The 229,515-nt window shown below is 44.7% G+C and overlaps 3 protein-coding genes and 1 long non-coding RNA gene across 4 annotated transcripts; 2 read left to right on the forward strand and 2 right to left on the reverse strand.

Moving 5' to 3' along the window:
• The first annotated feature begins 41,847 nt into the window (after positions 1 to 41,847).
• Positions 41,848 to 58,516, forward strand: SNF8 (SNF8 subunit of ESCRT-II). Its single transcript, XM_044297493.1, has 8 exons — positions 41,848 to 41,984; positions 45,714 to 45,764; positions 46,772 to 46,910; positions 47,860 to 47,964; positions 49,308 to 49,380; positions 49,854 to 49,995; positions 55,250 to 55,324; positions 57,952 to 58,516. The coding sequence occupies exons 1-8, from the start codon at positions 41,931 to 41,933 to the stop codon at positions 58,087 to 58,089; spliced, it is 777 nt and encodes a 258-aa protein (XP_044153428.1). The 5' UTR covers positions 41,848 to 41,930; the 3' UTR covers positions 58,090 to 58,516.
• A 4,971-nt stretch (positions 58,517 to 63,487) lies between these two features.
• UBE2Z (ubiquitin conjugating enzyme E2 Z) lies at positions 63,488 to 80,173 on the reverse strand. Its single transcript, XM_044296977.1, has 7 exons — positions 79,878 to 80,173; positions 72,514 to 72,586; positions 66,883 to 67,070; positions 66,622 to 66,733; positions 66,434 to 66,546; positions 65,344 to 65,434; positions 63,488 to 64,806 (listed from the first exon to the last, which is right to left on the reverse strand). The coding sequence occupies exons 1-7, from the start codon at positions 80,066 to 80,068 to the stop codon at positions 64,636 to 64,638; spliced, it is 939 nt and encodes a 312-aa protein (XP_044152912.1). The 5' UTR covers positions 80,069 to 80,173; the 3' UTR covers positions 63,488 to 64,635.
• A 52-nt stretch (positions 80,174 to 80,225) lies between these two features.
• LOC122940351 lies at positions 80,226 to 84,862 on the forward strand. Its single transcript, XR_006390266.1, has 2 exons — positions 80,226 to 80,584; positions 83,477 to 84,862. It is a non-coding gene; the product is annotated as an uncharacterized LOC122940351 (long non-coding RNA).
• Positions 84,863 to 94,570: 9,708 nt separating this feature from the next.
• On the reverse strand, positions 94,571 to 201,405 carry LOC122940310 (calcium-binding and coiled-coil domain-containing protein 2-like). Its single transcript, XM_044296921.1, has 19 exons — positions 201,305 to 201,405; positions 200,964 to 201,184; positions 140,283 to 140,361; positions 138,843 to 138,988; positions 132,511 to 132,552; positions 123,523 to 123,681; positions 122,685 to 122,770; positions 121,731 to 121,821; positions 120,746 to 120,810; positions 117,425 to 117,515; positions 116,707 to 116,802; positions 115,601 to 115,669; positions 112,628 to 112,735; positions 106,656 to 106,751; positions 105,696 to 105,797; positions 104,886 to 104,981; positions 103,447 to 103,552; positions 102,613 to 102,638; positions 94,571 to 98,927 (listed from the first exon to the last, which is right to left on the reverse strand). The coding sequence occupies exons 2-19, from the start codon at positions 201,141 to 201,143 to the stop codon at positions 98,781 to 98,783; spliced, it is 1,785 nt and encodes a 594-aa protein (XP_044152856.1). The 5' UTR covers positions 201,144 to 201,184; positions 201,305 to 201,405; the 3' UTR covers positions 94,571 to 98,780.
• Positions 201,406 to 229,515: the final 28,110 nt, after the last annotated feature.

The raw sequence follows: 229,515 nt of genomic DNA on the forward strand, positions 1-229,515 counted from the left end.
AAATGGTTGGAGGGCCAGGCTCCACCGCAACAGGCGTCCGTTTTCCCCCGCCACCCGGTTGAGCCACACCAGTGGATTGTGATCGGTCATAACGGTGAAGGACCGCCCGTAAATATATGGCTGAAATTTCCTCAGGGCCCAGACCAAGGCCAAACACTCCTTCTCCACCGCGGCGTATCCCACCTCCCGGGGTAAGAGTTTGCGGCTGATGTACGCCACCGGATGATCCCCCCCGTCGTCCCCCACTTGGCTTAGCACGGCTCCCAGTCCGAACATTGAGGCGTCCGTATGGACGATAAAACGTTTGTTATAATTCGGAGCTGCTAAGAGGGGGGCTTGGGTTAGGGCGGTTTTCAGCTTCTGGAAGGCTGCTTCACACTCCGGGGACCACAGGACTTGGCGGGGTAGGGATTTCTTGGTCAGGTCTGTCAGGGGTTTGGCGAGGTCGCTGTAGTGGGAGACAAACTTCCTGTAGTACCCTGCGGTGCCCAAGAAGGCGAGGACCTGGATCTTGGTCACGGGGGTGGGCCATTCTAGAATGGCTTCTACCTTGGCGGGTTCTGGTCGCTGGGTCCCACAGCCCACCCGGTGGCCGAGGTACTGCACCTCGGACATCCCTATTTTACATTTTTCCGGTTTAAGGGTCAGGTTGGCGTCCCTGATTCGATCTAATACCACCCCCAGATGGTGGAGGTGTTCCTCCCAGGTCTGGCTGTATATGGCTATGTCGTCCAGGTACGCGCAAGCGAACTCCTGTAGGCCATCGAGGAGGCGATCGATTAACCGCTGAAAGGTGGCCGGAGCGTTCTTCATCCCGAACGGCATGACCCGGAATTGGTACAGGCCGACTTCGGGGTCGCCTCCTCTGCAAGGGGAATCTGCCAGTACCCCTTGCACAGATCGACGGTGGTCAAGAAATGGCCCTGGGAGATCTTGTCTAACAGCTCGTCGACTCGGGGCATGGGGTAAGCATCAGTGATGGTGCAGTCGTTTAACCTCCGGTAGTCTACGCAAAACCGAGTGGTACCGTCCTTTTTGGGGACCAGGACTACGGGCGATGCCCAGGGACTGGTCGAAGGCTCGATCACCCCCAGCTCCAGCATTTCCCGGATTTCAGCCCGCATGGGTTCGCGTACTGCCTCCGGGAGTCTGTATGCTGGTTGCCGGAGGGGTCTCTGGCCGGGGGTTTCTACTTGGTGCACGGTCCGGCTGGTATAGCCGGGGAGGGCAGAAAAGATCTCTTGGCGGTCTTGGAGCAGCTGCCTAACCTGTGCCTGTTTATCGGGTCCCAACTCCTCCCCCAGCTGCACCTGCGCTACCCCTGAGGGCTGACTATCTATCCCGGAAAACTCTATCAGGGGAAACTGTTCTGCCTCCTCGGTGGCTGGAGCGCAGATGGCAGACACCGTCTCCGGGCGCTCGTGGTAGGCCTTGAGCATGTTGACATGGAACGTCCGCTGAATCCTGGTGTCGGTACAGCTGACAACCACATAGGTGGTTTCTCCCACTTGGGTTACCACCCGATAAGGGCCCTGCCAGGACGCCTGCAGCTTATTCTGCCGCTGTGGCTTTAACACCAGGACTTTCTGCCCCACGAGGAACGAGCGGCTGCGGGCAGAGCGGTCGTACCATGCCTTCTGCTGGGCCTGAGCTGCCTGCATGTTCCCCTGAACTAATTCTGTAAGTTCGGTCAGGCGCTCCCGGAGCTCCAGGACGTAACTCAGGACGGGGAGACCATCGGCTTCCTGTCCTCCCTCCCACTGAGCCCTGACTAAATCCAAGGGACCCCTGACCCTGCGTCCGTACAATAATTCGAAGGGGGAGAACCCGGTCGATTCTTGGGGGACCTCTCGGTAGGCAAATAACAAATGGGGCAGGTATTTTTCCCAGTCCTTCCTTTCGTGGGCGAAGGCTCGGATTAGCTGTTTCAGGGTCCCATTAAACCGTTCGCACAGCCCGTTCGTCTGAGGGTGATATGGGGCACTGTGAAGCGCCTTAACACCGCACAGGCGCCAGAGCTGTTGGGTCAGCTCAGCAGTGAACTGGGAGCCCTGATCAGACAAAATCTCCCGTGGGAATCCTACCCGAGAGAACACCCGTAGGAGGGCATCGGCGATGGTGTCAGCCTGGATGTTGGACAGGGCCACCGCCTCGGGGTATCGGGTGGCGTAGTCCACCACGGTGAGAATATATCTCTTCCCGGTGGCGCTGGGGCGAGGCAGGGGGCCAATTATGTCGACCGCCACCCGACTAAAGGGTTCTTGTATGATGGGCATGGGGTGCAGTGGGGCTTTCGGGTGGTCTCCGGTTTTCCCCGTCTTCTGACAAACCGGGCAGGTGCGACAGTACTCTCGGGCATCCTCACTAAGACGGGGCCAAAAGAACGCTTGTGTTAACCGGTATCGGGTCTTGGTCACCCCTAGGTGACCAGCGAGGGGAATGTCGTGGGCCAGTCTCAGGAGCTCCTGTCTAGGGGCCTGAGGGACTATTAATTGTTTATGGGGAGCCTGTGGCTTCCGGGTGCCCCCCCTTGCGGTGTACCTATACAATAACCCATCCTCCCACTCAATGCTATCGTCCCTTGCGCCTTCCGGGCCCTTGCCGGCCCGGTCGCGATACCTCTCTAGGGTGGGGTCGGTCTGAGTCTGGTGTCGGAAGGTGGCCGGGGAGCCCCATGTGAGGGGGTGGTCAGGTCGAGGGGATGTGGTCTCGTTTGGTCGGGGTTTGGGTTGTGGTCTCACCTGTGTCCCGACGGGAGTGCCGTGGTTGTTCCGGTGGCTCTGTTGCCGGGTTGTCACCGGGGCTGCCGCGTCCGTGGCGTAGGCCGAGACCAAGCGTCCCAGGTCGTTCCCAAGGAGGATTTCAGCCGGTAGTTGGTCGAGTAAACCCACCCTCACAGATCCCTCCCCAGACCCCCAATCAAGGTGGACTCGGGCAGTAGCGAGTCGAAGCACTTTTCCTCCGGCCACGCGGACAGCGACGGTGTGGTCTAGCCGGTTCTTTTTGGATATCAGGTGGGGGCGCACGAGCGTGATGGTGGCGCCGGAGTCTCGGAGGCCCTCGGCAGCCCGCCCATTGATCCACACCGCCTGTCGGTGGTGTTGGCGGTTGTCAGCCGAGGCAGCTTGTACGGGGTCGGCCTCGTGCAGCATCCCCCATTCTTCCTGGGGGTCCCAATACGGGGATTCGGTTTGGTAACAGTGGGCCGCAGGTGGTGCTCGGGGGGGTCCCCGCGGAAGGGGAGGTTGGTTGGGACAGTTCTGACGGTAGTGCCCCCCCTGGCCGCACCCGTAACATCGGATGGTAACCGTGGAGTGCGAGCGGTTTGTCTGGGGGCGGTTCGCCAGTCTGGGTGCCGGCCAGCGAGTCGGTGGCTCCGGGGAAGGGGTGGATAGTGTGGGTCGAAGGGGTGGGGGTCGCTCTGTCCCGTTGGGTTTCCGTGTGTCCATATACTCATCTGCCCAGGTAGCCGCTTGCTGCACCGTCTGGGGCTTCTTGTCCCTCACCCACTCCCGTACTGCCAGGGCGGTGTGGTCATAGAATTGTTCGAGGAGGAACAGCTGGGTGATGTCTTCCACGGTTCGAGCTTTGCTCCCTGCGAACCAGGTCTTCAGGTCTCTTTGCAGCCGGTGTGCCCACTCCACATGGGTAGTGCCGTTGGGCCGGCGTGAGTTCCGGAACTTCATCCGGCTGGCCTCGGGAGTGATGGCAAAGCGGGCCAGTAAGGTTTGCTTTACCTGCTCGTAGTCCCGGGCTTCCTCGTCTGGGACGGTTCGATAGGCCTCCGCAGCTCGTCCGGTCAACTTACAGGCGAGAATCCCGACCCAAGCGAAACGTTGAACCTCGTGTATTTGGCACGACCGCTCAAAGTCTTGGAGGAAGCTCTCGATCTCTTCCTCCGCCTCGTTAAAAGTCTTGAAGACCTGGAAGGGTACTTTCCGGGCCGCTGGTCTCTCGGGGTTGGGGCTCTCCACTCTCTGGTACTGGATTTCTGCCAGCCGTAGCTCATGCTGGCGCACCCTCTCCCGCTCTTCCTCTTGAGCGATTTCTTGGACAATCTTGTGGAAGGTGGCTTCCGTCGGGGCTTCTCCGTAAGCCGCTGCCCGCTGCTGTACCTTTTTCTGGAAGGAATTTTCAGAGATGGGTGCCTGGGAGGGGGTCGGTGGTGGGGGTACGGGCGTGGCCCTCTCCCGCTGATCCATGTCCATTAGCTCTTCGACCAGAGACCAGAGCATCCGTGGTTTTCGAGCCCGCAGTCCCTCCACGGTTCTCCAGCAGATCTCGCAGAGTGTCTCGTTTACAGCTGGCGTAGGCTGCCATGCTGAGATGAGGGTCTCTTCTGGGGGTGCAGAGAGCAATCCCACCGCTGCCACCAGTGTGACGGAATGGTGTGTCCGCCTGCGGTCCTGCTCCTATCTGACCCCCTGGTTGGTGATGTCTCGGACGTCTGCGGAGGGGATGGGGCACCCACGGTGGAGATCAGCCCGACTGCCGAGTGGCCCGGCCTTCTTGGTACAATGTGTGGCGCCCTGGAATCACTCACCAGACGATGCTGTATGACTTGAAAAAGGGACTGACTGATTTATTTAGGGTCTTAGACACAAGCATTTATACACACACTGCAAGTCTTATGTAACCCTAGACATGTCCAGGCTGGAATCAGACCATCGGATTTGCATACAGATGGCCTTCTTACAGCCCTGGAGAGGTGAGGTACACAGTAATTAGCATACAATTGCATTTCAACCAGGCCATTCCAATCCTTACAACAAAGGGAAAAGAGAATACATTTAAAAGCACACCACCAGTAACCAAATCTAGCACGAAATAAGATGTCCATACACTTAAACGCACAACCGAAATATAAAAGGAAGGAAAATGGTCTTTCAAATTGTCTGAGTTATTAGTCACGTGGCCCGCTGGACGGCGCGCTCAGGGCAGTTTCGTGACAATAAGCAGTTATACAAAATAAACTCCTGTCCGTCTGGGCTCTACCTAAACACATAGGTTTCCCTGACTTACCTCTAAGTACCGCTTAGTGTCAGGGTCTCAGGCTCCAAGCCTTAGCAGGTTCTGCTCATCAAGCGTCAGTCCACACATGGAAGAGATCATAGCCTTGTGGCCCCTCAGCCCTCCTGACTGAGACCACACACATAGCCTCTGCTCCAGTATCTCACACCCTTCCCCCTTCTCAGACTAATACCCTGGGAGGTGCTTTATGTCGGCCTGATTAGGGTAGGCTTCACCTGCGATCACCTTCCTGCTAGGGAAAAACCTGCCACGGCCTGGGGGGGTGGATTGGGAGGTTCCACTGCCAAAACCTACCATCCCAATCCAAGTAAAATCCAGCCCAGAATAAATAAAGAAAATAGCTCCACCAACTATATTTAGTGAACCAAGCATCATTCTGGATTTCACCCACCTCAGCCAGTTGAGGAACCTGGGAGAGATATACACCCCTTCCGGGACTTTCCCATGTGCAAGAGGAAGCCCCCTCCCCCCTTCCTCTAGATGGGGGAAGCTGCTTGCTTGAGATGAACAGAAATTGTCTTGAGGTACATAATTAAGTATGAAAGAAAGATTATCTGTTGGTACAGATGTATGTGACGCAGAGGACGCGATCCTCTGAAGGAATGGTGTTCAGACACCACTGTTAGGCTAATGAGGGGTCCTGTGAGATGAAGGGCAGCCCAATATCTTTCTCTACTCATGGGTCAAAGGTATTGGTGCTGGTATAGGTCAATTAACTGCACCGTGAGGGGAGTAATCCCCCAGGAGCGTCTGGTATTTTATTCTGTCATAGGTATGTTCACTATGGGGCAGAAGAAAAACCCAGATGACGCCATAAAAGAGACTAGCTATCCGCCCTGACACTCTTGTGAGGCTCCAGAGGATCCCACTGGATTTAGGTCTTCAAGAGACGGACAACTGTGGCACAATCCAGCAGGAGCATTACTATATCTCAAGCTCTGGAGAAAGACTTGGCGATGCTTGGGTGGAAGAGCTTATTCAGCTATAATCTCTTGATTCACCCAGTAAAAGTTCTTCTAGTTCTGGTCATCATCAACTACATGGGACTGTGTATCGGAGGGTCAAGGGACTTGCTGACCAGTTACACCAGAGCAGTAAGTCGCATGTAGTTTAATTCAGTGTAGAGTAAGGCAATCAGAGTGTTTTATATTTATTGTATAAATAGGCAAGGTCATCACTAGACAACCCATGCCTATTTATGAATATTAATTATTGAGATTACCCAAAATATCAATAATTAATATTCCCCTTAATAATATACAAGATGATTTATAACTTCTACCAGCTGTACATCTATAATTATATACAGGAGATGCCCAGCTTATATCAGCATGGTCTATATGACTACATAGAAGAAGATGTATAACTTATATCAGCTGTACATATGTAATTATTTACAGGAGATGTCCAGGTTATACCAGCATGGTCCAAATCACTATATAGAATAAGATGTATAATGTATACCAGCTGTACATATATAATTATATACAAGAGATACCCAGGTTATACCAGCATGGTCAATATCACTATATAGAAGAAGATGTATAACTTATATCAGCTGTACATATACAATTATATATAGGAGATACCCAGGTTATACCAGCATGGTCCACCTCCATAGATCACATTCATTATATACAGGAAGATGCATAACACACTCAGCAGGTTGCAGCAGAGTAGCAAAGTAGCTGGCAGCTGACCAGACCACTCCACAACTGTCCAGTGTCCACACGCTTGGCTATTTTTAGAAGTTTCATAGAAATGAATGAAGAGAGCACCACGCAAGCTTGGCCACCCCTCCATTCATTTCTATGGGACTGCAGGAGATAGCTATTTTCGGCAGTCCCATAGAAATGAATGGAGGGCGGCTGCTCATGGAGTTTTCTCTAGCTTCTTATTAAGTAAAAGTTTAGATATGCGGGAAATACTTTTATTAGTTAAGGATTTCAAAACACGTCAAAAGGCCCAGGAAGTTCAGAGTCCTGAAATCAACCATTTAAGATTTCACAGCATGTTGTAATTGATAATAATAACATTCAATATCAGAAAGTGAATGTGTCATCTTTATTTCTTCAAAGCCTAGCAATCCACCACCAACAAAAAGTTGCCCTGAACAGTTTAGGCTACTTTCACACTAGCGTTCGATCGGATCCGTTCTGAACGGATCCGATCATATTAATGCAGACGGAGGCTCCGTTCAGTACGGATCCGTCTGCATTAATAACTTAGAAAAAATTCTAAGTGTGAAAGTAGCCTGAGCGGATCCGTTCAGACGTTCAATGTAAAGTCAATGGGGGACGGATCCGCTTGAAGATTGAGCCATATGGTGACATCTTCAAGCGGATCCGTTCCCATTGACTTACATTGTAAGTCTGAACGGATCCGCTCGCCTCCGCAAGGCCAAGCGGACAGCTGAACGCTGCAAGCAGCGTTCAGCTGTCCGCCTGTCCGTGCAGAGGCGAGCGGAGGCTGAACGCCGCCAGACTGATGCAGTCTGAGCAGATCCGCTCCATTCAGACTGCATCAGGGCTGGACGGAGGCGTTCGGGTCCGCTCGTGAGCTCCTTCAAATGAAGCTCACGAACGGACCTATGAACGCTAGTGTGAAAGTAGCCTTATCCTGTGGATCTTCCAAAATGTGGACTCCCAATTAATCAAAAATGTTAGCCGAGTAGCCAAAAAATAAGAACCCAATTCTGGAATTGAGAAACCTCCTTTTCCCTCAGGATACTGAAGAAAAGAAAACTTCAAATGGGGGCTGATGTCCTCTCCATTCCAGCTTTTGCTATTTTTGCTATGGGGCACCAAAATTACTTACTGCTTAGATGTGGTCTTTAGCCAAAAATTGAAAGGATTAATTGTCACAGGTAAAAAAAAAAAATCAATAAATCCCATTAACAAAATCTTCAGGTTTATCTAATTAGTTAGGGGTTTTGTGCTCAAATCAACAAAATTAAAGCTATTAAATAAATTATCCACAGTGCTGGCGGATGTGTGTGCTCACAGCACTGCTAAGCCTGGAGTTTTACAACATTCTTATCACGTCTAATGAACAGGATGGATAATAATCGCTACTAGACTACATGTTAATAGCAGGAAACCTTCCACTTAAGCAGAACCTTATCACGGCCCTAATAATACAGACAATACAATGTGTATAATGACCCTTATACAGGAGAAGCCAAGAGTTCAAGAAGAATAATGAGCAGCCCTCATTTATAATCAATACATGATTTTTTAGCAGATCTTGGTCTTTGGACCATCGGGGAGTATTGGAGCATGAGGTCCTTCAAGTAGACGGCAGACCCCAACTTGATGTGGTGGGGTTCCTCAAGACATTATAGTAGAAAAGCCATTTCCGTAACTCCGGCCACTCCCGACCGGCACTTACATTTATAATTATCCCGGCCGTGAACAATGTGGGACAACCCCTTAAAGGAAGTCTGTCACCTCCATGGCCATATACAGTGCTTACATGGCTCTGTAGCACACCTATACAGGATTGTAATGGTACCTTTGTCTTTAGACTTGCACCAGCAGGAAAAACAAAGTTTAATTCATATGCAAATAATCGCAATTGCCCAGGGGTGGCGTTCAGTGTGTAGGTGCCCAGGCTACTCTGCCTTCTTTTCACTTTACTCCTCCCCAGTCTCTGCCTTTGCCCGCCCTCCAAGTCTGTTGCCTCATTGATAGGGCAAAGGCAGAGGCTGGGGAGGGGTAAAGTGAAAAGAAGGCGGAGCACTTGCGAGTGCTCATTTGCATATGAATCAAACTTCGTTTTTCCTGCTGGTGCAAGTCTAAAGACGAAGACAAAGGTACCGTTACAATCCTGTATAGGTGTGCTACAGAGCCATGTAAGCACTGTATATGGCCATATGGAGGTGACAGACTCCCTTTAAATGGTCAGCAAAATATTTTCTTTTTGGCCTCTCTGCATTTCAGCAGCCAGAACTTTTTTTTCTGAACTTTTTTTTTGTAGAAATATTTTTTTCAGCAGAAATATAGAAAAAAGTGTTTTTTTGCGGTTGTATCTTTTTGTTTATTTTTGTTACTATTCATTATTCCACACAAGTAACTTGATAATAATAATAACAATAAACTTTATTTATTTTGCGCCACCATATTCAGCAGCACTTTACAATTCAGAGGGTACATGTACAAACCAAAATTGAAATGACAGAATTACAGGCTAATATACAATTGAAACACTAAGGCCTCATGCACATGACCGTATCTATTTTGCGGTCCGCAAAAAACGGATCCACAAAAAATGACGTCCATGTGCATTCCGTATTTTGCGGAACGGAACAGCTTGCTCCTAATAGAACAATACTATCCTTGTCTGTAATGTGGACAATAATAGGACATGTTCTATTTTTTTTGCGGAACTAAATGCACACGGAATACCTTCAGGTTTTTTTTGCGGACCCCTTAAAATGAAAGGTTCCGCGTATGGTCCACAAAAAAAATGGAACGGACAAAGAAAGAAAATGCATTTGTGTGCATGAGCCCTAAGAGTGAGAGGTCTGCTTGCAAAAGTTTACAATCTGTGAGGGATTACACAAAGGGTAAAATTGATTATTTTGTAAAGAGTCCAGCCATCTTTGTACTAAATAGAGTAGTGCAGACGGATCTGCATGAGCTAGTGCATCGAGAGTGGGGATTAGTGATGAATAATGGTATTCGGTTCTGAATGGGGGTGGAGTAAACGGGGAGTCAGTTTAGGGCACATGATAAGCTTGTCTAAAAAGATTTGTTTTAAGGCACCTTTAAAGTTATGGAAGTTGGAAATTAACCTGATTGTCCGGGGCAGTGTATTCCAGAGAGCTAGTGCAGGTCAAGAAAAATCTTGAAGACATGAGTGAGAGATTTAAATTGTGGAGGACGTTAATTGACTTAGATCATTGACAGAGTGGCGAGCGTGAGCAGGGTGGTAGACAGAAAAGAGGTATAGCAGAAGCTGTATAGAAGTGCAGCACTGTGGAAAGTTTTATGGGTGACAGTTTTGAACTACAGTCCTGATCAAAAGTTTAAGACCACTTGAAAAATGGCAAAAAAATCATATTTAGCATGGCTGGATCTTAACAAGGTTCCAAGTAGAGCTTCAACATGCAACAAGAAGAAATGGGAGTGAGACAAAACATTTTTTGAGCATTCAATTTAATGAAAACAACGAATAAACTGAAACAGGCTGTTTTTCAGCTGATCAAAAGTTTAGGACCACAACTCCCAAAAAAACTAAACCCCCACAAAACAGAAATCCAACTTCCAAACATGAACTCAGTAATGAGTAGCTCCGCTGTTATTGTTTTATCACTTAAAAAATTTGTTTCGGCATGCTTGATGCAAGCGTTTCCATGAGGTGAGTGGGAACATTTCTCCAAGTGGTGAAGATGGCCGCACGAAGGCCATCTACTGTCTGGAACTGTTGTCCATTTTTGTAAACTTCCCTTGCCATCCATCCCCAAAGGTTCTCAATTGGATTTAGATCAGGGGAACACGCAGGATGGGCCAAAAGAGTAATGTTATTCTCCTGGAATAAGTCCCTTGTCCTGCGGGCATTGTGTACTGTAGCGTTGTCCTGTTGAAAAACCCAGTCGTTACCACACAAACGAGGGCCCTCAGTCATGAGGAATGCTCCCCGCAACATCTGGACATAGCCAGCGGCCGTTTGACGCCCCTGCACTTCCTGAAGCTCCATTGTTCCACTGAAGAAAAAAGCACCACAGACCATTATGGCGCTCCCTCCATTGTGGCGCGTAGAAAACATCTCAGGTGGGATCTGCTTGTCATGCCAGTAACGTTGGAAACCATCAGGACCATTAAGGTTAAATTTTTTCTCATCAGAGAATAAAACTTTATTCCACCTTTGAATGTCCCATGTTTGGTGCTCTCTTGCAAAGTCCAAACGAGCAGTTCTGTGGTGTTCAAGGAGACGAGGTCTTTGAAGAAGTTTTTTGTTTTTGAAGCCCTTCAGTCTCAGATGCCGTCTGATGGTTATGGGGCTGCAGTCAGCACCAGTAGGGGCCTTAATTTGGGTCGAGGATCGTCCAGTGTCTTGACGGACAGCCAATTGGATCCTCCGGCTCAGTGCTGATGAAATTTTTTGGGGTCTTCCATTTGACTTTTTTGTTCCATAACCCTCAGGATCATTTAAGAAATTCCAAATGTCTTACTGCATCCCACCTCAGCAGCGATGGCGCGCTGTGAGAGACCCTGCTTATGCAGTTCAACAACCCGACCACGTTCAAAAAGGGAGAATTTTTTTGCCTTTGCAATCACAACGTGTGACTACCTGACAGAAAATGACAATGAATCCACATCTTTGCACAGATTTGGCCTTTTAAAAGGCATGTAGTCCTAAAATTTGGATCAGCTGAAAAACAGCCTGTTTCAGTTTAATCGTTATTTTCAATTAATTGAATGCTTAAAAAATGTTTTGTCTCACTCTCATTTCTTCTTGTTGCATGTTGAAGCTCTACTTGGAACCTTGTTAAGATCCAACAATGTAAAATATCATTTTTTGCCATTTTTCAAGTGGTCTTAAACTTTTGATCAGGACTGTATATTCTGTGGCAGATGGACAACCAGTGAAGTGACTGGCAGAGGCCAGAGGCATCGGTATAGTGGTTGGACGAAAGGGGAGCATGTCTGCAGCATTTAGGACGGTCTGAAAGGGGAGATCTAAATGAGGGAAAGAATGAACCGGCTAAAAGTTCTGGTCCTCACAGTTTGACTGTGTGGATAAGAACCTTGTTAAATGTATGCCCTTAAGCCCCCAATATGCCCGTGCCCAATCGTGCCCCCAATAAACTTCAGGATGGCTGAGCGACCATCCATATTTAGGATGGTAGGTGGTAGCAGAGAGTGTAAGAGTGTTATCCAGGCTTGCCATGGTAGCTGAGCTTGACAGGTCCTGGCAGGACCCTGATCAGACTAAGTGTGAGTCACAATACACTGCAAGTGTATTGCAGTGTATTGTACAGCCATCTGACTCACTAGATCTTCAAGAACCAAGTGGATCTGGGTACAAAAACTGTAAAAAAAAAAAGTAGAAAAAATAAAATCTAACTTTTTCCTATATCTGCACAGTTATAATTGGTCAAAAATGAAAAAAATAAAAAATATATAAATACACTACACATGTTTGGTATCGCCACATCCATAACGACCTGATTTATAAAAGGATCATGTTACTTTTCCCACAAACTGGAAAATAATGTTTGAAATGTGAAACTTTGTAATGTGTGATCTAATAATGCTTGGAGGACCTTCATCTAGACATCACCCTCTCGCAGACTTCTCTGATGTAATAAACAGCTTTCTATCTGGCCAGTGAAGCATCCGTTATTATCTATTGATTAGTACGATTAGGTGAACTTTCTCTTGGAAAAGATTTCCATTCAGAAATCCCCTATCATAAACATCACATGGTGATTTACATTAGCTTAATTACTCTACACACCGAAGATGTGGACTAAGCACGATGTCCATTAGTTTCAGGTAGAATCCATTTAATTGGAGCTAATGAAGCACATATAATGAGTCAAGCTCTTGTACAGCTGGCACGTTCCTGGGCAGCCAATAGGCATATGTCACAGGGTATATAAAGCTGGGTCACTCAACAAGTCAGTCAGGAGTACAGGACACTGCTCACAGTAAGTAGCATGGCTTCCTAGGCTTAGGTGTCCAGTAGACAGTCCTACTTGGTGACTGACAGCTACTTCTGTACAGTCATACCGGGACAGCTGCTAGTCACTGTTACAGGTTCCCTTTAAATCTTTCTGAACCATAAGGGACATGTGCCCTGCAGTGCAATGCTGAAGGAGCAATGTGATCATTGGTAATAGGGATAGGTAGGCCTCCAACATCTTGTCCCCGTTATGGTCTAAACCAGTGATCCAGCTTTTGCAAAACTACAACTCCCATTGTGCCCTGATAGTCACAATCTGTCAGGGCATGATAGAAATTGTAGTTTTGCAACAGATGGAGAGCCACAGGTTAGGGAACTTTAGTCTAAACCTGTGTAATAGAGCCAAAAACTATATTGTGTTATTATTGGCACTTTTATGTAAGCACTACATGGCAGTATTATGTAGGCATGTTTGCGGTATTATATCTAGGCAATGTGTAGTGAAAATATTTTATGCACACAAAAATAGAAGCTAAAATATTTCTTTTTCTATGCAGATTACAAACAAAATGATGACCCCAAAATATTTAGCAGTCCTTTTCACCTTTATTGCCTTCAACACCATAGACTGTGAAGAAACTAATATCAGGTAAGTAGTATGCTTCTCTATATTGTATGGGGTGGCCAATAAAGGCTACAGAACTCTGCAGTTTATCTACACTTTCTTATTATGATTGCTAGGAAGATTTATAAGAGGGAAAGGGGAGAACCCTCTGAATAACTGGAAAGCATCCCATGAAAGTTTAGAGAACCACATTCTGTCCTGTGCTGATTGCATCTTTTCTCTCTTCTAGGGCATCACTGAGCAGTGAGGTTGCACAGCCCGTACAGAGACGATACTCAGAGGCCATTCTAGCCAGTGACTACAGCAGATCAGTTGATAACATGCTCAAAAAGAATTTTGTGGACTGGTTGCTGGGCAGAAGAGAGAAGAAAAGCAAGTATGTTGCCTAATTTTTATTTGACCAAATGTATATACCAAATCCTGGTTGGTCACATTCCATTCACACTACGGTCTTGATAATTGAGGCAGTTCCTTACCCCCTTGCTTACGGTGCAGTCCTCTGTAGGTGTTCCACCCCTAGGCATACATTTGTAAGTTGTCGGAAGGTACTTTTCAGCAGCATCTTCACTATATTTCATTAGCCCTGAATAAAGTGCTTTATACCGGTTTTTCCAGCCTAGATAATGGTGGCATATTTCTAGGTTATGCCATAGTTGGTGAAGGTCGAAGCTCTGGTTCTCCTACCAAGCACAAGAACAAAGACCCAGAGATTTGTAGGAATTGTAGCACAACCTCATTCACTTGATTGGGGTTGGGTTCCAAATCCAAGCACATAGCTGTGGGCACATGGGGCAGATGCTGTACAGAAGCAACTGCCTGCCTTCTGCCAAAGCTGCTTGAATGAGCATATCTTTATGTAAGCTGGAACTTGAGCATTTCTCAGTTGCAGTAATGTCTGCCTCCCCTGGAAGCAGCTATATGTCCATATATATGACTATAATATATAGTGTTTAATAAAATAGTGCCTTCCAGCTGCCTATTAACAAAAATGCACAAAAATGCAGTGTAAGCTACCAGCACCATGTTATAGAGCAGGAAGAGCTGAGCAGATTTAAATATAGTTTTATGGGGAAAGATTCAGTAAAACGTGCGTTTTATTCATTAAAATTCCTGCTTATTCTGGGCTTTGAAGAGGAGGAGGCGGTCCTTTCTGTGATTGACAGCCTTCCCTCTATGACTGTGTATTCAGAGATAGCGGTCAATCACTGATAGGCCCACCTCCTCTACTTCAAAGCCCAGAATGAGCAGGGATTTAAATGAATAAAACACACGTTTTACTGAATCTTTCGTTTTACTCAATCTTCTCCTCCTGCTCTATAACTTGCTGCCTGCAGCTCAAACACCATATTCAGGTTCCCTGTAAGTGCTTTTTTTTTTTTTTTTTTGTAAAGACGGGTACCTGACCCATGACTATTCTCTTCCATAGCAATATTTCTGACTTTGCTAAAAGACAGGTGGATTTCCAGATTCCAGAATTCGACTCCGACTCAATAGAAGATTTTGAAGGAAACAAGAAATTTATACCTTGGCTCTTGAAATACAAGCAGATGAACAGGTAAATCAGTGAAAAATCGCTATTTTTCATTAAACCCCATATACAGAAATCGCCTGAACACACGGTACCATCATCTGAATCAGCAGATAATATGTAATTTGGTTGCTCCATTGCAGTGCTCAGAATGATGTGACTGCTGCAGTGTGCCAGAAAACTTTGGATCTACTCATGGCAATGGATTTATGCAATGCTAGGTGAGTTTTAAACTACTAATGTGTATAAATCTGAATAAAGGTGCATGTGTATTGGAAAATACAACAGTTTAAATGTCCATATGTTTCCTATCATTATGCCTGCTAGGAACTGCAATAAAATGGCAGTCGTGTGTGACGGATGTACAGGTCTGGAAAGGCATAGAGGGAATTAGCTCCAGAAATAATACACCTGGTGCATATGTTTATGTTCTTTTGGCAGTGATGCCCCTCCTTAATAATATAATAAATTTATACAGGGTTCACAATTCTCTGTTATTGTAAAAGACGTCACTTGCTATGGCTCGAATACCGCTTTAAAGGGTTTTTCCAGGGGAAAAATATTGCTGACAAAGGATAGGTCATCAATATCTTTTTAGTGGGGGTTTAAGGGTACTTTCACACTAGCGTTAATATTTTCCGGTATCGAGATCCATCATAGGGTCTGAATACCAGAAAACAACGCTTCCGACTTGTCCCCATTCATTGTCAATGGGGACAAAAAGTAACTTAACAGAACGTAATGCTTCAAAATGCATTCTGTTCTCATACCTGGGAGCAAACCGCAGCATCCTGCTTTCCGTCCTGGGATGCAGAGCAAAACGGGACGGATCCGTTTTTTCTGACACCATAGAAAACGGATCCGTCCCCCATTGACTTTTAATGGAGTTCATGACGGATCTGTCTTGGCTATGTTAAAGATAATACAACTGGATCCGTTCGTAACGGATGCAGATGGATGTATTATGAATAACTGAAGCGTTTTGCTGCACCCTGCCAGATCCAGCAAAAACTCTAGTGTGAAAGTAGCCTAACTCCCGGCACCACTGCCAATCAGCTGAAAAAGCGCACATCCGGTGAGCGCAATAGCCGGATGACATCATGTTCATCGATCACATGGCCTATGCGCAACTCAGTCCCATTCAAGTGAATGAGCCTGAGCTGCAATACCAGGCACAGTCGCTATACAATGTATGGAGAAGATGTACTCGTATGCTGTAAGGAGGCCACATCACTCACCACAGCACCCCTGCCTCTTCAAATAACTGACCAGCGGGGGCTGCTGGGAGTCGAACCCCCACCGGTCACATATTAATTATCTTTCCTCGGGGTAGATCATCAATATTGTACTCCCAGAAAACAGAACCACAAAGTTTTTTTTTCGAACAGATCCCATGAAACCTAACAGATCCCATTGGCCTATAATGGGGGCCATCAAGTTTCCTGTGTTTTTCTCGGCAAGACTATTGCCGATTGCTCTACTTGTACCATGAAATATTTTTAACATAGCACATGGGACAGTCTGTTTTTTTTTAGTTGGCATACTACTACATATCAGTATGGAGAAAGGTGTGTTGGATAGAACATTTTTCTAATACAAGGATTTTTTTTTTACCTCCACAGATTCCCCTAATCAGTATCGCACCTCCCAATTCAGTACTGGCTGTTGAAGAGACTGTGGAATTATTTGCAGCTTTAATACAGGCAATGAATGCGTATTCACAATGCAATATAGTGCAATAAAACGTTCATATAAAAAGAATCAGCTGTCTAGTATTTCTTCCACTTTTGTATGGGGATGTTACTATGAAGAGACTGTAATAGCTGACTGTCCATGTGAGTGGGCACTCATCTGAGGAGCAGAGAAAGATTATAGAGTTGCAAATCCTAAATCTTCAACTTGACTGTCTTTTGGGGGTTATTTATTTTTTCATTGTGTCTTTATTAGTCTTTGAGGGTTATACAGGTTGGAGTAAATCTTCTTTTCCTGCATAATCCTGTTGTTTTTGGCTAGTCATTCTTTGAGGTATCTGGGAGATGATAATCTATGGCAAAAAAACCATGCATATTTGAGGTAAACATGAATATTGGGGTCTCGGCTGACAACTTATTGGCTGAAATATGAACCATACAGTAAGGTATACGTCATATCACATCTAGACAAGGTTCATTTAAAAACCCTACATTACCATTAATGTAGTCAATGGAGCTTCTTTCAGATAGCAGCCAAGGGTCTAGCTCCTAGCATATCTAGCAAACAGATGATTTTGCCAGGAGAAGCCATGACAAACAAGTAATGTAGTATAACAGGGCATGCATGAGTGGACTTATGAAAGCATCATCTTTTGACCACACCGTACTGGAATCCATCTGTTCTGCTGTACTCTATCTGGCTTACAGAATAAAGCAATTTACACAGATAAACTTGGTGTTGGTGAGTTCAAGCTATCTGATAAGGATTGTCCGCAGTGATTATATCTGCTTATACAGGCCAGGCATAGAGGTCTCACTATGGATAAATCGCTATTACAACAATCGGAGTCAGAATACAGGTGCTGCCAAAACCTAGACCGGCACTTAAAATCCGGTCCGGTATTTCAGACAAAACCTCTCACTTTGGCTGTCGTTATGGAGCGGATTTCATTAAAGGGCTTCTACCACCAAAAATACTGTTATGTAGCTGACTGACATTAGCAATGCGCTAATGTCAGCACTACATAACAGTATGTTTCTAACATTTGTCCTTGCAGCCGTTTTTGTAAAAAAAAGCACTTTTATTATATGCTAATGAGCCTCTAGGTGCTATGTGGGTGTAAAATCAGCACCTAGAGGCTCGGTCCACTCACGCTTTATCCCGCCCAGGTTCCTTGTTCTGCCCGCCCAGCTCCTCTTGATTGATGCCACGGTCCACCGCATTGTTGACGAAATCCCACGCCTGCGCCGTTCACTTCTTTCTTCGGCACAGTGAGTGAATGATGCGCTCCTGGTGCCGGATTCTTCACTGCGCCTGCGCCGGCTACGTCACAGTGAGGAAGCCGGCATCAGGAGAGTTGCCTTCACTCACTGCGCCGAAGACAGATGTGAACGGCGCAGGCGCAGGATTTCGTCAACGATGTGGTGGACCGTGGCATCAAGGGCACGTAGAAAGCCAGTAGTATTTCATACCAAAGGACTAAGCACAGATACAATCAGGTCCATAAATATTGGGACATCAACACAATTCTAACATTTTTGGCTCTATACACCACCACAATGGATTTAAAATGAAACGAACAAGATGTGCTTTAACTGCAGACTGTCAGCTTTAATTTGAAGGTATTTACATCCTAATCCGGTAAACAGTGAAGGAATTACAACAGTTTGCATATGTGCCTCCCACTTGTTAAGGGACCAAAAGTAATGGGACAGAATATTAATCATAAAATCAAACTTTCACTTTTAAATTCTTAGTTGCAAATCCTTTGCAGTCAATCACAGCCTAAAGTCTGGAACGCATAGACATCACCAGGCGCTGGGTTTCATCCTTGGTGATACTCGGCCAGGCCTCTACTGCAACTGTCTTCAGTTCCTACTTGTTCTTGGGGCATTTTCCCTTCAGTTTTGTCTTCAGCAAGTGAAATGCATGCTCAATCGGATTCAGGTCAGGTGACTGACTTGGCCATTGCATAACATTCCACTTCTTTCCCTTAAAAAACTCTTTGGTTGCTTTTGCAGTATGCTTTGGGTCATTGTCCATCTGCACTGTGAAGTGCCGTCCAATGAGTTCTGAAGCATTTGGCTGAATATGAGCAGATAATATTGCCTGAAAAACTTCAGAATTCATCCTGCTGCTTTTGTCACATCATCAATAAATACAAGAGAACCAGTTCCATTTGCAGCCATACATGCCCACACCATGACACTACCATCATGCTTCACTGATGAGGTGGTATGCTTAGGATCATGAGCAGTTCCTTTCCTTCTCCGTACTCTTCTCTTCCCATCACCCTGGTACAAGTTGATCTTGGTCTCATCTGTCCATAGGATGTTGTTCCAGAACTTTGAAGGCCTTTTTTAGATGTCATTTGGAAAACTCTAATCTGGCCTTCCTGTTTTTGAGGCTCAACAATGGTTTACATCTTGTGGTGAACCCTCTGTATTCTCTGGTGATGTCTTCTCTTGATTGTTTACTTTGACACACATACACCTACCTCCTGAAGAGTGTTCTTGATCTGGTCAACTGTTGCGAAGGGTGTTTTCTTCACCAGGGAAAGAATTCTTCGGTCATTCACCACAGTTGTTTTCCGTGGTCTTCCAGGTCTTTTGGTGTTGCTGAGCTCACCGATGCGTTCCTTCTTTTTAAGAATGTTCCAAACAGTTGTTTTGGCCACGACTAATGTTTTTGCTATCTCTCTGATGGGTTTGTTTTTTTCAGCCTAATGATGGCTTGCTTCACTGATAGTGACAGCTCTTTGGATCTCATCTTGAGAGTTGACAGCAACAGATTCCAAATGCAAATAGCACACTTGAAATGAACTCTGGCCCTTTTATCTGCTCATTGTTATGGGGATAATGAGGGAATAACACACACCTGGCCATGGAACAGCTGAGAAGCCAATTGTCCCATTACTTTTGGTCACCTAACAAGTGGGAGGCACATATGCAAACTGTTGTAATTCCTACACCGTTCACCTGATTTGGATGTAAATACCCTCAAATTAAAGCTGACAGTCTGCAGTTAAAGCACATCTTTTTAGTTTCATTTCAAATCCATAGTGGTGGTGTATAGAGCCAAAATTTTTAGAATTGTGTCGATGTCCCAATATTTATGGACCTGACTGTAAATAAAACTAAACCTATAACTAAAACTATGTTATAACATGGCTCCAGTAAGGAAAGCCAACATGCTGCTATGACTGTAATAAAATAACAGGTGAAGCACAAACACTGGCCATCACACACATGATTGCCACTGTGACTATCTATGAAGGAGTTTTGGCTCTACATCTCCCTCTAGGGTTTACAAATGTTTTGATGGGAATCAGGGCCAGGACGAGGGACAGGCCGATGGTAAACGCCAGCCTAGGGCACCCCCTCACTACCCAGAAGGCAGTGGAGCGGCGCAAGAGGTCGTCATCACGCAAGACCTGGTTCAGCAGCAGGGATGTCATGTGGATCTCCTGCGCCGGGACACACACCACAGATTAAAGGGGGTCTGTGGCCTGCAGTGCAAATGGAGGCGGGGGAATAGGAGTGAGTTTTTTTGTAGTATTGGGGGCACCAAGGAAGGCACTAGGATGGGGAGGGGGGAGCATCATATATACTGGCACTGGGGTGGCGGGGAGCATCATATGTACTGGCACTGGGGTGGGGGAGCATCATATATACTGGCACTATGGTGAGGGGGTGCATTATACACTGGCATTAGGGTGAGCATTATATACTGGCACTAGGGTGGGAGGAACATTATAAACTGGCACTAGGGTGGATGGGGGGCATTATATAATTATATACTGACTGTACAAGGAGGAAGCATTATATACTGGTACTGGGGGGACCTTATATACTGGCACTGGGGAGTGCATTACATACTGGCTATACATGGGGGGAGCATTATATACAGGAACAACAGGGGGGATGGAGGAGCACTATAATCTGGTACTATGAGGATACGTTATATATGTACTGGCATTATAGAGGGGCAGAACAGTATTATGTACTAGCACTACAGATGGTGAAGTATTTTATACTGAAACAATGGGGGAGCTATATAATACAGGGAGCACTACAAATATTGGGGACACAGGTGGCATTCCCAGGGATACTGTAGGGGCAATATAATTACTGGGCACAATATAGAGGGCATTTCTATTAATTTACGTATTATTACTATTGGGAGCACTATTGCTAATGAGGGTAGTCTGGGAACACTATTACTATGGGGGAAGGGGGGGGATGCTATCTATATGGCACTGTTATTTCTGACAGTATAGTGTTTGTGGGCATGGGAGAGCAAAGTGGGCACAGTATTGGGGGTAGAAGCAGGATGGGTCTGTATATATTTGGGGGCTGATTTGCAAAATCTATAACAGTCCCTCATGTGCCATATAGTAATACTGGTGTTTTCTTATATAGCAGACGGGCCTACCCACCCCTGACAAAAGACGTCTGCGTGTAATGGTCTGAATCAAATGGAGAAGAAAAGGAAAGTGAAGAACTGAAATCTGTGGAGATGTCAACTGTAAGTCACTAGATCTGCCCCTGACTACTTCTTTTAAATGTGTTTTAATCTTTTTATTAGGAAGTAGGGGGGGGCGAAATTTACCTGCTTGAAATACCTTGTCCCGACCCTGCTGGGAATGTCACCATTACCTGGTGGTGGTGTCGCACAGTGGTGATGTGGAAAGAGTGCGGAAGGGGGGGGATTGCGTCTAGAGTGGAGTTCCTCTTGGTAGTGCAGTGTCCCCACTGCAAGTGAGATTTTCCATTTTTGCGTTTTCGTTTTTCACTCCCCATAGATCTAACTTTTTTATTTTTCCATTCACATAGCCGTATGAGGGCTTATTTTTTGCAGGACATTCCAAATAGGGTAGAATTGGGAAAAAACGCAATTCTGCTAAAGGTTTTTATTTATTTATTTTACAGTGTACACTATGCGGTAAAATCGACCCGTTATATTTATTCTCCAGGTCAGTACGGTTACAACGATACCACACTTGTATAATTTTTCTTGCATTTTAATACTGAATTATTTTTTTTAAACCTTTGGAGGAAAAAAAAAAAAAAGATGATTATAGAACCATATTCTGACCCCTATAACTTTTTGGTAGTTACCGTATATACTCGAGTATAAGCTGACCCGAATATAAGCCGAGGCCCCTAATTTTACCCCAAAAAAATGGGAAAAATTATTGACTCGAGTATAAGACTAGGGTGGGAAATGCAGCAGCTACTGGTAAATTTCCTAACAGGATAAAAAAAAAAAAGACTTTGAAAAAGAATGCCAACTATGTTTGCATAGAGCAGCCTGTGTTGGGGCTCATACTATACACGCAGTGTTACTGCATGCGCTGCGTTACGGCCGGCGTGCAGGAGAAAAGAAGAGCGGAGATATCAACAGTCATTGGACCACCCACAGAGGCTGCAGAGGATGAGTGGGAGAGACTCCCATCAACTGGGCATTTTTTTTTTTTTTTTTTTTTATATTTATCAGGTTGTTTTTTAATTTTTTTTTGTTACCCCCCTCCCTACTTCATACTTGGCCAGGGAGGGGGGCTGTCCAGGGGGAGGGGGGGATGTCGAGGGGGAGGGGAGGCTGTGCAGGGGCCGGTATTTACTGCCGGTGTAAATCTCGCGGTCTGCTCCCAGTGTAAATCTCGCGGCCAACGTGTCTCGCGAGATTTACACTGGGAGCTTAACAGAGGTGCCGCGCGGACGTGCTGGGAGCTGACCGAAGCAGCTGTAAAGGTAAGTAACAGCTTCTCCGGCCCCCAACATGTCATGGTCTGTATTATGGCAATGTAAGTTGCCATAATACAGACCTAGACTCGAGTATAAGACGAGGGGGCTTTTTGAGCCATTTGCCGTATGCCATTAAAATTGTTATATTTTAATTGTATGGGCATTTTCACATGCACCGATGCCCATGATGTTTATTTTTATTTTAACCACTTCAACCCCCCTAGCTGAAACACCCTTAATGACCAGGCCACTTTTTACACTTCTGCACTACACTACTTTCACCGTTTATTGCTCGGTCATGCAACTTACCACCCAAATGAATTTTACCTCCTTTTCTTCTCACTAATAGAGCTTTTATTTGGTGGTATTTCATTGCTGCTGACATTTTTACTTTTTTTGTTATTAACCGCCTAACGCAGATGTGCGGTCCGGAGGTGGCAGCGCTGCGCACAGTCACGCATATACGCGTCATCTCGCGAGACGCGAGATGACGCGAGTATGCGCCCGCGCAGTTCGCGCCGGCATTTCGTCGAGAAGTATTTCGTCAGCAACCTGCCAGCCAATGATCGTGGCTGGCAGGTTGCTGATTTTTAAAAAAGCCAATCAAAGTGCCAGATATCAGATCATATTAGTAAATATGATTGATATATGGCTGCCTGCTCCTCTGCTGGTTCTTTTCGTCGGTTGGATCCAGCAGAGGAGCAGGCTTCACAGTGAGTACACCAAACACTACACTTTAGCCCCTGATCACCCCCCTGAACCCCAATTAACCCTTTGATCACCCCTTTCAATCACAAGTGAAAAGAAAAAAGTGATCAGTGCAAACTGTCACTTTTTTTTTTTCACTGTTATTGACCGTTAGGTTTTAGGTATAGTTTAGGTCCCTTGGTTAGGTAGTTAGCGATCAGTTAGCGCCCAGCGCACCGCAGTCCGTTATTAGCTGATTAGCGTATCGCTAATCAGCATTTGTACTTTTATAGTATCTGGAAGTGATCAAAACTGATCACGGTCAGATCTATAATAGTACTAGTGTCACTTTAGTTCGCCCTCCACCCAAAACGCAGTGTTTGCCCGATCAGGCCTGATCGGTCGCCCACACGTGCGTTCGCCCACACACGCCCCACCGCAGTGACAAAAAAAATTTTTTTTTTGATCACTGCACATTCACTTTACACGCACTGCGGCGATAAAAAAAATCAGTTTTGATATTTTTTTATAAACCGCAGCGGCCTCCGGTACTTCGCTAGCCTCCCCTTTGTAAGACAGGCTTGCTTTTTTTTTCTTGGGTAGTCTCAGGGAATACCCCTAGATTTAGTTGCCCACATGTCTAACAGGGGGTATTCTTCTGAAGAGGCCTACAGGCTTCTGACCCAGTCGAATGAGGAGTGGGAACCCTCATCTGATTAATCCAGCGGGTCAGAATACGAACCTGTAGAAAGCAGTGGCTCTCTGACCCAAAGTTCGGACGAGGAGGTTGAGGTCCCTGATACCACCAGGCGTACCCGGCCCCGTGTCGCTAGACCGCAGGTTGCGCAGGATCCGCTTCAAGAGCAGCAGAGTGGGGCTGGTGCTGTCGGATTACGTGGTGAGGCATACACCAGCAGCCCAGCCCTTCCTGGACCTAGTACCAGTACTGCCGTACAACCTGGTGAAGTAGCGAGCACCAGAAGGGCAGTTGAAGCTGGTACGGTGGCACGTGCAGTAGTGACCCCGTCGCAGCCACCGCAAAGACGTGCCCGTAGAGCCCCTAGAATCCCAGAGGTGCTGGCAAACCCTGATTGGCAGTCCCCAACTTCAGCCGCACCTGTAGTTTTCCCTTTCACTGCCCAGTCTGGAGTTCGGGTTGAGACAGCTCAGATCGGTTCGGCCCTGGGATTTTTTGAGCTGTTCTTGACTGCGGAGCTTTTAGACATAGTTGTGGCCGAAACAAACAGGTATGCCACACAATTTATCACCGCTAACCCGGGAAGCTTTTATGCCCAGCCTTTCCGGTGGAAACCAGTCCAAGTTTCCGAACTTAAAACTTTTCTGGGCCTCCTCCTCAACATGGGCCTGACAAAAAAGCATGAATTGCGGTCATATTGGTCCACGAACCCGATTCATCACATGCCCATGTTCTCTGCTGCCATGTCCAGGGCACGTTTTGAGGCCATCCTGCGGTTCCTGCACTTTAGTGACAACACCGCCTCCCGTCCCAGGGGCCACCCTGCTTTTGACCGGCTCCACAAAATTCGGCCCCTCATAGACCATTTCAACCAGAAATTTGCAGATATTTATACCCCAGAGCAAAACATCTGCATAGACGAGTCCCTGATACATTTTACCGGGCGCCTTGGCTTCAAACAATACATCCCAAGCAAGCGCGCCCGGTATGGGGTCAAATTGTATAAGCTCTGTGAAAGGGCCACAGGCTATACCCACAAATTTCGTGTCTATGAGGGAAAAGATCAGACCCTGGAGCCGGTCGGTTGCCCTGACTACCTGGGGAGCAGTGGGAAGACAGTTTGGGACTTGGTGTCACCCTTATTCGGCAAGGGGTACCATCTTTATGTGGACAATTTTTACACAAGTGTGGCCCTCTTTAGGCATTTGTTTCTAGAACGGATTGGCGCCTGTGGTACCGCGCGAACTAGTCGCACGGGCTTCCCCCAACGACTAGTTACCACCCGTCTTGCAAGGGGGCAGAGGGCCGCACTGTGTAACGAAGAACTGCTCGCGGTGAAATGGAGAGACAAGCGTGACGTTTACATGCTCTCCTCCATTCACGCAGACACGACAATACAAATTGAGCGAGCAACCCGTGTCATTGAAAAGCCCCTCTCAGTCCACGACTATAACCTCCACATGGGAGGGGTGGACTTCAATGACCAGATGTTGTCTCCGTATTTAGTTTCCCGACGCACCAGACGCTGGTATAAGAAGGTGTCTGTATATTTAATTCAATTGGCTCTGTACAATAGTTTTGTTCTCTACAGTAAGGCTGGGAGAACTGGATCCTTCCTCAAATTTCAGGAAGAGATCATCGAGAACCTCCTGTATCCAGGAGGTTCCGTGGCCCCAACCACCAGTGTAGTTAGCCGTCTACACGAGCGACATTTCCCCAATGTCGTTCCTGGTACCTCAACCCAACAGTCACCCCGAAAAAGATGTCGTGTCTGTAGCAGGAGTGGAATAAGGCGTGACACCCGCTATTTCTGTCCTGACTGTCCGGACCACCCTGCCCTATGCTTTGGAGAGTGTTTCCGGAAGTATCACTCACAGGTACACTATTAGCATAGGGATCATCTCACCAGGACAGGCACACAGGGCTATTAGGGCCCATTCACTCACTGCTGCTGCAAACGTCTCCTTTCACATGGGACAAAGTGCATAACGCACTTCGCCACATCTTTGGGCGATTTGCGCTTTGCACATTGACCCATGGGGAAGGAGAGGTTTGTTCTATAAAGGTAAAAAAAACCAAAAAAAAAAACACACCAGTAAGCAAACACGTTAATGTTCAGTTAAAAAAGTTAAAGTTTATATGTTCTGTTGCAAAGTTAATAAAATTATTGCGTTGCGGCCTGGTTTTTTCTTCTTTTTTTTTTTTTCTTTTTTTACCTTCCGGGTGGACCAACCGATTGACTAGCTGCAGCACCGATGTGCATTCTGACTGAAGCATTGCGCTGCTGTCAGATTACACGCAAGTCGGTGTATGCGGCGCTGCAAGACGGGATTTTCTCCTCTGCAGTGACAGATACGTTTGCCAAGGCATACGAGCTGAGGAGGAGGCGGCGTTCCTATGCTTTGGCAAACACTTATATATATATATATATATATATATATATAAAAAAAAATCCCGGCAATGATTTATTCATTCACATCGATTGATGTGAATGGAGAAATCTGGTTTGCCAGGGCATACGAGCTAAGTGGGTATGGATGTAGGGCGGAGCTCCTATGTCCTGGCAGACGCCTTTCCCCTCCATTTTTTTTTTTGGGCAGAGATTTTTTTATCCACATTGATCGATGCGAATGAAGAAATCTGTGCCGTTCATTTTTTTCTTTCAGCCCAGAGGCTGAACGGAAAAAAAAATCTCATTACCTGTATGCTCAATATAAGGAGAATAGCAGAAACTCCTAATGCTGGCCATACATGTAATGATTGCGGAGACCCTCAAATGCCAGGGCAGTACAAACACCCCACAACTGACCCCATTTTGGAAAGAAGACACCCCAAGGTATTTGCTGAGGGGCATATTGAGTCCATGAAAGATTTAAATTTTTGTCCTAAGTTAGCGGAAAGTGAGACTTTGTGAGAAAAAAAAAAAAATCAATTTCCGCTAACTTATGCAAAAAAAAAAAATTTCTATGAACTTGCCAGGCCCCTCATTGGATACCTTGGGGTGTCTTCTTTCCAAAGTGGGGTCACATGTGGGGTATTTATACTGCCCTGGCTTTTTAGGGGCCCTAAAGCATGAGAAGAAGTCTGGGATCCAAATGTCTAAAAATGCCCTCCTAAAAGGAATTTGGGCCCCTTTGCGCATCTAGGCTGCAAAAAAGTGTCACACATCTGGTATCGCCGTACTCAGGAGAAGTTGGGCAATGTGTTTTGAGGTGTCATTTTACATATACCCATGCTGGGTGAGATAAACATCTTGATCAAATGCCAACTTTGTATAAAAAAAATGGGAAAAGTTGTCTTTTGCCAGGATATTTCTCTCACCCAGCATGGGTATATGTAAAATGACACCCCAAAACACATTCCCCAACTTCTCCTGAGTACGGCGATACCAGATGTGTGACACTTTTTTGCAGACAAGGTGGACAAAGGGGCACATATTCCAAAGTGCACCTTTCGGATTTCGCAGGCCATTTTTTACACATTTTGATTGCAAAGTACTTCTCACACATTTGGGCCCCTAAATTGCCAGGGCAGTATAACTACCCCACAAGTGACCCCATTTTGGAAAGAAGACACCCCAAGGTATTCCGTGAGGGGCATGGCGAGTTCCTAGAATATTTTTATTTTTTGTCGCAAGTTAGTGGAATATGAGACTTTGTAAGGAAAAAAGAGAAAAAAAAAAATAAAAAAATCATCATTTTCCGCTAACTTGTGACAAAAAAAATAAAAAATAAAAAAATTCTAGGAACTCGCAGTGCCCCTCACGGAATACCTTGGGGTGTCTTCTTTCCAAAATGGGGTCACTTGTGGCGTAGTTATACTGCCCTGGCAATTTAGGGGCCCAAATGTGTGAGAAGTACCTTGCAATCAAAATGTGTAAAAAATGGCCTGCAAAATCCGAAAGGTGCACTTTGGAATATGTGCCCCTTTGCCCACCTTGGCAGCAAAAAAGTGCGACACATCTGGTATCACCGTACTCAGGAGAAGTTGGGGAATGTGTTTCGGGGTGTCATTTTACATATACCCATGCTGGGTGAGAAAAATATCTTGGTCAAATGCCAACTTTGTATAAAAAAAAAAAATGAGAAAAGTTGTCTTTTGCCAAGATATTTCTCTCACCCAGCATGGGTATATGTAAAATGACACCCCAAAACACATTCCCCAACTTCTCCCGAGTACGGCGATACCAGATGTGTCATTTTTTTGCTGCCAAGGTGGGCAAAGGGGCACATATTCCAAAGTGCACCTTTTGGATTTCACCGGTCATTTTTTACACATTTTGATTGCAAAGTTCTTCTCACACATTTGGGCCCCTAAATTGCCAGGGCAGTATAACTACCCCACAAGTGACCCCATTTTGGAAAGAAGACACCCCAAGGTATTCTGTGAGGGGCATGGTGAGTTCCTAGAATTTTTTATTTTTTGTCGCAAGTTAGTGGAATATGAGACTTTGTAAGAAAAAAATAAAAAAAATAAAATAATCATCATTTTCCGCTAACTTGTGACAAAAAATAAAAAGTTCTATGAACTCACTATGCCCATCAGCGAATACCTTAGGGTGTCTACTTTCCGAAATGGGGTCATTTGTGGGGGTTTTCTACTGTTTGGGCATTGTAGAACCTCAGGAATCATGACAGGTGCTCAGAAAGTCAGAGCTGTTTCAAAAAGCGGAAATTCACATTTTTGTACCATAGTTTGTAAATGCTATAACTTTTACCCAAACCATTTTTTTTTTGCCCAAACATTTTTTTTTTATCAAAGACATGTAGAACAATAAATTTGGCGAAAAATTTATATATGGATGTCGTTTTTTTTTTGCAAAATATTACAGCTGAAAGTGAAAAATTTCATTTTTTTGCAAAAAAAATCGTTACATTTTGATTAATAACAAAAAAAGTAAAAATGCCAGCAGCAATGAAATACCACCAAATGAAAGCTCTATTAGTGAGAAGAAAAGGAGGTAAAATTCATTTGTATGGTAAGTTGCATGACCAAGCGATAAACGGTGAAAGTAGTGTAGTGCCGAAGTGTAAAAAGTGCTCTGGTCATGAAGGGGGTTTCACCTAGCGGGGCTGAAGTGGTTAATTGAAATGTAACAAAATTTTTGCCAAAAAATGACATTTTTCACTTTCAGTTGTAATTTTTTTTAAAACAAACGACATCCATATATAAATTTTTCGCAAAATTTATTGTTCTACATGTCTTTGATAAAAAAAAAATGGTTTGGGTAAAAGTTATAGTATTTACAAACTATGGTACAAAAATGTGAATTTCCGCTTTTTGAAGCAGCTCTGACTATCTGAGCACCTGTCATGTTTCCTGAGGTTCTACAATGCCCAGACAGTAGAAACCCCCCACAAATGACACCATTTCGGAAAGTAGACACCCTAAGGTATTTGCTGATGGGCATAGTGAGTTCATAGAACTTTTTATTTTTTGTCACAAGTTAGAGGAAAATGATGATTTTTTTTTTCCTTACAAAGTCTCATATTCCACTAAGTTGTGACAAAAAATAAAAACTTCCATGAACTCACTATGCCCATCATGAAATAACTTGGGGTGTCTTCTTTCCAAAATGGGGTCAATTGTGGGGTAGTTATACTGCCCTGGCATTTTGGGGCCCAAATGTGTGGGAATCTGTAAAAAATGGCCTGTGAAATTCTAAAGGTGCTCTTTGGAATGTGGGCCCCTTTGCCCACCTAGGCTGCAAAAAAGTGTCACACATCTGGTATCGCCGTACTCAGAAGAAGTAGGGCAATGTGTTTTGGGGTGTCTTTTTACATATACCCATGCTGGGTGAGATAAATATCTCGGCAAATGACAACTATTCACATTTTTTTTTTATACAAAGTTGGCACTTGACCAAGATATTTCTCTCACCTAGCATGGGTATATGTAAAATGACACTCCAAAACACATTCCCCAACTTCTCCCGAGTACAGCGATACCACATGTGTGACACTTTTTTGCAGCCTAGATGCGCAAAGGTGCCCAAATTCCTTTTAGGAGGGCATTTTTAGACATTTGGATCCCAGACGACTTCTCACGCTTTAGGGCTCCTAAAAAGCCAGGGCAGTATAAATACCCCACATGTGACCCCATTTTGGAAAGAAGACACCCCAAGGCATTCAATGAGGGGCATGGCGAGTTCATAGAATTTTTTATTTTTTTGGGGCATAAGTTAGCGGAAATAGATTTTTTTTTTTTGTTTTTTTTCTCACAAAGTCTCACTTTCCGCTAACTTGGGACAAAAATTTCAATCTTTCATGGACTCAATATGCCCCTTAGCGAATACCTTGGGGTGTCTTCTTTCCAAAATGGGGTCATTTGTGGGTTGTTTGTACTGCCCTGGCATTTGAGGGTCTCCGCAATCATTACATGTATGGCCAGCATTAGGAGTTTCTGCTATTCTCCTTATATTGAGCATACAGGTAATGAGATTTTTTTTTTGCGTTCAGTCTCTAGGCTGAAAGAAAAAAATGAACGGCACAGATTTCTTCATTCGCATCGATCAATGTGGATGAAAAAATCTCTGCCAAAAAAATAAAATAAAAAAAGGAGGGGAAAGGCGTCTGCCAGGACATAGGAGCTCCGCCCAACATCCATACCCACTTCGCTCGTATGCCCTGGCAAACCAGATTTCTCCATTCACATCAATCGATGTGGATAAATAAATCATTGCCGGGATTTTTATTTTTTTTATATACAAATGTTTGCCAAAGCATAGGAACACCGCCTCCTCCTCAGCTCATATGCCTCGGCAAACGTATCGACTTGTGTGTAATCTGACAGCAGCGCAATGCTTCTGTCAGAATGCACATCAGTGCTGCAGCTAGTCGATCGGTTGGTCCACCTGGAAGGTAAAAAAAAAAACAAAAGAAAAAACCAGGCCGCAACGCAATAATTTTATTAACTTTTGAACAGAACATATAAACTTTATTTAACTTTTGGAACTGAACGTTAACTTTTTTGCTTACTCCTTCCCCACGGGACAATGTGCAAAGCGCAAATCGCCCAAAGATGTGGCGAGGTGCATTATGCACTTTGTCCCAGGTGAAAGGAGAGGTTTGCAGCAGCTGTGTGTGAATGGGCCCTAATAGCCCTGTGTGCCTGTCCTGGTGAGATGTGATCCCTATGCTAGGTGTACCTGTGTGTGGTACTTCCGGAAACACTCAACTAAGCATAGGGCAGGGTGGTCAGGGCAGAAATAGCGGGTGTCACACCTTATTCCACTCCTGCTACAGACAACATCTTTTTCGGGGTGACGGTAGGGTTGAGGTACCAGCAACGACATTGGGGAAATGTCGCTCGTGTAGACGGCTAACTACACTGGTGGATGGGGCCACAGAACCTCCTGGATACAGGAGGTTCTCGATGATCTCTTCCTAAAATTTGAGGAAGGATCCTGTTCTCCCAGCCTTACTGTAGAGAACAAAACTATTATACAGAGCCAATTGAATTAAATATACAGACACCTTCTTATACCAGCGTCTGGTGCGTCGGGAAACTAAATACGGAGACAACATCTGGTCATTGAAGTCCACCCCTCTCATGTGAAGGTTATAGTCGTGGACTGAGAGGGGCTTTTCAATGACTCTGGTTGCTCGCTCAATTTGGATTGTCGTGTGTGTGTGAATGGAGGAGAGCATGTAAACGTCACGCTTGTCTCTCCATTTCACCGCGAGCAGTTCTTCGTTACACAAGGCAGCCCTCTCCCCCCTTGCAAGACGGGTGGTAACGAGCCGTTGGGGGAAGCCCGCGCGACTAGTTCGCACGGTGCCACAGCAGCCAATCTGTTCTAGAAACAAATGCCTGAAGAGGGCCACACTTGTGTAGAAATTGTCCACATAAAGATGGTACCCCTTGCCGAACACAGTGGCGTATCCAGAGCCTGGTCTCGGGAGGGGCACTTCCAGATTATTTTCTGTCCTCCGCCACAAAACAATGGTGCTTATAGAACAGACTACACAGTGTAGAGGTATACTGTATATTGTGTGGCACAGTGTATGCAATATGTGTATAACAAACATATTCCACATGAAAACTTACAATTACTTGGCTTGGCCCTTGGGAATCTTGGACACCACTTCAACACTTTGACCGGGGGCAGAGGGATAGCAGAGCAGGGAGAGGCTGGTGCTGCTACTATGGGGTCATACCATGGGGGAGTAATAAAGCCCACCATAATGCCCCCCCCCCAGTAGAAATAATTCTCCTTATAATGTGCAAAAAATCTCCCCTTTTAATGCCCCAGGTGAGCTAATGTCCCCATAGAACCCCCATAATGTGCCAGTATAAAATACCCCTATATAGTGCCCCCAGTAAATGCCCCCATAGTGCTCCACACCCTCCTTCCTCCTAATGCCCCCCATAATGGACCAGTATAAAATGCTCCAGTAGATGTCCTCTGTCCCCCATAACTTGCAGGTATAAAATACCCCTTCTTAGTGCCCCCGTAGATGACCCCATAGTACTCCTCTCCCCCTTCCCCATAGTACCCACCATAATGTGTCCCAGTATAAAATTGTACTGTACAGAGCCCCCCATATAAAATACCCCTTCTTTGTGGCCTCAGTAGATGCCCCTATAGTGCCCCCAATGATGTTCCAGTAACAAGAGCAACCCCCCTAATCATGTGCTAGTAATAACAGCCCCCCATGTGCCAGTAAAAGTATTGTATATATAAAAAAAAAAAAAAAAAAAAACAACACATACTTACCTCCATGTCAGCGATGCGATGCAGGCCTCTTCCGGCCTGTGTGCCGCGCTGTACGGCTCAGGTGGTGCGATGACGTCAGCCTCTGATAGGCTGCATGCAGTCACTAGTCCGGCAGCCTATCAGAGGAAGGGAAAGGGACACGCCTCTCCCTCCCCTGCCTCAGCACAGCCATCTGTATCGCTGCTCTCAGGAAGGCGATAAAGATCACTATGCAGATCAGCACTTCCACAATGGAAGTGCTCATCTCCCTATGCCCCGCCGCCGCCAGCTGGGGGGGGGGGGGGGGGCGCAATTGTGTCTAGGCAGGGCCGGCACCACCCCTTATTCTCTAGTAGGAAATTCAGTCTAGTGTGAGCTGAAGACGAGTACACAACTAATGTTAGTTGCACACTAGAATCAGAGATTTGGCAGGAATCCTGCACACTCCAGCATTGCCAGAGGTTTGTAAGGCTCCATTAACTGCAATATGCTGGGAATAGGGTGAAAGAAAACTGGTACGTGCGAGCAGGATCTCTGACGCTAGTGTGCAACTAGCCTAAGGAGTAGTCCTGACAGGGAAATTATCTTACCCTGTGGATTACAAAAGCAAAAGTGACAGCATACGTACTCTTCATGGAAACAGTTACAGAAGGCAGCAGAAAGCTGAGTGGCCATAAAAAGAGGATTGCAGAGCATTTTGTCAGGAGAAAGGTAGGCGCATTACACTGAGGCTAAAGACATCTCTGCATGTGGTGGGAGCAAGCTTCAGCTTTCCCATCGTATAAAAATGAAAAGAGGGCCCTCTGTTCAGAGACTGTATCCCACTGAGGGTGCTGGAGATTATGTATATACTACTCACAAAAAGTTAGGGATATTTGGCTTGTGGATGAAATTTCAGGAACCTAAAATGCACTCTAACTTTTACAGGTTAACTTAATGTGACCTTCACTAAACTTTTGAATGCACGTGTCCAACTGTTTAATTGTACTGTTTAACAGTACTTTTCGCACAACTTGCTGTTCTCTAACAAGGAGCTTAACGGCAAAATTCACAACAGGTGTTTGATCCATGAATCGCCCAATACATTTCCTGGTTCAATTAGAATTGGTATTTAAACAGTCCTCCTCATCAAGCTGTTCACATTTTGACATCATGAGACTAAGACGACACCTAACAATTGATCAACAGTACCTTGCCATAGCAAGGCTTCAAACAGGACGTTCTCAGACGGAAGTGTAGAGGCTCGTAACTCTGTACCCCAGAACCTCAATGAGCTGAGGGCTGTCCTTCAAGAAGAGTGCCATGCCTCAGCAGACAATAAGTCGACTTGTGAACAGCATTAGACGTCGTTGTCAAGCTGTAATTGATGTTGAAGGCCACATGACAAGTTACTGAGACTGACATTTTTTTGTGAGGGTATATGTATACAAAATTAATTTCTGTCTGTTCTTTGTGCATGCCCAAACGACTGGACCAATCTGCACTACATTTGCAACATATGTGCAACGGTAGTCTGGGAAGGTTTTCATTAAGGTCTCAGCTCTCTAGAATGCACCGTTCTTGAGTTATTCCCAAAAAATATATTAGCCAATAGGAGCTTGCAGGTTCTTCACTCATATCCTAACTGCCCTACATACAGTCACATGACCCTTATTGGCCAATAGAAATTAGCAGGTCTTTCAGTCTTCGCCTCACTGACATACACACAGCTTTACACCAGGTTTCCATAACAACATAATTTTTCTTCACTGTTATATGCTTCTGTTAAGGGAACGGGGCACTCTGGAGATCACTGTTAAGGGGGCGGGGTGCTGTGAAGGTCACTGTTAAGGGGGCGGGGTGCTGTGAAGGTCACTGTTAAGGGGGCAGGGTGCTGTGAAGGTCACTGTTAAGGGGGCAGGGTGCTGTAAAGGTCACTGTTAAGGGGGCAGGGTGCTGTGAAGGTCACTGTTAAGGGGGCAGGGTGCTGTGAAGGTCACTGTTAAGGGGGCAGGGTGCTGTGAAGGTCACTGTTAAGGGGGTGGAGCACTGTAGAGGTCACTGTTAAGGGGGTGGGGCACTGTAGAGGTCACTGTTGATATCTTTTAATCACACAGACAAATATGAAATTCTAGTGTATAAATATATATAAAACCCTGCTTTGCACCTCATGGCAATCACTAACACCAAAGGCACCCCTAAACATCATCAGGCAGGAGAACCCCAACATCAGCGAGTAACCTAAAGGGAATAACAGGTGTGCCCTTCCTATGACTGCAGGGCCCAGAGAGCATCAGAACTGTGAGTACCAATACTCCCATCTGGCTGCATTCACACACGCCCCTGCGGCACGCTGCAGTAGGCTCTCCCTACAGGAACTGCACTCTTGATACGCAGAACAGAGTGGCGGAAGGGCAGACCTGCCAGGAGCAACTCCAGTCCAGACAGATCATTGCTGAAATGACTAGACTGGAGCTGCTTGCAGGACCTACTCAGATACTCCGTGCTAGTGCATTCCCTAGGCTAGAGTCGGGGACCCTGGAGCAATGAGGCACATTTATCAATATTGCTGCAGACCCGTTTATTAATATTCACACACACTCACCCTTTTTATTTTTTGTTTATTAGCTTTTTGACCGTTACTCAGTTTTGTAGCGATACAAATATCAAAACTCTAATTTTTTTACTTACATTTTTAAGGCGCCTGCAGATCCACTGTATGATTATTAGGCTTCCCTCGCATTAAGTGCGCTTTTTCCGTGCAGAAAAACTGCAGTGTAATACAGTACCAGCAAAGTCAATAAGATTTGCCAATTCTCAAGTACAAGTGAGGAACAGAAGTATTTGAACACCCTGTGATTTTGCAAGTTCTCCCAGTTATTCTTTAAAAATCATAAAATGTGATTTCCTGATTTTTTTTATTCTGTCTCTCAGAGTGGGAATGCACCTGCAATGTGAATTTCAGACCCCTCCATGATTTCTAAGTGGGAGAACTTGCAAAATGGCAGGGTGTTCAAATACGTCTGTTCCTCACTGTATACTTTTGTGTATCTTTTACATGAAGAAATTTACCTGCCATGTGGATATTAAACTCCTCATCATGTCAATTGTTTGTGCATTTCTGCACCTTATGTATAGTGGTTTCCCCGTAGACCTCAATGAGATTGTTAAACAGAAAATCAGCACCCAAAAATTGCAATAGTGCAGATTTATATGTGTTTTTATGCTGTTTCACGCAGATTTTCTGCATACAAATCTGCACCGTGATTTACACCAGTTAAGAATCATACAAAACTGGCCTTACTCGGTTTACGATGGTGCATGCCATCTGCAACTTTGTACTTCTTCTGCCATTTTGACCGTGAGCCAGTGGAAAAACCACCGAGACATGCAATATTTCGGTTTGTGATGGCATCGGTGTTCTGTGATTTCTAAGATCTAGTTTTCAGCCTGGCAGTGTACGTGGAATACGGATGATACACAAAGGGCAAAAAAAATAAAAAAATTCATTGACCACCTTGTCACAGATGTTATCACGGACATGTGAAAGGGGCCTTACTGTGCTTAAGAGGGCTTTCAGAAGGTGACAGATCCCTTTTGGATTGTCCTGCGCTGCCACTCCAATTCCTGCATTTTAGGAAATCTTGGAGAATCCCTCTAAACATATGTCTTTCCAAGTAGCAGTGTTTTTGTGAACAGCATTCTGTCCATCTGTTTCCCGCAATAGAGAACTCAGCAGGAATGTTACTCATCTCCATCCAGCCTGGGAAATTGAGAACCTGGCCATCAGGACTTGGGCCTCTCCATGAGTGCCGCGACCTCTTCCTAGGCTAGTGATGTCATGTTCATCGGTCACATAGTCTGAGCGCAGCTCAGTCCCATTTAAAGGGGTATTCCGGTAAAGTAACCCAATTTCTGAAAAACTGCATTAAGGCTGCAAGCTGTTACTCAATCAGAACCCATTCCTATACATATAACCAGAGCTTCAGTTTACCTTGCAATCCATTTGTCTAGCTCAGGCATCCTCAAACTGCGGCCCTCCAGCTGTTGCAAAACTAAAACTCCCAGCATGCCCGAACAGCCTACAGGTATCAGCCTACAGAAGGGCATTGTGGGAGTTGTAGTTTTACAACCGCTGGAGCGCCATAGTTTGAGGCCTGGTCTAGCTCCTGTGTGAGCCTGCAACACAGAGTATCATGGAGCCTGATCTTCACTAACAAAACTACAATCCCCACAATCCCTAGCTTTCCTGCTGTGAGTTTGTGCTTGTTCATGAGGGTTGCTGTCCAGACACGTGCCCTCTTCTTAGTAATTAGCAGCACACTGACACTCCCTTTGTTTCACAAGACATTTAGCTAGAGAATTGATGGCAACACACTGAGCATGCTCGACCTAACAAAGGCTCAGAACTACTGGTCGATGCCATGGTAATTATGAGGAAACACAGTGGGTAGCAGAGGAAGAAAACTACTTTTATAACTAGTGAACATTAAATATGTGAAATTGATGATGAATTAGTCTTAAACATAAGTTATATTTATGGTAACTGGAATTCCCCTTTAAGTGAATGCGCACAGGCTGCAATACCAAGCACAGCCAGTATACAATGTACAGCGCTGTGCTTGGTATGCTGTGAGAAGGCCGGAGCATCAAAGCCTCTTCATACAGCTAATCGGCAGAGGTGCCAAAAATCAGACCGATTGCCTATCCTAAAGAAGGGTCATCAGTATTTTTTTTTTAATCAGATTTTTATTGACAATATTCCACAGAATAAAGAATGCTTGTACAATTTCTTGGTAATAAAGAATAAAGCGGTTACAAATATCATCACAGAGTCCGTCTGTTCGTTAAGCTCATGAAAAGAATATAATATGCTTGAAACAATAATAAAAGGTCAACAGTGACCGCCATTACAGTGTGTTATGGTCAATTGTACAAGGCATATACATCGACTTTTTCACTTTTAAATAATGAACAAAAAATTCCCCCACCCAACCAACCAAAGGGTCATCAGTATTAAACACTCGGACAACCCCTTTAAAACTGCTGAACATATAGAACCTATCGGTACTGCCATGGAGAAGACATCAGTGGTAAAGCATACTGTATGCAAAAGTGCCAGACAAATGCAGTGTGAAGTGAGGGAGCCAATCTCAGACAAAAAGAAGGATCCTACTGGAAGCTTTATTGTGTGTGTATATAACAAAAAACTGAACCCAAACAAAAAAAATCTAAACTTTCTAATACAACTGTTTTATTAAAATATATAACCACAACCCACACATTAAAAGAGATAGAAACATCTTTAAATATCAATATTAAAGAGCATCTGTCACCATGATCAAGGCATTAGACAAGGCATACTGCCTTGTAGGGTTGATCACGCTAAATTAAGAGAGCCCTCTATTACTGAGATATGATGGATGGTTGCAGCAAAATCTTTACTCTTATTCTTATGCAAATGAAGTGCTCGGAGCATTGGGGCCTGACCTAGCCCCCCAGAGCACCATTTCACCTCTGCCTCTCCCCCATCGCTATTCTGATTGACAGGGCCAGGCATCCTCACTGTCTGGATGCCTGGCCCTGTAATCTCGCGCTTGAGCAGACGAGACTTCATTGGCACATGCGCAATTGATCTCACAAGGCTCTTCCTGCTGAGATCTGGACTGCGCAGGCACATAGGAAGTCGGTCTCCTCTCAGTAGTGTCTTCTGCTCCAGGAGTAAACGACATCCTCGGTGGTTGCATAGTGCAGATTTCAGCGGGGAGAGCCTGGTGAGATCAACTGTGCATGTGCCGATGAAGTCTATTGTAGCATGATGCTTGAATAAATAAAATCGAGTGCTGGGTCTTCTTGTATTTTACAAAATATTGGGAATGACCCTGCTACGTGCTGACCGAACTTTCTTTGCATCACAGCTTGGCCCTGTCAGTTAGGCCAGCAGGGGAATAGCGTTGGGGTAAGAGGTTAAATGGTGCTTCGAGGAGCTAGGCAAGCCCCCTCTACCCCAGTGCCCTGAGCACCTCATTTGCATAAGAATAACAGTAATGCTGCTGTCTATCAGACTGCAATAATAGAAGGCCCATTTAATTCACCATGATCAACCCTACTGGGCATTATGCCTGCTTTAAAGGCATTCTGTCAGCACAATCCTGGACTATTCTGGACAATCCTGGACTATATGAGTAGTGCCGCAGATAAATACTCCAGATCGCCCTTTTTTCTCTCTAATGCTCCCTATTACCCCACTGTCAGCGCTCAAAACTATGCTGAAATACACAGTCTGGACATCTGAGTGCTGACAGCAGAGGTACAGGGGGGCAGCACTTATCTGCAGTTCTGCATGAGTGGTCCAAGATCGTGGTGACAGATGCCCTTCAACAAACTGAAGCCACTTTGTAAATAAGTGACGTTAAAAAAAACCCCAAAAAAAACATTACTATCACAAGGGGAGGGATGCTGCCAATAAAACAACAGGGAGGGAGGCTGTGGCTGGTGTTCAGTGTACAGTCGTGGCCAAAAGTTTTGAGAATGACACAAATATTACCGTATTTTTCGCCGTATAAGACGCACCTAGGTTTTTGAGGAGGAAAATAAGAAAAAAAAAATTTTGAACCAAAAGGTCTGCTTTTGGTGGGTTTTGAACTAATTGTGGTCTGTGGGTGACGCACTGTTATGGGGGATCTCCGGGTGACGCACACGGGGGATCTCCGGGTGGCTCTTATTGGGCTCTCTGGATGGCACTGTTATGGGGATCTGTGGATGACACATATATAGCATCTTATGCTATGTGTCATCCACAGATCCCCTCCATAAGTGTCCCCTGTAGTGAATTACCCTCAATACAGGGCTGGGGGCCGGCATCTGGTTTTATAATGACAGCGGGGCCCGTGCAGTGACTGTATTCTACTACACGGGCCCCACTCACTGTATAATCGTATCTTTAATAGTTAAGAGTAGGGAGGAGGCAGGCCGGGAGGACAGGCGCCGGCAGCGTGAGTCATACGTCATGCACCCACGCCGCTTGCTTCAGTCATAAAGTGGGCGGCGCAGGCGCGTGATGTATGACTCACGCTGCCAGCGCCCGTCCTCCCGGCCTGCCTCCTTCCTCCTCTCGGCGAGCGCTTGTAGTTGTAAGTAATACACAGCACTCATTATGCGATTATGTACATAACAATTTACTATTAGAGATATGATTATACAGTGAGCGGGGCCCGTGTAGTAGAATACAGTTACTGCACGGGCCCCGCTGTCATTATAAAAGCAGATGCCGGCCCCCAGCCCCTCCTCCCTCACAGCTGATACACCCGCCGCGCGGCATCGCGGCAGGTGTATCATTGAAAACTCTGCAAAATGAGCAGCATTCGCCGTATAAGACACACTGCTATTTCTCCCCCCCTTTTGGGGGGGGGGGGAGAGTGCGTCTTATACGGCGAAAAATACGGTAGTTTTCACAAAGTTTGCTGCTAAACTGCTTTTAGATCTTTGTTTCAGTTGTTTCTGTGATGTATGAAGTGCGTGTAATTATATTTCACTACGTTTCAAAGGCTTTTATCGACAATTACATGACATTTATGCAAAGAGTCAGTATTTGCAGTGTTGGCCCTTCTTTTTCAGGACCTCTGCAATCCGACTGGGCATGCTCTCAATCAACTTCTGGGCCAATTCCTGACTGATAGCAACCCATTCTTTCATAATCACTTCTTGGAGTTTGTCAGAATTAGTGGGTTTTTGTTTGTCCACCCGCCTCTTGAGGATTGACCACAAGTTCTCAATGGGATTAAGATCTGGGGAGTTTCCAGGCCATGGACCCAAAATGTCAACGTTTTGGTCCCCGAGCCACTTAGTTATCACTTTTGCCTTATGGCACAGTGCTCCATCGTGCTGGAAAATGCATTTTTCTTCACCAAACTGTTGTTGGATTGCTGGAAGAAGTTGCTGTTGGAGGGTGTTTTGGTACCATTCTTCATTCACAGCTGTGTTTTGGGGCAAAATTGTGAGTGAGCCCACTCCCTTGGATGAGAAGCAACCCCACACATGAATGGTCTCAGGATGCTTTACTGTTGGCATGACACAGGACTGATGGTAGCGCTCACCTTTTCTTCTCCTGACAAACCTTTTTCCTGATGCCCCAAACAATCGGAAAGAAGCTTCATCGGAGAATATGACTTTGCCCCAGTCCTCAGCAGTCCATTCACCATATTTTCTGCAGAAGATCAATCTGTCCCTGATGTTTTTTTTGGAGAGAAGTGGCTTCTTTGCTGCCCTTCTTGACGCCAGGCCATCTTCCAAAAGTCTTCGCCTCACTGTGCGTGCAGATGCGCTCACACCTGCCTGCTGCCATTCCTGAGCCAGCTCTGCACTGGTGGCACTCCGATCCTGCAGCTCAATCGTCTTTAGGAGACGATCCTGGTGCTTGCTGGACTTTCTTGGACGCCCTGAAGCCTTCTTAACAACAATTGAACCTCTTTCCTTGAAGTTCTTGATGATCCTATAAATTGTTGATTGAGGTGCAATCTTAGTAGCCACAATATCCTTGCCTGTGAAGCCATTTTTATGCAACGCAATGATGGCTGCACGCATTTCTTTGCAGGTCACCATGGTTAACAATGGAAGAACATCAGAAGAACAATGATTTCAAGCATCACCCTCCTTTTAACAGGTCAAGTCTGCCATTTTAACCCAATCAGCCTGACATAATGATCTCCAGCCTTGTGCTCGTCAACATTCTCACCTGAGTTAACAAGACGATTGCTGAAATGATCTCAGCAGGTCCTTTAATGACAGCAATGAAATGTAGTGGAAAGTTTTTTTTGGGATTAAGTTAATTTTCATGGCAAAGAAGGACTATGCAATTCATCTGATCACTCTTCATAACATTCTGGAGTATATGCAAATTGCTATTATAAAAACTTAAGCAGCAACTTAGGCTGTGGAGGAAAAAAGATTAACAGAAAGTCACACAATCATCAGCATCCCTATGAACACAGCTTTATATCGATCTGGAAAATCTGACTCCCCTTCAACATGCAGTCCCATGTAAATAACATCACTCTGCTCCCTCCAGTCCTAACCAACATACAGTCCCATGTAAATAACATAGCTAATCTCCTTTCAGTCCCTCAAACATTCTGCAGAACATCCCTCCCCTCCAATGTACAGTCCCAGGTAAATAACATCACTCTCCTCCGTCCAGCCCTCTCCAACCTACAGTCCCATGTAAATAACATAGCTAATCTCCTTTCAGCCCCTCAAACATACAGTCCCATTCTGCAGAACATCCCTCCCCTCCAATGTACAGTCCCAGGTAAATAACATCACTCCCTTCTGTCCAGCCCTCTCCAACCTACAGTCCCATGTAAATAACATAGCTAACCTCCTTTCAGCCCCGCCAGAATACAGTCCCATGTAACGAACATCTCCCATCCAGCCTTCTGCCCCATGTAAACACCAGGGAAGACGTCCGCTCACCTCACCAACGTGTTTCCTCTATAACCTGGGAGGGCCCGGCCCGCCCACTAGACCGCGGGTCTCCTCCTCTTCCTGTGACGTCATACCCACCAGGAGAAACTCCATTCTAGTCACTCCCGGAAGTGAAGCTGTGAGCCGCAATCATGCACCGGAGAGGGGTGGGAGCGGGGGCGATAGCCAAGAAGAAGCTGGCAGAGGTGAACGGACTTGGGGTTAACCGGGTCGTAGGCTCCCAGCTTGTAAATGTATAGACATGAGGGAGGCTCGTATTGTGCCCGGTGTTCCCCAGTGCAGAGCTGCCAAGACTGTACTGTAAATGCCAGTGGTGACTATCCTGTACACCTAGTGCTTTCCGTACCGTGACGTCACCGGACACGTCATGGGCAATACTTGTTCAAAATGGCTGCCGGGGAGTAGTACTGTTACCCATAGCAACCAGTCAGGTTCTGTTATGTGATTGGACCTGGTCTTTCTGTTCACAAGTGGTCTAGGACCTGTCCCTCTCTAGTTGTTGCAAATCTACAACCCTGCGGGGTGCATCCTGGGAGTTGTAGTTTCCCAGCAGCTGGAGATCCCGACTGTGTGTGGATTCTGTGTCTGTATCACTTTATTTCATTGTTATGAGTCATAACAGCCAGTGAAAACCATCACAGACGTGTGACCTTTCCATTAGCGTTTAGGGGATGAAAGAAGACTGGTGCCCTGCAGCGCTGGGTTCCAACATCTGCATGGAGTTTGTATGTTCTCCCCGTGTATGCGTCGCTTTCCTCCCACAATCCAAAAGTATACAAATAGGCAAACTGGCTCTCTATGAAAATGACCCTGGGGTGGTTGTGTGTTGGGGCTGAGTGTCCCGTACGGCAGCCACTGACTACCCAGGCAGTCATCCCGGCCACACAACTTTGAGTCTCTGTGAGAAAAGTGCGTTACAAATGTCATTGTCTCAGGTATTTAAAAATCTCGGAGAAGCCCCTGAATGGTATAAAAAGTGATTAAAATACTTCTCTCTTTCTCTGCCACCATTTTCCCCACCGTTGCCACTGCTTGTTTGCAGACTGCACTGGTGACTAACAGGTGGCCACTGCAGCCAGCCACTGTCTTCAGCAGCCTACAACTGAGGACAGTGATTGGTTGCAGCAATCACATGGCATATACTTGCACAACACTGATGCAGTCTCTAAACAAGTAGCGGCTGGAGGACTGGACAGTGCTGGCATGGAACAGCACTGGAAAAAGAGGTAAGTATGGCACAATTTTTCTATTTAAAGGAGTTGTGCAAGAAACCCTAGCCCCCCTCCCCCCACACACACATCCGCTCCGTGAATGACAGCCAAGACCCGATGCGGACAGCAGAAGCACGGAGCATTAACATGATTGATAATGCTCCGTGCCTCTCTGTGACCTCTTTACTACGAAATCACAGTGACAACTTTATCTCACTGTGATTTTGTAGTAAAGAGATCACAGAGAGGCACAGAGCATTATCAGTCATGTTGCTGTCTGCTGTCCGTGCTTCTCCTGTCTGCATCGGGTCTTGGCTGTCATTCACGCAGCGGATGTCACGCACGGCATCCGCTCGTGTGAAACAGCCCTTACTCTCACTCACTCTCTCTACCGGATCTCTAAAGCAGGCATCCTCAAACTGCGGCCCTCCAGCTGTTGTAAAACTACAACTCCCACAATGCCCTTCTGTAGGCTGATACCTGTAGGCTGTTCGGGCATGCTGGAAGTTTATAGTTTTGGAGGGCCGCAGTTTGAGGATGCCTGCTCTAAAGAGAAGATTACTTACCTGCTTCCTGGTGCTGGCTCCCCACTCCTTCTCAGTCAGGCCTGCGATGCTCCGCTGCACTCCCTCAATGTCAACGTCCGGTTGGACATTGCCACAGCCAATCATTGGCTGTGGTGGTGACCATCTCCCCTTACATCTTGAAAAATGGTAACCTGATGCAATGGTATCCGATCTCTGCTGCAGCGATGTCTAACCGGATGTTCACACAACCCAATTCTTGAACAACCCCTTTAGGACGCCTAACCGATTTACTCGTTTGGAATCGCCACAAAAATGCACACCAGATTGGGATTCCCGATTATGGAGCAGGTCCATTTGGCTGCATCTACTGCACCTTGTATACGAACATGCTACTAATGAAGCCACATGGTCTGAGACACTTAAAGGGGTTGTGTCATTTCAGCAAGTGGCATTTTCATGTGGAAAAGGTTAAAACAAGGCATTTACTGATGTATTGTGATTACCCATATTGCTTCCTTTACTGGCTAGATTAATTTTTTCATCACATTATACACTGCTCGTCTCCATGGTTACGACAACCCTGCAACCGACCAGTGGAGGTTATGCTTGCACACTATGGGAAAAAGTGCCGACCTCTCTGTTGGCCGGGACCATGGGAGCTCACATAGGCTGGTGCGTTTTTCTATAGTGTGCTAGCACGGCCACCGATGATGGTATACAGGGTGGTCGTAACCATGAAAACAAGCAGTGTATAATGCGATTGAAAAATGAATCAAGCCAGCAAAGGAGGCAATATGGACAATCACAATACATTAGTTACTGCCTTGTATTAAATTTCTCTACTTGATAAATGCTATTTGCTGAAGTGAGACAACCCCTTTAATTTGCTTAGAGGGAGCAGCTCCTTGAAAGGCGTTTTGGGTAGAGAGGAGTTCAGGAGATGCCTTGTGACTGCTGTCTCTAAATTGCCTACGTACATAGGGGGGAATTTATCAAGCCCTGCACTCCAGAAGAATTTATTATTACTGTGCAACATTTTCATAAATTTGGCGCACGGCCACATGGCACCTCTGATCTAACAACTAAAATCAAATACACCTACAATGATGAATCCCCCCCTTAAGATACACAGATGAAATTTAGGAGCATCACAGTCTAAAGCTGGCCATGCATCTAAGGCATCATGCACACAACTTTGTGTTTTTCTGTCTGTGTATTGTGGATCCACAAAATATGGATACTGTCCATGTTGCATCCGCATTTTTTGTGGACCCATTGACTTCAGTGGCATTGTGCTGCCAAGTATAGGACATATTATATACTTTTGTGGAATGGACATATGAATGCAGAAAGGACACGGATCATCTGTGTGCTTTCTGCATCTATATGTCTGTTCTGCAAAAAGATAGGATACATCTGCAAAACGTGGACCACCGATACATTAAAGTCAATGGGTTCGCAAAAAAAAAAAATGCTAATGGCACACGGACCACATCCATATTGCGAATCCGTGATATGCAGGCCGCAAAACAGATATGGTCGTGTGAATGAGGCCTAATACCTATTACTGTATTATGTGTTCCCTGGGAGATCTCTTTCATCTCTCCTTATGGCAGCAAACATACATGCTTATAGCTTTCTAATTTAAAGGGGTTGTCCCATGAAAAATGTTGTACAATTTTTAAACCAGCTCCTGGATCTGAATACTTTTGTAATTGCATGTAATTAAAAATTCAGCATAGCCACTGAGTTATTAAATAAAATGTATCTGTATAGCGCCACCTGCTGTTAGTTTTTTTTCTTATTTCTTTGACCTGCTGGCTGCACATGCTCAGTTTCATCCTGAGCTGTGATAGGGAGACCTGAGACACGCCCTCTTAGCTGCAGCAGAAAGGACACTCCACTTGAGCTGTGAACTTGATATAAATCTAGCAGAGCAATGAATGGGGAGATCTCTGGATCCATGTGAGGTACAGGGCTGGTTCTAGCTTTGTTAGAAATAGATTTGCATGTACTATATGATGTCTGATTTTCTTTTTTTTACATTAGTCATGGGATAACCCCTTTAATTGAGCCATACACCTAGAACAGCATTCTGGTGATAGATGATCTTTTCCATTTAGTTGGAAGAAAAATGCATTGTATAAAATTCTAATAAGCTCTCCACTCTTTCCAGGCCAAGTACAAGGAACGAGGGACTGTCTTGGCAGAGGACCAGCTTGTACAGGTGACTTGAGCCTCAGCTGTATTTTCTGTCAGCACTCTTCTATTGCTGGCCATGCAGAGAAGTCGGGAGGGTCTGCATTGCTGTCGTAGCATTACCAGGGGTTTCACTGGTGATTGTGATATATTTGCCCCATGAAAGCTGATATGGCTGACAGGAGGTAACTGCTTCTGATGCCATGAACAGAACGGAGGAGAAATCCGGACCACAAATGTCTGAGGGGGACGAGATAGAGACTGCCCTGTTACTGCACCTATACCTAAGAACTCAGGCACACGGTCCTACTTTATTTTTTTGGATGAGGGTACACTTTTCTTTGTATCTATATCTAGCGGTAGTAGGCAGCAGACGATATGGTGTCACTTCTGACAGAGAATTTTCAAGATATTCCATTAATGTTCAGTTGGTGAGGGTCTGATCTCTGCAGTCAGTGGGGGAGATTTATCAAAACTGCTGCAAAGGAAAACAGACTTAGTTGCCTATAGTAACCAATCAGAGTCCACCTTTCATTTTCCTAAAGAACTCTGAAAAATAAAATGTGGAATCTGATTGGTTGCTACAGTCAACTAAGCCAGTATTACTTTGTGCCATTTTTGACAAATGTCCCCCAATGTGTACTATGCGGGCTTGAAAAACACAAGCAGCGCACTACTGTGCAAGGCATTGCACTTTTTATTTTTACCCCATTCTAGCAATTGGTGGCGGTCACTTCATTTGAACCCTCAGCAATGGGTCATTGATATCCTAGAACTTGTATCAGCAACCTCCGGCACTTCATCTGTTGTGAAACAGCAACTCCCAGCATGCACACTTGCTTGGCTGCTCTTGGCACTCCCATAGAAGTGAATGGAGCGAGCTGGGAGTTGTAGTTTTACAACAGCTGGAGTGTCAGAGGTTGCTGAGCCTTGTCCTAGTGATATGCCACCAATGTCTGTACTGATAAAGGTAGGTCAGATCCTGGTAATGGCTGGCTGTGAATCACTCATTGAATGTTCCTCTCATTATTGTAGATGTCTAAGCAGCTAGAAATGTTCAAGACAAATCTAGAAGAATTTGCCAGTAAACACAAACAGGAAATTCGGAAGAACCCCCAGTTCCGGGTTCAGTTTCAAGATATGTGCGCGACGATTGGAGTGGACCCTCTGGCTTGTAAGTTCTAGCTGTCCTCCCAGTCAGTTACACATACAACATGGGGTTTAGGTCTGTTATAGTAAGCGATATATCATGTCAGACTTCCCACACCCAAGTAGAGCTGCAGCTATCGATTATTTTATTCTATTGATTAATCCAGCAATTAAACGAGTACTCTAATAAGAAAAAAAACTAATTAAAAGAAAGGACCCTGTGCCATCAGTCCCGCCCATGCCATCAGATTCCCCCGTGCCATCAGTCCTCTGTGCCATCAGCCCCCAATGCCATCAGTCCTCCGTGCCCTCAGCTCCCCTCATGCCATCAGTCCTCTGTGCCATCAGCCCCCCATGCCATCAGTCCTCCGTGCCCTCAGCTCCCCCCATGCCATTAGTACTCTGTGCCATCAGCCCCCCATGCCATTAGTACTCTGTGCCATCAGCCCCCCATGACATTAGTCCTCCGTACCCTCAGATCCCCCATGCCATTAGTCCTCAGTGCCCTCAGCTCCCCCCATTCCATCAGTCCTCCGTACCCTCAGCTCCCCAGTGCTACGATCTCTGCTCTTAGCCATCAGTTAAATAGGTACCTTTCCTGTAGGGGCACCACCAACACTTCACAGATCTTCCATCTTCTTCTTTGCGCGCTACACTGTCCTCCTGACGTCAGATAGCATTAGGTCATAGTGCGCTCTTAATGTCCTGACGATGTGTGTATGTCAGGAGGAGGGTGCGGGCCGGCGGGTGACCACGGAACGGTGAGTAATAGCAAGTGCTTCACTCACGCTCTGTGGTCACATGACACAAACGAAAAAAAATAATTGCATCGAGGATTTTGTTACTCAATTTACTCGAGTACTCGTTGCAGCCCTACACTCAAGCCTTGTATTTGGATTATCATTGATAATATAGTTTAGAAATCCTCATATTCTAGAACGGTTTCAGAGTGACCGCTGTGTATTGTTTTTCAGCTGGTAAAGGCTTCTGGTCAGAAATGCTGGGTGTCGGAGATTTCTACTATGAGCTTGGTGTCCAGATAGTAGAAGTCTGTCTGGCTCTAAAGCATCAGAATGGAGGTAAGTGTTAGACGGCGGCCGTGCATGCTTATGGCTGAGGGTGGGGGCGATGCTACAGGGACTAGACTTGTCTAGTCCGCTATCCCCCTGCTGGGTGATCAGACAAATGTGTGCTCCATTATATGTATTTTTTATATCATACTGTAACACATACAGCTGCAACTGGAGTCTCCTCATATAGAAATGAAGCGATCATAGTCATATTTCCCTCCAACAGGGAAAAACTGAGGGCACTTTCATAAAATCAGTGGAGAAATGGAAAAGCTGTCCTGAGCAACCAATCAGATTCCAGGATTTATTTTTCAAAGATTCCTACGAAAATGAAATCGGCAATCTTATTGGTTGCTCTGGACAGCTCCTCCACTTTTCCTTTGCGCTGGTTTTAATAAATCTCATGCTACAATTTAAAAGTAAAAAAAAAAAAAAACTAAAAAAACTGTGGATGCAGAGTGGTCACCTCTGTCTGTTGATGGCAGGATTATGTACTCATGTTCAGTGCAAGTCTGAAAGTGGATCTGTCAGCAGTTTTGGTGGTGGCACTATATACAGCAGCCTGTCAATAACCATTATAGGAGGCAGGGGTAGTTCAGTTCTCATAAATACACCTGACTCATAACTTATGTTGTCTGGGGTATACTTTTAGCACTACAAAAGCTGCACAATATTTTCTTGCGCCATTTTAGCTCCCAGTTGGATAGACCTCTAGCTGTAACTTGCTTCCTTTACATAGTGTAGCATAATAAAGGGGTTGTCCGTAACAATGAAAAATCTCCTTCAAGCCCCCAATTGTTGTAAAATAGAAAAAAAAGATGGTATACTTACCTCATCTTCCAGGGTGCTGTTCTCTGTGCCGCCGGTCCTGTCCTCCTAGTTCAGGCATGGCCATGGCTCTCCAGCTGTTGTAAAACCACCATGCCCTGCTGTAGACTGATAGCTGTAGGTAGCCTGGGAATGCTGGCAATTGTAGTTTTGCAACAGCTGGAGAGGCCATTCCTGTCCTAGTTGATTACAATGACGTGTAGGTGTTCGGTACGTGACTGTTGCGGCCAACTGCTGTCCTTAGTGGTATACTGATGAGGCAGTGATTGGCAGCAGTGGTCTCATGCACTGCACCTACACATCGCTGTCACCAGAGCCATGAGCTGTGACCCCTTTTCATGGACATATTTAGGATCTGAGCTCAGAAACCCCCAATGTAAAATTCTAACTTTCCAGAATATCGGAAAATTGAGATCTGCTTCCGTTTATTACTATGTTCCACTTACAGATGGGCTTTGCAGACCGTGTGTGGCCTGTCATACACAGCACATTCCTCCCTGTGACTTCTAATTATTTGTTCCTAGGTCTGATAACCCTGGCTGAGCTCCACCAGCAGGTTTTGAAGGGAAGAGGGAAGCTGGCTCAGGATGTCAGTCAGTGAGTAGCCATTATGTGCAGCGGGGTCATTGGGGAATGGACTTTTATATTATATCTGTATTTGTTACACTAAATGGTTTCTGATCATGGAATAGACCCTGTGCTATAACCCTTTTTGGGTTAATAATACATTTACCAGTCACCTCAAGAAGTATGTTATTGAAGATGTCTCCATGTCGGTTTTCTGAAAATGCAAATGATCAGTAGGTGATATATATTAGTGGGAGAAAACAATCACACCCTTCCATAGTTAATCCAAAAAAGAGAGAGACTCAGTACAGTCGAAGCGTCGCTGTGCTGGGTCAATAATCTAAATGTGTTGTACTTTTTCCATTTTTACCCTTTACAAAGTTCTATGTATTTGCACTGGTGTTTGACTTTATAGTATATCCATGGACACTCTTTGTGGATGGTGTCATTACATCTTCTTCTTCGTCTTTTGCACATTTCACCAAACTCATTTCTTCTTTTAGGGATGATATTATCAGAGCAATTAAAAAATTAAAAGTCCTCGGCAGTGGTTTTGGTATCATCCCGGTGGGCGGAAGTTACCTGGTGCAGTCAGTTCCAGCTGAACTGAACATGGATCACACGGTGGTCTTACAGCTGGCAGAGGTCAGTAAGATGATGTCTCTATTTGCTGGTCAGGCAGCAGTCGGTGGCGGTTTACATCTGGGTCTGTGGATATAAGACTGAGGAAGTGAATTTAAACTCCTCTTGTACCTCACTGTTATTGTTGAATACACTCCTCAGATCTGTGGTGGTGGTTGTAGACATTCAATATAATTTAAAGTGTTTTCTGACTTTTTTATACTGATAACCTATCCTCAGGATAGGCCATCAGTATCTGATAGGCAGAGGCCCGACACACAAGACCTTCGCTGATCAGATGTTTGAGGAGAACTCAGTGTACTGGTGAGTGACATTGCCTCCTAGTCCTCACCACTTACCAAGCACATTGCTGTCCATTGTAAACGGCTGTGCTTTGTATCACAGCTTAGCCCCATTCACTTGAATAGGACTGAGCTGCACCTAGGCCACTTGTCCAGTGAACAGCTGATCGCCGGGGGTCCCGATCACCGATCAGATACTGATGACCTCTCAGTATAAAAAAGTCAGAAAACCCCTTTAAGGCCTCTTTCACACGGGCGTTGCGGGAAAAGGTGCGGGTGCGTTGCGGGAACATGCACGATTTTGCCACGCAAGTGCAAAACATTGTAATGCGTTTTGCACGCGTGTGAGAAAAATAGGCATGTTTGGTACCCAAACCCGAACTTCTTCACAGAAGTTCGGGCTTGGGATCGGTGCTCTGTAGATTGTATTATTTTCCCTTATAACATGGTTATAAGGGAAAATAATAGCATTCTGAATACAGAATGCATAGTACAATAGCGCTTGAGGGGTTAAAAAAAAAATTAAAAAAATAATTTAACTCACCTTAATCCACTTGATCGCGCAGCCCGGCTTCTCTTTTGTCTTCTTATTTGCTGTGTGCAGGAAAAGGACCTATAGTGATGTCACTCCGGTCATCACATGATCCAATCACATGGTCCGTCACATGATCTTTTACCATGGTGATGGATCATGTGATGATCGAAGTAATGTCACCACAGGTCCTTTTCCTGCACACAGCAAATAAGAAGACGGAAGAGAAGCCGGGCTGCGCGATCAAGTGGATTAAGGTGAGTTAAATTTTTATTTTTTAACCCCTCCAGCACTATTGTACTATGCATTCTGTATTCAGAATGCTATTATTTTCCCTTATAACCATGTTATAAGGGAAAATAATAATGATCGGGTCTCCATCCCGATCGTCTACTAGAAACCGTGCGTGAAAATCGCACCGCATCCGCACTTGCTTGCGGATGCTTGCGATTTTCACGCAGCCCCATTCACTTCTATGGGGCCTGCGTTGCGTGAAAAACGCACAAAATAGAGCTTGCTGCGATTTTCACGCAACGCACAAGTGATGCGTGAAAATCACCGCTCATGTGAACAGCCCCATAGAAATGAATGGGTCCTGATTCAGTGCGGGCGCAATGCGTTAAACTCACGCATCGCATCCGCGCGGAATACTCGCCCGTGTGAAAGGGGCCTAAGGGTTTTCAATTCCATTATGTACATAGGAGTCAGTTACTACATACAGTGTAATGAAAGACATTATCTCAGCACCAGAAGGGTTGTTCCACAAATAAATATTACTTTACTCTTTCAGATCAGGCAAAACAATCTAAAAAATTATAGAAAGCTCCTATTTTTAGATATTGCTGTTGCATGCTTGTTATGGCATCCCCTGGTATTCTTTTGGTTGCATCTCAGAATGTCCACCTAAGACCACCCAGATCCTCTTCTACACAAGCAGAGGAATAATTTCTGCTATTGTACAAGCCAGTCAATAAGAATCAGAGTATTGGTACTGCCACACTTTTTTTTTTTGGCTTGTAAAAACACCATGAATTCCAATTTTTACAAGCACTTTGTTTTTTTTAGTGACAGTGTTTTTCTAGTATTTTTCACATTTTTCAGGCTTTGGTAAAACTCCAGAAAACCCCCCGCAACCAAAGCATGCAGCGGCTGGTAAAAATGCAGCACAAAAAATTCTAGGCTTGTATGTTTTGTTTTGTATGTAATGTTATCCAACAAAAACATCTGGATGCAGCATGTAAGAGCAATGCCTATACACTGGAGCATTTAAGTAATGCCAATTGAAAAAAAATACATTTTGTATCATCCAACAAGTAACTTGATATTTGTGGGGGAAACCCCTTGCAGCTTAGAATTAAAGTCAAACTAAAAAGTGATAGCACCCATTTTTTGCCGCAGGGCTTGACCACTAATGGGAATGGGTCTACACTATAGCACCACACACCGAAGCATGTATGGATGTAGCTGTGTGCCTTGATTATATTTGAAGGGGCCCTCATGGTTACTGGTGTATGGATTCTTCTTTATGCGGATTTACACTAGGGCTATGTACCGAAGACCTTGTTGCATTTAAACGAACCCAGCAGAGGGAAGAATGGAAAGCTTTCCTAGTCTACACTCCTCAACATTGAATCTGCAACACTAAGAAGGAAAACTGGTGGAATTATGGAAATCACTGGGTCGATAGACATGCTAAAGGTGTTTTCCAAGATTTTATACTGATGACTTCAGTGTCTGATCGGTGGGGTCTGACATCCAGGACCCCTTCGATCAGCTGTTTGAGAAGGCAAGGGCGGTCTTGTGAGCGCCGCAGCTTTTTCTCTGCTTTTCCTAGGCCAAGTGACGACATGTTCATGTGTCACGTGGCCTAGGAGCAGCTCAGCCCCATTCAAGTGAGTGGGGCTGAGCGCAATACCAAGCACAGCTGTTATACAATGTACGGCACTGTGCTTGGTAAGCTATGAGATCCTCAGTTCATCAGTAAAAAAAAATCTTAGAAAACCCTTTTAATGATGTGCAAATTATATAAAAAATGTTCAAAACATCTCTATTTATTCAGTATCGAGCACCACATACAGAAATACGTGGCCTGGCGTTGTCCCGTTGAAGAGTGGCTCTAGGGACACTGTGGATAAATAGACGTACCACGACCATATCAAGGTAATGGCGAGCTGCTGGTGTACCTAGAATGAAGAGTAGAGGGGTCCAGCTACCGTACATTATGCCGCCCCACACCATTATCCCATGGCAGGACCAGTGTGTCCCTTGTGAAGACCAATCTTTGGCTATCATTGCGTAAGACAAAAGCAGGGCTCATGGCTGAAGAGGATAAACCTTCATTCCTGCATCCGTTGCCATCTTGCTGTGCACCATGATAGCCTTTGCGAGTGGTGGTGTGAGGTCTATGGACCACCTGTAGCTGGACGTCTGGCTCGTAGCCCATTGTCATGCAAATGCTTTCTGATGGTTTCTGTAGACACTGTCAACCTAGGTTTGGGATGTGACATCCAATTAGATTTGCAGTACAGAATGGATCACTATGCGCTATTCTTCTAATCAGATGATCCGTCTGCAGAGGTTCTCCTCTGTGCGCCTCTTGCTGTCATTCCAGTTCTTCATTGTTCTCCCAACCACCGGGACACACAACATTGAACGGTGCTGACATCAAAGCCTAGGTGCATAGTGATCTGCCGAGTCCTAAACCAAGGTCTCTCATAGGGCTGCAACGATTACTCAATGTAATCGACACAAAAAAAATTGTTTTGATCATGTGACCACGGAGCATGAGTGAAGTCAAGCCTATCACTCACCGCTCCGTGGTCTCCCGTCGGTACTGCACTGTCCTGGGCCTGGCGTGCACACATCGTCAGTGTGTGCTGCGTAACGCTGTGTGACGTCAAGTCCCAGTGCATTTTGGGAAGAAGACGACACTGCGGTCCTTCTCCTGCGGACTCCATATCAGTGAGCTGCGCTTCCTGCCAGGAAAGGTAAGTATTACAGGGGGAGGGGGGAACATGGAGGGGCTGATGACACTGGGGGACATGACATGGTGGGGCTGATGGCACTGGGGGAGTGGGGACATGATGGCATGGAGGGGCTGATGGCACTGGGGGACATGACATGGTGGGGCTGATGGCACTGGGGGACAGGATGGTATGGAGGGGCTGATGGCACTGGGGGGACAGGATGGTATGGAGGGGCTGATGGCACTGGGGGGACAGGATGGTATGGAGGGGCTGATGGCACTGGGGGGACAGGATGGTATGGAGGGGCTGATGGCACTGGGGGACAGGATGGTATGGAGGGGCTGATGGCACTGGGGGACATGGCATGGAGGGGCTGATGGCACTGGGGAACATGATGGCATGGAGAGGCTGATGGCAGTGGGGGACATGGCATGGAGGGGCTGATGGCACAGGGGGGAGCTGATAGCATGGAAGGGGCTGATGGTGCTGAGGACTGATGGCACGGGGGGGGTTGATGAGTTTTCATAAAGTAAAATGTTCTTTTAATTAATTTTTTTTCTTATTAGAGTACTTGACTAATCATTGGATTAATTGATAGTATACTTGATTACTAAAATAATCAATAGCTGCAGCCTTAGGGTCCATTCACACGTCGGTTGTTTCTTTCCTGATCTGTTCCGTTTTTTTTGCGGAACAGATCTGGACCAGTTCTGTACCCATTCATTTTCAATGGGTCCTGAAAAAAAATCAGACATTGAGCTGTCCGATTTTTTTCAGGACCCATTGAAAATGAATGGGTACAGAACTGCTCCAGATCTGTTCCGCAAAAAACGGAACAGATCAGGAAAGAAACAACGGACGTGTGAATGGACCCTTAGTCTCTCAGATCAAGGATTCTGTCGTTGTCAGTGTGCAACAAGTGGAGATAATTGGCACGTCGACGAACCAGGAGGCATCGCACAATCATCCCACACGACTTGATCCGATTTTTGTGATTTCATGTGGCTAAACTTTGCTTTAAATCTGGCTTTTATGCCTCTCCTACATGCCACAGATTGGAGATAGAGGCTTGAAAAGGTGATCATTTGCAGATCTTAGCGACAACTGCTACTTCTTTGATTTGCATAACCTTACGGCTTGTCTTTCTTGGTGTTGCAATTTTAATGTTGAGGAGGAATTGGGAACTTTTTAAGTCAGTTTAAGTCTGTTGGTGTAATATGCATCGAATTCATCAAATGTCACACATATTTGATACATCATTAAACAGGAAACTTTTGTGCGACTAATTAACATACCTAGCCGTGCCCACCTTTCAAAACTGGAGTGGTGTAAAAATGCTAAATGTTTGCACAGATAGACCCAAAAAGTCACAAAAGCAACTTTCTGAAGCCAGAATTCTGGAGTACGCAGGGCTTGAGTAATTCCCAACGTTTTTTGTATAGCTAAATGTGTTTATCACTTGACTTTTTCTTCTGCAGAAGAAGGGCTATGTAACAGTCAGTGAAATAAGGTCAAGTTTAAATTGGGAGAAGGAAAGAGCTAAACACGTCCTGGTAAGTGATGTCCCTTCTGTATCGTTAGCTTGAGATATATAGGGCAGTGTGACTGCTCTACACAAGTAGCATTGTCCGTTATCTTTCTATTGTGTAGACATTTAACAAACTGCACAAACAATCAATATTGCCCAGAGAAGATGATTGAATGCTTATGGGGTCTGATGAATGCCACCCTTCTGTGTATCATCCTGTTGGGTTATAAAGACCAGCTCAGTGGAATCCCTGCCAAATGTTTAGGTTGGTGCTTTAGGCCTTTCACACGAGCGTGTCCAGATGCGTTGCGGCAAACCCGAGCGAGTAGGTACGCAATTGCAGTCAGTTTTGACTGCGATTGCGTTCCGTTCAGTTTTTATCGCGCGGGTGCAATGCGTTTTGCTTGCGCGTGATAAAAAACTGAATGTGGTACCCAGACCCGTTTGGGATTGGTGTTGTGTAGATTGTATTATTTTCCCTTAAAACATGGTTCTAAGGGAAAATAATAGCATTCTGAATACAGAATGCATAGTACAATAGGGCTGGAGGGGTTAATTTTTTTTTTAACTCTCCTTAATCCACTTGTTCGCGCAGCCGGCATCTCTTCTGTCTTCTTCTTTGAGGAATAGTACCTTTGAAGACGTCACTACACTCATCACATGGTCCGTCACATAATCCTTTACCATGGTGATGGATCATGTGACGGACCATGTGATGAGCGTAGTGACGTCATCAACGTTCCTTTTCCTGTGCACAGCAAAGATGAAGACAGAAGAGATGCCGGCTGCGCGAACAAGTGGATTAAGGGGAATTAAAAAAAAATTGTACTATGCATTCTGTATTCAGAATGCTATTATTTCACCTTATAACCATGTTATAAAGGAAAATAATAAAGATCGGGTCCCCATCCTGATCATCTCCTAGCAACAGTGCGTGAAAATCGCACCGAATCCGCACTTGCTTGCGGATGCTTACGATTTTCACGCAGCCCCATTCACTTCTATGGGGCCTGCATTGCGTGAAAAATGCAAAACGAAAAAATAATATAGAACATGCTGTGATTTTCACGCAACGCACAAGTGATGCATGAAAATCACCGCTCGTGTGCTCAGCCCTAGAAATGAATAGGTCCGGATTCAGTGCGGGTGCAATGCATTCACCTCACGCATTGCACCCGCGCGGTATACTCGCTCGCTGCTCACGACCATATGAATAGGTCCGCAAATGATGCGGACAGCACACAGTGTGCTGTCCACAGCCACGCAGAAAAGATAGAGCATGTCCTATTCTTGTCCGCAATTGCATTTCTATCATAGTGCCACCCATGTGCGGTCCATAAATTGCAGAACACACACGGGTCGGTATCTATGTTTTTCTTGGATCTACAAAGATCACCTCCACAGTATGAGAACAAGTGGTCGCTATTGCTAGTCCTCATACAGCTGCATTGTTTCTGGGCAGCAGATCGCTGTTTAGACACAAAGATCTGTTGCCCAGAAACGATAATTCAGGTGCCTGAAGGAACAACGGTTTCACCTGATGAACGAGTGTTTCGCTCAGTAATCGGCTGCACTGTTAAGACGGGCAGATTGTCGGGTGTTCACGATTATCTGGCCATCTTAAAAGGCCAAGGTCACAGATAGCCATCTATTTCCCTCTGAAAAGTCTCATCCTACAGTTTTCTGTGGGATCGTTGATGGTATCCCAGCGCACAAGTTGTCAGACAATTCTGGACAGAAAAACACTGCATGCAGCTTTATTATCTGTCAGGCAACGGATGCCAGACCGTGCTCATAGTGCACATACACATCAGTTGCGTCTGGCTCCGGCACGTGTTCCCCACCCTCACGGATTCTAAGAATACTGTGGATTTTCGAATCTGCAGCGTGATTGTTTTGTTGTGGACATGCTGCAGATTTCATCCATTGCTATATGAGTGAAATCCGTAGCCGTATGCGGAATGAAATCTGCATATAAGTACTGCTGTCACTGAACATGAGATCTTCATTATCGCAGAGATTGTTCTTATAAAATCTGATTTATACTGGAGCAAGATCGAGGATACTGTGTGTCCGCTGCCAAGCAGCTGAGCCCTAAGGTTGGTGGCCATTAACTGGATTGGATGGAAGATGCAGCTGTTGTCCAATGTATGCTTAGAAACCAATCAAGCTCATAGCACTGGTTGGCACTGTGCCAATGGGTGGTTGCAGCTGGGCAGCAGTTATATCATGCCAGACTCGTGAAGGTTCTTAATTCATTTATGAATGCGCATGCGGCAGATTTGTTGCAGAGGTTTCTATGACTGAAAATCAGTTCCATTCATCTGAAGTGAGTTGTTTTGGTGCAAGCACATAGATTAGGGATGAGCGAATTGATTCATTCCTCAGACTTCTTGAGCAGCGAGGGCCTGAACCCACTGGTCACGAGGCTCCCCTGGATTAACAGGGCCAGACATCTCACACCTGCGCTGTTGCTCCAAGTAGGGTTGTAGATGCAAACTGTGCATGTGCTGCTACACTTTCAGTACATAAAGAAATTTCTGCAACTCATCTGCCGCATGTGATTAACCCTTTATTAATATTGTAACTGAACACGTATAAAAATCGAGAAGGACGAGAGATGCTGAGTGATTACTTTGTCTCCCCCTCCAGGAGCATTTACTAAAGGAAGGATTGGCCTGGATTGACTCGCAAGCAGGAGAGGAGCCCCACTACTGGCTGCCAGCTCTCTTTTCTGAACTTTATTGTCAACAGATCACCCCAGATGAGAGCATGGTGGGGGCTCCGTGACATCCATCACTGATGACAGAAATCTCCACTACCTCAGACTCCTCTGTCTACAAAAAAGAAGCCTCTGAGGGAGAGTTATTTTCTGCTCGGTGTATCTGACATGGGCTGCAGAAGAGATGTATATCTGACCTGTAACTTGGCACTTCTATCCCCCATTCCTATCTGACTACTGGAGGTGTGAGATATACAGCGACTAAGAGCAGGACGGTTAGTTCATGTCCAGCCCATCTGTGCGCCAGGCCAGGCTGTACTTGATACATATGCAGAGGGTCTGCAGTATTCCTTCCCACGTTTCGAGGCTCCGAGTATCCAGCATGGGAGGAATGGGCCTATAGCAGTTATGGATCCTAGCCTGGCTGAAGAGCAATCTTATGTATCCATGTAATATACTTTCTATCAATAAAATTTTGGAATATTTAAGTTGTCAGCGGCATGTTCTGTATTTGCTTGTTTCCCCCATTCATTGAATTGCATGAGTCTGTGGGGGGGGGGGAAGGGACCGCACTTGGACGCCATCCTTAGGCCTCATGCACACAGCGGCCATTTTTGCGGCTCGGATGTGGACAGCACTCTGTATGCTGTCCACATCCGTTGCCCTGCTGAAAAAAATAAAACATGTCCTATTCTTGTCCGCACTTTGCAGACAAGAATAGGCAATATTGAAGGCTGTCTGTGCCGTTCCGCAAACCACACCACAGTTGTTTGCATGAGGCCTTATGTAGTCTGTTTTAAATATCATTTGTGTTCACGGATGGGAACATTAACAAGGCCGGTCAGTGCTTAATATATGCCCATGCAGAAGGGGACTAATCTCTAATGGTAAGTGTAAGGGCTGTTTCACACGAGCGGATGCCGTGCGTGACATCTGCTCCGTGAATGCTGTCCGTATCGGGTCTTGGCTGTCAGAGACACGGAGCATTAACATGACTGATAATGCTCCGTGCCTCTCTGTGACCTCTTTACTACGAAATCACAGTGACAACTTTATCTCGCTGTGATTTTGTAGTAAAAAGATCACAGAGAGGCACAGAGCATTATCAGTCATGTTACTGCTCCGTGCTTCTGCTGTCCGCATCGGGTCTTGGCTGTCATTCACGGAGTGGATGTCACGCACGGCATCCGCTCGTGTGAAACAGCCCTAAGTCCTTCACCCTGGCAGCAAGCTCCACAGTCACACAGATGACAAAATAATCCAACTCCATTGTAAAGATTCAGATGGGAATTTCTTTATTCATAGAAGATTCGGGTTTAGATACTTAGTCCTCTTACCTGTGACAAACTTCTCTGATATGGCTCGCAATAAACATCACTACATAACAGAAGCAAGCAGTGTTCTTGAGCGTTTAACAGTAGGGAAGGGAATATTGAATGGAGGTTGGAAATGAGTTGCCTGACCAATCAGAACGGTACTATAAATACCAAGAGTGTCATTTTTTTAAACGAGCAATCCTTTTAACAACTGACACACACAAGAATTGTATAACAGTACAATGTCACGAAGTACCTGCTCTGTAATTCACCAGACTGATACATATGTAACCAATGTTTCAGGATCCATCTACTGTAAAGGAGTATTGCAGTTTCCGTAAATGAATGTTTTTCATGCTTTCTGATTCGATTCCCAAAAGTTTAAGACAAGCAATAGGAACCCTTATTACTTGGTCATGTCATACGGGTGTACAGCTCAGGGCATAACTGTACGGTAAAGGTAACTAGCAAGCATCTGTATGATCATCACAGGGGCAAAGCAGATTTTTATTCCCTGGAAACAAGTAGAGATGTTGATAAGCGAGGAAACAATACAGAGACTACAGGCAGATGGATTAATGTCCTAAATTTAGACGGTATAAAACTAAACTAGAGGGCAAAATAATGGCTCGTCATTCACCATTTTATGACTTTTAGCTGCACCTCCTTTTCAAGAAACTCAAAACTGTCCAGCGAGGCATAAGAAGTGTCTAAAACACAGCACGAACGCTGTTTAATTAGTAAATCTACTCGTCATTTTTCATTAAACAGATATAATGCCAATTTCACACTTGAGTTTTTTGGTCTTCAGTTGGCCCTGTGCATGAGCCAAAACCAGGTGCAGGTCTTTCCATTACGCCTCATCTCTCTCTGTAGGTTTCACTACAGGTTTTGGCTCACCATAAGGCCTTACGCACACGACCGTGTCTGTTTTGCACTCCGCAAAACACCGATTCCAGCCATCTGCATTTTGCGGAACAGAACGTTCAATAGAGCAGTCCTATCCTTGTCCGTGATATGGACAAAAATAGGACATCTTTTTTGTGGGGCCACGGTACAGATGTGTGGATGAGGACGGCACACACAGTGCTGTCCACGGGTTAGCATCTAACCCGCAAAAAATGCAGATCACATGCAAATCCAAACTACTCTCATGTGCATAAGGCCTAACTGATGGAAATAACGGAAGTGTGAACTTAGCCTAACATGTATTTGCTAAGCTGGAATACTCCTGTTTCTTCACACCAATAACCACTTTAATGTGGCTTACATATTAGAGAATTACATAACGAGTGAAATGCTTTGATTAACCAGATCTGTAGTTCACCCCAAGTTGCTAACCTTAGCTTAATTAACTTTACAACTTTAAAAAAAATAAAAAATTCCAGCTTCTGGTACAGATCGATTGCTCTAAACGTACCTGCAGATTTAGCCTTACATCATCATGAGCAATGTCACATAATCACCTCCAGCCAATTATAATGACCAGATAGCAGGACTTATCTGTAAGTATTTTCACTTTGTAGTGGTGGTAGAGCCGGTAAAGCACAAACAGCCGTGCTGGGTGTAAAAGGCTTTGTTCACACATTGCAGGTTTGATCAGTCTTTGTAAGCCAAAACCAGAGCTGGATAAACATGGTGGAAATATTAAAGGGGTTATCCAAGACCTATAATGCCTCCCATATGCCCAGGCCCCTCACAGAGGTTGTACTTACCTCGCTCTGATGCATCTCATCATGCATGATTTCATCCATGTGACAGGGGAGGGCAGCCAATAGCAGGTCGTGATGGGAATGAGCCTCCCTAGCATCGTGGTCGACACAAGGGAGGCTTATTCTGTCACAGGCTGCTATTGGCTGCCCCCCAACGTTGGATGTCTTAATCAGCGTGATGGGGAGATGCAGCGGCAGCCGTGTCAGCATCAGAAGCGCCGCGGGTGCTGGGGAGCCAGGTAAGTACAGCCTCTGTGAGGGGCCCAGGCATATGGGGGAGCCACGACACTATAGGTCTTGACAACCCCTTTAAGGAAAGAGCTCTACTTTTTTTTTTTTTTTTTTCTTCTTACTACCCATCCCTGATTTCAGCAAAATTCTTATCTAATTGCAATGTGTGAATAATGCCTTACAATGATCTCGTTTCATCTACCTCAACTTTTAAGGCTGTTTCACACGAGTGGATCATCCGCAGCATGAATGAGAGCCAAGGCCCGCACCAGACAGCAGAGACACGGAGCATGAACATGACTGATAATGCTCCGTGCCTCTCTGTGACCTCTTTACTACAAAATCACAGTGACAACTTTATCTCACTGTGATTTTGTAGCAAAAAGATCACAGAGAGGCACGGAGCATTATCAGTCATGTTTATGCTCCGTGTCTCTGCTGTCCAGAGCGGGGCTTGGCTCTCGTTCACGCTGCGGATGACACGCACCGCATCCGCTCGTGTGAAACAGCCCTTACAACAACCTGAACTACATGTGATGCTTTTTGCTCAGGTGTCTGCACCTTCTTGCAGAATTGCTACTACAGGTACCTTGACAAAGTGATTATCGGTACGATAGAGCAACGAACAAGTAGTTTCTAGGTGTAGTGAACGATTCAACAATGACCTTTTAGACATGACGATTATTGTTCAAAACATCGTAGTTGCGATCGCATAATCCATCATTGGTAAAACAGACTGCAGCATTCACACAAAGCTATTTTGTGCCCGATTGTCTATGAAGGTATGAATGCATCTCTACAGGACACAGCCGGATGGCGAAAAGGACAAAAGCAGTGAACAACTCATTGAAACTCTAGTAAAGGGAATGTCCACCTTTTAACACTGTTGGTTTTAAATCCAACATTCTGTGCTGAATAGCTCCTTAAAGGGGTATTCTAATCTTCCCTTCTTATACTTACCTTCCTTGAGCGTGACGTTCACTTACTGGATTCTTCTCCTGGCCGGGCTTGCGCAGAAGACTGAAGATTTTCTCCCGGCCAGGCAATGTCCTGAACGCGCATGCACCATGGTGACTTATTCCTGGCCTGTATAGTACAGAGCCAGCGTGCGCGGCTCTGTACTATACTGGCCAGGAAGTAGTCATCATGGCGCATGCGCAGTGGCGTGCGCGTTCAGGACATTGAGCGGCCCGGACGGGATCCAACAGGAGAGGTGGCCGTAACCAGGAGAGACCAAAGACAACATCAGGTAAGAGGGGACTTATTTTCTTTAAAAAAAAAAAAAAAAAAGGGGTGGGAATTAGGTAATAAAATGTATTTTGAAAAATGATCACTGTCAAATCATTAACAGATTTAACAGTGAACATTAAGATGAGAATTATATATATATATACACACACACATATATATATATATATTTATTTATTTTGAGGTTTGAGCCTCGTTTTTCTGATACAGAGCTATAGGATTAAACTCTGGCTGCCTCCAGTCACACTAGGGAAGCCTTTTTCAGATCTCATTCACTTTCCTGGTACTGTATTACAATGCAGATTTTCTGCACGAAAATTCAAGCGGAAAAAACAAACATAATCCGCTCTGTGTGCACTTACCCTAATGATCTCTGCAGGCAGCTAGATGCGGCCCTGTCAGCTCTCCTGCCATGGACCTCTTAAGCAAAAAATAAAAAATTCTAGAGAATTATAATAATTTTTTTAATTAGTAAGGGACCATTCACACGACACATTGTGACACTGTCAATCCACTGCATATACTGTGGGGACCTGCCAAGAGAGGACAACCACCGCGCCATGAACGGATACTTCCCTTCCTTGGGCTGTTTCAGCTACCGGGCACTGCCTCCCATTGCAAACCATGGGAGATAGAACACACATGGCCAATGGAGGCATTTCGGTGCAGGGGAAAAAAAAAAAAATGCTGTGTGAATGGGCCCTTTGTTGTGCCGCTCCTCTGTTATGACTCCCAGAAATGTACGTATAAATTGACATTTTTCTAGATTGTGGGGTGTCAGTGTACATATACACTGACAGTGTGTAGGGACCACAATATGGGGAATACAATCATTTACTAAAACAGACTTTTCAGGCATGATGACAGGTCCTCATTAACTCTAGGGCTGTGCAGGTGATTGGGAGACAAAGAGCACCAGCCATAATGCAAAAATTAAATCACCATACATTAAGAGGGTCTATTTAGACAGAATTGTGTTTAATGGTGGACATTCATATTGAGGATTAGGATAACACCAGCCATATAGACTTTGATAATTTTAATAGAGGACTGCAGTTCTTTCCTCATTTCTGAGCAGTCACTATAATCCCCCCAGGCAGACATAGCCGTGTATATAATACTCACTAGGCACTTGACTTAGATGCGATCTAGCATGAGAGTGAGCATACGCCCTTATAATGCCGTCTACAATAATCCTCCTGTCTAAGATCTGCAGTAACCACAAGGGAACTAGACACTTTCAGTTTTTCTGAGCATGCGCCATAGAAACAGGACCTAATTTTTTTCACTGAAAATGTGGCAATTACAGAAATCACATATAAAGGTATTGATAAAATAACCCAGAAGGTCAAAAATTGACATGATGTCAGCACCAGCTTTTTCTAAGGCTTTTATAGGTATGTAGGCTCTATTCACATCTTTACATTGACCATTTTTGTCAAATTATTGGTATATTTTCAGTTGGTCACACAGATTTTTCATCTGTTGAGATGAACATTCTTATCCATCGCGTGATATTCCCAACACATGTAGATGTGAACGGACCATAATGAATGCGTTTAGTAACAGAATCACATTGCTCACCCGGATTTACAGCAATTACAAATAAACGCTACAAAAACATAAAAAGAAGAAACTTTGCTCCATTCCTGTCAGAAACCTATGGGTAATAATAGAAATAAGAACACAATGAAGTGGTAAAATACACAATGCTGGTTCTCAGGGGGATGAAAACATAAAAAAAACGGTTCACGGCGTCTGTCATGTGGTTACTCCTGTGGCTTCGCAAGGTTTTGCTCCCCTGGACTTGAACTCTTTGGCTTGTATGGGCCGATAAATGACCATTTCACAAAGATCATAAGGATTAGTAAAAGTGCTGCCTTCATGTCTGATCCAAGCTCCAATAGTCCAAGCCCCAGTGCTGCGTTATCTATAAACCGACCACAGGTCATCTTTCCGTAGCGCTGGCAGAGAGATTGACCGACTCTGCTTCCAAACAGCCGCCAAAAGCATAAGTGGCTTTGTGCTCAACAAAGTCATATTATCCAGCATCACAGCTAGTGCGATGTGACGACACTCAATGCTCTACGTCTTAGATCCCTATACCTTATGGGTTGGAACTTCCTTGTGTGTCCATGTCTGTCTCAGAAGAGCTGGAGTCTGAGTCTATATCCACAGTCTCACGCCTGTGTTTTTCCCGCACTCTCTGATGGATAAGCTGTAGACGACTGAGAAGAGACTGGTAATCAAAGTGTCCTCGCTTTTCACCAAATGGGTCCTATAAACACAGCAAACTTATGTGAGATACCAACAGTACAACACACTGGCTACGTTCACCTGTCAGAATCGCATATTGCACATAAGACACGATTTGTACTACAAGATCCCCTGTAGAAATCTGACGTTTAGGCTACATGCACACGACCGCGCCGCATTCATTCTGCAATTTACGGAACGGGCCGCCCATTATAGAAATACCTATTCTTGTCCGCAAAACGGACAAGTATAGGACATTTTATTTTAATTTTTTTGTGGGCCACGGAACGGAGCAACGGGTGCAGACAGCACACGTAGTGCTGTCCGTATCTTTTGCGCCACCATTGAAGTGAATGGGTCCGTAACCGAGCCACAAAAAAATGTGGCTCAGTAGCGGACCAAAACAATGGTCGTGTGCATGAGGCCTTAGGAGGATTTCTCATGTGGATGTGCTGTGGGTTTGCAATGAAATTCACATGTATTGTTGCCTCTCATTACAACCCAGAACCTCTCCACATATTAACCATATATGACATTTGATAAATACCAGGAGACTCACCTGCATGCTTTGTCCTTGTGAGTGAAATCTATCCTTACAAACCGCTTCATAAAAGTCATAGTATTCCAAGAAGGATTTTTCCATTACGCTTCTACAAGGAATGATAAAGCCATTGATATAAGACAGTTCTCATGCATCTCCTCCTATGGCATGGCACTAAGCTGGCTTGGAAGAATGGGCATTTTAATACAGTAAATGGTAAGTGGACGGATCGGGCATTAGATTGTCTATGGACAGCTTTTATGGCACAGAAGATATGAGAAGTCTCACAAAAGGAAGGCAAGTGCATTAGATGGCGAGGAACTAAAACTCCACATTGTGAAAAGGATGATGAAAGCATTACATGACGTCTTCTCATGTGATAATGCCAAGTTGTATCCCTTAACCCCTTGAGTGCCGGAGGGTTTTTTGTTTTCATCCTTCACTCCCTTCCTTTGAAGCCATAATTTTTTTTTTTTTTTATGTTTCATTCACATAGCCGAGGGCTTGTTTTTTTGCGGGACAAGTTATACTTTTTAATAGCACGATTTACTGTTGCATATGATGTAGTAGAAAGGTGGAAAGAAAATTCTACAATTGTAAGGGTTTTGTTTTTAGGGTGTTCCCTATGCAGTAAAACTGACCTGTTACCTTCATTCTCCAGGTCAGTATGGATTACTGCTATACCACATTTGTATACTTTTTTGTGTTTTAATACTGAGAAAAAGGACTTTTTATTGCCATATTCTGCCTTATCTGCCTTATTTTTAAAAACTTTAAGTCACCCTAGGTGACTATAACAAGAACTCATTAGCTTTCTATTCAGGAATAGAATTTGATCCATTATATGTAGTCACATCTGACCATGGCATCTGAGGGGTATAATGTCCGCAATCACCACAGATTGCAGACATTAGCCCTGAGTGGGCGCCATATTTAAAGTAAAGACACATTTAAAGCTGTCTGACGGAGTTATAATTTTCAATAATGTGAAAATATAAAAAAAAAGACGAAATTTGTCTACAAGGTCTTATAGCAATAGATTTGACATATATGAGGGAAGGATGTATTCAGGGCTGTGAATGTATGAACACTGTAGTGCATCACCCACCGTAAGGCTTCAGGACACTGGCACTTTCCCTCCAGCATTTCACACACTGCCACTCTTATGGTCTCATGACGAATGCACTCATTGTAGTTCTTGCTGTCTCCCGAATGTCGTTCCTAAAGATAAGCAATGTCAATATTACTAGCAGAGTCTAGGGTTAAAGCATCAAGGCTTCCAAAAAAATCTAATACCTGCTCAAATCCAGGCTCGTTGTGATAGGGGTTTTCAGTCATCAGGGACTGGATAGAGATGAGCACCGAAGACAAGCTCTGAGCTGGACTCCATGCAGGTCCTGTCCAAGTACTGGTGTAAGAAACAAATCATACTGGTAAGCCACCCTGCGACTCCTAGCTCTGTGTGCAGAGACTCTACCCATTCATTACTGGACAATTATGTACACTCCAGGGAATTTGAGAAAAGCCACACGCTCACCCAAGAATAGTACTACTTACCCAAGAATACTCAGACAGACTTTGCCGTTACGATAGAAATTGGGGTTAAACCTAACAGTATTGTTGCCAGTTGTCATCAATTTAACTCGAGGTGGGTGAATTGGATAATCTGGGGGACACCGGAACAAGAACAAGAAGAAGCCGCCTTCATAAGGTGTATCAAAGGGACCTGTGATAAGTGCATGAATCTGCAAGACAAGAGTGTTTTTTTTATTAGCAAGGATGGAGCAGAATCTCAGACACCTATACTTTGTGATGTAAAAAACCTTGCATCCGCGCTACAGATATGGTTGTTACCATGGAAACAAGCAGAAAAATGAATCAAGCCAGCAAAGGAAGCAATATGGAAAATCACAATACATTAATAAGTGCCTTGGGTTAACTTTGCCTGCATGACAAATGCCACTTTCTGAAGTGAGGCAACCCCTTTAACAAGAAAAAGGCAAGATGTAACATAGTATATAAGGTTGATAAAAGACATTTGTCCATCCAGTTTGGCCTGTCATCCTGCAAGTTAATCCAAAAGGAAGGCAAAAATACCCCTGTGAGGTAGAAGCCAATTTTCCCCACTTAAGGGGGAAAAAATTCCTTCCCGGCTCCAATCAGGCAATCAGACTAACTCCCTGGATCAGCGACCCCTCTCTAGTAGCTATAGCCTATAATATTATTACACTCCAGAAATACATCCAGGCCCCTCTTGAATTCCTTTATTGTACTCACCTCCATTACCTCCTCAGGCAGAGAGTTCCATAGTCTCACTGCTCTTACCGTAAAGAACCCTCTTCTATGTTTGTGTACAAACCTTCTTTCCCCCAGACGCAGAGGATGTCCCCTCGTCACAGTCACAGTCCTGGGGATAAATAGATGATGGGAGAGATCTCTGTACTGACCCCTGATATATTTATACATAGTAATTAGATCTCCCCTCAATTATTTTTTTCTAAAGTGAATAACCTTAATGCTGATAATCTTTCAGGGTACTGTAGTTGCCCCATTCCAATTATTACTTTAGTTGCCCTCCTCTGTACCCTCTCCAGCTCTGCTATGTCTGCCTTGTTCACAGGAGCCCAGAACTGTACACAGTGCTCCATGTGTGGTCTGACTAGTGATTTGTAAAGTAGTAGGACTATGTTCTCATCACGGGCATCTATGTCCCTTTTGATGCAACCCATTATCTTATTGGCCTTGGCAGCAGCTGCCCGACACTGGTTTCTACAGCTTAGTTTTTGGTTCACTAAAATTCCTAGGTCCTTTACCATGTCAGTATTACTCAGTATGTTTTACCATTTAGGATGTACTGGTGACTTGCATTATTCCTTCCCATGTGCATAACCTTACATTGCTCACTGCCCAAGCCTCCAATCTAACCAGATCCATCTGCAGCCGTATACTGTCCTCTGCTGTGTCAATTATTTTACAGAGTTTAGGGTCATCTGCAAAAATTTATATTTTACTGGGCAAGCCTTCTACAAGATCATTAATAAATATATTGAAGAGAATAGGGCCCAATACTGACCCCTGAGGTACTCCACTAGTGACAGTAACCCAATCTGAGTGTGTACCGTTAATAACCACCCTCTGTTTTCTATCACTGAGCCAGTTACTTACCCACATACAGACATTTTCTCCCAGTCCGAGCATTCTCATTTTATATACTAACCTTTTATGCGGTACAGTGTCAAATGCTTTGAAGAAGTCCAGATATACAACATCCATTGATTCGCCGCGGTCAAGTCTAGAACTTACCTCCTCATAGAAACTGATTAAATTAGTTTGACATGACCGATTCCTCATGAAGCCACGCTGATATGGCGTTATTTGTTTATTTTCATTGACGTACTCCAAGATAGCATCTCAACCTTCAAACTGTTTACCCACGACAGATGTTAAACTTACCGGCCTATAGTTTCCGGGCTCTGTTTGTGTACCCTTTTTGAATATTGGCACCACATTTGCTATGCGCCAATCCTGTGGAACACTCCCTGTCAGTATAGAATCTTTAAATATATCAGAAATAATGGTCTGACTATGAGATTACTTCATTCTCTTAGGATACGGGGTGTATGCCATCTGGTCCTGGTGATTTGTATATTTTAATCTTTTTAAGATGCCGCTGTACTTCTTCCACAGGGCACTTTTAATGAGGAATTTACTTTTACATTCTGCATTTCATCTGACAGTTTATTTTCCTCAGTGAATACAGTGGAGAAAAAAAATATTTAATAGCTTTGCTTTCTCCTCATAGCTCTCTGCGACACCTTCAGATTTATACTTTTTACCATTTATATAATTAAAGAACATATTAGTGTTAGTTTTGCTCTCTTTGGCAATTAATCTCTCGGTCTCTAGTTTGGCTGCTTTTATTTGTTTTTTACATATTCTAATTTTGTCCATAGTTTTTTAGTGCTTCCTCGCTTTCCTCCTGTTTTAGTGATTTAAATGCTTTCTTTTTGTCAGCTTTCTTTACAGTTCCATCTATTCACATTGGTTTCTTCTTGTTCCTTAACCTTTTATTCCCATGAGGTATGTACCTCTCAATTAAATTTTAGGTTGCTTTTAAAAAATATCCCATTTTGTGGCTTTTTTTTTCTTATTTTTGAGGACTTTGTCCCAGTTAGTTGGGCCTATGGACTCTCTCTTAGTTATCTAAATTTAGCTTTTTCGAAGTTTGGTATTTTTATTCCTCACTGAAGAAACACTCTTTTGAATGACAATTGAATGAATATTTCCCAGGAGTCCCCCAACCTGCACATCTGTCACTCTGTCAGGTATATTGGTTAATACTAAGTCCAATAGGGCCGTCCCTCTAGTCGGATCCTGAACCAATTGGGAAAGGTAATCGTCTTTGGTTATTGCCAAGAACCTGTTTCCTTTATGAGATGTACAGGTTTCAGTTTCCCAGTCTATATCTAGGTAGTTGAAGTCCCCCATAATAACCATCATTATGATTTGCCTCCTCGTCCATCTCATTTAGTAGTAGATTTACAGTGGACTGGTATATTATGTGGTTTATAATAAACTCCTATTAGTAATTTATTATAATTTTTGCCTCCATGTATTTCTACCCACAGTGACTCCACATGTTCATGTCCCTCACTTATATCTTCTCGGAGTGTTGGCTTTAGACAGGACTTTACATAAAGGCAGACCCCTCTCCAGATTTAGCAATCCTTTCTAAAGAGACTGTCACCCTGTACATTAACTGCCCAGTCATAGCCATCATTCAGCCATGTCTCAGTTATTCCCACTATGTCATAGTCCTCCTCGCACATCACTAATTCCAGTTCCCCAGTTTTATTAGTCAGGCATTAGTATACATACATTTAAGAGGTTTATGTATATTTTGTACCCTACACTTTTCCTTCCTAACTGTTCTAGTCCCTCCTTCCATTCTTCCCCCAGTCCCATTACCTTGCCCATTACCTCTCGATCTGCAACATCTTCCCATCCTATAACGTAATTTCCCTCCCCCCCAGTCCCTAGTTTAAACCATCCTCCAACCTTCTAGCCATCTTCTCACCCAATACAGCTGCCCCTTCCCCATTGAGGTGCAGCCTATCCCTACGATAGAGCCTGTAGCCGATAGAGAAGTCGGCCCAGTTCTCCAGGAACCCAAACCCCTCCTTCCTACACCAGTTCTTTAGCCACTTGTTAACCTTCCTAATCTCCCACTGCCTTTCTTGTGTGGCTCGTGGTACAGGCAGTATTTCGGAAAATACTACCTTTGAGGTCCCTAAGCTTTTGACCTAAATTCCTAAAATAATTTTTAAGGATGCTCCACCTACCTCTAACTTTGTCATTCGTTCCAATATGGACCGTGACCGCTGGATCTTCTCCAGCCCCTCCCAGTAATCTGTCAACCCGATCCGCGATGTGTCGAACTCGAGCGCCAGGAAGACAACACACCGTTTGACGATCTCGTTCTTTGTGACAGATCACGCCCCCCCTAATAATGGAGTCTCACACTACCAGCACCTGTCTGGCCTGCCCTGCTCTCCTGCTCACTGGAGCTGACATTCCCCTGACTGGCAGAGGAAGGGTCTGGTTGCAGCAGTGCTATCCCTGAACCGACATTCCCCTTATCTGCCAACCATGCAAACTTGTCGGGGTGTGTCAGATCAGGGCTAGCCTCCCTGGCATTCTTCCCTCTACCCTGCTTTCTAACTGTTACCCAGCTAGCTACCTCACTTTTCTGAGCCTCCTCGCTACTCCCCTCCCCCACATCCACAATATAGAGTGCTTGCTAAGTGAGCAGCAAACTCTTTTCCAAATTGTCAACGCTTCTAAGTGTTGAAATTCGCCCGGTTAGATACTCAATGTGCGATTCCAAACGGGCAATTTGCTCACATTTTGAACAAAGATATGCACTCAAGCGGCTGTTCCAGGACTGCATACATTAGACAAGATGTGCACTGGACTGCGCTGTCAATAATAGAACACATACTCAGTGGGGATTACACAAGAAAAATACAATATAGTGCAGTGATAAGAATCTAACTTACTGTAGTCCCCTCCTAAAGTCCCTGAATCTCAAGTCACGTAATCTAAAGTCACACACTTAGTATGAACACATACTTAAAAAAAATAAAAATAATCAAACACGCGAACGCTCACAAACTCTCGTTATTTGCCTGCTTGTATAAATGCAGATCTCAAACCAGCCTGCTTTTTTTTCCTCTGGATTTAAAGGACTGAGCTGCCCTCAAGGCTGGCTATTTAACTTCTCCTAATTAGACAGCCACACCCCAATTTTCCATTCCATATCCACTCCAAAGTTCGCTCAACAAGACTGAGAAAGGCCCAAATCAGGCCTGCACATATTTCATTAGACGGTACGGTTCTGCTGCAAACATACCTTCCACAGCTCTTCGAAAGTTGCCGTCTATTATACTCCCAAACATGAATGTTACCACAGCATTCCAAGAATTACAATTCCACCGCGGTTAAAGCACTCTGTGGGATTTTGGTATTTGATACGCTGTGAAAACATTCATGTTTTGTGGAGCAATACTGTCTGGTGAAACACGTGCAAATCTGAATTGGGTCTTCGGCAATCTTGCTGAACAGACTGTGGGAACAGAGATTAAATTGATCTTCTCACTTTTATTAAGGAAACATTATCATATGCAGCAGCGGAGGTTGCCGGATTCTACAGTTCACCACCGGATCCCCATTGACTATAATGAGGTCCGGTCACTTTCCAGCAAAAATGCCGGTTTTTAGCTGGACAAAAGCTGTTGCATTTGTGCCGAATAAGGCATGCCGCAAATGCAAACGTACCCTTAGTGACACCAGTGAAGTATGAAAAACACTACTGTACACAACTACTACTTTGCTGAAAACTATAGATTCTAATGTACATGTCGGGGAATATGTTAGTGATGGGAGATGAGTATATTCCACATTTTTAAAGCATTCCATTTTCCATAGGATTAGTTCTCGTTTTCTGTGATTTTATAGGAGCATCGCACTACTGCGTATGGATGTGAAAGTCTGATGGACAGAATCATATAAAGTCCCAAGCAGGAAGGCACCACCTGAGATATGTGAAGCCCCAGAGCAGAAACATATAGACAAATACGTGAGCCATATCTAAATAACAGAGTGACAAACACAGAAGACCACGGGTACCTTTGTCATGTCATGCGGATCTGGCACCACAAACATACCAGGAGGCGGCTCCTTATAAATTGACATGATATCCCTGAAGGAAAAGAGAAGAAAGATCAGAACACTGAATGACAGAAGGGGCACCGACATTAAAAGGGGTACATCCCATTTCTGGCATATCCACAGCAGGATTTCTCTGTTGTGTCTGTGATCTGTAGCTGGTTGATAGGTGAGGGACAAAGCGGTGATACCCCACCTATAAGACATTTATGGGATATTCTTTGGATATGTTATAAATGTCTTAGATGGAAAATACCTCTTTGAAATGTAACCTGTAAGTGAAACTATCCCAGTAGGGTGGAACATTTCGTAACGCAGGAACATTATCAATCCCTGAACAACAGGCAGGGGTGATTCATCAACATGATGCAACTGGAAAGCATACAACGTATTTATCACAACTGAGGCACTTATTAAAACAGCTTAAAGGGGCTTTCCAGGTGTTTAATACCGATTACCTATCCTCAGGATAAGTAATCAATATCATAGTCGGCAGGTGTCTCCCAGCACCCCCACTGATCAGTTGTTTGAAGAGGCTGCGGCACGCCGATGAGCGCCGTGACCACCTTCCAGCTCACCATCCACAGCACCGTCCTTTGTTTAGCGGCTGTGCTTGGTATTGCAGATCAGACCCCCACAAATCTGATACTGAGGATAGGTAATCAATATTCTACACACAGAAAATCTGTTTATAGGGATCCTGCCATCCACAGGCAGCATGATTTCCTATCTGCACACTTGCCTGTTGGGTTGTCGAGGCAGTTATCTGGTGCCAGCAAGTATCATGCGCAGGACCTATTCTAATTATCGTGCCCCTGGGTGTTTCAGCAACCCAACCACCTAGTGTACAGTTGCATCTCTCCATGACTGATGTCAGTATGACTGGACAACCCCTTTAATTCATAATCTGCTATACTCCAAATCTGTACAATTAGTGTTTAAAAAGACAAAAATGTTGGCGTACATAGTGTACTACAATCCCCCGCTGTGCCATGTCCCTAGTGCCTGCTGCAACCTGCATGATGATCAGCACAGAACCAGGCTTAACCACAGAGGAAATAAAAGTCCCTCGCTAGTCTGATTTTCAGATTAAGTTATGAAATAGAAAGTATGAAAATGCAGATTATGTATGTGTTTTCCATGTGGAAAACTGCAGCGTGATACAGTACCAGCAAAGTGTATGAGATCTGACAAACGTCATGCAAACTATGGGGTTTTTTTTTGTGCAGAAAGGGTAAATTACGCTTACTAGTAATTGGATTTTCCAAGAGCCTCCCCAATGGCACTGTCAGGAGGGTGCTCTCCGCCCCGAGGACAGGAAGCAACACGGAAGCTCAAACTTTAAAAGGGCATCTTCCCCTTACCTAATCAGTAAATAACAAAGTACACGGTAGTGATGCAAGAACAACATTATATTAATCCAACTGGAATACAAGAAGGAACATAAAATTATGCATGACATTTAATTTATAATGGTTGAAGAAAGACACTGAATTTGCCCACAGAGCTGCTTTACAGATTTGTTCCATCGATATAGCTGCATTCTCTGCCAAAGAGGTCGACATAGCCCGTGTTCAATGGGCCCTGAGTCCCTTTGGAGGATCTAGGTTCTTTTGAGCATAACAAAGAGAAATTGCCTGCTTTATCCACCTTGCAATGGTGGCTTTATTGGCTGCCTGACCTTTGTTAGGCCCCTAAAACTGAAGGAGGAGGTGATCCGATTTTCTATCTTCTCTACAGATTTTTAAAGTAGGCAAGCACACAACGTCTCACATCTAGGTTACCTTTACAGGTCTGTTGAAGGGGATGGACAGAATGATGGTAAAAAGATTTTCTGATTACAGTGAAATCTGAATACTACCTTCAGGAGAAAGGATGGACAATGACTTAAGATTATCCTGTACAGCAAGAGAAGGCCTATATTTTCCCCACCCTTCTTGCCGTTGTTATGGCCAGGAGGAAGGTAGTCTTTAAGATCAGGCGTTTGAGGGAAATATCTTCAATAGGCTCAAACGCAGAGTCCATCAGCGCCGTAAGGACTAAGTTCAAGTCCCAAGGTGGGATGGTAGAGTGTAATCTGGGAGAATCTCTGATTGCTCCCTTGATAAATTGCCTGATTAGAGGATGGTCTGATAAATTTGTGTCTAGAAAAACTGCTAAAGCGGAGATCTGAACTTTAAGGGTTGACGGCTTAAGCCCCTTGTTCAAACCTCCCTGCAAGAAATCTAAAATGACAGGTATGTTGAGTAAGGGACTTTGCTGGATCCTGTTACTAGAAAACAAAAGGAAAGCCTTCCACCTTCTGAGATAGATCTTGGAGGTTATGATTTTCCTACAGTTTAGTAAGGTAGAGATTACAGGGTCAGACAGACCCTTCTTTTTTTAGATTTTTGCATTCAATCTCTATGCTATCAACTTCAGCTGAGAGACCCCTGGATGGTGTACTGGCCCTTGTTGAAGAAGGCCTGTTAACACTGGAAGAGTCCAGGATATTCCTTGCGATAGCCTGAGTAAGATGGAAAACCAGGCCCTTTTGGGCCAATATGGAGCAATCATGATGACCTGTGCGCGCTCTTCCGCCACCATCATCAGGGTTCTCGGAATCAGGCTGAATGGGGAGGGGGGGGGGATGCATATAGTAGACCTCTTGGCCAGGGGCGAGATAGGGCATCCACTATCTCCGGGCCGTCTAAAAGGGGAACAAAATCTTTCTACTTTCCTGTTCATCCAGTCTGCGAATAAATCCAGAACCGGAATACCCCACATCTTGGTAATTTAAAGAAAGACATCGGCATGTAAAGTCCATTCTCCCTCTTTTAGAGTTTGACAGCTGAGGAAGTCAGCCACCATGTTGCTGCTTCCTTTTAAATGCACGGCCGTTAGAGAGGATAGGCGTTTCTCTACAAAAACAAAAGATATCCCTTGATGTTGCTGCCAGAGATCTGCTTCGGCTACCTCCTTGCCTGTTTAAATAAGCGACTGTCAAAATTTTGTCGGACGATATGATCGAGAGAGGTTCTTCGTAGACTGCTCTGAGCTCTCTTAAGTTTGATGAGGCACTTAACATGGAATTGTCCCAGACTCCTTGAACCATAAAGTCCCCCGCATGGCCTCCCCAACCTCGTCTGCTGAGATCTGTAGACACCACTAGAAGATTCTCTTGACGCCAGAAGACACCTCTCTGCAGATTTATTTTTATCCTCCACCAAGCCAGGGAACGTTTTACGAACGGTGAAATTGAAAACTTTTTTGTCCAGAGAGTTTCTGTTGCCATCCCAAGATGCTAGAAGAAAGGCTTGCAGAATTCTGGTGTGGCTTTGTGCCCATCTGACAGCAGGGATTGAGGATGTCAATTCCCAGGATTGTCATGACGTTTCTGATAGTAGCAGATCTTAGACTGCAAAACTGATTTATCTTTAGTTGAAGGGGCAACTGCTTCTCTTCTGGGAGGAAGGACATCAGTAAGCAATAGTGGAGAAGAACCCCTAAAAAGACTTTGTTGAACCGGAACGAGGTTGCATGTTTTGACATTTATGATCAATCCTAGATCCGCGAAGGTATTTTGAACAAGGTCTAGATGTACCAGAAGCGGATTTTCTGATTCGGCTGCTAATAGGAGTCATCTAAATACGACACTATAAGAACGCCCTGTAGATGAAGATAACTGGTTATTTCTGCCATTACTTTCTTGAAAATTCTGGGAGCTGATTGATGACAGGCCAAAGGGGAGCGCTTGAAATTGAAAGTGACAGAGGCGACTTCTCATAAATACTGCCATCCTGAGAAATTTTTGATGGTCTCAGAAAATGGGTACATGGTAGTATGCTTCCTGCAAATCTATTGTCGCCATGCAACAGTGTTGAGGAAGCAGATTTATTGTTGATTTGGTGGTCTCCATCTTAAACTTTTTGTAAGATAGGCAATTGTTCAGACTCCTTAAATTTATAAGCCTGAAGGACCCCCCTGGCTCTTTTATATGAAAAACTGAGGAATAAAATCCTCGCCGTTGCTGGCTTTCTGGAACTGGTAGTAGGACCTCTTTTTGAATCACGTTGGTTCTCTCTGTCTCTAGGGATGACTGTTCCTCTTTCTTTGCCAAAGGTTTGTTGACGATAAAGTGGTTTGGTGGGTAAGTACTGAATTATGGCATGAAACCCCTTTGAATGGCAGCTAGTATTCGAGGGGAGACTCCTATCTCTCCATTGTGGATCAAAATGTTTTAATCTTGCTCCCACCTGGCCTCTGGCATCAGAGTGGTTTTTGACACGTTACCAGGATTGAAGACTAATCCCTTGTGTCTTCCTCTTGACAATTGCCATCTTCCTGAGTATTATCCCTCGAGATTAGGGCCTTGATATTATTATGGATCGGAAAGACACGTCTTTTCCTTTCTCCTAGAGTAGACCCTGAAACATCTAATCCTGCATGGAGCAAATTTCTTTAGACTCCTCCAGGTGCATAGTAGCTCTTATAGTTTTTAGGAGACTGTCTGTATCCTCATGGAGAAACAATGGTCTCCCCTGCCTGTCGTCAGATGAATCAGAGTCAATGTCGGAAGCAATTTTCCCTTCATCCAAATCCAACCCGAATAACTGGGAATTCTGGGATTTTTGAGACATAGAGGCTTGCGGTTAAGAGGGAGGTAACCTAGACTCCACTGCAGCATTAACCTGTAATCATACTCCGCATGGAGTCTAAGGAGGAAGGAGATTGTTCAGCACATTTTGGGCAAAGTTATTTCTTGGCTTTAGATATAAATGTCTTCCTGCAGATGGCGCATTTTTTGCGAATAGAGTCAGACCCAGGTGCCTTGGAGATGGAGGTGTCTTTTCCCTACAAAAATAAACTGAAAAAATAAGTAGGATTCAGAACTCCCTTAGGAATAGACACCAGCACCGGGCACCCAAGGTGGATAGGCGTAAAATCACCCATACACCAATATCTGCCCAAGTCAGGAAAGGAGGCTTACCGGGCTGATGGTGCTTGCGGTCACATCCAGAGGCTTGCAGGCGGTATCTGGGTCAGTAGGTGCAGACATTGCAGGGAAGGGAACAGCACGTGTTGCTGCTACCTGAATTCGCCCTCCATTTAAATCTCCCGGCCTCCTAAGAGATGTCCGGAATGACATCACGACACACGCAACTCCTGCCCAGAACGAGACCCCCTTGAGGGAGTCTCCACCCACCGGATGCCGGAAGGAAACTGCTGCGCTCCCCAAACGGAGCGAGCAGAATAAAGCCTTTGGCTGCCTTCCACAAGGACTCATGCCAAAGGTACAGGGAAGGGAGGTTGAATGTCCCCGGAGCCCCTGCAACAGCCCCCCCAACTAGTGGGGAAAGAGACCAGGCCGTGCGCCATCTTCACAGTGAACCTGCTCAGGAACACAGGAGGAACTTCCTTGCTATCCGGGACAGGAAACAAAACTGATTAGGTAAGGGGAGGAGGCCCTTTTAAAGTTTGAGCTTCCGTGTTTTTTCCTGTCCTCGGGGGCGGGGAGTACCATCCTGTCAGTGCCGTTGGGGGAAAATTGTCCTGCTGTGCATTTTTTTTTAAATCTGTGCAGTTTTTTTTTACCTGCACCCATTTGCAGGTAGCCGTACTGCGATTTTCAATAGTTTTTTAACTCATGTTCTTATTACAGCGGAGACTCAAAAAAAAAAAAATAATAATAATACTAAAAACTGCATGGCCATACAATGCAGTGTGTCGTTTTTACCTACAACAAAAACTCTGGTTACATGAGGAAATAAACTTGCACTGAAATCCGCAGAGAGTGACGGGTATTTCCGATTATAAAATTCCCATTACATTTCTTACTTGTGGGGATTACTTAGCAGTGACCTAAATAAGTTCAACACTAGAAGACCTGTCCAAATTCTGACACACACTAAAGTCTTAAAGGGGTTATCCAACCCCTATAATGCCCAGGCCCCTCATGTAGGTTATACTTACCCCACTTCTCGGTACCCGCGCAGCTCCTGATGCTCGAATGGCCGCCGCTGCATCTACCCATCAAGCAGATCAAAACATCTGGCAACGGAGGGTCAGCCAATAGCAGGCCGTGACGGAGAGGAGTCTCCCTAGTGTCCCCTTTGCGGCCTGCTATTGGCTGCCCCCCGTCGCCGGATGTTTTCATCCACAATATGATTCAGCGGCCGTGCAGGAATCAGGAGCGATGTGGGTGCCGGGGAGTGGGGTAAGTATAATCTACATGAGGGGTCCGGGCATTAGGGAGGACGTTATAGGGGTTGGATAACACCTTTAAGCCTGTATTACACTGACCGATTTTTTGGCAGATAATCGCTAACAAGTGTTCACATGAACTCTCGTTTGCGAACATCTGGCAGTGTAATACTGCCATCGATTGCCCGATGAACGAGCGCACGCTTGTTTATCAGGCAATCCAAATCTTTTGACATATTCAAAAATTATTGTTTGCAAGCGGCAGATCATGGCGTCTCATAATCTGCCGTCGGAAAATCACTATACAGCGTGGGCCTAAACATTGCACAACATGGATTTACATTATCTGAATAACGAATAAAGCCTCTAAAAATTCTTTGCACCCTAACTGTATATGAAATAAAGGGGTGTTCTGAGTATTTAATATATCCTCCATATAGGTCATCAATATCAGACTGGAAAGGGGGTCTGAAACCGACACCTGTTCAAGGTGGCCACGGTTCTCCACTGAGAGCCACTGCCTCCTCACAGCTTACCAAGCACAGTGCCGTTGCCGTACATTGTATAGGGGCTGTTGATGGAACTGAGGTCCTGTGACCTACGAACATGACGCCAGTGGAGCTCTGCCACCCCTTCAAACAGCTGATCGGTGGAGGTGCCAAGAGTCGGACCCCCGCCAATCTGATATTGATGACCTATTCAGAGGATAGGCTGTCAACCTCAAAAATCTCAGGCAATACCTTTAATTAAAGAATCCTTCCACTAGAGCTTCCAACCTAAAGAAGGTGCGCGGCACGTACCATTACTCAAGTGTCATGTGAGTGGGCCAGCCAATCGCAGAGCACAGCAGAGACCTGTCAGTGACATCACTAGTGCAGGTTGTCACTGGCCAGCCCACTCACATTTCATCCCTATGGATATTAGGTGATCATGCAGGAGAGTGGCATGAGGCTAGAATAGAAGTGGAGGAGGAATGATGACGTTTAGGGTATTTTTGGAGTTTTTTCTGAAAACCTCTTTAATAGAAGTCGTTATTACTGCACTGGGCCCCAGGAATGAGGAAGTGATGCCTCCTCCTATCACCAGCCACGATCACTATGGGGCCACGAGTAGATAGTTGGGGTGACCCCACCATCCCTCACCGCTTAATCCGCAGCACACACTGCGCTGACGCCCTCTCGTTGTCCCAGTCAGCACTGGCTGTTGGATCCCACACGGATGAAGTTGCGAGGTGCGAGGTACCGGGGGGCTGGAGGCCGCTGAGGTGGGAAACCATCCCTCCACCAACAGCCCCCTGAAGAATAATCGCCTCCGCCGCTGGACTCTCCGCCATTCCTTTTCACTCTGGCTTCCGGGACTCCGGAGCAACAAGATGACAGGCCAGAGAGACGTTCACCGTCATAGAAACGCCGGCCAGACAATCTATTTACTTCCGCCGGAAACTGGGCCATAGAGTCGGTGAGAAGGGCTAGAGCGCCCCATGCTCCATCACGTGACATGTTACAGTCACGTGGCTTTGAGGTCCTCCATAATGCTCTATACTTGGGCTCTTTCCTATTTCGGCAATTCCAGCAAAGAGCAGATAAGTCTATCAAGTCTCTTCAGCTGTCATTGCCGGTAGTGTGTAAACTCCATGCGCGGTATGGACAGCGTGACGTCATAGGTGCGCGTACCATGCTAAAGTCACGTGGCTTTGAAGCAGCCGCGGATATACCAGAAGGTACATCCCGTTCGCTGTGGTCATTAGAAATTGAGCCTTTGAATGTCACGTGACCCTGTGCTTTCAGAAGGTCCTTAATGGCGCATGGAGTTTAGGCAGTACAGTGTGTTTTTTGTCGCTTCTTAGATGGTAAGTGGCCATCTTGTTGGTTGGTATAGTAGTTTGACCAGTATTCTGCATTCCTACCATCATCAGATGGGCAGAGGGGAGAATTTTGGCTTTGTCTGTGTGAATGGTCTATGCTGGTCAGTAGTACTGCCAGGTTATGTGCACTTCTGTTTATAATGGGAGGCATAAAGAAGTGCTGCAGTGCAGATTTTAAAGGGATTGTCTAAGTTTTTCTCAGACCTCAGAGAGTGGCCAAGACCAGAGGTGATCATACTTACCTGGTCCCCAGTCTCTGTCACTCCAAGGGTGACTCTTCAGTGCGCAGGTGCGCTCATGTCAACACCCTGTTGACAGGGGTCTCGTGACTGCTGCAGGCAATCACTGGCAGCAGCAGTGACCTGCTCCGCCTTGCATCACGTGACTATTTGCCACGATACTAAGGGGAGCTACCTGCCGCCAGTGATTGGTTCCAGTAGCATCAAACAGGACATTTACATAGAGGGACCCAAGACAAGCAGTTGATGGTCAGAGAGTGAACGAACCAGGACCCAGCACAGGTGATCAAGTAAGTATGATCCCCAATGTGGGTCAGTCTGAGAGGTCTGGATATTGGTGGTCCAGGGGTTGTCCTGTTTCAGCATGAAACCAGAGAACACATGGGATCCTTCAGCAAAAAAGAACTGAGTGTTATCTGACAGATAACGCGCCACCACGCCAGTTCTTCCGGCTGCATCAGTGAAGTTATGGTGACAACACATGATGTAATCGCTGCAGCCGGTCACTGACCTCTTACACTCTCACATTGGCTGTAGAGGTCACATGTTCACATGATGTAATCGCTGCAGCCGGTCACTGTCCTCTTACACTCTTACATTGGCTGTAGAGGTCACATGATGTCATCGCTGCAGCCAGTCACTGACCTCTTACACTCTTACATTGGCTGTAGAGGTCACATGTTCACATGATGTAATCGCTGCAGTCGGTCACTGACCTCTTACATTGGCTGTAGAGGTCACATGTTCACATGATGTCATCGCTGCAGCCGGTCACTGACCTCTTACACTCTCACATTGGCTGTAGAGGTCACATGTTCACATGATGTCATCGCTGCAGCCGGTCACTGACCTCTTACACTCTTACATTGGCTGTAGAGGTCACATGTTCACATGATGTAATCGCTGCAGTCGGTCACTGACCTCTTACATTGGCTGTAGAGGTCACATGTTCACATGATGTCATCGCTGCAGCCGGTCACTGACCTCTTACACTCTCACATTGGCTGTAGAGGTCACATGTTCACATGATGTCATCGCTGCAGCCGGTCACTGACCTCTTACACTCTTACATTGGCTGTAGAGGTCACATGTTCACATGATGTAATCGCTGCAGTCGGTCACTGACCTCTTACATTGGCTGTAGAGGTCACATGTTCACATGATGTCATCGCTGCAGCCGGTCACTGACCTCTTACACTCTCACATTGGCTGTAGAGGTCACATGTTCACATGATGTAATCGCTGCAGCCGGTCACTGTCCTCTTACACTCTTACATTGGCTGTAGAGGTCACATGATGTCATCGCTGCAGCCAGTCACTGACCTCTTACACTCTTACATTGGCTGTAGAGGTCACATGTTCACATGATGTCATCGCTGCAACCGGTCACTGACCTCTTACACTCTTACATTGGCTGTAGAGGTCACATGTTCACATGATGTCATCGCTGCAGCCAGTCACTGACCTCTTACACTCTTACATTGGCTGTAGAGGTCACATGTTCACATGATGTCATCGCTGCAACCGGTCACTGACCTCTTACACTCTTACATTGGCTGTAGAGGTCACATGTTCACATGATGTAATCGCTGCAGCCGGTCACTGACCTCTTACACTCTTACATTGGCTGTAGAGGTCACATGTTCACATGATGTCATCGCTGCAGCCGGTCACTGACCTCTTACACTCTTACATTGGCTGTAGAGGTCACATGTTCACATGATGTCATCGCTGCAGCCGGTCACTGACCTCTTACACTCTTACATTGGCTGTAGAGGTCACATGTTCACATGATGTCATCGCTGCAGCCGGTCACTGACCTCTTACATTGGCTGTAGAGGTCACATGTTCACATGATGTCATCGCTGCAGCCGGTCACTGACCTCTTACACTCTTACATTGGCTGTAGAGGTCACATGTTCACATGATGTCATCGCTGCAGCCGGTCACTGACCTCTTACATTGGCTGTAGAGGTCACATGTTCACATGATGTCATCGCTGCAGCCGGTCACTGACCTCTTACACTCTTACATTGGCTGTAGAGGTCACATGTTCACATGATGTCATCGCTGCAGCCGGTCACTGACCTCTTACACTCTCACATTGGCTGTAGAGGTCACATGTCCACATGATGTCATCGCTGCAGCCGGGTAAACAGAGCCCGGCTGGGAGAACCAGGGTGGTGTCATGGGATCTGTCAGGTAAGTAATGCTCAGTTCTTCTTAGCAGTAAGATCCCATGTGTTCTCTGGATTCTTCCTGAGACCGGACAACTGACCACGTGGATTTATAATATGGTTTGCGTGGGCTCTTAATGGATGAGGCTGTGTAAACCATGAAAGGGACATATTACACACTAGAGCAGGGCTGGCCAACCTGCGGATCTCCAGCTGTTGTAAAACTACAATTCCCACCATGCCCTGCTGTGGGCTGATAGCTGTAAGTAGTCTAGGCATGCTGGGAGTTGTAGTTTAGCAACAGCTGGAGAGCCGCAGGTTGGCCATTCCTGCACTAGTGCATCAAGACCCCTTCATTGTGGTCTTCCGCATGGGGTCTGGAGGCCAATCTGTCCTTAAGATGGGCCATCAATGTTACAGTCAAGGCAAACCCTTTAAATTGCTCTTCCTCTTTCCCCCAGTTTCTAGATACCATGAAAACTGCATTACAACAATGACTTGGGAGTGTAACCATCTGAATCTTTTCCAGCGACCCACCTATGTAATCTCATCAAGAGGGTCAGCGTGCAGTCCACCTTCTGGAAGTTTATCTTAAACCCTTTGATTGTTGTCCTCCTCGGCACCAGATTGATTATGTCGGAGGCATTCTGCAGAGAGGATGACTAGCCACCCTGCAGTGGAAGCCGACCATGAATCTGAAGCTCAGAGCAAAGACCACAGTCTGGGCAGTGATAAACCTGAGGAGCACATGGATCACACCTATTCCGTGGCGTGTGACATCAAAGAACGTGACATCCCTTATTCCGCTCTGAGTCCTGATACCATTGTGCTAAGAAGGAAAATCCGGCGCTTACATCGACGGGCACAAAGGCAAAAGCATAAGATTAAATGCATGAAGCAACTGATTAAACAACTAAAGGCCTCCACTTAATGGACTGTACGTGTACAGATGTGTGGTAGTTAGTGATCATGGGGACGGCCATTTTTCTGGACTTCTTGTTCGTAATCCCATTGAAGAATACTGCAGTCGCCCTCATCACTGCCAGAAAAGTGAGATAAGATTGAAAAATACAGTGCAAGACTGCGGACAGTAGCTATATGCTGGTAAAATAAATGCTTACTGTTGAAATGAAGACTGACTTGTAGGTACATAAACCGTACATGTCCAGGTGAAGCAGAGGGTAGGGGGCGCCACTGGACAGACTGTACCAATGTCTGTTATTAGACAGGAGGAAGCTGGCTCTCTACTGCCACCTATTGGATGGTTATCCTACAAGTCAGTGTCTGGCCCTTTAACCAGGCCTTGAAACAGTGACTTGGATGTTTGCCAATTTATTATTCAAGGCCTGTTTAAAGGGCCAGACGTTTAATTCTAGGGCAGGGATCAGCAACCTCCGGCACTCCAGCTGTTGTGAAACTACGATTCCCAGCATGCTCCATTCATTTCTATGAGAGTTCTTAGAAGAACAGAACAAGTATCCTGCTGGGAGTTGTAGTTCCACAACAGCTGGAGTGCCGGAGGTTGCCTACCCCTGTTCTAGGGTAACGCTACAACGGTTGGCACTAGACAGCCAGCGTCTATCCTCTCGGATAGGAGTTCACGTACATTTCCGTTTCCAGGCAGCATTTTCTGGTCTATTGGACTCCCTTCATTAACTTGGCGGCCTTAACTTACCAAGACATCCATTATGATCTTGCTGTGGCTTTTTATATAGATATGAACGCTTGTAGTAATAGGCCTAAAGCCTGAGGCTGCACTACTGGATGATTTGATTGGCAATATGTTAACATGTATGCATCTTTTTTATATTTATAAATAAATGTATTAGACATGAAGATAACATGAATCTGATGTACTTAGTTAATTACTGAATGATCGAAAGCTAGGTGCATCGCCCCATAAATATGAATGCTCACATCACCTAGGTGGCTTATTTCACCGTCTAGTGGAGGTGCTGATACACCACCGCCAGGCCCAGCTCTGTTCTAAGAGGAAAAAAGAAAGTAATTGGATCAGTGAACATGGCGCCAACATCAGGAGCATAGATCCAGTTTTGTCGGCACGTGTCTGATAAGTATGGCCATCTTAATTTGTTGTATTCTTTCAAATAAATCTTCCCTAAATCGGTATATTCTAAGAACAACCATCAGGGGGCGCACACACCAAGGGGATGCCTTCTGTAGACCTGTATAATGTGTGCTCATGAACTGTCCATGTGCCAAGAAGGGAAGAAAATGAGCTCATAACAAGCTCTGCCTCTAGATGTAAGGCAGCTATCCTTTAACCCTTGGGATACCAGAGGTTTTTTTTTTTTGTTTTTTTTTCATTTTTCATTTTCATTTTTCTTCTCTGACTTCCTGGAGTCATAACATTTTTATTTTTCCGCTCACATACCCATATGAGGGCTTGTTTTTTGTGGGACAAGTTGTACTTTCTAATGCTACCATTTAACATTGCATATAATTTAGTTGGGAGTGGGGGAAAAAATTCGAAATAGGATGGAATTGGAAAAAAAAATGCAATTCCTCCAGTTTTACGGGTTTTGTCCCTACGGCGCTCCCTTTGCGGCAGAACTTACCTGTGCCCTTCATTCTCTGGGTCAGAACGATTACAATGATACCACATATGTATAGGTTTTATATGTTTAAATACTGAAAAAAATAAATTAAAACTGGGGAATTTTTTTTTTTATATATCACCAGATTTTGACATCACCCATAACTTTTTTTTATTTTTTATAGTGTATGTCTACTGAGGTGTGTTGGGGCTCATTTTTTGTGAGACGATCTGTAATTTTTATTGATACCATTTAGGAGTGTCTTTTTTTTTTTATAACATTTTATTTAAAAAATTTGGGTAAGAAAAGCAATGAAAAAATTACAAATTGTCCATTTTGATACTTTTTTTCTGTTATGCCATTCGTCGTATTGGAAAATAATTTTTATATTTTAATAGTACAGGCGTTTTTGGATGCGGTGATGCCCATGATGTTTATATTTTTTATTATTTATGTATTCTAAGGAAGGGGAGGTGATTTTTTTATATTAAAGGCTGTAATGTCCACGATCGGCATTTCGGGATGATTACCCCTCATCAGTGCAGAGCAGAGAGTACTGGCTTAACTGGGTGAGAGGCCTTGGATTTGGGGGGGTACTATCTGCCCTTGGGGAGCGCGCCTTAATTGGTGTGAGGAGACTTGTAGGCCTATCATGCTCCTCTGGAATTCTGGGAAGCTCTTAACAAGCTCTGCCTCTGATGCCACCAGATGTAAGGCAGATATGGCACCACATTTACTTTTGAATTGTCTTCACAAATTGAATCCTAATCCCCAAATTATAATGTGCCTACCACCATTCCAGGCATCCATCATCATAATACAGACCACAGTTTAATTGTGGACTAGGAGTTTTCATGAGGGGCTCTGCATATGAAATGTATTTTAACATCTGAAGTCTCCTGAGTAGTCCATGAACGTGCCATAGAGAGGTGATGGTTCTGCACAGGATTAAAGTCAACCACCAGGACAGATTTCATTACAAAGTAAATCAATGTGTATGTAAGATGACTATATAAAAGTTACTAATGTAGCATGTGTTAATATTCTTTGACGTTTTCTATAGTTCATAAGCCATGTCCTCTTGTTGGGCAAATCTTCCGTACTGTCCGCATAGAGGTCTTGTCCATAAGATGGCCGCTGATGGAGGGTCATGTGACCAGACGCATCACCCGGCCTTCTTCATTCGCACACACTGCACCTGCACTAAACTCCCAACCCCATTAAAATCATTGGTGGCAGTGGCCACAGGGTACTCTCCCCTCCCCCTCGTTGGTGGTGCAGTGGCAGCTTCTGATCGGAGCCCCAGCAGTGTAAGCCTGGGACTCCGATCGGTTACCATGGCAGCCAGGACGCTACAGAAGCCCTGGTTGCCATGGTAACATCCCTGATGCTGTGTGCACAAAGCACAGGGCAGCAGGGACAGTGTGAGGTCCTATTCACCCTGATAGAGCTCTAGCCTCTAAGGGTGGAAATAGTTATTAAGGCTATTTTCACACTAGCGCTCGATCGGATCCGTTCTGAACGGATCCGATCATATTAATGCAGACGGAGGCTCCGTTCAGTACGGATCCGTCTGCATTAATAACTTCGAAAAATTTCTAAGTGCGCAAGATGCCTGAGCGGATCCGTTCAGACTTTCAATGTAAAGTCAATAGGGGACGGATCCGCTTGAAGATTGAGCCATATGGTGTCATCTTCAAGCGGATCCGTTCCCATTGACTTACATTGTAAGTCTGAACGGATCCGCACGCCACCGCACGGCCAGGCGGACAGCTGAACGCTGCAAGCAGCGTTCAGCTGTCCGCCTGGCCGTGCGGAGGCGAGCGGAGCGGAGGCTGAACGCCGCCAGACTGATGCAGTCTGAGCGGATCCGCTCCATTCAGACTGCATCAGGGCTGGACGGAGGCGTTCGGGTCCGCTCGTGAGCTCCTTCAAACGGACATGACACTGGTGACATTCCATTGACCAAAGTAGTCAAGGAAGCTATAACTCATCCATAGATATGGAACTTCCAAAGTTTTGTTGGCTTTAAAGGGGTTGTCCCATGAAAAATATTCTACAGTTTTCAAACCAGCACCGAGATCTGAATACTTCTGTAATTTAATGTAATTCAAAGTTTTGTATAGCCACTAAGTTATTAAATAAAACTTATCTGTATAGCGCCACCTCATGTTTTTTTTTACTTTTTCTTTGTCCTGTTCACATGCTCAGTTTCATCACTTAACTGCCTCCTGAGCTGTGATAGGGCGAGAGTGTCACGGATGGGGAAAACCCTCAGCCGTGCGGTGATGGAAGATGGTCGCTGCTAGACCAGGACAACAGGATTAGGGAGCAGGTCACCTCCTAAAGCATCCCTAACCTGACCCTAACTCCTAGCTGCATTGGCCGACCTTTAAAGGTAGGAGGACCCATGCTCAGGAACCTCGGATCCCTAACTCACCCTCCGACCAGTCCCTGGACTAGGAGTCAGGGTAAGACAACCTGTTCCTTCTGGATACCGAGGAACAGGAGTCTCACTGGCCAAGCTGCAAGGAAGGGAGAACAAATACAACTTATGGCAATGGCAGGAACTTGCCACAAACATAACACTCCTGCCACAGACAAAAAGCCTGGAACCCATGTGGAAGTACTGCTATCCACAAACAAAAGGACACAGCACACAATTCACATCACACAGGAACACAAGACCATAAGGTGCAATAAAGAAGCAAAAACCAAACAACATTATATTTGCTATGACCAGAAGGATGGCCCCCACTGGTAGTTGGTAAGTAACCAGGAGGATGTCTCCAGCAAGCATGGCTGAAGCACCCTCTCTGACTACTGCCTACAACTGAGGCTTTATAGGGCCCAGAGGCCACACCCAACACTCAGACACACCCCGTGACTCACACACACAGAAAGGGAGTTAACCCTTCCAATACCACAGAAGGGAAAACACAACTTAAAGGGGAAGTGTCCAAATCCAAGAACACACTGTGGCTGTTGCCGCAGGCAACGACATGGGTGGCAACCATGTCCTGGGAGTCAGCCCGAAGGCCGGGACACTGCCACCACATGTACACAATACAACCAAACGTTGCCACGGACAGCCACAGTGAAGGAAAGATGTCAGTGCACACCAAACAAACAGAGTGCACACAGACATACAAAAGTGCATACAAACACGCACATCCAACTCCAAGGGAACCGCACACATAGCTGTTGTCCGCGGCATCCGCACTTGAGGCTAACCACATTATGCCTCCAGCTGCGGTTGACACTACAACCCAAACCGCGGGCAACTGTATGCGGCTCCCAAGGAGTCACGGCCATAAACATGGTCGTGACAGAGAGCTGCAGCAGAAAAGACCCTCCCCTTGAGTTGTCAGCTCGATGTAAATCTAAAGAAACGTTGAATTACTAAGTTAAAACACTAAACTTTATTAGGTATGTAGTAAAAATAAATAAACTGGAGAGACTATTTTGACACATCTAAGTAAAAAGAAAGAAAAAAGAAACCTCTACACATTGTAGCCAAATGCCTATTCCTGCTCCCCAATTTGCCTACTGTAGCGCCTTCTGACATGTAAGGGACCAATGACCACAATGTGTTGTGCACTACAGTATAGATATCTGATACACTGAGCACAAAGACACAATGTAGCTATACAACTGGCCCTGCACTATACATGTCCGCTGTAGCGCATTCCAACAGATGGAGGGCCAGTAGCTACTGTGTGTTGTTTGGGCAATAAACACTATTTTCCGGAGTATGTTGAGCCAGGGATCGGGGGCTCCAACATGAGCACCATTTATTAGTGGTGTAATTGTCTACCCCTCTGGGTGTGCACACCCCATCCCCCCTCCTCCATATGCTCACACAACTGTTCACTACTACCGGCAATTAAAGTGGCTGAGCACCCTCTACATGTTATATTTAAAGTTCGCTAAGTCTGTATTCTTTGATCCTATCTATAGCTCTATGTGTTTCGCTGTAGGGCTCATCAGGAGCTAAGGATCGCTAAACTAAAAACAAACATATAACACCGCCCGCCTTGTGTGGTAAGACGGCAGTATAGGCGCTAGGGTGGCGTGACACTGTTTAAATAAAGTCCCTCCCCGTAAGGTGGATCCAGCTCCTGTGCGGGCGAAACTAGAGGCGCGGCTCAGGCAATCTTATCCCCGCCCTCCTCGTCCGAATGGTCGATGGGGCGATCACACAAGGAGTGTCAAAACACTCCATACAACAACAAGGATAATATGGCGATTTTAAATAGTACCGGCATTTATAAGGCGACATGCACATAGAGGTAAGAGGATCAAGATCATAAACATAGCTAAGGAGCATCGATCACCCCACCCCATACCCACATACATACATGGACTATACTGTATGTTGAACCATCTAATTAGGTGGATCGTGGGTGAGGGATCTTCCAAAGATGGATGCATTGTGTGTGCAGACATAGAGAGATATTTGTCATCCCCACACCAATTCACAAACTCAATTATACTTCATATGTCAAAGGGGTCAGTGGTGACCAAGAATGAATGTCATCTCATAATACATCTCTCTAGATCAAGGGAAATCAGTGTGACAAAAAAGAGAGCCACCGGAAAGGACCAACAAAAAAAATCAGTGAGAGAAGGAGGGGTCCCCGATATTAAATATGCTGACCATACTATCTCCCACCCTATAATCCATCTTATACAAAACACATGTATGAGTTCATTAAGGCCCTCAGGACGTATAGTACATAGTCTGAAGATCCATTCTATCTCTTTTAGTAACACTTTTTTGTCATAGTCACCCCCTCTAGGGGATCTTCTGATCACCTCTATCCCTTGAAACTTTATGACATCCATGTTACTGTCATGAGTCAAAGTCATATGGCGTGCGATGGGAGTATCTGAGCCTTTCTGGATATCATTGAGGTGTTCCCCAATTCGTCGCTGGAACTCCTGGATTGTCTTGCTTACATACTGTAGGCCGCACATACATGTGGCCAGATAGATGACCTCTCTGATTTTACAGTTAATGAATGATTTAATAGCAAACCTTCTGTTTCACCTTACTGATGAAGCTATTACATGGCCCAATAGCCCCACATGCTACGCAACCTCCACAGCGAAAGGTGCTCATAGGTTGTTGCTTGAGCCAAGTCATTGTTTGAGGGGATTGTTGGAGGCTGTGGACCAACCTATCCCTGAGGTTGAGGCCGTGGCGATATGTGATTGCCGGGGTGACATCCAAAAGATGCCCCACATCGGGTTCAGATTTTAAAAGGCCCCAATAACGAGTGAGAACTTCATGTACGTTCCGATTTGCCTCATCAAAAGTAGCAATGCTACGAATCTGATTTTTATCACACACTTTGATCTTTGGTTCCAACAGTGTGTCACAGTTTACTGCTAATGAGTGCTGATATGCCCTGGCCAGAACCTGTTGTGGGTAGCCTCTATTCTTAAAACTGTTTTGTAGGTCCTTCGCGGCCACCCTAGAACTATTCCGACACAGTCTCAAGTATTGCCCTTTGGGGATGCCTTTTTTCAGGGCCTTAGGGTGGCAGCTCTCCCATTGTAAGAGACTATTAGTGGCGGTCTCTTTTCTAAACAGCCGTGTGCATAAATTGCCATTCAGATCCCTGAAAATGGTCAGGTCTAGGAAAGTGATCTGGTCTTTGTGGATCTCAGATGTAAAGTACAGCCCCAGATCATTTTTGTTCAGATCCTTCACAAAACTGTCGAACTCCACAGTGCTCCCTGACCACAATATCAGCAGGTCGTCGATGTACCATAGCCATAAATTAATATGACCGGCCCATCTATTTCCATCATCAGCGAAAACCACCTCCCGTTCCAACCAGCCCAGGTAAAGGTTGGCAAAGGTAGGTGCTCCCCATTGCCCCCCCCTGGAGCTGGTGGTACATACGGCGATCAAATAGGAACACATTATGTTCCAAAATAAACTGAAAAAAATCTAACACAAATTTGTTGCGTCGCCATAAATGTGTGCCCCGTTCACATAGAAAGGTCGCTACAGCCCCACATCCTTTGTCCTGGGGTATGGAACTGTAAAGCGCCTCCACATCCAGACTGGCCAGCATGGTATGTCCGTCAATTTGGATGCCCTCTAGCTTTGTAATCACGTCCATCGAATCCCTCACATACGATGGGATAGCTTTGTGCTAAAGGGCCGCAGGATTTTATCCACATATGTACTCGCACCCTGTGTAAGGCTCCTCATTCCAGAAACAATTGGTCTCCCCTTGAGGGGAGAGCCCCTTGTGGACCTTGGGAAGACTATAAAAGCATGGAACCACCGGATGTTTTTGGAGTAAGAAGGAAGTTTGTTTTCATAGGACGTCACTAGGATATTTCATTTGAAATCTATTAGTGGGGTTGGTGTCAAGGACCCTATAACACTAATTGTCCTTTTAGAATGTTAAGACACATCTCCCTGTATTGCTCCCAACCGCAGACGAGGAGGGCGGGGATAAGAGCGTCTGAGCCGTGCCTCTAGCTTCTCCATTTGCCAGCACAGGAGCTGGATCCACCTTACGGGGAGGGACTTTCTTTATTTAAACAGTGTCTGAGCATATGGGGGAGGGGGGATGGGGTGTGCACACCCAGAGTGGCAGACAGTTACATCACTAATAAATGGTGCTCATGTTGGAGCCCCCGATCCCTGGCTCAACATACTCCAGCAAATAGTGTTTATTGCCCAAACAACACACAGTAGCTACTGGCCCTCCATCTGTTGGAATGCGCTACAGCGGACATGTATAGTGCAGGGCCAGGTGTATAGCTACATTGTGTCTTTGTGCTCAGTGTATCAGATATCTATACTGTAGTGCACAACACATTGTGGTCATTGGTCCCTTACATGTCAGAAGGCTCTACAGCAGGCAGATTGGGGAGCAGGAATAAGCATTCGGCTACAATGTGTCAAAATAGTCACTCCGGATAATTTATTTATTTTTAACACATACCTAATAAAGTTTAGTAATTTAACGTTTCTTTAGGCAGTGAATACTTTAATTAGTGATACATAAATCCCATTATCGTTCGTGTCAGTGATTTCGATATAAATCTAGCATAGTAATGAATGGGGAGATCTCTGGATCCATGTGAGGTACAGGGCTGGTTCTAGCTTTGTTAGAAAGAGGTCGTCTTGTATGATATGATACATTTTTAGCTAACCCCTTTAAGCTGAAGTGTATAGGAAACTAAAGTATTCTATCCATCTTTGTGACATGCAATATATACATGTCCTGTGATCACATCAGCAAGTATCCTTTGTAGTTCATCAGGGTTAACAAACCTCTTAAATGCCATTTTGAATACTTTGAGGGGTACAGTTTTAAATAGAGGTGATTTGTGGGAGTTTCTTTTATACAGTATATTGCCCTCTGAACTGAATTGGTCCCTTAACTCCTTAAAGACCAGGCTCATTTTGATTTTTGCAATTTTTATAATTTTTTTTTCTTCCTTCCTTCTAAGAGCCATAACGTTTATATTTTGTGGGACAAGTTATATTTTTTAATGGCAGCATTTAAAAATTTACCATATCTTTTATTGAAAAACATGAAAAATTATTTGTGGGGTGAAATTAAATAGAAATCTTTGGGTTTTGGTTTTATCGCGGTCGCTCTGTGCTACAAATAACACGCCATATTCTGCGGGTCAAAATGATTAGTGTTATTCCAGATTTATATATTTGCTACTCTAAAAAATAAAAACCTTATTCCAACACCTTAAACTTTTTGGGCCAGATTTATCATTAGCTCAAGTCAGAATAATGGAGTGAAAAAGTCGCGATAAAATGCGCAAACGCTAAAACTGCGCACAAATTTGCGACTTTTTTCTGCTCCACACCATGCTCGCCAGTTTTCTGAAAGTGGGCGGGTTTTCTTATGTAAATGAATCTCTAGACAGATTTACTATTGGGAATATTTAAAAAGTCGCAAAAAAATTCGCAATTTCACTCCAGTGAGGACCATGCTTATCTTATGAGACTTTGTAATAGAACATGCGACTTTTTCGTAAGGACGTGCGACTTTTGTAAAGCTGCTTACTGACGGATAAACTGCTACCGTCAAACCACATTTATTACAGTCTTAAAGGGCCGATCATAAATCTGACTTGGCTAAAACTGACTTTAGCCATATGTGAAAGTGGAGTGAGCTGTCAGAGTCATGATAAATCTGGCCCTTTATCTTTTCATCAACAGAGCAGTATTTGGGCTTGTTTTTGTGGGGCAAGCTGTAGTTTTTGATCACTTTTTATCATTTATTATTTTTTTGATGGGCAAGGTGACAAAAAACTGTCAAACTGCGTGTTTTTTTGTTTTGGTTTTTTCCATTATGACATTCACCTTGCAGGAAAAGTATTTTTATATTTTTATATTTTAGTAGTTTGGGCGTTTTTTTCTTCTAGAATATTTTTATATGTAAAATATTTATATGTAAATTTTTTAAGAACTAATTAATAGTCCTTTTAGTGGACTTGAAAATGCAATCTTCTGATCGCTTATACCATAGATTGCAATAGAATACTATTGAAGGCAATGGGATTTTTACAGGCTGTCTGTTAAGTCGTGCTGCAGTTTACTATTACAGTCCTGAAGCCCAGGCTGTCATAGCAACCGATCGGAGGACAGAGGGAGCCCCTTCCTCTGTATAACCGCTCAGATGCCACTGTCGCTCTTGGCCTCGGCATTTGAGAGGTTAAATTACCAGAATTTAAGTTCTGATTACTGGTGATAGGTGTCTGCTCTTTTATACAGTTGCCACCTGTTGCTCACAAGCTGATTCTGCTCCATCCGTTCGAAAACCGGTTTTGGAAACTTTCTTGAACATTTTATAAATTGCTGCTAAACTTAGATGCCTTCTAACATCACCAAAAAATAAAAGTGCATTTGAAAATGGACAATACAAAGTGGACATATTGTAAATGTTAATTATGTGAGTTGTTGTTGTCAGTAAACCAGAAAAGCAAATTCAGAAACTTACATTTTAGTCAAATTTTGGATTTAATTTTTCAAATAAAAACAAAATTGCTACAAGCAAAGAGGAAAAAGGCCGCAATGAACCCACAGACCAGCTCATAACAGATATAGACCAAGTAGGTTAAAGGGGTTGTCTGGGCTTTTACTATTGACCTATCCTCAGGATAGCTCATCAATATCATATCGGTGGAGGTCCGACACCTGGCACCCCTGCCAATCAGCTGTATGAGGAGAGGGCACACGCAGTGTGCACGTGCCATCTCCCTTATCTCTTCCTGTCCGCTACTGCTGTCTATGGCAAAGCAGCAGCGAACAGCAAGAGAGACGCACTGCGCGCCGTCTCCTCATACAGCTGATCGTGGGGGTGCCTGGTGTCGGACCACCGCCAATCTAATATTGATGACCTATCCTGAAGATAGGTCATCAATAGTAAAAGCCCGGACAACCCCTTTGGTGAGCTGTAAAAAGATGAAGAAAGAAATACTATATGTAGGCAACAAACAAAATAGCACACCTGTATTTATATATAGTTATACATATTAATATTAATAAAATTATTATATCATTTTGTAATACAGATGATATGTCACGGAGTGTGGAGAGAGGAAGATTGAGGTTATGCCAAGCGATGGCGTTCAGTTATTATTACAACTCATATATGATGCCTTTAATTTTTTGGTTATACACTGTTTTGCACATGGACGGTGGACCTGTTTTGAGGAGAACCCTCTGAAATGTTGGTGACAAGTAGGCTATGGTCATGGATACAGTGTGACCCCGCATTGACGTGCGGGCTCGCAATTGGTCCGTGATCCCGGATGGAGGCTCCATGTCTAACAAGCTGTGGTTGCCCCCATATGACCCCACATAGCCATCTGCTTCCGTTTGTTGCACTGAATTGTGAACCAGGACCTCTATCCTGTGTATATCAGGTATGACTGTTACGAATGCGCATGCGCCGGATACCCTATGTGCTATTCCCGCACTTAAAATGGCTGACTCTGTTCCTGGGTCATAGTGCGCAACTGCATAGAAATGAGGGCAGTGACATTTGGAAACAAGGAATATATACGTCATCCTGACATGCGCAATTGCGCTTCAGGCACGCCGGAACACACGCTATGCAGCCGATGGCAGCCATTCGCCTCATCGCTCCTCCTTCACTCTTCGTTAGTGATATCATCTAGTAAGCACTTAGCACTTTGTATCATTGTTTGCACATGGCACCAATAATGATATTAATATTAATTATGTACACATATGTATTTTCTTTTACACAAGCTGAATTTTTGAATGTATTTTAATCACTGTTATATATGATGTCATTATAGGACACATTAAGTAATTGTCACAATTTATTATTTTTTATGTTTCATTATGATACTACATGATTGTCTGTAATTGTAATGAATTGGCACATTAATTTGGTTTGCTATATATACTGAGCACTTTGTCTGTACACACTGCTTGAGAAAGGCTCCAGCATAGAGCCGAAACGTTGCATGTCCTGTCTGGGTAAATAAAGATTTTTGTACTTTTTTTATCTTATGGAGTGCTGCCCACTTTTTTGACTTTTAGTTATACATATTAGATATATAGTTACTTTATTCAGAATCATAGTTTTTAGTTTTTTTTTTGTAAAATACAAATTATATAAATAAGGTAAAATCATATGGTTCTCACATATTTGTATCTAATGTACCATATACCAACTGAATGTTTAGACTTGAAAGTCAGTCACAGGTTGGTGAGGCTTTTCTAGTTTTTAGATGTTACCGGTAGGCCTCATTCACACAGCTGTATTCAGTACAAGTGGAGATGTAATAGAGCAGCCATAGATGTGCATGAGCCCCAATGTGTGCCTGCAATTACTTCTGGAGATATTATATATAGTTTTTTTTTAAATGTAACTTATAGGGGTTTTATGCCACGCAATCTTCCTTGATAAATCCTCAATAGTTTTTTCTGTTGAATCCTATATGAATTTGACTTGGAAAAAAGTTTACATTACTTCTGTGGAAGAACAGCTCTCTGGTAAAGTGGGATACAAGGCCATAGGAGGTCTAAGAAACCCAAGAGTAACATGGTCTAAGGCCCCATCATATTTTTGGTCCGCATTCGATCCACATTTTTTGCGGATAGGATGCAGACCCATTCACTTCAATGGGTCCGCAAAAAATGCAGACAACACACGTGTGAATGCACCTTTAATTTGATACTCTAGTTGTGGGCCTTATCATTGTATATAGTCCAATAACTTTAAGCAATCCTTACCTGCTATGTATTTCTCTCCGTACTTATATACTTTGTACCTCTGCTTCATTAGAGCTGTGGTCTGGGACTGCGGCTTAGCCACCGGGAGTCAGAGCTACTCTAAAATCTACCTCCTGACTCATTGTTGGCTCAGGCTGCAGCCTTGTCCAGTTCCTCTCCTTCTTTATATTAGCTGTGGCTGCAAGTCAGTACATGGAGAGCTGTGTGATTGGCCGCAGCAGTCATGTGGATAGACGACACATGATTGGCTGCAGTCACTTAGTTGGGGTAGTTGGGCAATATTAGTATCGGTTACTTTATTATTTTAAAGCATTCCCTGCCTTTACAAAAATGTATATATTTATTGGACAACCCCTTTAAGTACACTTTAAAATCAACATGGAGTGAGATAAATGGTGCAGGAACGGAGCAGAATCAATGAGGCAATTATATGATTTATTATTTTTTTAAACATTCCTTGCTTATTAAACTTGCTAAGATTTTCCTTGAGTGGCTTTTGGGCACGTGGCTTCTACAGGTGAAACTTGTGACACATAAGTTTCATAAAAATTTGAACGAGTCATAGTTGCAGGTTTCTATCTGTTATTGCGCCCGTGTCTGCTACTGCTCTGCTCATGGGCACCATTCTGCTCAACTGCTCCCTGGCGCCTTGGACCCAATGCCATCTCTCCCCTTCTCCTCTGCAATTCCGGCTACCAGAGTAGCTCCACTTCTCCTCCCAGGCTGCGTCCTGCTTCTTGTCAGTTTTCCTCTTATTCTTGCAGGCCTCTGCTCTGCCTGCAGGGTGTGCATGCACTACCTCTGCCTAAAGGGCCAGCACATGTGCACAATAGTGTCCACCAGCCAATGGCTGGCCACCTTGGGGTACTTTAGGCACATTCCCCAGTTGGAAGGTGCCTGAGCAATAGCTTCTAGTTTAATGGGTTCTACATTTGTTTGTCTGTGCAACAACTTCTGCCCTTTCTCCAGATTTGCCCCTCCGCTGTCTGACCTGACTGCTGCCTATTCTCTGTTCTGATCCTAAGATGCCTGCCCTGACCTCAGACTGTTTTTCAGATTGCACAAACTTCACCTGTCCTGACTTTGGGCAGTCTCTATTTATAGTTTTGTGTGATCCCTCGGTGTCTTGACCCCCATGGGTCAGCAGTCACTTGAATAGAGACTACTCCAAAAGGTAGGGGCCTGCAGGGGAACCCTGCTGTGTAGTTCAGATCCCTGTATTGGGGTTAAAGGGTGAAGACCAGGGTGGCCACTTAGATATGTCCATATGAGTAGGCCCAAGCCAAACTTCAAATCTGACTCCATTGATGGAAGTCTAGTTACCATTACTGGTCAGACGACCTCAGGTGAGCGCTGTGCCTCTTCCACTCACTGTGGAAAGCCAGTCAGAGACGAACACGCAATGTATGGTCACACAGACTTTCTTTACTTAGACAATTTGTGATGCTATTTGGGTGTTAAAAGGAATCTTCATCAGAAAATTACCTATTGTTTGAATCAAGTTTCTATTTTAAAAATATTTGAAATAATTTTTTGTGATTTTATGTTTAATTTCCAGTGTCACTATAAAAAAAAAAATCCTGCAGTTTTTTGGCTGCTGTAAAACATCTCTAAATAATGTTAACAACATCTCAAGAAAGATGATTGCCCCCATAATCATTTTTAGGAAACCGGATAAAAAAAAAAAAAAAATCTACAATCAGAAATTAAAAACAGATTTGAAAAAAAGGAGATGTATCACTATCTGCTTTTAACAGGCAGAAAAAAATTATAGGAGACACATTACCTTTAAAGGTCAAAATGCATATGGATAGATCAGAGGATCTCATGTCTTGCAGATTTCAGACAATATATTCCTAAATTTCTTTTACCTCAAATCTCTTAACGATTACAACAAAATCTACTCAGTATGTAAGTGTATATCTACAGATGAGAGCACGATCATGGCCTGGCTTCATCCCCATCAAGATGACACATCACATGATCTTCAAATATCTGACTCTGATGAGGAAAAAACTTTTCAGCACATACAGGACATTTTAAAGGACTCAATGGCTGTCTGCTTGTAGAGCTTGTGGATGATCCATGCTGTAAATTAAACAGAAGACATGAATTGTTATATGAATATGGAAACTACAGTGTTCTTTAGGCTGTGATCTAGTTTATGGCAGATAAGAGGTGAATGTGCTGTTATTGCTTATACGTACAATCAGGAGAACTGAAACTGCATTCATTAACTGAACCTTATGTGGATATCATTTAACTTTTTATGGCAAAAATCAGTGTCGAAAGTTGAAATTATTTAATTGAGTTTACAATGGGCTGTGCGTTCTCCAGCTGATATGGGCGGGAGAGAGCACAGACCGGGGATCTTTTCCCAGCCTGTTCGCTCTCCTGCTCAGTTCAGCAGGCACAATGACGTCATTGCGTTGCATCTGCTTCTGGGATTACTCCCTGGATCAACTCCCTGCGTTGCATCTGCTTCTGGGATTACTCCCTGGATCAACAACCCATCTCTGGAGCCCTGCTCTGTTCATTGTGGGAACGGGGCTATTGGAGAATTACTTTTTTCTTATATCAAAATTACGAGGGCAGCACTACAATAAGGGGCCCTAAGGTGGACAGCATTATTGTAAGGAGGGCACAAAGGAGACATAACTACTATGTGATGCCAGAAATAACAATATTAAAGGGCTTCTGTCACCCCCATTTAGCAATTTTCAGTATCGGACATTAGCTATTTGCTAATGTCATTTGAGTCCATATATATCACTCTTACCTCTCTCTGTGCTGTAATTTCTTTAAAAATAGTACTTTTATAATATGCTAATTACTTCACTACCAGCAAGTTGGGTGGTTACTTGCTGGTAGCCGCCGCATCCTCGGACTATAAACACGCCCCCTCCTCCACTTGATAGACAGGGCCAGCGAGCGCTCTCCTCCTCCCGCTGGCCCTCTCTGCCCATGAAATCCCGCGCCTGTGCCGTACCGATCCTCATTCGGCGCAGGCGCTCTGAGAGAAGGACGCTTGCTTGCCAGCTCCTTCCTCAGTGCGCCTGTGCCGATTACGTCACACTACACTCCGGAAGAGAAGACTGCCGGCATCAGCGATAATTGGCAGTCTTCTCTTCCGGGTGTAGTGTGACGTAATCAGCGCAGGCGCACTGAGGAAGGAGCTGGCATGTGCGCGCGTCCTTCACTCAGTACGTGTGCGCCGATTGAGGAACGTTACGGTGCAGGCGCGGCAATTCAGTAGCAGACGGGGCCAACGGGAGGAGGAGAGCGCTCGCTGGCCCTGTCTATCAAGAGGAGACGGGGCGTGTCTAGAAGCGGCAGATGCGGTGGCTAACAGCAAGGACACGCCCAACTTGCTGGTAGTGAAGAAATTTGCATATGATAAAAGTATGATTTTTACAAGAAATAAGCCACAGACAAAGGTAGGACATGTATGACTGCACTGACATTAGCAAATAGCTAATGTCGGCTAATGAAAATTGCACAATGGGGGGTGACAGAAGCCCTTTAATGACATGCGTGAGCTCTGCATGTAAAACAATAAGGGGACAGTAATTGCACTTGTTTTTATTAATTTAATTTATTATATGATGTTTTAATGTTTATAGGAACTATATGTAAGTAAATAAGTAATTAATAAATGTTTGACATAGAGCAGTGCTCACTAAAGTCAGGTGCAAATTTCAAGACTGTCTTCACCCAGGCAGCAACGAATTACTGCTCCATCCAGTGCCTCCATTATTACCAGATACGATTGGGAAAAAAGTCAATACTAGACCAAAACGTCTGGAACTAAATCCGCCTGATGTAGTATTTTGGGTGAAGCATACATGTATATACCATATGCAGTGGAGTACTGTCAATGGAAGGAGACCCCCAGGTTGGGGGGATCCAGGCTGAACAGCCCTGCTCCTTTTCCCATGTTATAAGGAGGCCCTGCTCTTCTCTATGGAGCGAGCTTTCAGTTTCTCCCACTTTTGGGTCCGTGTTTGAGGACAACCCTGCATATTAAAACATTACTCTTTTTTTCACACCTGATGTAGGGGAGGTTGAAACCTTAGCAGTGAGCCACAGGCTTAACTGAAGTCAGTAGGATTTTTAGTAATTTCTATGTATATGTACATATGCAGGAAATTATTTGAATAAATCTGGACATTTGCATCTACATTTCTTATGGTTCTCTGTCAAATATCATATGGCATAAATGTATGAGATAAGAATACCTCTTTAAAGGTTATTCCCATCTTATAAAGTGATTATCGGTAACATCACCAGTGCGTCACCGAGCAGGGGAAAAAACTGTGAAGGGACACAGCCCTAAACTAGAGCTCCAGCCCCTTGGAGTAGTAGAGATCCCAGAGGATGGACCCTCACTGATCATACATTGATAGGATACACAAGCAATATGCCACTTTATGATATGGGAATACCCCTGTAAGAAGATCCCATCCCATCTTATGCCCTGTGCGGGCATATCAACGTCACAGAGAGAAGTCTCCTGGCCAGGACCTCCACTATGAGCTAGAGGGTAAAGTGATATCAAAGATCAGTCTTGCTCTGGCGGACTGTACACACCCATGTGATATATGTGATTCATTTGAATCATCGACATGTAATACTTATAAATGTAATAACTTGCATGTAATATGATATTACATAATGTGGTAACAGAGTTGGGGTGCCACCACAAAAGATACAACGGCAGCATCTCCAATCCAATACGGCTTTATTCACACACGGTGCATGAGACAGTACACACAGTCCGGTTACAGCAACGTGTCAAGCTTGACAAAGGCTACTATGTAGCCGAAACGTTGCTGTAACCGGACCGTGTGTACTGTCTCATGCACAGTGTGTGAATAAAGCCTTATTGGATTGGAGATGCTGCCGTTGTATCTTTTATGGTTGATATTGTCAAAACCCTTTGGATCAGGGTAATTGGACTGGCTGATGCATTCCTGACATTGCATAACTGAAGGTATTGTGTGCTGCTCTACATATATTTTGGGTCTGCATCCATTCCGCAATTTTGCGTAACGGGTGTGGACCCATTCATTTCCATGGGGCCAAAAAAGATGTGGACGTGCTGTCCGCATCCGTAGTTCTGTTCCACGGCCCTGCAAAAATATAGAGGACGCTACATAATTACAGTTGCGCTGTCTGAGAGATGTATGGCCAGCAGCTGCTTACTGACCTGCAGCAACAAGCTGAATGTTAGGCTGGATTCAATAAGAAATATGGGTTTCTAGCAGAGACAACTGCAATAAACTGAGCCTCGTATAGTAACTAGTGTACATTATGTATAGATAGTCATCTTTAGCTTAATGAAGGTCTGTGAACGAGCTAAAATCAGTGTTAAGGTCCCTTTACACGGGACAATTTAGCAGGCGATTGGAAAAAAGCATTCCTTCCTGAGAATTGCCTGCTCGTCATTTACATGCAGCGATCTCCTCCACAGTATGGGGAGGAGTGATCACTATGCCATCGCTCATCCCCTACAGATTCATTGTTTGCCGGCAGCAGAGGCTGTTTAGAGTGCACAATCCGTAGTTGGCAAGCGATGATTTAGGTGTATACTCAAACAAGCATATTACCCAGTGAACAAGTGTTTCACTTGCTCATTGGGTAATCATCGTCCTCTTTAAACCGCCAGATGATCGCTAACAAGCGCTCCTATGAACACTCATTAGCGATTATCTGGCCGATTCTCGCCTTGTGTAAAGGGACCTTTAGGGTTAAAAATCAATTCTGAACTCACCTCACTGGAGAAACTAGGATAATTTCCTGAAAAAAAAGAGCATATAAACATGGATCAATGACAGACAAGGTCTCCTTATGTAATGATAACAACTATGGTCTATCTATATAGGAAGAATATGTTGGGGTCAAATCCAACCAAGCACAGAATTGCAGTGCTGTGGAATACGTTGGACTTACATAATCAAAAGACAGATAAGGCTTTATTCACACGTTGGTGTTTTGATCAGTGATTACTATCAGCGATTAGGAGCCAAAACCAGGAGGGAAACATACACAGAAATAAGATATAAGGGGAAGATTTGCTTCTGTTCTGTGCTTAGGCCAGCACCTGGTTGTGGCTCACAACCACTGATGGAAATCACTGACCAAACACTGACTGGGTGAATAAGGCCTAAATGTTACTCACTAGCAGTGGAGTACATAGAGAAGTAAGGGCCCCATAGCAAGAATCAAACCAGGCCCCCCACACAGGACAGAGGGGTTTCCGCCTAAACCCTTTTCAATGACCCTTGGGTCATTTTTGCCACTGTTTCATTTGCTAAAAGTTGTTCCTTTAGAGGGTAGAGTCCTGACCAAGTTTTCACTTCCAGTAGAAGAGGGGATGATCCCAAACCAACTAAGACCCCATAGCAGTCGCATGGTCTTCCAGTATGGTAGTTACGCCCCTGCTCACTAGGGAGCAGCACAGTTCTTCTGACTTGGCACCATAGCTAAAAGGCTCATTATAATATAACCACATGGAAACTGTCCATTAACTTAAAAGTTAAATGCCAGCAGACACATGGAAAAGATGAAAACTTAGAAAATAGCTGGAAAGCCACAAGCTGGTTACCTTCATATGGATTCCTAAAAATCAACCCTGGGTTTGAAGCCATGTACGAGGTCGGTTCTCTGGCTAACAAACGGCCGTGGAGTTCATCTATTTCAATACGATGATTCTAGAAAGGAACACATAGGCGGTCATTTATTATTTTTTTACGGCACTTTTTGGCATATTTAGGTTGCAGATTTTGTCACAAAGATGTTTTGTGACAAAATCTGTGACTTGACCCCGCTCACGCCACTTTTGCGAAGTGGTAGAAAAAAGTGGTGTGGCGTGGGCGGGGAAGAGGGCAGTCCGGCTGTCCTGTCTCATTCATCATTTTCCACGCCAGTTTATGGCCTGGAAAATGGTCTTAAACTATGTGAGCAAGTGAGCTGGCATAGTTTGAAGCACATCGCACTGGCAGTGGCGGCAAGAGACAAAGTTATGTAGAGGCCGGCGACTCTACATAACTTTGGGGCAGCATTGTGCGATTAAGACAAGTGTATACATCACCATAATTCACCAGGGTCCATGCGGATTATATGTCATGCTTGAGAGAGTGATGAGATTCCTATCACAATGCAATCAATGAAGTTGTATATAAAAGAGAGCAAAGCCTGTAATAGTCATTTGATCCAGCATGCACAGGACCGGATAGGAGCTGGATTATAAATATTCTGTATTAGATTGTGTGGCAGTGGAGCTGCCAGAGGGCCATAAAAATGGTGTATCTCACCCAGAGGAAGCTGGTTGAGAAGAAAGGCTGGGAAAATAGGGTTTCCCCTCTGTGTATCAGCCAGGCTGGTAATGAAGGTAATTAGCAGCCAGCCGAGGAGCTCGGTGAAGAATGGGCTGAGCTCCTCAATTAGGGCTCTTAGTCTGGGGAAGAAGCAGGCTGCGCCAAGGCCTGTGGGAGCCAGGACCCTATGATATCGTGTAGGGTAGGCACTGAGTTGTGTTTTGGGGCGCTGGGTGGTAGACCCAGATCCCGATAGAGAAGGAAAACTACCGTGTAGTTAGTGGCCAGATGGCCTAGCACTACTGCTGTAAAAGTGACAATAAAGCTGGTTGTGGCCAGTTTGCACCCAAATCTGCAGTGTTGGAGTGGCTTCTTGAGGTGTGCCAACTGTCTGAGAAGATAGCAATGGAGAGCTAAGTGACCCCAAGTTGTTACAACGGTTATATAAATGTATGTATAGGAATGATAGGCACACCTCTTATTGGAACTGCCTGAATATATACATAAAATGTCTACATAAATTATAATCCAGGGATTAGTTTAGCACCTTTGGGACTCTATCTGCTGTGAAACTACAACTCCCAATATGCACACTTACTCGGGTGCTCTTGTAACTCCCACAGAAGTGAAAGGAGGATTCTGCGAGTTGTAGTTTCAGAACAGCTGGAGTGCCGGAGGTTGCCGATTCCTGAACTATACGACTGTCACTGTTAGCTCACTGCAGTACCTTATGTATGTCCTTCAAATCGTTAATCTCTTCTTCTCGAAGTTCTAGAGCACTTCTTAATGTAAGCACTTCTTCACCATGTTGTCTACAAATGTCCTGTGAACAATAAGAGAGACAACTATTGTTACTGTACCCTGTCATGTAGTGTAGGGAAAAACTTCACAAAAACAATATGGGTAACATGTCCATTATAAGTTCTGTATTGATCTGTCTCATTATCCCATTGTGTTTCTGTGTAAAAGTAGGATCTATGTTGCATAAGTTACTGTAGTTCACACATTATTGATTTATGTTTTGTGATAAGGCAGATAATGCAATGAATTTACATCACCCAAGGCTGGCAGAGATGGCAGACATTTCGTAGTCAGCCATAGTCTATGACGTCTAAATATATCCTACTTCTGCCCCTTATTTGGGGTTTCACCAATTTCTTTCACATGCCTTATATTATAAAATAAATAATATTTTAGGGGATGGCATATTACATGGCAGTCTTAAAAAGCACCTGTCAAAATTCTAACTGGTACAGTTGATACTGATGATTAAACTGATATGCGTTCAAATCGGTTGCGGCATTCCCGAGAAAAAAGTATTTTATTCTTTATGCCAATGAGTGTTCAGTGCACTGATGGGTGGGGCTTTGTCCCTTGGTGCTCCTCAGCTTTTCAGTCATGGTCACACCCCTTGGTGCACTGAAGCTCTCATCTGCATAAAGAATAACGGCTTTAAATGTATTAAAATATTGTAGGTCTAAAATATCATATATATTATGTTGATAGCTATGAACCCCATATAACACTGAACATTTACCTGCTGCTGAGCCAGTTGAAATTGCAAGCCATGCTTCTTCTCTTCAGCAGATTGGAGTTGTGTTCTCAGTTTGCTCACTGTTGTTTCTGCTTCCATCTTGCTCTAGATGAATTGCACAATTTAAAATTATTCCCAGTTGAGAATGTATTGGCTTCTGGCCTAGACACTTGTTTTGTGGTTTTCTGTTTGTCTATTGTATCTTGTATCCTGTCCAGCGTGACAGAAGGAGACGCCCATTGAGAAACCCTGGCGTCTCCTCCTCTCTGTACCGATGCTCAGTATTAGCATATTGAGCGCGAAAACTACAGGGCAGCATCAGCGGGGGGTACGCCGCAAGTAAAAGGTATTTATCGCAATTAATACAAACCCGTGAAAGGTCCTCTTTAAGCAAACAGTTATTTAATGTCTATAGCCACCTTAAAGGGAACCTGTTGAAACGCTGAATGTGCAATCCTATCTGCTGGCAGCATGGTATATTCATCTGCTCAGCTCCTCCTGCTCTAACACATTGTGAGGGGAGAGATTCAGTATACCGTGTATCTTGTTCATTTAAACCCCTGCTCTTTCTATGCTTAGGAGTCCAGTGGGACGTCATACCCAGTGGATGACTGGTGTGTGTGTAAATCTGCCAGTCACTGAATAGAACTGCCCACTGGACTCCTAATAGAAAGAGCAGAGGCCTAAATGAACAACATACAAGTTATGTTGACTCTTTTCGCCCAAACTATATCATAGTCTGCTCTGCTCCACTTGCTCTATAATATGCTGCTTGCATGTCAGACACCATGTTCAACATGACAGATTCCCTTTAAAGCAATGACACATTGACATTTGAGGTTCTCCAAGCAAATACTTGTCATTGATTTGACCCATATGTAAAGCAAAGCCCCAGCTGACAAACATAATTCATCATTTATAGCAAAATTTTATGTAAATCTACAATCTTCTTAATATAGTTACCTTGCACTCGTCTTTCAGTCTTTTCACCTCACCCTCCAAATTAGCAATCGTCATATGCAAAGCCCCCATCTGTTTTATTTTATTCTCATTTTCAGCCTGGAGAGATGAAGAAAGATCACGGATCAGTCAGGAGCAGCATCCTCAGTATACACACTGCACCCATGGTTAGCCTGCATGTACTCTGTACCAGAAACCAGAATACAAGATATATTACATTGTTACTTATGGTTTACAACCTCTTTCATATAGAGCATCCACAAGTTGTCTCATTACTGCATCATTGGCTTAATTTCTACCTAACATTATCTACAAAAGTAGAAAGCTGTAGGCGAGGTTAGGCGATATCACATGTATGCATTTGAGTCACTGCTCAGCAAATAGTGCTGGTATCGAAATATCTTAGTTATTCTTTTAGTCTGTCTGCAGTTTTGTAGTGTATGGACTACTTGATTACTATACCCTTTTGTTAGAAAAGACCCTCTAAAATAAGCTGATCACGGGTAGTCTTGTAACAAAACCTGGAACCAAGTCAAATATGGGGTTTAAGGTACATTGAGTCGCAAAATAATAATGCAGGCAATAGGTGCAGCACAACAGTCTACGGAGATTACAGTAGAGCATTCTAGCATAATAGAGTTTGTCCCCCAAAGGTATATACTGAATTGTGGAATAGAAAATGTATTAGGCGAGCACTCTAACATAAAACACACACTTATTCTATAAAAGAATATCAAGCACATAAAATGAAATAAAAACAATTGAATCACAATAACCACAATGGGGCAACTGCTGGGTACCACTGTGAGAGTCTGTGGTACAGATGGAGATCTCTTTTACCATATAAGTGCATATAATGCTTTTTGTTCCTTGTGATGCTTGGAGGATTAGTATTAAAATCGACAACATAATCGACAAAAAAGGTCAAAAAAATTATCGACAAAATAATCGCAGTTGCTGTGAATGTTGTTCCTGCTCTTTGTTGCCTTATGAGACTAAGGAGGTTCGTCGTATATCAAGAAAGAACAATCGCAATTACTACACGTGGTGATGTTACTTTCGAATATATTCAGGGTACAGTCCGAAAGTTTGTGGTATCGATATTGACAATATTTAGTCGAATTATAGCTGATGGTAATCTCGGCTATTCAGCCGCTTACCTCCTTCCTTCAGGGATTGTTCTGGCGTCTCCGCTGATGTTGCCGAGGGGCGAGCAGTGCGGGAAACTCCGGCGTCTTGCGTCGCACTCCTCGATTGCTGTACTTGCAAACTCTCGCAGGATCACGCTTACACGGTTTCTCTTTCGTCCAGAAATGACGTCTCTGGTATATCGAATAAGAACCCGATCTTACGAATTATTTCATGATGATGTCTGCATGGCCATGCAACTAGAGATATTTCGACAGGTGTGTGGCGTTACCAGACGCGTTTCGGGATATGTCACTACCCCTTCCTCAGTGGTTGCGCTACAGCTGTCTGCATCCATCTTATATACTCAGTAGAGGTGGAGTCAATACATGGAAACCGGATCCGAAATCTAGGATTCGATGTTTGCGATTTTTTGTTTACAATTTTTTTAATTTTTTTTAAAAGGAAGACAGTAATTGCGATTTATTTGTGATATATTTCTTGCAATTTTTCTTTTTTCTATGTTTTCTGGATCAAACACTATAGTTTATTAGATCAAGTCCCATTTGAAATTCAGTTTCTGCAGTGTCCATCTTTAATATGGTAATTATTTCATATATTTACCTTGCGTTTTTTTGCTATTTGTCTTCATTTGTTGCATATTTATTATTTAAAACACAGGTTAAAACGATGTTATACTGTTATTAAAATATGTGGACAATTGGTTTCAGCATCAACATGAGACAATACTATGTAATATCTTGATAGGTAAATATCCAATCATTCAAATAATGGTAAAATTACATGCACTTGAGGGTGGATTCAGGGTTGGGCCTCTTCACTGTCGAGGCCCAACCCTGAATCCACCCTCAAATGCATGTAATGTTACCATTATTTGAATGTGGTTATTGTGATTCAATTGTTTTTATTTCATTTTATGTGCTTGATATCCTTTTATAGAATAAATGTGTGTTTTATGTTAGAGTGCTCGCCTAATACATTTTCTATTCCAAATTCCTTCCTTTTGAGAGGCAGGGTGTCCTCTCCATTGGGCTGGTAGCACCATACCATTGGTAATAGGGAGTGACCCTGCAGAGTCTTTAAACATTGAACAACTGAGATTAGGGTGAATGTTCCCAAAATTTAAGAGGAGCAAGTTGGTAATGATAGCTCCCCCTCTAACAGTCTGTGTAGGTATATGTATATGCAGCACCCCTGAGGGTATCTGCAAATGTTTTATGTAATGCATTGATATGTATTTTTCATTGTTTTGGCCGTGCATTCCAGCAGAGAAGATATGGATGGCAAAAGATTGGCAAGAACATGGCTAACCACCCTGTTCCTCCCCTCTTGATAGAAGTGGACTGGTCTTGCTTCCTGTCAGGAGGGGGAGTTCCGGAGGAGTGTTAGAAGGGAGAGGAAGCACACAATTATTTTTTATGATTGCATATAACTTATTTTTGTCTAAAAATCATATTTTCAATTGGCCTTTATTAAAAATATTTAGCAGTTCAGTTACAAAAGGTTAACTGTTTTTCTAACTGTGTGTCTGGTACTTGCACTTTCACTTTGTGACGGTCATCTAATTACCCTTATTTCTAAACTACTGAGAGGTCATAAACACTTATCTAAGCCACATTCTTATCGGTAAGATAAGTGCAGCGTGCCAGGCCGCAGGGGAAACATGTGAGTTACGGTGGGCCGATGGGGGTAGTAGTTAATTTACTCACGATTAGCAGAGTCTCCTTGGGCCGGCAGTGCAGTGGAGGGGAAGACAGCACTAAATCCTCCGGGGCACTCTATTGCAGGGAACACCAGCCAGATAGAAGTTGAGGTACCCTTGATGGTATAGGTGTTTAACCACTTCCTGACCGCCCATAGGATATAAATGTCCTATGGGCATTTGTTTATCTCTAAATGGACGTTCTAAAACATCCATTCAGAGATGGAAGCTGCACGCTAATCGTCAACGAGCGCTGTGTATACAGATCAGGACGCGCTATGCACTTCCTGTCCTGGCGGTCATGTGACCACTGGGGTCGGGAGAGTGCAGGAGCTGTCGGGTCTTGTACAGACCTCGATCAGCCCTGCACTGAGGCTGTATAGCGTTGTATTCTGCTGTACAGCCTCTCTTGGGGCGTATTTCCCCTGTAACTGGGGCTACTATGCCAGCCCCAGTTACAGGAGAAATCAATAGTGGGGGAAAAAAAAAAGTGAAATTAAATGTCCCCCGGAGGTCTTTTATGACCTTATGGGGGACGCAAAGTGTAAAATAAAAAATTTTTGTTTTTTAAAAATAAAATAAAAAGGTTTCACATGTAAAAAAGAATAAATCCCCAATTAAGTAATACAAAAAAAATTTAACTAGAAAAAAATTAATAAAATAGACATCATTGGTATTGCCACGTCCGTGACGGCTGGCTCTATAAATCTATCACATGATCCACCCCGTCTGATAAACACCATAAAAAATTTAAATAAAAACTGTATAAAAAAAAAGTCATTTTTGTCACCTTACATCACAAAAAGAGCAACAACAAGTGATCAAAAAGGCGTATTTCCCACAAAATTGTAGTGATAAAACAAACAATTACCTCATCCCTCATAAAATTAGCCCCTACATAAGAAAATCGCTAAAAAAAACAAACAAAAAAAACTAGAGCTCTCAGAACATGGAGACATTAAAACATCATTTTTTGTTTCAAAAATGCTATTATTGTATTGTACATATTAGGTATTTCCACGTCCGTAACAACCAGCTCTATAAAAAAATCACATGACTTAACCACTCACATGAACACCATAATAAAAATAAAAACAGTGCCAAAAAAGCAATTTTTGGTCACCTAACATCACATAAAGTGCAACACCAAGTGCTTAAAAAGGTGTATGCCCCCCGAAATAGTACCATCACCTCATCCCGCAAAAATCCCGAACTTGTAGAGAATATAGGATTAAATGGATCCCGCACTGTAAGAAGAGACCATTCCCATGGGCACTAAAATAGATACATACTGATATACCTGCAATAGTATGCTGCCAGTTGCCTCCAAGTTCCCGGTGGTTATTGTTAGTAGAATGCGTGTAAAATCCCAAGCCCTTTTTTCTTCTTCTTTCCACTCGAGATAGTTAACTTGCTCTGTCCTCTAGCCTCCCCTCTCCTGCGTGCACCGCTCAGGCCGGTAGCTCGCGTGCATGCGGGGAAGCTGATGAAAGTAAATCCAAGAACGGTTCCTGTGTGACCTGTAGGAATGGATGCCTTCAGGGGGAAAAAAAAACATCCAACGAGTTTTGAAACCGGTTGGAAGTTTTTTTTTTCCCCCTGAAGACATCCGTACCTACAGGTGTGACGTCTCACAGGAACCGTTCTTGGATTTACTTTCATCAGCTTCCCCGCACGCCAGCTACCGGCCGGAGCGGCGTGCGCGGGAGAAGGGAGGCTAGAGGACAGAGCGAGTTAACTATCTCGAGTGGAAAAAAGAAGAAGAAAAAAGGACTTGGGATTTTACACTCATTCTACTAACAATAACCACCGGGAACTTGGAGGCAACTGGCAGCATACTATTGCAGGTGAGAACGCTGAATATATAGATTGCTAACAGGGTTGTTCTATCAGTATGTATCTATTTTAGTGTCCGAGGGAAGTGTCTCTTCTTACAGCACGGGATCCATTTAATCCTATATTCTCTACAAGACTACACTTGTTGAGTTCTGGCAGAGCTCCCAATGGGAACCCAGCAGCGGTCCCCGGGATTATCCCCAGGGCAGTACTAGACACTTAGGTTGCACATAATAGCGGCAGCGCAGGAGTACCCCCCTCAACATTGTGAAACTTGCCTATTCTCCTCCTCCATCAGCTTCCTTCACTTCCTGTCTACTCTAAGCTAGAACACCCCAGGCTATATATATATTATGTGGTGCCAGCACCACCTAGTGGCGAATAGATGTAATGACAATGCCAGCCTTATATTAGGTAATAAATACATTAAATATGACATTTAGCAGCAATTTAAAGTGCCCACATATAGCACATGAGTAGGACACCGCATAAGGATTGAACTTTACTGAGTGTTTATGATGTGAGAGCACAGATAAGAAGTCCGTCTGCTCCTCACATGACGGAAAGGACAAAAAATCCACAGGCAGCTTGTAGAGCATGTCAGCTCTTTACATAAAAAAGGATTCCATACTGTTAATAAAGACCTATTCAAAATACCGTAAGTATATTGCAGTAATAGAAAAAAAATGCCCCCAAAGATGTACATAGCCTTTAATAAAACATTTGAGGGACAAGATAGCAGAGTGAACAGCAAAATCCTGCATTTCAGACACTTTTTCAAGTTGAGGGACCACGATTCAGACACACATCACCGAAAACTATCACTAGGCCAGATAAAGTTCAAGTATGCACCTATACCCAGAAGTGCTAAGTTGCAGTCATCTAACCTGCCTCCATCCCTCCTTAACTGGTGCCAGGAACTGCAGTTTGAATTTTCTGCTATTGGCTGTACCATAAGTTATATTTTGCACTTAGTTAAAATAGACTGTTGTGCATTCACTTCTGGCCTCCAGGGAGCAATGGGTTGAGGGAGTACATTGTGACACAACATCTCATCAGGGCCACTACTGCTCCCATCCTCTGCACCAGCTTCTCCTGTTTTCCCTGCATATATGCTCCCTGATGCTTTTTATCATAGGATTCCAATTTTCTGAAACCAGTATGGTACACATGCTTTACGATGTGCACAGACCCTGTTGAGGTGGTGTATGTGCTGTAAGAGGTAGAATGGAGAGATCCCACACCACTTTATGTCTTTATTGTGGCAGTTAGGTATCACACTATCTACCTTAAGAACGTCCACCTGTTTGCACAAGCCCGTCATCTTCTCTTCTGTAGATCGAAGCTTTTCATTCTTCTGCTCCAGGTTGCGTTCTAAATCAACAGCCCTTTTACCCTAATAAAAGCAGAAAATATTTTTAGTTCCTTGGGCAGACCTCCAACATGTCCTGCTGTCCAACAGGTACAAGACAGTTTCCAAATATATGTTATAAAAACAGAGCTGTAATCTGATTAGTAGTTATTGGCATCATCGATGGTTTTATTGTGACATATAGATAACACTGTCCAACAAAACTTAGGAATTTATTATTATTTTTTTACATAGTTAAGTAATTTTACATCATTTTGTAGTGCTGAATATGAAAATGAGAGATGGTTCTTGCTTGGAAGTTACAGAAGGGAAAAGTAAAAAAAAATTAAAATTTGAGAGTCGGTTGAAGGACAGCAAAAAAGAAGCATTTAGCTAGTAGATGTACTAATGGCGCACAAGAAAATCGTCAGAGTGCAGAGTGTTCCTGAGACTGAATATGTTCTATTCCCATTCAAACGTGTCCCCCATAAATTGCGGTGCACTCAGGGGGAACATTTTCATCTGGCATTGAGAAGTGTTACAAAAGTAAATGGAGCCCTGCAATGTTGGCACATTACTGCTGGGTGATCAGAAGAGACGCTCCAGAAACAGAACAAGAGAGACAAACAAAAAGCATTTGAAGCATGGACGTGCATTTTCTAATAAATTCTCAGAGTGTGGGAGATTTATCAAAACTGGAGTGAGATGCCCCTAATATATTAAGAGGCAGATGACCAGCACTCTGCACCCCGATGATCATCTTTTCTATGTAGCTCTATTGCTGGGAGTCAGCACCAGAACTACACTGCACTGTTAACATTGTAGTGGACAGAGCTTGTCACTGCAGCACTGCTCCCACTGATTAAAAGTTATTTTCCATGTTTCATCTACAATGAAAGAAAACTAAAATATTGAGTTTTTACACTGATCACTAGGCCTAATATATGAGAAGACTTCCTGTTCAGGTAAATTTTCAGCCATGTCATTATCATCACAGACAGGATTACAATGACAGACATCATCACTGTATAGATAACACAAGATCCACCATTCACAATAGGTGATATCCCAGCGTATCGTCTCTCACCTGAACTGTGCGCATGTCTAGAAAAATCTCCCATAGAAGTAAATAAGGCCAGCTCCAATCTATTGTGTCTATGACCCATGTGGCTGCTCTGAAAGAACAGGAAGTCTTGATTTATTTAGGCCTGGCGGACAGTGTGAATACCGCAGAATTTGGGGTGTTTGAAAAAAATGTTATATATATATATATATACATACAGTACAGACCAGAAGTTTGGACACACCTTCTCATTCAAAGAGTTTTCTTTATTTTCATGACTATGACAATTGTAGATTCACACTGAAGGCATCAAAACTATGAATTAACACATGTGGAATTATATACATAACAAAAAAGTGTGAAACAACTGAAAATATGTCATATTCTAGGTTCTTCAAAGAAGCCACCTTTTGCTTTGATTACTGCTTTGCACACTCTTGGCATTCTCTTGATGAGCTTCAAGAGGTAGTCACCTGAAATGGTTTTCACTTCACAGGTGTGCCCTATCAGGTTTAATAAGTGGGATTTCTTGCCTTATAAATGGGGTTGGGACCATCAGTTGCGTTGAGGAGAAGTCAGGTGGATACACAGCTGATTGTCCTACTGATGAGACTGTTAGAATTTGTATTATGGCAAGAAAAAAGCAGCTAAGTAAAGAAAAACGAGTGGCCATCATTACTTTAAGAAATGAAGGTCAGTCAGCTGAAAAATTGGGAAAACTTTGAAAGTAAGGGCTATTTGACTATGAAGGAGAGTGATGGGGTGCTGCGCCAGATGACCTGGCCTCCACAGTTACCGGACCTGAACCCAATCGAGATGGTTTGGGGTGAGCTGGACCGTAGAGTGAAGGCAAAAGGGCCAACAAGTGCTAAGCATCTCTGGGAACTTCTTCAAGACTGTTGGAGGACCATTTCAGGTGACTACCTCTTGAAGCTCATCAAGAGAATGCCAAGAGTGCGCAAAGCAGTAATCAAAGCAAAAGGTGGCTACTTTGAGAACCTAGAATATTACATATTTTCAGTTGTTTCACACTTTTTTGTTATGTATATAATTCCACATGTGTTAATTCATAGTTTTGATGCCTTCAGTGTGAATCTACAATTTTCATAGTCATGAAAATAAAGAAAACTCTTTGAATGAGAAGGTGTGTCCAAACTTTTGGTCTGTACTGTATATATATATATATATATATATATATATATAGTGGCTTTGAAAAATAAATAAAAATAAATAAATGTTTTGCATAAAAACTTGAATTAAACAATAGGTAATTTTCTGATGACACATTCCCTTTAAATAAAAGCCACTGATTTATCCAGCATGCTGCCTTCCATGAGTATTAAACTCTAACATCAGAGGTTCCTTACTACTGTAATGTATACGATGTAAGTATTGCTCTGTTGTAAAAGACCAATATACGACAGTCTTTGTATTTGCCATTTACTGATGTGGTGGGGTTGTCTTAAAGGGGTTGTTTAAAATCAGAGAAAGAAAAAAAATCTGCCTTTTTTCCTCCACAAACAGCGCCCCCGTTTCTCCTAGAGGCTCATTTGCATATATTAAAGCATCATTTTTCTCAGCAATGCGGGCACATATGAACATGGGACCAACACAGATGCCTTCAGCTGCCAAGAGGACATGGAACAGGTCAGCCAGTGTCATAGCTAAAAATCTGCCGACAGACGCCCTTTAAGTGTCTTCACACAAATGTATTCAAGACTGCAGGTTTAATTTGACCCAGACTCCCAGCACCATAGGAATCTACGATGGCCATGACACAGACGAGTAATACGGATGGATCACACATCGGGTGACTGTGCATGGACACTGCTCAGACACATCTTTACCTCTTTCTCCAATGATTGCCTTAGGATCTCTTTCTGTTTCTTCTCTTTTTCCAGTGCAGATGTCTGCAACTTGTACAGGAGAAGTGGAGTTAGAAATGGTTGAACTTATATGCCTCTAAAATAGGAATCTTATATACAACAAAGTCTGTGGTCAGGATTTAGTAACATTTTAGAAGAACGTAAAGGTCCTTTCTACTATACAGTACCCCACATAACATACAGTGTGATAGTCCATATAGTCTGTGCATACGTTGGATAACATGGTGTGTGTATATAATATAGGAATGGAAATTATGTAAGATGAAAATTCATTTTGAAAGAGGACATTTGGCAAAGATGGTAAATGAAGATACTGCATGTGTGAAAGGGGCCCAGTAGTATAAAAAAAAAAGGATCTAATGCAAAATGTTTCAGCAATAAGGTCCTTTTCACAAGGGCTGGGGTCAATTGCACCCTTCAGCTCCAGTTCATTGGGGCGAATAGGTGGCATTAAGTGGGGAACCTGGAGGTCTTCATCTGGTACTTTGCAGCAGAACTTCACAATCCCCCCATAGTGAGGCTCATATGGGTAATAATAATTCTGGTCATTGTATATTACCCGGATCATTTGTTTCTTGGACTAACCGCCTAGTAAGTAAACCTATGTTTATAACACGCTAAAGAAGTAGAGCTGCAGCGTAAAGTATGGTAACAGATCTAGAAGCAACCTGAGGATCTTATGACCTTTTAGGCCACTTTCATGCGGTCAGCATTTGCAAGCCAAAGCCAATGGCACAAATCTCTCCAGTATACTTTTTCTCTGTAGGTTCTACTGGTTTTAGCTTAAAAATATGATAAAAAAAATACTGCCCTATTACTGACAGTGTGAAGGTAGCCTAAGGTGATTATTTCTTCGATTAAAACGTATGAAATGCAATGTTACCCATGCAAAAGTACTGGTTCTTTGATAAAAGCAGCCCCTTTTTCATGCTTTTGCCAGTTTGAATTTCACCTTTCAAAAGTCATGGCTGCCCATAACACAGACGCAGTACCTAACATATGTACTATATATTATACCTGCACCCACTGCATAACTACCGTATGGCAAACCCACGAATAATACTTACTTCAAGTTCTACCTTCAGTTTAACAGTCTCTTCTTTACACTGATTGGCAGTAGAGGTCAGGTTCTCCACTGTTTTCTGCCTGGCCATGTCTTCGCTCTGCCAAATGAATGGAAATTATAAATGCAGTTGATGTCATCTTCATTGCAGCAGATGGACAATAAGAGTCATGTAGCAATTGTCTATCCTTAAGGCCTTAACATTTATTTGTATCTGGCGTTATCTGTCAGTGCTTCGTAAATGCTACGTGTAGAAGAATCATTTACATTTATTCTGCAGCAGGACAACAACCCCAAACATACAGCCAACGTCAGAACTATTTTCAGCGTAAAGAGGATTAATAAGGAGTCATGGAATCATTGATATGGCCCCTACAGAGCCCTGATCTCAACATCATAGAGTCTGTCTGAGATTACACGAAGAGACAGAAGGATTTGAGCAAGCCTACGTCCACAGAGGATCTGTGGTTCATTCTCCAAGATGTCTGAAACAACCTCCCTGCCGAGGGTGGTCACACCAAATACTGATTTGATTTAGATTTCACTTTTCTTCGTTCACTTTGCATTTTGTTAATTGATAAAATAAACTATTATCACTTCTATTTTTAAAAGCATTCTTACTTTGCAGCATTTTTCCCACACCTGCCCATAGGGCACATAGTCTAAAAGGCAAAAGATCTGTAGGTCTCTACAAAGCTACTATTGTATTACCAGACACCCACCTGGGAGTGATTCTTTTCAGCCATTAACTTCTCCAGTGATTTTTCCAACCCCTTTCTTTCTGAGAGCACTTTTGTCTCTTTTTCTATGTACCTACAGATGATAGAAGGATTATAAAGGTATCTGGTGAGACCTAGGCTCTGTTCACACTGTGAATACGTTGTGTATACGTGGTCTTTCACCTGCTATGTCTTCAACTGTGCAGCCATACAGTGGCATATATCAGCTGTTCACAATGCAAATAAAAGTATACCATGCAGTACGCTTGTTTGTGGTGGTTCACTGTATAGAAAAGCACTATGCAGGAAAAATGGGGAGGCCTCTGTCAGGTGTATGTGCCAAGAACTTTGCCGGTGCGCTGAATGTGTGAATGCAGCCTTACAGTCACATATATACACAAACTACACTGATATTAAAGAGGACCTTTCACCCCTCCTAACATGCCTTCCCCCCCCCCCCAATAACAACGATAAAGTCTTTGTTAACTTCTCTTTTTTCGCACATCCTTGGGTGAGGTCGTTGGCACCCCCCATCTTGAAGTAGTCTAACTTTGTCTATTAATAGCATAGTATGCATCTCCACCTTCAGCCCTTTCTATCTGCTCTCACATCTATCCTCCCTTCCCCTGCTAATTAAATGGATTCTCATCTATCCCAGACTTGGTTGGTGTATAAGCTATATAACTGGACTATCTTTAGTCCCCACAACCTAAGGCATAAAAAGTGAAACAGAAATAAAACTGAGTCTATCATCAGATCCCACGTATCGAGAGTGGTCTTGCACAGAATCTCAGTTCCAATTGTGTCCAGGATTGTGAGGGTCGTCTTCTCCATTTCGAGCAAGATGGGAGGCCTGGGGTCTGCCCTTCATTCCTTCTATTCCACGACCTCCTCTTGGCGATTAACCTCCACGTCGTCATGGGCTTCCTTGACCAGGGGGAAGGTCATAATCCATCTCCATAGCTTCCACGGCTTCTTTTGGAGTGAGGTAAGTGTTTGTACAGCCATGGGGCCAAAATACTCTCAGTATAGCTGAGTATATCAAAGCAAACTTGTTTTTTTTCCAAACCAGTGTGGAGCATATGTTGGAAAAGACTTGTCTGCATCTGGAGTAGTCGCTGAAGAGTAATATTTTTTTTCCCCTCACCAGAAGCAGTTGTGCATTGCGTCTGTACTTGACAATGATTGCTTCCTTTGCCGAGTAGTTCAAGTATTTTACTATGGCTGGTCTCGGCCTTGTTGCTCCAGTCTCCTGACGCTCATCTCTCGGAGGCCTAAGGCGATGAGCCCTCTCCAGGGTGAAAGTGCCCTGAAGTCCAAGCTCTCGCGGGATTTCAATTGCACAGATCTGAACAAGTTGGCTCGGTGGAATGGATTCCGGCAGGCCAATTATTCATAAGTTGCTCCATCTGGAGTGATTTTCAAGATCCCCTACCTTGTCTCTCAGAGTTTGGTTAGTTCTGAGCTCTTCACGCACCTGGGTCTGTGCTTTTTTGAGCTTGTCTTCCATCAGGCTCACTCTTTGTTCCAGGTCCGATAGCTGGGTGGTATGCCGGGCCACTTCCCTTTTTAGCTCCTGAAGGGCCAAGGACACTGTGGCTTCTAGGGTAGCTTTAATGTCGGGAGCCAGTAGTTTTGCCACTTATATCGCCATAGTTATGCATGGGATTTGCAGATCTTGGCTTTGAGTCTGGAAGGTTTCCCCCTCCTCCATCTCACCACCTACAGATGTCATAACACACTGTGGAGGTTGCGAGGAGGATCTTGTAAGTCTATGGGGTTTTTGAGTAGCAGTCGCAGCCATTTTGCGTTGTGTCTGCTTTTCCTCTCTCTGGGGGAGCGGTCAGTGTAAAGTTGGGGATGCACTCTGTACCAGGTATTTATCCATCCGCTATGCCTCTAATGAGGGTATTGTAAGATTACAGAGGTGTTGGACCCCTTTTATGATGCAGGATCCCTGATATTCAGATCTGAAGGCTCAGAGCGTTGTCTCTATCCCTCTATATGCTTTTTTAATAGCTCCATGCACTTCCCACATAACAACAATTCTGGAACATCTATTCTTATAGCTGTATTTTGTGCCATTTCTCTATTATTTCTACTATAAGTTATAAATGAAATTCTAGCAGTCTGCAGTAAGGGTATAGAGGGGTGGTAACAATTTGGGGGTATGTACCTGCATAGTCTGAAAATGGCAGCACTGGTTGGATATAGCGAGTCTGTGCAGGTACACCCCCCCCCCCAACTTGTTACCACCCCTCTGTACCCTTACTGCAGACTGCTAGCAATTCAATCATAACTTCTAGTAGAAATAATACAGGAATGGCACAACATAGAGCCATAAGAATAGATGCGCCAGAATTGTTATTACATGGGGAATGCATGAAGCTTTAAAACAGGGATGTAAGGAGTGGTGAAAGGTCCTCTTTAACATGCATACATGTACAGTGATAAGGTCAATACCGATGCTGGATGCATATAGTACATATGAGCAGGGGTGTATCTACAGGGGATGCAGAAGTAGCAGTACCAGGTCCTGGTACCTAAGAGGATCTAAAAGCACAGTATTAGAGTCCAGTATTCTATATGATACACGATAAATATGGGGCCTGTTGATAATTTTGCATTGGGCTTCAGGAGCTGGATGTTACATCTCTGCATAGACATTGTAGACACATGGAAATCCATCAGGAAATAGATGAATAAATAGAGATGGAGGGTCTTGAATGGCTAGGTCAACATGCCATTGATAGTACTGTGCATGTCTGCAAGAAACTCCTCAAATATCGCACATATGGGCATGAGAAGTTATTTCTCCCAGTTGGTTCAGAGATTGGTAAAGAGTTAGGAGTAATGTTTGCTAGAGGTAGCTTCTGCAAACTGGGAAATGGCAAGTATTAGATGACATATCGATAATTATTTTATTTAATTGCTATGTCATTTTATTGTTTTCATTTAATTCCATCACTTTTATCTTTATATACTGTGTGAATAAAAATCAAATACTGACATATCCATATGATAAAACTGAGAGGTGTAATATTCCATGATACCCACATGTAATCTGGTGACCCCTGGATAACTGAAATATTATAAAATGGAATCTGAGGGGAATATCCTGGGGATAATAGATTACTACCTACTGAGATGCTGACAATACTTTTACGCGTTTTACTTCCATTATAATAATATGGCAATCATGCATAATAAAGCTGTGCTGTCTGTTTTCAAACAAATGATCAGGATCCAGAATAGTATGAACATAGACGCCATTGGCAAAAATTAGAGACATGATAGCAATGAGTACATCAAGTATACACATACAGTTTCAGCTCTGACTCCAGCATCTCTTTTTCCTCCTCGATGGCCTTCATGCGGATTTGCAGATCCTGTAAATAAAAGACATGATTAGTAACTGGAAGTCATGCAGTGAGTTACAGAAAGAGGTTATTAGGACCGTTATCAGGATGGGAGACTTTACATACAGATGTTTTTTCATCAGAAAATAAAGCTCATTGATTGTGTAATGAAAACTTAGCTTCTCAAAATCTGTGCTTTTTGTAAGTAAATTGAAACCAATGTTGTTTACTTCCACAGAATGAATATACTGGGGCATGTGATGCCCACATAGATGCATGGACTCTACTGTAGCCTAGGAGCTGTCAATGCCTATGGTCCTAACTTGTACCATAGGCATAGGCATACCTGTCCACATACCTGTCCACAGTCCCACTGTACCCACACCGCTGTCCTGTTGACTGCCACTTCTGGTCCCCATAGGACTGAAAGTGGTTTGGTCCTGTGACCAATAATAGGTCTTAGCGGTCACATCTGCTTGAACCAGTGGGACCCAGCCACTTCCTGGTCCTGCAGAGAATGGAAGCACCCATATAGGGTACGTCAGGACTACGCACAGGTGAGTGATTTTATTTTTTCTTATAGGACACACGTTAGGCCCATAGGGGTTGTCTGCTTCTAAACAACCCCTTTGACTAGCTCTGCACCCATAAGATCATCAAGTAGTAAATAATAAATGCTACCATTTACTGACAGCAAGCAGATATGTTTGAAACTAGGAGTAGTTGATACACAAAACACTGCATGACATTTCACTATATAATGAAACTAGAGTACCCCTTTATCAACCTCCAGAGCCAGCATCAAATATGGCACAGTCTCCATTCTGCTAAAACTACCACCATTAGGAGAACTCCAACGCTTACACCATGAAATGTCCATTACTGCAAGTGACTATATACAAGTTGTACACGTGAAATACTTTAGATATATATGTATTGTTTGCTCTGACCTCAAAGTGCTTCTTTTGTTCCTGGAAGATATCATTTGATCTCTCCATCTCCTTCATTTCTGAGAGCAATGTCTCCTCATGGCTCCTTTGCCTGTAAACACGGATAATATTGTGTATTGATTGAGACTACAACAAGTACATCTCCTGTAACGTGTGATATAACTCACACCATGTTGGGGAGATTTATCAGAACTGGTGTAAAGGAAAACTGACTTACAGAAAAACAGATTCCACCTTTTATCTTTCAGAGTTGAAAAATGAAAGGTGGAATCTGATTAGTTGCTATTGGCAACTAAGCCAGATTTCCTTTGCACCAGTTTTGATAAATCTACCCTGAGGAGGGGGTGATGGTGAGTACAATAAAGGAATTCAAGAGGGGCCTGGATGTATTTCTGGAGTGTAATAATATTACAGGCTATAGCTACTAGAGAGGGGTCGTTGATCCAGGGAGTTATTCTGATTGCCTGATTGGAGTCGGGAAGGAATTTTTTATTCCCCTAAAGGGGGGAAAATTGGCTTCTACCTCAGTTTTTTTTTTTTGCCTTCCTCTGGATCAACTTGCAGGGTGACAGGCCGAACTGGATGGACAATTGTCTTTTTTCGGCCTTATGTACTATGTTACTATGTTACCCCTGTCTTTATATACCAGTCTCCATTAAAACTTACAAAATAATATTCTGTCAGTGATACCTTTTAATGGCTAAATGAAAAAGATGATGACAAATAGTAAGCTTTTAAGACACAATGAAGAGACCTGAGTAGTCTTGAAAGCTTACTATTTGTCATCATCTTTTCAGTTAGCCATTGAAAGGTAAAAACGACTGAGAATGCTCAGTTTTTTCAATTTATTTAACATGGTACAAAGATATTTTTTTCTTTAATATATTAGTGATGCCTGTCATTCTATGTGTGTCTACACACTGAATTTCTAAGTGACAATCAGTATAAACTTACATTTGCAGGTCAGTGTTCAGTGACTGGATGGTCTTCTTCATTATCTCGGTTTCTTCCTCAAGATTCTTGGTGTGGACTGTCCGCTCCTTCAGTGTAGAACACAATTTTATTTTTTTTAAAAGGTAGAAGAATTCTATCCATGAAGATCTCAAATTGATATTTGTTCACAAACTGATCCAAAACTGCATACAGCCACCAATAGACCCACAAGATTCCAAACGGCCATTGTTACAATATGGAGAGAGTAGGTGTAATATAAAAGGTTAAGGGGGTCATTTATCAAGCTGATATATGCCTATTTGTATTTCGGGCGCAGATTGCGCTGCAATCTGTGACTTGTCGTTGCTCACACCAGTTCTAAAAAAAAGTCTCATTTACCATTTACTACTTCTGTTTCAGGTGTAGAAAATGGTCTAAATGAAAGACTGCTCCGAAGCTGTCTTACATTTAGAAGCAACGGTGGATACGCCGAAGTTATAAAGAGCCCTGCACCTCCTCATAACTTCAGCAATCCACCACCAGCGATGGAGCTTTAATAAATGTACCCCTAAATCTTTATTGTTCAGTAACCCAAGTTCTCTGGAGAACTTGCCAAGTCTGTGCATTACATGGACAGCCTATTGTAATTCTTCATTTTACCCGTGGAGGTGCTACAGATGAATTGAACACTTGCTGCCAAGTTCCTCCACATATTACAGCTGATTGCTGGGAGTCCCAGCAGCAAGACACTGCATGATTCACTTATCTAATAAAAATGGATTGTTGAGACTGGACAACTCTATCACAATCTATCAGTTTTAGGTATTGATATTTGTTATCCTGCCCCATGGAAAGTTACCATATTCTCTGTTTCCAGCCTCTGTGTCTTCTCTGTAGAACTCAGTAGCTCATCTTGAAGGTTCTGGATCCTCTCAGCCTGGGTCTGGGTTTCATTTTGAAGTGAGGATACTTTTTCTTGCAGTTGTGTATTCTCCTCTGTCAGCTTCTCCACTACTTTCTGCAAGGAACATTGCAAAGTATTTTCAAGGTTCTAGTGGACAGCGTAACTTTATTAATCTGGATCTAAACGGTACCTGAGACAAACTGTAACTGGTCTGCTGTAGCTTCAACTAAAGATTAACATGGCCCATCCTCACAGCATACATGGGCACAGAGAGCCTATGGGTTCTGTAATGTGGGCCCATGTAATGCTCTCTGTGTGGTGCTTACGTGTGGAATTTCTTCCAGAGGACAGGACAGGTTGGTTTAGCTAGGACTAGAGATGGACTGGTTTAGCATGGACTACATTCATAAGATGGTGCAACATTGAACCTATATTCAATATCTCAATTTCTGATATTCGTACCTATTATCTACGAATGGTATGTAGAAATGTATTTACAACTAGGTTTGCCCATGGCACATTATATATACAGGGATGAATTGAACAGTCAGGCAAGTTGGCAGTTTCAGGTTTTGGCAGATGATAGGCCCCCATTGGGCGCACATAGACAAAGCTCAGAAATGAACCCATATCTGAAAAGATCTGTGGACCCACTTTGATCTCATATTGTCACGCTGGGGAGTGGGGGAAACAGTGAGGAGCAGGCGGGGTAGCAACTAGACCAGGGACCGGGATAAGGGAGCAGGTCACCTCCTATGCATCCCTAAATACAATCCCTGACCTCCTGACTGTATGAGCCAACCCTGATGGTGGGAGGGCTCATACCCATAACCTCAGGCCCTACTAACCCTAGAGATCCCTGGTAATAATGTCGGGCTAGGAGACGACCTGTTCATCCAAGACACAGAAGAACCAGAGTCTCCCACATGCCTAGCAACAATGAAGGAGCAGAGAGCAAGCATAAACACATAACAGCAGGTAAGGGCCCAGCGCAAACGACACGCACTGGAACAACCATCACTTACCTGCCACAATGACTGGGTGGAACAACTATAGCTTGCTGATTTGTGGTTCACCCCTCCGGGAAACCATGGAGCCCACTTTCGCAGGCACAAACAGACAGGGGAAATGTCAAACAACCATGCTGGACTACAAACACCAAATAGACCAGACAAGGAACATGAAATGACATACATCAAATACCCTGTACATAAACCCACACCAAACATCATAAACAGGTGAGGAAGGGTAAGGGAACACGGGGAAACATCAGGAGGACATTGCCAAAGACCGTCTTGTTCCACAAGGAGGCCCTTACGGACAGGTGACAGATTCAGAGAGGAGCAAAGCTCCTACTCATACAAAGGGAGACATACAACTAACCTCAGGCACACAACTCCAGTAAAAGAAGAGCCAAGAGGCCACACCCAGCTCCACCTTGCACACTCCTTTAACCCTAAATACACCAAAAATGGGAAGGAACACCAGCCTTAAAGGGGAATTGTAAAATAATGCTAACAACTAGTGATGATCGAGCATGCTCGGCTGAACACCTTTTCGGCTCGAGCATCTCGATGCTCGGCACATGGCGATATTTAGCGGAATACCGCATGTGCTCGAGCGCAATGCTCGAGTCTCCGCCCCACACGTTTCTTGGCTGCTACGCAGCCAATAAACGTGCAAGTAAGTACTGCCCTCACTGTAATGCCGTAGCCATGTTGGCTGATGGCATTAGAGTGATTTAATTGGCTGGCAGGAACGCGTCATCGGGTGCTATATAGCACCCAATGACGCATGTACGCCTCATTCTTAGTCAGGGAGAGCTGTGCTGAGGAAGGGACAGACAGTGTAGGGTGTGATTTAAGAATATTATTACCACCAAAACTTTTCAGAGACCCAAAAGTCCTTTTAAGGACTATTGTGTGTGGCAGCAGCAATCTATATTTTTTGCGCAATCTGCGCTAAATAGCTAAAACTTTACAGACTCAAAAGTCCTTCTAAGGACTATTGTGTGTGGCAGCAATATCTATTTTTAGCAAATCCTGCGCTCAATAGCGTACAATAGTTAGGCCGCTGCAGACAGTGACATTAGCTGCCCACATCTCCTGTGTAAAGTCTGCGCATCCAAAAAATATCTGACATCCAGTTTACTTTTTCAGTAGACGGTGTCCGCTGTGGACAGTGACATTAGCTGCGCCACATCTCCTGTGTAAAGTGTGCGCATCCCAAAAATATCTGACATCCAGTTTACTTTTTCAGTAGACGGTGTCCGCTGCGGACAGTGACATTAGCTGCGCCACATGTCCTGTGTAAAGTGTGCGCATCCAAAAAATATCTGTGACATACAGTGTACTTTTTCAATAGACGGTGTCCGCTGCGGACAGCGACATTACCAGGGCCACATCTGCAGTGTAACGTGTGCGCTTAAAAAATGCATTCGTGACATACAGTGTACTTTTTCCGTAGACGGTATCTGCTGCGGACAGTGACATTACCAGCGTCACATCTGTAGTGTAACGTGTGCGCTTCAAAAATGTATCTGTGACATACAGTGTAGTTTTTCCGTAGACGGTGTCTGCTGCGGACAGTGACATTACCAGCGCCACATCTGCAGTGTAACGTGTGCGCTTCTAAATTTTATCTGTGACATACAGTGTACTTTTTCAATAGACGGTGTCCGCTTCTGACAGTGACATTACCAGGGCCACATCTCCAGTGTAACGTGTGCGCTTCAAAAATTTATCTGTGACATACAGTGTACTTTTTTGCGTAGACGCTGCGTACAGTGACATTACCGGTGGTACCTCTCCTGTATAACGTTTCCTCATCCCAAATACCTGTGACATTCCCTGTCATTTTTCATTAGCCGCTGGTGACAGCATCAACATGATCTGTGGCTTATCTCCTATGTGACATATACACATCCCAAACATATTTTGAAATTTGTTTGCGCATACACTTCCAAATCCTACACTACTGTACGTGTGACAGACTTTCAATCATATATAACATTTAATATGAAGAAGGCGAGCAGTAAGGGAAGGGGCAGTGGCCATGATGGAGCACGCAGAGGCCGTGGCCCTGGGTGCGGTGAAACTGTGCCTGCTGCCAGGGCACAATAAAAACAATCATCCACGATACCTAGCTTCATGTCCCAGTTTGCAGTGCGGTGCAGGACACCACTCTTGAAGTTAGACCAGTGCGACCAGGTGGTCGGTTGGATTGCAGCAGATAATGCTTCTAGTCGGTTAAGCACCACCCTGTCTTCCACCAAGTCCAGTCTCAGTAGCCGAGAGTCTGCTCAACCCAATCCTCACCCTGATCCTCCTTCCTCCCACCATGGAGAGTCTGGGAAAACAAGTGATCCCACACTCGGATATTCCGAGGAGCTCTTTTCAGCGCCATTCCTTGATTTGGCCCTCTCGCCAAGCACGCTTGAAGAGGGACAGATCTTGTTCCCTGATTCCCAAACTCTTGAGCATCCACAATCACAAGAAGATGACTGTGGGGAACGGCAATTACTGTTTAATGAGGTGAATGATGATGAGACACAGTTGCCAATAACTCAACGGCAATTACTGTTTCATGAGGTTGAGGAAAAGGATGAGACACAGTTGTCAATCACTTAGGTAGTGGTTAGGTCAAAAATTCAGGAGGATGAGCAGAGTTAGGAAGTGGTGGACAATGAAGTCAGTGACCCAACCTGGGAAGGTGGAAAGCCGAGCGAGGACAGCAGTACAGAGGAGGTGGAATCTGCTGCATCGCAACAGGCTGGGAGAGGCAGTTGGGTGGCAAAAGGGAGAAGGCGGGCCACACCAAACAGGTCCGCAACTGTTACCCAGGACCTTTGCAAGCACCATCAGTGACCACATCCACTTCTGTGTCCCAGCGCAGCGTACAAATGTCCTTACCCCAGGCATTTGAACGCAAGCGCAAATACCCAGCCACCCACCCACAGGCCATAGCACTAAATGTGCAGCTTTCCAAATTAGTGGCCCTGGAAATGTTGCCATTTAGGCTTGTGGACACTGAGGCCTTCCGCAGCCTCCTGGTGGCGGTTGTCCCGAGTCACGCAGTCCCCAGCCGCCACTATTTTTCAAGGTGTGCCGTGCCCGCCTTACACCAACATGTGTCCCGTAACATCACACGTACCCTGACCAACGCAGTTACTGGGAAGGTCCATTTAACCACGGACACATGGACAAGTGCATTCGGCCAGGGACGCTACATTTCCCTGACGGCACACTGGGAGAATGTTGTGGAGGCTTGGAGCAAGTCGTACCCTGGGATGGCACAGGTGCTACCGATGCCAAGGATTGTGGGCCCTACTTCGATCAGGGTTTCCGCCAGCACCTACGTTAGTGGCTCCAACCCCCACTTCTCCTCTTCCGCCTCTTCCTCCACTTCCACCTCCGAATTATCCGCATGCAGCACCAGTCAGTCATCAGTTGGTAGCTGGAAGCAGTGTAGCACTGCAGTGGGGAAGCGGCAACAGGCCGTGCTGAAGCTGATATGCTTAGGGGACAAACAGCACACCGCTGCAGAGCTGTGGCAGGGGATAAGGGACCAGACTGAGCTGTGGCTCTCGCCACTCAACCTAGAACCAGGCATGGTTGTGTCTGATAATGGCCGTAACTTGGTGGCGGCTTTGGAGCTCGGCAAGCTCACACACATCCCATGCCTAGCCCACGTCTTAAACTTAGTGGTTCAGCGGTTTCTCAAAACCTACCCCAATTTGCCTGAGCTACTGGTGAAGGTGCGCAGCGTGTGTGCACATTTCCGCAAGTCATCGACAGCTTCAGCCGGTCTATCAACGCTGCAGAAGCGCTTGAAATTGCCAGCTCAACGGCTGTTGTGCGACGTGAGCACGTGCTGGAACTCGACATTCCACATGTTGGCCAGGCTTTGTGAACAGCAGAGGGCAGTAGTGGAATACCAGCTGCAACATGGTCGTCGACTTTCCAGTCAGCTTCCGCTATTCACAAGCGACGAGTGGGCATGGATGTCTGACCTCTTTGAGGTTTTAAGAAACTTTAAGGAATCAGATGGTGAGCGGCGATAACGCTATTATCAGCGTAACCATCTATTCAAACGCTCGCTGCTCACAATTAAGGACGACGCTTTGCATATGGAAGAGGTGGAAATGGGGGAAAACATTACACAGGCTGATAGCCAGACCACCCTTAGTTCGTCTTCTCAGCGAATTGGTCGATGAAGAGGAGGAGGAGGAGCAAAAGACGGTTGCCTCCGCTACAGACGGTAGTACCCATGGAAGTTAAATTCCATCTGTTCAACGTGGGTGGGCAGAAGAGGAGGATGAGGAGATTGAGAGTGATCCTCCTGATGACGACAGCGTAGTCTTGCCTGTTGGTACTCTGGCACTCATGGCTGACTTCACGTTGCGCTGCCTTTCCTGCGATCCGCGCGTTATATGCATTTTAGACAACACGTTTTACTGGTTGTTCACCCTTTTCGACCCCCGCTACAAAGAGAACTTCTCATCTCTCATTCCAACCGAGGAGGGGAGACAAGGGGAACACACAGCAGTTTCAACAGAGGCAGGGCAACATTCTCCAAAGCCTGGGACAGTTTCATGACACCCCGCTAGCACCCTCACCCTGATGCGTGGCCTAGTGTCACAAGGAGGGAAACATTTTGGAAGATAGTGAAGAAGTACATAGCAGACCGTGTCAGCGTCCTCAATGATCCCTCAGTGCCTTACAACTACTGGGTGTCCAAGCTGGACACGTGGCACGAACTGGCGCTCTACGCCTTGGAGGTGCTGGCCAGCGTTTTGTCTGAGCGGGTATTTAGTGCTGCTGGTGGCATAATAACTGATAGGCGTATCCGCCTGTCAACTGAAAATGCTGACAGGTTGACTCACATAAAAATGAACAAGGCCTGGATTGACCATGACTTCGCGACTACACCAGAGGAAAGCTGATGAACATAAAGCCACTTTAAATGTGTTGTTTATAATGTACTGAATACACTGTATTCCCATGCACCTCTTCCACTGCAAACAAGGGTATATGGTTGAATCTTCCTTTTCTCATCCTCGTTCTCCTCTTCCATCATATCAACATGTTTATTTGTCGCAGATAATGCCCTCGCATATATGCCCTTCGCATGTAATGTTTTACAGGGTCAGCTCAGCTGCAGGCCCTCGTATATAATTTTTTGGAGGGTCAGCTCACCAGCAGGCCCTCGCCTACAATGTTTTACAGAGTCAGCTCACCAGCAGGCCCTTGCATATAATTTTTTAGAGGGTCAGCTCACCAGCAGGCCCTCGCATATAATGTTTTACAGGGTCAGATAACCAGCAGACCCTCACATATCATTTTTTTAGAGAGTCAGCTCACCAGCAGGTCCTCACCTACAATCTTTTACAGGGTCAGCTTACCTTCAGGCCCTCGCATATAAAGTTTTAGAGGGTCAGCTCACCAGCAGGCACTCACCTACAAGTCCAGTCTCACTATCAAAGAGTCTGGTCAACACAATCCTCACCACCAGGGGTTTCGTAACTAGTTATCACGGAGGAGTCTCGTTCGTTATCGGAATTAACCAGACAAATCGCTCCACCAACTAAGGACGTCAATGCACCACCACCCACAGAATCGAGAAAGAGCTATCAATCTGTCAATCCTTTCCGTGTCCGGGCCGGGTGAGGTTTCCCGTGTTGAGTCAAATTAAGCCGCAGGCTCCACTCCTGGTGGTGCCCTTCTGTCAATTCCTTTAAGTTTCAGCTCTGCAACCATACTCCCCCCCAGAACCCAAAGACTTTGGTTTCCCGGAAGCTGCTCGGCGGGTCATGGGAATAATACCACCGGATCGCCGGTCGTCATCGTTTATGGTCAAAACTACGACGATATCTGATCGTCTTCAAACCTCCGACTTTCATTTTTAATTAATGAACACATTCTTGTCAAATGCTTTCGCTTTGGTTCGCTTTGCGCCAGTCCAAGAATTTCACCTCTAGCGGCGCAATACGGATGCCCCCGGCCGTCCCTCTTAGGGCTCTTTCACACTTGCGTTCTTTTCTTCGGGCATAGAGTTCCGTCGTCGGGGCTCTATGCCGGAAGAATCCTGATCAGTTTTATCCTAATGCATTCTAAATGGAGTGAAATCTGTTCAGGATGCATCAGGATGTCTTCAGTTCCGGAACGGAACGTTTTTTGGCCGGAGAAAATACTGCAGCATGCTGCACTTTTTGCTCCGGCCAAAGATCCTGAAGACTTGCCGCAAGGCCGGATCCGGAATTAATGCCTATTGAAAGGCATTGATCCGGATCCGGCCTTAAGCTAAACGTCAGGGCGCCCCAAGCGCATGGATCACGTGATCGCATGGCACGTCATCCATGCGCATGGGGCGCCCTGACGTCACTCTGGAGCGCCCCGGGAGCCGCACGGACTGTAAGTATACCGCTCCCCCGCTCCCTGCTCCTACTATGGCAACCAGGACTTTAATAGCGTCCTGGGTGCCATAGTAACACTGAACGCATTTTGAAGACGGATCAGTCTTCAAATGCTTTCAGTACACTTGCGTTTTTTCTTGCGTTTTTCCGGATCCGGCGTGTAATTCCGGCAAGTGGAGTACACGCCGGATCCGGACAACGCAAGTGTGAAAGAGGCCTTAATCATGGCCCCAGTTCTGAAAACCAACAAAATAGAACCGGAGTCCTATTCCATTATTTTTAGCTGAAGTATTCAAGCAACCCGGCCTGCTTTGAACACTGTACATTTTTCAATGGTTAGCTAAACAGCAGACACTCTCCCATAATTTTTAAAATGGTCAGCTCAGCAGCAGGCCCTCATTCATAATGTTTTAGAGGGTCAGCTCAGCAGCATGCCCTCGCATATAATGTTTTAGAGGGTCAGCTCACCTGCAGGCACTCACCTACAATCTTTTAGAGGGTCAGCTCACCAGCAGGCCCTCACCTACAATCTTTTACAGGGTTAGCTCACCTGCAGGCCTTCACCTAATTATACCTAATAGGTAATTTGCTCGCATGCTGCCTTGCTTGGAAGTGGTAGCCGTAGCTGTTTCTCAGGCTCCCTCTCCGGAATCAAACCCTGATTCCCCGTCACCCATGGTCACCATGGTTCGCTCTAGTTGATAGGGCAGACATCCCAATGGATCGTCGCCGTCACAGGGACGCGCGATCGGGCCCAGTCTATCTAGAGTCACCAAAGCGTCAGCAGGCCCTTGCCCATAATATTTTAGATGGTCAGATCAGCAGGCCCTTGCTCCAAATGTTTTTGAGAGTCACCAGCAGGCCATCAATCATAATTTTTCAAGGCTGTGTATGATGCCTTCCTTTATGTGTAACAAAGGGTGTATTGTAGTGCCGGTTCCTTGTAATTTTTTGCAGCACTTTCACTTAGTGCATGAGTGTAGGAGTCCCACTACCTGAACAATTGTACCACAATGTGAATGAGGCCCTCCTTTATGTAAAAATCAGGTTGTATCGGAGTGCCTCTTCCTTGTAATTTTTGCCAGAACTTGCACTTTATATACAAGTAAATATACAGGAAAGAATGTTTCCTAACAATTTTTCCTCTAAAATCAATTTTATGTTTATGTTTTATGGTTTTGTGCGTATTATTGTCAGTCTGTAAAAGTGGTGTACTACTCAGACAACATTGTTCAGATGCACCCAGACATCCTTCCCATGCTGTTCCCGAACCATTTTGGTGGTGTTTCCATCAATTTCTGATGGTGCTCTATCAACACTACTAACAACACGTTGCCACCAGCAACAGGCATGCACAGCAAAAGTGTCACGGTCCACTACCACCAGACCATGAGAGCCGTGACACATATGGTCTCTTAATAAGTCAAGAGCTCCTCATAGACATTAACATTAATAAACATACTGTATTAATACCAAATTACACATCGATGAGGATGTGATTCTTTCCATTTACAACAAAAGTATTTTACCTTTAGTTCCGCATTCTCTTGATTTGTCCTCATCATCTCCATCTAATAGAATTGAAGAAAAATGCAGAAGGTCATAAATACATGGTATTACAGACAAATCAATCCATATGACTATGTAAAAGAACTGCTCACCCTTCACAACTCAACAAATGGAGATTTAATAAAAAATTTATGATTATGAGTTTGGTAGTACGTATGTGTCATGGAACCATGAACCAGACGTACAACAAGAGATAAGTGGGAATAAGAAGGCTTTATTGAAAATCAAGCTGTAAGCAAAAGTCCAAACGGATGGCTAAACCGAAGCAGGGTCTTGCGTAGACAGAGGTCAGGAACCAGAAGGGTGGTCAGACGAAGCCTGGATCAGGAACCAGCAGGGTAGTCAGACGAAGCCAGGATCAGGAACCAACGGGGTAGTCAGACGAAGCCAGGATCAGGAACCAACGGGGTAGTCAGACGAGGCCAGGATCAGGAACCAGAAGCAGCAGCAGTCTTAGAAGCATGTGAACACAGGAGGACCAAGCAAGGAACTGAAGCCACAGGCCTCCTATATATATGAGCTAGGCATCCAGCTCCTCCCAGTGGGAAGGAGAAGCCGCAGGGTGGGAGGCTACAAGAAACCCAGAAACCAAGATGGCCGCCAGCACATGTCAAACGAAGGAGAACAGTAAGAAGGTAAGACCATGACAGTACCTCCCCCTCAAGGGCCCCTCCTCCGCGGAGTAAGGAACGGTTTCTGAGGGAAGCGTGCGTGGAAGGCTCGGAGCAAAGCAGGAGCATGGACATCTGCGGAGGGAACCCAGGAACGCTCCTCTGGACCATAACCACGCCAATGGACCAAAAACTGCAACCGACCGCGGACCAGGCGTGAGTCCAGGATATTGCTCACCTCATATTCCTCACGATTGCCCACTTGGACCGGACGGGGCCGAGGAACCGAGGAAGTGAAACGATTACACACCAATGGCTTCAACAGGGAGACATGAAACACGTTGGAGATCCGCATGCCAGGAGGAAGCGCAAGGGCATAGGCTACCGGGTTTACCCTGCGAAGCACTCGGAAGGGACCAACAAAGCGAGGCGCCAGCTTGGGAGTGGGCACTCGAAGGTTGAGGTTGCGGGTGGACAACCATACACGGTCTCCGACCTGGTAGGAAGGAGCGGGCGCTCGTCTGCGATCAGCCTGGAGTCTCTGGCGCTGCGCAGAGACCTCAAGGGACCTCTGGATCTGTACCCAAGAAGCACGTAGGACGGAAAGGTGATCCTCCACAGCCGGAATATCCTGGGGAGAGAATGCCTCCGGTAACACGGCAGGTTGGAACCCATAATTGGCCATGAAGGGAGACGTCCCAGAGGAAGAGTTCACCGCCGTGTTCCTGGCAAACTCAGCCCAAGGCAGGAGGTCAACCCAATTGTCTTGGTGATCGGAGACATAGCAACGAAGGAATTGCTCCAAGGCCTGATTGGATCGTTCTGCGGCCCCATTGGACTGAGGGTGGTAGGCCGAGGAGAAAGAGAGATGAATCCCCAACTGGGAGCAAAAGGCGCGCCAGAACCTGGACACAAACTGACTCCCCCGATCCGACACAATCTCCTTGGGCAAACCGTGCAACCGGAAGACCTCCCTGGCGAAAATCGTGGCCAACTCTTGTGCAGAAGGTAACTTCTTGAGAGGAACACAGTGGCACATTTTGGAAAACCGATCCACAATCATGAGAATGACCGTATGGCCTCGGGATGCAGGGAGGTCCACAATGAAATCCATGCCCAGGTGTGACCATGGGCGCTCCCCGGTGGCTATGGGTTGCAAAAGGCCCAACGGAAGGTGCCGAGGGGACTTACTCTGGGCACAAACGGAGCATGCCGCTACATATGCGGCGATGTCGGAACGTAGAGAAGGCCACCAGAACAGACGTGAAACAGCCCAGGACAGCTGATTCTTTCCAGGATGCCCCGCGGCCTTGGAGTTATGGTAGGTTCGCAACAACCGAGTGCGCAACTCCTCAGGCACAAAACACCTGCCGTTGGGTCTCCCAGAGGGAGCACCAGATTGAGCCGCCAAAATCTGCTCACCCAGGGGAGAGGTCAGGCTGGTGCGAATGGCGGCCAGGATCTGATTCGGAGGTATGACCGAAGTCGGAATCGACTCCTCCCCGGACAGCTCGGAGTACTGCCGTGATAAGGCATCCGCTCTGATGTTCTTGGAACCGGGTAGGTAGGAGACCACGTAATTAAAACGTGACAAGAACAGAGCCCATCTGGCCTGACGTGGTGTCAATCTCTTGGCCTCAGAAAGGTAGGTCAGATTCTTGTGGTCCGTCAGGATGAGAACCGGAACCACCGAACCCTCGAGCAAGTGCCTCCATTCTTTAAGGACCTGCACGATGGCCAATAACTCCCTGTCACCAATCTGATAGTTGCACTCCGCGGAAGACAGTTTCCGGGAGTAAAACCCACAAGGAAGCAGAGGACCCTCTGGTGTTCTACGCTGAGACAGAAGGGCGCCTACTCCCGTCTCAGACGCGTCCACCTCGAGGACAAAGGGCAACCCAGGGTTGGGATGCGACAGAATCGGAGCCGACACAAAGGCGGACTTTAGAGCCTCAAAAGCTCGGATGGCCTCGAGCGGCCAGACCTGGAAATTACTGCCCTTCCTGGTCAGATCCGTGAGAGGCTTGGCTAGCATAGAAAAGTCCCTGATGAACTTCCGATAATAATTGGCGAAGCCCAAAAAGCGCTGCAGGGCACGGAGACCACTGGGCTGGGGCCACTGTAAGACAGCCGAAACCTTCTCAGGATCCATGGAGAACCCCTCAGCGGAAATGATGTAACCTAAGAAGGTTACCTGGGATCGGTGAAATTCGCATTTCTCAAGCTTACCGAACAGCCTGTTCTCTCGTAACCGTTGCAACACTCGTCTGACATCCATAATGTGGGCCTCCATGGATTCAGAATATACAAAGATGTCATCCAAATAGACCACCACACACTGCTGCAACAGGTCACGGAAAACATCGTTGATGAATTCCTGGAAGACTGCGGGCGCATTGCACAACCCAAAGGGCATAACCAAGGATTCATAATGACCGGTCCTGGTGTTAAACGCGGTCTTCCACTCATCGCCCGCCTTGATCCTTACCAGGTTATATGCCGCCCTCAGGTCGAGTTTGGTAAAGACCGTGGCCCCTTTGAGGCGATCGAACAGCTCGGAAATCAAGGGTATCGGGTAAGCGTTCTTGATCGTGATGCGATTGAGACCCCTGTAATCGATGCAAGGCCTCAACTCACCGCCCTTCTTTTTCACAAAGAAAAATCCAGCCCCTGCCGGGGACGAGGATTTGCGAATGTGTCCGCGTGAAAGCGCCTCCCTCACGTACTCCTCCATGGCCTCATTCTCCGCTACCGACAGTGGATAGACTTTGCCACGAGGAGGAACGGCACCAGATTGTAACTCTATGGCACAATCGTATGGGCGGTGCGGAGGTAGGGCAACCGCGCGCACCTTATCGAATACATCCCGGTACTCTTCATATTCAGGAGGCAACAGAGAGTCCGAGGAAGTACACAGCAACTTGACAGGCCCATGGATGCAACTAGCCCCACACTGCGGTGACCACGAGAGGATCTCGGCCGATCTCCAATCGAAAGTCGGATTATGCTTCTGGAGCCAGGGGTACCCCAAGACCACCGAGTAGTGTGGAGACGAAATCACCTGGAGACAGACCGACTCTCTGTGAACGGCACCAATGGCTATCCCCACTGGAAGGGTCTCATGAGTCACGTGTGGCGGCAGAAGGGGTCTGCCGTCTATCGCCTCAAGAGCCAGTGGGGAACCTCGAGGCTGCAGAGGAATGGAATTGGCGGCAGCGAACACACTATCAATGAACAAACCACCAGCACCAGAGTCCACCAACGCCTGGGTCGTCACCGAGCCCCCGACCCAGGAGAGGACAACAGTGATCAGTGGTTTGTCAACACGGGAAACCGGGGACGAGGAGACTCCACCCAAGATCTGCCCCCGACAGGATCTCAGGTGCGAGCGTTTCCCGGACGGTTCGGACATGCCAACCGAAAATGCCCACCGAGACCACAGTACATGCATCGGCCCTCGCGTCTCCGGAGTACCCTCTCCCCCTCGGACAGGCGAGCAAACCCCAGCTGCATGGGTTCACCCCCAGACAAGTTATCCCCAGGAGGCGTGGGAGGAGAGGGAGGCACGGGTGGGACAGCAAACGTAGGCGCCAATCTGTTAGAAGACCTCCGCAGGCTCTCCTTAAAGGAAGGTCTCTCCCTGAGTCTGGTGTCAATCAAAATCAGGAAAGAAATAAGAGACTCGAGCTCCACTGGTAGGTCCTTAGCTGCAACCTCATCCTTCAAGGCATCCGAGAGACCATGAGAGAAAGCAGCGACCAGAGCCTCATTATTCCAGCCCACCTCTGCTGCCAGGGTACGAAACTCAATGGCGTATTCAGCTGTCTGATGGACATAAGGAGCTTCGCAGCAGAGGCAGCACGAGCCGGCACATCGAATACCCTCCGAAGAGAGGCAACAAAACCGGAAAACTCGGCAACCACCGGATTGTTGTTCTCCCATAAAGGGCTGGCCCAGGCCAAGGCCTTGTCCGAGAGCAGCGAGATCAAGAAGCCCACCTTTGATCTCTCAGTAGGAAAGGCATGTGGCAGCAACTCGAAATAAATGCCCACCTGGTTAAGGAAACCTCGGCACTGAGTTGGCTCTCCCCCAAAGCGCTGTGGAAGGGGGGCAGAACCGGTCATACCCCGAGACACCGCAGGCGCAGCAACAGGTGTCGGGGTAGACTCTGGCGCAACAACCGGAGCGGCAGTAGGAGCGGGCCCAGGAGCGACAACCGACCCATCGGCAACGGAAGCAAAATGAGCCGTGCGTTCAAGCAGGGTTTGCAACGCCACAGCGAACCGACCCAACAGGTGATCCTGCTGATCAAGTCTGGCAACCAGCGTAGGTAGCGAGGATGGCCCTGTACCGTCAAAATTCATGGCTTGGTCCTAATGTCATGGAACCATGAACCAGACGTACAACAAGAGATAAGTGGGAATAAGAAGGCTTTATTGAAAATCAAGCTGTAAGCAAAAGTCCAAACGGATGGCTAAACCGAAGCAGGGTCTTGCGTAGACAGAGGTCAGGAACCAGAAGGGTGGTCAGACGAAGCCTGGATCAGGAACCAGCAGGGTAGTCAGACGAAGCCAGGATCAGGAACCAACGGGGTAGTCAGACGAAGCCAGGATCAGGAACCAACGGGGTAGTCAGACGAGGCCAGGATCAGGAACCAGAAGCAGCAGCAGTCTTAGAAGCATGTGAACACAGGAGGACCAAGCAAGGAACTGAAGCCACAGGCCTCCTATATATATGAGCTAGGCATCCAGCTCCTCCCAGTGGGAAGGAGAAGCCGCAGGGTGGGAGGCTACAAGAAACCCAGAAACCAAGATGGCCGCCAGCACATGTCAAACGAAGGAGAACAGTAAGAAGGTAAGACCATGACAGTATGTCAATCCAGCGCTCTATTCACTTCTATAGGGCTGACCTACTATAGTGCTATGTCAGCCTTATAGCAATGAATAGAGTAGTGAAGAGACATGCGCACTACTGCTCTATTCAGAGAGAGGACTCCGGGGAGGTCCAGACTGTGGATAGGTAAAAAAAAAATCTCTTTAGGTAACCCCTCTATGGAGTTTTCTAGTCAGTAGACATCACTAAGCTTCCTTTAATTCAGTACCTTCATCCTGGTAGCCAGTCAGTAGTTAACAAAAAGGCTGAGGGTCATACTAGAGTACCAGAGAATCCTCTAGTTGGCCAGGCTCTGCCCCAATAATAGGCCCCAAATGTCCGGCAGAAGGCAATTCCATTTGGAGATGACGACCACTTTCCACTTGGGTCTATTTCCTATGGGTAGCTTCACATTTATGTACATTACTGTGTTCAGTACTGAAGTAAAGCAGTTCTGTTGCCCCTTCGTTTAGGTGATCAGATTGGTCCTTGGGGCTCTCCAGCTGTTGTAAAACTGCAACTCCCAGTATGTCCAGTCTGCCTACATCTATCAGCCTACAGCAGGGCATGATGGGATTTGTAGTTTTACAACAGTTGGAGAGCCGAAGTTTGCCCATCCTCTGATCTAGTCTATTCTAGGGATAATGCATCAATACAATTTGCCAAAAAATACAAAACTTGAAGGAACATTAAAGCATAATTTTCTATAAATTACAATGACAAATAATCTGTCTTCAGTTTGTTTTCTCCAGATTGCACTCATATGGACTGTTCATGTTGAAATACTTAATAGATAGATAATATCAGACCTCAGTTGTCACCATCAGGATATCATCATCTTCATCTTCTGGGATGTTGTGACAGAACTGAACAGGTATGCTGGCTCCTCGTACTTCCCCATTATAGTCCACATAACAGAACTGGTAGTAGTCATCATCCTTGGGCAGATAGTATGCTGGAAAGAGATAAATCAGGTATCTTATTTCTTTCTCATTTTTGGACTATTGAGGTCATTTATCAAACTGGTGTAAAGTAGAACTGGCTTAGTTGCCCATAGCAACCAATCAGATTCCACCATCATTTTTCACAGCTTCATTAGAAAGTGAAAGGTGAAAACTGATCAGTTGCTATGGGCAACTAAGCCAGTTCTACTTTACACCAGTTTGATAAATTACCCCATATGTGTGTAGATTTACTAATCCTATAGATGACGTAAACATCAATGTTAATCTTTTCCCTCTCAAGTCTTATTTTCCTAAGTTGCAGACACAATAGTCCACCTCTGAATCTTGTAATAACTAGCAGAGAATTGCTGGACTATGACTCCTGATGGGTCTTGTAACCGGAGTGTCACGTGCCATTTATGGATCTGCTTCTATTTTAGATCGTAGAGGGACCTTTTGCACCATCATGTACACCCCAAAATTCTTTATGTGCTATGGCTTAATCACAGACCTCTATGTTGTCAAGATCCACAGAAAATAAAGATATGCAGTGTTTTGAAAAAAAAATCCACAGAAACAGGCAAGTAAAGCCACAGAGCGCTCTGAATGTGAAAAGAATAATTGGAATGAGAGTGCCCTAACAGTTAGGAAAAGTAAAGATTTCTAACACAAGGATGTTGTTTCCTTGTTGGAGACTAACAATGAGTACAAAAGAGTAGCACTCGCCTTCGCTCCTCCAAAATGAGCAACTCGTTATAGCATGGTGGGGGCTAAATGCTAAATACGGATATAAAGTGGTATCCTGTTTCACAATACTCATGACCTATCCTATCCATATGAGATTGGTGGGGGTCTGACTCGCTGACCGACCCTGCCGATCAGCTGTTTGAAAGGGCCACTTTACTCAAGAGCACTTTGTCCTCTTCAGTGTTTACCTGCATGTCGTCTACATTGCAGTGGTGGTGCAGGGTAATTACAGCTTTTCATTCTATTTACTTGAATGGGAGTGGAAGCTGTAATACCCATCACTGCCACTACAATGTAGAGGGCGTGCAGATAAACACTGAGCAGTGCAGCTCCATTCAAAAAGCTGATGGTCAGGAGAGTCACACCCCCACCAATGTGATTTTGGTCAGAATCCTTAATAGTCATATGTAAAAGCATGATTCATGAGTCTTTGTGTCAGTGACTATATCAGTATTAGATGTTATACCCATATTCATTTACTTATTTTTATGCTCTTGAGAATTTTGTCATGGTTGACAGGCCAGCTTTAGACACAGTAAGTATATAGACAACTCTGACCTGTGAAGAGAATAGTGTCGTCCACGCTGGTCCGTGCCGAGATCCAGGTGAAATATTCTCTGGTCGTTTTCCATCCAACCTTCAGAGTGAAACAAACAAAATTAGAACCATACATAATGAGACCAGACAGGGGGGAGATATTCATTCACAGAGTGGCATGCTTATTATGGATTGGGATGGGATGTCTGATCCAATAGCCAAGATTGTAGAAAGGCATAAATGTAAACCGGTTGTTAGATTTTCCTCTAACTGCAACTTCCAGTAAGGCCCCTTGCACACCACATATGAGAGATTGTTCTCCTGTACATCTTCTTGATAAATTGGAAGATTGGAACGTGGCACAAGAAAGAGGAGAATTCTTCCCTAAGGTTCTGCCATATGTGATTTACAAAGTGGTCTTTAGTGCTAATCCAACGTTTTATTTCATGGCTGAAATTTTCATCTATTGCAGTGTTCTAAAACCTGTGATTCTCCATTTGTTGCAAAACCAGAAACACTTAGTATAGACAGCCACATGGCATGTTAAGACTCGTATACACAACAGTAACAGGATGTTCGGACGTCAGTCTAATGGGTGTGAAGAGGTCCCGACTCTCCCCCGATAGGAGGATTGGGCAAAGTGAATATTTTGGGACGATGCTTTTGTTCCTTTAGGAGATAAGCCACCGGCAGAAGTGTCTGGCAGCGGCTTTCTCCTCTCCCCATTGAATACACATACATGTTCAGCCAAACCAAATATGTATGGGAGAGTCATGAGGGAGTCAGATAGCTGGTGGCTGAATAATCGATCGGCTGACAGGTATTGAATGTGGCTTTACTGACCACAGATCTGAATCAATGACAGAGATCCTTCCAATAATGAATAGTTCCAGATTTTTTTTTTCTGTTGCTCTATTTAAGTTCTAAAGCAAGCTTAGAAAGAATGAGGAAACAACATACATACAGTGGATATAAAAAGTCTACACACCCCTGTTAAAATGTCAGGTTTCTGTGCTGTAAAATAATGAGACAAAGATAAATCATTTCAGAACTTTTTCCACCTTTAATGTGACCTATAAACTGTACCACTCAATTGGAAAACAAACTGAAATCTTTTAGGTAGAGGGAAGAAAATATAAATAAAAAAATACAGAAAACCTGACACTTTAGTAGGGGTGTGTAGACTTTTTATATCCGCTGTATATCGTAATAAGGAGAAAAATTCACTACAAGAGCATTCCCAGCATTCAAGACGGCATTCTGACTTAATGCCAAAACCAGATATAAGAGGCTTACACGCCTACGCCCTCTAGTCTGCTTTTACATAGTGTTTGGCCAGTGTTTGATCAGTGATTTACATTAGTGATTGTGAGCCAAAACCAGGTGTGGGCCAAAAGAGTGAACAGCTTAAGAGTCCATTCACACGTCCGCAGTATTTTACGGATCCGCAAAACACCGGGCCGGCACCCCAATGGAAATGTCTATTCTTGTCCGCAGCTGCGTACCGGAAATGCGGATGCGAACAGGACACTGTGTGCTGTCCGCATCTTTTCATTGAAAATGAATGTGTCAGCACTTGTTCCGCATAATTGCGGAACGTATCCGGATCCGAAGTGTGGACGTGTGAATGGACCATAACTTTAAATGTCAGTGCAGTAGAATGTGCTGCACACAGCAATATATTACACCTGCCTTATATACTGAGGCACACTTGGGGAGATTTATCAAAAGTGGTGTAAAGGAAAACTGGTTTAGTTGCCCATAGCAACCAATCAGATTCCACCTTTCTTTTTCCAAAGGAGCTCTGCAAAATGAAAATTGGAATCTAATTAGTTGATTTGGGCAGCTAAGCCAGTTTTCCTTCACACCAGTTTAAATATATTCCCCCCACTAACTGTATGAGTAAAATAACGGATTAAGGCTACATTCACACGTCAGTATTTTTCTATAATCCGAATTTCGGTCCGTTTTTTGATGTTTCCGTATGTCATCCGTTTTTTGCGGATCCGCAAAAAACGGAAACATGTATACATTTCAATAATCAAATAAAGTTGTTTGGATTTCTTTGAAAAAAAATAAAAATAAAAATAATTTGCTATGTGTTTCCAGGAACGGATTCCGCAAAAAACTGAAGACATACGGAATGACATCCGAATGTCTTCCGTTTTTTGCGGATCCATTGACTTTGTATTGTACCAGGATCCGAAGTTTGCGGAAAAGAATAGGACATGTTTTATATTTAAACGGACATGCGGAACGGAACAACGGAAACGGACAGCACACATTGTGCTGTCCGATTTTTTCCAGGACCCATTGAAAATGAATGGGTCCAGATCTGGCCCTGATCTGTTCCGCAAAAAACGGAACAGATCAGGAAAGAAAAAACGGACGTGTGAATGGACCCTAACTCTTAATGTGGGTGCAGTAAAACATCATGCACACGGCACTACACTCTACTTGCAGTCTCCCTACAGTCTCTCTACAGTCTCCATGCACTGTCCCTGCACTGTCCCTCTCCAATATTCTTTTTTAAACCAGTTTTCAGCAACACTGTCCCTAGCACATGAGCACTTGCCACGTCTCTCCCTATGCTCAGCTCACAGGTATGAGGCTTTATTAGGCCTGTGACATCACAGGGGGGTGGCTAAAAGCGGATTGTCTGGCTGCACAGCATTATGGGTAATATTGCGTTCCCGGGCTTCTTGCTTTCACTTTGTAACAAGTAATTTGCCATTTTAAGCAAAACTGATTTGTTAACAGGAAATTTGTGGCAAATCAAATTTTTCCTAAACTTCAGATCGAATTCCACTTCAGTTGCTTTGATTCGCTCAACTCTAGTGTTGACGCAGGGCCATCGTGGCACCATGGCCATGCCTCAGCTTCTGCCCACATATCCTGCATACCGCCATGCTAATGTCCTCTAGCGACTTGCTGAAAAATTCCCACACTGCCGAGTATGGCATTTTCCCTCCAGTACTGCGTGATGCCTGTCTGCCGCTGCTTTTATGAATCCGTGCACTGCTAGTGGGTTCCTCACAGGTAGTCTCCTGAGTAGCTGATCTCCCACTGCTTCCACCTTGCTGTCTCACGGACACGCTGCCACCCTGCTATCTCACAAGCACGCTTCCACCCTGCTCATGAGCATGCTTCAACCCTTGCCCCGATGATGACGATGCGCCTCTTCACTTGGCTCCCATGTTCGATCGACTAAATCTACATCTGTTTGTCCCTCACTAATGTCACCTTCACCTGTCTCTTACGCATGTCCCTGACCTCTCAACATGTGCTCCCACCCCGACTGTTATCATCGGTAGTTGCATGCCTAGAGGAGTCCGCAGCAAACCTTTCCTCCAAATCTGTTCTAGCCTGTAACTGCTGACTGTCCTCAGAAACCTCATCCTCGGTGAAAAGCGGAGCAGAGCCCTCAGCATACGTTACTTGGCGAGCAGAAGGAGCAGCCAACTGAACATGGTGTCAAAGGAACCCACTCATTCCTGGCGGTGTGTATCTGTTGTCACCTGAGATGATGTTGAAGAGAGAGTAAACGATTACAGTACAGCTGGATTATTGGTCAAAACACGACCGTTGGATGACAGTGGCAGATCTGGCCTCTTGCTACTGCTACCACCAACCCTTCTGCTGCTACTTGTGTCGGCTACAGCAACATTTTTGCCACTGCCCATACAGCAACTATCAGTAATCTAACAGATTAAGTGAAAATGTGTCAGCATTTCAACAAGATGGAGGCTTTAATGTACAGTAATTCTATGTATAAAATAATAGATTAACTGCAAAAATGTGTCAGTCAGTTAATACTTGTTGTGCCTTTTCATAGGTATATGCATTGATATCCAATTATTCTAGTCAATATGGATGTTCATTGCCTTTAAGAGCAATGGTCGACTATATTTACAATTTTGCATGTCTTGAGTAGGCCGAAGTAAGGTCGCACAAAGGTTTCTGTTCTTTAGTGTTATTCTTCTCATGAATGTACCAGTCTGAGAAGAGGCCTCCTTGTCTACTTATACCTTTATGACGGGAGATAAAGATAAGCTCTATGCAGCTGGTGATAATTGCCTATACAATTAGGCATTTATTAATGAAGCAAAATATATAATATTCATGTATTCATTTAATGAGTCTTAGTCCTTAGCATAAGACAATCAGTAGGAAATATATATATATATATATATATATATATATATATACACACATCTATATATATATATATTGCTTTATATTATATTGTTGTATGTCATGAAGACAAAATGTATCCAGTATATTATATATATTTCTCACTAGAATATTCGTCTCTAAAAGAATGTCTGTAAAGATGTGTGTTTTGTAACAATTAATCACATCTTTGGTATGACAGAGGAGGTACTTATATCTCTGTGAGAAAACAAGGCCCATTTATATCATTACGGTACATAGATCAACAGTGTGAGAAAAATTCAGAGAGACGCCTAGAGGTCTATCTCTTATTGCTACAAGTGTCAGAATTAATCCCTATAGCTTTGAATTAAAGCTTCTAACGTCAAATGTTTAGAATACGTTTTAATCAGACTTACATAGTTAACCCTTTATACTATGATGCAAATAGCTTACACAACAGTGCCACCTAGGTATGAGTAGATGACATTACAATAGTAGCAAAAGTGCATTCTGGGTAAGGTTATAATGTCAATAAAAAAAAAAAAAAAAAAATATTTTTTTTTTAATCAGTGGCCACTCCCATCTGACAATGATTGGAAAGTTCCAAACTAGGAAGGTGTGTCTAACTGATAAGTTTGTGGTCATAAACCACACACAGAGAGAGATAGACAAGGGAGCTCTCTAGAGGGGTCTATCAAGATGAAAGCCATGGTGAGATGCGCTATGATGGACCACTCAGCTTTCCTGGGAGCAGAAGTGAGATTCCTACTAGGACTTGGTAAGAGACACAGAGAATGATATTTCATTTTACTAATTTTATAATGTGGGTGAAATTATACCATCTAGATTGGTGAATAAATAAATAAATTAATTGATCATCTCCATATTGAGATGTAGTCTTAGGATATTGTGAGGCTTCATTCTACCTGCAGAAGAATCAAGACTCATAATCTAGCAAAACATTAAATGATTGCTTATATACATACATATATATATATATATATATATATATATACACACAGTATATATATATATATATATATATATATATATATATATATATATATATGTAGATAGATAGAACATTCTTCGCCAAGCTAAGAGATGGATTCCCACAGGAATTGTTTCAAGTCTTTACCATTTAAGATATAGTCTAGCAAAGATCCTAGATCCTGGATTTGCCCATTCTGGAAGTCATGTGATGTGTAGTTGGTTAGAAGGGGGCGGAATGTATTTAGCATTCCATATTGATGTCTAGGATCAGACATGCCCATCTTGATATCATGAGTTTTTCTCTGAACAGATGTGATATACATAACTTATGTTCCTATGTTGATATCCTAACCTAATAATAGCTTGGTTATAAGTTATTTCCACTCACATGTATTGTTAAGCTTGTAATGTTTTATATTAGCACTATATATATTCATTTGCATGTATCATTGTTTATTTACTTATGTATGTTTATAATCTTGTAACCAATAAATCTCTGTATTTTTATAATACCTGCGTATTATTGTATAATGGAGAACTACATTTTTATCATTAACGTCATCTCACGTCAAAAGAACTTAATTTATCTGAGGAAATAGTCGGACTCAGATGTGAATTGTATCGATTAGTTTGTCTATGTAACGAATCCCATTAGTAGTAGCGTCTGGTTTGTCTGGTTTACCCGAACGGAGAAGCACACAGTGAGTATAGCCCTCCGTTCGGTGCTGGTTTGGTAAATTCCCAAGGTGTAACTGACAGCGATATCACTCCCACACACATCACAGGTACCCAAACAACAGCCGAAACATGATGAAGGGTGTAAGAAGACTCTGTTTTTATTGACCCGAACTTGTATTTATACTGTACCCCCTGAAAAGGAAGGGGGCCTTCCCCGGGGGAGGCAAGAAACAACCAATAGTACATGCGTTACAGTTTGGTTCCTCCCTTTGTTTGCCTGGAGACAATTAGTCCAGACACTGTATAAATTAACTATCTCCAGACAATAAACCCACGAAAGATACCCCATAGACAAATTACATGCTACAATTACAGGCCACACAATACGCATACCTTCACAGGTCTCCCCCTTTGTCTGCCTGGAGATAATTAGTCCAGACACTGTATAACTTAATTATTTCCAGACACCAAACCCACGAAAAGTACCCAATAGACAAATTACATGGTACAATTACAGGCCACACAATACGCATATCTTCACACGGCTCCCCCTAAGTCCATGGGCCGGCATATCCGCCTAGACCCTGTCGGGTTGGCTCAGAGATGTCCGAAGAACGAAAGTTTTCATGTGTCCAAGTCCGGTTGACGGGACAATCCGTCCGCATTCCCATGTTGTTTGCCTGGCCTGTACTGCATAGTAAAATTGTACGTTGTAAGGCCAGGCTCCAGCGTAATAGTCTTGCATTGTCCCCTGAGACGCGGTTCAACCAGACAAGCGGATTGTGGTCTGTCATCAACGTAAAGCGGCGACCATACAAATAGAGTTGGAGCCTCTTTAAGGCCCAACCAGAGCTAAGCATTCTTTTTCCACAGTGGTGTAGCTGACCTCCCGGGGTACCAGTTTCCTGCTGAGATATGCCACTGGGTGCTCCAACCCATCTTCCCCCATCTGGCTTAGCACAGCTCCCAGTCCATACATGGAGGCATCTGTGTGCACAAGAAAGGTTTTGTTATAGTCTGGTGCTGCCAGCACAGGTGCCTTGCTGAGGGCTAACTTTAGTTGCTGGAACGTTTCTGCGCACTCTGGAGACCAGGTTACAAGCTTGGGAAGGGCTTTTATTTGTTAGGTCGGTCAGGGGTTTGGCCAGGGCGCTATATTCTGGGACAAATTTCCGGTAATACCCCGCCGTCCCTAAGAACGCTAATACTTGAGTCTTGGTAGTAGGACGGGGCCAATAAGCAATGGCCTCTACTTTGGCCGGCTCAGGACGCTGCTTACCTGACCCTACTCTATGCCCTAAATATTGGACCTCCTCCATTCCTAGATGGCATTTGTCCAGTTTCAACGTTAGTCCGGCGGTCTGGAGGTGCTCTAAGACCCTGGCTACGTGTTCTAGATGGGATTCCCATGTGCGACTATAAATGGCAATGTCATCCAAGTACGCACATGCGAAGTCCTGAAACCCCTCCAGAAGTCTGTCAGCCATTCTCTGAAAGGTAGCCGGCGCATTCTTCATTCCTTGAATTGGTATAGCCCGAATGGAATGACGAATGCCGACTTGGGAATGGCTGCTGGCTCCAGAGGGATTTGCCAGTAGCCTTTGCATAAATCTAGCGTGGTTAGGTAATGACCCCCAGCCATCTTATCCAGTAACTCGTCAATTCTAGGCATGGGGTATGCATCTGTTATAGTGCGGTTGTTGAGCTTCTGGTAGTCTACACAAAACCGAGTCGTACCGTCTCGCTTTGGCAACAGTACTACCGGAGAGGCCCAAGGACTTTGGGATGGCTCTATCACCCCTAGCTGCAGCATCTCTTGTATCTCCTATTATCTCGAACGGCTACAGGGATACGGTAAGGCTGCTGTCGCGGGGGGTGTCTCCCTGAGTCTCTACTCGGTGGACTGCAGCCGAGGTATACCCCGAGACAGCAGAAAACATCTCCTTGTATCCCTATAGTAATTGAGAGGCTGTCTGTTTCTCCTCTGGGTTTAACCCCTCGCCTATTTGCACTTGATCTATAGAGATAGGGTCAGTGGTGAGTAAATCTGGCAGGGGTGGGTTTTCACTATCTTCCCCTGCCGGCGCTCACACCACTGCTATATCCTCTGCCCATTTATAATGAAAGGCAAGACTGAACCTCTCATCTGAACTCTTGCACACTATGTACGTAGTGTCGCTTAGCTTCTCTACTACCTTAAAAGGGCCTTGCCAAGATGCCTGTAACTTGTCCTGCTTAACCGGCTTCAGAGCCCAGACTTGCTGACCTATGTCAAAGACCCTATCTCTGGCACCCCTATCGTACCATCTCTTTTAGCGTGTCTGAGCCGTCTGCACGTGTTCCCGGACAGATTCAGTGAGCGCCCGCAGCCGTTCCTGAAACTCCAGCACATAGTGGACGATCGGTACCCCCTCCTCCCCCGTATTGCCCTCCCAGTGCTCCCGTATGAGATCCAGGGGTCCTCGGACTCTTCTTCCGTAAAAAGGTTTGAAGGGGGAGAACCCCGTGGATGCCTGGGGCACTTCCCGGTAAGCAAACAAAAGGTGAGGTAGGAATCTTTCCCAGTGAGGATTGGACGCTGTGAAGGTTTGTAGCATCTGTTTCAGAGTGCCATTGAACCATTCACAGAGTCCATTCGTCTGCGGGTGATAGGGTGTACTGAACAGGAGTTTCACGCCACAACTTTTCCATAATTGTTGGGTCAGATGGGACGTGAATTGCGTCCCTCTGTCCGATAGAATTTACCTCTGGAATCCTACTCGGGTGAAGATCCTTACTAGAGCTTCTGCCACGGTTTCAGCCTCTATATTGGACAGAGCCACAGCCTCCGGATAACGAGTAGCAAAATCTACCACCGTAAGGATGTAGCTCTTTCCAGATGTGGCCGATTTGCGGAGCGGCCCTACTAAATCAATGGCTACCCTGCTAAAGGGTTCTTCAATAATAGGGAGGGGGTGAAGTTTAGCCCTCTGGCAATCCCCCCTCCTACCTGTACGCTGACATATCTCACATGTCCTACAGTATAGTTTAATGTCTTGAGAAATTTTTGACCAAAAGAAGGTCTGCGTTAACCGATCCTTCGTTTTAGTCACTCCTAAATGCCCAGCCAACGGAATATCGTGGCTAAGCTTTAGCAGTTCTGCTCTAAACTTCAGGGGTACTACTAGTTGTCGCTTAACTTCTTAGGTATCTCCCTTCCCGACTCCTCCCGTTATCCTATACAACAGATACCTTTTCCCAACTAAACCGTTCTTCCCCCTGCTCTTCCATGGGTTTCTCTGCCTCCCTCCTGTAACCTGCTAAAGTGGAATCCCCCTCTGAGCCTTCTCAAACCCTGCTGGGGTATCCCAAAAGGGAGTAGGGGTCAAGGGGGGCAATAGGGACGAATGTCCTACCTGAGGTTCCTCCGGGTGCGCAGGTAGTAACGGGTAACCCTTCCATTGGAGATTGGCCAGCCAAATGGGATTTAAGGCAACCCACATCATTCCCCAACAATACTTCGGCTGGCAAAGTTTTCATAATGCCCACATCCATCTGTTTACTGCCGGTGCCCCAATTCAAAAGCACCCTCGCTGTAGGAAGCTTGTGGATAGCTCCCCCTGCTACTCGAACTGCCACAATGCGGTTGGTGCGGGCAGATGGCCGAATTTTGTGCGGCTGAATGAGGGTAATTGTGGCCCCAGTGTCTCGTAGAGCTTCGGCCTCCTCCCCATCTACGGTAACCCACTGTCGGTGATGATTCCGGTTGTCAGTTTCCGCCTGTGCAGTATTGGCCTCGTACAAAATGTTCCACTGTTCTTCACTGGACACAGGGTGGACATTAGGCTCCTGCTGGTAATAGTGAGCAGTGGCCTTGTAAGGATGTGCAGCTGGTGAGCCCCCTCTGTTTCTGAGTGGACAATGGGGCTTAATGTGCCCAGGTTGGTTGCACAGAAAACACACTTTGGGTTGATGCCTGGGGTTTATAGTTGCTTGGTAGGGTAGGGCTTTTTGTATTGGGGAAAAGGGACAAACTGTTTGAAGCTGGCTCGTACCTCTTTGACTTCCGACTGTCTGGTGTCCTGATACTCATCCGCCAATTTTGCTGCTTCTTCTACTGTTTTGGGTTTTTTATCTGTCACCCAATGTCTGAGATCCTTCTCCAGATCATCATATAATTGTTCCAATGTGAGGAGCTGCAAAGCATCCTCTAACGTTGAAGCTTGGGATCCCTGCAGCCAGTTGTGTGCTGCCCTCTTTAACCTGCAGGCCCATTCAGTTAAAGAGTCTTTCCCAGTCTTTTTTAATTCTCTGAATTTCAGGCGATACGCCTCTGGGGTGACGGAAAATCGGGACAACAGTACCTCCTTTATCTTTTGATAATTCCGAATGTCCTCATCCGGTACTGCTCTATAAGCCTCTGCCGCCCGCCCAGTTAACTTGCTGCTGAGTACTGAGACCCATCTTTCTTCCTCCATTTCCTCTAACATGCATTGGCGTTCAAAGTGTTTTAAAAAGCCGCCAATATCTGCTCCGCTGTCATCAAAATTTTTAAAAGCAGCATGATTTACCTTTTTAGGATATCCATTTGTAACTCCAGGGGAATGTAGCGAGTCCCCTTGCATTGACCCGGTTCTGGATTGCTGCGCTACATGTGCACAGTGGGCGTCCGCAATCACCTATACCACAGCCCCTTCCGAGGGATTTGGTCCTAGCAGCCGAATAAACATCTGCATTTTCTTTTCCAGCTCATCTGGTTCCATATTCACTCTCTCTATATTGCTGGCTCCGTCACTCTGCGTTAGTTCGGCAATTAGTGTAGCTTTCGACTGGTTACTTGCCGCAATGCCTTGAGCTTCCAGAAGGTCTTTTAATGTGGTTCTCTTTAGTAGTACTGCTGAGCCATTCACTTATTCTCCTGTCCGGGACGTCCCTTCGGTATACGACATCCCTCTGTTTGCCACCAATTGTAACGAACCCCATTAGTAGTAGCGTCTGGTTAGTCTGGTTTACCCGAACGGAGAAGCACGCAGTGAGTATAGCCCTCCGTTCGGTGCTGGTTCGGTAGATTCCCAAGGTGTAACTGCCAGCGGTATCACTCCCACACACAACACAGGTACCCAAACAACAGCTGAAACATGATGAAGGGTGTAAGAAGACTCTGTTTTTATTGACCCGAACTTGTATTTATACTGTACCCCCTGAAAAGGAAGGGGGCCTTCCCCGGGGGAGGCAAGAAACAACCAATAGTACATGCGTTACAGTTTGGTTCCTCCCTTTGTTTGCCTGGAGACAATTAGTCCAGACACTGTATAAACTAACTATCTCCAGACAATAAACCCACGAAAATTACCCCATAGACAAATTACATGGTACAATTACAGGCCACACAATACGCATACCTTCACAGGTCTCCCCCTTTGTCTGCCTGGAGATAATTAGTCCAGACACTGTATAACTTAATTATCTCCAGACACCAAACCCACAAAAAGTACCCACTAGACAAATTACATGGTACAATTACAGGCCACACAAAACGCATAGCTTCACAGTCTACAATTCACCAGGTCATTATTTTAAGAATTTATGAAAATTTTAAATTTTTTATTTATTTATGGTTAATTATTTTTTGACCATAATTAATAATTCTTAATTGAATTATTACCACCCGACATAAAGAGGCACAGTATTTCTATATATCAATTTAAAGATTAACTGGGAATTGTGTCAGCAGTTGAACAAGCTGCATGCAGCGATATATTAGTCTGCCATTTAATACTGAGGCACAGTAATCTATAAACAACAAAGCAAGCATGCCTCCCAAGTGTCCCTCTTTTGGAGGAACAGTCCCTCTTTTCGACCCAAGTCCCTCTGTCCCTCTTTGATCCTTAAATGTCCCTCTTTTTGACCTGGGGAATTAATGCATAAATGTGCATTAATAAATTTACTAAATTGCTCCTTGCTAAAATATCTGTATGATTTCTACCTGTATATTAGACCATAACTTCATTATTTTGTGCAATTTCTACCTTAAAATATCTATAATCCGATGAGTTATGAGCTAATATTTAAACGGATATTGAAGCACAAGTTAAAAAATTGTCCCGGAGCTCAACATGCTGTAAAAAAATAAAGGAACTTACACTCCCCTAACTGATCCCCAGCTGCTGTTGTTGTGACAGTGAGTCAGTAATTACGCTTTGGGCAGAGTAAGAGGCGTGGACTAAAAAATAGCCGCTATACATGCCGGCATATATTGTCCCTCTTTGCGATTTTCAAAAGTTGGGAGGTATGAAGCGAGGCCTACTGTTGTGTGGCCACTATGTCCTACCCAAATATAAATAAGCTGGACAACCACCAAACATTGGGGGTGGGGGAGGATAAATTATAAAACTTAACTTTTACCTGTAATAGTCACAAATACTAAAATATAAATAACACATACAATTGTTACTATGTTACTGTATGGCGGTGTCTTGCAGTGAAGGTATGGTGTGTTTTCCAGTAATAATATTACAGGCTAGAGCTACTAGAGAGGGGTCGTTAATCCAGGGAATTATTCTGAATGCCTGATTGGAGTCGGGAAGAAATTTTTTTCCCCTTAAGTGGGGAAAATTGGCTTTTTTTTTTTTGCCTTCCTCTGGATCAACTTGCAGGATAACAGGCCGAACTGGATAGACAAATGTATTTTTTCGGCCTTATAAACTATGTTACTATATTACTAATTAATACACCACAGTGCAAAAGCGTGAAATATAAAAACTAACGCTGGTAATCAAGCAGATTAGCTGAATGGTTAAATGTCTCCTATAATTAATAACCGAACAGCCTTACCGGTCCAACAATAGACAAGGGATACCTGTTTCCGGATGCTGTATGAAATGGATGAACCAAACAATAGACGGTGTGGTCCAGCCCTCTTTGTATAGAGATATTTGCAGGGTAACGAGACAATACTGGGAGAGAATACCTATCCAGGATTATATCAACTGTAAAACATGGGGAGTGATTTACCGTTTAGTATGTGAATGCGGTATAGAGTACATAGGGAAGACCATCAGGGAACTCAGAGAGGGGTGGGGGGTGGTAGAATACTTGAGTAACATTACCAATGAAAGAGACACACTGGTGTCTAAACATGTCCATTAATGTCATAATGCCAGAGCCAAAATCAAGTTCATGGGCATTGATATGGTGAAACCTCCGACAAGAGGAGGCAACTGGGACAAAGCACTTCTCCGGAGAGAACCTCGCTGGATTTATCATCTGAGAACATCTGCCCCATTGGGACTGAATAAGCGACTTACATTTAGTTGCTTTGTCTAATTTTCAGCCCAATTTTTCTTATATATATATATATATATATATATATATATATATATATATATATATATATATATAGAGTCTACCCTTTGGTTTTTCCCATTACAATTGTACACACTACATTGTCAGGTCTTTGATCTCTTTGATTTGTCCCTAATATTCAGCCATATACAATTGGTAAAAGGTGCCTCATAGAGAAACTATGGCAGGCTCTAGGGCACCTTTACACATTATTTTGGTTGCTTTTTATTTTATTTTTCTGTAATTGCCCTTAAAAATACTGTATCCTTTTTTTCATGCACTTTTTCTACGTATGATACATGCGTATGCTTGAGTGATCCCCAATTGCAGCATACACATGGACATAATGACACCAGTACAGGTGCCTCATTCACCCATTATGGTAGATTGGGGTTTTAAAATGACAATTAGATAATGTTGAGTGACCACCTAAATTCAAACAGAAATTTGTGAAATGAGTGGTCAAATTTAAAACTTAGCATTCAATGAACATAAATTAGAAAATAGGTCCCATGATATTAGATAACATATAAATAAATAAATATGGAGATTGGGGTTTTGATTGAATTCATCGCCATAAATGCTGTAATTTAACTAACTAACTAACCTGACTATAGTTTTTTTTTACCGTATGGAATGCGTGACATCAGAGGCATTGCTATGTTTTCCAGGCCGTCCTTACTTTCTGGATATTAGGCTGCATCAGTGCTCCCTCCCATACCTCTCCATTGGTCTGCTCCGCCCCTCGTGGCCGCATCACATGAAACGCTCCCCTGGACGACATGGGACCTGGTTACGTTCTCCAGACATCACTTGCAGCAGATAGGTAGGTGTCACAGTGTAGGGGGAGGAACACCAGAATGACAACAGAAGGAAAATGACCAGGAACTAGGCTTTAAGGCTATTGAAAAGGAAATGGTGACCACCAAAGGAAATCCTAAACTTAGCCCTGACTCCTGTCAGTATGAATAGACCCTAAAGGTGGGAATATTCATACACTGGAAACCTAGGCCCTGGTAACCCTGAAAATCCCTAAGATAGGTGACAGGGTCTGAGACTACTGGTTCCTTTCCAGATGAAAAAACCAGCATCTCCCTGAGGCCTAGTAAACAACAAGCAAATGGGAGTACCAAAATACCAAGAGAAGTACACTTATCTTCAATAGAAAATGGATGAGCAGGAACACAGATGAGGACCACACACCAGCGCTTCCAACTCCAGGCAGAGAAACCGCATGGTATGAAGTGTGAGTCCAGACTAAATAGAGGAGCAGTAATGACCACAAGCTACACCTGAGACAAGAGATGTGGTAATTACCAACAACAACACTGCAACAAACAAAAACAGGCTGTCAGATGTCCTAACATGCAGCCAGTCTCTTAGATCTTCTAACCTCTGTCACGGGAGGTTAGTCTACAGAGTAGGTTATTACAGTACATCACCAGAAGAATAAAACATTTTTTTAAATAAACAATGACCCCTTAAAACTTACTATTTATTAAATTATTTTTATGTTAGATAGATACTGAAGTAGATAACAGGCGATAATACATTACGTGAACCGGAGATTGGCAAGGATAGTCAATACAAGGGACAGCCTTAGAAATCAAGAGTGAATCCCCCTGATGAGGTCATGATAAATTCATATGTGATAGTCCCCTGCAGCGGACAGCCAGATCTCCATGAGGTGCAGGGGACTATCACATGTGGATTTATGCGTCTAGAAAACAGGTGTGGGGGGGCACACTTCAAAAGACAACACTCAATGGGATAGTGATGATACACTTTATTATATAAAAATTATATTAAGAACATACCCCTCAAACATACATAAAATATGGTACATCAATTAATCTGAACCAATCCAATCCAATGCACACTCAGTTACAAAATGTAATACAGGGAGTGCAGAATTATTAGGCAAGTTGTATTTTTGAGGATTAATTTTATTATTGAACAACAACCATGTTCTCAATGAACCCAAAAAACTCATTAATATCAAAGCTGAATATTTTTGGAAGTAGTTTTTAGTTTGTTTTTAGTTTTAGCTATTTTAGGGGGATATCTGTGTGTGCAGGTGACTATTACTGTGCATAATTATCAGGCAACTTAACAAAAATCAAATATATACCCATTTGAATTATTTATTTTTACCAGTGAAACCAATATAACATCTCAACATTCACAAATATACATTTCTGACATTCAAAAACAACAAAAACAAATCAGTGACCAATATAGCCACCTTTCTTTGCAAGGACATCCATGGATTCTGTCAGTGTTTTGATCTGTTCACCATCAAAATTGCGTGCAGCAGCAACCACAGCCTCCCAGACACTGTTCAGAGAGGTGTACTGTTTTCCCTCCTTGTAAATCTCACATTTGATGATGGACCACAGGTTCTCAATGGGGTTCAGATCAGGTGAACAAGGAGGCCATGTCATTAGATTTTCTTCTTTTATACCCTTTCTTGCCAGCCACGCTGTGGAGTACTTGGACGCGTGTGATGGAGCATTGTCCTGCATGAAAATCATGTTTTTCTTGAAGGATGCAGACTTCTTCCTGTACCACTGCTTGAAGAAGGTGTCTTCCAGAAACTGGCAGTAGGACTGGGAGTTGAGCTTGACTCCATCCTCAACCAGAAAAGGCCCCACAAGCTCATCTTTGATGATACCAGCCCAAACCAGTACTCCACCTCCACCTTGCTGGCGTCTGAGTCGGACTGGAGCTCTCTGCCCTTTACCAATCCAGCCACGGGCCCATCCATCTGGCCCATCAAGACTCACTCTCATTTCATCAGTCCATAAAACCTTAGAAAAATCAGTCTTGAGATATTTCTTGGCCCAGTCTTGACGTTTCAGCTTGTGTGTCTTGTTCAGTGGTGGTCGTCTTTCAGCCTTTCTTACCTTGGCCATGTCTCTGAGTATTGCACACCTTGTGCTTTTGGGAACTCCAGTGATGTTGCAGCTCTGAAATATGGCCAAACTGGTGGCAAGTGGCATCTTGGCAGCTGTACGCTTGACTTTTCTCAGTTCATGGGCAGTTATTTTGCGCCTTGGTTTTTCCACACACTTCTTGCGACCCTGTTGACTATTTTGAATGAAACGCTTGATTGTTCGATGATCACGCTTCAGAAGCTTTGCAATTTTAAGAGTGCTGCATCCCTCTGCAAGATATCTCACTATTTTTGACTTTTCTGAGCCTGTCAAGTCCTTCTTTTGACCCATTTTGCCAAAGGAAAGGAAGTTGCCTAATAATTATGCACACCTGATATAGGGTGTTGATGTCATTAGACCACACCCCTTCTCATTACAGAGATGCACATCACCTAATATGCTTAATTGGTAGTAGGCTTTCAAGCCTATACAGCTTGGAGTAAGACAACATGCATAAAGAGGATGATGTGGTCAAAATACTCATTTGCCTAATAATTCTGCACTCCCTGTATACCCGCCAGATGGCTGTAAGTGGCAATTTCTGCTATTATACACAATCAGCGATGCTGTGCACAGTAATATCCAGCAAATGTCCAGCAACTATTAGCATCAGAGAATAGTGTCCCGCAAGTATGTAGAGCAGATATATGCGTTTGCGTCCACTAACCACCGAGCTGATAATAGGCCTATTCAGTCCAGTGCACTTCTAGTATACTGCCCATGGTTATGAGCTCAATAATGCTTTTGTACAGTGAAATTTGTGCTCTAAAACGAGCCCGGTCTTACCCGTCACCGCTGCTGTAGCGTTGGTCCAGGAGGCCGCACACCCGCAGCGTCCCACGTGGTGTGCTTCTCCCTGTACGCGGCGTCCCACGTGACCTGGTAACCAAGGGGACCGGATGCAAGCTCGTATGACGTCAGTCTTGTGCGTCCACTTCCACTCAATGCTGTTTACTCTGCGCCTCTTTCTTTACTTGCCGGCTTTCTTTCTTTTCTTTACTATTAGGTGGATCAACGCTCACTCTAGACAACCGCCAGACGCGTTTCGGGGTCTCAAGCCCCTTCCTCAGTGGCCTACTGAGTGAACGGATCCTCACTCTTTATATGTGGTCAGCTCCACCCACCCTACTCCATATTGCTTAAGCTCTTTCTACTATGTGGGCTTTTTTAGGGCCGGCCAGGTTAGGTACAGGGACGGGGAGGCCCCACCTTTAGGAGTCATGCCCTAGCAGGGCTATACTAGGGAATCTTTTCCCCTCTGATTTTTCTCCCCCCCCCCCCCCCCCTTTTCACCTTTATAATCACTGGCTGCCCACTAGTTATCTGGAATACACATTGATTATTGTTTGCTTACCCTGTGAATTGTTGTATAGTTAGCCTGTGTTTTCAGGTTATTTATAAAAATATATTTTTTAAGAGGTCATTCTTTATTTAAATTAAATTTATTTTTTGATTCTTCTGGTTTTGCACGTGCACATGACCTTTTAGTATCTATATACATCTGTTTTTGATAGAACATTACAGTACATCCCTCAATGGCAGGGTTTATTTAGGGTTAGTAATCTCCCTACCCTGCAAATATCTCTATACACAGAGGGCTGGACCACACCACCTCCTGTTTGGTTCATCCATTTCATGCAGTATCTGGAAACTGGTATCCCTTGTCTATTGTTAGACCCTTACCTTCGTATGCTACAGGATCCGATAAGGCTGTTTGGTTATTAATCGTAGGAGACATAATCGTTCAGCTAATCTGCTTGATTACCAGCGTTAGTTTTTTATTTCATGCTTTTGTACTGTGGTGTATCAATTGTATGTGTTATTTATATTTTAGTATTTGTGACTATTAAAAGTTAAGTTTTAAAAATGTATCATTCCCCACCCCTAATGTTTGTTAGGTGTCCAGCACAGTAATCTGTGTATAAAATAAGAGATTAACTGTGAATGTGTCAGCAGTTCAACAGGATGCAGAGGGTGATATATTAGACCGCACTTTAATACTGAGGTACAGTAATTATATATATCAACTAAAAGATTAACTGGTTATTGTGTCAGCAGTTGAACAAGATGCATGCAGCAATCTATTCAGGGCTGTCTTTAACGTGGGGCAAAAGGGGCAGCTGCCCCGGGCCCAGTTGCTCCTGGGGGGCCCAAGGCAACTGCCTCTTGAGCCCCGCTGGCCACTCAAGGACCTTTCATGGGTCCATACTTTATTAACTAAGTAGCAGGACATGCATGGCATGCATGGGGGATGTCCCTGCACTTACTATTATTTCTAAACAAGATACACAGCAGTTACACTTAACCTGCATTGTCCCTGCAGTCTCCCTATGCTTTCCCTATAGTGTCTAAAAACTCTCCGTACAATTTCCCTACACTATCTCTGCACTGTCCCTAAGCAATATTCTACAATTAAAAGCTTTCTACAACACTGTCCCTAGCGCATACGCACTTGTAACGTCTCTCCCTATGCTCCGCTCACAGGGAAATGGTGGGGACCATAGGGGATAAGGCTTTTTTTTTTTAGACCTGTGATATCATAGCAGATGGCTATCTGCTGATTGGCTACCTGCACAGCATTATGGGTCATTGTGCATTCCCGAGCTTCCCACTTTTACTTTGTAACACGTGCAGCAGCCATTTTAGTAAAAATCTGAGTCGTTACCTTTGCAGCGAATCAAATTTTTTCCTAAACTTCGGATCTAATTCCACTTGGATGCTTTGATTCACTCAACTCTAGTTTCTCCATTGTAGCAGTTAGTGCATGTTATCTTCAAACTTTTTTTTGCCACATTGGGAAATGTATCAGCCATATGTTAGAGGAGTATTTTGGTAAAATCAAGTTATCCCCCATCACCGTACCCCTTAGGACCCTCCAAAATGAAAACAGCGGCAGCTTGAGCATGCACACTGCCATTCTATTCACCTCCATTAATGCTGTACTCTGTTATCTCTGGCAGTCCCATCCAGATGAATGGAGAGGCAGAGTGCATGCTCATCCTGCTGCTCTGTTCATTTCCATTTGTTCCATTCCTAGCTGTTCTAATAGTTATCCCTTACCCTTTGGATAGAGGATAACTTGAAATTACAGGGATATGCCTTTAATTACCCATCCTTAGGCTGGGTTCACACAGGCATGACGGATTTGTTCAGGATGCGTCCCGGGTGTACTGCGGCAAACCCGCGCGAGTAGGTACCCAATTGCAGTCAGTTTTGACTGCGATTGCGTTCCGTTGTTCAGCAAGGAGGAGATTCGGAGGATGCGGGGCGGTACTAAGCTCCTTCACAGTGGGCGTGGCTTGGCCCCAGAAACATTAGTAACAGCCCCTTGGGCTCCTTACTTGCCTCATTTACATATATACAAAATAGTTTTTTTGCCTAAATAAAAGCACTCAGAGCTATGGGGAATGTATATTGCGGATGTGCTAGGGGCGATCTAGCAGCACATGTCCGCAGCTCTATAGGCAAAATCCAGATGACAGAATCCCTTTAACCACTTCAGCCCCGCTAGCTAAAACCCCCTTAATGACCAGAGCACTTTTTACACTTCTGCACTACACTACTTTCACCGTTTATTGCTCGGTCATGCAACTTACCACCCAAATGAATTTTACCTCCTTTTCTTCTCACTAATAGAGCTTTCATTTGGTGGTATTTCATTGCTGCTGACATTTTTACTTTTTTTGTTATTAATCGAAATTTAACGATTTTTTGCAAAAAAATTAAATTTTTCACTTTCAGCTGTAAAATTTTGCAAAAAAAACGACATCCATATATAAATTTTTCGCAAAATGTATTATTCTACATGTCTTTGATAAAAAAAAAATGTTTGGGCAAAAAAAAAATGGTTTGGGTAAAAGTTATAGCGTTTACAAACTATGGTACAAAAATGTGAATTTCCGCTTTTTGAAGCAGCTATGACTTTCTGAGCACCTGTCATGTTTCCTGAGGTTCTACAATGCCCAGACAATAGAAAACCCCCACAAATGACCCCATTTTGGAAAGTAGACACCCTAAGGTATTCGCTGATGGGCATAGTGAGTTCATAGAACTTTTTATTTTTTGTCACAAGTTAGCGGAAAATGATGATTTTATTTTAATATTTTTTTTTTCTTACAAAGTCTCATATTCCACTAACTTGCGACAAAAAATAAAAAATTCTAGGAACTTGCCATGCCCCTCACGGAATACCTTGGGGTGTCTTCTTTCCAAAATGGGGTCACTTGTGGCGTAGTTATACTGCCCTGGCAATTTAGGGGCCCAAATGTGTGAGAAGTACTTTGCAATCAAAATGTGTAAAAAATGGCCTGCGAAATCCGAAAGGTGCACTTTGGAATATGTGCCCCTTTGCAGTGGCGTAACTACCGGGGAAGCAGGGGAAGCAGCTGCTTCGGGGCCCGGGCTGCCAAGGGGGCCCGGCGCCCCAAGCAGCGTGTGTGACAGTTTATTTTCAAGTTAGATAAATATCGTGTTCAGGGCCCCTTCACAGCCGCTAGAGTGATCTAATTTTACTGTCTGCTAAATGTCTCCTGGTCTGGGATTCGAACCCACAACCTCCAATCTATAAGTGAATCAGTGGCAAAGCATTTACCCTCACAGCCATAAAGGCTGCATTACAACTGACTGTAAAAAAAAAAAAAAATACATCTATACACATGACAGCTGCCCAAACACACCTAGCACTGCTATATCTGTATATGACAGCTGTCCCTGCACATTCAGCTCTGCTACATCTCTATATATGAACAGCTGCCATGTGTATAGATGTACACTTAGCCAGCTATAACAGTAGAAGTCTTATATTTTTTCACTCAGCCTCAAGGCAGCTCTTATGGTCTAGTGGATAGCTGCTCTGCCTCTGAAGCAGAAGGTCCTGGGTTCGAATCCCAGCAGACTCTTTTCTGAAATACAAGCACTGACTCCATATAAGGGCATACAGGGCGGGACACAGGAAGAGGCTGCATCGCATCGCTGACATGGAGGTAAGTAGAAGTGTTTATTATTTTTTTTTTAATACCCGACTGTTACTGCCATGGGGGAGCGGAAGGCACCTGATACTGGCACATGGGGGGAGGGGGGTTGGCACCTGATACTGGCACATGGGGGGAGGGGGGTTGGCACCTGATACTGGCACCTGGGGGGGGGGGGGGTTGGCACCTGATACTGGCACATGGGAGTGGGGTTGGCACCTGATACTGGCATGGGGGGGGAGGGAGAGAGGCACCTGATACTGGCATTGGGGGGGGGGGGAGGGAGAGAGGCACTTGATACTGGCACTTTTTTTGTGGTGGTGGTGGGGGGGGGGGGGAGATGGCACTATGATACTGGGACATAGGGGGGGGGGGGGGGAGGCACCTGATACTGGCACCTGGAGGGGAGAGGGGGGGTTGGCACTTGATACTGGCACATGGGGGGGGGGCACCTGATACTGGCACATAGGGAGGGGGGAGGGAGAGAGGCACTTGATATTGGCACTTTTTAGTGGGGGGGGGGGGGAGATGGCACTATGATACTGGGACATGGGGAGGAGAGAGGCACTTGATACTGGCACATGGGGGGTGGGAAGGAGAGAGGCACTTGATACTGGCACATGGGGGGAGATGGCACTATGATACTGGGACATGTGGGGGGGGAGAGGCACTTGATACTGGCACATGATAGGGGCACTTACTGGCACATTATTGGGGGGCATTATGGGGGACACTAGGCCGGCAGCCTATCAGAGGTCGGACACTGAGCGGCATCTACTGGGGCACTATATATGGGGCATTTTATACTGGTACATTTTGGGGGGGCACTAGCAGGAAGGGGGGAGAGGAGCACTATGGGGGAAGTTACTGGGGGCACTATATAGGGGTATTTTATACTGGCACATTTTTTGGGGCACTATGGGGACATTAGCTCAACTGGGGGCATTACAAGGGGGTATTTTTTGCACTGTCACATTATAAGGAGAATTATTACTACTGGGGGGGGGGGGGGCATTATGGTGGGTTTTATTACTGCCCCATGGTATGACCCCCTAGTAGCGGCACCAGCCTCTCCCTGCTCTGCTATCCCTCTGCCCCTTCTCCAAATCCTTATTATAAAATCTTTCTCATTAGGATAAAACACAACATCAGCTCCGCCGAGCCCCCGGCCAAAGTGTGGAAGTGGCGTCCGAGATCCCCAAGGACCAAGCCATGTAACTGTAAGTGTTCATGTGGAGTATGTTTATGTTATACACATATAGCCTACACTGTGCCACACAATATACAGTATACCGCTACACTGTGCCACACAATATACAGTATACCTCTATACTGTGCCTCACAATGTACAGTATACCGCTACACTGTGCCCCACAATATACAGTATACCGCTACACTGTGCCACACAATATACAGTATACCTCTACACTGTGCCTCACAATATACCGCTACACTGTGCCACACAATATACAGTATACCGCTACACTGTGCCTCACAATATACCTCAACACTGTGCCACACAATATACAGTATACCGCTACACTGTGCCTCACAATATACCTCTACACTGTGCCACACAATATACAGTATACCGCTACACTGTGCCACACAATATACAGTATACCTCTATACTGTGCCACACAATATACAGTATACCGCTACACTGTGCCACACAATATACAGTATACCTCTATACTGTGCCACACAATATACAGTATACCGCTACACTGTGCCACACAATATACAGTATACCGCTACACTGTGCCACACAATATATAGTATACCTCTACACTGTGCCACACAATATACAGTATACCGCTACACTGTGCCAAAGGAGTGGGGTTTACACAGGAGGAGGGAGGTGCGAAGCGCGCTGAGGGGGGCCCTTACAAATATTTGCTGTGGGGCCCAGTCACTTCTAGTTACGCCCCTGCCCCTTTGCCCACCTTGGCATCAAAAAAGTGTGACACATCTGGTATCGCCGTACTCAGGAGAAGTTGGGGAATGTGTTTTGGGGTGTCATTTCACATATACCCATGCTGGGTGAGAGAAATATCTTGGCAAAAGACAACTTTTCCAATTTTTTTATACAAAGTTGGCATTTGACCAAGATATTTTTCTCACCCAGCATGGGTTTATGTAAAATGACACCCCAAAACACATTCCCCAACTTCTCCTGAGTACGGCGATACCAGATGTGTCACACTTTTTTGCATCCTAGATGCGCAAAGGTGCCCAAATTCCTTTTAGGAGGGCATTTTTAGACATTTGGATCCCAGACTTCTTCTCACACTTTCGGGCCCCTAAAAAGCCAGGGCAGTATAAATACCCCACATGTGACCCCACTTTGGAAAGAAGACACCCCAAGGTATTCAATGAGGGGCCTGGCGAGTTCATAGAATTATTATTTTTTTTGCATAAGTTTGCGGAAATTTATTATTTATTTGTTTTTTTCTCACAAAGTCTCACTTTCCGCTAACTTAGGACAAAAATTTCAATCTTTCATGCCCCTCAGTGAATACCTTGGGGTGTCTTCTTTCTGAAATGGGGTCACATGTGGGGTATTTATACTGCCCTGGCTTTTTAGGGGCCCTAAAGCATGAGAAGAAGTCTGGAATACAAATGTCTAAAAATGTTTACGCATTTGGATTCCGTGAGGGGTATGGTGAGTTCATGTGAGATTTAATTTTTTAACACAAGTTAGTGGAATATGGAGCCTTACAGGGGGTGATCAATGACAGGGGGGTGATCACCCATATACACTCCCTGATCACCCCCCTGTCATTGATCACCCCCCTGGTAAGGCTCCATTCAGACGTCCGTATGATTTTTACGGATCCATGGATACATGGATCGGATCCGCAAAACACATGCGGACGTCTGAATGGAGCCTTACAGGGGGGTGATCAATGACAGGGGGTGATCAGGGAGTGTATATGGGTGATCACCCCCCTGTCATTGATCACCCCCCTGTAAGGCTCCATTCAGACGTCCGTATGATTTTTACGGATCCATGGATACATGGATCGGATCCACAAAACATATGCGGACGTCTGAATGGAGCCTTACAGGGGGTGATCAATGACAGGGGGTGATCAGGGAGTGTATATGGGTGATCACCCCTCTGTCATTGATCACCCACCTGTAAGGCTCCATTCAGACGTCCGAATGATTTTTACGGATCCATGGATACATGGATCGGATCCTCAAAACACATGCGGACGTCTGAATGGAGCCTTACAGGGGGGTGATCAATGACAGTGGGGTGATCAATGACAGGGGGTGATCAGGGAGTGTATATGGGTGATCACCCGCCTGTCATTGATCACCCCCCTGTAAGGCTCCATTCAGACGTCCGCATGTGTTTTGCGGATCCGATCCATGTATCCATGGATCCGTAAAAATCATACGGACGTCTGAATGGAGCCTTACAGGGGGGTGATCAATGACAGAGGGGTGATCAATGACAGGGGGTGATCAGGGAATCTATATGGGTGATCACCCGCCTGTCATTGATCACCCCCCCTGTAAGGCTCCATTCAGACGTCCGCATGTGTTTTGCGGATCCGATCCATGTATCCATGGATCCGTAAAAATCATACGGACGTCTGAATGGAGCCTTACAGGGGGGTGATCAATGACAGGGGGTGATCAGGGAATCTATATGGGTGATCACCCGCCTGTCATTGATCACCCCCCTGTAAGGCTCCATTCAGACGTCCGTATGCGTTTTGCGGATCCGATCCATGTATCCGTAAAAATCATACAGACATCTGAACGGAGCCTGACAGGGGGGTGATCAATGACAGGGGGGTGATCAATGACAGGGGGGTGATCAGGGAGTTTATATGGGGTGATCATGGGTGATCAGGGGTTCATAAGGGGTTAATAAGTGACGGGGGGGTGTAGTGTAGTGTGGTGTTTGGTGCGACTTTACTGAGCTACCTGTGTCCTCTGGTGGTCGATCCAAACATGGGGACCACCAGAGGACCAGGTAGCAGGTATATTAGACGCTGTTATCAAAACAGCGTCTAATATACCTGTTAGGGGTTAAAAAAAATCACATCTCCAGCCTGCCAGCGAGCGATCGCCGCTGGCAGGCTGGAGATCCACTCGCTTACCTTCCGTTCCTGTGAGCGCGCGCGACTGCGTGCGTGCGTTCACAGGAAATCTCGGGTATCGCGAGATGACGCGCCGATGCGTCCAGGAGGAGTAAATCAACCACCTCCCGGATGCATCGGTGCGTTAGGCGGTCGGGAGGTGGTTAAGGACCCTGCCATATTTCACCTTAAAGGGAACCTGTCACCATGATTTTGTGTATAGAGCTGAGGACATAGGTTGCTAGATGGCCGCTAGCACAATTGCAATATCCGGTCCCCATAGCTCTGTGCGCTTTTATTTTGTAAAAAAAACTATTTGATACATATGCAAATTAACCTGAGGTGAGTCCGGTCACTGACTCATTTCAGGGACAGGACTAATCTCAGGTTAATTTGCATATGTATCAAATAGTTTAGTTTTTTTTCCAAACATTTCTTTAATGATTTTTTTTTTTTTTTACTGTAAGCAAATAAAATATTCTTATCACAAAATAATGCTTCCATGTCTGTACAATGAATGAACACAGTGTACATAGAGATAAAAATAGAAATAAAGATAGACCCATCTCACCCTCTCCCTTCCGCCCCATCTTTCCTTAATGGTATAAATGACCCACAAAGGAATAAACTTTATTCCAGGGCATAACATATCCAATCGCATCCGACAATCTCTCCCAAGATCATAGCTTCGTGTAATCGCTTTTTACCAGGATGATATTGCACGTACATGAGAAAACAAGATCAACTAACTTTAAGGTTCCCTAAGTTATTCTTAATATCCTCTAGCAGGTACCAGGATGTTAGCTTGAAAGGTCCCATTATTTTCGGGTACTCTGACTCTGGAATGTATTCCAAAACAAACCTTTTCCAGGTATGATAAAGTTTTTTACCTAGTATTTCTTTCTGTTTGAGTGATTCAAGCCATTCTAAATAAAAGGTTTGGCTGAGCTGATTTATAACCATTACCAGGGTCGGAGTCTCCTGTTTAAGCCATAGCTTCAGGATACAACTCTTGGCTACCATAAGCAATCTGTGCCCCACAGATTATAAGACTCTAATACCCCCCCCCCCTCATCCTGGATCCCCTGGACTTCTTCCGTATGTAGGATTACCATAGACAGGGATAAATCCTTCTGAGGACCACCAATCTTACCTAGCATCAATCCCACCTGTTTCCAGAATATCTCAAATTCGGGGCAACACCATAGGCCATGGAATAGATCCGTTTTTGGCATTAAGCATTTGGGACAGGCTATTAATCTCTCCAAATTCCCAGGAGTCCTAGGTAAATTAAAACCGTAAATTGCGTGATGCTGAATTTTGACATGAGTCTCCCTCCACTGCTCATTTATAACTGCCTTATGTAACGCTATCAATCCAGCATGAATATGTTTTGAGATCTCCTTTATCTCCATATTGTTTTGGGATCCCTAGTTCTCCATCTGTCTCTGAGAACTTGCTACAGCAAAGTTATTGATGATTTAACTTTGAGATTAAGAAATGAATCAAAATCAATATGTAACCACTCTTTAGAAAGATCTCTGGTGAGACTTTTACTGTAGCTTGTTACTTGTAAATAAGGAAGATAAGTAGACCCTAAGAACCCCGACTTCTCCTCCAATTCTGTTAAGGTCGCCCAAAGACTTTCTCTTCCATGGAAGAGGTCCCTCCACCTTTTTAATCCCTTTAGTTGCCTATTCCCGAAGATCAAGCTATGCCTTCCAGGATCAAAACTGGGATTGTTTATTAAGGGGAGATGTTTGGAAATCTGATAAGGGAGGTGGAACTGCTTCCCGAGAACTTTCCAGGTTATTATTGTGTCCCTCAAGACTAGAGATCTTTTGATTGGAAATGGAAGGTTACGGGTTTTTGTATGCAATAGTGCTACTAGGTCCCAAGGTCCTGCTAGTTGTTGTTCAAGATTTAAGTTAGAGTAATAAGATGTTTTATTAACCCAGTCTAGAATGTGTCTACTAATACAAGTGAGGTTATAACCACATATATCAGGGAAGTTAAAACCCCTTGTGCTTTACATAACTTAAGCTTTTCTAGAGAGATTCAAAATTTTTCCCATTCCAAATAATTGGAATAAATTGGATAAATCTACTTTCCAAAAGTTTGACATCAACATGGCGGAGAAGTAGAGGGATAGTTTGGAGTTGGTATAGGAGTTTAGACATGCTCATCATTCTGACAAGATGACATCTACCAGATAAAGAAATTGGAAGACCTTGCCATCTGTCTAATTCTTTAATTATTTTGGAAATCGGGGGTGGGGGGGGGGGAGGGAATTTAACCTGTAGACAGAGTGTGGATCCTTGCCTACCTTAATCCCTAGGTAAGTGAAATGTGATTTAACCTGGGTGATACCAAATCGAGAGATCAATTGGTGTGCTCCCCTCACCTCCGGAGCTAAAGAAAGCATTTCACATTTAGTGGTGTTTATCCTATAACCCGAGTAGGTCCCAAAACGGGTGAGCTCCTCCATTATCCTCCCAATATGTTCTTTTGGTTTGGCTAGAAATAAAATGATATCGTCGGCAAATAAGGCTGACTTCACTTGTCTGTTCACTACTGGTGTTCCCTCGAATAAATCTGTTTGACAAACTCCTGGCTAACAGTTCAAGTGCTAAATTAAACAGGAGGGGAGACAAAGGACACCCCTGTCGTGTTCCTTTTTGGAGTTCAAATGGCTTTGAGAGATGGTCCTGCGTGAAGACCATCGCCTTAGGATTATCATATAGCTTAGACAAGAAAACTAAATGTTCCTGTGAATCCCAATTTATCCAGGACTGCCTCCAGCCAAGCCCACTTGACATTATCAAAGGCTTTTTCCGCATCAATGGTGAGCATGGCTGGGAACTGACCCTTTCTTGGTTGATGTTTTACCCTATCGAAGACCGCTAGAACAGTTCTAATATTAGTCACAGCCGAATGACCCTGTACAAACCCTACCTGCTCTGGTGCAATCAGGGAAGGCAAAGTTTTAGCTAAGCGGTCAGCCAGGATTTTAGATAAGATCTTGGTATCAACATTGATGAGGGTAATGGGTCTATAAGACCCTGGTAGCAAGGGATCTTTCCCCGGTTTGGGTAGTAATTTTATGTACGAGATGTTATCTTTATCTGGATGCGCCTGGCCCTTCAGTACTTCGTTAAACAGTTTCAGCCCTTTATAATATTCTCCAGTGAAACCATCAGGTCCAGGAGCTTTTGCGTTCCCCAGCTGTTTAATAACTGACTGGAGTTCCTCAATAGTGATATCAGCATTCAAATGTTGTAATTGTTCCGAGCTAATTCGTGGTAAATTAACCTGGCCAAGAAGGGTATCAGCTAGACTGGCCTTCGTTTCATCTTTATAGAGCGCCTCATAGTAATTCCCTACAATAGAGTTTATGGCTGCAGGGTCTGTGACCAACTCCCCTTTCGGATCTTTTAGACTGGAAATAAACTGGGGTTTTCTTTGGCCTTTAGCTAGATTAGCAAGTAAACGCCCAGCCGTATTACCGTACCTATGCATAGCTGCTTCGAAATATGTGCATCTCAGGCATTCTCTATCTTTTTCACTGGCGTCAAACTCATGACGTGCCTCCACCCACTTCAACTTGTTCTCCCCTGAGGGATTTTTACTGAATTCCTGATACGTTTGCCTGACCTTAAGACTTGCCTGTTTGAACTGAAGTTGAACTTTCTTCTTCATCCCAAAGACATAGTTTATTATCCTTCCCCTCATAACTACCTTGGAAGCATTCCAAAATAATTCTGGTGAATCTATGTGGATTGAGTTATTATCTTGATATTCCTCCCACCAACCTATCAATTTATTTACAAAGTCTTCATCTGAAGTCAAGTTAGAGGGAAATCTCCATAAGTAATCTGAACCTCTAGGGCAGTGATGGCTAACCTTGGCACTCCAGCTGTGGTAAAACTACAACTCCCAAGATGTCCCCCTTGCTTGGTTGCTCTCCGAACTCTATAGAAATAAATGGAGCATGCTGGGAGTTGTAGTTTCACCACAGCTTGAGTGCCAAGGTTAGCCATCACTGCTCTAGGGTAAGTATCTCTTAGATCTAATAAGACTGGGGCATAATCTGATATAATCATGTCTCATATGTTTGCACTCTCCACTTTATCCAGCAAGGAATGATGAACTAAAATATAATAAATACAGGATCAGGAATCTTTTGCATGAAAATAAAAAGTGAAACTCCTCTCATCTGGATGTAATTGCCTCCAGGGATCCAACAACCCTACCCCCTCCATCATTGGGTGTAAAACCCTGTCCTGAGGTCCGCATCTCCCCGACCCGGCCGAGTCGTGCTTCCTATTCTCCATCCCCATGACTACCGAGTTGAAGTCGCCTCCCACAATTTTGTTGGAACAATGGTCGGCTAATAATATACCCTCTAGATCTTTGAAGAATTGGGCGTTATTAGAATTCGGACCATAAATGTTATAAATACTAAAATTGTGAATTTTGAATCAGCAGTGAGATTTGCACCCAACGACCCTGGTCGTCTGATGTGGACCCTAGGTCCTGACAATTTAAGTTCATTTTTATCAGAATCAACACACTCGCTTTATGCTGGACTGAAGCAGAACCCCAAACCTGGCCCACCCAAAGCTTATTCATTATGGTAAAATCTGCATCTGTCAAGTGTGTCTCCTGTAAGAGCGCAAGATCTGGTTTCAATTTTTTTAAGTGTCGGAGCACCATCCACCTCTTATGTGGAGACCTTAAACCTTTGACATTCCATGAGATCACCTTCATAATACAGTTGGTAACTACGACCTGCTATCAAGTTAGGGTACAACCTTATTACATCTAGACCTGGGAGAGATTGGTAGCTCAAATATTTGAGATCCCCAGCAATTAAAACATTCCCTCCTATTCCCCCCTCCCCCCCCCCCCATAAATGAAAGCTATAGTAAATGAACATTTTAACTTTCAAATTTCTTAACTTTTCCTGCTCAACCAAACTTTTCTCTAATTGACTTCCTTTTTTCTAGGCTGCAAAACACGACAACCCTCATCTATTTGGCATTATACAAGGTTACACAAAACATTATAATATGCATGTCTTATAATACCAGAACTTGGTGGAAAAGCAACATCTACATCATCCATAATACTCTATACAATAAGTTCTGCTAATATCATTCCAGATTTAATAAAAGGATATCAGTGTCCCTTTTGTAGTAAGATAGCACATGGCACTCATCTCCTTCTGGAATAATCTTTTCTGGTACGCTGCATACGTCTGTCGCCTGACGGTGTCTCCCATTCCCTTCTTTCCTGTTCTTGACTCGCCGACGGCCTCCATTTTGGACTTTCAGCAGGATCTTGTTGGGCGAGTCTAGCTTGCGGCGGATCTTTGTGGTCCCCTTTTTCTCCTGAATCCATTGCAGATTGGAAAAACTCTTCGGCTGCTGATGGATCATAGTAGGATGTTACAGTACCATCCCTGTGGGTGACTTTCAATATAGCCGGATATTGCAGTTAAAACTTGATATGCTGCTTATGCACTGCTGAACAGATATGGCTGAATTCTCTCTTTTGTTTTGCAACTTGAGCAGAATAATCTGCAAATAGCCGAATTGTATGCCCTCTTATTTTCAGGGGCCCTCTCCGGGATCTAAAAGTCCGGAGAATTGAATCTTTATCACAGTAGTCCAGATACCGCATGATAACTTGGCGGTGTCTAGATGCAAAACCCAGAGTGCCATCTGTTTGTTGGCGATGTATATCTGGCACTTGGCCAATACAGTGGGCTCTCTCCACTTTGTGTCTACTCTCCAGTCCGAGGGCCATTGGCAATTCCCTCTAGCATATGTCTTTGAGGGCTTGCGGCTTGATACTTTCTAGTAAGCCCAAGAGTCGCACATTATTCCGTCTGGAGCGATTCTCCAGATCTTCCAGATGGTTTTAATATCTGGAGCAAGATGCCTTGCCACTTCAATGGCCAACGATTTTTAATCGATCTTAGGTGTTTCGGAGACTTCCCCTGGTTGGATATGTGCTGGTGAGTCTGTGTCTGCGGCACTAACCGGAGAAGCAGGGCAGGAGTCTGCCATCTTGGTTGGTGCGGTCTCCTCAGTCGGGGCTTTTCTGCTCCATATCTGTCTGCTGCCGCTCTGGAGTAGATATCGGTCCATGGACCGGAATGCCTTACTATGCAGAAGTCCTCCCTTCACTCGGTAGGACCCTTTATTGTCTGTTAAACGTGCCGGGTTCTGAGATTTAGATGAGGGAAGGTCGGTGCTCTCTCACTCCACACTTTGCATCCCAGCACCGGAACCGGAAGTCCCTCCATCAAATAGTTTTTTTTACATAATAAAAGCACACAGAGCTATGGGGATTGGATATTGCGGATGTGCTAGCAGCCATCTAGCAACCCATGTCCTCAGCTCTATACACAAATTCCTGGTGACAGGTTCCCTTTAAGGACCAGGCAATTTTTTGCTAATCTGACGTGTCACTTTATGTGGTGATAACTTTAAAACGCTTTTACTTATCCAGGCCATTCTGAGATTTTTGTCTTGTCACATATTGTACTTCATGACAGTGGTAAAATTGAGTCAAAAAATTTCATTTTTATTTATGAAAAATTATCAAATTTACCCAAAATTTTGAAAAATTAGCAAATTTCAATTTGTCTACTTTTATAATAGATAGTAGTACCTCCAAAAATAGTTATTACTTTACATTCCCCATATGTCTACTTCATGTTTGGATCATTTTGTGAATGCCATTTTATTTTTTTGGGGACGTTAGAATGCTTAGAAGTTTAGAAGCAAATCTTAAAATTTCCAAAACCTACTTTTTAAGGACCAGTTCAGGTCTGAAGTCACTTTGAGAGGCTTACACAATAGCAAGCGATCAAAAAGTCATACGCACCTCAAAATATACATATTAGGTATTGCCGCATCCGTAACAACCTTCTCTATAAAAATATCACATGATTTAACCCCTCAGATGAACACCGTAAAAAAATAACTGTTTAAAAAATCAATTTTGTCACCTTACATCACAAAAAGTGTAATAGCAAGCAATCAAAAAGTCAGCCCCAAATGAGCCCCTACATAAGACATTCGCCCAAAAAATAATAGTACCAACAAAACTGCCCCCTTATCCCATAGTTTCCAAAATGGGGTCACTTTTTTGTAGTTTCTACTCTATGGGTGCATAAGGGGGTCTTCAAATGTGACATGGCAAGTTAAAATTATCCCAGTGAAATCTGCCCTCAAAAAACCATATGGCGTTCCTTTCCTTCTGCGCCCTTCCGTGTGGCCATACAGCAGTTGTTGACCCCATATGGGGTGTTTCAGTAAACTACAGAATCAGGGCAATAAATATTGAGTTTTGTTTGGCTGTTAACCTTTGCTTTGTTATCGGGAAAAAATTATTAAAATGGAAAATCTGCCAAAAAAGTGAAATTCTGAAATTTCATATCCATTTTCCATTAATTCTTGTGGAACACCTAAAGGGTTTACAACATTTGTAAATCAGTGTTAAATACCTTGAGGGTGGAGTTTCTACTCTAGGGGTGCATCAGGGTGGCTTCAAATGGGACATGGTGTCAAAAAACCGGTCCATCAAAATCTGCCTTCCAAAAACCATATGGCATTCCTTTCCTTCTGCACCCTGCCGTGTGGCCATACAGCAGTTTTTGACCACATATGGGGTGTTTTTGTAAACTACAGAATTAGGGCAACAAATATAGAGTTTTGTTTGGCTGTTAACCTTTGCTTTGTTATCGGGAAAAAAATTATTAAAAATGGAAAATCTGCCAAAAAAGTGAAATTCTGAAATTTCATATCTATTTTTCATTAATTCTTGTGGAACACCTAAACGGTTTACAACATTTGTAAATCAGTTTTTAATACCTTGGGGGTGTAGTTTCTAAAATGGGGTCATTTTTGGGTTGTTTCTATTATGTAAGCCTCACAAAGTGACTTCAGACCTGAACTGGTCCTTAAAAAGTGGGTTTTGGAAATTTTCTGACAAATTTCAAGATTTGCTTCTAAACTTATAAGCCTTCTAAACGTCCCCAAAAAATAAAATGGCATTCACAAAAGGATCCAAACATGAAGTAGACATATGGGAAATGTAAAGTAATAACAATTTTAGGAGGTATTACTATCTGTTTTAAAAGCAGAGAAATTGAAATTTGGAAAGTTGCACATTTTTCCCAATTTTTTGTAAATTTGGTATTTTTTTAATAAATAAAAATGAAATATTTTGATAAAAATTTACCACTGTCATGAAGTACAATATGTGACGAGAAAACAGTCTCAGAATGGTTTGGATAAGTAAAAGCGTTTTTCAAAGTTATTACCACATAAAGTGGTGCAAAAATCTGTCTGGTCCCTAAGGTGAAAAATGGCCCGGTCCTTAAGGGGTTAAGGACTCATGGGGTGGATGCCATCTGGACCTATGGCCTTGTTTGACTTCAAGTGTGCCAATTCACCTATAACATCAGCCTCCAAAACACCGCCTCTCTTACAACTACTGGGACATGCCATGAAGTCACAATTCTGAAAGCGGTCTACTGAGAATATTGAACAAAAGTAACTATTAAAATGGTCAGCAACAGTCTTTTCTCGTCAACATATTTTCCCCATTTCTAATTTTTGTAATCCCACAGTTTTTCTTCTTTAAATCACTAATATACCTGAAGGCATTTTTACCTCCTTTCTTGATGGATTAGCCATTTCATCTTTATTTGATGCCTTAAAAGCCTAATAGGGGCGTGGCCTGACCGCCGATGTAGAGAGTCACCTGGTGCAGAGCTCCTTGAAAGAATCCTGCTCTTAATCGCCTACCCGTCTCCTACCTGGCCTCTGTGACGACATTATGACGGCATTATCCAGAAGCCTCCCTGGACGCTGAGGAACACTCCGGTCACATTATGACCCATCAGAAGCAGAGGGAGAAGGAGTGCAGAGACGGAGGCACAGATACTCCGACCAAACAAGATGGCGCCATGCACTCTACCAAGCTGTCTGATGTGGCGATGAAGCTGGGGAAGTTTGCCCACACCTCAGCTGCTACAACGAATGATCCGGAGCCTGATGCTGGGGTGTCCGGTGATGTGAGGGGAGCGGAGCTCCTGGAAGCGGCTTCATATGTCTCAGTTGCACGGCAAAAGGTGGGTCCGGAGTTGCCGCCAGAAGTGGAGCCCATTTCTGAGCCTACTATAGCGGACATATATAAGATGGTGGCGCAATGCAGCACAGCCCTCACGTCCCTGAATGCTAATATGGGAGGCCTCAAGGAGGAAGTGGGGGAGTTGGAGGGTCGCGTTAGCGGCATGGAGGATCAGCTACCGCCTGTTAAGAGGGATCTACAGCGTGTTATACATAATGTGTCCCTGCTAATATCGAAATCAGATGATCTGGAAAACCGTCTGCGACGGAACAATGTGAGGTTTATTGGGATTCCGGAGCGTACTGAGGGCTCGGACCCAGTCTCGTTTATGGAGAAATAGCTGGTGGACACTATTGGAAAAGAAAAGCTGTCCCCACTCTTTGCAATAGAAAGGGCACACAGGGTGCCCTTTCACCCTCCGCCTCCGGGGGCGCCTCCGAGACCTCTCCTGATCAAAGTCTTGCACTACAGAGACCGGGACGCCATTCTTAAAGCAGCCAGGGACAACCCTGATATCCGAATTGGCGACAGCCGAATTCTCATGTTCCCGGACTTTTCTGCGGAAATACAGAAACGGAGAGCGAAATTTTTGGACATAAAGAAGCGTTTGAGATCATTACAGTGGCCCTATTCCATGTTGTACCCGGCGAAACTCCGGATGGTGGCGAATGGATCCACGCATATGTTTGAAGATCCGGCTGAGGCATGACAATGGCTGGACACACATGAAAATGATCGGTGTGGCAACAATACCTGAAGAGACGGTGATATCTTTGATGGAATTGTTCTTGTTTTAATTGTGTCTACTGATTGATACCCCGCAGTGCTAGGCACAGTTTTGTGGGACTGTTCTATGTTCTTTTAAGGAAGGAGGTTTAATATCCTGCCTTCTTGTCGGTTATTTTTCACAATGTATGGGTTCTTATGAGGTCGGGGAGGAGGATGGGTGGAATGCCCTTTTGCATATCCAGGTTGATGCGCCCGTGCTCAATAGGAAACTGCTCTCTTACCTGTGTCTCTATTGTTAGGTTCACTTTATGACGTGTATGGTGTACCCCAGTTTATCAGGTTCATAACTTGCAGAATGTTTAGGGAAGTTGGGGGGCGGGTGGGAGGGGGGGATAAAGGGGCAGAATCTATCTTCAATACTACTACTAGTGGGTGGTTCTCATGGGGATGTCGGCACCGGCTTCTATATTTGCTTATGAGTCGTCATGATGTCTTGTGTTAATATTCTAGCCTGGAATGTAAGGGGAATGTCGTAGGCGTCTAAACGTGCAGCTATCTTCCATGCCCTGAAGGATGTACAGCCAGCTATTGTGTGTTTATCGGAGACCCACTTGTCTGCTGGTAGGACGCATTTAGTACATAAAGCATGGGTGGGGTGTGAATTTCACTCTACATACTCCACACATGCCAGAGGTGTTAGTATTTTAGTGCATAGATCTGTGCCGTTTGTAGTCCAGGAATCATATATTGATGATGATGGGAGATTTATATGCTTAGACTGTCATATCTTTCAGTTCAGAATTATTTTAGTGGCGGTGTATGTCCCCCCCCACCATATTCAGCTGAAGTTATTAAGGTTGATTATTACTTTTACATCTAAATTCCCGCTAGTCCCTGCATTGATTGTAGGAGACTTTAATACGTATCTTAATGGCTTCTTTGATAAATTCCATAATGGGTCGGGAACATACGCTGCCGCTCCCACTTCTCTGGCATGACTGATATCGGAGGTGGATCTATGTGACATTTGGAGAACCATAAATCCTGAGCGGCGTCAGTACTCATGCTACTCAACATCACACAGCTCCTTGTCCAGAATAGATTTAGCAATTGGATCCTTATCCTTAGTAACTCTGACAAAGGGAATCTCGTACTTACCTCGTAGTCTATCTGACCATTCCCCATTGGGGAGGTGTATAGGTCCAGACTGGTCACCACTGAATCTGGTAGGTCTAGTTATTTAGAAGGGATTGATGTCCCTGCCTTATCTGAGGAAAATAGATCACTTCTTGAGGAGGACATAACCTTGGAGGAACCGGAGATGGCTTTGAGCTCCATACCCAATGAGAAGGCGCCTGGTGGGGACGGTCTTCCTGGGGAGTTCTATAAAAAGCATGGGGAATTATTACTTCCACACCTCTCAACGGTCTTTAAAGATGCTCACCGTAGTGGTAGATTACCCTGTTCCATGAGGGAGGCGATAGTTGTGGTGAGCTAGGTAAAGACCCCTCACTAGTGGATTCATATAGACCCATTTCTGTTCTGACAGTGGACATAAAACTTTTGGCTAAAGTTCTGGCCAATCGATTAAACAGAGTCATTCAAACCATTATTAATGATGATCAATCTGGGTTCATGCCTGGAAAATCCACGGCTTTGAATCTCAGGCGGCTGTTCTTAAATCTTCAGTTAGAAGGGAGGGACGTTCAGGATAATAGAGCTGCGGTGGTCTCACTTGATGCTGCCAAGGCTTTTGACAGCGTCGAGTGGGAATATCTATGGGCGGTCATGACTAAGATGGGCTTCGGAAATGTTTTTTTTGAATTGGGTCAAGTTCTTACTGTGAGCCTAGGGCTAGAATTAGAGTGAATGGTCATCTTTCACCAGCAATTTCTCTGGAGAGGGGGACGAGACAAGGTTGTCCGTTGTCTCTCTTGCTATTTGGGATAGCAATTGAACCATTGGCATGTCTTCTGCGGTCTACTCCTTTGATGGGAGGGCTAGTGAGGGGTTCTATTGAGGAACGCGTGTCGTTATACGCGGATGATATGCTGATCTATGTAAATGACTTAGAGGAATCCATGGACTCTATAATATCTATAGTATCTCAGTTTGGTGACCAGTCTGGACTTCTCATAAATTGGGATAAGTCCGTGATTCTCCCAGTATCTTCTCAGATACCGTCTCGTTCTGCTACTTTCTCTGAGCTCAAAGTGGTGCGCTCCTTTAAATACCTCGGAGTGACAGTATCAATGAACCTTGCAGACTATATTACTACTAACCTATTACCTCTGATAGGGAAGTTTAAAAGCAAGATTGCCATATGGCATAAACTGCCTCTGTCGTTGATAGGTAGAGGCAATTTGCTGAAAATGATATTCATGCCTCAGTTGCTCTATATTCTGCACAATTCCCCTATATGGATCCCTGTGCATTACTTTCATAAGATACAACAGTTATTTTGATTCTTTATATGGAAAAATAATAGGGGCAGAATAAGGTACGAAATCTTGCAGAGGAATAAGGATGCAGGGGGTCTTGCTCTACCTAATCCTATGCTATACTTTTTGTCGGCCCAATTGCAGCACTTCAAGGGATGGGGTGTGATGGGTGACCCAGGGGGGAAGAGTGGTCGGCTGATGGGATGGGCGTCAAATAGATCTTCCCCGCTGACAGCTATTGAAGGAGAGGTGAAAGGGGAAGTGGGACGCATTCCAATACTGCTACTCATGAGGAAAGTATGGGATAAGGTGAGGAATATCCTAGGGATAGTAGGATTAATGAACATCTTGCCTTTATGGAATAATTTGGTGCTCCATGAATTGGAAGGCCTGAATGGATTCTCTCAGTGGAATAATAAAGGGATATGGAACTTAGGTCATATTTACTCTAGGGGGAGTCTAAAACAGTACCAGCAACTGTGTTCTGAATTTGGGCTGCCCTCTTCGCAATTTTATAGGTACCTGCAACTCAGGCATGCATTAGAAGCTCAATCTAAAATAGATCCGGTGACGTTTGCATCCAATCGAACACTGAGTACAGTGGTAGCTGCTGGGCCATTAAAGGGAGCGATCTCTATGGTTTATCAAGCTCTGTTGGAGGACTTTCTTAAAAGGTATCCACTGAGAAGCAGGCATCACTGGGAAAGGGATCTGGGTGAGCTCACGGATGAGCAATGGTGGGAGGCAGTAGAACTTACCCCTACTTTATCTCTTAGTGAGGCTGCGCGCCTTTCTCATTTGTACTTAATACACAGAGTATATAAGACCCCGGTGTTCTTACATAAATTAGGCTACAGGGATAGCCCAGCTTGTACGAAGTGTGGAAGTGCTGAATCTGATCTGTTGCATATGATGTGTCGTGCCCTACACTGACATCTTACTGGGAGGCAGTATTACATCTTATAAATAAGGTGTATAACACCAAGCTTAAGCTAGATCCCAAAACTTGCATATTAGGCTTACTGCCAGAGGATAATCTGCAATCGGTTATAGCTACTGGAATAGGGAGAATGTTATATCAGGCGAGGAAAACGTTAGCAGCAAGATGGATCCAATCGGTGCCCCCGGATATCTCGGAATAGATTACTAGATTAAATGTGGTAGTTCCCCTGGAAAGGGGAGTTTACCAGAAAAGGAATTGTCTGTCTAAATTTGAGGCGATATGGGGCAGCTGGATTGACAACTCTGGGTGCAGTTGCCCTTGGTTAGCGCTTACAAGAAGTCTACTGTGTGCTCGCTGAGTGTGTTGAGGGGGGAGACTGCATGTAAGTCTGAGGTATGTTTCAGAATGAGGAGAGGGAAGGGAGAACCCACAGTTAGTGGTGTGTGTGGGGGGTATATGCTGGTACTGGCTGATGACTGTTCTACATGGAAATAGTGTGTGGATGCATGGGAGGTTGGTTATTAGATGCTAATACTATATGGACGTATAGGTGATTTGAAACTAGTGCTAGATGTTAGTATACGAATTATCAATACGGCGCCGACACGCCAAGAGTGGAGTTGAGGAGAAGCTGCTATAATTATTTCCTGCTCTTATAGGGTCTGGGTGGGGGGTGGGATTGTAGGGTAACTTGTTGATGGGTGGTCATAGGGTTTATGTTAAGGATGCATATTCTACATGATTCGATGTGTGGATATTTGACATGTCTTTTGTAGTCATGTGTTGTGTATTGTATATAATATATATGACTGTTACTGTACATGCCTATTGTCTGTAAACGGTCTCATATTGATGTTAAAAAAGAAAAAAAAAACTGATACTAAAGAATTATCTGATTAAAAAAAGCCTAATATGTTTGGCCTCCTTCTGTCTAATTTTATACAGCTCTTTGTCAGCTACACTTCTCATGTCTTTATACCTCCTATCTGCCGACGTCTTTAATTTGACTATATTATTTAGGAATCGGCTAGCCAGATAATTTTATCAAGGCGAATAAAACGAAGAAACCATTTCAGGCAGATGACATAAGACTACTGTTATTAGCATACATGTGAGGCGCTGCCTGGGTTACTCCCTATCGTGGCAGCTGACTCTGACTCTGCCAGATAGAGATCCGCCCATGTGAATGCAGAAAGAGGCTACATTATATTCCTATCAGCTGCTGGGAAAGAGCAGTGTTATGAAGATCCAATACTATGGTTTTTATGTCTATATTTTAATCATTTACAATTAAATATGAAACAGCATAACAAGGGCAACATGGGAGTTTGAAGTCTGTTAATGGGTCACTGAGTTTTAAGAACTTTTAATATGTCAGAGACATATCACAAAGTTTTGATCGGTAGGGGTCTAAGTGCTGAGACTCCCAATAATTGCTAGAACTCTCTCCTCACTGCACAAGAGGAAGCAAGATGGACTCAGTAGATAGTCTATGAGCCCATCTCCTAAGGTGAGGAAGCAGAAAACCATATGCAGTGCTTCTCTCTCCTCATTCAAGGAATCGGTGGTGGTCTCAGCACTCAAATCAACAGGTAAGTCAATAAATAAATATATACAATTATAATAAAATATAGAATTACAATGCAGAGACATTTTTTATTTTATTTATGTATTTATTTATTTATTATTTTGCTTTTATAAATTACAACTTGAGTATACACATGTTTCCAGTATTTGCATGCATCTTTCGTATACATACCAATAAGATAGGTTCAACTTAAACATTTCATAAAAATGCATACAGCCTTTAGATAAAGCCCCAACCCTCCCCAATCCCTTCTGGATTTTAGCCTCAGTGGATAGACATAGATTTTTTACATGTTTTTTGGATAGACATAGATTTTTTTCATAGATTCTAGTCTTTTCCATCAAATGTTTCCATTCTGTTATGGTGGGGGAATCACAGGAGCCCCATTTTCTTGCGATTATAACTCTGGCTAGTAACATACCTTTCAGCCAGGCCTCAAACTTGTGTCTATTAATATCCTCAGCTCCAAGAGTTCCCAATACCGCAGGCTCAATTCCCATTTCTGGGATGTTATCTAGTTTGCTAGACAGTAACTTATAAATTTCTACCCAGTACTTCTGAATTTTTGGGCAGCTCCAAATCATATGCATGAAATCGGCCTGACCTATTTGACATTTAGGGCACTTAGATTCCGTTTTCCCATACATCCTTGCAATTTGTAATAGGGTATAATACAACCTGTGACCGATTTTGAATTGTATAAGTCTAAAGTTGGCCGATGTGGTTGCCCAGTTTATATTTTTATATACCCTCACCCAGTTAATACTAGTGCCGTTTCCTATCTCTAATTCCCACTGCTTTTCACTTTTGAAATGTGTCGAGTTAGCTAATCCATCTTTAATCTGTTTATATATCTGAGATATGGAAATGTTTGTGTCTTTCCAGTGATAACAATAATCCGTGAAACTATAGTCTACTACCTTTAAAAGATGTTTATTGTTTATACTTCTAAATGCGCGCTGTAATTGTGCATATCTAAACCAAAATATATTATCTAGTTGGGAGTCGGGAAGCATTTCTTTTGGTGATCTTATACTCCCGGACTCAGCTAAGTGCAAAACTAAAACTATTTCCCTCTTGTTAGGAATTGTATAGGGCTATTCTCTCCTTGTCCCATGCACCATTGAATTTGTACAGCCATATAATACCCTTGGATATATGGAAGGGATATTCCCCCCCTCTCCTCCGCCAGCCACAAAAACCTCTGCTTAATTCGGACTCTTTTTCTGCCCCACATCAGATCGTTAAGGAGCCTTTCAATCCGGTTGAAATATGAATAATCGGTCCAAATCGGGCAGGCCGTCATAATATATAAAATTTGGGGAAGAAGAACCATTTTAATAAGCGCTATTCTATCTGCCTGCCCAAGAGACAGTTTCTGCCAAACTCTTATCTGATTTTTGATTTTATCCAGCAGGGGGACGAGATTTAATTTATTAAAGTCCCGTACGGAGGTACTAATTTTTATCCCAAGATACTCTATTTCTGTGGCGGCTAGTAGTTCTCCATATCTTTCTATTATTTCTCCATTCCGATGATTTAAGGGGAGATATATCGACTTCGGCCAATTAATTTCATGACCAGACAGATGACCAAATTCATTAATTACCTTCTTAACGTAGGGGGCTCCACCATCTTTAAAAAAAATGAGAATGTCGACCGCATAAAGACTTATTTTAACCTGGGGTCCCCTCACCCGGAAACATTCTCATCCTGCCTTATTAGGCAAGCGAGAGGTTCCAAAAATATGACAAACAGAAGAGGAGAGAGGGGGCATTCCTGTCTAGTGCCTCGATGAAGCTCAAAAGGGGGAGACCAGGACCCATCGATACTAATTCTTGCTGTTGGAGAGTTATACAACAGTATCCATTAAATGAAATTGCTCCCCAAATTCATTTCGGCCATTACTCTCCAGAGATAGTTCCACTCCACCCTGTCGAAAGCCTTAGCAGCATCCAATGATAGGATGGAGTGGTCCTCTCCTGCCCCACCTGAATATTAACCATAGCTCTACGAATATTTGTGTGGGAGTGCCTTTTGGGGATAAAACCCGTTTGGTCTGGGTGTCACGGCTGAGGATGGGGAAAACCCTCAGCCGTGCGATGCCAGAAGATGTTAGGCTGCTCGGCCAGGACAACAGGATTAGGGAGCAGGTCACCTCCTAAAGCGTCCCTAACCTGACCCTAACTCCTAGCTGCATGGGCCGACCTTGAAGGTAGGAGGGCCCATGCTCAGGAACCTCGGATCCCTAACTCACCCTCCGACCGGTCCCTGAACTAGGAGTCAGGGTAAGACGGCCTGTTCCTTCTGGACACGGAGGAATAGGGGTCTCACTGGCCAAGCTGCAAGGAATGGGGAAACACATACAACATACAGATATGACAGGCGAACTAAACTAGTTCCACACGTACCTGTCACAGCCACGCTGACTGGAACCCATGCATGCACTACTAATGTCCACAGAACAACTAGAGGACACAGCACACATACCACACAGGTAACCAGGACATCTGTAGTTGCAATAAACAGAGACAAAGGAAAACATCTGTGGCGAAACCAACCTCGCCACTGTGTTTTGGAGGGGGCTGTTTACCAGCCTCCTGCCCTGGGATTATGGTCCCTTAAGTTATTGGGTCTTAAGGCACTTGGGACGGAGCCCTCTGTCCCTGGATTGCATCCTCTGCCTTACTTGCTTGGATGAAGCACATGGTGAGAACAATAGATAGCGGCCATTTTAGCTCACAGACACTGTTCTGACTTTTCAACACGGTGCTATCTTGCCTGTATTTGGTGCACAGAGACATCATTCAGTAGTTTGAAACTACCAAACAGGGGACACATTTATTAGTGACTATTTTCGGTATAACTTGTATATTTTCAGTGTAACTGTATCTTCCAAACTACTAAACGGATGTGGGTGAATTTTGGACATGTGGTTCACCCAGATTCCCCGGTTCCGAGGATATATTGGTTATGGGGTTATTGCATGTTTTGGGGTTCCTGTGATATGTTTTATAAAACTGTATTTCTCTGCCTTTGATGATTATATTCGCCCTTGTGTTCAATGATCATCATCGGCAGAGGGGAGGATTTTGTGTGGGTGTGTTTCTATTGTCCCATTGTGTGTTTAAATGGTGATGTCTGTCCTGTTGTCTCCACATGTGTATTGGCGATCTCCCCTTTGTCCTGAGAGATAATTGGATTGCCCTTGGTTGTCTCCCAGGCAGAGAGGAGGAAACCATGATGCATTGTGGGGATGTGTTGTATCTGTTCTGTATTTGCAAAACTGTAATAAAAACCAGGCTGGGTGTGCCAGCACATCAGACCACTGCTGACCCTCAAGACGTATGTATGCAGTTAGAGACTGATTGCCAGGAGTGTAAGCTGACTGATACGCTTTTCCTGTTCGTCTGCTGACAGCTATTTGCGAGGTTCCAGTTTGGAGTGCTATTTTGTATCCAGTTCGGGAGGTTGGTGTTCTGCAGTAGTTGTGCCTGTCTCTCAAAAAGGGGCATATTGCCTAAACGGATTTTAACCCCTTGTCTGCTGAAACGGTCCGTTACATTGGTGGCAGCAGTGGGATCGTTCCTACAGCCAGAAGGACAGCTACAGGAGACACCATTTCTGTGGATTCTACAATTTAAGGGCAACACATGTCTCAGTACAGCGACCCTAAAAGCACCAGGATGGAACCAGCAGTGGAGTACAGATACTCTGTGGAGGAATTTGACCGTATTATGTGGTTGCGGCTGAACTTCTTCGGACCCAATCCAGCTGAGAAATACGTGAAGTTCGTGAGGAGTCTAGTGTCTAAGACCCTACTATACCGGGCAGAAGGTGACGGTCAGCTGCCACGTTGGGTGGACCTCCATCGGAAGTTACGGTTGCGGGACAGTGGGAGCCCAGTCTCCATTCCCCAGCGGCAGTGTGAAGTGCAGGGAGGGGAGAGCAGCGGCCTCCCTCCCCAGCGGAAGGCTGAGTTACAGGGGGCAGAGGTAGTTGTTCCTGCCTCCCAGCAGCAGCATGATTTTTTGGGAATTGGAAGCCTAGTCTCCATTCCCCAGCGGCAGTGTGAAGTGCAGAGAGGGGAGAGCAGCGGCCTCCCTCCCCAGCGGCAGGCGGAGTTACAGGGGGCAGAGGTAGTTGTTCCTGCCCCCCAGCAGCAGAGTGATATGCCGGGAAGGCAGTGTGAAGTGCAGGGAGAGGAGAGCAACGTCCTCCCTCCCCAGCGGCAGGCTGAGTTACAGGGGGCAGAGGTAGTTGTTCCTGCCCCCCAGCAGCAGAGTGATATGCCGGGAAGGCAGTGTGAAGTGCAGGGAGAGGAGAGCAACGTCCTCCCTCCCCAGCGGCAGGCTGAGTTACAGGGGGCAGAGGTAGTTGTTCCTGCCCCCCAGCAGCAGCAGCATGATTTTTTGGGAATTGGGAGCCCAGTCTCCATTCCCCAGCGGCAGGCGGAGTTACAGGGGGCAGAGACAGTCGGTCCTGTCCCCCAGCGGCAGAGTGTCCTACAGGGAATAGAGAGCCCAGTCTCCTTTCCCCAGCAGCAGGACACTGTATTGGGAGCGGAGGCGGTCGGTCGCCCTCCCCAGCGGCTGGAAGCATGTATGGGAGAGGAGCTCGTTACCCCCTCTCCCCAGCGGCAGCTTAACGCACCAGGGGGAGACAGTAAGCCCCACAACAGTGCAGATGGGACCGTGGTCTCTGCACTTACAGCACAGGGAGTAGGGACAGTCGGTCCTGTCCCCCAGCAACAGGGCTGTTTAGCCAAAGGGGAGACAGTCGGTTTCCCCCTCCAACAACCAGACTCCAACCAGGCTTCTTCCGTGGTAACGCTGGCACCAGGGCAGAGTACCGCTGATCCCTGCCCACAAAGCAACCTCCACTCCAAGCCAGGGAGCAACTCAGAGACCGGGAGTACCAGCTACAAATATAATCTTGGTGGATTCACTGGACAGAGACAGGCTACGAAATTCAGCAGGTCCAGTATTGGGTTGTGGGTGGGCTGCCAGACTAACTCAGGTACCGACCGGCGTGAGGTCAGGTATCTGGTTAGTCTTCCCTGGGGGGGGGGAGATGTGTGGCGAAACCAACCTCGCCACGGTGTTTTGGAGGGGGCTGTTTACCAGCCTCCTGCCCTGGGATTATGGTCCCTTAAGTTATTGGGTCTTAAGGCACTTGGGACGGAGCCCTCTGTCCCTGGATTGCATCCTCTGCCTTACTTGCTTGGATGAAGCACATGGTGAGAACAATAGATAGCGGCCATTTTAGCTCACAGACACTGTTCTAACTTTTCAACACGGTGCTATCTTGCCTGTATTTGGTGCACAGAGACATCATTCAGTAGTTTGAAACTACCAAACAGGGGACACATTTATTAGTGACTATTTTCGGTATAACTTGTATATTTTCAGTGTAACTGTATCTTCCAAACTACTGAACGGATGTGGGTGAATTTTGGACATGTGGTTCACCCAGATCCCCCGGTTCCGAGGATATATTGGTTATGGGGTTATTGCATGTTTTGAGGTTCCTGTGATATGTTTTATAAAACTGTATTTCTCTGCCTTTGATGATTATATTCGCCCTTGTGTTCAATGATCATCATCGGCAGAGGGGAGGATTTTGTGTGGGTGTGTTTCTATTGTCCCATTGTGTGTTTAAATGGTGATGTCTGTCCTGTTGTCTCCACATGTGTATTGGCGATCTCCCCTTTGTCCTGAGAGATAATTGGATTGCCCTCGGTTGTCTCCCAGGCAGAGAGGAGGAAACCATGATGCATTGTGGGGATGTGTTGTATCTGTTCTGTATTTGCAAAACTGTAATAAAAACCAGGCTGGGTGTGCCAGCACATCAGACCACTGCTGACCCTCAAGACGGAGCCTTGTCTCGTTATTGGGGGGATTCCATGTATGCTGTTAGAGACTGATTGCCAGGAGTGTAAGCTGACTGATACGCTTTTCCTGTTCGTCTGCTGACAGCTATTTGCGAGGTTCCAGTTTGGAGTGCTATTTTGTATCCAGTTCAGGAGGTTGGTGTTCTGCAGTAGTTGTGCCTGTCTCTCAGAAAGGGGCATATTGCCTAAACGGATTTTAACCCCTTGTCTGCTGAAACGGTCCGTTAGAACATCAACTGAACATAAACTTCACAGATATACCTATGACCACAAGGGTGGCCCCCACTGGCAGATGATATACACAGGAGGCTGCTCCAACTAAGCATGGCTGAAGCAACCCACTGACACATGCCAAACACTGAGGCTTTATAGGCCTAAGAGGCCACACCCACACAGACACACCCAGTGTCTCACACACACACAGAAAGGGAGTTAACCCTTCCAACACCAGGGAAGGGAAAACACCACTTAAAGGGGAAGTGTCCAAACCAAGATCACACTGTGGCTGTGGCCGCAGGCAACGACATGGGTGGCAACCATGTCCTGGGAGTCAGCCCGAAGGCCGGGACACTGCCACCACATGTACAAGTCCAACCAAACGTTGCCACGGGCAGCCACAGTGAAGGGAAGAGTCCTAGTGCACACACAACACAAAACGCAGTGCACACCAGACAAACAAACACAACACCCAACATGAAGGTTGTTAGGTGCAACCTCATGCCATGCAGCAAGCTGCCCAGCACCGCTCAGGCTGCTCTGATAAAACCAACAGCATACAACTAGTTGCCCGCAGCAACCACAAGTGAGGCCACACACCAGCGGCCCTCACCTGTGATTGAACACCAAAACCAAACCGCAGGCAACCGCATGCGGTTGAGGAGTCACGACCATAACAGTGGCCGTGACACTGGGTGTATCAATTTTTCTATCACTTTTTTCAGGCGAATTGCAAATATTTTAGCGCATATTTTAAAATCTGTATTCAGTAATGAAATCAGGCGATAGGAGCTTGGGTCAGTTAGATCTTTATCTTTTTTTGGGAATAAGAACAATTATAGTTTCTGCTAGTGACTTTGGAAGGGAGCCTACGGTTCGGGACTCATTAAGGACTCGCAGGAGAGACGGGAGAAGAATCTCCCCATGTCTGCTGTAAATCTCAAACAGGAGTCCGTCTGAGCCAGGTGTGTACCCAGGATAGTACCTAGGGCTTCAAATAATTTGCCTATCTGCATTGGTGCATTTAATAGGACCTTGTCCTTTTCTGACAAAGTTGGAATATCAAATTTCTCAAAAAATTTATCCAGTTCCTTTTCGGTCCCGGAGTAATCTGCGGTATATAGTGCAGAAAAAAATTCCGCAAATTCCCCCTCTATTCCTTTAGTGTCAGTTAATATACGACCATCTCTAGCTCGAATGCTTTGAATCTTATTCCGGCATTGTTGATTCTGGATTCTGGAGGCGAGCAATCGACTCTGCTTTCCATATTCGTAGAAGTATTTCTGGCCTGTAAAAAATATCTTCTGTTGGGCTTTGTTAGTTAAATACTTTTTATGTTCCTCCCGAGCAATGTTTAATTCTCGCAGATTTTTATCAGTTCTATTCCTAATTATCTTGATTTCTAGCCCCCTCAACCTTTCATCTAATTGTTTTTCCGTTCTGGCGAATATGGCTTTCCTACTTTTTATTTGTCACACATACACACCTCGGGTGAATGCTTTAAGTGCATCCCACACGAAGTGTATATGTGCTGAACCCAAATTAAAGTCCAAAATTCCAGAATCTCATGAGAAACGTTTTCCTGTTCGCAAATCAGGCCTATCCAGTGGGGGTTCAACCTAAATCTCCTTATCCGCGGAGTTGGGTTTGTCTGCTTAATTGTCAAAAGCATGGGGGAGTGATCCGAAACCCCACAAGGTTCATATTTCATACGTTCTACCATATCTATAAAGTCAAGGGTGGTAAAGGCAATGTCAATCTGTGACATTGCCTTACAGGAACGACTATAGCATGAGAACACTTTTTTATCCCTGTACAGATATCGCCAAATATCAATTAATGCTAGTCCTTGGCAGGCTTTATGTAAAAAGAGTATACTCTCCCCGGCCTTTCTTCTGGCCAGTCAAAGTCGAGAATCTATCTATGTAGTGGTGGATCACATTATTAAAATACCCAGCAGCTAGGATCGGGCATGGCTCCCTACCACTAGCGAAATCAGCTACACATGAAAGAGCATATAGTGCAAATGGGGGGGGCATATATATGAAGGCAAGAATACAAATGGTCCCATTCCATTGAGCATGAATAAAAACAAATCTTCCCTCTTTATCAGTTCTATGCGCCAGTGAAATGAAGTCCATATTTTTGTGCATATACACACTTACTCCCCGTGAGCTGGCGGAGAAACAAGAGTGATATTCATATTTTGCCCAGTTCCTTCTAAGGATTTCCTGTTTGTCCAAAGAGCCACGAGTTTCAATTAATGCGACTATTGCTGGTAAATGTCTGCAAACTAGATCAAACACTATACGCCTTTTTGTTCTATCCACCAGCCCGCAGACATTCCAAACTAACACCCGATGAGCCATGTCTTAATTATATTTAAAGATCTTTATCGGCCGGCCTAGCCCCGCTCTTTCCGTCGTTTCCACATCCGTTGGCTCCGGAGGTACCAAGCATTTCCAAACCATCCAGCCTCCCCCCTCCCAAATCCCTCCCACATTCCCCCCCGCCTGAAAACCTGGTCCATGAGAAGAATTCTCATAAACCTCTTACAATCTACCCCACCCCCACCCATTCCCAGCATCCCCCCTCTTATATCGACCTCACAAAATATCCTTATTACAGAAAGAAGGAAAGCAGCTAAGCTCTAATCCCTTTAAATTCCAACCACTTCCTCACTTCTGGAGTTGAAAAAAATTGTACCTGGCCCTGGTATACAACTCTACGTTTAGTAGGATATACCATTGAATACATAATGTTTACAGCTGAAAGCTCTTTTTTAACATACGAAATTCATTTCTCTTCTTTTGAGTGTCTCTGGAAAAATCGGGATATATTTCTATCCGGTTGCTATCATACTTAATTTCCTGTACTTCCCGCCTCCGCCTCAGGATTAGGTCTCTATTTTTAGATCATAGCATTTTAGCAATAATTGCTCTAGGAGGATATCCAGGAGGGGGAGGTTTTCTTGGTATTCTATGGGCCCTCTCTACAATAAACCATGGGGATTGGTGTTCTGAGTCTATAATTTCAGACAGCCACTTTTAAATAAATCCTATGGGATCTTCTTTTTCGCTCCCTCTGGGAAGCCGAGAAACCTAAGATTCGATCTTCTTGATCTGTCCTCCATGTCTACTATCTTGTCCTTTAGGTACTTACTCTCAGACTCAAGAGTTTCCGTATTTTTTTCTTAATTTAGACATCTCCTCCTTCATCTTCTCAGAGGAGACCTGTAAATCCTTAATTCTACCCCTCATTTTACTCATTTCCTCTTTTATTAGGGAGATATCAGATTGTACTGAAGAGCTCTTGGTAGACAAGTCTCCCAACGAATCATTAGATTGGGCGACAGCTGTCAAAATCTCTACCAGTTTTCTATCTATCATCTCAATTTTATCTATCTTCTCCTTTCTTTTACCCTTGTACATCTTCTCCCGGGGATTCCCTACAATATCTTGCTCTCAATTATTTTCCCCCGGGTCGCTGCTCGCCAGGGTCCTATGCGCCAGTCTCGTTTTATGTGTGTGTGGGGGGGGGGGGGGTTAAACATTTGTCAAGCTTTGTAATTGGACTATTTGAGCCCCCACCCTTAGGAGAGACTACCCCGATAGATTTCCGGTTTTGTATTTTTGCCGGCATTATGTGGGGAGGGAGCTAGAAGTGGGGGAAGATACTTTATCAATTCGCGGAAGAGACTTTATCAATTTGAAATTTCTAAGACAACACACTTCTCAAAAAGTACTATATAAATAAAGCATCTGATGTGCTCTCTATTTGAGGGAGGACCCCCATTAGGAATATGCCCCTTCGTTCCTTAGCTTTTTTCCTCCTCTTATTTTCCTTCCCTTTTTTTTCCTTTTTTCTTTTCCTTCTTTCCGGCTTTCGCTTTCCCTCGCCTTTCCTCCCTCTTTTCTTCCTCTCCTCCTTATCCTCTCCCCCCTTTTCCCTCTCCCTTCCTTCTCTCTCCCCTAGTTCTTAATATATACTTTTAGTGCAAGTATATAAGGTGATCAAGAACCTTCCCCAAAAAAATGTTTTTTAATACTAATACACCACATAATTCATGCACGAGAATCTTGTTTTCTGTGCAGAATATGTCAGATTCATCAGCACTCCATGACAAGGAGTCTGACAAAAGCTGATAACACTGCAACCAACATGAAATCGTGATTACAAATACTCTATTAAAACAGTAGTGCAACCATTTAGTGTTTGCAGAAAAGATATTACCTGTGTAATTACTGGGAACATTAATATGCAGTTTATTATTTACAGCACCTTCTTTCACTGTATTTAGTTTAGTTTAGTTTAGTGGATTTTTAGTGCAGAATTTAAAAATATCCAGAAAACCTTACATCTGGTGGCATTAGAGGATCATTACATTTGTTACCAGAAAACAATCACATTTCACCATAGTTTTACCATATTATCAGTATTAAATGTACAATTCTTTTGAAAGCAGTGCAGCATAAAGGTGAATAGGAGTAAGGGTTCTTAGGTCTGGAGTCCGAGGTTTCCACTGGGAGGAACCCCGATTGAAGCCTTGGTGTTTAACATCTGCTACCAAGTGGCATCTATCACCAAATAGTATACCACGCAGTACAGGTTTCTTTTCTGGATGCCTCTCTATGGAATAGAGCAGGGATGGCCAACCTGCAGCTCTCCAGCTGTTGCAAAACTACAACTCCCAGCATGCAAAAACTGCCTACAGCTATCAGCCCACAGCAGGGCATGATGGGAATTATAGTTTTACAACAGATGGAGAGCCGCGGGTTGGCCATCCTTGGAATAGAGCAAACTGCTGCACTGTTCCATACCATAAAAATATAGAATGCTAATATGGAATGCATGGGCATCTATGGGTCTGTGTAATGTATGTGCCGGAATAAACCCTTACAAGAAAATACAAACCATGGAGACAAACAAAGTGGAAGATATGGCAGCCCTAGGACACAGCTACATGTTCAAGTTTCTTGATGCAGTTTTGGAAGCCAAAATCAGGAGTGAATTCATAAAAAAGTCATATCTGTCCTATATACCCTCTATCCTTTATTATCCACCCCGGATTTTGGCTTCCAAACTGCAAAAAAAAAAAAACAACCTGAAAGTGTGTCCATTCCCTAAGAGAGAAGGCCCAGCCATATGCTATGAACTGATTTTGGGTCTGAAATAGGGCTGCAGAAAACGATTATTTTAGCAATCGAGTATTCTACCGATTATTTTTTATGAATAATCGAGTACTCTAATAAGAAAAAATGAATAGACTGTTTTCCTTTATAAAAACTAATCAGACCCCCTGCCATTAGTCCACAACACCCTTCGTTCCCCCTGTGCGATTAGCCCAAGTGCATCAGTTCCCCCTAGTGCCATCAGCAATGTTCCTCCCAGTGCTATCAGCTCCACTATATCCCCCAGTCTCATCAGCTTCCCCCTGTGCCTTCAGCTCTCCCCCACCCCAGTGCCTTCAGCTCCACTCCCCCAGTGCCATCAGCCCCTCCATGCCATCCATTGCCATGTCCCCCACTCCCCCAGTGCCTCCATGCCATCCATCGCCATGTGATGTCCCCCACTGCAATCAGATCAGCCCCTCCATGCCATGTTCCCTACTCTCCCAGTGTCATCAGCCCCTGCATGCCATCCATTGCCATGCCCCAAAATCCCCCGGTGCCTCCAAGCCATCCATTGCCAATTGCCATGTCCCCCACTCCTAGTGCCATCAGCCCCTCCATGCCATCTATTGCCAATTGCCATGTCTCCCACTCCCCCAGTGCCATCAGATCAGCACCTCCATGCCATATCCCCCACTCCCCCTGTGCCATCATATCAGCCACTCCATGCCATGTCCCCCCACTCCCCCTGTGCCTCCATGCCATCCATTGCCATGTCTCCCTCCCCCAGACCCAGTGCCTCCATGCCATCCATTGCCATGCTCCCCTCCCCCAATGCCTCCATGCCATCCACCATATCCCCTACTCCCCCAGTGCCATCAGATCAGCCTCTCCATGCCATGTCCCCCTCTCCCCTAGTGCCCACAGATAATGCCATATCCCCCACTCCCCCAGTGCCATCAGATATCAGCCCCTCCATGCCATGTCCCCCACTCCCCCAGTGCCATCAGATATCAGCCCCTCCATGTCATTGCTATCCATGTCCACCAGTGCCCCAGTGCCATCAGCCCCTTCAAGTCACAGGTGCCCCATTCAAATCACCAACATAATCTCCCCGCCAGATTAGGGCCCCTGCGAGTGCTAACTTTATACTTACCTTTCTTGGCAGTGTGCTGACATGGAGTCCGCAGGAGACGAACCGTGTCATCTTCCCAGCATGCACTGGGAGAGGGACCTGATGTCACACACAGTGTCAGCCATTCAATCAAGCTCACCCAGAGCCTGAGTGTGCAGAATCCAGCTCGCTTCCCTCTGCAGGAGGAGGCGATGTCTGTCCCCCCCCCCCTGCAGAGGGGTGGACACAGTCTCCAAACCTGAGAAGGAGATACAATCAACGTTACCTCCATGCACACTTCTTACATGCTCTATAAATCTCGGGCAACCTTTACACGTTCTTTCGAACATGCACCTAATTGTCTTCCCAACATAGAATCGCCCGCAGCTGCAGAGTAGTAAATAAACTACATATGTGCTCCTACAGTTAATGAAACTATTGATTCTATGTTGGGTGCCAGCAAACTCAATGTATTTCTTTTGGGAATTATGGGAGCATAGTGAACAGCTGCCACAACAGAAGTTGCCCTTTGGAATATTATTCCTAAGCCAATTATTGCCTTTGGTAGTCTGGAACCTACTTCTCACAAGTCTATCCTTGATCGTGTGGCTTCTTCTGAAAGATATAAGTGGCTTCTGTTCTGTAAGTTCGCTCAAGGTTGTATCTCTCCTCAAAATGTCCCAGTTCTTAGATATCACTGAACTAATTTGTTCTGCCATGGGGCTACATTTGAAAGAGAATGCAAACCTTGAACCCCCAATGGCCCTGATCTGTTTATTTCTACCAACACTACCCATCAATAGATCATCCTGGGAAAAAGCCTCCTCTACTCTCTTCATATCCTTATTAAGTAATTCTTCTGGATATCCTCTCTCTAACAATCGCTGTTTCAAATCTGATTCCTGTTTGTGGTATCCACTATCCCTGCTATTTATTCGTCTGATAAACTGACCATAGGGTACGGCTTTTTTTTACACTCCATGGATGGAAGCTGTCGTAGTGGAGCAAGGAGTTGGTAGCCGTGGGCTTATGGAAGCCCTCCGTGACCAACTCGTCGCTCTCAGCCACGACAGCCACATCCAGAAATTCTAATCTTGTACCTCCAAAATTGAGGGTGAATGTCATTCCCATGTCATTTGCATTAAGATATTTGACAAAGTCATCGCATTGAGTTTCTGTACCCTCCCATACTATGAATACGTCATCCACAAAACGTAGATACGTTTTCAACCTGGATAAAAATGGATTCATAGTGGAGTAAATATACTTATCCTCCAACCTGGCAATGTACATATTTGCGAATGTGCAGGAGACGGGGGTCCCCATAGCCGTACCCAGCCTTTGCCTATACCACTTGTTTCCAAACTGAAACACATTGTTAGTTAAAATGAACTCAAGTGCCTCACCAATGAAATCACAAAAAATCAGACTTTTTCCAAGGTTAGTTATGATGTCAAGGACCGCTTCCACACACGCATCATGAGGGATGCGGGTGTAGAGGCTTTCCACATCGAGGGATACCAACTGGTACCCTTCCTGCCAATGCAGTTCCTTTAGGGCCAATATGAAGTCATTGGTGTCCCTGAGGTAAGCAGGGGCACTAACCAAGGCAGGCCTCAAGAGCCAATCCACATATTTAGATAGAGGTTCCGTCACTGAGCCAATCCCCGTGACAATGGGACGTCCCGGGGGGTGGCTCAGTGACTTGTGGACCTTGGGAAGAAAGTACCATGATGGTTTAGCTGGAAACGAGGGGACAAGCTTGTCCAACATATTTTTGGGGAGGAAGCCTACCTCCACATATTTAATAACAAGGGACCTAAGCAGATGCTGGGTACTAGGTATGGGGTCCCCCCGTACCCTCTCGTAAATGCAAGAGTCCCCTACGTGTCTAAGGGCTTCCCCTATATAATACTCTCTGGACATGAGAACTACATTGCCCCCCTTGTCCACCGGCTTTACCACCAAATCATTTCTGGAGCGTAGCCACTGAAGGGCTTTCTGCTCTTCAGGACTGATATTGGGTTGTGCTGTAAAATATATGACAGCCCGAATATCTCTCATTACTTGATGTTGAAATATCTCAATGCTGCTGCCGGCGGGCAGAAGGTGGATTTGACTCCACCTTTAAATGGATCCACAGAGGCATCACCAGGGGATTCCTCAATGGTATCACTCCCCGTGAGAAATTCAAGACAAATTAACCAAGTGACAATTGATACTGAAGGAGAGACGAGTGACCCTTTAGGGAAAAGATTAGACGGGGCCGTAGAAAGACCAAGAAGAAAAGGAGTCAGGAAGTTGGAGAGAGAGAAGAAGCAAGTGTCCTGGAGGAAGTAACTATTTCCTCACCACCTGATGAGAACTTGGTGATTAATCTCACGGACCACGTGTTACCACCAGGCTGTATAAGGGTCCTCAGTAAAGGACTGGGATATAGCTTAACTGAGCAATTTGATCTTGTTACATTTGAAGTAGACCTATTTAAGGCCACCCGTAAGCTCCATTTACACAAATTATTCAGGGATACACCACAGAAGGTCGTTTATACACAGGGAGAGATCCCCTTGGCCCCTGATCCTGTAGGTTTCCATATATCCACTAGATTTGTCACAGAAGAATTAGCCTGTCTTGAATTTCTCACGGGGAGTGATACCATTGAGGAATCCCCTGGTGATGCCTCTGTGGATCCATTTAAAGGTGGAGTCAAATCCACCTTCTGCCCCCCTATGCCCGCCGGCAGCAGCATTGACATATTTCAACATCAAGTAATGAGAGATATTCGGGCTGTCATATATTCTACAGCACAACCCAATATCAGTCCTGAAGAGCAGAAAGTCCTTCAGTGGCTACGCTCCAGAAATGATTTGGTGGTAAAGCCAGTGGACAAGGGGGGCAATGTAGTTCTCATGTCCAGAGAGTATTATATAGGGGAAGCCCTTAGACAATTAGGGGACTCTTGCATTTACGAGAGGGTACGGGGGGACCCCATACCTAGTACCCAGCATCTGCTTAGGTCCCTTGTTATTAAATATGTGGAGGTAGGCTTCCTCCCCAAAAATATGTTGGACAAGCTTGTCCCCTCGTTTCCAGCTAAACCATCATGGTACTTTCTTCCCAAGGTCCACAAGTCAATGAGCCACCCCCCGGGACGTCCCATTGTCGCGGGGATTGGCTCAGTGGCGGAACCTCTGTCTAAATATGTGGATTGGCTCTTGAGGCCTGCCTTGGTTAGTGCCCCTGCTTACCTCAGGGACACCAATGACTTCATATTGGCCCTAAAGGAACTGCATTGGCAGGAAGGGTACCAGTTGGTATCCCTCAATGTGGAAAGCCTCTACACCCGCATCCCTCATGATGCGGGTGTGGAGGCGGTCCTTGACATTGTAACTAACCTTGGAAAAAGTCAGATTTTTTTGTGATTTCATTGGTGAGGCACTTGAGTTCATTTTAACTAACAATGTGTTTCAGTTTGGAAACGAGTGGTAGAGGCAAAGGCTGGGTACGGCTATGGGGACCCCCGTCTCCTGCACATTTGCAAATATGTACCTTGCCAGGTTGGAGGATAAGTATATTTACTCCACTATGAATCCATTTTTATCCAGGTTGAAAACGTATCTACGTTTTGTGGATGACGTATTCATAGTATGGGAGGGTACAGAAACTCAATACGATGACTTTGTCAAATATCTTAATGCAAATGACATGGGAATGACATTCACCCTCAATTTTGGAGGTACAAGATTAGAATTTCTGGATGTGGCTGTCGTGGCTGAGGGCGACGAGTTGGTCACGGATGGCTTCCGTAAGCCCACGGCGACCAACTCCTTGCCCCACTACGACAGCTTCCATCCATGGAGTGTAAAAAAAGCTGTACCCTATGGTCAGTTTATCAGACTAAGGCGAATAAATAGCAGGGATAGTGGATACCACAAACTGGCATCAGATTTGAAACAGCGATTGTTAGAGAGAGGATATCCAGAAGAATTACTTAATAAGGATATGAAGAGAGTAGAGGAGGCTTTCTTCCAGAATGATCTATTGATGGGTAGTGTTGGTAGGAATAAACAGATCAGGGCCATTAGTGGGGGTTGAAGGTTTGCATTCTCTTTCAAATATAGCCCCATGGCAGAACAAATTCGTTCAGTGATATCTAAGAACTGGGACATTTTGAGGAGAGATGCAACCTTGAGCGAACTTACAGAACAGAAGCCACTTATATCTTTCAGAAGAAGCCACACGATCAAGGATAGACTTGTGAGAAGTAGGTTCTAGACTACCAAAGGCAATAATTGGCTTAGGAATAATATTCCAAAGGGCAACTTCTGTTGTGGCAGCTGTTCACTATGCTCCCATAATTCCCAAAAGAAATACATTGGATTTGCTGGCACCCAACATAGAATCAATAGTTTTATTAACTGTAGGAGCACATATGTAGTTTATTTACTACTCTGCAGCTGCGGGCGATTTTATGTTGGGAAGACAATTTGGTGCATGTGCGAAAGAGTGAGGGAACACTTCAACTCAATAAAAACAGGTAAAGGTTGCCCGAGATTTATAGAGCACGTAAGAAGTGTGCATGGAGGTAACGTTGATTGTATCTCCTTCTCAGGGTTGGAGACTGTGTCCACCCCTCTGCAGGGGGGGGACAGACATCGCCTCCTCCTGCAGAGGGAAGCAAGCTGGATTCTGCGTACTCAGGCTCTGGGTGAGCTTGGATTGAATGACAGGAACTATTTGAGTCCATTCCTATAGTCATATATTGCAGACGCAATTGTCATATGTAATTGTATTACTCAGTATTTGTAGTTAGTCTTTTTGTTGCATGTATGTTTTCTTACTAATCTTTGATGAAGGCCCAGCTGTGTTGTCGATTGCTATGACAACTGGCAGCGCCGGTATTTAAAAGGGTGACGTGCATCTATGCGCTGACGCAGAGCCTGAGGAAGCGCTTGTCAGTGCAAAGCGGCCGTCGCTTTTCAGTTGCGTGATTAAGAATTGTCTGCCCCCTGCTACATTCTATACATGGAATAAAAGTGTTTGTAACACACTGGTGAGTGCCACTGCATATTCCTTCTCTTTTACTGCGATCTAAAAAAGGGAAACACTCTCAGTGCGACAGCTGTATTTCCCTGCCTGAACCCCGCTCCCGTGAGGCAATGATTTAAGCCTTATGCACACAAACATTTCTTTTGCGGTCCGCAAATCGCGGATCTGCAAAACACAGACCCGGCTGTGTGCATGCTGCCATTTTCTTTTTCACTTCAATAAAATGTCCTATCTAGGGCTGCAGCAAACGATTATTTTAGTAATCGAGTATTCTACCAACTATTTTTACGATTAATTGAGTACTCCAATAAGAAAAAATGAATTAATAGACTGTTTTCATTTATAAAAACTCACCCCCTGCCATCAGTCCCCAACACCCTTCGTTACCCCCTGTGTGATCAGCCCAAATGCCATCAGCTCCACTATCCCCCAGTGCCATCAGCTCCACTATCCCCCAGTGCCATCAGCTCCATTCTCCCCCAGTGCCATCAGCTCCATTCTCCCCCAGTGCCATCTGCTTCTCCCCCCAGCGCCATCAGCTTCCCCCGCGCACCATCACCTCCGTTCTCCCAGTGGCTTCAGCTTTCCCCCACCCCAGTGCCATCAGCTCCACTCCCCCTTGTGCCATCATCTCTCCCCCCTTGTGCCATCGTCTCTGTTCCCTCTTGTGTCATAGTCTTTGCTCCCCCTTGTGTCATAGTCTCTGCTCCCCCTTGTGTCATAGTCTCTGCTCCCCCTTGTGCCCTCCTGCCTGTCTTCCTGACACCCGGAGTGCACAGCGTCATTGGTTGCTATGGGGTATAGTCGCACCCCCACCCCCATCGGTGTCACCAACTTACGTTTCCAGCAGGGGCGCCGCCGACACTCCATCGTTCTGCGCTGCTCCAGGTCTGACGTCACACAGCACATCAGGTCATGGGGTGCGTACATTAGGAGGTCAGTGCAGCGCGGGACCATGGACGTGCTGTGGAGTGTCCGGAGGCCCCCTGCTGGAAAGGTGAGAATTCCAAGTGCATTGTGGGCCAGCGGGAGACCACAGAGCGGGAGTAATAGCAAGCGCTTCACTCCCGCTCTGTGGTCACGTGACACAAATGAATCCTCAATGCAAAAAAATTGCATCGAGGATTTTTGTGTGTCAAATTACTCAATTAAAAATCGAGTACGCGTTGCAGCCAGGGTTTGAAACATGTAAGTGATTTCTGGATGTGCACACCGTGGTTTTTTATGTGACTTTTTTCTAATAAAGCATTGCTGGTTTTACTTTTTGCTACTACAGTATCCCAGTACAGGTGTGTTTGTAATGTTACGTACTGTCAATGTAATTTACACCTTGCATGGCCTGGTATGGTTGGCAGGGACAGGTTTAAATGGCCTCTTAGAAGGGCCAAGAGTGGGCTGGTCCTACTTCCTGGCTGGAGAGAGAGAGAGTAGACTAGTGTGTGAGGAGGAAGGAAGCAAGTCCATGTGCTCCTTCTTAGGCCTCAAGATCCAGAGGCTAACTAATCTATCCGAAAGTTATTCCTTCTGCTACGGCAGGAATGAGAAAAAGAAAGAACTTAGAATCTGCATGGCCAAGCTCAGGAGTCAGCAAGGTAACCTGTGACTACAGCTAAACGGACTTTGCTGCTTGTTATGGATTACAGTTAAGACATCCTTATTTGCCACTGTGCCAGCCTTCATATATCACCGTCTGTGAAAAGGATTTGTACTGTGTACATAATGGTGTTGGGTGTACTACAATCCCTATTTTGCTCTCAAGTAAAAAGAGACATTTTTTCTTCTACCTCTGGCCTAGTTTCCTGATTACTACTACACCACACGCTTGCCATTGTACTACTACACCTCCTGCCAGGCACCCATACAACTACCAACATCAAGAACATCCCATACTGCCATCAAGCAGGAGCTCCAACTACAGGGTGTGCCTAAAGGGAAGAAAGGGTGCACCCTCCTTGCACTAGGGAGGGAAACCTTTGACACATCCTATAGTCAGACCCACTACTACTTCCATCCACTCTGACTCTTCAAGGTCTCACTGCACCACAAGCGGCTGCTGGAAGCAAAAACATTTTCATGTATTCTAAAGGTCCAACCTTAGTTGGTCGCGACCCCTTTGCATGATTCAATCTTTTCTAAAAGGAGCTGCATTGTCTACAACCAAGGGGGTCGAAAACTCTGCATCTGAACCGATTACACATTTCATATTTGACCTTTGGCAGCAGAGAACCTAGATTCATATTACAGTAGAGATCAATAGATCTGCACAAAGGCTGTGATTACGATGTTACAAAACTCCAACATATGAATATGACGATTTGTTATCAGGTGTGATTGGGAATTTGGGCAAATGAAATAAGAGCTGTGTACAAGCAATATCAGTAGGTGCTCCCCATTGTGCTTTTATGATGTTCAGTTTTCAGTGAAATGATTCCAGCTACTTTTATGCCCATTTAATTTAGCACCAAAGTGCAAAAGATTTGAATAAAATGATACATAAAACAAACTAGAGGTTCTTCCAGTTCCCTGTAAGTACAAAGCTTGCCTACATTCCGAGATCAAGGGGTACATACTACCTATATGTGATACCCATCACATTGATCAAATAGTTTTAAGTCCACAGTTACAGTAAGTAGTTACCACGTTCAACACAATAGCTGAGGAGCCTGGCCAATATTATACCTTCATCATGACTGAATAATATCTCAGTACTCAGGTATCTCTGTAAGATGCTAAGAATCCCTAATTTAAAAGTGGCCCACCACATTTCCCCATCTCCCCAGCACTGCTGGATCTTTTCGCATCTCGCTCAGCGATCCCATTAATTTCAGGGAATCACCGTTACTCTGCCATCCTGGCCATGACATATGTTGTGCGACCAGTGTTGCTGTGTAGCCTTACTCTAATTGTGAGCCAAAACCAGGTGAGAGTCCAAAACACAGAACAGGTGAAAATCTTTCCATTATACCTTATCTCTTTGGAGGCTCCACTCTTGGTTTTGGTTCACAATCACTGATGGAAATAACTGATCAAACACTGACTGCGTGAAATCAGCCTTAGGGATCATGCATTTGGCGAACCATATGTTGAACCGTTCATTTCAATAGGTCAGCAAAAAAAAAACACAGAAGTTACTCTGTGTGCATTCCGTTTCCGTATGTCCATATGTCCATTCCGTCAGCAGCTTATGTTCTAATGTGAAACTACAATGGAGTGTGTCCCTATGCTAACACCTTGGGTTTATGTCACGAGTTGTACTATACCAGATTACATTCATCATTGGTATATAATAATATACATATAATGTAAGACTTACTTTAAAGATTCCAATCCAGTCTTTAGAGTTGCTGGCAAAGCTTTGCTCCCTGCGGAATTTGCACTGGACATCGGTGTTAGGTTTGTAGAACTGCTGCACATTCGTGAAGATGACCTGTGAAAAATTGCATTCAGCAGGCGAAATAATAGACGTGGGTGGGCCCTCTGCTTCAAAATCCATGGTCGGCGGAGCTTTAGAGCATGGAATATGTCCCCCAGGCCCTGTGGTTGAGGAAATGAGACAACAGTTGAAGAAAAACAAGTTGTAATTGTTCACATGCAGACAGTTCACACCGACAGATCCTTGCTACATACAGAACAAACAATAAAGGGTTAACTCACTAGCTGTTCATCCAGAAATGTAGAGAAATCAGCAGAGAAGCCGGACAGGATTTGAGAGCTGCGCAAGATTGTGAAATGAAAGTGAAAGCTGTATTACAGCTATTACAGGTTCGCACTGCTTACATCAGGCAACAAGCCTAACCCACCTCCAATCCTTCCCAAAGCCGTGACGTAGCATTGCTTGCCTTTTAAAGATACAGGGGCACATTTACTAAAGGACTTGTGACTATTAAAATAATCGCAAGTTTCCTTTTTTTATTTATTTATATTTAGTCAATATTTATATATTTTTATTTTTTATTTATCACAGGTAAGTTTGTGACAAAATACCCACTTAGGTTGAGTTCACATCAGCGTTCAGCCTTTCCGTTCTCCTGCTCCGTTATAGGAGCAGGAGAACGGAAAGGACCTATTCGGCACATAACTGAGCCGAACGGAGCGCACTGGCCCTATAGACTATAATGGGGTCTGTTAGGTTTACGCTCAGATGATGATTTTGGAGCGGAGACAAAAGTTGTGCATTGCAGGACTTTTGTCTCCATTCCAAAATCATCTTCTGAGCGTAAACCTAACAGACCCCATTATAGCCTATAGGGCCAGTGGGCTCCGTCCGGCTCAGTTATGTGCCGAAAGGCTGAACGCTGATGTGAACTCAGCCTTACTATGTGTGCCAGTACAAAAAATATACCACCTGACAATGTGCACCATTACAAAAATACTCCTTATAATGTGCACCAGTGCAAAAATACCGCCTTATAATGTGCACCAGTACAAAAAATACCACCTTATAATGTGTGCCAGTAAAAAATACACCCCTACAATGTGCACCATTACAAAACTACCCCCTTATAATGTGCACCAGTACAAAAAATACCACCTTATAATGTGTGCCATACAAAAAAAAACCTTATAATGTATGCCAGTACAAAAAAATACCCCCTTATCTTTCAGACCCCCATATCAGATCATTAGCCCCCATATCAGACCTCAGATCAGAATCAGAACCAATATCAGATTTCCAGCACCATTACACCTTGACCACCTATACCCCACTGGCAGCAGCATTGTCCCCAGGTAACCCCTTCCTGATACACAGATTTTTCAAATTGTCGTTTTTATTTTCTTTTTACTCCCTGCCTTCTCGAGGCTACAACTTTTGTTTCATTCTGTAGTGCCCTGGTGTAAGGGTACTTTGGACTATGGACATTTGCTCTTATTGCTACCATGCATAAACACCAACTCCCTACTTTATTGCACTTTACAGGGTTAACTTGCACTATGATTTATCTTGTTGTGTGCTCGTATACTGTTTCATATTGTTGAACTGTATTTATATGTTTATTGTAATATATCCTTTTCATTTGCATTGTTATTACACTATAGCTGCACTGCACCGTGGAAAGGGTTAATGCACAGTCAGCTAATACTTAGAGACTTTATGACTTTCTAGTTTTGACCAGACACATTGACCTTCTGAATGTCTGGTTTAGCTCTGTGTATGTCTGAATACTTGTTTAAGGGTACTTTCACACTAGCGTTTAAGTTTTCCGGTATTGAGTTCCGTCATATGGACTCAATACCGGGGAAAAAACGCTTCAGTTTTGTCCCCATTCATTGTCAATGGGAACAAAACTGAACAGAATGGAATGCTCCAAAATGCATTCTGTTCCGTTTAGTTGTGTTCCCAGACCGGAGAACAAACGGCAACATGTTGTATTTTGCTTTCCATCCTGGGAAACTGATCAAGACGGATCCGTCATGACCCCCAATGCAAGTCAACAGGGACGGATCTGTTTTCTCTGCCACAATAGAAAACGGATCCGTCCCCCATTGACTTTCAATGGAGTTAATGACAGATCTGTCTTGGCAATATTAAAGATATGTTAAAGATAATACAACCGGATCCGTTCATAACGGATGCAGATGGTTGTATTATCAGTAACGGAAGCGTTTTTGATGGACCCTGCCAGATCCAGCAAAAACGCTAGTGTGAAAGTACACACAATAGGACCGCAAAAAACGGAAGGCATGTGGCCTTAAAAATGTGTTTTTTGGCCGCAAACAAAAGATGGGTGAAAGCCTGCGAGATTTTGCCCTAAGCCTCCAGGAAGTTGTGCATGCCATCCAACACATGGGTCCACATGAGGCACTTAATCCAGACCAGAGGGCAGAAAAGGCAAAACAACTGAGATATAAATATATAAATTACAGATTTTACTGAATCTTTTCCCACAGAAACATATATCCATCTGCTCATCTCCTCCTACGCTATAACATTGTGATTTCAGATTGTATTGCATTTAGTGGTGACGGGTCCTCTTTAATTTCCCCAGACATCCATTATGATCTCATTGTGGCCTTTTTATATGGATATGAATGCTTGTATAGGCCTAAAGTCTGAGGATGCACTACTGGATGATTCGGTTTACAACATGTTAACATGTATTTTTTTTACATTTACCAATAAATGTATTCAACATGAAGGTAAATCTGATGTACATAGTTAATTACTGATTAAGGGTCCATTCACACGTCCGTTGTTTCTTTCCTGATCTGTTCCGTTTTTTGCGGAACAGATCTGGACCAGTTCTGTACCCATTCATTTTCAATGGGTCCTGAAAAAAAATCTGACATTGTACTGTCCGATTTTTTTTCAGGACCCATTGAAAATGAATGGGTCCAGATCTGGTCCAGATCTGTTCCGCAAAAAACGGAACAGATCAGGAAAGAAACAACGGACGCGTGAATGGACCCTAACCTAAAGCTGGTTCCACTCCCCCATAAATATGCTTGCATCACCTAAGTGTGCTTATAGCAGGCATCCCAACCTGCAAAAACTCATTTCAGGGAGGTGCACTTCTCATTTCCAGGAGGTTTTCTTTCTTTTTTTTTTACAAACTTTTTATTACATTTTCCAAACATATGCAGTATCTGCACACGTTGCTCTATGGTGTGGAGGACCGGGCTCATTACCCTGCCCCAAATTATCATATTTATGTATATGATTTAAGGGATTCTGTCACCACCTATAAGCCCATAAACCACCTATAAGCCTATAAACATATGCTCATGTCCAGGGTAGCATTCTGATTTCTAAGGGGGTCTTATAAAAGCAATTTGTGGCTTTATTCTGCGGAAAAACAGGCTTTACTAACCTGTCAATCATTGAATTAAGGTACCCAAGCAGTGGAGGTCTGTGGATGCATGGTGCCCGGCCGCACACATCGCCGTTCGTGCCCAGCGCCGCCTTCTACTCCTCAGTGCCGCCTCTCCCTCCCTCCCCCTTTGAGATCCCGCGCGTGTGCACAGGCTCAGCCTGATGCGCTGTTGTGGACTGCTGGCATCGGCTTCTTCTTGCACTGTGCGCACGCGCCGAGAAGGGGACACTGCTACAGGTTGCCCGAAAGGTTTACTGCGAGTAAACCTTTCCGGGATATATTGTTTCATATGCGGGCGTCAGGGAGCCGCTATCTTATAGCGGGAGACTCACTGAACGTCTGGGAGACTTGAGATCACCGTTATAGGGTTCTTATGAGTCCCTTACATGGGTAAATGGGGAGAGTTGGTCGCCATATTTACCGCTAGGGGTTGGAGAAATAGGGGTTTACCAGAATTGTTTTCACTGGCAGATTTAGAATTTTGGCCCCAGAGGGGCCTGCAATACCTTGCACGACCTGATGACAGGGGTCTATTCAGGTCCTTGAACAGTCTGAAAGAGGAATTTAATCCCTGACCCTGGGTTCACACCTGAGCGTTTCTCAAACGCGCGTTTTAGTCGCGCGTTTTTATGCACGTTTTTTGTAATAGTAAACGCGCGTTTGACGCGCGTTTGTGTGATTGACTGCAGTGTCCTATGGCCACAAACGCGTGTCAAAACGCCCCAAAGAAGCTCAAGTACTTGATTATGCGTCGGGCGTTTTACAGCGCGATCGTACGCGCTGTAAAACGCCCAGGTGAGAACCATTCCCATAGGGAAGCATTGGTTTTCATGTGTTGAGCGTTTTACAGCGCGTTTGAACGCGCTGTAAAACGCTCAGGTGTGAACCCAGCCTTAAGGACCTGTGTCGTGTATGTATGGCGCAGATGTCTGTGACTTAAGGACTGGCACCGTACATGTACTACACCCCGCCCAATCCGTGGCAGGGGTCCGGCAGTCACTGATAGCCGGACCCCTGCTGCATGCGCCGACAACATTAACCCTTGATGTTCCACGGTCAGCGCTGACCGCGGCACATGCGATGTATGGAGGGAGAGAGAGAGCAGCCATCGGGTCCCCGCACTACTGTGACGGGGCCCCTATGGCAGGGAAGGCAGTCCGATCGCATCATGGCTGCCTTCCGTGACAGCCTGTGAGATCCAGCCCCACAGGCAAACAGGCTGTAAGTGTATTGCATTCAGTAATACACTTACAGCCAATGCATCACAATACAGAAGTATCATGAAGCATTGTAAAGGGGATCAGACCCCCAAAAGTTGAAATCCCAGAGTGGGACAAAAAATAAAGTGTAAAAAAAAAAAGTTTAAAAAAAATTATGGTAAATTTTACAAAAAATAAAAAATTCAAGTAAAAAAAAAAAAAAGTCCTTTTCCCAAAATAAAGTTAAAAAAATAGGTAAAAAAAGAAAAGTAGACATTAGGTATTGCCGCATCCATGTCGGCCAGCTCTATAAAAATATCACATTACCTAACCCCTCAAATAAGCACCTTCAAAAATAATAAAAGAAAAACTGTAAAAAAAAAAATTTGGGGTCACCTTACATCACTAAAAGTGCAACACCAAGCAATCAAAAAGGCATATGCCCCCCAAAATAGTACCAATAGCCCCTACCTAAGGGCCCTTTCACACGAGCGTGACGGGTTAGGTCCGGATGCGTTCAGGGTGCGTTCAGTGAAACTCGCACTATTTTGAAAGCAAGTTCAGTCAATTTTGTCTGCGATTGCGTTCAGTTTTTTCCGCACGGGTGCAATGCGTTTTGATGCGTTTTTCACCCGCGTGATAAAAAACTGAAGGTTTACAAACAACATCTCTTAGCAACCATCAGTGAAAAACGCATCGCACCCGCACTTGCTTGCGGATGCAATGCATTTTTCACGCAGCCCCATTCACTTCTATGGGGCCAGAGCTGCGAAAAACACTGAATATAGAACATGCTGCGATTTTCACGCAACGCAGAACTGATGTGTGAAAAACAACGCTCATGTACACAGACCCATTGAAATGAATGGGTCAGGATGCGGGTGCTATGCGTTCACGTCACGCATTGCACCTGCGCGGAAAACTCGCTCGTGTGAAAGGGGCCTAAGACAATCGCCCAAAAAACGCCCAAAAAAAAAAAAAAAACTATGGCTCTCAGAATATGGAGACACTAAGGTCCCTTTCACACGAGCGTGATTTCCGCGCGGGTGCAATGCGTGACATGAACGCATTGCACCCGCACTGAATCCTGACCCATTCATTTCAATAGGTCTGTGTACATGAGCGTTGTTTTTCACGCATTAGTTCTGTGTTGCGTGAAAATCGCAGCATGTTCTATATTCTGCGTTTTTCACGCAGCCCTGGCTCCAAGTGAATGGGGCTGCATGAAAAACGCATTGCATCCGCAAACAAGTGCGGGTGCGATGCGTTTTTCACTGATGGTTGCTAAGAGATGTTGTTTGCAAACATTCAGTTTTTTATCACGCCCGTGAAAAACGCATCAAAACGCATTGCACCAGCGCGGAAAAAACTGAACAACTAAACGCAATCGCAGACAAAACGGACTGAACTTGCTTGTAAAATAGTGCAAGTTTCACTGAACGCATCCTGAGCCAATCCGTCACGCCCGTGTGAACCCAGCCTAAAACATCTTTTTTTTTTGTTTAAAAAATGCCGTTATTGTGTAAAACGTAAAGGGTTTCTGTCATCAGAAAAATGGTGTTGTGGAAATTTTATTATATGGAATTATGCAGACATTTTGCCTTAGGATGTGTGTGTGTTTTATAGATTGTCATCTGTCTCCCTGTGACAGATTTAACCGAAGAACGCTCTAGCAGAGGGTACTTGGGTTGAATCGGGACCAGCGGTAAAACCGTCAGTATGAAAACCTTCTCATGGGCTTGGAGACGTGTTCTCAGTGTGTAGGGGGGGCGTTTGCCGGTTTGTGAGCACTAAGTGCAATGCATTGGGCTTCTTCCCTTCAAATGTCTATACACATTAGAGAAGTGAAGTCTGCATAACGAGAGATACATATTATACCTCTGCTGAGCAGTATTGAATGGGGTCCATGCTGACCGTGATGGGGGATGGGCGACCACCTGGCTGATCGGACAATGGACATGACTCATCCTTTATACAGGAATGAGGTGTGTGTGTAACGGTCAGCAGAGGAAGAGACCGTAGAGCAGGACTCAAGTACAGTGCAGCAGACAAGGAGGCTGAAGTAGAAACCGGCTTTATTAAAGGAGAACTCTAACTGCCGGAGAAGCAGATTTACAATATGAACAGCTTGAGAATTCACAACAAAGATAATGGAAATTTGCATAAAGAAAACAAATGAATCACAAACACAAGTACAGACAATAGCAGGCTACTCTCTTCTAGGTAGTCCTATCTGTCCCCGCTACCCGGGGTGCACCTCTACGGTGCACTAAACTAAATCCTATTCCACTATGTCCTAGCTCCGGTTAGCATCAGTGCACTCACAGTTCGGTGTCCGGCACATGCAGGCAGGTACAGTCTGGGTCCCAATCTGGTTGCTTGCTTCAGCGTGGCTCAGCTCTGGCCTCTCTTTGTAGTCTCTGTAACTCTGGTTAGAGATAATCAGCAGCTCTGGACGTGTAATCAGGCAGGGCCTGGAATTCACTCACAGTTCCTCTGGTAAGTGCCTCACACTACAGCAGTCTCTCTTCTACACCAGGAAACATCAGCTCAGTCAGAGAGCAAACACACTCCAATGTCTCAGATACTGTGTCAGCAGGCAGGGAGCAATCACTCTAATCTTCCCTGTGGATCTCCCTCTCTGCGTCCTTCTTCCTGTGTACTCAGACACCTTCAGCCCAGGCTCTCTGCTCAGCCCGGGAAAAACACTTAACTCCTTGTCCTCTGGAAACAACTCCTCACACTGTCCTACTCAGCCACAGTGGCCTCTGGTGGCTGGAGGGAAACATGACAGTCTGCTATATATATATGTGTTGGAAATGTTGCTGGATGCTCAGGGCTGCCTCTTACATGCCTCCCCACTTAAAGGTGGCCGTCCTCGGCCTTGCTATATAGTCCATAGAAATAATGGTTAATGTAACTTTTTATACAGCAGTACAACATTGTCCACAATACATACAGGTGGACCAAATGAAATCATCAGCAGCGTACCTGTTTGGTGGAACCCCTGCAGTAAGCCTACTGGATCTCCGGAGGTCCTGGCTATCTGTTACGACCTGACTCTCTCCACTAGGAACTGCCAGTCTGGATTCATCCACCACAATAGGAGGTTCGGGTGTGTCCGAGGGCCCCTCTCCATTACGGGCCGGCAATGGTTCTGTGACAGTGCCTTCATCACCTGTAACCTGGGAGGCTCCTTCAGTGTTGGGAGCAGTCCACCAGTCTTCACCATAATCTCCATCAGAGATAACAAGTTCTGAGTATGGGGCAGGAGGAGGTGTCCTCTGAACAGGTGCGGGATCTTTGGACCGGCATGGCCGTAACATATTCCTATGTAGAGTCCGTGAAGCAAATTCCTCATTCTCAACCTGCACTTCGTAGACCGGACCATTAGGGTACACTCTCTTGATCACTTTATACGGCTGTACTTCCCAACGCTCACTCAACTTGCCTCTGGGACGTTTCTCTCGTACCAGTACCCGATCCCCAGGCTGCAATGGAACCTCCTGAACTGGAGGACGGTCTGTATGAGCTCTCTCCTGTAACCGCTGACCTGCCAACCGGCGAATGGTCTGGAGACGCCGACGGTGTTCTTTCACCCATGAGGTGGTTGATCGCTCTATTAGGTCTTCTGGCTGTTCTAGGTTTAATTCCACGATCTCTCGACCAGCCCTACCGAACAGTAACATGTATGGGGTGTAACCGGTGGTGGTGTGGACACGATTATTGTATGCCCAGACTAATTCTGGCAGGTAGTCAGGCCAGTGTGCCCTCTTGTCTTCCTCTAGTGTCCTCAGCATTTGCAGCAATGTGCGGTTAAAGCGCTCACAGGCTCCGTTTCCTTGGGGATGATAAGGAGTTGTCCTGGATTTTTTCAATGCCGTACAGTCGATGTAGCTCTTCCATCACTTTTCCTTGAAAGCACGCCCCTTGATCTGAATGGATCCGCTTTGGACACCCATAGACCCGAATGAAGTCTTGACAAATGGCTCGTGCCGCGGACTCGGCCGTCTGGTCCCGAGTTGGGGTGACTACTGCAAACTTGGAGAAGTGGTCGATCATGACCAGGCAATGCTGTGGACCTCTTGACGATTGTCCCACAAGAAGATAGTCTATCATCAACACTTCCAGCGGTTCTGTGGTCTGGATGGACTGTAGGGGTGCTCTCTGTTCTGTACTCTTCGTGAGTTCACACACTCGACACTGTCGGCAAACTTCTTCAACTGTGGCCTCCAGTCGCGGACAATACACATAACGCTGCAGCCACTGGTATGTCTTGACTGGCCCGAAGTGAGCTCCAAACTCATGAGCCTCTTTGGCTATCTCCCGTGCCATTCTTCTGGGTATCACTACCTGCCACCTCGCCTCTAGGTCGGCAGGCTGTTGCCACTTGCGGAACAAAACAGCTCCATGCACTTCCAGTCTGTCCCATTGATGTAGAACGGACTTCATCTCGGCATCCAGATCAGTCCTTTCTTCTTTGTTGGGTTTCCTGCACTGGGTTACCCAGCTTTTCATTTGCTGCAGTCCAATGTCTTCATCTTGCAATCTGCCCCATTCTTCATTAGTTCTCCCCAATGCTTTGGGTAGCTTACGGGCCTCCCCACTTGTCTGGGCCGCGACTGTTGGGGGAGCGAACTTGCGGAAGTCAGGAGTTTCATCTTCTTCCTTTTGTTCATCCATATCCCCTACTGGAGTTTCAAAAGTAACCCTCGAGAGACCATCAGCATTAGTGTTCTCTGTAGCGGAGCGGTAGCGAATTGAGAAGTCATACTTTGCGAGGCGAGCCGCCCAGCGTTGCTCCAGGGCTCCCAACTTGGCAGTACCCAGATGGGACAGGGGATTGTTATCCGTCCGTACGAAGATCTTAGCTCCTGTCAGATATCCTGCAAATTTCTCCGTCATAGCCCACACCAGGGCAAGGAGTTCCAGCCGGAAGGAACTGTAGTTATGGGGGTTTCGCTCCGTATCTCGCAAGGATCTACTGGCATAAGCGATCACTCTCTCATGTCCATCTTGTACCTGCGACAGGACTGCCCCAAGTCCGTAGAGGCTGCCATCAGTAGCTAAGATGAATGGTTTATCAAAATCGGCATAAGCCAAGATGGGGGCCGATGTCAGGGCTTCTTTCAGGGCCTGGAAGGCCTCTTCCTGTTTCTGTCCCCAGGGAATACTTTGGCCCTTGGGTTGCCCAGCCGTTCCTCTCAACAACTCATTCAGAGGGCCCGCTATTTTTGCGTAGTCTTTGATGAACCGCCGGTAGTACCCAGTCAGTCCCAGGAAGGCCTTCAACTCACGCAGTGTTCTCGGCACTATCCATTGTCGTATTGCAGCCACTTTGTCTTGGGACGGTAGCACTCCGTCTTGGGACACCCTATGGCCCAGGTACTCGATCTCCCTCTTGAAGAGATGACACTTCTTTGGCTTTACCTTCAGGCCATGGGATCGCAGTCGCTCGAGTACCTGCCCTAGCCGATTCAAGTGTTCTTGAAAAGTAGCAGAGTATACGATGATATCGTCTAGGTATATCAGAGTGGCTTCAAAATTCAGGTCTCCCAGGCATCTCTCCATCAGCCGCTGGAAGGTTCCAGGGGCATTAGTCAGTCCGAATGGCATCCTGTTGAATTCAAATAACCCCATGGGGAGTATGAATGCTGTCTTTGCCTTGTCCTGCTCAGCCACTGGTACTTGCCAGTACCCACTTGCTAGATCCAGGGTGGAGAAGTATTTGGCTCGTCCTAGAGCCGTCAGAGACTCCTCAATGCGTGGCAGAGGATATGAGTCTCGCGCAGTGCAAGCATTCAACCGCCGGTAATCCACACAAAATCGAATAGTGCCGTCCTTCTTCTTGACAAGCACCACTGGGACTGCCCAAGGGCTCTGGCTTCCCCGCACCACTCCGGAATCTATCATCTGTTTCAATAGCATCTTCACTTCCTGGTACAACTTGGGCGGAATCTGTCGATATCTCTCCCGAATTGGTGGAGTGTCCCCCGTCGGTATATCATGTGTCATAGCATTCGTGCAGCCAAAGTCATCGGCGTGGCGGGCAAACGCAGCCTGATTCTCCCACAGCATGGTTTCAACTGCTCGCTGTTGGTCTAAACTGAGAGCCTTAACATCTATCTCCATTTGATCCAAGATGGTTCCCCCATTCCATTCTGGGGTCGGCGCCTCTTCTGCACTGGCAGTAACTGCCAGGGTCCAACCAGCATCCCCTACCGGAGCTAGAGTCACTTCTCTCTGACTCAGGATTTCTCCTTGATGTAGGTACACACGAGCCAGTTCCACCCCTGGCGTCAAGGGAACTTCTAGATATCCCACATTCACAGCTCTTATGGGTACTCGTCCATTCTGGACCACTCCCAGTGTCCGGGCCACCAGGACGTCCTGACCCAGCTCTCCTAGGCCTGTTGGTTCAACGAACACCTCCATGCCTTCAAGATTACGGAAAGTTCCCACGGGTAACGTCAGCACGGTCTCCCGACCAGGGGGAAGGGTGAAGGTAGCCTTTCCTGGCGCTCGGATCGTTCCCACCACCTGGTGTGCTGGTACACTTTTCTGTGTTCCACAAAAACGGATTAGCCGTTGAAATGCTTTCTGGGTAGGTTTGTGCGGGGTGGCTTGTTTCCAGTAACCCGGCCCCCGTTTGGTGAACATGATCTGATCCAATTCTCGCAGGATATTCATGCCCATTATCACCGGCACATCTTCTTTGAACGTTTCGGGGACCAACAAGATACCTTTCCGCCCCACTTCCTGTCCACATAGCCGTACATTCATCCACACGACCCCTGTGACAGGAATCTGTTGTTGGTTAGCCGCTGTAACCCGGACCAGTGTCTCTCGTTCTGGCTTGGCCAGCGCTTGAAAGTAACGGTAGAAGAATGACTCGGGCATAGTTGTCACTTGAGACCCAGTATCCACTAAGCAGTCGACAGGAACACCTTCGAACTCAGCTCGTATAGTGGGGCACCCTGCGACCAGGTGTTCGGAGCTTTGCTGGGTAACTTGGCTCTCCACCTCCCCTGCAGTACGCCCCACTACTGCAGGGGTCGGTAGTTTAACGGCGGCTCTTGGCGTCCAGCTGGATTATTCCGACACTCTCTGGCGAAATGTCCTAGATCTCCACACCGCCAACACTGTGCCCCTTGACGGCCCACTTTTTGCCTGCGAGTGGGAGGTGCCCTCAGAGCTTGGCTGGATGGCCCCACTGAAGGGTAATGAGGGGCTTGATGGTATGGTAAACTAGCATAAGGGCATTCGGGTGTAGGAACCCACGGATCCGCCTGATAGGTTTGTTGTCGGGCTGGATAGGCAGCCTCAGTAGTATGGCGCGACTCTATCCGTTTCTCCAGGTGTGTCAACTTTTCGTGCATGGCACTCAGGGAGCTCTGCAAGTCTTGTACCACTCTGACCAGGGCTTCCTCATTTCTTGTAACCCCGGGGGGTGTAACGGTCTGGGTCCGTATTACTCCAGAAGCATAGCCGTCTTCTTTGTTTCGCGTCACGGCCTCTGCCAAAATTTGTCGAAAGGTTAGGGTAGGGTCTACTCTGACTCGTTCCCGCAGAGCCTGTTTCAGGGGATTGCTGTAGAGCCCCAGAATAAATTGTTCCCGCAGTATCCGGTCTATGGGTCCCATGCCAGTAACCCCATCTGCCTCTTTTTTTTGTACCTCGGCCAACACTTCCTGTAGGGCTGTAGCGTACTGAGAGACACCTTCGTCTTCCCGTTGAATCCGGTAAAAAAACTTCACCCGGAGGTGCCCTGCACTGGCTGTTTCCCCATATATTTCTTCCAGGAATCTCACCATCTCTTGCAATGTATTGCGCGTGGCTTCTGGTTGTAGGAGAACATTTCTTCGGGCCTCACCCTCGAGAGCGGCCAAAGCAATTTCTACTTGTAGTTCTGGGCTGACATTGTAAATCCTAACAGCACTCTGTAACCTTGTCACCCAGTCTGACAATGTCATGTTCTGGCCATCAAATTTGGGTAGCAAGTTGAACAACGTGCCAATAGGAAGGGCCCTTGCAAGGGTTCCACCATTGCCTGAGGTACTCACATTAACATCATGCACATTGCCTTCAGCCGCCTCCATCTCTGTGACTGTACCCTGCTCGCAGCGCCACTTGTAACGGTCAGCAGAGGAAGAGACCGTAGAGCAGGACTCAAGTACAGTGCAGCAGACAAGGAGGCTGAAGTAGAAACCGGCTTTATTAAAGGAGAACTCTAACTGCCGGAGAAGCAGATTTACAATATGAACAGCTTGAGAATTCACAACAAAGATAATGGAAATTTGCATAAAGAAAACAAATGAATCACAAACACAAGTACAGACAATAGCAGGCTACTCTCTTCTAGGTAGTCCTATCTGTCCCCGCTACCCGGGGTGCACCTCTACGGTGCACTAAACTAAATCCTATTCCACTATGTCCTAGCTCCGGTTAGCATCAGTGCACTCACAGTTCGGTGTCCGGCACATGCAGGCAGGTACAGTCTGGGTCCCAATCTGGTTGCTTGCTTCAGCGTGGCTCAGCTCTGGCCTCTCTTTGTAGTCTCTGTAACTCTGGTTAGAGATAATCAGCAGCTCTGGACGTGTAATCAGGCAGGGCCTGGAATTCACTCACAGTTCCTCTGGTAAGTGCCTCACACTACAGCAGTCTCTCTTCTACACCAGGAAACATCAGCTCAGTCAGAGAGCAAACACACTCCAATGTCTCAGATACTGTGTCAGCAGGCAGGGAGCAATCACTCTAATCTTCCCTGTGGATCTCCCTCTCTGCGTCCTTCTTCCTGTGTACTCAGACACCTTCAGCCCAGGCTCTCTGCTCAGCCCGGGAAAAACACTTAACTCCTTGTCCTCTGGAAACAACTCCTCACACTGTCCTACTCAGCCACAGTGGCCTCTGGTGGCTGGAGGGAAACATGACAGTCTGCTATATATATATGTGTTGGAAATGTTGCTGGATGCTCAGGGCTGCCTCTTACATGTGCATTGCACTGTTCGGGCATGTTGATGCCCTCCCCCGTCCTTTTGATATGTACCTGCACTTTCTGGACTGACGGGCTGAAGTTGTAAAGCCGTCTCCCACTGCGCGTCGTTCTATTGCCTTAATAAAGAAGGAGTCTGGGGTCTATTGGAAAGCTTTTTACACTGACTCCAGCTTGAACCAGCATTGTGTCTGGGTTAAAGAAGTACTTCATCCCTTATACAGAAAGAACTGAATAATAGCTACGGAATTGTTTGTGCTGGTGGGCGCACTTTAATACTGTACCTTTTAGTGCATCGGAGATTTGTGTGCACAGTCCAAACAAATTATCTATATGTTCGGGTATTAACCTGGCTGACATTAGCGATGTGCTAATGTCAGCTGAACATAACTATATTAGTCCCATGTCACTATGTGCCACCGTTATTGAGAAAAAAATGAACTTGTATAATATGCAAATGAGCCTCTAGGAGCAGGGGGGGCATTGCACCTGCTCCAAGAGGCTCTGTTCGCTTACCTCTTTCCACGCCCTTCTACACTTGATTGACAGGGCAAGGGGAAATCTCGTGCCTGCGCCGTCCCGTTCAGTATTCGGTGCAGGCGCAGTGAAGTAAGGCTACTTTCACATTTGCGTTCAGAGCGGATCCGTCTGAGACGGATCCGCTCATATAATGCAGACGATGGATCCGTTCAGAATGGATCCGTCTGCATTATATTGTAAAAAAAATTCTAAGTGTGAAAGTTGCCATCCAGACTTTACAGTAGATCCGTCCAGACTTTACATTTAAAGTCAATAGGGGACGGATCCGTTTGAAAATTAAGCGATATTGTGTCAAATTCAGACGGATCCACCCCCATTGACTTACATTGTAAGTCTGGATGGATCCGTTTGCCTCCGTACGGCCAGGCGGACACCCGAACGCTGCAAGCAGGATTCGGGTGTCCGCCTGCTGAGCGGAGCCCAAACGCTGCCAGACTGATGCATTCTGAGCGGATCCGCATCCACTCAGAATGCATTAGGACTGGACGGATCCGTTCGGGGCCGCTTGTGAGAGCCTTTAAACGGAACTCACAAGCGGAGCCCCGAACGCAAATGTGAAAGTAGCCTTAGGATGTTCGCCGGCATCCTCACTGCGACGTATTCAGCGCAGGCGCAGGGATTCAGCGCAGGCGTCGGCGAAGGTCCTTCCCTCTCTGTGCCTGCACCGAATACTGAACGGGACGGCTCAGGCATGAGATTTCCCCGGCAGACAGGTGTCACGACCCTTGGTCATGGTCGTGACTCCTGTAACCGCATACAGTTGCCTGCGGTCTTGGTGTTGTTGTCAATCACAGGTGAGGGCTATAGTATGTTGCAACATTGTGTATGTGGCAGCAGAGCAGCCTGAGCGGTGCTAGGCAGCTTGCTGCAATAGGCATGCGGTTGCACCTGGCAACCTCTCTTTATAGGTGTGCCTTTTATCGGTGTGCACGGGGTGTTATATGTGTTGTGTGCACTTCCCCTTTAAGTTGATGTCTTCCCTTCCCTGGTGTTGGAAGGGTTAACTTCCTTCCTAGTGTGTGTGTGCACTGGGTGTGTCTGACTGTGGGTGTGGCTACTTGGCCCTATAAAGCCTCAGAGAATAGCAGTAGTCAGTGGGGGTTCTTCAGCCATGCTTGCTGGAGACATCATCCTGGTTACTTACCATCTGCCAGTGAGGGCCACCCTGGTGGTCATAAACGTTATGTCTGGTGTTAGTTTATGGTTTATCTGTTATTGCAGCATATGGTTTACTGGGTTCCCGTGTGATGTCTGTTGTGGGCTGTGTCCTTGTGTTGGTTGTGGATAGCAGCACTTGCACGTAGGTTCCAGGTTGTGTGTCTGTGGCAGGTAAGTGTGGTACTAGTCTCGCTTACCTGTCATTGCCATATGTCTGTTTATGTTCCCTTTTCTATGTAGCTTGGCCAGTGAGATTCCTGTTCCTCCGTGTCTAGGAGGAACGGGTCGTCTTACCCTGCTCCTAGTCCAGGGCCACCCTGAGGGTGAGCAGGAATATCAGGTTCCGGAGTATGAGCCCTCCTACCTTCAGGGTTGGCTCATACGGATAGGAGACAGGGTCAGAATTAGGGATGTGTAGGAGGTGACCTTCTCCCTTATTCCTGTCCTGGCCATGCTCTGACCACCTATCTGCTGATACCGCACGGCTGAGGGTTTTCCCCATCCTCAGCTGTGACAACAGGAGACCAACGCTGCCCTGGCCCTGTCAATCAAGTGTAGAAGGGTGTTGAAAGAGGTAAGCGAATGGCACCTCTAGGAGCAGGTGCAACGCCCCCCTGCTCCTAGAGGCTCATTTGCATATTATAAAAGTTTGTTTTTCTAAATAACAGTGGCACATAGTGACATGGGACTAATATACAGTCAGGTCCATAAATATTGGGACAGCGACACAATTGTACGATTTTTGGCTCTATACACCACCACAATGGAAACAAACAAGATGTGCTTTAACTGCAGACCGTCGAACGGTGTAGGAATTACAACAGTTTGCATATGTGCCTCCCACTTGTTAAAGGACCAAAACTAATGGGACAATAGGCTTCTCAGCTTTTTCATGGCCAGGTGTGTGTTATTCCCTCATTATCCCACTTACAATGAGCAGATAAAAGGTCCAGAGTTCATGTCAAGTGTGCTATTTGGAATCTGTTGCTGTCAACTGTCAAGATGAGATCCAAAGAGCTGTCACTATCAGTGAAGCAAGCCATCATTAGGCTGAAAAAAACAAAACAAACCCATCAGAGAGATAGCAAAAACATTAGGCGTGGCCAAAACAGATGTTTAGAACAAAAAAGAAGGAAGGCACCGGTGAGCTCAGGAACACCAAAAGACCCGGAAGACCACGGAAAACAACTGTGGTGAATCACTGAAGAATTCTTTCCCTGGTGAAGAAAACACCCTTCACAACAGTTGGCCAGATCAAGAACTCTCCAGGAGGTAGGTGTATGTGTGTCAAAGTCAACAATCAAGAGAAGACTTTACCAGAGTGAATACAAGATGTAAACCATTGGTGAGCCTCAAAAACAGAAAGGCCAGATTAGAGTTTGCCAAACGACATTTCAAAAAGCCTTCACAGTTCTGGGACAACATCCTATGGACAGATGAGACCAAGATCAACCTGTACCAGAGTGATGGGAAGAGAAGAGTATGGAGAAGGAAAGGAACTGCTCACGATCCTAGGCATACCACCTCATCAGTGAAGCATGGTGGTGGTAGTGTGATGGAGTGGGCATGTATAACTGCCAATGGAACTGGTTCTCTTGTATTTATTCATGATGTAACATAGTAACATAGTACATAAGGCCGAAAAAAAGACATTTGTCCATCTAGTTCGGCCTGTTATCCTACAAGTTGATCCAGAGGAAGGCAAAAAAAAACCTGTGAGGTAGAAGCCAATTTTCTCAACTTTAGGGGAATAAAAAATTCCTTCCCGACTCCAATCAGGCAATCAGACTAACTCCCTGGATCAACGACCCCTCTCTAGTAGCTATAGCCTGTAATATTATTACGCTCCAGAAATACATCCAGGCCCCTCTTGAATTCCTTTATTGTATTCACCATCACCACCTCCTCAGGCAGAGAGTTCCATAGTCTCACTGCTTTTACCGTAAAGAATCCTTTTCTATGTTTGTGTACAAACCTTCTTTCCTCCAGACACAGAGGATGTCCCCTTGTCACAGTCACAGTCCTGGGGATAAATAGATGATGGGATAGATCTCTGTACTGACCCCTGATATATTTATACAGTACAGACCAAAAGTTTGGACACACCTTCTCATTCAAAAAGTTTTCTTTATTTTCATGACTATGAAAATTGTAGATTCACACTGAAGGCATCAAAACTATGAATTGACACATGCGGAATTATATACATAACAAAAAAGTGTGAAACAGAAAATATGTCTTATTCTAGGTTCTTCAAAGTAGCCACCTTTTGCTTTGATTACTGCTTTGCACACTCTTGGCATTCTCTTGATGAGCTTCAAGAGGTAGTCACCTGAAATGGTCTTCCAACAGTCTTGAAGGAGTTCCCAGAGATGCTTAGCACTTGTTGGCCCTTTTGCCTTCACTCTGCGGTCCAGCTCACCCCAAACCATCTCGATTGGGTTCAGGTCCGGTGACTGTGGAGGCAAGGTCATCTGGCACAGCACCCAATCACTCTCCTTCATGGTCAAATAGCCCTTACACAGCCTGGAGGTGTGTTTGGGGTAATTGTCCTGTTGAAAAATAAATGATGGTCCAACTAAATGCAAACCGGATGGAATAGCATGCCGCTGCAAGATGTTGTGGTAGCCATGCTGGTTCAGTATGCCTTCAACTTTGAATAAATCCCCAACAGTGTCACCAGCAAAGCACCCCCACACCATCACATCTCCTCCTTCATGCTTCACGGTGGGAACCAGGCATGTAGAGTCCATCCGTTCACCTTTTCTGCGTCGCACAAAGACACGGTGGTTGGAACCGAAGAGCTCAAATTTGGTCTAATCAGACCAAAGCACAGTTTTCCACTGGTCTAATGTCCATTCCTTGTGTTCTTTAGCCCAAACAAGTCTCTTCTGCTTGTTGCCTGTCCTTAGCAGTGGTTTCCTAGCAGATATTTTACCATGAAGGCCTGATTCACACAGTCTCCTCTTAACAGTTGTTCTAGAGATGTGTCTGCTGCTAGAACTCTGTGTGGCATTGACCTGGTCTCTAATCTGAGCTGCTGTTAACCTGCGATTTCTGAGGCTGGTGACTCGGATGAACTTATCCTCCGCAGCAGAGGTGACTCTTGGTCTTCCTTTCCTGGGGCGGTCCGCATGTGAGCCAGTTTCTTTGTAGCGCTTGATGGTTTTTGTGACTGCACTTGGGGACACTTTCAAAGTTTTCCCAAGTTTTCGGACTGACTGACCTCAATTTCTTAAAGTAATGATGGCAACTCGTTTTTCTTTACTTAGCTGCTTTTTTCTTGCCATAATACAAATTCTAACAGTCTATTCAGTAGGACTATCAGCTGTGTATCCACCTGACTTCTCCACAATGCAACTGATGGTCCCAACCCCATTTATAAGGCAAGAAATCCCACCTTTTAAACCTGACAGGGCACATCTGTGAAGTGAAAACCATTTCAGGTGACTACCTCTTGGATCTCATCAAGAGAATGCCAAGAGTGTGCAAAGCAGTAATCAAAGCAAAAGGTGGCTACTTTGAAGAACCTAGAATATGACATATTTTCTGTTTCACACTTTTTTGTTATGTATATAATTCCACATGTGTTAATTCATAGTTTTGATGTCTTCAGTGTGAATCTACAATTTTCATAGTCATGAAAATAAAGAAAACTCTTTGAATGAGAAGGTGTGTCCAAACTTTTGGTCTGTACCGTACATATTAATTAGATCTCCCCTCAGTCGTCTTTTTTCTAAAGTGAATAACCCTAATTTTGATAATCTTTCAGGGTACTGTAGTTGCCCCATTCCAGTTATTACTTTAGTTGCCCTCCTCTGGACCCTCTCCAGCTCTGCTATGTCTGCCTAGTTTACAGGAGCCCAGAACTGTACACAGTACTCCATGTGTGGTCTGACTAGCGATTTGTAAAGTGGTAGGACTATGTTCTTATCACGGGCATCTATGCCCCTTTTGATGCAACCCATTATCTTATTGGCCTTGGCAGCAGCTGCCTGACACTGGCTTAGTTTGCTTAGTGACTGCTGACAAAAGCAGCAGGATGAATTCTGAAGTGTTTCGGGCAATATTATCTGCTCATATTCAGCCAAATGCTTCTGAACTCATTGGATGGCGCTTCACAGTGCAGATGGACAATGACCCAAAGCATACTGCAAAAGCAACCAAAGAGTTTTTTAAGGGAAAGAAGTGGAATGGTATGCAATGGCCAAGTCAATCATCTGACCTGAATCCGATTCAGTATGCATTCCACTTGCTGAAGACAAAACTGTAGGGAAAATGCCCTGTAACGGATCTCCTAGCACCCCGACCGGGTACCTCTGTCGATAGATGCTCCTAGTGCTTTCCGAGGACTCCAAGCACTCCACTTGACACCGTAGGCACTGCAGACCCCACAAACCGCCGCAGCTTGGTTGAGGTCTCACCGTCTCCTACCCACCCTGGACCTACGACAAGGCTCCAGGCTCCAGTGGGTGAACCTCTCCTAAAACCAGAGAGCAGGAACAGCTCTTACAAGAGCTAGTAGTAAAGCCAGGGGAGTATAGCAAATCGCCAGCGTAAAGCAATCCCCCAGTGTTGGTCAGTTACCCAAACACCAGCCTCAACATGATGAAGGATAAGGCTACTTTCACACTAGCGTTTTTCTTTCCCGGCGCTGAGTTCCGTCCTAGGGGCTCAAATCCGGAAAAGAACTGATCAGTTTTATCCTAATGCATTCTGAATGGAGAGGCCGTCCTTCAGGATGTCTTCTGTTCAGTCTTTTTGACTGATCAGGCTTTTCAGAAAAACGTAGCATGCAGTATTTTTACCTCCGGCCAAAAATCATGAACACTTTGACTGAACGCCTGATCAGGCTTTTTTCCCATTGACTTGCATTAACGCCGGATCCGGCGCCATGTGTTCAGTCAAAACGGATCCGGCTTTTGCATGTTAAACCCGAAAAATAGGGAAAAAAAGTTAAAGTCCATAAATGGCGGATCCGTTTTTTTCAATGCATTTTTCCATTGTGATCGAAAGCCTGATCAGGATTCAAATGTAATCAGTTTTCACACGTTTTTCCGGATCCGGCGGGCAGTTCTGGTGTCGGAATTGAACGCCGGATTCAAACAACGCTAGTGTGAAAGTAGCCTAAAACAGGCACACTTTATTGAGGGCTACTCGCCCGTATTTATGCAGGTCCCCATCTGGTGGACACACCCCTAGGGGACCAGATGGAAGACTGACACAGGACAGATATGCAGCAATTCAGGATACACAGACACAATACATCCCCACAATGCACCATGGTTTCCTCCTCTCTGCGCTGGAGACACCCGAGGAGCAATTCAATTATCTTTCAGGACAAAGGGAAATCGCCAATACACATGTGGGGACAACAGGACAGAAATCACCATTTAAACATACAATGTCACAACCCTTACAGTAAACACAGACATTTAACATATCCCCAGATAGCTCAAGTCTGAGTGCATATTATTAGGTGAATGGCACTCAGACTACACGAATACAATAAAATTAGCTATCTGGGTACCCTCACATAACATAAAATACAATTCCAAAGAAAGATTTAAGCTGTGCGGCCGGTCTGTCTTCTCCTTTAAAGTTAGTATGGGCCATAATCCTGAGGCAAGAGGCTAGTAAACAGGCCCCTCCAAAACCCAGTGGCGAGGTTGGTTTCGCCACATGCCCCAAGAACAAGCAGGAACTGAAGACAGTTGCAGTAGAGGCCCGGCAGAGCATCACCAGGGATGAAACCCAGCGTCTGGTGATGTCTATGCGTTCCAGACTTCAGGCTGTAATTGACTGCAAAGGATTTTTAACCAAGTATTAAAAAGTGAAAGTTTGATTTATGATTATTATTCTGTCCCATTACTTTTGCTCCCTTAACAAGTGGGAGGCACATAAGCAAACTGTTGTAATTCCTACACCGTTCACCTGATTTGCATGTAAATACCCTCAAATTAAAGCTGACAGTCTGCAGTTAAAGCACACCTTGTTCATTTCATTTCAAATCCATTGTGGTGGTGTATAGAGCCAAAAAATATAGAATTGTGTCTGTGACGGTATCATCCGTGTCACCGTCTAGTATTACCTTCTTCCCTTGCAATAGCACAGCCATATAATCCACAGAGCAACAAATCGCTATTATCGCTAGTATCGCTGGTATCGCCGGTATCGCCAGTATCGCTGGTATCACCAGTATCGCTGGTATCACCAGTATCGCTGGTATCACCAGTATCGCCAAATAAGTCCATACATGAGCCAAAGCTAAATGCTGGAACAAGACTTTACTGGAAGCAACCCAGGCATTCAGAACTACACTTTCTTTTATGCCCTGCTCCCATGCAAGGGAGACACCCACAACAAATATACATTAACCAATAGCACAAAGGTACAACACACATAGAATCCTCCCCTCTGCCTGTGATATAATTATGGCACACAATGGTTAACATAATTATCACAGGCAGGAACATGCACAATGTCTTCTGTCCTGGAGACAACCGAGGTGTAATTCAATTATCTCTCAGGACAAAGGGAAATCGCCAATACACACGGGGAGACAATAAGACAGACCACTATTTAAATATACAATGTCCCACCCTTTAAAGTACACATAGACATTTAACATCCCAAAATGGCACGAATTAGACCAGGGTTTCAAAAGTTAGTAAAAGTATTTTTGTCACGGATGAGAGTAGGGGAAACCCTCAACCGTGCGATGTCAATAGGATAAGAGTAGCTGCTATGCCAGGACGACAGGATCAGGGAGCAGGTCACCTCCTAGCGCGTCCCTAATTCTGACCCTGACTCCTAACCGTATGACCCAACCAAGATGGTAGGAGGGCTCATACTCCGGAACCTAGGGTCCCTACTAGCCCTCAGGAAATCCCTGGACTAGGAGCAGGATAAGACGACCTGTTCATCCTAGACACGGACGAACAGGAGTCTCCACTGGCCAAGGAGCAAGGAGAGGGGAAACATATACAGCATATGGATATGGCAGGTGAGTTAAACCAGTACTACACCTACCTGCCACAGGCACGCTGACTGGAACCCGTGCACAAAGTACTGATGTCCACACAAACATTAAGGGCACAGCACACACACAAATCACACAGGTACCCAGGACACCCATAGCTGCAATAAATATAAAGAGTATAAAACCATCTTCTTAACATCATAACATATATTTTTATGACCACAAGGGTGGCCCTCACTGGATAGATGGCATATGAGACCAGGAGGATGACTCCAGCATAAAGCATGGCTGGAGTACCCCTCAGCTACAGGCATCCAGCAGGAGCTAAATAGCCCAAGCAGCCACACCCACACACACAGACTAGGAAAGGAGTTAACCCTTCCAACATGAGAGAAAGTAAGTGTCACTTAAAGGGGAAATGCACACACAACTAAATCCCGTGCAAACCAAACATGGAAAGTGAACACATACAAACACACGTTGCCAGGTGCAACCGCATGCCTTGACAGCGAGCCGCCTAGCAACCAGCTCAGGCTGCTACACTGCCAACAACATCATGTTGCCAGCGGCAACCACATGTGAGACAACATACTAACTGCCCTCACCTGCGGTAGACAACAAGCAGACCGCTGACAACTGCATGCGACACAAAGAGTCACGACCAAACACATAGTCGTGACACTCTTTGGCCTGGCTGTGCTCATGGTTTTTCTGCCCAAAACCGGTTCTACACAGTCTTTTGTCCTGGAGACCATTGAGAAGTAATCTACTTATCTTCCAAGGACATAGGCAAGACTCCATTAGCCACATGGTAGCAAAAGACAGCAAAATACATGAACTTATATAACTATGCAGCTATTACATAAAACAGGTACATTCAACATGGGACCGTAATCACATGGTAAGATGCTGGCAAGTAGTCCTCTCCAAGTACTCGTAGCAAACTCAAAAGAGGGGGATTTGTCACAGTGTCGATGACCCAATATTTATGGACCCGACTGTCACCTTACATCACAAAAAGTCTAATGGCAAGCGATCAAAAAGTCATATGCACCTAAAATCATACCAATCAAACCGTCATCTCATCCCGCAAAAATGAGACCCTACCTAAGACAATCGCCCAAAAAATAATAAATTATGGCTCTCAGAATATGGAGACACTAAAACATATAGCTATATAAAAATATCACATGACCTAACCCCTCAGGTGGACATCATCAAAAAAATAAAAAAATAAAAACTGTGCTAAAAACTAAAAATTTAAGTTAATAAAAAAAGTATACATATTAGGTATCTCCACATCCGTAAGAACCTTCTCTATAAACATATCACATGATCTAACCCCTCAGGTGAACACTGTAAAAAAAATATAAATAAAAAGTGTGTAAAAAAGCAATTTTTTGTCACCTTACATCACAAAAAGTGCAATACCAAACGATCAAAAAGTCATACGCACCCCACAATAATACCAATCAAATAGTCATCTCATACCGAAATAAATGAGCCCCTACATAAGACAGTCGCCCAAAAAATAAAAACACTACGGCTTTCAAAATGTGGAGACACATCTTTTTTTTCAAAAATGCTTTATTATGTAAAACTGAAACAAACAACAAAAATATTTGGTATTGTCGTGTCCGTAACGACCTTTCTATAAAAATACCATGTGATCTAACCTGTCAGATGAACATTGTAAATAACAAAAAATAAAAACGGTGTCAAAAAGTATAATATAGAGCAACCAAAAATCATGTGTACCCTAAAATAGTACCAACAAAACTGCCACCTTATCCTGTAGTTTCCAAAATGGGGTCACTTTTTTGGAGTTTCTACTCTAGGGGTGCATCAGGTGGGCTTCAAATGGGACATGGTGTCAAAAAAACAGTCCAGCAAAATCTGCCTTCCAAAAACCATATGGCATTCCTTTTCTTCTGCGCCCTGCTGTGTGCCCATACTGCAGTTTTTGACCACATATGGGGTGTTTCTGTAAACTACAGAATCAGGGCAATAAATATTGAGTTTTGTTTGGTAGGTTAACCCTTACTTTGTTCCTGGAAAAAATGGATTAAAATTGAAAATCTGCCCAAAAAATGAAATTGTGAAATTTCATCTCCATTTTCCATTAAATCTTGTGGAACACCTAAAGTGTTAACAATGTTTGTAAAATCAGTTTTGAATACTTTGAGGGGTGTAGTTTCTAAAATGGGTTCATTTTTGGGTGGTTTCTATTGTGTAAGCCTCAGAAAGTGACTTCAGACCTGAACTGGTCCTTAAAAAGTAGGTTTTGGAAATTTTCTAAAAAATTTCAAGATTTGCTTCTAAACTTCTAAGCCTTCTAACGTCCCCCCAAAAAATAAAATGGCATTCACAAAATGATCCAAACATGAAGTAGACATATGGGGAATGCAAAGTAATAACTATTTTTGGAGGTATTACTATCTAGTATATTGGAGATACTGCGCTGAAGGACACGTTTTTTAGAGATCAATGTTATTATACAGGTATTTGCAACTGGGTGCAGGCTGGCATGCGAAGGTGTGTCACTATACAGGTGTTTTAGCTGGTTAAAAAACCGCTTACCTGTAGTGAAGACTTCAATTGGCGTGCTTTTGTCTGCGTCCCTGTAGGTTCGGTAAGGAGGCTTTTTTCCCTTTTATTTTTTGTACTTCTTTGTATTACTATCTGTTTTAAAAGCAGAGAAATAGACATTTGGAAAGTTGCAGAAGTAGAGAAATTGAAATATGCAAATATGCTATTTTTTCTACGTTTTTGGTAAATTTGGCAATTTTTCATAAATAAAAATGTCATTTTTGTACTCAATTTTACCACTCTCATGAGGTACAATATGTGACGAGAAAACAATCTCAGAATGGTCTGGATAAGTAAAAGCGTTTTAAAGTTATCACCACAGGTGAAATATGGCAGGGTCCTCAAGGGGTTACATTGCCCCAACACTGCTTATATAGATATTTTCAGCTCAGGCATGCTTGTCATGCTCAGTTTAGTAAAGATCCATTGAGATTGGAATGTGTACCTATTGAGGCGTTGGTAAGGAGGGCTCAGCTGGCCAAACTGGTTTCGACCTTCTATGCTTCATTACTGGCTGAGCAGGACTCTCCACTCGACAAGTCTTTTGTTAAGTGGAGGCGTGATTTAGACGATCTGGAGGCCTCACGTGAGAGAACTTAGCCACACGTGGAGTTCCACAGTTGTTATTGCTAGAGATCAATTTATTCAGATGAAATGGCTACATAGGGTATACTATGCACCGGGTAGATTGTTTAAGATGTGTAAACTGCCCAGTCCTCAGTGTACGCGATACGGATATGAGAATGGCTGTTCCCTACATATGGTTTGGTAGTGTCCGATTATTCAAAGCTTCTGGAAAGAGATTCATACTTATATTAATCCCTTAAGGACCCGCGCCTTACATGTACGGCGCAACCGGACGTGACTTAAAGGGGTTCTCCGGGCTTAACCTTTTTTTCCTTTAAAAATCTAACCTGTCGAGGAAAGATTAATGATCACATACTTACCTTCCACAGTGCAGCTGTTCCTGAGATATGCTCCTGGTCACGTGGTCCCTCCAGACGGCTTTTCTTTGCTTCCAGCCGAAGTCCGACTTCTTATCTTCCTGTTTTGCTTCCTTTCTCCAGCAGGAGACGGATCGTCACTAGTGACGTCACCGCCTCCTGCTGGAGAAAGCAGCGGTCGGCAGTCTTCACAGCGCACTAGGCTTCTAGAGGCACTGGATGGCACAAGGGGGCACTGGATGGCACTAGGGGCACTGGATGACACTTTTATGGGGCACAGTGGATGTCACTGTTATGGACGCACTGTGAACGTCACTGTTATGGGAGCAATGTGGATGTCACTGTTATGGGGGGCACTGTGGATGTCACTGTTATGGGAGCAATGTGGATGTCACTGTTATGGGAGCAATGTGGATGTCACTGTTATGGGAGCAATGTGGATGTCACTGTTATGGGAGCAATGTGGATGTCACTGTTATGGGAGCAATGTGGATGTCACTGTTATGGGAGCAATGTGGATGTCACTGTTATGGGGGGCACTGCGGATGTCACTGTTATGGGGGGCACTGCGGATGTCACTGTTATGGGGGGCACTGCGGATGTCACTGTTATGGGGGGCACTGCGGATGTCACTGTTATGGGGGGCACTGCGGATGTCACTGTTATGGGGGCACTGCGGATGTCACTGTTATGGGGGCTCTGCGGATGTCACTGTTATGGGGGCTCTGCGGATGTCACTGTTATGGGGGCTCTGCGGATGTCACTGTTATGGGGGCACTGTGGATGTCACTGTTATGGGGGCACTGTGGATGTCACTGTTATGGGCACTGAGTATAAGTGATAGGAAAGGTCGGACATGAAAAACAGGTACTGGGGGCATATGTATGCATGGTGAGAGGTTAGGGTTGCCACCTTTTCTTTAAGCCAAGCCCGAACACTTTAGCACCTTGCGGCAATTTTTTGGTATGTATATTTTTTTGTAAGTATACACTATGCACATATTTTGTAATGAAATAATAGATGCCCCCCACAAAAGATGTTACTGGTTACCTGTGGCATTTTTTTTGGGGGGGGGCATATTTTATGTGCAATAACAACAAGTGCCTTGCCAGTCCCGAGCAAGGCACTTGTTGTTATTGCACATAAAATATGCCCCCATAAAAAAAATGCCACAGGTAACCAGTGACATGTTTTGTGGGGGGCATCTTATATGTGCAATAATACATATCATCCAATACAGACATCCAAATTTCATGTTAGTGCAAAATCCATTTTATTGATAGTTGTCCAATCAATTAATATTTTTTATTAAAGGGTTTCTGTCATCAGAAAAAACATTATGTTATGTAGCTGACTGACATAATAGCGATGGGCTAATGTCAGCAGTACATAACAGTGTGTTTTATGAGGGTGTTGCTGCAATGTGGGGAACACATACTATGGTTCATTTTTTATTTTAACCCCTTGTGAAAAAAATGGGGTCGGCTAGTAATTGTTTTTTTTTTTCCACAAACGTGTGCTTTGAAATCTTTTAACAAGTGTTTCTGCCTTCTGTCAAACACCTTTTTGCCGAAAAGTACAATTTCTACCACTTAAAATGTTCGTATGGGGGTGCTTTTCCAAAATGGGGTCACTTCTTGTTTTTTTTTATTTCACTTTGCCTCTAGAGCCCTGCTGTGCGCTCAATTTATTGAGCACATATGGGGTGTTGTCGTATTCGGGGGGAAATGGGTAACAAAATGTGGGGTGCTTTTTGTCCTGTTACCCCTTGTGAAAGTAAAAAAAAGGGTGTGTAAAGCAACTTTTTCTGTCAAAAATTTTAATTCTTCATTTTCACATCCAAGGGTTTCCTAATTCTGTGAAACACCTGATGGGTCAAAGTGCTCACTACAGACCTTGAAATATTCCTTGAGAGGTGTAGTTTCCGGAATAGGGTCACTTTTTGGGGATTTCCACTGTAGGGCCACCTTAGGGTGTCTTCATATGCGACATAGCTCCCAATTACCATTCCAGCTAAATCTGCTCTCCAAAAGCCATATGGTGCTCCTTCCACTCTGAAGCCTGCTGTGCGCTCATACATCATTTTTTTTAGCACACATAGGGTGTTTCCGTATTCGGGGGGAAATGGGTACGAAATGTGGGGTGCATTTTGTCCTGTTACCTCTTGTGAAAGTGAAAAATGTGTGTGTAAAGCAAATTTTTCTGGAAAAAAATTTGATTTTTTTTTTTTTTTCCTTTTCACAGCAAAGCGTTTCCTAATCATGTGAAACACCTGATGGGTCAAAGTACTCACTACACACCTTGAAATATTCCTTGAGGGGTGTAGTTTCCAGAATGGGGTCACTTTTGGGGGGTTTCCACTGTAGGGCCACCTCAGGGTGTCTTCATATGCGACATAGCTCTCAATTACCATTCCAGCTAAATCTTCTCTCCAAAAGCTATATGGTGCTCTTTCCACTCTGAAGTCTGCTGTGCGCCCATACATCAGTTTTTGAGCACACATGGGGTGTATCTGTAAACTCCAGATTCAGAGTAATAGATTTTAAGTTTTGTTTGGCTGTTAACCCTTGATGTAGAAAAAAAATTATTAAAATTTAAAATCTGCTAAAAAAAGTTAAATTTTGAAATTTTATTCCCATTTTTCCTTTA

Source organism: Bufo gargarizans, chromosome 6 (genome assembly GCF_014858855.1).
Source record: "Bufo gargarizans isolate SCDJY-AF-19 chromosome 6, ASM1485885v1, whole genome shotgun sequence".
In the NCBI taxonomy this organism is placed as follows: Eukaryota; Metazoa; Chordata; class Amphibia; order Anura; family Bufonidae; genus Bufo; species Bufo gargarizans.

Excerpts from the sequence above, each read along its gene's own strand:
- SNF8 (XM_044297493.1), top strand. The coding sequence starts at position 41,931 with ATGCACCGGAGAGGGGTGGGAGCGGGGGCGATAGCCAAGAAGAAGCTG. Across the intron at positions 41,985-45,713 it reads CCAAGAAGAAGCTGGCAGAG|GCCAAGTACAAGGAACGAGG; the intron begins GTGAACGGACTT and ends CACTCTTTCCAG. Across the intron at positions 55,325-57,951 it reads AAAGAGCTAAACACGTCCTG|GAGCATTTACTAAAGGAAGG; the intron begins GTAAGTGATGTC and ends CTCCCCCTCCAG.
- UBE2Z (XM_044296977.1), bottom strand. The coding sequence starts at position 80,068 with ATGGCGGAGAGTCCAGCGGCGGAGGCGATTATTCTTCAGGGGGCTGTT. Across the intron at positions 66,734-66,882 it reads GTCTGTCTGAGTATTCTTGG|TACTTGGACAGGACCTGCAT; the intron begins GTAAGTAGTACT and ends TTCTTACACCAG. Across the intron at positions 66,547-66,621 it reads ACGAGCCTGGATTTGAGCAG|GAACGACATTCGGGAGACAG; the intron begins GTATTAGATTTT and ends GCTTATCTTTAG.
- LOC122940310 (XM_044296921.1), bottom strand. The coding sequence starts at position 201,143 with ATGGATTTTGAAGCAGAGGGCCCACCCACGTCTATTATTTCGCCTGCT. Across the intron at positions 138,989-140,282 it reads CGACACTATTCTCTTCACAG|CATACTATCTGCCCAAGGAT; the intron begins GTCAGAGTTGTC and ends ATCTCTTTCCAG. Across the intron at positions 104,982-105,695 it reads TTCAACTGGCTCAGCAGCAG|GACATTTGTAGACAACATGG; the intron begins GTAAATGTTCAG and ends TATTGTTCACAG.